Raw genomic sequence first — 288,358 nt, 5'->3', positions numbered from 1 at the left:
GTTCCTGATAACTCAATCACTATCTATAACTTTACTTAAAATTTTATGGCTGTTCTTTACTTAGATATAAATATAGTATTAATATCACAAACTATTATTTTTGATGATTTGGCATATTTACTTATTTTTTCCTTTTTTGTTTTTTTTGGTAGTTTAATTAGGATGGATTCTTTTCCTCCTGACCCCACAAAACTTAAATAACTGAAAAAATATTGACGCAAAGGGTGGAGGAAGAATACAATTAAAGAGGATATGTGTATACAGTACATGTGAAGAATAGATATTTATATGCTGATTAGCTGAATTTAAGCTATATAAAGCAGGGGAAGGAGAGTGAAAAAGAAGAGTTTAGAAAACGTTTGGTTTCTTTTTTTGGTACATCAGATGACACTATCGCATTCCTATTAGGGAAGAGAATCAGAATGGGAATGCGTTACAACTTTTGATGGTCATTAGTAAGAATGTCATGTGTCGATCAAATGTCTAAGAGGGCTGAAACGGAACTGATAATATTACCATATGAACAATAAAAAAATCTTATGGTAGTAATGATATATTGTCTGAATATAGTTTTGGTTCCAAATATCTGTCTCTGTACTTAGAATTTGGTATGTATTGAGGGAGCTTTTATTTTCATAACTAGAACAGATGATTTGAAATAACACCTACAGTTGAGTTCTTCTTGCTATGAATATATCAAATATTGTTTTTCTATGAATATTTGAAAGTCAGTTGTATTAGTTAATTTTCCAAACTTAAGTTATAATACGTTCTTACTGATTTTTTTTTCCATAGTTGTGGGGACAGAAGTTTAAATGATGCGGTTTCATTCCAGTCCAGTTGTATTCATTAGTTTAGTTATTCAGATTATTTTGAAACACACTATATTGCTCATATCACATGGATTAATATTTACTATAAATGCCTATAATGTCAAAACTATTAAAACAAATTAAAAGATACATGCTAAATGTTTTTAGTATCTGGGGATGTTTTGAGAATTTAAAGTATTAATAAACTTTTACACAATTTGACATTTGAAATAATAGTGTTGCTTTTCATTTTGAGAAATCATATTCAAACATATTTATAAAATAATTATTTAATTGGGCATTACCTAGAACTCACATTACAAAGTATAAGGGCATTGAATTAATTTTACTCCTTGAAAATGTTACTGAGAGTAGCATATCTCTTATCCATATGCAGATATCCATATTTCTTTGATAGAATCTAATTTGAACGCATCAAGACAGATTGGCATTTTCCGTACCATAAAAAATTGCTTTGTTAATTGCAAACCATATTTAGTATGACCTTATAACAAAGTAGCACCTTAAGTATCATGCTTTGTCTTTAATGTGCACATTGGAGCTGGGTTCATCTGTATTAGACAAGTACACTTCATGAATAGTTTTTTCCTGATAGGCAATTAGCAGTAATTAGGAAGATTCACCTCAATAAGATGTCAACATGAGATTGTTTAAAAAAGTTGAATGTCAGTGACTTAAAAAGAAAGTTCTTCTGACACATAGGTATGGCATGTGAAACATGAAATGTTAATTTAACTTTTCTGCTTATTATTCATGCACAATATTATTTTGTCATTCAGACACTACACTGACAGAGTGTAAAGGGTGTTAAAATAGTGCTGCTAGAATAAAAAGAGGATTAATCTACCATTGGCCAATTAGCCAAAGGGTACTTAATGGTCTCTAAAGGCTACTGAAGTCTAACTACTAGCAAAAGCATTGGTAAAAAGTCCTCTATCTTACCTTCATTTGCTTGACATTTAGTGAAACATACTGTAGGCTTTTAATAACTGCATTTGTCAGAAAATGGTTTTATAAATGAGCAATGTAATAACTCAGTGTATTTTTCATAAGAAATTTTGTTACATAAATAATTTCATCTCTGCCTAAGATCTTTTTTCTTTTTTCTTTTTTTTGGGGGGTGGTTTTTAATTTTTAATTTTTTTTTTTAAAAAAAATCTCAACTATCAAAACAAAGGAAAATTCATGCTTTAAATTTAAAACACTTGTTACTAACTTGAAAGAGTTATTAATCTGAACCATTTATTTTCGTAGATAAGCACTTGTATGGAAAATATTCTGCTAGTGACCTAGAAACCCGTGTAATTTTCTTTGTAACTCATATAATGTTTTAATTAAGTGACTGTGCTTTTAGTCTTATACACGTACAACATAGAGAATTTTATTTCTTTTAGTTTTATTCCTTGTAAAAGAATAATATTCCCAGTGAAAGAATAGTGATTCTATTCACAGGAAGGAGAATTATCATTAAAATCATGGTGGCTTTCTAGGACATTCTTGCCTATAGAATTCACATAGATATTGTTCAACTAGAATTTTGTCTCCAATCTTTTTGCTATAATTCTGGTAACAAAATTATGCTATTATAATTTTTAAAAATCACAACAAGATTTCAAAACTGCTGTCTCTACTTAAGTGCGAACCAAAACAATCTGACTGGGAGATATAAATCAACTTATTTATGTAATCAACATGAAGTAGCCTTACTCAATATTCTCGGTCCTATGCTGAATTCAAGATTAAAGATTTAGGTGAAATAATTGGAAACAGACTATTCCCACTTAATGATTGTTTTCCTCTACTTTGACTGTCAAAGACTTTGGGTTCAAAAGAAGAAAAATAACAGGCCCCACTATTGTTGTAGATGGAAACTGACGCTCTCACTTTTTACTCTGGTTACTGATTGACCTTTTCCAACATTTGACATCTAACCTTTGCCCCAACATGGACTGCAAAGCATCCTTCTGCCACCAACTATTTCCTCCATAGACTTCTCAGAAACTTTGCTCCTGTGACCCTGACATTCAACCTCACATTTAGCTGGATTTTCTAGAATTTCCATGTGTCTACTTTTCAGATCCCACTATCCCAACTAAAAATGCTTTTCAAATTTTTTAAATGGTTTATGACTTTAAGTTTCTAATCCAGTGGTAAAAAACATGTGGGGAGGACTGAGCAGTGTCTTTCAATACTATATTGTAGTTACTGTTCAGAAGAAAATGTTAGGTCAGAATCCATCTCTTATTAGAAGTGAAGATCTGTACCACATCCCATTCCTTTTCCTTGGAGCACTGCTCCTCAACTAGTTGAATACTCAAAGCATTTTCATGACATGTGCCACGGCTAGCATCATCACCATTGAGTAGACAGATGTTTAATATTTTCATCGAGATCAGAAAGTATCTAAAATTTATTGTTTGGGGGTGATTAGGGAAATTATTTCTTTAGGTTTAATTTTTTTCTAAGCTCTTTACTTCTTTTCACAGAAGCCTTTTACTTCTTTTACTTCTTTTCACTTGGGCTGTGGAATATTTTCCGTGGGCTCTGTTTTATTTTTTTCTAATAATTCATTCTTGAACATTAAAATGTTTACAGAGACTCCCTGTTGAAGAAGGGATTCTCTATCTCCCCAGGGCTGCCCTCAGTTTCTTCATCCATGTTCTGGTGATACTTTCTGTAGAGTAAAAATTGGACAGTAGGGTGGTTGCAGATCTGGCTGTGGTTTTTAACGTTCTGTGCAGCTCCTAGGAAACATTTGACAAAACAAATCAGAAGAGAACATGGAAGGGGACTGGCTATAACCAGCATTTACCAGATAGAGTTTGAAAGCAGCAGCCGTTCCCTTAGCTCTCTGTTTTATTTCCTCAGTTTATTGGAGTTTATTTATTTACTGCAGTTTTTTGTTACATATTTCTAGGATATAGACCAGTAGCTACCTAAGGGTTGTAACTTTTTGTTATAATCCTTGAAAACACAGAGTTAGTACAGTTCCTACTGCATAGCATGTATAAGAAGAACAAATGATAGGTTAACTCAGTTTCTGAATCTAGATATTCTTTTCAAAATCTTCCAGAAAATGTTAAGTTGAGGCCCAGAATAAAAGGAATTCATTAATGAACTCCCATGTAAGACCACAAGGGAGAATACGTCAAGGACGCTTATTTGCCCTGTTCATGGGATTCCACAGTTACTGTCGAAAGCAGCAAAAGGAAGCTTCGGGCTAGAGGATTTTTCTTGGCAATTAAACTACAAAATGCAGATTTGGTAGAGACAATTTATATTTCTAGCATAGAAAATGGAACAAACTTTTAAAAGAAATTGAAGAAATAAAATGAACACAAACATGGATAAGGAGAAGAAATTTAAACTAGAATGAGGATATTATACACTATTCACTATGGGGTTCAGGATACTTGCTCAAAGTAGGGCAGGGTGGCAATAAGGGAACAAGGAATACCTTTAAGAAAGGGGTGGAGTTTTTAAAAATTGGGCCTCATATTAATTTTCCTTGCTACGAAACAAATTACTACAAATTTACCAATTTAGAAACAATGTACACCTTCATTCCCTCAGTTTCCATGGTCAGGAGTCTGATACAGCTTAGTGGGGTCCTCTGCTCAGAGTATCACAAAGATACAATCAGTGTGTCAGCCAGGCTGCCTTCCTTTCTGGAGCTCAGGCTTTTCTTCCAAGCTTGTGGGTTTCTTGGGAAAATTTGGTTTCTTGTGGTTGTAGGACTGAGGTGCCCATTTTCTTGTTTGCTACTGGTCAAGGACCATTCTCAGCTCCCGAGGCCTTCCTTAGGTCCTTGACTTATAGCCCCATCCATAGTTCTTTCATAACATGGCAAATTACTTCTTCAAGACCAGCAAGTGAATCTCTCTGACCTCAGAGATGGCCCCTGGGCTTCTGTTAAAGGGCTCACCTGATTAGGTCAGGAGAAGCCAGGATAATCTTGCTTTTGATTAACTCAAAGTGGTGTGACTGGGGGCCATAATTTACATCTACAGAATTCCTTTTGCATATAACATAATGCAAATAATGTAATCATGGAAGTGAGGACCCATCATATTCATGGGTCCCATCCACATACAAGTGAAGGGTATTATACAGGGATGTGGATCATTGAGGGTCATCTGAGTATTCTGCCTACTGCAGTGCTCATTACTGCAGAATGAATTTTCCAATATGTTCTTGTTTCTTCTTACAGTTGCTTAGAGGGTTGTTTCCTTTTCAGAGACTTATGCTTCCTTAATGTTATTTTTAAATAAATAATTAATAACTAGTGCCTAGTTTTAAACTTTTATAGTGTTAAGTTCTATTTTATAACCTTTTGTTAGAGTAATTGACTACACATAAATTAATACAAATCTCAGTACTTATTTTCATTGAAGTCAACTTTTAATCCATTTTCTGTTTGCCCCAAGAATACTCACTGGGGGTGCTTGTGGCTGCACCGTTTACCCCAAGATAACTCGACCTTACCCCCAAAGTTTGCCATATAATATCTCACTGTTATTATTTTCTCATCGCTCTATATCAAGTGTCTTTGGAAACAAATGGCATCATTCTGTTTACAGAATTCTGTTTTTAGTAGTGGTGTTTCCATTTATAAAATATAATAATTCTCGATTGCTGAAAATGTCAAATCCTAGAAAATGTAGCATTCCTATGCATGATGTTAACATCGTTCCTGAACTGTTGTTAGCCAAAGATTCATTTGATGAATCTAATTTATGTATACATTTCTGTTATATTAGTATTAGAGACAAATTCTGTTTAGAAATAACTCTAAAAACAGTTTTTAATATTTTATTTTCACATTGAAAACCAGTCAGATTTGCTTCAGCCTCAAAAGAGTGTGTTTATGTAAAATTAAATTAACACTGGCAGCGAGCTGACTTTTTTTTTTTTCCTAAATGGAAAATAGGTTAAATTGAAATGAACTTTTAAAAGATTGTGGAGGGATTGCAGTACTGTGACATAAAAAGAGTATTACATCTGCCTTCAGTGAGCTTGTAGCCTAGTAGGGATCCTAAATAAGATCAAATAACTCTCAATTAAGACAAAGTAAGGTTTCTGTCCTAAAAGAAGTTATGGGATTATTATGTTGAGATATATATATATATATATATATATATATATATATATATATATATATATGAAATTGTTGATATATATATGTTGATATATATATGTTGATATATATATTGTTGATATATATATATGTTGATATATATATTGTTGATATATATATTGTTGATATATATATATATGATGTTGAGATATATATATATATATATATATATATATGAAATTATAAGATTATCATATATATTTAAATATAAAAACAAAGGTTTTATTAAGCCAGGTCCTCAGCCTTTAAGAAACTTCTCAAACTATATGGTAGCATTTACCACAAGGTAATAATGCTAACAATAATGCTGCAGATTTAAAATGTACTGGGTGCTGTCACAGATACTTAAGAAAATTCTGTGCTAGATATTAGGAAAATGCACATCAAACCACAATGAAATACCATCTCACTCTTGTTAGAATAACTGTTATCAACAGGACAACAAGTACTAACAAGTGATGGAGAAGATGCGGAGAAAAAGGAACCCTCATACACTGCTGGTGGGACTGCAAATTGGTGCAGCCACTATGGAAAACAGTATGGAGGTTCCTCAAAAATCTAAGAATTGATCTACTATATGATCCAGCAATCCATCTACTGGGTATTCACCCCAAAGACTTGAAAACTCATATACAAAAAGATATTTGCACACTGATGTTCATAGCCGCATTATCACGGTGGCCAGGACATGGGAGCAACCAAAGTGTCCTTCAATAGATTGGCTAAAGAAGCTGTGGTACATATATACAATGGAATATTACTCAGCCATAAGAAGAGATGAAATAATGCCATTTGCCACAACATGGCGAAATAAGCCAGACAGAAAAAGTTGATAACACTTAGTGTGGGATATAAACCTAAAAGCAACAAATGAACAAGACAAACAGAGACTCATGGACATGGACAATAGTCTAGTGGTTACCAGAGGGGAACAGGGGAGAGGAGGGGGGAGGCGGGAGGTAGACAGGATAAAAGGGGTCAAATATGTGGTGACAGAAAGAAATCTAACTATGGGTGGTGGACACACAATGCAATATATATATGCCTTACTATTGAATTGTACACCTGAAACTTACTGGATTTCATTAACTGATATCACCGTAATAAAAATAAATAAATAATTGGAAAAAGAAAGGAAATTCTACCCTCAAAGTTACCTTCGTTAGGTAACCAGCATCGTCTCTGTTTGTGAGGAAAGGAAGTGAAATGACTGCTCAGCATCACTCAGCTGGTAAGCAGTGGATCCAAAACTAGAATCCAGAAATTATGACTCTTCCATGTGTTTTATTATCATTTATGGTTTTAGTATGACTCAAGTATTTACTTTAAAATTTTTGGTTATAAATGGAAATGTAATAAGATAGAAATAGGAATCATGGTTTTGATTAAAAAATGACAATTTTGTAAGTAATCTTAATTATTGGTAGATTTTAGAGCACAATATTTTTCTAACAAGATCACCACAGAATTGTCTCACATGCCAAACCAAGTGTAAACAAAGAAAGTTATTTCTACTTCTTGTGTCATCTATAGCACTTCTCAAATAAGAAATAGAATCTTTCAACTGAAAGAAGTCAGTAATAGAGCCATAATTATTTGTCCAAAATTCTAAGGGATAATCAAAGGATTCTAAACTGATGACCTGTTTCCTCTACAGGTGCTGTGTAGCATTTTGAGGCATATATAACTAATATTAGAAATATGTTTTAAAGATTGTAGACTTAAAGTACTATTTAATCAAAACATGATCTATATTTTAATATATCATAAGTCATTGGATTTGTTGTCTCCATATTTTCAGTGTTTCTTCATTTAAACTTTTATATTGTTAAATAAAGTTAAAATCTACATATATATGTCTTTTAGAGAAACATATTTATTGGCTTGGTCTTTCCTCAATGAAGGATATATTTATAGTGTCTGACCTGCCACTGTGGAAGGAATAGACAGAAATCTAATGGCATACAAGTTTAACAAATGAGAGAAGCCACTGGGGCTGTTTATAGGAAGAAAAGAGCCTCATCAAAGTTTAGTCTTCTTTTTTGCCTGAGACCTAACTAGAATTGTAACCATAAGTTATGTCAGACTGAATTAAAATCTCAAAAAGTCTAATTTAGATGCAGAGCATTAATTTTCAGGATCGAAAAATGCTTTAGTGCATACTAAACTAAAAGCTAATAATATTACATTGTTAATAAAAGTACATTTTAATTTATATAGTGATAAACTAATAGAAAGATTATAAATACCAGCTGAAATTAATGTGTCTTTTTAGCACCATCTGTGATACAAATAGGGAGACTTGAGTTTCTGAAAACTTTCTTTTGGTTCTTACTATACAGAAGGCATTGTTTGTAGATACTATGGAGAATACACAGTGAACAAAGACATAGTCCTCTCTCAAGGATTTACTAGGTATTGAGGTTGAGGAACAGGCACAGTGTTTTGGGTACGAAGAGAATGGAAAAGCTACTTTGGTGAAGAATAGAGTATTTTTCATAAAAGAGAAATAATAAGCTGCTTTTAAGCATGGGAGAGAATTCAGCAGAAGGAAACACCATATAGTCATTGACGTAGAAATGGCAGACAGGTTTGGGAAATGGCAGGCCAATTTGACCTCAAGTGACATCTGACTAAAACACAAACTGAAGGTAAATCTTAGCTTTATGTAATCACAAACATCTGAGCTTTACGCTACATGGGTGAGGAAATTTGAAGGGTTTTGGAATAAGGGAACGGCAGGTCAGTGTAGTTTTAGGAAGTTGTATTAAAGATGGTTTGAAAGTAGAGAAAGATTGGTTGCGGAGAGATGTGTTATTACAGTACTCTCAGTGGGATTATGAGAGTCTTCATTAAGGAAGTGACAAGGGAATGAATTTATAGAACCTGACAATTGACCGGACATAGAGAATCAATAAACAAAGAGGGAGTCGGATTCGAGCTTGGATGATAACCAAGATTTTCAGTTTTAAGGAAATTATGAGTATGCTTTTAGATATTAATTATTAGCTTTCTTCAGGAAAGTTTGTGAATGAAAATTTCCTGAGATTCCATAGAGCTATACTTGTAGATCATAAGTTAAAATATATATATATAGCCAAAGAAATTTTTACCAAACATTTTTTATTTCACCAAAACATAGTTTAATACCAACTATATCATGCTCTAGTTTTGAATCCAATCTGAAATATTCATATTTAACAGTCTGTACATGCATACACAAATGTATACATAATTATAGATTTATTTGTATAGTTTCTAGAAGTTGTGTTGAAATATAGTGTTAATGCTTAACTTATTATGTCCCATATTTACATTTCTGTACATGTTAGCTACATCTCTTGCTGCTTCTAATTAGAATTCTTAGCAAAGACAGGTTTTTTCCCTTCTGAGAGATTTCAGTACCATTTTGTCTAATTGTTCCTTATGTTAAACTGCCATATTATAAGCTTCTTTGGAATAATAAAATAGTATCACAGGTATCCTCTTAAGAAGCTCTGAGTTGTTATGCCATTACAGCTTGGTGGCATTCTGCTGACTACAGATTGGTGTGAGAAGGGCTAACATTAAGACAGTTTCTTTTACACTGTTTCATAAAAAAATTACCAGTATGTTATTAGAAATTCAAATGTAAAGAGTTTAGTGCAGTCTACCTCAAACACTACAAAGAGGGCTTGTCAACTATCAATCAAGTACATGAGGCTGAGTGAATGTGTTTGTATGCTATTTATTTGAACTAAATCTCTAATAAGCCTCTTCTGCTAATTGGAGTTAACGTTTATGTTGCTAAATGAGAAGCATTTTGGCTGCTGTAGAGGGTGGTAAGACCTACCCAGTGGAATAAACAACTAACATCTGTTATCCGGTCCTACTCCAGCTTGACTTTTACCAGTTAAGTACATCAGCCCTGAAGTCAAGGTTATCAAGTATGTGAATCCCTGGCTCACCCATGTATACGTGAAGGCAAAGAAACAGCACATCATGAGTAAAGACCAGCCAATCAAAAGCTATTGAGTGTAGCTGGTCCATTTTATTTTAACCTTTACAAGCCATACGACCTTTAAAAACTATTAGAGGTTATAATTTTTAAAAAGTTCTTATAATAACTATTTTTATAATTAATTTAACTTATTTCCTTTAACATTTTTCTACCTTTAGAATTTTATGGCAATAATTGTTAGATTAAATGGAATGACATTTTTAATATATTTATATTTATTTTCTTTTTTAAAAAAGAAGCTAAATTTGGATTTGGCTGAGCTTCGGAAAGAAAAAGAAGACTTACTAAAGAAATTGGAGTCCTCATCTGAAATTACAAGTTTGGCAGAAGAAGTTTCCCGGGTAACAGTCCCACGGATACAAATTACATCAGTTGGTCCTTCAAGAAGCATGGATTTGGAAATTAAGCAATTGCAGTGTAAATTAAAGGTGAATATATACTTTATTAAAGATGAAAACATGTATTGAGTTATTGAATCCTTAAAGATGTGTTTATATCAATTCTAATTTAATTCCAGTAATAAGGTAAATTATGCATCAGTAGTCCAAAAATTATGTGTACTATGTTCAAGATAGAAAGATGGGTCTTTCTATTTTAGCCTGGTAGATTCTTGTCTAGTAATTCCTAATACTAGTCTCTGAAAAAAATGATAACATACCATGATTTCCTAACTTAAGAGATGAAGGAAACTGGACATTGTCATTCTCTTCCATTACTCAGCAACTCAATCTGCCCCCCCATTTCTCCCTCCACTGAACACAATTTCTTGCAGACAGGTAATGTATCAACCAACATAAATAGAATGTTTCCCTCTACACACTTGCTGCTATTTTTATTTAGTTGTTGTTGGTTGGAGATGAGGAAGGTGGAATAAAGTAAGGGAAGGGAGTACAGAGCAAAGGTGGGTTGGTTTAATAGATTTAAATAAGTTAAACTTGAGAATGAGAATAAAAAGCAGTGTTCCTTTTGTTTATAAATAATTTTATCTAAGTCCAGATGAAACTGTCAACAACTTAAAAGTAAGGCTGACCTTAGTTGAAATAGAATTATCTTGTAAGAAACAAGATTTGTGAGTTTTAATTGGAAAATTAATTTGCACGCTACTTAAAACAAGCTCATTTATTCCTCGTGTATTCAATTATTTTCTTCATTGGGGATTGGTAGCTGGAAGCTAGAAGGACAGTGTATATGGTACTATTGCTATAATGAGAGGCACTAGAAAGAAAATTCTGGTTGAAAATGCACAGAGTACATTAGGAATTGAGTAACTGTGATGTTAAGAGGATATTAGAACGATGACTTGTCAAATAGGTGTTTTCAATTCAGATGTGATATATGCACTCTCCAATAATATCTTTAAATGAACAATTACAAATAGGATAAAATAGGATTAAGTTTAAAGTAAATGAATACATCATTGCTTGAAAGTATTTGCTTTATTAATAATAATCGGGTATACACAGTCATGAATTTAGATGCTTGTTGAATATCATCTTCTTCAGATAGTGTTTATGTACAGAACTTGCTCCAGCCACTACGTTTTATAAGTTTAAGTATTTTACACAGGAGAAACGTGAGAAAAAAATCTTGTAGGCTTGAGTGCATATATCTTCTCATAAAATGTGTTTCTGTCTCTGAAACAGTGGAATAAAATTTATAAATAGAATATTTTAGTGTTTAGGTTTCTATATAGAGGTTAAAAATCATTGAGATATTCTTTGGTCTTATCTACTACAGACACTTTTATTCATATTCTGTGATTCTTATAATTAAGTCCTCATGAGCCTAACATTAGTTTTCACCAAAATAAAATAGAATGTTATATCTAGTAATGTCCAATCTGACTTCTAAATTTTTTTAAATTGTTAGTAGTTGTAAGTTGATTTACATTTTACTTATTCAGTTTTACTTAGCACCTATAGTCTAACCTAATTTTGGTAATAATAGGCCCATAAAAATATCTATGTTGTTTGCATTATGGTTTCCCGTGATGTATAAGCTTTTACACACAGATAAATCTCTCTCTCACTTTGGAGGAATCACAAAGGTGAGACCAAGACTGCCTAAAGCAATTTAGACCACACTTGACATAAGTTTGAAGTGACATTGTCCATTTCAAGCCTGGAGTCCCAGAACACTGATCAGGCTGCATAGGGACAAAAAGGATAAATCTTTACTTTTGTCTTGTTTCATGTTTTAATATGGAAATATCCTACAAGACCATATACTTTTAAATATATAATACTCTCTGCTACTACAAATTTCTGTTTGACTCTGTATTAGTTTGCCGGGGCTACCATAAAAAAAATACCACCAACTGGCTTAAGTAATAGAAATTTCTTTTCTCATAGTTTGGAGTCTAGAAGTCCAAGGTCAAGGTATCTACAGGTTTGGTTTATTCTGATGCCTCTTTCCTTGGCTTGTGGATGGCCACCTTCTTGCTGTGTCCTCATGTGGTTGTCCTTCAGTCTGGGTGATCTGTGTCCTAATCTCCTCTTCTTGTAAGTCCACCAGTCTTATGGGAACAGGCCCACCCATAGGACCTCATTTTGCTTTAATTACCTCTTTAAAGGCCCTATCCAAATACAGTTACATTTTGAGGTACTGGGGTTAGGACTTCAACATATGAATTTTGATGGAACACAAGCCCATAACAGGTATCAAATTGCTAACATAATAATTTACCAAGAAATAACTTATTTTCTAGTTGATCTTTTTATGCATAAGAAAAGGTCTAAATACATCTTTTTAAATTTTATCCGAATAATATAGACTTTTCTATGTAAATTCTTAGATGTATTTCTCAAATGTACATGGTTTATTCAGTAATTAGAGTACTTGTACATTTTCAATATCTTCATTTTTACCCATATTAGACATTTCCTCAAGGTACCCAACTTTATATAGATAATAAAATATTTAGAGACATATAAATTCCTTCCAGTGTACATATATATATATATATATATATATCATTTATTTATATTTAGTTTAATTGTTTAATTTATAATTCTTTATACAATCTGGATTTAATAGTACTCCAATTTACATTTGTGATTCTTTGACTTCCTATTATTAAAAGCATTCTTTTTGGTATAAATCACATTCTCTTCCAGATTCCTATCAAATTAATAACAAACAGTAGTTTTTAAACTACTTTTCTTCATATATAATTTATTTTCAGGCTGGTTCTAAGTCTTTCACAAATATTAACTCATTTAATCCCCATTTCAACCCTGCAAGATAAGTTCTATTATTATCTCTGCTTTACATTTGAAAAAACTGGGACACAGAATGAATAAGTTACTTGTCCAAGGCCATACAGCTACTAAGAGCTAAGATGAGAACTCGAGCCATCTGGTTCTAGAGTCTGTGCTCATACCCATTACACTATGAAAATTTTAAAATATATATTTAATAAAGTTAGGAGAGTTTTAACTGGGATGAATTCTCACCATTGTGACATTTTTGAAATATGTGTTTTTTTACAATGTTAAGTCATGCTGCAGATAAATATTATGTATTAGGAAATGGAAAAGGGTCAGAGGACTGGGTTTTGATCACTCTTTGTCCCCTAACTTCTTGTAAGACCTGATGGGGGAAATTACTTAACTTCTCCAGAGATTTAAAACAGGATTTTTGAGTGTCAAATGAAATAGTTGTGAGATTTAGAGATTCTGGCAAAAGTATATATCAAGCTGGCATTGTTTTATTTACTATAATTCAGTAATGTCTCGATTATCCAGAAGTCAATGTTATAGCATTGGAGACACCTAAAATAACAGCTGTAAGTCTAAAAACAAAATAATCAAACAGCTCTCTTAAAATCCGTTTAATTTATTCCACTGAAGATATTGTCAGACTTCATTTACTGCCTGTTGTCTCTTATTTTAAATACAACTCTAATAAGTTTGTTTAACTTCTCAGCAGAAAACACCTCAAAAGCAGCAAATTAGAGGTATGCAAATTAAAAGGGCAGGATGATTGTTTTTAGACAGAAATATTGACAGAAGCAAGAAATCATTATCAACAGATTGACAGAAGAAAAAAAGAAAATATAAAAATGTTAAGGTAAAAATACAAAATTAGAAAAACAGCAGTCCAGGCCATTTAGAGTAGGAGTAAGTAGCCATTTATATCATAATAGTTCTTAAAAGCATCACTATATAATGATACTGTGATAATATATATAGTAATATGACATAATATAACAATAATATTTATAATATAATATCACTTTAATAAAGTATCTATTAGCTTAATGTAATTGTAGATGTATATATTTCTAAATGATGAACAATCATTCTAAAAAGAATTTAAGATTAATGATTAAAAGAAAAGCTTCAATTATCTGGTAAGTTCACTAGTGTGGAACTTCTTATTCTGGCATTGCTAGAAATAAGACACTATTCATCGCTTTTCAAAACTTTTAATATTCAATACACTTCCATGTTGAGGTAACCTTGGGTTTTTAAAAAATTAATATAATATTTAGTATAAAAATGAAAACAACAGCAGTTTATTATTTATGACCCATTGGGTTGACTGTAAAATTATTTCAAAAATTTTTATTTACATATGCTACACCAATCAGATATTTAAAGTCTGTCTAAAGCTGACATATTTACATTGTGTGATTAATGGTTTCTTCTTGTCAGATTTATATTTTTTTAGCATGAGTCAGTAAAATCTAGGAATAATTTTAATAAAAACAATTGTAGTTACTAGAAACATTAGCGAAATAACTACTTCAAATATTTTTAAAGCTATCATGTTTTATAATATTTATATTAGTCTAATACTTTCAAATTTAGCAAATGAATTAATGTATATCAATACTGTCTTGCAGCTGGAAAAACCAAAATATCAAAAAAACCTAAGTCATTTCTCAGATTACATGTTTACTTGGAACTTGAGTCAAAGTTGAAAGTTAGGGGTCCTAACACTCTAATTACTACCTCTGGCTCCTAGGCTGCACGGACAACGAATACCAAAAAGCTGTATATATAAATAATAATTAGTATTATTAATAAATTCAAGTTAGGAACTATTTAGTATTAATTAGATTCTCATCAGTTATCTATTACTATCTAAGAAATTATCCAAACATATAGTGGCTTAAAACAATATCAATTTATTATTTCTTATCATCCAATGGGTTGACTGGACAGTCCTTTTGCTGCTGTCTTCTGGGTTCCTTCATATGCCTGCATTCTTCTAAACCAAGGATTTACCTGGCCTGGAAGTTCCAAGATAGCTTCACTCATGGGCCTGGCAGTTGGTCAGCTGGCTGTCATCTGGAGTACCTCAGTATTTCTCCAAATGGTCTTTTCCTCTCTATTTCTTAGAAGGTGATCCCAGGGCAAGCTACAAGGGTTTATACCCATGATCTGATACTTACACAATTTCATTTCTGCTACATCATTTTGGTCAAAGCAAATCACAGGCCAGTTCAGATTTAAAGGGTTGGGAGATGGATTCTACCTCTTGATGGGGAAAAGCAGCAAAGCATTTGTAATCATAATTGAGTTTGTTACAGGTTACTAGTAAATCTAGCATTATTTTTAAGTGATCTTATTAAACTATTAAAATACTTAATTAATCACATACACATTTACATTTTATAAAGACAATCCACATCTCCTGTAAATGTAGATTTGGGTTGCATGTACTGTTTTCAATTGTTATATGATTGTGTACCTCTGTGGTTTTGGTATGTTATGTAAAAACTTTAGTATGCCTCAGTATTTCTATTAAAACATATAAAATAAGGCATTTGAAAATATTTAAATGTTCATTTTAATTATAACTATAATCACTGCAAATTTATTACTCTTCATGAGAATGGCATCTATTTTGATATCTATTTTTATGCCGTTTTAGAACAAGATTGAAAGGTATATTTGAATATGTGTGTATTTTTAACCTAGAATGCAACGAATGAACTAACTAAACAGTCATCAAATGCGAAGTCTCTGAAATATGAACTCCTAGCGAAAGAAGAACACATAAAGGAAATGCATGAAAAGTATGTTCTTCATATTTTTATCCATTGTATTTGGTGCCACCTAGTGGCAGTTAGTATTAAACATTGCACCCCAAAAAACAATACCAACTTAAAAATTGTTTTCTTTCCTTAGTTCATCCTTGAGCCTACTTAAGATGAAAATTTAAGGAATATTACATATAGTCTAGTTGATGGCAATATAGTTACTGTTTTTTAATTAAAGTAATAATATTTAAAGTTATATTTTCCTTAGAGTAAACATTTAATTTTGAATAAACATTAGTGGTCTAAAGACTATGAACAAAAAACTTTAGAATATAGTAATTATTTTGTCAAAGATGTGTACGTAGATTGATCCTTATATTAGATTTAATACCTAAGCTTATAAAGCTAAGGTGGAAAAAACGGAAAGTTTAATTTGTATTTAAAATAACTGGAGGGTTAAGAAAGTTTATATTTTATGAGTTTATTAATAAAAAAGGGTTTAAAATGTTCTATCTCACAATCTCAAGTTATTTTCTTTCTATATCTTTTATAAATATACTGGAGCTTAGAGGTGATAACATCTTTGATAGAATTCCAGTCTGTCATTGATAATTTTATACATATCAATATTTCACATACATACATGTATACAGTACCACATTATACATGAAAATCACTTAAAAGTGATGTTAACAGATAAAACTATTAGATAAAAAGATTGTTTGATTTTTTTAAACAGACTATCTTGAGGTTTATTTATCTATTTAAAAGCAGTCTTGCTTATTGTGTAACTGTGAGGGCTCTGGAGAAACATTCTTTGAATCCTGGCCCCTCTACCTGCTAGCTCTGTGCCTCAATTTAGTATTAACTCATAAAGTTCTTGTGAGGATTAAATGAGTTAGTACATGTAAAGCTCTATGGCAGTAACTAGCACATAGTAAGTACTCAATATGTGTAGGCTATTGTTATTATAGTGGTAATAGTAGTAGTAGTTATCACTGCATCTACCATTTTATACTCAACATATTATCAACTTAAGCCAAATTAATATGTCAATTCAATCTTATATGATATTAAATTAGAAGATATCATACCTAAGTTTAGTGCCTTTACATGATATTAGATTTTACTTTTGTTTATTAAAGTATGGAATTGTTTCTTATCACTGTTGTGCTTTTTTATGGCTTCTAAATATCACTTTGAATTTTCTTAGCAATGGAAGTCTCTAATTTAAATATAAAATTTTGACTTTTCATAAATTTTGTTAATCTTTCTGAGTTCCTTTTTTGTTTAATGCATTTATAATACTATAATTAGCAAGTCGCAACTGGATTATTGATTTTAGGAGTACTCAAAATGTTAATAGAGCAATATTTATCCCATGCAATTATTTTATTTATTTGCAATTTCATTAATATCAGAAAGCATTTAAAAATTAACAGTATGTATAACATGAGATAATACGTAAGGTATTATCATTGTGAAAGTATTTTCTATCACTTTTGATAAAATGCCTTTTTTACCTTTCAAGGATGTCGCGATTGGAGAGGGATATAACCATGAAAAGACATTTGATAGAAGACTTGAAATTTCGACAGAAAGTAAATTTGGAAAGTAATGAGAGTATTAATGAAATGTTAGAAGATCTTGAAAAAAAGGTATCGATTTTCATGTTCCTGACATATAAAAAAAATCACTTTTCTTAATAAAATTTATAGAAAATAATCATAGAATATATGGGTACTGTAACATAATTATTTGCTCTGAAAGTATATTATTTGTTTTAAAATTCAAGACTCCAAAATCTTATACATAATATAGCACACATTCTCTTAATATTTGTAAATATACCATGAGAAGATAATCAAGTTTAATTTTAAATATATTGAATATTCCCAGGATACATATTTCCATTTTAGTCAGCATTTGATTTTATTTAAACTACAATTTTTTAATGATAGAATCAAGCATATATTTTTAAATGAAAACAGTGGTAACCAATAACTATCTTAAGTTTTTAAAAAGTGTATTACCACAATTTTTTAAAAGTCTTTGTATACTCTTAATTCAATGTTCTTAGGAAGACTTTCTAAGTTATGTAAATGTCTAACCAGTATTCAGTGCACCTGAAATTAATATAATATTGAATGTGGAACTTTAATTGAAATAATATCTTAATATAATAAAATAGTTATGTAATATCTGACTCCAAAGTAGAAATCAGCAATTTGCTGACTAAGAGATAAAAAAAAAAAGATGCAATTTGCACAACTCATAAAGCAGCTTGTGCTTTGGCATTTGCTAAATGTTATACACTCCATAGAGAGCATTTCCCTTACTTTCTTTGTTGGAGATAAAAATTTAAGTAACAATTAGCTCAAATGGATTTAAGAGAGAAAATTTTACATGAGTAACACAAATGAATATGAATTTTCTTACTCTTTCCCCCCAACTCACCCACATAAATTATAATTACTTCCTATAGGTTTTGTTCAGTGTTACTTTTAAATTTTGCATATTTTTAAACTAATAATCATTTTGGATAAAGTCTTAGAATCTTTGTATAAGTAATTATATATCTTTCGTGGCATTAAACAGAAAAAGAAAGACTATTTCTTCTAGTATTTTTTTCAAATGTATAATATGCTGTATTATTTACTTTTATTCTAAAAAGTACATGTAATATTGGAGAATACAACTGAAAATTATCTGTAATTGGGCTTGTTTAAGAATCAAAAACAACCATTCCTGCTTAAGGATGTTTAGGTTAATAATTAAAGGAAATGTAGTTAAAATTAATATTGCATTATTAGATGGAAGACAGATACCAGTATGCATACTTCTTTTGTACAAATTTTGGTTTTGCTATTGGTTTAAGGACTGTTAGTCCTTATTCATGATATGAGTTCTACAAATCTTATTATTCTTGAATTCAATATCATTTATGAGAAAATAAATGAAATTAGACTTATTAATGTATTTGTTTGATTTCTGGCATACTACTAGAATGCCTTTACCAATAGTAATTGCCTCTGTGCTTTCACTTTAGGTGAAGACATTAACTGAGGAGTGTTCCAACAAGAAGGTATCGATTGATTCACTAAAGCAAAGACTTAGTGTCGCTGTTAAAGAGAAGTCGCAATATGAACAGATGTATCAGAAAACTAAAGAAGAACTAGAAAAAAAGGTATCCTTTTAGGGCATTTTAGCTTAGAGATGGCCTATAACAATGTCTCTTTCATTTTTAAAGTTGTAATATTTTCCTTCCCCAAACTATCATGAGCTACTTCAGTGTTTCAGATAACTGCAAAAAACACTTTTTTCTTCACATGAAACACTAAGAATTTGTTTAACATTAAAAGTAGTCCTGTATTAGAGAAACATTCTTTATAATTTCTTGTAAATGAAAACTATTCTTAATAACTGGCACAAATAGATATAATGTTTAGGTCCATTTAAACTTACAAACTAATTAAATATTTCCATTTGATGGCTGAGATCGTTTGCTCTGAAATGGCTTCCATGTTTTTAAAGATTTATAATTTTTAAAAAGCATAAACTAATTTTGATGATAAATATATAAGAATATATGCCCAGGATATTTTATTGAAAATAAAAACAACCATCAATTTTAGCCAAATAAAAGTAAATACATATGTAGAGGTGTGAAAACTTGTCTTTATATGATACATATAAGTAACTCTTCCAAATCTATTTATGAAACAGTCTTATAACTACTGGTCTTTTGCAGGATCTCAAGCTTTCTCTCTTAGTATCAAAAATAAATGAGACTGAATCTGCAATGGCAGAAATTGAAACAGCAGCATCTAAGCATCTTCAAGGATTAGCATTACAAAGTGAGCAGGCTCTAGAAGGTGCACAGAAGAAACTGATGTTAACCAATGAGAAAATAGAAGAGTTCACCAAATTCGTGAAGGTTTGAATTATTTTTGCCTTACTACCTTGTACTTCAGTTCAGGCGGAATTAGTCAGTGGCCTACTTCAGATGATTGGGGGAGTACTTGAAAGTTTCTTTCTTTTTTCCTAACCCAGAAAGCATCTTATCCTACCTAACTTACCACATCGTTCAAAATTTTTCTATAAAAAATTTATTTTTATAGCTGAGTTTAAAATTTTTCCATTCTATTAATATTATTTTCTTAATGTCGACTTAGTTATAAAATTGTAGTAATCATGTAATCAAGGCAGGTATTTTAAGATGAAAGAATTAAGTGATTAATTTCCATTGTATGGTTCTTTTGGAAACCAACCAAGCAAGAACAAACAGAAACTTGTTCATTAAGGCGAGGAGGTGTCTGAACCCCAATCCACAACCTATCAAGACATGGAATGGCTAGAGAAATGGCAAATGACTTAGCAGAACAAAAGGAGGATAAACCCAAGTGCCTACAAAGGTTGCCTATCTAGAAATTATCTGACACCTGAAGAACCTGGAAAGGCTTAGGAGTTGACTCCACAGGGAACCACCAAAGCGGAGGGTGAAGGGGAGGGGCGGTTTGTTTGAAAACCTTATAAGGATCTTTTAGACCTTTGGTCTATACTTCTGACCCACACAGTCAGGCAGTATTCCTCCTTTAACCCTGCTGGAAAAACTGAGAAGCAGCAGCTCTGCTTTCATTGAAATGAAGTACAGAGAGCTGGAAATCTGGTGATTGCACAGCTCCCTTTAATCCCAGTGTGAGTTGTTTATACCTCTGTTTAGTACCTTTTATTCTTCCTTTTATTATACTTAGCAACTAGATCTGTTACCACTAGATAGATTCTGAGTTCCTTAAAGTCAGGGACATGTTTTGTTAACCTCTGTTCCACAATATGTACCATAGTGCCTTGCAAAAAGTCCGCATGCAATAATGATCACTAACTAATCAAATTTTCCATTAGGAATGTGAAATGTTAATAATAATTTTGATATTTAAAAATAACTGAAACAGTTTGACTGTAGTGGGAGAGTCATTCTTTTCTTTTCTTCCAAAATTGCAATGTTCTTTTCTTTTTTTAACTCATCTTGGATGAGTTAAAAAATAGTATAAGTTCCTCATACTATTTTCTTTAGAAGGCTTGCATTATTAAAAACTATTAAAAACTTGCATTGTAATTTCTATCATAGTAGTAGAAATTTACTTAAATATATAAAATATTTTCAATTCATGTATCTTTATAAAATGAAGGTTTAAATGTTCTCCTATGGAATAACACCACCACTTACTGTCTCCTTTCCCAAATAACCCCACCATTATTTGAAGCACACAATTAGCCTTGTTGCATATATAATATATATTAAAGTGTATTTTATATATATATGTATATATATATATATATATATATATATATATATATATTAGTTCTCTCAAATCAGTCTTTTTTTTCTTTTGTGGGGTTCTCTCTCTAGATAGGTCAGTTGTTTAGGTATCTTTTAAGCCTCCAGTAGAGAAGGTCCTCTGGTGAACATATAGTGGACTACTTGCAAGTACCCTTATTCCCTTAGGTATTGATGTTATTTATAGGAAATAATATTCCTGGGCTTATAGATTGAATGTAAGATGGCAAATAACTGGTTATGTATCATGCTATATTCTTCATTCATTTGAAAATAGGAGTTTACAACATTTTATGCCAGTGTTAATAGTATCCTATATTGAACAAATCCGTTACTTTGTTTCCTTGGAAATCATAGATACCTTGGGAGTTTTCTCATTTTAAAAATATCTACAAAATGAATAGAACAAAATATTTTATCTCTTTTATCTCTCGTAACAAAGGTTTCAACAGGTATAAAGTCAAACCAATAATGCCTGACTCGGAGGATCCTAAATGATTGCAGAGTATTAATTTTAGTAAATGTAATTTACCTTTTCCAGATTTAAAATGTCATTTCTTCCAAATGCTTGTTGAATAGTCTCACTGTTTAACTTAATGACAAATACTATCATTGAATATTGTCATTATTTTATTCATGATGTAGAACTATTTTTATTGTGACCTTTAGCTTCATAAACCTTTGTTCTCTTATTTTGTATTTAGCTTGGGTTTTTGTTTGTTGCAATTTTTAGCCAAGATATAAAATATGAAATGCATAATTATAAGATTTATACAAAATGCTAATTCTTTTTTCCTGAAATAATCTCTGAATGTGTCCTTTTAAAAAATAAGAATTGATAGGCAGAAGTGTTTTAAGTAGAAAAATGGATTTTTTGATTAGATATCTGATTAAAGACTTGAAGTTTCATGACCTCATGATAATGTGATGGGTATACCTCTTCACATAAAGTAGTTTAGCAAGAGTTATTTTTTAAAAAGTAATTTTTAAATTTATGTCCAAGGAAATGAATGATATTTAATGACAAAGTGAATACCTAATGTCTAGTTGTTCAAGAGTGATATATTAGTCCTTCATATTTTTCACCAACAAATAATATGAGTGTATGGATGTCTTAGTAGATAAATTCAGGATTGCTGTAGTTTCACAAGGCTTTAATTTGAGTAACATATTAAAGATTATATAATAGGCAAATTAACAGATATGGTTAAACTATTTTTAGTACTTTTTAGGAACTTTTCCACTTTGTTTCAGTTTGGTATTTAGATTGCCCACATTAGAATCATCTGATTTTATTGCATGCAAATAGAATGTATAATATTGGGCCCCACATTTATTGAATCAAAATCTCAGTTGGGATGGGACCCAATAATCTGCATTTAATAAGTTAACTAAATGATTATTATGCATAATACAGTTTATAAAACACTGCCTTAAATTGTTTCTATTAATTGAATTTATATAACAATCTATATTAGTTTAGTATTTAATAGCAACCTTTACCACTCATGACCTCTAATGGTAATTTGACATTTGTTTTTCTTAACTGTGTTTTAGGGCCAATGTATATTTGATACTGGCACCACTTCTGCTGCTTAATCCATTTTTCTAATAAAGGGCCACTAGCAAACTAATACCAAAATGAGAAACATCAGCAAAGGCTGGATATTTGGGTCTGAGGAATGAGATGATATCATTCTTCTCTTTTCTTCCTTGCACATAAAGCCCTAGCACTAGGCAGACATGCTCAGGACCCACCATCTGGGGCAACATACCATCAGTGACTTTCTAAATCCTACTGGGTTAGATCTAAGCTTGTACCTTTTAAAAAATTCAAGGCATTCCATAAGTTGACCCTATCCAATCTTCTTTCCGTCTGCTCTACAACTTTCCCCCATACTGTGTGCAACGCCACCTTTGCTCAAGTTCTGCTTCTCATTTGACATGTCATTCCCTCTTTGTTCTGTTCTTCACTCTGAATCCTTGACATTTAGCTCAGTGCCTTCCTCTTTCGTGAATCCTTTCTTTAAGTCTGTGGTTAAGAGGAAAGAGCCCTACTCTGCCAGTTACTAGCTATTTTATTGCAGGCAAATGACTTAATCCTCTGTGCCTCAGTGTCTCCATTTATGGAATGAGTGTAATAATGGGACATACTTGAGGTGAGAATTCAAATAAGTTAACATAGATAAACAAAACATTGTCCAGTATACCAGAAGTGCTATCTAAGTAGTAACTATTAGCAGTAGTAGCAGTATGGCTCCCATTTATTTCCCGAATATTTATTGTATGTACCACATAATTTAACATGTAACCATGAACTCTTGTATTTTTATTTTTCTTTCAAGTAGATTATAGCCAATATGAGAGCAGGGATATTGTCATTCATTTTCCCCAAAGTACTGGCACATAATAGGGCTCACTGAATTCTTGAGGAATTGATTTTATATCTGCTTCAATAATGTGACTGGACACTGCTTAGATTGAAAACTCTGTGAAGACTAGCGCTGTGCACGTTCTTTAATGGGTCTCAAGAACGTACATAGTTCCTACGTGGAACATGGTAGTCACCAGGACTCATTCTGTGCAGAGCTTATTAGGATATCCTGTACACAAAAGTACTTAATAAATATTATTAGTAGTATTAATAGTAATAATGTTTGTTCTGGCCCTGTTGTGGAATCTGTTTTCCCTTTAGTCTTTTCATTTATTAATAGGGCACAACAAGATTATAGAAGAGGTGGAGTGGCCATCTGTTCTAGATCTAGTCTTGAATATGGAATTTTGCCCTGGGGTGAAATCAAGTGCTTTGAGCATCTGGGCTGGATATATGTGGCAGAGTTGAGGCTTTGAATTCTCCTAATAACTGAATAAAACACACAAGGGCAATTTCTAGAAGTATTTGCTCAGTTTGATTGAGCCCTGATATAGGCTTGTTAATGGGCTTGTATGTGAGTCATATGCCAAATTCCATCTTCTCAATGGTTTTTGTTAGCTGTGAAATAAATACCAGCCAAAGAACAACATTTAGCCTGAAGCTTAAATCATTTAATTATCAACATGTACTTGCTTTGGTGAGATTTAGTAAGATGTTTTGGGCATATAAATTTCTTGCTTCTTTAGTGATAACATTTATGGAGCATTATAATTTTATTTTTATATGTATAATTGTTAATATTTTGGCACTGATCTAGTCTCTTATGATTTTTTTTCTGTTCTTTTTTCCTCCCGTTTATTGAGAAATAATTGACATGTAACATTGTTTAAGGTATACAATGTGATGAATTGATACATGTATATATTATGAAATGTTTACCACAATAAGGTTAGTTAACATGTCTCACATAATTACCACTTTATTGTTCTTGTAGTTATGGTGAGGTCATTTAAATATACTCTCATAGCAGTTTTCAAATATACAATATAGTATTTTAAATTACCGTCACTATGCTATACGTTAGATGCCGAAAACATTGTCTTATAACTGGAAGTTTGTACCCGTTGACCAGCATCTCATTTTCCCCACCGGTGCCTGGTCCCTAGCAAATAACTGTTCTGCTCTCTGCTTCTATGAGTTCAGCTTTTTTAGATTCCACAAGTAATGAGATCATACAGAACGAAAGTCTTTCTTCCAGCGATTGCCTTCTTTTTTGGTTATGGCTGAGTAATATTCTGTTGTGTGTGTGTGTGTGTGTGTGTGTGTGTGTGTGGGGTGGGTGTGTGTGTGTGCATATATATATATATATATATATTTACCAGATTTTCTTTATCCATTCATCCATTGATGGATACTTTAGGTTGTTTCTATGTCTTTGCTATTGTGAATAATAGTAGTGAACATGAGAGTGCAGATATCTCTTCGGAATCTTGATTTCATTTCATTTGGATATATACCCAGAAAAGGGATTGCTAGATCATATGGCAGTACTATTTATAATTTTTTGAAGGTTGTCTGTATTATTTTCTAGAGTGAATGCACCTATTTACTTTCCCACTAACGGTACACAGGAGTTTCCTCCATATCCTTGCCACCATTTGTTATCTCTTGTCTAACAGGTGTCAAGTGATTTCTCATTTTGGTTTTGATTTGGATTTTCCTGATGATTAGCTAGGTTGAGCACCTTTTTATGTACTTGTTGGCCATTGTATGTTTTCTTTGGAAAAATGTCTATTCGGGACCTTTGCCCATTTTTAAATTGTATTGTTTGGGGTTTTGCTGTTGAGTAGTATGAGTTGTATGTAGTTCGAAATCAGGAAGTGCAATGTCTCTAGCTTTGTTCTTTTTCAAGATTACTTTGGCTATTCAAGGTCTTTTGTGGTTCTATTCAAATTTTAGGATTGTTTGTTCTATTTCTGTGAAAAATGACATTAGATTTTTGATAGGTTTTACACTGAATCTGTAGATGACTTTGAGTAGTATGGATATTTTAACAATATTAGTTCTTCTGTTCCACAAGTATGGGATATCTTTCCATGTATTTGTGTCTTCTTCAATTCTTTCATTAATGTCTTATCATGAGATCTAAGAACTTCCCGATCTTAGAGAGAAAGCTTTCACTTCCTCAGTTAAATTTAGTCTTAAGATTTTATTATTTTGGGAGCTATTATAAATGCAATTGCTTTCTTTCTTTATTTTTCAGATGTTTTGTTGTTAGTGTACAGAAACACGACTAATTTTTATATGTTGATTTTGTATCTTACAACTTTACTGAATTGTTGATTAGTTCTAACAAGGTTTGAGTGAAGTCTTTACAGTTTCCTATATATAAAATTATGTCATGAAAAAAGACAGTTTTAATTCTTCCTTTCTGATCTGGATACCTTTTATATTTTCTTGCGTAATTACTCGGGCTAGGATTTCTAGCACTATACTGAATAGGAATAGTGAGAGTGGGCACCCTTGACTTATTCCAGATCTTAGAGGGAATGCTTTCAACTTTTACCATTGAGTATATTGTTAACAGTGGGCTTGTCATATATGGACTTTATTATGTTGTGGTATGTTCCTTCTATATCCATTTTGCTGATAATTTTTATCATGAAAGGATGTTGAATCCTGTCGATTGCTTTTTCTGCATCTATCAGGATAATCATGTGAATTTTATCCTTTATACCATTAATGCAGTATATCACATTGGTTGATTTGCATTTATTGACCCGTCCTCCAGGGGTAAATCCCACTGGATCATGATGTATGTTCCTTTTAGTGCAATGCTAATTTTAATTTGCTAGTATTTTGTTGAGAATTTTTACATCTATATTCATCAGGGATATTGGCCTATAGTTTTTATTTCCTGTAGTGTTCTTATCTGGCTTTGGTATCAGGATAATGCTGGCCTCATAGAATGAATTGAGCGGTGTTCTCTGTGCTTCAATGTTTTGGAAGCATTTGAGAAAGATTTATATTAATCTTTTTGATGCTTCTAATTAATCTAATTAATTCTTCTTTAAATGTTTGGTAGAATTCACCAGTGAAGCCATCACCTCCTAGGCTTTTCTTTGCTGGGAGGTTTTTGATTGCTGATTCAACCTCTGCAATCATTGGTCTGTTCAGATTTTCTTTTTCTTCTTAATTCGGTTTTTGTAGGTTGTATGTTCTAAGAATTTATCCATTTCTTCTAGGTTGTCCAATTTGTTGATATATAATGAGCTTCTTAATTAGTGGATGGTAACCTCTTAAGATTCGTTGTATTTCTGTAGTTTTCTCTTTAATTTCTACTTTTCTTCATTTGAGTTCTCTTTTTTTTCATAGTAAATCTAGCTAAAGTTTTATTTTGTTTATCTCTTCACAAAAAACAGCCCTTAGTTTCATTGATCTTTTCTATTTTCTTTTTTGAAAAAAAAAATCTCTATTTCATTAATTTCCTCTCTAATCTTTGTTATTTCCTTCCTTTTACTAACTTCAGGCTCACATTGTTCTTTTTCTAGTTCCTTAAGGTGTAAAGTTATATTGTTTATGTTACATAGGCATTTTTTGCTTCCCATGGTGGTGGAGGCCAGTGATGGAACTTGGGCTGGGAGTATGGAGAGCACAGCTGGAGGGGTTAGCTGTAGGTGAGCCCAGTGGTACAGGCCAATGACAGGAGAAAGGGCCAGATCGTGGCCCACAAATAGCTGTGGGGGCCTTGGGTGTAGGCATGTAGTCCCGTGGCTACCAAGTCTTACCACGGCACTTGCGTGTCATTGGAAACCAGTGACATGAGTCAGGCCAGTAGTATGTAGGTGCTGAAGGGGTTAGTTCCGAACACATGCACAATAATGAGGATTAACTGTAGGGTCTAGGCTGGCAATCTGCATTTGTGCAGCTACAGATTTTGAGTCCACTAGGGTTCAGAGAGCAGGAAAAGACTCAGGCATGCAAAATCTGCAGGGGGGTTATGGCAGTTACCCTGGCCATTGGTTTCTTCAGCGGCAGAAGGTGTTGGGGCCCTCCACAGAGCAGATCACTGAGAACCGTGGTGCTCCTGTTGCGTAGCTGATATTGGTAGCCCTTCTCCCTTGTTCCAAGCCATCTCTATAATGTCGTCTGGGTGGGGCAAAACAGAAGTGGGTCCTTCATGCAGTGCCCCAGAAGGCTAGAGAGCTTTTCTTGGTGAGGGGAAATCTCAAACTTGGGAGTTCTCTTTTGGCAATGAGCAGTGCTGGCTTGGGGGATGGGATGATGCATGCAAAATGAAGCTGTTCTTCCTTTCTTCTGTATGTGATTATTCTCAGGTTTTTCTGTTCCACATGTTGCTAAAGTTTCTTAAGTGGAACCTGAGCTCTACCAGAGATATGTTTGTTCGGGGGTAGCTAATTGTTGATCATTGTGGTGAGAAGGAAGCTGGGTCTCCTACTCCACCATTTTGGTGACATCACCTCTTAACTATGATTTTTAAGCAGTTTTATAATGCAATTCAATTTGAATGAACTCTTTCCATCTGTTATTATAAAAGGGTAAATGACAGCTGTTTTTAGAGAAAAGTTCTTAATAAAAATATATTACTTTAAGTGGGTGAACGTTAAGGTATGTAGATTATGTCTCAATAAAACTTTAAAAAAAATGGCAGACCAAAAGCAGAAGGAAAACTGGGTTCCCAACGTTATGAAGCTCTTATATAACCTTGGAATGCTTATTCTTGGACTTCTACAGAAAAATGAAATGAACTTCCAACTTTTTTGGCTACTTTTATATGTGGCCATTAAAACAACAATCAAACCTGTGTCTTATCTGATGTATGAGATAAAAGATACTTTCCAGAAACCTACAGTAAACATTTTTTGTGTGTAACATTAGAAGAATTTTCATCACACTCAGGAATGAGGCATAGATGCCTCTTTCCTTGCTACTATCAATACTTATTCTACAGGTTCTAGGAAGTGCAAATAAATGAGAAAAAAATACATAATTATAGGAATGTGTACAACCAGATTGTCAATGATATGTTTGTGTACCTAGAAAATCAAAGAGAATAAAATTATGAACTATTAAAACTAACCATATAATTCAGCAACAAGTTCAAAACAAGGTCAACATATAAAATAAAGTAGACTTTACAGGTAATAACATATATTAAAAGTCTATTTTAAAATTTCTATTTACAATAATAAAAAATATCTATTAAATACCTAGGAATAAATCTTTCAAGAAATGCAAAAGACCTATAAAGCAGATGATAAAACAATAAAAAGACATAAAACAGAGTTAAATAAGTGGGAAGATGTGCTCTTTTTCTGAATGAGATGAATCAATATTGTAAATGTGATGTCATTCCAAAATTAATCTAAATATCAGCACAGTCTCAGATATTGACAAACTGATTCCAAAAAAATTACTGAAAGAGAAGGAATGAAGATGGCTGAAGAAGAAGAATGGGTAGGGAGAAGAAGACTTTTCTTAACAGATATCAAAACAGGTTATAAAGCTGTAGAAAATAAAATAGCATGATTAGTGCAGAAATATGTGCATAGAGCATTGGGACAGAATAGTTTTACCATTTTACAATCTCGCCAACAGTGTACAAGTGTTCCAATTTCTCCGTATTCTTGCCAACACTTGTTATTTTTCATTTTTTTGATAGTAGCTGTCCTAATGTGCATGAGGTGATATCTCATTGTTGTTTTGACTTACATTTCTCTGATAAAACATCATTCTTTATGTAGAAAGTCCTGAACATTTATAAACCAACTACTAGTATTAACAAGAGTATAACCATTTCATAGGATACAAGATCAAAGTACAAAATTTAAATGATTTTTATGTATTAGCGATAAACAATTAGAAAATTAAATTAAAATCTTTAACTGATGATAGCATCAAAAAAATAAAATTCTTAGAATAAATTCAAGAAAAGACATGTAAATGTTGGAAAGAATGTGGAGAATTGAGAATTTTCATCTATGGTTGGTGATGCAAGGTTTGGGGGGAAACTGTAGAAGTTTCTGATAAATAAAGCATTCTCCTACCATGTAATTCAGCAATTCTACTTCTAGGTATTTACCCAAAGAGAAATGAAAACATGTGTATACACATACACACAAAATGTGTACAGGAATATTTATTGCCATTTTATTCACAGTAGTCAAGAACTGCAAATAGCTCACCTGTCCATCTTCAGGAAAATGGAGTAGCTACTCAGCCATAAAAAGAAATGTACTACTTATTAATATAACAATGCGGACGAATCTCAAATATATTGTAAAAGAATCCAGACACCAAATAGTAAATACTGTGTGATTCCATTTACATGAATTTATAGAACAGGCAAAACTGATCTATAGAGGAAAAAATATGAGAGAGTGGTTACCCTTTGGGGCTAGGGTTGAGGACTGATTAGGAAGGGACACAGGTGAACTTTTTGGAGTGATGGAAATGTTTTTTACTTTGATCTGGGTGTGGGTACCCAGTGTTTTCATTTGTCAAAGCTCATAAAACTATATAATTGAGACTTACATATCTCACTGTATATAAATTTTATCTCAAAAAATAGTGAAGAGAACTGTAAATAAATATTTGTATTTAGTTAACGATGTGAATGCTGAAGTGTTTAGGAGGAACTATAAAGATATCTGCAACTTCCTTTGTAATATATCAACAAAGTAAGATGGCTTGATAAGTGATAAAGCAAGTTTAGCAAAAGTTAACTGTAGCATACAGGTAATAGATACATGGTTGTGCACTCTATACATTTCTTTAAACTTTCTGCATGTTTGGATTTTTCATATTAAATATTAGAGTAAAATGCGTTGAAGAATTTTGACTTGATTATGGAGGGGTAAAATCATTTCTCCCTTTCTCTCCCTTGGAATTATACAACAGATAAAGAGAATAAGAAACAAAAATTCAACTCCTTTTGACAGAAAATGTAGGTCATAGCTAAAACTATATTTTAAAATACATGGAAGAACAACCAAAAACAGGTAAGACTAAAGATATGCAAAAGGAAGGAGAAATAAGACACCATGGAGAGAATCCTTAAGTGCTGCAGACCTCGGAAAGATTAAGCAAAAAATATGCTCTCCAAAGATGAAGGTCACATGAGGCACAAATCCTAAATCTCATGTTGGCAATAGTAGAATGGATCTGCTATGGTTAGTGATAGAAACTTACTAGAACTTGTTTGCTTTCAACAAGAAGATGCGTAGGGCCTAAGGAAGAATTACACAGACAGACATATCTGTAGGAGGCAGCTTTTTTCATAGTAGCCAAGAAAAGAGATTCCTTACATAGAAGTGTACATAGTATATTATTTCATTTATGTGACATTCCAGAACAAGCAAAATTAATCTAAGATGATATAAATCAGAACAATTGCTGTCTGTTTGTGGGAGGAATTGCCCAGGAAGGAGCATCAGGGAAATTTATGGAATATGAAGATTTTCTAAATCTTGAGCAGAGTGGTGGCTACATAGATGCATACAACTGTCAAAGCTCATTAAACTAAATACTTAAAATGTGTGCACTATTTTATTCTAATTATGCCTCAGTTTTAAAAATTGGGGAAAAAGATTTATGAAGCAAGTGACAGTCAACATATGTATAATTGCAATCTCCCAAGAAGAAAACTAAAATAATGGACAGAACAAATATTGAAGCTATAATCCAAAAATAATTTTCAGAAATAAGGAGACTTCTAAGAATATAACATAAATCATGGAAAATTGATCTAATATGTGATACCCTGGATATATTCTAGTAAAGTTTCTGGACAAAAAGAAAAGAGAACAGCTAAGTAAAAAGTTCAAGTTCATATATAAAGGGGGAAAAAAACAAAGATGAGACAACTCTGACAAGCTGTCTCAGCTCCAGAGCTCCTTATAATATGGCGTGAAGCCTCTGTTGAAACTACTGTGTGGTCCAACATTTCTGTCTGCCAATCCTGCTTCCCTGAATTTCTTATGTGTCGTTCCTGCATGCACTTCCCCACAAGCCTCCTGCACAGAAATCTTCATCTGAGTCTGTTTTCAGGTAATATAACCTGAGACACCACAAAGATAACCTCAATTAGTTCTGAGAAGTAGAACTAATATAGATAATATTCCCTGAGATTAATATAATGAAATTACAATTAATTGCAAAACCACTAAAAGGAGGTCAACTACCACCTAAATATTTTAAAGAAAAAAGGTCTTGGGTTAAGAAGAGAATGTGAACCAATTGCAGAAGATCCCTAAAAGAATATTGTAGAATTATCAAAATTCATAGAATACAGCTAAAGCAGTGCTAAAAAAAAATTATAGTCTTATGTACTTATATTAATAAGAAGAAATGAAAATAAACATTCAACTCAATAATTAAATAACTAGAATCTAAAGATTGAAATAAAATTAATGAATTAAAAATGTGGAATTAATAAATGAATGTAAGACTTGTTTTGCGGGGTGGGGGGGAAGGAGAAAGCTATGAAATAAATGAAATTTTAACTTACCTAATTAAGAAAAAGAGAAAGTAAAACTATACAAAATAACAAGTGATAAGTGACAATAACCACAGACACAGAATAAAATAAAGTCATGGCAGACTTCTTAGCTCAACTCTCTGCAAATAAATTTGAAAGCCTGCATGAAGTGGATAATTTTCTAGGAAAATATAATGTATGAAAACTCCCTCTAGAACAAATAAAAAAATTAAAACAAATTAAAAAGTACCTTCTTCTGAGATAAATACTAAGCCAAATTCAGATGACCACCACCACATCAGTAAAGAGCAGATAAGTTCAATCTCATTAAAACTACCGTAAAACATGGAAAGAGAAAGATACCGTCCTAATTTTTGGAAAGATATATACAATTAAAACCAATCAATCTCATATTAGTAGAGAAACCTTAGGTAAAATATTAGCAAATAGATTTCAGCAGCAAAACAAAAAATAATATATCACAGCCAATGGTGTTTATTTCAGAAATGCAAGAATAATTTGATACTAAGAAAACTATTAATCCAATTAATAAATTTATAATGAAAAATAATATGCTAGTTTATATGGATGTTAAAATGGATTTAAGACAATTTGATATCCATTTATATAAGAAATAAAAGTAAAATGATTAGGTAATTAACTATATTAAACTATATATTATATTAATATATGGCTGTTAGCTCAAAAGCTGGCGTAGTATTTCCTTGGAAGTAGGACTTTCACTAAAATCAAGAACAAATCAAATATGTCCATTAATGTTACTGCTTAATATTATTCAGGAAGAACTTAATAACAGATGCAATAGAAAGGAAAGAAATCAGAGGTATAAAATTTGGAAAATAGATAAAATTACGTCTTGGCAGATATGATTCGATTCCTAGAAACTGAAGAGGAATCAGCTGAAAAACTGCTATAACAAATAAGTAACTTCAGTAAGCTAAACATATATTTATAATCATCATATATGCAAACAGTGTTAGAATGTAATCAGTGTTATGTAATCAGTGTTAGAGGCAGCCTTCACCCCCCAAAGTATAATGTCCAAGAATATAAACTAGGTCCGTAAAGAGAAAACCTAAAAATGATCCTCAGAAACAAATAAAAACTTAAACAACTGGAAATACCATGATCTTTGATTAGGAAGACTGAACATCCTAGAATGTTAACATGATTCAAGTAAAATTTAACATGATTCAAATAAAATTACCATTGAGATTTTTTAGAGGGAAGAAATCTAGAAAAGCTGAACATGAATTTCATATGGAAAAGCAAACAAGCAAAAATTACCAAGAAAAATCTGAAAGAAGGGTAAATAAGAGGGAGCTAGCTCTACCAGATGTTAACATTTATTATAAATCCTCATTAGTTAAAATATATTATAAAGTTTCACTAATAAAAAAAGATGGACTACAATAGAAAGTCCAGAAACTAACATAAACACATGTGAGATTAGTGAGGGAAAGATGGACTTTTTAATAGAGGTCAACTGAGTATGATTTTATGTAATAATTTTCTAAATGATTACAACTAGATAAAAATATTAAAGCTGAAAAATAAAAACTTAAAAGCAGAACAAAATCACGGTTAGGAAATGTGTTTACATATATGTCAATGCTTTTTAAAAATATCACACTAAATTAGAAGAGAAAAAATTACATTGATTACATAAAAAATTAAAAATATTTTTTTCTTGGCATAAAACACTATAATTACTGTCAAAAGAAAAATACAAGTTAAAAAAATTAGATATATACAACAGGCATATATATTTATATATACATATATAATTTCCCTAATATATGAGGAATTTCTATAAATCAATGAGAAAAATAGAAAAAGTGACAGAAGAAATTTAATTATCTCTTAAGACTTTTTAATAAGAGAAATGAACCTTAAAAATACAGTGAAAAATCAAACTATACTGAGATACTAGATTGGTGTTTTGCTAGTGGTATGGAGAAAGAAGTACTTTCATATATTCTTTGTGAAGGTATAACATGGTGTTATCTTGGAGAGGGGGGGAATTAAGTAACAGCTTTCAAAATTATAGTTATACATACCTTTTGGTCCAGCAATTTCACTTCTAGGGATATATCCTAGAAATGCAAAATGTACGTATGAGCATTATTTATTGCAACATTGCTTGAACTTGCAAAGACTGAAAACATCCCAAACATCTAGCTACTCTGCTTTCAGCTGACAAAGGTAGGCAGGAATCTGTCCACCCAGACTGTCTTTTTCTTATGTGCACATAGGTATGCCATGGGCTAGCATTTAATAATTTCTCAAAGGTAAAATTTAAAGGCTTTTGTGAAGCAATCCTAGATTTTTATGATTTTTTTTTCCAATTCTGTACTGTTGTGTTGTCCACATGTAATTTAATTGCACTTTGCCCAACTTGTCTTTACCGAGTCCTTCCAAAGCATTTCTAATCCAGTTTTAATAAAATAGAAACAACTCTTTCTGCAGTCACATTTCATCAGTTTATGTAATAATTAAATAAATTACGTAACTAGTAGTGAAAACTAAGATACCCACATTTAGAAATAAATGGAACTAACTTTTGCATCACCTCAAATGATGGGAGTATTTGAGTTCTGGCATGATGAAAAGTAGCCTGCCTGCTGCAAGCATTCACCAACCATTATATCATCTGGTGAGTCTGAAAGAAGGATTAGTGAGCTTTAGTTAACCGAGCAAGTTGGATATGTGGTCATTTAAAAGAGCTTTTACTGCATACTGAAAATAAATAAAGAGCAATCTATTATCTTCCAAAATAAATAAAATGAGTAATCCTAATAAAAAAAAAGTGTTAGTGTGTTCACATTTTTCTGTTATGAGTGCTTTATCTTCATTTATTAATTCCATATGAGCCCACATTCTTTCCAATATGTTACAGGCTTTGGTCAAAGAGTTACAGATTGACGTCCATGTGATAAGGCGACAAATCAGAGAGTTTAAAAAAATGCAGAGAAGTAAAGACGCTTGTAAAACCTCAGCCCATAAAGCCCAGACATTGGCAGCTTCTATCCTGAACATTTCACGGTCAGATCTAGAGGAAATATTGGACACAGAAGATGAAATGGTAAGATCATTTAAATATTTATTAATAAAGGGCTTTTTACACATTGAATTTAAGTACATGTCTTTTTTTTGTTCTAGAACTCTTAAAATTTCATCTTTAAGATAATATTAATGAAGGTAAGATTATTAATGTGCCAATGAAAGATACATCAAGAGTATTAACCAACTCAAAAAACCTTTAGAAAAATTTAACTGTGGAATATAGAAATAAGCCAGTCCACATAACCTTTAGAACTGCTTGTTTGTTGTTCATGTCGGTTACCCTTTCCTGTCTTTGCCATTTTCTTTAATCACATATCTTGTAAGCTAGTATTTTTAATTAAACCAGTTTGAATGAATTTAGTTAAACTGAGTCACCGTTGATTTGAGGATTTTTCCTCCTATGTGAGATTTTAAGAAGTAGTAAATATATTGGCTTTCCTAGCTAAATTCAAAATTGTTGATCGAGTTAAACAAAAATATATTTATTGCTTTAAATTGGGTAAAATGCTCCTGTCTGAGTGAATTTATGTGCATACAGGTATAAGTCATTTTGCATTTTTGATGTAGTTATTACCTCATAAAGAGCAGGATCTCACTTTGTACAGTCTTCTGTGAAACCTGTGGAGGATATTTAATCCTGTTCTACTGTTGTCTCTGAACTTTAATACATGAATATTCCATTTTTTTAATTGTATTAAAGAGATGATGGTACTGGTAGCATTCCAATAAAAAATTGTTCAATGAAAGAAATGATAAACTTAAATGTTGGTATGAGAATATTCTCCAGTCCTCCATCAGCATCTCAAAGTACTTCTGAAGTAGAGAACATCTACAACTTGCAAAGGTTTTTAAACTGCCAAGAATTCTTAGAAAAGAGTTCAAAAGAATCCTGCAGAGATTATTTTCATCCTGTGGGCGAATAGAATGGTGAATTATCAGTTTCCTATTTTCAGCAACTATCCATAATGGTTGTGGCTTTCTACTGAATTCTGAACTTTGAAGTACCAAAAAGCATTATCAGAGGTAGTAACAAATACAAGACACACAGTAAATAATAGAATCTGCAAGAGTTTTAACTATACCTTATTATAGACATTAATTAAAACTTTTTGATAATAAGAAACATAACAAAAAATTAAGGTTAAGGCCTCCACTGTTGCCTAAGAGTTTTAAAACAAACAGCAAAATCCCTCATGTGTGGTTGTGTGTTTGTGTGTGCCTGTGTGAACACAAACACTGATACATATTCTGGAAGACAGGACTACTGCCTTTGTATGTTCTCAAAAGATTCCCTCTCTGGGTTTACCAGTTAGAAAAAGCAACTCTTCTTGATGGACAAATTATAAAAAGTTGTCCTCTTTGAGTGTATGAATTAGGAAAGGATCTCTATAGTCCCAAAGAGTAGATGGCACATTTCTGTAAAGAAATGGCACTTCTGCCTGTGGGCAGATGCAGTCTGGGGCCAGAGAATACAGCAATGCAATGTGCATGCCACACAACCTTAAATGGAGGTCCTCCTGGAAGGCAAGGGCTCTACTAGAAGCACACTGTTCTGAGAGGATCGGTGCACCTTGATATATTTACTAGATTTAATTATAGACCAGAATGTATTTAGACTAATCCCGGCATATTTCACAGGTCTAAAGAGTTGAGTGACTAGCCCAAACAGAGCCCAACCTCCTGACTTCTGTTCTTTAAACTATACATTGAACTTTAGTAAACTCATGTAAAAATCTATGATAGCTTATGTGAAGTACCTCGCCTGACACCTGGCATACAGTAAATTTCAACAAATGTTCATTTCCCAAACCCTTACCTTTGCGAAAAGTCCATATTTTTGGTAAACTGAGTTTAGTGAATAATCAACTGTACATGTGAATATATTATACTTTCAGAATATTTTACCTTGATGATTGATGGGTTGTAAATATTTAGAGACTTACAGCACTTTAAGTTAGAGTGTCCCTTGACTATCAGTTGATTTTTAGATATTTTAAATAAATAACCATTTAAATACGCCAAAGATGTGCCATGTTCTGTTTTCTATGTAATTATAACAATTATTCCTTGGTTATCTATTAAGTCAGATTTTTGAGTACAAGGTTTTATATTATTTTACAAGGGTCACTTGCAAATGATTCTTTTGTACAGTTCCATCTTACTTTTCATTTTATTTTAATCACTTTTACCTCTACCTCAGTCCCTACCTTGATCTCCTCTGTGAAGGCAAAAATAAAATATTCTTGAATTCTATTATGAATATGGAAATATAACTTTATCTTCCATAGGCTTGTAATTATTTATAAATTAAATATTAAAGAGCATGGATTTGAATATTCCCTATTTTGACAGGCCGGGCTGCTCTTTGTTGAATCCAATTCTACCAATATATCTCGATTTATTCAGTATCTAATGTTATGATCAACTTCATATAAATGCAATTAACACCAGTGTTTTTATTTCTTCCTTTAGGAAATCGAAAGGACAAAGATAGATGCTGAAAATGACAGGGAATGGCTATTGTACATTCAGAAACTTCTTGAAGGACAGGTATTTCATTTTTCTGTTTTATATATGAAAACGTCCAGATACAAATTCCAAGCCTTATGTTGTACTAGATGTCTAATTTTTTGTGAACACTTACACATTATTTACTAGGTAAATAAATATTCCAATAGGTAGACAGGAAAGTTAACCCTCTATTTGTAGTTAACAAATGAAGCATATGCCCTGGGAAACAGCCAACATGGGTCTTAGCAAATGCATTAATTAAATTATTGAGTCAACCTCTTTGCTTGCTAGCCTGAAAAGGATCCATTCTCTCAGCCCTCTTAGGAAAAGAGATTCTTTATTATGTGTCTTTAAAGTTAGTAGTTGATATGGACACCTGAGGAGTTCATGGGTTTCAGTGACCTTTTACTATGGACCTGTTTCCAGTCAATTCATGTTTTCCTCACAGCCAGACAGCTGTTTATTACTGTGTCTTCCCGCATTCTCGACAATATTTTCTACTGAGACCTCGAGCAGCTTGTTAGTGGGAAGTAAATATTGATTTGGCATCCTGTCAATGCAGAAAGAATGAAAAAATTTCCACCAGAGGCCCCTCAAACATTTTCCTATCGACATTTTCTGGGCCGAGTGGAAAGCTGCATAGAGGATGACAAGGCCAAGACGAGTGGAAATCCCTGAGGGGTCTATTGAGACTGCTGCTGTGACCTGTGTGATACTTTTTCTTCTCTTTCAAGTATTTTTTTAATTCACATATAGTCTGCTGGGATGCGCCCCTCTTGTAAGTGATCAAGGGCAGTTTATTGGCAGGTGAGAACCCTGCTTTTCTAGTCATAGCCAGCTTTTGTTTTGACATCACTGACAGCATGTAATGTATTCTAAAACTTTTTCATTATAGTTCTTTTTGCTCAACCTAATTGTTTATTTTGAAAATGAACTAGAATAAAAACAGCTAAAACATATTTCTCAAAATAGCAAAAAAAAAATATTGTCCTGTGAGTTTTGGAAAGTCATAAATGTTTCTATATAAAGACCAAAAATAAAAGCTGATGTTAAATGAAATTATCTTACATGTATATTAACAAATAGAGGTATCTATGCTTTTGGAAAAGCCAAGAATAAATAAATAATATATGAACTATTTATACTTTCAGTATTAGTTTTATATATTTTTGAAACCATATCCAGAATTACTTCAATAGTAATAGAAGTGATTGGCAATATTTTTCTTAAAGTTGTTTAAGTGCAGACTTGCAAATACTGAATATAGCACCTGCAGTGACAGCTTGCTTTGAGAAAAAAATGCCACTTCTTAATCATATTGCATGCCTAGCACCAGTACCTAACCTAGTGCCTGGCAGATAAAAGGAGTTTAGTAATGATACTTAGAGGTTTTTTTCCAGTTTGAAAATAATAAAAGTAAACTGTTTAATGATTTTTTAAATGTTAACTTGTAAATATGACCCTTCAATATGGAAATTTTATCATCACTTATGAATGTTAAAATAACCAATCTTCAGTACATTTTACTAAAGCTATATTGACACCAGAACTGATTTTTTGCCTAACACATGTAGACACAAACACACACATTCTTCATGATCTAGATGTATGCTTATTCTGGCCAGTTAGTGTAAAAAAATCCTCTTGAAAATGACATTAGACTGCTTAATACTGCAGTTTGATATAGTGCCTTTTTGTGCCACTGAGCCTGGACTCTGGAATATAATTGCCTGGCAGTATTGATTTAATTGCCCAGGTTTATTTGTGGACTCCTAATTATTGACTGGAGGTAAATTTAATGGAGCAGCCTTTATGAACACTGGGAAACCGCTGCTGTTGCTGGTATACATAATGAACTGCAGTATATGCCTTTAGATCATTTTTCAAGCTAATTTTATTCCACTGTGACAGTATGATAACATTTAAAAAGTCAAAGACTTTTTATTTTTATTACTGACATAGGTGGTTTTGCTGATGTCTTTGAATTTTGTGAGGAAAAAATAGGAACTTCATTGGTTGCACTTGAATGTCACTTATACTAATTATGCCCAAGAGAAAAATCTATAAAATAGAAAATGTCTCTCTTTTTAAGCCTACTTTTCTTCTCTCTCAATTCCAGCAATTATATTTGTCCTGAATTTTCAAAAAGGTTTTCTTTGTCTACCAGTTCTTTTAGAGTCTAACTTATGCTCACAGGATTATGTGGGCAAAAGTGTAGATATGTTTATTCATACATTTTATTTAATTTGTGGCATATACAGCTCCATGTATCTGAGATTACATGATCTTCAGACTGTGGGATAAAATTGTGCACATTCCCTAAAATAAACAGTAATTAATTCAGTATTGATATTTGATTATTAAAATATTTAGAAGATAAAATTATAGGAAAACTTCCATTTTATGTCCTCCCTCTGTGTTGAGTGCTTTATATAATAGAATTCTGAGACCATAGGAGTTAATCTGGTCTTGTGGTTTTATATTTTGTTTAAAGATTAGGCCACAAAAATTTTCTATTAAAGAAAATTTTCTCTGCATTCTTTTGTTAAGAATTTATATTGATAAAATGTTTACCACAAAACAAAAAGTTGTTCTACCATGTGGCATTATGGGACTGCACAATAAGGTAATACCTACTGCTACCATTAACCAGAAGTGCATGATAACTAAAGGCTCTAAAACCTTAACTTACCTGTATTTAATACAGAAAACAAATATATGCCCTCTATTTCAAGTATTTCAAGTAGTTTTGATGTAGTTGGTACTTTTATATGTTTGATCTTTATCTACACCTAACCACTATCCCCACAGATTCCTAGTAATAAGAATCACACTGAAAATTTCTTTCTAATTTTTGCTCTCATTTTTTTATGGCTTAGCTGCCTTCTAATTTCTTTAAATGTTTTTTCTTATACTAATTTCTCTTTTTATATTACTATGTTTTTAAAAAACTTACAATTTATGGCAGAGAAAAAAAGCAAATTAATGATTATAATAGGATGGGAGAAACCTCCCCCGTCCTCCAATTAGTTTTTTGTGGTTTAGAAAGTGGAAAGAAAAAAATAGAGATAGGAAAAGTAGGCTTAGACAAAACTATAAAAGCTTTCGAGTAGGAAAAGGATGTAATCAGAGTTGTGCTTTAGAAAGACACATGAGATCAGCATGTAGGATGGTTTGGAGGGAGAAGAGACCAGGAGCAAGAAGGTAATCTAGTTGAAGGACAGTGAGGGCCTGGTTATGCCCTCACCATCAAAATAGAAAGGATGAGATAGATGTGATCCTCATTATAGTGACTGATTCGATAGCAATAATGAGATTAGAGGAAGGGGTCAGAAAGCAGAAGCCAAAGATGGGAGAATCTAATACACTACATGATGAGAAAGATGGTGATACCTTTAAGAGTTTTAGGGTTCAAAAGAGGTCAATGAGTTTTGGGAGGAAGGAGATGTCAATGACTGAAGCCATAGAAAATTTAATAGGTATGTTTCATTAACAATATTCAAGAACTCATGACTTGTCATCAATTTAGCCCAGCCTTCTATATGGCTTTTCTCAGTGAAATTTATTTAAAAACACATTTCAAGCGCTTACAACTCAACAACAAAAAGAAAAGAAACTGATTAAGGTGATGTTTCTACAGGAAGATATACAAATAGCCAATAAGCACAGGAAAGGATGTTCAGCACCATTAGCTATTAGGAAAATGCAAAGCCAAAACCAAAACGAGATATATATTTCACACCCAGTAGGATGGCTACAGTCAAAAAGACAGACAATAACAAGTGTTGATGAGGTCATGGAGAAATTAGAACTCTTATACATTGCTGGTGGGAATGTAAAGTGCTGGTGTCCCTGTGGGAAACAGTCTGGTAGTTCCTCAAAAAGTTAAAGATAGAGATTATGTGATCCATCAGTTCAACCTCTAGATATTTACCCAAGAGATGAAAACATATGTTCATACAAAAACTTCTACACAAATGTTTATAGCGGCATTATTCATAATAGCTCAAAAGTGTAAGCAGCCCAAAGGTCCATCAACTGATGAACATATGAATAAAATGAAGTGTGTGCATGCATGGACTATTTTTCAGCCATAAAATGGATTGAAGAACTGATACATGCTATGACATGGAAAAACCTTGTAAGCCTTATGCTAAGTGAAAGAAGCCGTGCTCAAGAGACTGCATTCATGAAATGTCCAGTATAGGCCACTCTATCAAGACAGAAATGACTCATGGTTGCCAGCTGAGATGGGGAGTGGCTTCTAAGAGGTGTAGAGTTTCTTGGGGTGATGAAAGTATTCTGGACTTAGATAGTGGCGATGGTCACACAACCTCGCGAATATACTGAAAACCAACGAATTACACACTTTAAAATGGTGATTTTTAAGTTATGCGAATTATATCTCCATTTTAAAAATGAATTCCTAAGAAAGCGAAAGAGAATACATTTAAAATTAAATTCGACATAAAGTTTTTATATTACATATACTTTGTCACCAGCATTAGCAGAGAATGCCTTAAATGCATTCGAATTTGAATTTCTGTCTACTGGCCATAACTATGAATAAATGAGATAAATTATTTTATTTCATAATTTATTTTCCTTTAAGTTGGCATGTAAGGAGATGTCCTTCTATTATACTGTAATAGATATTACCTCCTCACATATCCAAACATAGTCAGTTATTTGTACTCTGCCCTCTAAGAGATACGGTTTATTTGCCCTGCTCATTCTGATCCTCAAAATTAAAATTATAATAAAAGTCATTTAAGGTTTTTTTCAGGTCTTAATAATATCTGAAACAGTCCTTTGTATTTTGGACTTTATAAAAACAATGGAAATAATTAGTAGAGATAATGATGAACCAATGCTATCGAATTCATTCAAAAAACATGTATCGAGTGCCTGCTATGTGTCAGATATTATTTCAGGTTTAGGTATACAGCAGTGAACAAGAGAGACAAAAACCACTGCCCTTAAGGAGCTTATGTTTCTGGGGATGGAGGATAATAATCAAATAGTTAAAACATATAAACTATTAAATAATTAACTTGAACAGAATTATAGGTGTGTATATTAGAATATATATATGCTTATTTAAAACAAATAATATACAATTATAAGCACAATATGGTTCTTTACTAAGATTTGTTTAAAAACTCTCAGCCAGGAATGGCTAGAAAATGTGTCTTGATTTTGTTTTGTTGTTGCCTTATTTTCTGTTATTTGCTAATCCCTTTCTGGATTTCATTCAGTCCATTTTAGTCCAGTAAAAATGTATTGAGACAATATCAAAAATTCTGTTTTTCTACCTTAAGTTTTTGAGAATTTAGAATACAGACTTGTGGTTTTTCTTTAGCTTTAAATATCCCTGTTCCTATTTGCCGCTTCAAATCCTGCAAATGCTGAAATTTAAAATGGCTCTTTCCCCAGTACCCTCTCTCCAAAATATGCTTACCTTCTGTAGAATACCTTGCAATATGGCAGTGAGAAGGGTTTTATAAATCTTCCCGGCTTTTGTAGAGTAACTTCCAGCCTGAAGGTTTACTGGAAGTTTCTCCTTACAACCCTGGATACATTTACTCTGTTGCTTTTTATGCTGCACTCATAACACACACACATACACACACCCTGCATAAACACACACTCACCCTCTCTCACACACACAAATCCACACGCTCAGTCACCCACACAGATTTCTCATATCTAGCTGAAATAGCAAGAGTTTAAAATTCTCCATTCAGAGTCTTGCTGGTTTTTCTTTTTAATTTAACAATTTCAAGCCTACTTTCATGTTTCCAAAAAAAAAAAAAAGAAAGAAAGACATATGCGGATAAATTTAAAAGGTAAATTTATACTATGTGTATTTTTACCAGTATGAAAAAATTAGGGGAAAGAATGAAAGTGAAAACAAAATATAGCCTTTACCAAGATTTGAGAATAGCAAATACAGCCTTCTCTGTGTGTGTTTTCAGCAGAACTTTGATGTATGTGTGTGTGTGTGCGCATGTGTGCACATGTGCATGTGTGAGATATGTGCTAGGGTAACACTTGGGAAATGTAACATTTGGGAAACTGAGCTCAGAATTCAGTGCAAAATTTAAATTACAAATAAGTTGTTCCATCTGATAGCATTCTTGATTATTTTAACAAGTTCAATCTTTTAATTATAAGATGATAGAATAAGTATATACTATCCATTTTAAAAAGTGTGTACCATATACATGTATATATAATATGTATATACATAAATATATGTATGTATGTTTATACTAAATTTTCCACCATTGTATAATAATCAAACTACATTGGCCTTTCTAAAGTCTCAATGTCTCACAGAATCATATTCTTTGTAAAAGCAGATATAAGACATAAAATTTAATATCTTCACTTTCACTATGACGCAAGCTATATTAAATTTGATTCGTATTTTAAAAACAATCTTTTTTGGTAATAGTATTCAAATCAAAAACAAGAATGAAAATGATTAACATGTTAACCTTGTCCTTTAGATTTAAAAGGTTACCCTTATTTCAATTGTTTCTTTTCAACACAGAAATTTTCAATTTATATTATTAAGAGTACATTCCAGTTAGTGCTGATGCTCTAGGTTATCTGTGTTTTCCAGTCATGGTCTTTAGGTTTTGTGATATTCCCAAGGTGGCTCTCAAACATCTGCAACCATCATTTATATCCTACCTTTATGCAGCAATGCCTCTAAATGAAGCCACAGTTTATAAGCCTAAGTGATAAATTTGAGATTGTGTCAGTGGCTTACCAGTTGCTGAAGGCAGACATCTGAAGGTGTCTCCATGTAAGAGAAGCCGAAAATCTGTGTGAAATCAGGGGAAATCCCTTCAGTACCAGAAATCACCTTTTGTAACAGGAACAGCCAGAAAGACTAGGAAGACCCACTTCACCACTACGGTATAGAGACGGAGCAAAGCGCTTGATAGTTTTTCTGATGTCCTAGTTGAATTTCCATAGTAAGGGATCTCACACAGCATCAACTCTTTAAGACCTGTTCATTTTTGCACTTATGCTGAAGAGTTTAAAACTGTGTCACTGCACTTTTCCTTTTTGATTCAAGAGAAAGAAAGAAATCACGCGGGCTTTCTGGACTTCATAGTCCCTGACGCAGGCCCTTCAAAATGAAACTTGAGGCAGCATAGTTTTTGGGTTTGTTGTTTCAAATATATTTGATAGTGCAAGTGAGAAAGGATCTTAGCTGTTGGCCAGTCAGGTTGCCCCTTCAATCCAACTCTAAAATCCTATCCTGTCTGAGGAGTTTCTGAGGTGTCTTGGCCCTCCAGAATCATACAGTGAGAATTTAGTTGGCTCTAAACTTCTCGTATGGAATAAATTTACACTTAATCTAGATTCTAAAGTAGAAGAAATTAAGCTCCTGGTCTTCCTACTGTTTTAAAAACGTTTTGCATTTTGAAAAATATGGCAAATGAATAAACAGACCATGTGAATTTTTAAAGCACTTTCCAAGTCATGTCATATTTTAAGTATAGTTTCAGTTGTAAATCTACCCAATCTATGTTCTCTTTCATTGATTCTAAGATGTATTTTCCCCACATTTACACTTTCTGAAATTGCAATGCATGTGCAGTATGGCTATATTTAAGTGGTAGGGTTTTATTCCCCCAGAAGAAGCTGGGTTTTTTTTGTTATTTTTTTTAAGTCAATGTGTGTCTCTTATATTCAACTATATCTTAAAACCGAACAAATGTGATATTTCGGTTCTCTTATGCTTTCTACAGTGTTAAGTTTCCAGTAAGACAGATACATGAAGCTCCTGACATAGACTATAGATATAGTTTGTCCCGACATAGGCTCAGACTTCCTTAAGGAGAAGGCAGTTCATTATAAAGATAAGAAGGAAGTTAAACTAAGAAGCTGTTTAGGATGTGACGCAATTCTGTGGACTAGCTTTGGTCTCTATTTCTCTTTCATGGCCTACATAATCTGTCTGTGTGTGTATGTATGTATGTATGTATGTATGAATGTGTCTGTTTGTCTGTCTGTCTATCTTCACTGCCAATCTTTTCTTTTTCTGCGGTTCAGATTTGGGAATGAACCATTCTGATTGGTTTAGCTCATTGTGATTACCTTAGCTGAGCATAGCAGAGCTGAGCACAGCTGAGCAATTCATACAGAGGACATCAGGCTGTCTTTGGTCAGGTGCTGACCAGTGATACCGTCGATGGTCCTCTTAGCACAAAAAAGAGCCTAATGCTATTTCTCTGTAGGGAAGAGTCTGGACATGATAAGCCTTCTCATTAATATATTCAGGGAAAAAAAGTAGTCTTTCCCTGGTTAATCAAAAGGACAACTCCAAGAAATGACTTAATAAACTTCGTATTATAAACCTCCTGTGTGAGACTACATAGCTGGGAAGGAAGATAAAAGGAAGTAGATAGAGATATGAGAGGTAATTGTGGGACCATTTCAAATTGCGTGAGTTGGAGTCCTATAGGCAACTCAATGAAGCAGTGGGAACAATAAAACTTTACTAAAAAAGTTATATATTATGAAATGTAAAAATATACTCTACATTTCATAAACTCAGCAGTTTGCAACATGTGTATTACACTTTAATATGCCAAACAAACTTCTATAACAACTTGATCAATGGATATACTTTTGCCATTTTTTTCCCTCTGAAATTTTATCCTACAACTCTTAAGATGTTCGACTCTAAAACAGACAAGTGTATTGATAGTTCTCTCTCATTCTTTTATGAGTGATGAACATACAGTACTACTTCTGTGGGCATGTGGGCCCTAGAGATGACTGTAACCTGCTATTGATCAGCTGATTGAAGATAAATGGCTTAGCTGCTTGTATTGCAGATTACATCATTAACATGGTCAGTAAACCATGAATTGTTCAATAAGGTGTTTATCTTTTTTCATTTTATTTCTGCTCTTTTATCATTTTTATTATAAAAGACAAAATGACCCACACTAACCAGCAAGATCAGTTGAAAAGAGACCCAGTAGGGTACCACTATGGGTGCAAAGTTGCAGACAGCTGAGTTCTAATGGTTTAATGGTATGTAGTATATGTTTTGAACTGAAGAAAATATAGAGTTTTGATAATCTTTTTTTTTCTGTGTTTCTCTTGCAGCTTCCTTTTGCCTCATATTTATTGGAAGCAGTTCTGGAGAAAATAAATGAAAAAAATAAACTAGTTGAAGGGTATTTCACAATTATGAAAGATACTAGATGATATTACAATGGAGAACTTTTTTTCAAATATGAACTTTTTATGTGGTGTGATTGGAAAACATGCATTGCAATTCTGATACAATATCTGCTCCACCTATCAATAGTCAGGTTCAATATCAAAATAAGAAGTCTCTGAAACTAATTAATTGCTGAACAAGTGAAACTAATTAAGTACATAGCCATTTAAAAGGAAATAGTGTAGCATTTGATTGTTGAATACAAATATTGCCACAAATCAATGCAAACTTAAAAATGATTTTTCTTCCAGTGCATTAGAAGAAATTAAAATAAGCTTGGCACACACAAATTATTCTGAATATAAAAAGAAAAAAATTGTAAACTAAGGATTTAATCTTTTAAATTTTATGAAGAAACGACTTTTTACATAAAACTGCTGTAAGTGGTCTTAAATCATCCAATGAGGAAGACATTTGTATTGTAAACAAATATGAAATGAAACATCGTAATTAAAGGACGAACATTTAATAAAATACAACGTGTGGTCCAACTATATCTGTTCTCAACATACTGGATTACATACAAGACATTGTATTTTCCTATAATTATTTGGCAAAAATAAAAACATTTTCTCCTTCTCTCTCTCTCTTTTTTTAAATTCATAGTTCTTTTATGGTCATATGAATTAGCAAAGGACCACAAACCCAGTGTATAAAATTAGACTGGATCCTACTATGATCAGCTAATAAGTCTAATTCTTAAAAATGATATCATCCTTATTTAGACTCCCAAACATTCCCACCTCATTTTACCTCTTTACTATGTTCCTGCCACACTTGACTGTTTTGTTCCTTTAATTACCAAACTTGTGCCTGCCTCCAGTCTTTACCCTTGCTACTCCCTCTTTCTAGAATACTCTGTGCTCAGCTTTTTTCATGACTGCCTCCTTCTCACCATTTAAGTTCATCTTGTATGTTCCCTTAGAGACACATTCCCTGGCCATCTTACTATTTAACTTCCTTTATAACAAAATTACATATTTTATCTGTGCACTTATTTATTTTTTTTGTTAATTTTTCCTCCCCCATTCTTAGACTAGGTCCCATGAAGTTAAGGCAGAGGTTGGCAAATTATGGCCCATAGGTCATTGACCTGCCATCTGTTTATGTGTGGACTACAAACTTAGAATGCTTTTTACATTATCAAATGGCTTTTTAAAAAGAAGAATAATGTTTTGTAGCATGTGAAAGTTATGTAAAATTCAAATTTTAGTCTGTCAATAAAGTTTTATTGGAACATTGCAATGCTCATTTATGTATTGTTTATGACTGCTTTCACACGACAGTAGTGGAGGTGAGTATCATGGCAAAGACCGTATATAGTGCATTCTTCACTTTGCACTACTGCTTGGCACACTGCGAATCATGGTGACACAGTTATAACTCGACAGCACTTCAAGTGCCGCAAATACTACCACTCTGCAGTTTTTAGAAATACCAGTGTATACCCATTATGTCAAAAAAAGAAAAAAGAAAAATGGCTGCAAGATGTCACTCTTTTAAGGCATAGTGGAGTGTGTATTATTTTGCTATTGAGTTATTTTGCAAAGCCGTATACCTATGCTAAAAAGAATGCAATATATTTCGATATTACATAACCACAGTACATTGTTAAAATAGGAAGCTGACATTAGTACCATATTATTAACTGAAATATAGACCATGTATCAATTTCACAAGTTTTTACATTCACTTTTCTTGACGGCATAGTTTCATGAAATTTTGTCACATGTGCAGATTATATAACAATCACAGAGCTGTTCCATCAACACAAAGAGTACACACATGCATGTGCACGCGCGCACACACACCCTATTTCTCTGTAGAACTGTGGCTAATACACCAGGGTTTGGCTATTGCATATAAAGTTACTATAAAGATTCATGTACAGGTTTTTGTGTAAAAAAAATTTCATTTCTCTACAATAAATACCCATGAGTGTGATTGCTGGGTCATGCAGTAAGTGTGTTTTTAACTTGGTAAGAAACTACAAAACTGTTTTCTAGAGTGGCTTTATACCATTTTGCAGTCCCACCAACAAAGTCAGGTGGATCATTTGGTCTGCATCCTCTTCAGGACTTGGTATTGCTATTTTTTTATTTTAGCCATTTTAATGGGCATGTAGTGGTAATATTTTCCTTTTTAAGTTTTATTCTCTCCTTGGTCACATTTAAGTTATCATTTTTTTTGTTTGTTTTTCTGTCTCTAAAACCAGCATTTATGATCCTTTCAGAAAGCATGGGCTGTTGAGAACAGGGTGATTGGGGTTGAGTAGGGCACATAACTCTTCTCCAGACCAAAAAAGCACTCCCAGTAATCACCACAGGTTTTACAAAGCATTTCTAAAAGACAGGTCTATTCTTTATCTATTGCTATAGAACAAATTATCCTAAAACTTAGTAGCATAAAACAATATTTATTTAGGCCAGTTTCTTTGGGTCAGAAACATGAGCACAACTTAAATGTGTTCTCTGACAGTAGGTCTCTCAGAAGCCTGCAGCCATATCAAGGCTTGACTCAGAAGGAGCCACTTCCTAGCTCACTCAGGTAATGGGCAAGATTCAGCTTTTTTTTACAGACTATATTGGACTGAGGGCTTCAGTTCCTTGCTGGCTATCAGTTAAAGGCTGCCTTCACTTCTTTTCCACCTGGTCCTCTTCAACATGGCAATCTGCTTCGTCTCACACATGGAGGAGATCCCGCAGGGATATGAATAACGAGATGTGAGGATCCTTAGGGTCCATTTCAGGAGCTGCCTACCACACAGCAGTGTTTAGATTTGGCAGTCTGGATGAAGCCGTCTTTGCAAGGTAAGCGTAGATTTACCTAGAATCATTATTTATTTGCGGTTGTTTGAGGAAGATGGAGTCCATAGGTCTCAAACTTGCAAATACCTCTTGGCACCATCGCCATAAGATATAAACAAAAGAAATCCTCTCCACCAAGAGTGAGATCCATCTCTTAAAGATGCTTAACAGATGAATTTAAAGAGGTAGTTAATTCTGATCTCTGGACTTTCAGAGCAAACAAAATAAAACCAGTGTCAGAAATCTACAAATTTGGAAGGTCATGTGAGTCCATTCTATGACCCTTCCTCAAATTCAAACTGTAGAAACATTGTTGATAGTCAGAGGTGGAAGTATAAAGTGTTAGAGATTCAAGACCAGAATAGAACAAGCTTTTGGCTCCTCAAACCTACCATACCATACCAATGAACTTGGGAAGCCTTCCAACAAAATAGAAGCTAAGGAATACCTTTCAAAACACTTGTTTGTACAGTATATTCATATTATTAGAAAAATAGAGAATCTGATTAAGATTAGTTTTCTGTAGAAAGAGGACTAGGAAGTCTTTCCTGGGAAAGCAACTTGACTGTTACAGTATATCCTTTTCTACTGTTTCAATATGCTGCCATATGTATTTACCTTTCAATTTAGTGACAGTTTTTATAAACTCTTTAAAACTATCCCTGAAGTAAAGATAAAGAAAATGGAAATAGCAAATTATCTAGAAAGTAAAATGAGAACTTTTTTTTATAAAAAAAAAACCTATGAGACACAGCTAAAGCTGTATCTAAAAGATAATGAATAACTCAAACAAGTTTTTTTAATAAAAAATAGGCTGAAAAGAAGTAAACATACAACTTAACAAATAGAAAAGAAAAACAAAATAAACCTAAAGAGAGTAGGAGGAAATAATTCATGAAAGTGAAATTAATTTAAAAAGAAAAACAACTAAAAAAGATATAAAAATAAAGCTGATACTTATAATTTAATTAGTTAACCCCAGTAAGCCTAATTAAAGATAAAAGAAGAAAATAAAAACATGTAACATTAGGAACTGTAAAAGATATGAAAGATTTTAAAAATTATAAAAGAATGTACAACTGTATATCAATTGTAAGGAAATGTATGGTTTTCTGGAAAAATTTAAATAAACCAGTTTCACTTAAGAAATGATAGAAAGTCAAACAAACCATTATATATAACAAATTAGAAACATGGCTAAAGATCTGCCTTTTAGAAAAGCACCAGGACCTGATGATTTTACCATTGACATCTATTTAGCCTCAAAGAACAGAATATTCTTGTATTTTAACTATTCATGGAAAAAGATGAGGAGATCCCATAAATCATATTTATGAAACAAAGATAGGTTAAGTAACAAAACCTATAGGTAAATATAACTAAAAAGAGAACTATAGATCTCTCTAAATGTACTATAGTATCTTTTACTAATAAAAATATAAATAGTCTAGGTAAAAATAGAAATTCTAGTTATTCAAATAACAGTATATCTGGCCAGATAAATTTCAATCCAAATACAATGATCAGAAAATATATCATCGTAACTCATTATACCGACAGAATAAAAGAGAAAAATATATTTTATGTAGTATATGATAAAATTTAATATGATAAAGTATACAGAAAAATAAGAAAAGTAGAAACTGAAAAAGGCCAGTAGGCATATAAAAAGGTACTGACTCTCAAATGAATTTTTTTTTTTACCTCAGAGTGAAAAAAAATCGAGTGCTGGTGAGAGTATATGGAAGTGAGCTCTCTCATATATTGCTGGTAAGAATGTGAATTGTTAAATTTTTGCAAGGTAATTTATTGTACCTGTTAAAAATTAGCCAGAAATGGCCCTTTGGGGAATCTGCTCTATAAAGCACAAATAAATAGGAATAAATATAAACAAATAATTTGTAGAGGTTAAAGCAATAAACAGTTTTGCTACCCATCAGATAAATGGTTGAGTAAGTTGTGATACATCCTTATCTATGATTAACTATTAAATAGAATGCATTAAATTTACATCTATTTTATCTAGTGGAGTGACCATTTGCATATATTATATGAAGTCTAATTTACTTATAATAAAACTAACCCCTTTAAAGTATAAAATGCAGTGGTTTTTAGTATATTCACAAGTATGTACAACTATTACCACTATCAATTTTCAGAATATTTTCACTACCCCTAAAGAAATCCTGTACCCATTAGCAGTCAAAATGCTAGAAAACTAACACTCAGGAGCAGCTCTTAACTAATGCCTGGCAGAAGTTGGTGTATAAATAAACTGCTCCCTTGCCCCTTCAGTGACAGACACTAAGGCACACATTTACATAATTTCTCCTTCAGGATTAAACTCTAGTAATTCACAATGTTACCTTCTATGGTAAGGCACATTTTATTGGTTTTCTTCTCTTTTTTCTTGCCTTTTTCCTACTGATGTTTCTTGGGATCATCTCCCCAATAAAGTCCTTGCATTCAAATATTTATCTTGAGATCTGTTTCTACAAGAACCCAACTAAGAAAATATATCAGATAACATGATCCTAGAAAGCATATTTTCAGGATGAGATTCTGGAGTTGTATCATTCACTGTCCAGGTGATAGCAAAGACTCCATTATTGGTGAGAATAACCTAACTGGGGATACTACATTCTGTAGTATCACAATTACTAAGACTCTTACCTGTGGACAATTGAGTGGGGATAGGAATGGTAAAGGATGCAGTTCTATATAATATGTCTAGTATTCGAAAGGTATGGGGCAATAATAACTATAAAGACACTAAACTTCCGTAGCTACTATTAAGTGCCACTGATGCATTGAAGTGAGAAGGTGCCAGCCTCAGGTAAGTCAACTATCAATTTAAGGCCTAGTGTAAAAGCCAGAAAACTTATTTGGCAGCATTTACAGAGACTTTGTCTTCTATAACAATAGGACACAATGAGACTGAAAATGAGGTCTAGGAACTGTTTGTAATAATAGTGAATTTATTTTTAAAAGTGTGTGTCTGTGTGTGTGTGTGTGTGACATTGTGAGAGAGAGAGAGAGAGAGAGACCGCGTGCATAGCCCTAGCAAGTCTGATTGCATTTAATCTGATATCTCCAGCAAGTCTCTACACATAGTCCCCTTCAAATACTGATAGGGGAGAGGTAGGATGCTGAGAATTAGGCTGGAGATGTCAGAGAAAATGCAACTGAGAGTTTTAAACCCTTGGATTTTTCTGAACTCTCTGGCCTGGCAAAAGAGACCCACTCATCCTCCTGCTGGAGAATAGTAGCCTTCCTTTGCCAAGAGAGTAGGCAAAGACTTTACCTGAAACAAGTGCTTGTCAAGCTTTGCTTGTCTCCCTCAAGGTCTTTCCCCTTTCCCATCATCGCTTTTAGATCAATAATTATGGTCAAGTTGTAGCATGGCTCAGCGGTGAAAGTACTGCCCAAGCTTGAGAAGTAAAGAGATATTTCACAGAAGAGCTACAGAATCTAGGTAAAATAATATCAGCAAGAACTGGGAGGATAGACCTGGAAATGGATCTTGAGAGTACTGAACAGAAGAATATAAGTACAGATATAGAAGAGTTTGTTGCTATGGGACACTCTCCTGTTATTCAAAATTTAACATCTTGCCAAAGACACCTAAGACTGGTCTTGATATACTGCTGAAATTACTCCCTGAAACTTGGAAAAAAGTGATAGCCTATTGCAAAATGGGTAGAGGTGCTATGATTACCCTAGCAAAGTATTGAGGGAGAGGTCAAATGGTTCAGAGAGTGGGCACACTAGACTAGATTCATTATAAAAAACTAGAACTCACCAGCTGACTTTGTTGCCTAGGAGAGTCTAAAGGACACTCCCTTCACTAGAATAATAAGAATTCTCTAGTGAATGGGGTACTAACAGCATTAAGAAGCATAACGGTGAGTGTCTCTTGTAGGCTGGGGTCGCTGATATGAAAGTGAACTTCCTAATGACAAGATGAAAGGATATCAAAAGCCAAGTGGCAGCATTTAAGACAATGAGAGGAAAGATAAACATAATCGCCATACTATAAAGCCAGAATGGCCTCTGGGGGATGAAATTCACATATGCACCAGAGGATAGAAATCAGTCCTACAAAGACTCAAGGGTTTGTCCCATCAGTGAAAACTTTAAAAATCAAGTGGTTCGTAGCATTCCAGACCATCCCCTCAAATATGGAAGATAAATCCTTGCCCATGCGTATAAAAGCCCAGTGCTGGGTACTAGGCTGATTCATAATTTGGAGGCAGCATATGTTTCACTTGGGAATACTTTCTGACTCATTTACTGGGTGACTCAGAAGGCCTGGAATGAGAGAGTCCTCTGCAACAAATTCAGACTGGTATAAGCAATACTCCCACTCAGACAAACAACCCAGTATATCCCACCGTGCTAGGGTATCTGCAGTAAATAAGGATGTTGTGAAGATTTTTCTGACAAGCCCCAACAGGAGAGTCACAGTGCAAACCTCTAGGTTTCTGGAGAAAGAATATGCTATCTCCAAAGAGCAGCTGCGAGCAGGCAATGAGTGCCGGATACCCAGAACACAGCCGTCCATCGTGAGCTAGGTATTGTCAGAACCACCATATCATATGTTAGGGTAGTATCATGTTTTACAAGAGAGTCAAATGTCTATGGAAGCAAATTTGTTCGTTTTCCTGGGCAAGGTGATTGCTTTCTAGGTGACATAAAACAGCAAATTAACTGCCAATGGTGTTTTACAAACTGTGGTCCTATCGCATTTAGTTTAATGAGCAAAATTGTCTTGATGTTTGTATGCAAACAATTCCTTAAAAATAGTTTGTCCATTTTCTGTTAATTGTTTTTACTTCTCTCCAAAACCACCTCCCTACCTTAAAATGATATATATTTTTAAAATCCTTCTATGTTCCATCTAGTACCAGCTATGTTGCTTTGTTCTTTACACATTGATTTTAATCCATCTTGAATTTATTTTATGTGTAGTGTGATATAGGGATCTGTTTTTTTCTCAGATTAATAGTAAATTTTTCCATCACTTAACCTTTCCTTTCCCCAATGATATGAAGTATTGCCTTCACAATATGCTCATTTCTCAAATATACACGGTTCTGTTTATGGATTCTTTATTGTGTGTAATCGATCTCTTGTACTAATAGCATTCTGTTTAATTATTGTGGCTTTATATTAATTCTTGATATTTAGTAAGAGATATCTCCTTTGAGAATTGGTGTTTGTGTGTGTGTGTATTATTATGTGTGTGTGGTATTGACATTGTGTGTGTGTGTCATGTGTGTATGTGTATGTGTGTTTAATTTTTCAAAGCCTACTACTGTGCAATTTCTTTTCCAGACAAAATTTTAATAGAAATTTTTATTGAGATAATTGTAGATTCACATACAATTGTAAAAAGCAACACAGAGAACTCATGTCCACTTTATCCAGTTTCTCCCAAATAATATTGTAACAGTATAATATGTATAATGTCAATACTAGGATATTGTGATACAATCCACCAATCTTATTCAGATTCCTGAATTTTACTTGTATTCATTTGCGTGTATTTGTGTGTGTGTGTGTGTGTGTGTGTGTGTGTGTGTGTGTGTGTATTTAGCTCTGCCACGGGTTTCATCACATGCTTAGATTCATTTATCTACAACCACACTCACGATAGTGGATAGATCCTTCATGTTGCCCTTTTATAACCTCACTTGCTCTCTCTGACCCGTATACCTAACCCCTGGAAACTATGAACTGTCCTCTCTTCTAAAATTTTGTCATTTCAAAAGTGTTATATCAGTGGAATCATACAGTATGTAACCTTTGGGATTGGAATTTGTAACTTTTTTTCAGTCAGCATAATTTCCTGTAAATGCATTCAACTTGTATGTATCAAAAATTTGTTGTTTTTTTTATTTCGAATTAGTATATCATGGCATGAATGTAGCATAGTTTGTTAAACTATCCATAACTTTTTGTTTGTTTTATTTTGTGGCTATAGCACTAGTGCCTAAAACAGTGCCTAACATACAGTAGGGACTAAATAAATATGTGCTGAGTAAAGGAATCTTTCTATATCAAACACAGAACGTGGAATGCAGTGGGCGCTGCAAAAAAAAAAAAAAATGTCATATATATAGAGTTATGGAATCAAAGGGTATTGAGAGTCAAAGTGTGTCTCCCAAAAAGATATGTTGGTGTCCTGACCCCCAGTACCTGTGAATGTGACCTTATTTGGAAATAGGGTCTTTGCAGATATAATCAAGTTAAGATGAGGTCACGCTGGATTAGGGTGGACCAAATTCCAGTGAATCATGTCCTTATTAGGGAAGAGAGAGTTGGAGACACACAGACACAAACCAAGAGAAGAAGACCATATGAAGACAGAGACAGAGATTATACTTACGCTGCTATAACTCAAAGAATGCCAAGGATTGCCAGCTACCACAGAAGCTAGGACAGACACATGGAATATTTTTCCCTCAGGAACTTTGGGAAAAAGGGAGCATGGCCCTGTTGACACCTTGATTGTGGACCTCTAGCCCTTAGAGCTGGGAGAAAATAGATTTCTGTTGTTTTAAGTTGCACGGTTTGTGGTAGTTTGTTACGGCAGTCCTAGGAACCTAACATAAAGGATGCGAAGAATTAAGCTTTTCAAGTTAATTGAGTGATCAATTAATTAATCTTATTAAATACCAGAATTAGAACTCATATTTCTTGATTCTCCAATTCAATATGCTTTCTCCTAGACCAGTACTTCTCAACTTCCTTTTCATTATTAACCCCCTAAGGAGCCTTTTTAGTCTTTTTTCCCAAATATTGCCCCCAGTAAAATTTTAATATCAGTATACCTGTCTATATAATGTGGCCCTTTGGTGGACCATAGACCATTGTAATATCTAAATTTTGTCGTTCACCCCACCCAACCCCACCAAAGAACCAGTTTTTATTCCTTAGGGAGGATGTCTCCCACATTGATACTGCGTGCACTCACTATATTGTATTATAATCTGATAGTGGCAATAAAGGAAATACTTATGTTTCTGTAATCTGAAAAAGGACTTTAGTTATGGCTCATGAATATATATATTCCAGCTCTCCCTCTGGCCTATGGTAGGATTATAATTCTCTACCCACTTTGAAGTTAAATGAGGCCATATGACTTGCTTTAGATGCTGACCTGTGAAGTTTGATGTGTCGCCTCCAAGTTGAAGCTTTTAGAGCAAGTACACAAGTCTCCACCTCTCCTCCTCCTGCCTCTTTAATTCTGGAAACACAGAGTGCAGTGGAGTGTCCCGTAACCAAGATGCCTGAGTGAGAGCGATGGGCAGAGCATCCCTGATGACTCATGGTGTAGCATGTATGTGAGTGAGAAATAAACTGTGGTGAAAAGCCACTGAGATTTGGGGGTCATTTCATACTATGAAAAAACCTACTGCATCCTGATTAATACACTATTGCATGGGGAAAAAAGTCAGATGCATAAAATTAACTCTTCTCATTTTAATTTTAATTTAACTTAGTCCTCACAAGGAAAAACTCCAAGAAAGTTTTAAAACATAATTATAAGTTTTCTGAGTTTGTTTAGTATTTTACTCCTTATTGGTGTTATTACATATTAAAATTGAAAACATATATAAAACCAAGGTTCACTGCTCTAGAACTCTTAGTTAGAAATTTAATTCAAACATAGATCGACATGCGGGTAAATGTGTGGGATGTAGGGAGACCTGCTAGCACTCTCTGAGGGCTAAGTGCTTTTCTACACTTTCTTTGCAAAGCGTATGGTACTGGATCATGGACTTCATCACCAGTGAAAAATAAAATTATGTGTTTATTGGATTTGTGTGACCTTTTCCTCCAACAATCTCAGGGCACCGAACTTTTAGCACATTTATTCCTGAAGTAATTTTAACATGCAGAGAGGATGAGAAGGTCAGACAATTACAAGTAGTCTGCTAGCCAATGTCAGTGGAATGTATTAGGTGTCAGTAGATTTTCTATTTCAGATATTAATAAACAGGACATAAAGCTACAGTATAGCTGAGGTGAGGCAAGAGGCATGCTGGAGAATATGCTAAATAACCCCTGGGAATTGTGCAGTGTAGCAGGCCTTCTAGAGAGGACAGAAGAGGAAGCAGTGAAAAATCAATGTTTGCAAAAGTAAAAATCTAAGATTTTTATCAGCAAAGATAACTAATGCAGGAACCTCACTTGCATTCAAATATTTCTTTTTCATGTGTGAATTCAGCCATTTGTAAAAACAAAATTTTTTTTACATTTGTTTCATTAATTACTATCATTTACATTTTTCACTAGGAAAACATTTGCAGGACTTTGTGAATTTTTTTATTTGACTTTAATAACCACTTGAACAATTTTTAATAATGGGAATAGTTTCAGTCTAAAAAACAGAGCCACTGTAAGTATTAGAGGAGTAGAAGAATGTAATATAGGAATTATAGATTATACATAGGATAGGGAGCTGATGGAGAGAGGCTCTGGAAACAGGGAGAAGATCAGAGTGATAGTCCACTGATGGCTGCAGCCTGAAGAACTAGAGCCTGGAGGAAAGAAAGCTGGAGTTAGCAAAAAGGACAAGATGCCAGGCCACCATGACCTCCTGAGAAGGATGGCTGAGCTTTCTAAATCCCATTCAAGTTCCTCGTGGAGCTAAAACAAAACTGTGAGCCACACGGAAAGGGCATTCTGGGAAACTTGGTACCCTACTTTGGAAGTGAGAGGTGGTCCTGTTGAGCTGACCAGAGAACCCTGGCACGGTCAATTGCTCAGTGAAAAGAGAACTGACAACAGTAATCGTTTATTTCAACTGATAATTGGGGTACAGGCTAGTGGTAGCATAAAATCAGGAACCTAATTTAGTACATTTTGTTTTTGTTAAGAACAAATCTCAGCTGGTGTATTTTTAATTTTTCCTGTAATTATTTCCATTAGACTTTGGACGTGTGTTTGCAACAAAGAAAAGCCCTAATTTTAATGGTCAGGGAAGACCCCAGCCTTAATGCCTTGATGATCAAGGTCAGCAATGGTGATTTTTAAAGTGATCTATTGTGTAATAAAGACATTAATTAAAGCTGACCTCTTCTTCTGGTTCTAAAACATAATTCAGGTCTGAAGCATGAAAAATTTCATGGATTGTTATTGGCACTAGGATTGAAAACTGGTTTGTAATACAAATTTATAAAATGAATACATGAGCTTTCAAACTGTTTATCTGCAAATAATCTAACTAGAGAGGACACAAGATAATTGTCAAAATAAAGTTAGAAAAAGAAGAAAGAAAAACTGCAAGCTTCGATGAAAGATTCTACAGTTATTTGGGATTTGTGGGTTCTGAGAAGACAAAAAAGAGGTCTCCGTGGTTTAGAAAAGCCTTAGAGAAAGGAGTGGGTGGGGAGAAAGGGAAGGAGGGAGGGAAATGGGGTCTGAAGAATAGTAGGAAAAGCTGCAGTGTGGAGGGGGCGCTGCAAAGATGCCACCAGAACAATCTAAACTGTAAGTGAGCTGGGAGAACAGCCCTGGGACCAGGTTCAGTAACAGAGCAGAACAAAAATGTGATTTAGCTGATTCTGTCGAAGAGAACTGGTATGAGACTTACTCAATGACATAATTCTTATTTTTTTTTTTTCAGTTCACTCACGTATGTCTGGGTGAATAATACTTGTTTGATTAATAACCTAGCTTTTAGCCATTTTTAAAATAGAGAAACCTATTCCTTAACTAAAAACCAATCAGCATTTCTGTTGCTGTTTCATGTTTAGGAGCACCCTTTCCTCTTGAACAGCGTAGTACTCTACTATCACCAGGTGGCAACTCACAACTTTGCAGGTGAGAGAAAGAGTAGAGGAAACTCTGTTCCTTTCAAGCACCAAATAGCACTGCGATTATGACCATCTTTAAAAAAAAAAAAAAATTTAAAAATTTTTCAATTACAATTGGCACATAATACTATATTAGTTTCAGTGAACAACATAGTGATTATACATTTGTATATTTCGTGAAGTGATTACCCGGATAAATTTAGTACCTACCTGACAGCTTACATAGTTACTACAATATTATTGACTATATCCCCTATGCTGTACTTTACATCCCCATGACTCTTTTGACAATGTAAGCCATAACTTCCGGGACAAAATGTATTTCAGATTTTGGAATTCTCAGACAAATTCTGAGAAGAGAATTACTGACAGTTTCTTCCATGTGTTCTAAAATATTGTAAATGTTGATTCATGGTAATGACTGCTTCTCAAAGTTTTCATTTTTCTCTTTAAAATTCCTGTCAATATTGAGAAACCTGACTATAACTCTATTCATATTATCTTTATCATATTGCCTCATAGAATCATGACCTGTTAGCCGAAAGAGAAATTAACAACCATCTGTTTACGATAAAACACCCTCCCCCATTTCAGTACATTTCTAGTATACTTTGCTGTGATACAGTGTCAGTTCCAGTTTCCTATGACATAGAAGGATATGTATCTCCTGGGGACTTCCTAAGGACTAAAGGAGGTAATATGAAAAATGACTAGTACACTGCCTGCCACATAGCAGATGCCATTTAAATGTTAGTTGGCTTCTCTCCATACGTACAATTTATGTGTTAGTTAGAGGGGTGGACTGGCCGTTTGTTGAGCTCTTCACAGGGCATTTTACTCACTGGTTTCATCCTTAAAACAGCCCTATAAGGAAAATGAGGCTTAAATACTAACTTGCCCAACCAACACCCAATATATGGGTGAGTTGGATATCCAACCTCTGGACTTTAAAACCTTTTACTCGTATGTCATCCTGACCTTGATTCTTTGTACCAAATACGAAACCCTGTCATACTTCCTGCAGCCTTTCAATCACCTGGGGGGCTTGACTGCTATGAGTGAAGAGAATTCTTATGGTTTTACCACATTTAGTTTTTGAAACTACAATACAATACCACACAGCTCTAGAGATTAAAAGTGACTTAGAAAGACAGGCTTGGCTGGCACACAACTGAAAGGAAGCCTGCCTTTCTCCTATGGCACAAGGATATCGAGACCACTTAGCCTTTAGGATGACACATGTGAGAATAAACAAAAAGAAATATATTTTTAATTACTCTTATTCTAAGACTTGTACAAACTCGTATCTAACTTGCTCTTGTCCACCTTTATTTTCCTTTCATCTGCATGGCACCTGCTGACAAAGTCTTCTTAATTCTTCTCCATTTCTTTAAATTCCATTAAATTCTGGTCCCATCTTCTAGAGTTTTATCCCTTTCCAATAGGCACTCCCTTCTATATTTCTGCCCATATTTTGGTAGCTCAGTTTGCAAAATCATTGAGTAAAAGGTACCAGTGCACCCCTAGATGTGTGGATGAGTTGTAAACCTTAGATTGCAAGTACCTAGAACCTCTTAAAGAGGCACCAACTTCATCACCCCAAGAACACACTTATGGCCAATCTAGAAACTCCAATACCTAAAGCTGCTTCACTTAAAATACTCTACAACTGTAAAATTGTCCCTAGAACTTGAAGAGGGGTTTTTAGGTGAATTTTCATGGGCTTATACACATTTATTTCTTTAAAGAGCCTTATTACATGAAAATCAATTTGAATATAATTCTACCTTAATTTTTCGTAATGAAAAAAATGAATTTGAAGGTTATCTTATGAAGTGTTTGCTGTCTGATCAGAAGAGTATGCTGTCTGAATTTTTGGCCTCATACAATCTTTTTCTTTTTAATATCTCTGAGACTTCCAGACCTTAACACTTACAGTGTAGGAACTGGATTATTTGTTGTCTTTTTTTTAATCTCTAAAGAAACTTGGGCCTATGACAGTTAGAAGAAGCAATTAAAGCTTGCATTAAGGAGCACTCATCAATTGAATATATTCCTCCATTACAGAGTTGACCCCTGTGGATCTGTAGAAACTTCTTTGGTCAAAGAACATTAAGAACAGTTTTCACTAAGAAGTCTTTTGCTTTTCTTCTTAAAAAGATCCCTTTACTCTTATTTCAAGTATGTGAAATGTTTCCTAAAATGAGAAAGGTTCAAGAAGTGGTTATTTGTAAATAGACTTCCTGTATGTGACTCATACCGGTTAATAGCCACTTTATATTTATATTAGTCAGCATTCTTCAGAGAAACAGACCAATAGACTACGTGTGTGCATACATCTATATGTAGACACACATGTATTATACACACATATATATGATTCACATGTAATCGTATATAAAAATTTATATGATTTATTATAATAGATAAAGAGTTATTTTAAGTAACTAGTTCACAGGATTATGGAGGCTGAGAAGTCCCAAGATCTGTTGGCAGCAAGCTGGCGACCCAGGACAGCCATTATGCTATTTTAATTTGAGTCCGAAGGCAGAAGACTAATGTTCCACCTGTGGTTAGTCAGGCAGGAGGAGTTTCCTCCAGCTCAGTCTTTTTGTTCTATGTAGGTCTTTCATTGACAGGATGAGGCCCACCCACATTAGGGAGAGCAATCTGCTTTACTCAGTCTACTGATTCAATATTAATCTCACCCAGAAACATCCTCACGGACATACCCATAATAATGTTGGATGCGAGACTGGGCACAATATGGCTCCGTAAAGTTGACAAGTAAAATTAATCATCACAGTATTCCATTACTGATAACATTTAATCAGATTAAACTTTCATCCTCAGCTTCTATCAAGGCTCTTAGGGACATAGCTATTTGTTATAAAATTTAAAACCCTGCTCTTTGTTGATTATGATTCGATAGCTCTATCAAAATGCTCTTGGCTGTATGCTTTAGGAATATTTTTCAGAATAAAGCCTTGGCTAGTGTGTGTATGTGTGTTTCAAGGTTTGGGACCTAGACATTTAAAAGAGAGAGAAAAGCGGCCCTTGGCCTCTAGGAGCTAGCTTGACACTGTCCGCTAGGCCTTATTGTTGCTAGGATCTGAGGTGGCTTTGGTATTTTCCTATGGAACATAAACAATTTCGCAGAATATCAAAATTAGATAAGACCACTCTATAACCATCTTTGATCAAGACAAAAACAAGACCACTCTCTAGTCATGTTTCAACATAGACAAAAACATGAATATAGTCTAAACTATAAAAATGACCAAGATATACCCCATCCTGGCTAATTTGAGTGACGGCTGCTGTCTTTACCAATTATAGATTAAGCCTCATTCTAGTCTTCCCTCTTTCTGGGTAAGACTTATTAAGATACTCAGCCATAGAATTACTCCCATTTCCTGGCAGCATTCAATCCAGAATAAAGTCCCACTTCCTTTTCCTTAGACTTTCCCCAAACTCTGTAAGTTCTTTCTGAAACTTCTTATTAAGTTGCCCCATAGTTCCCCATGTTGTGCATTCTCCCTCGCAGCAGTGAGTCATTATTCAACTACAAATGTGCTCCTGCTTGTCCTTGTCTGAAGGGCGTTAACAAATAAGGAACTTTGCTGAAGTTCAGCTGATGCCCTCCCCGCCTTGTACCAGGGCTCTCAGATCAGTAATAGTGTGCATATTTGAGACTCCTCCATCTGTTCTCTATCTGCCCTTGCCTAGGAGATAAATCCACACTGAATTGAGCTCTGATATTGCATTAAAGCTTTCAGCATTGGGCTTATTTTGTATTCTTAGGAATGGAGTTCCTTGGGATAATGTGTATGTGTATGTGTATGTGCACGCACACACACACAAGTAGTTAGTTGTCTGATTGGATTTTTATTGTTCCTTGGTGCATTTATTTTCTAACTTTGTAACACATTACCCTATGACTTGTCCGCATGTCTTGAGTGTCTGTCTACTTGTCTTGGGTGACTTAAGTGCTGTTTATCTACAAACAAAAGTCTATAAGTATAGAATGGACTTAGGTCTGATAATACTCTCCTTAAGAGAACCCTGGAGGCTAAGGATTTCAGAAGGTCTCCTAGGACCAGTGTTTTTTAGACAAACTTTGCCTCTGGTCAACAAATCAAAACCTTGTTAAGGACTTCTTCCTTGGTCTTTGTGTTCTTGAGAAAGGCTTTGTTTTATTTCATCTGCCTGTTGCCGGGAGGCTTTGTTCACTCCTGAGTAGTGACTATGGGCCTTTAGCCAGGTTCACAGTTACACAAGCATTATCGACCAGACCATTCTGTTTTCATGGAATCTTCTCGGTCTCAAAAGACAGTTCTTCCAGGCTAACATCTGCTTCCCTGATTGTGTTTCCTCTCCATAACATTAACCCATGTGCTGATCTCGTTAATGGCAAAATTTCACCAGGGACGATTTGTAATTGAGTGGTCCTTTGGGGGATCTTTTGACATAAATAACATTGTTCATTTGAGAGGTACTTTTGAACAAAAAGCAGAAGAATTGTCAGGAGTGATCCTCTTCTTCCTTTCTGTACTTCAAGGACTAATCATTAATGGTTTTTTAATTGTATGACTTGATCAAATTGTCAAGGGCCCAAGTTTTGAAAAAAACAGCTGTGTGTCATTTTCCTTTTCTTCTTTTTTCTTTTCTCCTTTCTTGTAACATTTACAGATTAACTGATAAAAAATATATTTTAAATAAATTTTCAAAAACTGATCAAAAAGTAATTTTTCATGCACTGTGGGAATGTCTAATACAGATAAACAGTATACATTTTCTAAAAGAAAGAAGTTGTTAAATTGCATTTATTTTTATGGATACTAGAAAGTATTTTTACATAATAGCCTTTGTTTTTATAGCTATGAGATAGTAAGAAACAATTTTCAATTAAAAATTAATTTTGGCACATGATCGGAGTCTTTAAAAATTAGTTTACCATATAGAAATAAATGTTAGCAAAATGACTTGTTCAAGACAAGGGTTAAATTTTTCATAATTCAAAATTTCCTACTTGATTTTATGAGTTAAATAAACTACCAGTGTTTCCATAGCTTGTTTAAAATTAAAATTGCATATACATATAATTATATTCAACTAAATATAATGATAATAATGAATAGCTTTTTTCAAGTTTTAATTTTATAAGTTTACAGTGTAGCAAATTAAAAATATATTAGCTGAATTACAGTTTACAGATTTTTCACTAATATTAAGATCACAGAGAAGTGATTAAGTTCATTGAGTCTGAACAATTCCTAAATAAAATTTTTAAAAGATACAAAGCACTGATTACTAAACATAATTTAACCCATATTTCTTAAAACAGCAGTAGATTAATAAAATATACAAATGTCTTTGAATAATTTTATACATCTATATTAAGTAAATGGATAGCAGATGATGGGGGCCAGGTTTTGTTTTGTTGGAGTGGGAATTTACAGGTAAACAAGGGAAGGATGTTAGAATGATCCATGTGGTAATGAATCAGAGTTTGAGACATTATAAACTATCTTTTGCTAAATATAGATGCAGATGTTTACATATAGAAACATCTATATGTAAGTATATACATGTGGTTAATATACGCACATAAATTTCCTTGCTCTGTTAGCTGAGAGAGTAGAAACAATGGCATCTCAGTAGCAATGAGCACACTTAGCACCCAGATCTTGGTTTCTAATGAGAAGAATCTGGGCTTCTTGGAGAAATGGTCATTTCTAGAAATGAGACAGAAAATACACAAGATGAACCTGGAGCATCTTGTAGTGCCAGAAAGTAAAGAAGCACTCAAGGAAGACCAAAACAAAGAACCTACATGGATGGGGTTCGTTAAAGGGACTCAGGAGCCAAATGGAAGAGTTCCCAATGGCCAAGCTGGAACAATTTGGTCAAGAAAATAGAGTAGTGTTGGATTATAACCTAAAGTATAAACTGCATATCCATGAGTTTACACTGACACAAACAAGTAATAAATAAATGGGGGGAGACAGACAAATCTCCTGTGCAGAAGAATTCCAAGTACTCTGTGTAGAAACTCTGCTGTCAGAGAAGGGAAGTGTAAATCCTTGCTCTTATGTGTGGGTTGTGCATAGTGTCTTCTTTCCAAAGAGGACAGTATGGAAGTGGGGGAAATAGCCACTTTACAGTGGAGAAGCCTGACAAATACAATGCGGGGACTAAGGTCAATATCAACAGTGATAAATCATACTGAATGTATGTACCATTGATGTGATGTGATGATGTGATGACAATGAAAACTCATCCCATTTTAATCATGAGTTAAACATTACACATATTTCATTGGTACCCTATAAAATATTAGACTAGTACTCCTCAAAACTGCCAAGGTCATCAAAAACTAGGAAGGTCTGAGAAACTGTCACACTCAAAAATAGCCTGAGGAGACATGACAATTAAATTTAAAGAGGTATCTGGATGGGATTCTGGAAAAAACAGGTAAAATTTAAGGAAAGATGAATAAACTATGGGTTAGTTAATAAAAATTCACCAATACTGGTTCATTTGCAAATGTTCCATGCAAATGTAAGCCTCCAATCCAGAGCAAAGCCTGTTTCCTTAAACCTTAAATCCCTTAAGTCTTTTCTGACACCCTGAACACTCTGTCCTGAGTACTCTCCTTCACTGCCGCATGTAATAACACAACTCGTTCGACTCCACATGTGTTTCTGGTGGTCTTTGGCTGGAGGGCATTGGCAAAATCATAATTCAAATGAAGAATAATGACTGTTAACGTGCTGATAGAGCCAAGCTTGGGATTCATGTTATCTGAGAATAATTCATGTGTTTTATTTATTATTTTGGTTAAAAAAAAAAAAAATCTCATTCCAAACAACCATGCTCTTTTCATATGGTGTAGATTCCCCACCAAAGTATTTCTCTTATTGACCTCAAGATGGCAGGCTTGAATAAAAGATATTTTCATTTATAAAAAATTCTGGGCTTCTCAAAAGTTCTCTTTGAAGGTGAAATTACAAATGATCTTTTTCTCACTCTGTATTGCTTTTTTAAAATTGTACCTATGTTTCTTCCATCTTCATTCCTTCATTGGTCCTTCAAGGGCCATGAGACTTATGTTTATTTTTTCTTAGGACATTAAAGCTAGTCGTGAGAATCTGGAAGCCTCTTAAAATGGAGATAAATAGAATACATGTAGACAATCATTGTACTAGAATGGGATCAGAAAAGTGCATCCCCTCACTGCCCTATAAGAATGAATTTTTATTAGTAATACCTTAGTTGTAAGAGTCTTAGAATATTAATTCTACCTTACTCTTATGCATCTACAGTAATATTATACTTGAATTTAGGGGGATGAATTTATCATATCACTATGTCACTGAAAAAGTAAATACTAACATAGGAATTCCAACCAATGGTCTTATAATATCATAATATCTGAAATTTCCCAAAAGAGGTAAAACAATGTTTCGATTCAACTTAGCCTTTAAAAATATATATGATTTTATCCCTTTTCCTAATTTTACTAGAAAAAAGCAACATAGCATGGTAGTTAAGTACATAGGTTTTAAAGCCAGACAAACACAATACCTATTTTATATTTAACCTAGTTTAGATTTAATTCTGCCACTTACGGGCTATGTGACAATAGGCATGTTACTTAACCTCTCTGAATCTTATCTGTAAAATAGAGATAATATCATTTACAGGATTAATTCAGATCATGAATGAAAAGCATTCAGCACAACTCAGTAAATGACTGGTATAATTATTATTATTTTGGGGGTAAGGAGAATAGGGCGAAGTGAGTAGTGCCACAAAACATACTCTGAATTATGAATTACAACTTCAAAAGATGAATAAAAATATACTGATTTTTTAAAAAAAAGTACATTAGCTTCCATGATTGGTCAGATGACCCAACTTCCTACAATAATCCTAAGGATTTTCTATGAAATTGGAAGCAAGTTATTGAATGACTTTATGAATCAGTTCCCTCATCCATTCCCACAGCATACATGTCACCACAAATGTGGATCAAAGATCAGTAGGCATTTCCTAAGTGTTCTGTTCTGCTAAGACTCCTCAGCCCCTCAGACAGTTCTGGGGCTAGGATAGGGGTGGGGTTATAGGAAATCCCAGTAATAGGCCTAATTAAGATCCCCACCAGCTTAACAGAATAGGGGCTCAGAAAAATTTAATTTAATTTAGAAGAAATATCTATACATCTAATGATTACAAATTCCTGCTCAGCCATACACACAGGTAAATTTATATTTATTCTACAGCCTTTTCAAGGAGTAAAGAAGGATGTTGGCTTGTTCAGTATATTTGCTGAGTTAATGTAGCTGATGGGACATGTGCAGACAATTGAGGTCCTTCTAAACCTAACCTGGGCCTTTGGGCCGTAGCTAGTGATGAATGATTCACAGGAATCTAAGAAAATACCCAGATCTCATTTAGATCCACCTGTTATTTTTATTTTAAGTAGATGCTGGTGGTGAAGGCAACCTACCCTCTGCCCCTACCAGACCTCTTACCAGAGATACTAACTGGTGACCAACTGGTAGGCTGCTGATTACCTGTCTCAGGGCAGAGGATGCTAAGAAATAGCCAAGGGCCATGGATTCAGGGAGGCAGACAATAGTCCTTTGTTAGAGAAAGTTGCCTGAGTAGTTTTCACTGGGAATTAGGAGCACTTTCTCTTTTTCAAATATTACCAATTTTAGAATACTCTAATAAAGCTTAGTATTCAAAGCAGCGCCTTGAATTACCTCATTACCAGATTTGTTTTGTTCTGGGCTTTTTTTGTTGTTGTTCCCTGTATCTGTAGGTGCAATATTCTGATTACTACATTCAACCCAGGAAGGCAGTGAGAATTCACTGAACATGGAACAAACCAAACCATCATCATCAAAATTTAAAAAACAGTCAGCAAGTCACCACCAGAGTGCTATTTTTTCCACATCAAATACATGTGTCAATAATGGCAGTGGACACTGGGAGGCAGTAAGTCACAGCAAATACAACTTTTTTCTTCAAGCTCTTATTAAATCAAATTAATTAAATGTTAGTTTTCTAAGTCTCCACTTTGAAAAGGAATTTTCCCAATAGTTTCTGTTCAAGAGATATTATTCAGAGATATGTGGTCCAAAATGTTGTTCATTTGTACCTTAAGTCAATCAGAAGACGTGATTCAGTTAGTGAATTCAGTTATTATCTTGACAGTCGATGGGACTTAGCCAATGAAATTGTTTGCTTTTGACTTCTTAGACTCAAAATTGGTACAAAATTAAAATTTTTTTTGTATCATTTAGTCCCATTTCATGGTAGAATCGCCAAAACTGTCTTTGATTGCTTATACCTTTATTCGTAAGTAGGACTATCGTAGTGTGAAAGAAGAAGACAGACTGGGCCTGAGGGGTGTGTTCAACCTCTTCTCTGACTGTGGGGACAGGTGTGACTAAAGAGTGCTTAGAGGGGCTGGAGCGCAGGGGTGAGGGTATGGGGCTTCTGCTTGACTATTTTAGGGCTGTGGTCACCTTGAGACAGGTGCAGCAAGGCACCATGGGGAGGAGAGGTGAAGAGACCTGGAGCAGCTTGTGGCTTGAGAACAGGTGGAGAGCTGAACAAGCCCAGAGCTTGTCTTCCTCCAGGCTTGGACAGCTGGAGATCCTGACCGAGAGCCTGTGCAGAGCTGACTCTGGCAGGGACAGGTAGTGGCATTCATTCTCTGGCTTTCGTGTCACTGCAAAGCCTCGTTTTTTCTTTTTGTTTTTGTTTTTTTCCAGGTTCTCTCAAGTGTCATGTCTATAGTCATTACTCACCCAACTGCTACTGGCTTAGTTCTTTTGATTTTAGGGACCTAGGGCAGGGAAGATCACTAAAAATTAACCAGAAATAGGGGAATACCAAGACCTCAAGTCCTTGGAAAGCTACTGGCCATACTTTAGCAGAACGTAGAAGAGAAAGAAATCTTCAAGTACCTAAAATACTGTTTGGAAATAGGTATAAACTACGCTTTTATCCTGGAAATTAGCTATTGTTTAGTTGACTATATCCGGTAATTACTGGGGGTCATGTACTGTTCAAAACTCATTTAATCTTTTTTAGTGACTCTATGAGGTAAAGTACCATAATTATTCCCACTTTATAGATGGGAAGCTGTGGTACAAAATTGTTAAATGACTCAGCCAAGTAGATATTACCAAGTAAGTATCAAAGCTGGAATTTGAACCCAGGTAGTCTGGTACCAGAGGCTGTACTCTTAACCATTATACACTATAATACTCTTAAAATGAAAAACGCAGTTCTCTTTGGTGAGTGAAAGAAAATTCTTACTTTCAATTTCAATAACAAATCATTTGCATATATTATAAACTATTGTTTTATAGTGTATTACTTAACTAACTCTCATTTGAAATTCATAATGAAGTTTTTGCTTTTAATTGTTTTAATTCCACTCCGTGATTACAGAAACTTTTTATAAAAGCTTTTACTTATTTCTACTAGAACCAAACATCTCCAGAAAATAATCACATCTTTTTATTACCTTTTTAGCATTCAAAATATTTAGCATGAGATCTAAAGCAAGAGAATATGTTCAAGAAATGTTTATTAGCTGCTTTAATATTATCTTCCTTTAGTAAATATTCATTATAGGTGAAAGGTACATCCATCAGAAATACTTGTGTGTATCATAATAGAAAAATAAATTTTCTAAAATACAGAAGAATCTACAAGCTAAAATATATCTTTTTAAATTAAATTTATTGGGGTGACATTAGTTAATAAAATTCTACAGGTTTCAAATGTACAATTCTGTAATACATCATCTGTATATTGCATTGTCTGTTTACCACCCAAAGCCACATCTCTTTCTGTCACCATATATTTAACCCCCTTTACCTTTATTTACCTCCTACTCTCCCCCCTTTTCTCTCTGGTAATCACTAAACTATTGTCTACATTTATGAGTTTTTGTTTGTTTGCTTTTAGTCTTATAGCCCATATATACGTGAAATTGTATGGTTCTTAACTTTTTTCTGACTTATTTCGCTTAGCATGATAATCTCCAGATCCGTCCATGTTGTTGCAAATGGCAGTATTTCATCTCTTCTAAGGCTGAGCAGTATTCCATTGTATATATGTACTGCAGCTTCTTCATCCAATCATCTGTTGAAGGACACCTCAATTGTTTCCATATCTTGCCCACCATGAATAACGTTGCAATAAACATAAGAGTGCATATATTTTTACTAAAATATATCTTAATTATTCATTTATTTTTAAAAATCTTTGACAGTTTCTTGGTAGGTTAGTGTACCTAAGAGAAAAAGGAGTACGAATGTAATTATCAAAATAACAAATTCAGTATTCTTAAGGGAAGGGCTAATACTATGGGCCAGGCAATATGGTAGGCACCTTCATAAATACTTAGTCTTCCAGAAACTCTAAGAGGCTATTCTATTATTTACATTTTACAAATGAGAAAACCGAGGGTTAGGGAAGTCAGGTAACTTACTTTCCTACTGGTCCGATTTGAGCATGTCTCGTTCCAAATACTACACATCATGTTAATCAAGAATGCATTCTTACAATAACAGAATTTGTGGTGGTTTAAAACAGTAGGGATTTATTTTCTCACATAAAAGGCAGTGTGAAGGCATGTGGCTGCTGGCATTGGTCCAGCAGCTCGGTGATGTCAGGGACAGCAATGCTGTGATTGTCCGGGCCTTTTCCTCATGGTTGCAAGATTCATGGATGGAAAGTGGAAGGGGAAAGTAGGCAGCACTTGCACCCCAAGTCCAAAAGCTTTTCTGGAAACCCCCAGCCAACTTCTGTCTGCATTCCATCAGCCAGAACAGGACAAAGGAGGGGGATGGTAAAGGACTAGGAATGTCAGTGAATGGTCTCTACACAATTGTGTTGGTAGATTCCTATCCAGCCATCTCTGTAGAGTCGTGGGAGTTGTATGACCAAGTTGCTGCTCCAAACTCATTTCTAGAAGTGTGTGCTGAGTCTGAACAACGGGGCTTTCAAGTACATCTGGGCTACCTGGTTGCCCTTGCTCCTGCTAACATAGCTTGTCCAGATGTCACAGAGAGGACATGCTTGCAAATGCTGCTGCCACCTTTCCTGTGCTTTCTAACAAGTTCCCTGTCTGTAACACAATGCTGTAGGGCTGTGGGCACTGCGTTTTTCCTTTTTCTCATTGTTAGTTTTCAAATGGCCTTTGAAAGAGTGTCCGTCAACATGTCAGAAGACTTGGATTCTAGTCCAGCTTTGCCACCCACTGAGAGACCCGGCATAGGTCCAATAAGCCTTTATTTTTTCGTTTGTCCAGAGTGGTGATAATTTTCTTGCCTACTTTTCAAGATGGCAGAATGTACCAGTAAGCACTTCTGAAATCTCTCAGGTCTTATATAAAATCAAAGTTATTAATATTGCTAGGTGCCAAGGGTCCCTCTGGATCCAAGGACTGTTTTGACTGTTTTGGACCATGAGACTATAATATCCCAGAGGTCAGAGCTGTGTTGTCCTTGTTTCTGTCTCCTTAGAACTAGCACAATATTGCGCTTAGTAGGGACTCAAAAGTGTTTATCCAATGAGTAGCTGAGTGGGTGAATGACTGGATGAATAGAAAAGTGGATGGAAGATGATCCTATAACAGTCAAATTCTCGCCTTTAGCTCTGACTTCACTCTTATGTGTCTGACTGGGGAAGGTCACTGCCTGGGTGTCCCAGAGCACCCCAAATCAATCTTACCCTGAGGTATGGTAGCTCTTCTCCTCACAGAATGTTGGGCACTTCCTATTATGCTAACAACATCTCTCTTCCCCAGTCCTGGGTGTGCAACTTGAGATTTGTATTTTTCTGTTTATTTCTGCTCATTCTCAACATCCTATCATTTGAAAGTTCCATATTCTACTTCTGTGATGCTCAGGCATGAGGTAAACTGCAACCCCTACATGGTTTAGCAAAGAGCTGTTCCTGAGACTTGATCTTCTTTCAGAAAATATTTGATAATGGGGCCAATATCCTTATTTCTATTCTTGGGAGGAGTTAGTTGAGATCACACTCTGAGACAGAGATTGGGCTGGATGTTCTCAATAAGTTTCATCCCATCTTAGATGCCCCTGCCTGTGTGGCTTTGATGTTTTACTTACAAACAAGCACTGCTGGCAACAAATTTGAGAGTTTATATTTTCTGAACGAAAGAGCTAGTGGACATTGGTGGACATTAGACAATGATAGTGTGTGTTCAAATAAAGCACCAAAAATATGCACTCAGATTGGGTTGGAGATTCCTTTTCACTTCCACTATCAGTTTGATTCTCTCTAGTCACTTCTGAAATGACATTTTAAGATAAAATTCACATACCATTCAATTCATCTATTTAAAATGTACAATTCAGTGGCTGAAAGTATATTCATGGAGTTATGTAATCATTATCACAATCAATTTTAGAACATTTTAATTACCACCCCCCCAAAAAAAACTCTTATCCATTAACAGTTACTCCTGTCCCCCGTCTTGCTCCACCCTCAATCCTAGGAAACCACTAATCTACTTTCTGTCTATAGTTTTGTCTATTTTAGACACTGAATATAAATAGAATCATATAACACCTGGTTTTTTTGGACTGGCTTTATTCAACATAATTGTTTCAAGGTTCATCCATGTTGTAGCATCTATTAGTAATTTATTCCTTTTTATTACTGAATTATAGTCCATTGTATGGATATATCATATTGTATTTATCGATTCGCCAGTGGTAGATATTTGTGTTGTTTCTATTCCTTGGCCATTGTGAATAATGCTACTGTGAACATTCATGTTCAAGTTTTATGTAGACATATGTTTACATTTCTCTTGGGTAGTTAACTAAGAATACAATTGCTGCATCATATGATAATTCTATGTTTAACCTTCTGATGAATTGCCAAACTGTTTTCCAAAACAGATGTGCCATTGTAGAGTCATTTTTAACTTGGTGGCATTATCAGCCTTGTAGCAGAGAAGGACATTTAAAGCAAGAGTGCTAACAGGCTTAAGATTTAGACATGTTTAAAAGAAACAGGATTTTGTATTATTTTTAAGTACTGTGCTTCTGTATGTTTACAACTTGTGTCTGTGTCACCAGCGGAAAATCTTCCAAGAGACAGGATTGCATTATGCTATCTAGCTTGTCCATAGTGAGAGCTGAGGTACCCAGTTAAGTATCTTTGCATTTAAAGTCCCCTTCACCAAAATATGGTCTTGAGCCAGCATCTTTCTCAGCATACCTTGGTCTTCTTTGTGGTCCTTAGGAGATCCAGGGATGGTCAGCTGCAGACCTTCCATATTATTCTGGCCGTGGAGCCAAGGCTCAGTCCAGTCTTGTGCTTGTGGGTTTTTTTTTCCATAATGGGTGGCTGTGGAAGAAAATTATGTCACAGAAACAACACTGTAAAGTCTCCACAGAATGAGAGAGACAGGGAAGGGGGAGGGAGGAAGGGCGGGTGAGTGAGTGCTGTGCTATGCTATAAACAGGACACTACTCCCAAAATGGTTAAGGCAGGAGGAGAAGAAAAATTCATTTTCATAACTTTAAGATGTTAATTGTATGTTCCATAACTGACTTTGAATACATAAGCTATAAATGCCATACTCTGGGTTTAACTATGTTGGCTTACTTTCATGATTTAAAAAAAAAAAATGGAAAGAAAAAAAGAAAAAGATATCACTGTCACTGTGAGTTTGATCTTAAATTTTATTTAGACTAAATATCTCACCTCTGGGGACACTTAAATTAGATGAATTTCTTATTTTAGCAAAGAGGAGATGAAGTGTTTCTGTAAAATGTCTGACTGTCTCCTTAAAGTAGTATTGGCAGTCACTGTCTGTTTCTTCCTATAAAGAGTTGGGATTCAATGGACACAGATTTAGGAAGCCAATAAAAATAATAATATTTAAAACAAACAATGTTAGAAGTAGAAATGAGACAGCTAGGGAAATTGAAGCCCAGAGGGATTAATCATGGAGCGCAAAGTCTCCTGGACAGTGGTGGCCCTGGAAGTGTGCCTACAGCCCTTGACTCTTGGACCAGTGCTTCCCCCATGTGCCACACTGCCCTGGGCTGCTCTGGCCCCCTTGACCCTAACTGTGGATGGAGGGGGCTAGCAAGGAAGAGCCGGCTAGCCAGAGCATCCACAAATTCCTGTCCCCCAGTGCTGAGCACCATACAGTGCAGGGTGGTGGGGAGGAATTTTAGACTCTTTACCCAACCCTTCAACTTTGGGAAGCTGCTACAGGCACAGACAATGCCTTTGTGTGAATTAGAAAAGCTCAATGTTCCTCAGGGTGGGTAAAACCCCATGCCAGGGCTTGAGAGCAGTGCAGGAGCTCTATCTCAGCCCTGCTGTGCTTTTGCCCGTAAGCTCTTGTGCAGTCCCCAACCCACACGACCATACAGAATAATTCCATCAGTCTCCGAAGAAGCTTACTTTCCTCATCTGTAAAATGGGGACAACACCAATGATAAGATTTCTCTAGTAAGTATCCATGATGATTGGGTGAGACCCTTGTTGGTGAAAGTCCTTCATAAACCAGAAAGGATCACCACAGGATAATAATTATAAATACATGCATACCTCCTTTTTTTATTCTTCATTTAATTGGGTCTCACAGATGTTGCAGTTTTTACAAATAGGCCCTCAGCAAAAAAATTACAACCCACTTTATTGTGATACTCGCTATATTGTGGTCATCTGGAATTGAACCCACAATATCTGTGAGGTACGCCTGTATTTGTGCTTGTGTGTGTGCGTGTGGCCACACAGATACATACACATAAGCACACACACTTGGCTTTTACCATTTTCAAATGTCTAGAATATATGTTCATCAAGTTCTATAGCCTAGTAAATAGGCCTCTGTAACCAGTGAAATGCCCCTGGTTCTCAGTATCAGAGAGATTTTGAGTAGATATCTCAGCAAAAGATGAAATTTATCCCCTAACCCCATCTTCTCCAACCTGGCTGCATATTATAATAATCTAGAGAATTAAAAAAATACAGATACCCAGGCCTCACCTTCAGATATTCTGATTCAATTTATCTAGTAGGTTTGGGAGGTAGTTTTTAAAGCTCTCCAGGTGATTCTAATGTGCAGCTAGTTTTGAGAAAAACTATATCAACTATACCAACTATTCACTAGCCATCCCAGGCCCCAGGAGGCCAGGCAGTATTGCAATCAACGGTCAGTCTCAGGCTTCCCCCAGTGCTGCTTGAAACCCAGTTGCCTACTCTGCTACTCTGTGATTCAAGCACTATTAAATCACAAACTTAGACCCACAGTTGAATAAGGGGCCAGAAGCTATTTTGGATTGGAGCCCTCCATATTTGAAGAGCTCATTAATGTGGCTGTATTAGTTTGCTTGTACTGCCATAACCAAATGCCACAGATTGAAGGGCTTAAACAATAGAAACTTGATTTCTCACAGTTCTGGAGTCTAGAAGTCCAAGATCAAGGTGTCAGCAGGGTTGATTTCCTCTGAGGCCTCTCTCCTAGGCCGGCAGATGGCCACCTCTTTGCTGCCTCTTCATTTGATTGTTCCTAGGTGCACCCGTGTCCCTAATGTCTCTTTCTATGTCTAAATTTCCTCTTCTTATAAGGACATCATTCACATTGAATTAGGGCCCACCCTAATGGCCTTGTTTTAACTTTATTACCTCTTGAAACGTTCTTTCTCCAAGTACAGTCACATTCGAAGGTACTGGAGATAGAGATTCAATATGTGAGTTTAGGGGCGGGGGTGGGACATAATTCAGCCCATAATAGTGAGCAAAATAAAGAAATTAGATGGTGTCTCAGGGACAGGAGATTACCATGTTGGTCCCTTGCAGGATGACAACCTCTGGTTGCACCCGGGACTGAGACCAAAAAAGTATGCCATGCAGATTATCTTTGTATGTGGGCTCTGTCTCATCTCAGGCTCAGATTATTTAAGAGTCCTAATGAGCCAGACAGTCCCTCCACTCCCAGTGTCTGCCTTTGTCAGGTTGTAACTTGGCTTTTAACTGAAAAGTATCTCACATTCTCTTCTTTTTGTCCAAGGTATTAATCATATTTTATCTTTTTTTTTTTCCCAGTTGGTCGATATTGACTTATTAAATAACATGTAGTTTCCACTTTTAAGTAGTTAAGATTCTGATGGGGAAAGAAAGTATATACACAAATGATGTCAAACTATTCATGAAAATTAGGGAAGTAGGGACCAAAGAACTCTAAGTTCAGGCACACTGGCCATTGCAGTTGAGATCTTTTGGAGATGGGGGTTTCCATGGGGTGCGTGCCACACGGACATACAGCGCAGAAATGCTTGGCGTTTTTCTTTTGCACAGTCTTGAAAACAAAATAGGTTTAATCAAGTACGTGTTAATAAGAAGGCTCCATATTAACATTGTCCTTGGTAAGCATTTTCTAATTCACATAAAGCAGACTTTGGGTTTTCAGGATATTTCATCTGCTAAGTGTCAACAAAATACAGCTGAGGTTGCATTGTGTCAGCAAGGATGTCAGGGTCAAATCTTCAGGGACTTGGCTCGTTTCACTTACATGGTGTTCTTAAAGTGTCAGTGGCTCATTCTGCTGTGCAGCTTGGAGAAGCCATTTAGGTTCAGAACTGAAAGTGTGTGGGCCACAGAAAAGGCAGTAAATAGTTGGAGACCAACTGACTAATACCTTCCAGAAGCACCAGTTCTGGTAACTGGAAGTCTGGAAGCTTCCACACACATCCGTTCCCATAGGTGGCTCTTGGCTAGATTAAAAGAAAAATTAAATTCTCTCCAGTGTTTCTCAAATGCCATTTTATCTAAGAATCACCTGGTGCTTGTTAAAGTGAACGTTCCTGTGCCCCACTCACGGAGACTTCCACACACTTCTGGGCTTGAGCCCAGCAGCTATCTGCGTTCTTGCAGGCACACCAGCTATTCTAGAATCAGGTGGTCTGTGGATCACATTTTCAAAAATGCTGCCTTAAAGTCTTCTGTGCACCACAGCTGTCAAATCACAGTGTGAGGGGCTATAATTCAATCTATTTCCAGAGAAAGGGGTCTGGAAGTAATTTTTCTTTCTCCTCCCACATTCAGTCTGTCGTCTCCTTCTGCCACCCTGTTCTAATGTTTTCTTTATGTCTGTACCCTCTTCTCAAGCTCCTCACCCCCAATCATTATCTAAGCTCGAGGCATTTCACACGTGGACCACTGATCCAGTTAAGTCAGCCTCTACCAGGGTGTATAGCTGAGAGGTACATTAAGTAATTTCTACAACAATCTGCCTGTGACCTCAATTACTTCATAATTCTATTTGCCAGAGGTGCCAAAGTGATGACTGAAGATTGATTCTTACAAAGGATTTGTTTTTATTTTTTCAACTTGAATTTTCCATCAATATTTAAAAATGGGGGAAATTTCCCATAGACATCCTGATTTCTGGCTATTCTTAAAATATCAGAAGATCTGGCCACTCTGGCCAGTTTCCCTAAGGTGTAACTGTTACCTGGAGTTGAGGAGCGGCTGTCCTATTGAGACCCCAAGCAGAGGGGGCACATATTGTAAAGATAAGGAACTCAAGCATTAGGGCCCTGCTGCTCCAAGGCCCTCAGTCTAATACGATATTTGTAATTTTGTATTTTTTTCCATAAAGAGGCCTCCATAATTGTATAAGTTTTAGACTCTGTGAAACCTAGGTCCTCCCCTGCCACTATGCTCTATGTACTCCCTTCACTGAGGACAAGGACTGGCTACCATTTATCATCAGACTTACCAATAGATTTTCTTAAAGTAGAAAAATGTTTCCCTGAAGTCCTAGGTCTATAAAAATAAAAGACAAACTGAGAGGGCCTCGTTCTTCAGGCGGAAAGAGAGGAAGCCTAGTTTTTCATGGATATGATCTGGCCTGCAACTCTGGCGCTGGATTTCATGATCCCTGGCTGTATCTAGTTCTCCTTCTACAATTCATGATTCCTTAAATTCCCTATAATTGGAACAACATTCCTGTGCATGGAATAAAGCTTGCTTTATTCTCTATTTCTGCACAGGCGCACTTAAATCCCGTCAATTCAATCCTCATTTGGAGAATGGATGCTAAGAATCCCAAGATGGAGAAAGAAAAATAAAAGTGATATGTGCCCATGGAAAGCGAATGAGCTGTGTATCTGCTCATTTTAAATGAAATGTCCTGGGGAAAAAACTGGATCTTCCCTGTGTTTATTTTTCACTGCAAATGTTTGCAGACATGGCTAAATGATCTCTGAGAACTCAATAAATATTCACTGACACTGATGATAAGACATGTATAGAATAGGTTAAAGCATATGTTCTCCAGTTACCTTCTAAGACATGATTTTTCAATATTGGTCACTGCTTGGAAAAGATTTTTTTATCCCACAGCATTCAAGCTCTATGGAAATTAAAATATTTTCATTGTAACAACATGCTGCAATATTGGGAATTCGGTCATTGCATTTTCCCCTTCCAAGATACAATTTGCTTTACTTCAATATTTCTTGAGTTGTTCCTAATGTTGTTTTAAAGCCTCATTTTTCACTCTTGAGATTGTGAAGGATTTGGTGATGTTATCTGTGAATATATTTACTACTCAGCATGAGCCTGTCTGTGCTCCTCAGCGGGATGGAGAAGCGGAATGCATTATAGATCATGGGGCGGGAAGTCTTCCTGAGCCATTTATTTGAAGCTTATTTTAACACTCTCCATTTGCACAGATTCTCCATTAGGCCTTTCTTCTTTTTAGATAACATCATATTAAAAGGAAACACCTGTTTGGAGATGTAAAAATAAGACTAAATATAAACAAAAGGGCATTTTTTAAACATGATCATTTGACATATCGATTTTCTAGTTTTTCCTGGTTTCGGGATGAGGTGGAGATGTGACTTATTACTCTGAGTCATTTAATATTTTTTTTTCTACAAAATAATGGGGTGGGAGCCAGTGCCTACCAGTCCAATGTGGACATTTATAGGTCATGACTGTGGAACTAGTTGAAGGGTTGATTATTTTAATGATTTTATTAAAAGTACTGGCATAATTTTGTTCAATAGTTTCCCATTTTAATTATATTTTGCCTGCATAAATGTCAATCTAACATTTTTTTCTATTTAAAAAGATTCTAAATCTTCCATATTGTTGCTAGACATGATAAACATACTTACCAATTCCTCTTCAGAGATGAAGAAACTGATTTTTCTGTTAAGAGAACTGTTTCATCCTGAATAAAATTATTCAATAGCTAGCTTAAATTCCTATCACCAATGGTATATTTTAATTTCTCAAACTTTGCTTTGAATCTGCTACCCTTTGCATCTCACTGGACAGAGGCAGCTTTTTGTGAAGTGAACATTTTGGTGACCACTAGTGAACCTCAAAAACTTATTTTTTGCAATCACCGAATTGCTTAAAAGCATCCTGGAACATCTGATTTCAGTGATAGTACAAAGAAATTGGGTCATTTTTTTTGCTAAGGTCAACTAGTACTGCAGAATAAAATATTTTTATAAATCTGCTTCAAGGCATTGGAGATGTAAGGCAATGAAAAATTACCAGACCATAATCCTGGGTAAAGGTAGAAATCTAGAGAGGTAAACATGGCTTTGGAAGCTGCTGTTCCTTGGGGAGTTTTGCAAATTCTAGGAAAGGGAGCCGACAGGCTGAGAACTAAGCAGCATTTGTTAGAGCTTCCAGAGTTGAGGAAGACAAAATTTGAAGTCTATGCCATGCCAGAGCAATGTTGGTGGGTCAATCCTTCTTTTGGATTGACATCCAGAAGGTCTCTACCTAGGGATAAGGGCAAACAGAGTAGCCTGGTGCCCTCAGGGACTGCAGCCAGTTTAGAATGTTCTTCTAAGCTTAAAATTGTATTAAAATGAATGTAGAATTCTTGTGCCTTCAGATATATAAAATAATCAAGTAAAAATCATGAAAAGGCTATTACAAGAAAGGAAAGTAATAGGTCAATTACTCTTATGAGCATAGATGCAAAAATCTTAAAATATTAGCAAATCTAATCCATCAATATACAAAAATCACATATACAATAAGACAAAATTTTTCGTTTTCCAGAAATGCAAGATTATTTAGATACTTGAAAATGAATCAGGGCTTTCAGTCAAGAAGGTGGAGTAGATAAGCGCTGTGCTTGCCTCTGCCCAAGACTGCATCAAAATTACAACTAAACCATCATTGAGACTTGCCTGAAGTCTAGGTGAACAGAAGTCCTATAACTACAAAGAAGCCACCTTGAGACTGGTAAGAGGGATAATGCAACCAGGCTGGTCTCACACTCATGTGTGGAGGTTAAAAATTGGGAGGGATATCTCGGCTATGGAAGTCCCCCTGGAGGAGTGAGGTTCCCAGCCCCATACCAGGCTCCCCAGTTCAGGGTTCCGGTGCTGGGAAGAAAAGTACCCATAAGTTCTGGCTGTGAAAACCAGCATCTGAGATTGTGGCTGAGTAAAACAGAGGGCTGCTGGAGTCCCAGGCATTCCTTTTAAAGGACCCGCACAGGGACTTACTCATTGACTGATTCACTTGCTCTGAGCTCCACCACTGGAGCAGCAGTGCAAAAGGTGCGAGAAACATAAGGGGAGAAATCGAATTACCTAGTTTCAGGGCCAGACCTGGAGGGGCAGCTTTCTCCCAGATAGAAGTACTGGCAGAAGCTATTGTTCTTTGTTGAGCCCTTCCCCTACCCAGCATGCACAGACAAGCACTGCTATATCTAAGTCTCCATCATCCTGGCTAACACAGTTCACCCTGCCCTGGTGATTCCTTGTTACCCTTCCCTGCCCAAATTACCCACCCAAGTCACTTCCAATGGCTGTTCCATACAAATAGCCTGTCTTGGCTCATGCTGGGGATTTTCCTAAAACCTCTCGGGTTCACAAACCCCCAACAAGCAGCATCTGGCTTCGCATGCCCCGTACCTCTTGCTAAGCAGCCCTGAGCCCAGCACTAGTGGCAGCCAGCCTCTCCCAGGTACCCCCAAGACTAGCACAAGTGGCAACCACCTACAGATCACTTGATAGCTCATACCAACTGGCCCTGGGAAGGGCACAGGCAGTGGCTGAACTTGGCCTGCACTAGAACTCCTCTGAAGATGCCCCAGAATTAACATACCCAGTGGGCAGCTTCAGACAACAGCAGAGCACCACCCAACCACCTCCACAAACGACACACTCAAAGGGCAGACTCAGCGGGCACCAGAGCCCTGCTAAAGCAAATCCTGCTCTGTGAGGTCAGCTCCTGCACCGCAACTCCCCCACTGTAGTCATGGCCAGTCCTCACAACCCATCAGCCTGAGGGTCACTCTCTTTAACTGATGTGCCAATAGCAATCGAGGCTCAACTACAATAGGAAGGTACACACAATCCACACAAGGGACATACCTAGAGTACCAAGCTCAGGTGACCAGGGAGACTGTACTACTGGACCCCATAGGACACCTACTATATATAAGGCCACTCTACAAAGACTGGGAGACATAACAGCTCTACCTAACACATAGAAGAATGAAATTTCAAACATACTTGATAATATAGCTAATGAAAAATGAACAAGAATGAAGTATGGATAGACAAAAGGGCAAAAAATACAAAGAAGTTAATACAAAGAGAATATAGTGAAAATGTCTAAGATATGGGTAATCATAGTCCCAGCAAGAACATGGCAGAGGTAATAGTTGAAGATATAATGGCAAAGAAATTTACAACACTGGTGAAAAACATCAAGGCACAGATTAAGAAGTTCTATAAACTATAAATAGGATATATAAAAAGAAATCTATACTTATACACATTGTAGTTAAACTGCTAAAAACATATGACAAATAGAAAATTTTAGAAGCATCCATGAGGAGAGGAATGAAGACATATTACCCTCAAATTACAAAAATTGGACTGAGGCTGACTTTGTATGAAAAATAATGGGGAACCCAATGAAAATGGGAAAATATGCATACAGTACTGAAAGAAAATAACTGCCAATCTAAAATTCTATTTTCATCCTTAAAGAATGCAAGTGAAATGAAGACCTTTTCAGATGAAAGGAAACTTAAAAGATGCATCACAAGCACACCTATTCTTAAGATAATACCAAGGGATATTTTTTAGGCATAATAAAAATGTTCACAGATAGAAGGCGAGAGAAGCAGGAAAAAAAGGAAGAGCACTAGAAGGGGATGTTTATGAATAAATTGGAATGAATATCGGCTGTGTAAAACAATAATAAAAATATCCTATAGACCTAAGTCAGGAATCAGGTAAATGGAGTTAAAGTATTCTAGAGTCCTTGCATTGTCCAAGAGAAGGACAAGAGTACCAATAATCATTACATTCTAATAAGTTAAGAATGTATGTTGTAATCTCACACATAATTATTTTAAAAAGCTTATAACTTTGAAGCTAATATTAGGACGAAATGAAATAACAAACACTGAGCCAATCCAAACACGTTAAGAAAATCAGGAATGAGGAAGATAAAGCAGAGAGAACAAATAGAAAACACAGAGTAAGATGATAGTTTTAAACCAAATACATCAGAAATTATATTAAATGTAAATAGACAAAATGATCAAATTAAAAGAAAAAAATTTCAGACTACATCAAAAATATTTTATAAGGTTTATAAAAGATTCACCTAAAATGTGAGGATACAGAAAGATTGAAGTACAAGCACTAACCAAAAGAAAGCTAATATAGCCATCTTTTAGTGATATTAAATAGAGAAAATAAACCAAAAATTACTTCTTTGGAGGAACCAAAAAAACTGATAAAATCCTATTGAGACAGATTAGGAAAAAGAGAGAGAAGACAAAAATAACATGTCAAGAATGAAGAAAGCAACATCATTATATAATTTATAGACATTAAATATGTGAGAATATAATGAACAAATTAATGCTAATATATTTAAAAAATTATATGAGATCTACAAATTCCTTGAAATACAGAATAAATCTGATTCAAAAAATAGAGAAATTTGTCAAATATTAAATTTATAATTGAAAACCTCCCATGAGGAAAACCATGGGCCTTGATAACCTCAGTAGTGAATTATACCAATCATTTAAGGAAGAAATACCACCAATATTATATCAACTATTTGAGAGGATAGCACAAAAGGGAATACACCTACCATGATTTATGAAACCAGCATAACTTTAATACCTCAATATAAGGGCGGTATGAAAAACAGAAATTATAGGTCAATCTCATTCTTGAACAAAGACAAATAGTCTAATGGAATAGAAGAAAATTACCTGTGACATATATAACTGATAAAAGGATTCTAGACTATATCGAGATTGTCTACAGATCAGTCAGAAAAAGACAACCTATTATGGGCAATAGATTTAAATGGGTATTTAAAAAAAGAGAATATTCAAATGGCCAATAAAAATATAAAATGATGCTCACACTTCATTAATAATCCAGAAAATGCAAATTAAAATAATTAGATATCACTACATATTTTCCAGAATGGCTAGTCAAAAAGACTAACAATACCGAGTTCCAAAGGGGACCTGTCAAACACTGCTGGTGAAAGTTTAACTCAGTGCAACCAATTTGTAAATGTATTTGGCATTACATAATAAAATTGAACATACACTCTCCTGTGACTGAGCAATCCTATTCCTGGGCAAATACTCAAGCAGCATGCTTGCATGTGTGTGCCAAGAATGATGCATTCAAGAATGGTCTCTGCAGCATTATTCATAATAGTCCCCAAATGAAAGCAGCCCAGATGTTCATTGATAGGAGAAAAGAAAAATAAATTTCTATAGAAAAGTCCTTAATAATAACTGGGGCCAGGGACTTCGGCTGGTAAAAGACCAAATCTGAACATAGTTCATCCTCTGGTGTAGACAAGCTTGAGTGGGAAGAAATCACATCAATATGGAAAGGATGAATTAGTCTACATCAGCAACTATCTGCTCTACACACACACACACACACACACACACACACACACACACACACACACCAAGCCTGTCTTTAAGAAGTGTCATCTAGTGAAAATCCCCTGAAGGACATTTGATCCTCCCCAACTTGACTTACCGCAGATACTAATCATCATGCAAGACCACCAGAATATACATTCTTGTACTTCATCAGTTTTGCTCCTGAAAGAATTTACTTTTCCAAGTTGTATTTCATGTTCTTCTCTCTCCATAAAGACAAGCTTATGTCCTGGCCTATTTTCAGGGCAGGAGAAGCAGAGCTGGTGAGAGAAGAGGACTTAGAGGCACACAGAGCTGGGGTTGAACTCCTGTCCCACTTCTTAGCAAATTGTAACCATGGGCAAAATTACTTGAATTATACAAATTGTGGTGTCCTCATCCACAAACGGGGGTAAAAATCCATACAATATACAAATATATGAAAGAAAATTAAATGAGTTAATATTTCTAAAATATCATGCACAGAAAGATGCTCAAATGGTAATTATTAATATTTTATTATTTTGATTGATTCTTACCAGCTTCTGTTTTAGAATGTGTAATTTGACCTTGACTCAGACCTCTTCCTCCCTCCCCACTGACTACACTAAGAACCCCGAGAATGCTTCAGATCAAGCCTTGCTGGACCAGCAAGTTGGGCTCAACCCCAGCTGAGCTGATCAGGGAAGGCATTTGTGAATCATCCGAGTGTAGCCTGATTTTCATGGATGGCAGCTGGAAGTGGGAGGGAAGAAAAAGGCAGAGAAGATACCCAGGCAAAGAGGATGCGATGAGCCTCTAGACTCTTTTTTGAAAACTGGATTGTGATGGTAGAGACAGAAGTTAAATGTTCATAGCCTTTTTGTACCTGGTTAGTCAGAGGGGATTTTATTTGCTGGCTTTCCCCCCACCCTCTTTAAGGGGACTTCTTTCTGTGCTGGCTCAGGTCCTAGGCGTCTATGTGGTACAATCAGGCAATGTACACAGAAACACAAACTGGATTCTGGGAGAGACAAAAGAGTAGGGGCAGAAGGAAGAGAACCGTGAAGGGAAACAGCAGGTTGGGTGTCAAGGAAAGTTTTATTCAGAGTTAAGGATGGGAGGAGAAAATGAGTTTGGGGAAGCAACTGATGACCATTTCAGAGAACATTATAAGTGCCAGAGGTAATCATATAACCACAAAACAGCAAATCCAAGATTTATGCATCCTTCACCATACTCCATTTAGAACTTTTTCATTACCCCCAAATGAAACCCTAGTCTCTTTACTCACCCCTCTATCCCCACCCACAGCCCAAGGTAAACTACTAATTTACTTTCTGTCTTTATAGATTTGTCTATTTTAGGCATTTTATATAATGGGAGTTCTAGAATATATGGTCATTTGTGGCAGGTTTATTTCACTTAGCATAATATTTTCAAGGTTCATCCATATAGTAGCATGTATCAGTATATCATTTCTTGTATTGCCAAATAATATTACACTGTATGGCTCTATACCACATTTTATTGATCAATTTATCTATTGATGGACAATTGGATTGTTTCCACTTTTGTCTGTTTTGAACAATACTGGTATGAACATTCATGTAAAGTTAATGCAGGCATATGTTTTTATTTTTGGGGGGTATATAAGCAAGAGCGGGAATGCTGGGTCATATGGTAACTCTATGTTTAAACATTTTAAGAACTGCCAGGCTGTTTTTCAAAGTGACTGTCCCATTTTATATTCCCACAAGCAATATAAGGGGTTTCAATTTCTCTACATCTTCACCAGTAATTATCTATTTCTTTGATTATAGTCATATTATTGATCATAACCTAGTGGGTGTGAAGTATTATCTCATTATAATTTTGATCTGCATTTCTCTCATGGCTAACTGCCTTAATTTCTATTTAATTAAGGCGCTTTTTAGATATAAAATTGCTGAATTAAGGGTACATTTTAGAAGTTCATATGTAGTGCCAAACTGCTTTTCATTAATTGTACCAATTTTACTCTGCCTAGAATTATATAGGACATTTGTTTCATAATGCCTTCATCAACATAAATACTATATTTAAAATCTTTGCCAATTTGGAATTATTTATTTTAACGCAATTTCTAGTGATACTGTTTTTTTTTTTCATATATCGAATTTTTTATATATAACTTCAGTGAGGTCATATTCTTTGTACATTTCCCTAATGGGTCTTAGTTTTTGCTTTGGAAATTGTTCTTAAAATAGATAACATTTATCTTGAATAGTTTATGATAGATAAGAAGTTTTTGAGTAAATTAACACTATAAAATATTTTGAGAAAAATTAATATTTCAGAGTCCTTGCAATAAGCAAATAGAATAACTATTTCCAAAGTATTAAAAGAAATTTAGAGAAATTTACAAGTTCATATTTGGTTGTTTACATAATGCAAAATATTAGACTAAATGGAAACTAAATGAGAGGGAACGCTTTGATTACATGAGACATACCAATGCTTCAAATGAATCTAATTGAAAATTTGATGATAAGTTATGTTCAATGAAATGGAGGATATTAGAAGTGGTAATTATTTTGGGGTCGGTCCTTTCACTTAGCTTCTTAGGCACTTGAATTGCATTCATGGAAATAACCGGGGCTTATTTTTTATATTGCCCAATGTAGATCTCTCAGTATTTACTTGTAGTTAAAAGAATTTCATGATAAAACCAAGGTTTGAGAGCTCTATCACTTTTTGGCTGGCAAAATCCTTAAACAGAAATTGCTGAAGTGTAAGGTGCATTCTCAGACTAACAGTGCTTTCTGAGGGTGGAGTGTGAGAGGTATGCTAGTGGATACTCAGCTCCATCTCTGCCCCTGATGCTTAACTGTCAGAGTTGCTCATAAGTGGGTTACAGACATCTGCGGTTTTTCTTTAGGAAGATCTGTGAGCCCAAAAAGGCTCAGCCAAAACTATAGAATTTATAGTCTTCTGAATTTAAGTTCTTTTTTTCCAGGCCTAGTGAGTATCCCCTACTGCCCAGAGTTGGTCGTTCATATGGCCAAAGCCAAAGGGAGCACAGAATAATGTAGGATGGATGATGGATCTTTCCTTTAAACTATGTCTTTAAATACCTAGCTATCGACTCAAGAAATAGGAGGAAACTATTATTTTTAAACATACTAGATATGGCATGTGGGAGAAGGGTCCCAGAAAAGAACCTAAGTTAACGTACATAAACGTCATTGGTTTGTGAAGGTAGTAAGTAATGTATCTCTCTTTTGACTTTTTCTCTTCCAGTAGCATTAAACAAGGACTTCTGTGCCCCTGGCATCAGGGAGAGGTTTAAATGCTGAGGAATGAGAAGTGTTCTCAATAGGTGTCCTGAACCCTGTTAGGGGTTGAGCTGTGTTCCCCACAAATTATCTTTATTTGGAAATAGGTTCACTACAAATATAATTAGCTAAATATAATTTAGATAAGGTCATACTGGAATAGAGTGGGCTCTTAATCCAATATAACTGGTGTCCTTATAAAAGCAAATTTTAGACACGATACATGCAGGCTATAGAACACCATTGGAAGACAGAGGCAATAATTGGAGTGCAGCATCTAGAAGCCAACTAATACCAAGTATTGCTGGTCATCACCTGAAGCAAGGTGAGGGGCACAGAAGAGACTCTCCCTCACCGCCCTCAGAAGGAATCAACCCTACTGACACCTTGAGTTTGGACTTTTAGCCTCCAAAACTGTAAGAGGTGAATTTCTGCTGTTTCAAGCCACCTGGTTTATTATAGCAGCCTTGGCAAACTGATACAGGCCCCAAATCTCCAGCCAAACTGCTTAATAATTTTGTCTTATCTTCTTTTCTTGTAGAATAAAAATAATAATAGCTTCCTATTGTGACCATCCAATGGGCATCTGCAAGAGAAGGGCTTTGTATTTGGCTACCTGAGCCTTCTGGCCTTAGGGGTATTCCCAAGACTTTCACTCCTCCCACCCCCAGCATGACCACTACAGCTTGGAGACCAGTGGCTCCTAAACTTGAACATGCAACAGAATCACCTGGAAGACTTGTTAAATCACAGATAGCATGGCCTCACCCCAGAGCCATTTGTCAAATAGGTGTGAGGCGGGACCTTGATAATTTGCTAATCTAACCAGTTTCCAGTGATGTTGATGCTGCTGGTCTGGGGATCACAGATTGAGCACCATGGGATTAGACACCTGAGGAAGATTTATGGGAAGCCTAACTAAGTCAGCCTTAGAGGGGGTCCTGAAAGGGTATAGAACTTCCTACATGGCAAACTTCCTGGCTGGACCTTGAGAGAAAAATTGGTATTCTTTTATATTTTTAATTAATTTATTTTTTATGATGACATTGGTTAACTAAATCCAATAAGTTTCAGCTGTACACTTTAACAGTAAGGTATATATATATTTATACTGTGTCTTCACCTCCCATAGTTAGATTTCTTTCTGTCACCACATATTTGACCCCCTTTACCCTGTCTACCTCCCCCTTTCTCCCCCACCACTACCTTCTGGTAACCACTAGTCTATAGTCCATGTCCATGAGTCTCTGTTTGTCCTGTTCATTTGTTGCTTTTAGGTTTATATCCCATATATAAGTGATATCATGTGATTTTCAACTTTTTCTGTCTGGCTTATTTCGCTTAGCATGATTATCTCGAGGTCCAGCCATGTTGTCACAAATGGCAGTATTTCATCTCTTCTTATGGCTGAATAATATTCCATTGTGTATATGTACCACAGCTTCTTTATCCAATCATCAGTTGTAGGACACTTCGGTTGCTTCCACGTACTGGCCACTGTGAATAATGCTGCTATGAATATCGGTGTGCAAATATCTTTTCGGGTATGGGTTTTCAAGTCTTTGGGGTAAATACCCAGTAGAGGGATTGCTGGATCATACAGAATATCAACTCTTAGTTTTTTGAGGAACCTCCATACTGTTTTCGGTAGTGGTTGTACCAATTTTCAGTCCCACCAGCAGTGTATGAGGGTTCGTTTTTTTCTGCATCCTCTCCAACATTTGTTATTACTTGTCCTGTTGATTGAAAATTGGTATTCTTGAGAGGGTGGTGTTTTAATGTTAACTTAAATATTTGAAATGCCGTTTGAAAATAGTGCTTTATATTTGACTTGTCATTGAAGTCAGTCTTATATATGTGGACCAGAGAAAATACAAGTTGTGCACATTTAATAAAACTACCAACGATTTCTTAAAATTAAAAAAAAAACACCTCAATCAAAGATAAGCGATCTATTTAAATATATGTAAATTGCCTATCCTTTTATCCCCCTTTAAAGTGTATTTTTAATAAAAATATTAAAGTAGAATACATTTTTTTCATATATGAAACTGATGCTGACAGCATATTGGAAGGTTGTACTCTGCATTCTTAGTATCGTTGACAGGTTTTTGCTGAGCTAAATTATCATTGCTTTCTCACCTGAACTTTTCTGTAATTAAGAGAATGCACCCTTGAGATGACAGAGTAGAATGCGTAATGCGAATAAGAATAGCTTTTCTCTGCATGGCTAACTAGCTACTAAAATAGATCTTGGCCTTTATAACACATGCTTTAACAGGCCAACTAGCCAAATTCTACGTTCAGGGTTAACAACATGCCTTCAGAATCTCTAATGATAGTATCTATCCAGGAATAGAATAAATAAGCCAATGGTAAGGATGCCCTAACAATTTACACTTAAATAAGTTTGTCCTCATTCTAGGTATGGGCACTGCTGTCTCAGAGTCCAGTTGCTTGGCATTTATTTATTTGTTCAGCTGCCAACTCCTAGGGGCTTGTGAAGTTCCGGCCCTTGGCAGCCTGACAGATACTAATCAAGTAAACTAAAGGTTTGATTTGTAAATCAGAATGTCAATGTCTTACGGGGAGAATTGACACTTGCTAAAAGACTATATTCCTTGTCACTCAATCCATCTATCCTTGTCTGAGAAGGGAGCCTAATGCAGTGCTTTGCAGGAACTGCATTTGCCTAAATTGCTGTATTTGAGTTGCTAGATCTGGACAAGAAATGGAACTGAGATTAGAAATTATTGCAGGGGTAGGGGCGGGTAGAGGGGATGTATCACTTAGAGTTTATTAATCGCAAGTAACAGATTAATTGAAGGGATCGCTTTATAAATTGTATAAATGTCTAACCACTATCCTGCATACCTGAAACTAATATAAAATAAAATTAAATGTCAAACGTAATTGAAAGAAAATAGTAACAGAAAGCAATACTAGCTGAATGGGAGAATTTATGAGAAAGTCATCAGGGACGCTCAGAATTGACAGGAACCTGGAGCTCCAGGCGTGGATATAGCTAGGAAGCAGCAACAATGACCATCAACAAGTCTGCTCAGATAGAGAGAAGTTCAGCTGGTTCCAGGCTCACCCTCTGCTGGATCTAGCTTTTAAAGTTTCAATTAGCCTATATCTATTGGGCGTTCATATTATCTGCTAAGAGTTGTAAAAGTAAAGATAAGACCCTACACTCAAAGAGTTAAGAATCTAATACTATATATCAATATCTACAATTCATGTTAGACCAAGTTCACGGTAGAGGTGCACAATCAGGGCTTCAGGATTCCACAAATGAAGAGAAGACATGGGGTTAGAAGGTTGGAGAAAGACTTCAAAGGAAAAGCAGTGGAGATGGCAGGAGTTTGAATTTCAAACTGGGATGTAAATAATGAAAGAGACCTAGATATAAAAGCCTAATGTGAGTCACCCACTTGATTAAGCCCCCTCCTCCTCCTCCTCCTCTTTGTGTGATTAGATTAATAGAGTTTAGCTAAATGAAGTTTTTACAGGGGGAGGCTCCTGTTCTTTGGAGGGAGGAGGGCTATGTGGGAGAGAAGGAAAGGTGGGGAGGGCAGAGAGAAAGACCTACACATTCCACATCTAAAGAGAAAAAAGAGGTGTGTTTCTCTCTGTGTCTATCGTAGGATGGGTGGTAAGTGACAAATCTAAAAATAAGGAAATAAAGGTAGTCTCTCCCTTGATTTCCCATCTCTAGGAAAAAGCTTGTGAGCCCTGTCCATGCTGGATGGGGGCCCAAGGCTGCTGGCAGCATCCAAAAGCACAAAATCTTATGTTAAGTGCTAGTCACACCAGAACACCTGCCTGGGTCCTGCACAATCCATGCTTTAATACGGGGCTGGCGGGTGAGGGCTGTTGCACATCAGATCCAATGTGGCAAGAATATGGCATCAGTGACGGTGATAAATTGCTCGATCTTGCATTTATTCCTTCTCATCTATATTAATTAACACTAAATGGAGACTCTGCCCTGAATTGAGGCTAGAAGTGGTGACAGAAAAAGTAATAATCAGTAAGACACTTCCCTTCATTGCTTCTGTTTTCTCATCTGTAAAACAAGAAGTTGGGATTTAATGCCCTTTCTTTACTGTGTTTCTTGCGCTTAATGAGCTTACACATAAAGTCAGGAGCAGTTTGTCCTTGTGTGGGCCAGAGGGAGGTGAGATGAGAGCTGCCGTTTGTCCTCTCCATCTTCGGCACAAGGGACCCTCTGAAAGGTGCCAGGGATGCAGTGGCTCTGTGAAAACTAGAGGTCTGGTATTTGCCAGAAGCTTTGTCATAATGCAAGGAGAAATAGTGCATGAATGATGTGATGGAATTATTGCTGACCGTGAATTTCCTGCCCAATTAGTGAGGTGGTGCTGTGTGGGGGTTTCATTTAATTGGAACATTTTAAAGCAGATGTAGGTTTACTTACCATTTTATATTGATTTGCTCTTAGGAAAGGAGAGGGCAGCATGTTGAATTACAAATACCTCTTGTTAAACAAAGTTTCTCCTCCTTGACCTTAGATTCCCCTTTTCATGCATTGTGCTTCTGCATTTCTCCACAGAGCCTCCGTCAAAGCTTCTGTGCAACCAAAGAGGGCGCTCATGTTTGAAATTTTTTCAATGTCTAGTGCATTTATCCCTCTATATCCAAGTTACAGTAGTTGTCTATAGGAAGTGTATTTTGCATCACTGGCCTGGAAACTCCTTGGGGTTCAAGGTCTAGTCCATACTCATCTTAGCATCTCACCTTACCATCCCCCAAACCTCCTATCATGATGCCTGCTAGTAGGAGGAGCTCAACAAATCTCTTTTAAAGGTAACATCTCAAATAGCTATATAGGTATAAACTGTGGCTTCAATAGAAATGTTGGATTTACATGAGAGCCAGAGGATACCTGGGAGAATTAACCACAGTTTCAAAAGGATTTAAAATCTTTTAGTTCTTTCTCCCAAGGTGGTTCCTTTGATGTATAGCAGAATAAGCCTTTTAAGTAGGTGAATGAAAAGAGCCAGGGAAAGACAGAGACTTGTTTTTGTTTAATTTAGGGTTCAGTGAAGAATTCGAAGTTCTGAGGAGATGCTTCAGGTCCCCAAAAGGTGTGAAACCTTTTAACAGTTAGAGAAGAGAGCTTGCGAATCTCAGGCCTTTCCACTTTGTAGATTAATTGCTTTATCTCTTAGTGGTTTCAACTAAGACCCATCCCTCTATTAAAATGTTCCATTTTTCAGATCAGGGACAAGGTGAGAAAAATTAACTATAAAATACTTTTTCTGTTATATAATAGGAAAGCATTTTAAAAATGGAGAGAACAGAGAAAAAATGTTCAATCGAAATAGCTCCACTAAAGCCCAGTGGTTTTCAATGTGTGGTCCCCAGACCAGAGCATTAGTATCACCTGGGGACTTGTTAGAAATGCACATTCTTGGTCCCCATCTAGACCTAGTGAATCAGAGACTGGGGATGTGGCCCAGCAATTTGTGCTTTAACAAGTCCTCAAAGGGATTCTGATGCACACTGAAGTCTGAAGACTGCTCCAGTGGCATGACCACTATTAGCATTTTATGGTAGTCTTTTCTTAGAGTTTTCTAATGTCAGCAATCTGGTAATCACCATGGTGGGCCTTATAGGTGTAAGTGTGCCCTGGAGGTGCCACTTCATGGGGCTTCAGTCAGGTCACTTTAATGGTTTGTCTTAGACTCCGATGGATCAGTAGCCCCACCTATCTATTGGCAGGACTTTCATCCTTCCCTGTCTGATGTTTCTCTGAGACACAGATTGCCCTTTGCCCTGACATTCCTTTAGAATGGATCACTAGAGTTTACTCTTCACCCTCTCTAGCACTCTAGCTGGGAAGGAAAACGAAGGGTAAAATGTCAGAGAGTATGGTCAGTGCATACTATATAATAGAGGTACCACTATTTCCTCTGACCCTCAGGCCCAGGGTTAAAGTCTGCCCACTGCTTCAGTGAGGCTGGAAAAAAAAAAAAAAAAAGAGAGAGAAAACACCTCCCCCCAACTTCACTGATGCTCTTTGTAAGAATAAAACAGGCAACTTACTTCATGGACATCTAATGACAAAAAATAAAATACACAAGGGCCATGGCAAGAATGGGAAAATGTCCCTTTATTTTCTGGAAAATGGGAAAGCATGTTCCTTCTATGCATCACTCAGGATGGACTAGTTTTGCCACAGCAACAACTCCAGACTCAGTGGATTAAAATTACTCAGGTTTATTTCTCACTCATGCTAAAGGTCTGTTGAACATCAGCTGGGCACTTTTCTCCGCTTCCTTCTCACTCTGGATTCTGGTTGGCAGACCACAACCATCTAGAATATAGTTGCAGAGGGAAAAGAGAGCTTGGTAGCACCTCATCCCAGTTCTCAGCCAGAAGTGACAATCCCCTTGTTTCCTAACCCACTAGTTAAAGCTTGTCACAGTGCCCCCCACTTAAGCACAAGAGTTTTGGAAAGTGCAGTTCTGCCATGTACGTATCTGGAAGGTACATGGGCATCAGTAATAACTACCACTTTGGACATTTGCTCCCCTTGTCTGATTTCTCTCTGTAGATTGGGTCACAAGTCCATGTGCTCTTACTGCTTCATTATCTACCACTATCGGCTTGACTCTTATGCGTTTCAGTTCACATTATCAAGGACTATGATTGATAGCATAGCTGGACAGGATCCCCTTGTATCAATTGTTCATCCTGCGCCTAAGCAACCTGGCTAAAAGGGTGGCGGTGGGATCTATGGTTCCTTCCAGGCAGCAGGGGTTGTGGATGTAATCAAAGGTATTCCTAGTACTCTCATTCTGGTATGTTCTTCCCTTATTCATTCTTGGTAATGTCTTTCATCTTGGCTTCTGTTACTCTGGCTTCTCCTCCTTATAACTTTTGTCCCTACGTGGGGACAGAGTTCAAGTTCTTTCCTATGTGCTCCTCAGTCCCAGAAAGCGGCTAATTACCAGAACATAGAAGACATGTAGTGTTGCTTTGCTACCAAATTAAATTCTACTAGAGTTTCACTTTTGCTCTGCCATATATACTTTGTTACATATGTAGTATTTGTACAATTTATTAGCATGTTTTTCACATTATGTAATGCTTATTTTAGACTGAAAAGTCGAAATCCACTATCATAAGTGAAAGCCCAGTTTATATTTGAGCTTTTCCATATCTGTAAACAGGATTAAATGTTATTACTGTAGTAATAGCCCACTTCAATTTTATTTACCTAACCAACTTTAGGGTTTTAAAAATATTTTGTCGTTTTTAAGTCATTAAGTTGTATCAGACCCAAAAAATAAAATAAAAGGTTGGTGGTTTTTCCTAACGTTATGTTAGTTTATGGCTACTGAAACCAGGGCAGAGAAATGTCTTCTGTGACCAGCCAGTGGGGGCAAAGCAGAGACAGAGCAATGATTTATTCATTACCCCAGATAGAAAGCGACTCCTCCTTTCCAGACTCGAGAGAGGCCAGGCTCAAAGGGCAGGCAGCGCCTTTGAGGCTACCTGGAAACCAAGCAAGTCACCTGAGTCGTGTCTGGTGCCCGGGTTACGAAGCTGCGGGGACCGGTCCGCAGTCCGCGGGGGTACGAACGACACTCCCGGGGTGTGAAAACGCCCTTGGCCCTCTAACCAGGCAGCAGACCTGCAAGCGCCACAGACCCAGGTCCGCCTGTCTGGCGCCGGCGCCCAGGTAGCGCGTGCCGCGGCACCTGCCCGCCGGCCCCACGCCCGGGGCGGGGCTTCCCGCGTCCCCTTTAAGAGGCCGCATCACCCGCCCCTGACGTCAGGGTGTCTCTCCGCACGAGCCCGCGTCCCGCGCGGCTCCGCGCCCCCGCGCCCACAGCCCCGGCGGCGGCACGACGAGCGGCGGCCCGGCGAGCGCGCCGCCCGGCTCGGCCCTCCTGCCCCGCTCTGCTGCCGCCTTCTTCCTGCAGCCGCCGCCGCCCGCGCGTCCTCCCGCACCATGTCGGTGGCCGGGCTCAAGAAGCAATTCCATAAAGCCACGCAGGTAGGGCGCGTGACAGGTGCTCCGCGGAGCGGTCCCGGGCGGAGCCGCGAGGGGCGCGCTGGAAGCTTGCAGCCGGCGGGCAGTGTGGGGACCCCGGCCAGCCCCAAGCCCGCCCCACCTGCGTCCTGCGTCGCCCGCCTCGCCTGCCGCGCATCCCGGGGCGGAGAGCCCTCCCTTCGGTCCCCACCCCCAGCTCTGTGCGGTGCGGCTGCCGCCGGCGGGTCCCCGATGTCCCGCCTTGTCGCCCCGCGCGCCGCCTCCGCACCTCCCAGCGCGGGTGCGACGAGGCGGGGGGGAGGGGGGTACGCGGCGTGCAGGTGCCCGGGCGGCACGAGATTATGTAAAGTCGCCTCTTTCCCTCGTGACCTTGCGGTGTCGGTACTCCCGGCTGTCCCGGGATGTGCTGGCATGAGCGATGACCCGCACTGGGGGAGGCTGCGGAGATGTCCGCCGGCTGCGCTCTTCCCCACTGTGGTCTCTTGAATCCCTCCTTTCACGGTCGTCTGCAAGCTCAGAGGAATGGGAGGATGGGGCTTCCTTCTGGAAAGCTCATGCATTAACTTTTCCTTGGGGAACTCGGTCGTCAAACTCCTTTGAGGCCAAGGCTTGACCGGAGCAGTCTGCGTGTCTTTAAAAATTTTCCAAGGGGTTGCAGCCTTAGCATAACTAAACCAGCAGATTTTTAAAATTTTATTTTTAGTGAGCCTTTTACATCCTGGATGTAACTGTCTTTATGCGGTTAATAAGCTGTGATTATAATAAAAGTTATTCAGATTCTAATTTAAATTTCATTGGGGCTAGTCGAAGAATTTTATATAGGGAGAAATAAGTGAAAACTTATAATGTGACCTATTTCTTATATAATGAGTATGGTTACTATTTTTTTTTTTTTTTAATCCTTCTGAAACAGTTCTAGTTTAAGGGATCTTTAGCTAAGGGCTTTGTTGATTTCTTTAAATAGTTCTCATAATTTAGCCTTAAATATTTGTTTCATAGATTAGCCTTTAATTAATACTGATCTTTCTCATAATTCCTCAGAAGTAGTGAGGTTCTTCTCAGGCTACTACAGTAACAGTCTTGTTATAAACCATCCAGAAAAGGTGAGGATTATGATAAGTTAGGGTGACAGATGCAGCATGAAATTCCTCTCGTGTCCACCCACGTGCCATCTTTGTTACCACAGACTTGCCTTTATAGAACCATTTATTTCTGTCAATTTGAGCAATCAAAGAAACTAAGACAGTTTCAGTAAAAATGCCCATCAGTGCAGTCATGTTTGCTTTTCAAATGGGCTTTCTGAAACCTCTTTGCCCGAATTGTTTGTAAATATAAGTGTATTGTTGGTGTAATTCGGAAGGCCTCTCTTAACTTTTTACTTTGAATTTCTTCAGTTTTACAGAACCAACATATGTGCTGCCCAAAAGTTCTCAGGCAAGAGATTTTTTTGGTGTCACTTACCTTTTTTATTTCAGGTACCTGTCACTTCTCTAAAGCAGACATCAACACTGAATTTACCAAAACCACATTCTTTTTACATTGATTCTGAGGACTTCTTTGCAAATTTTGGCACCCTAAAAGGCATCTAGGAACCTTGGCTTTACAGTGGGAAAGGCTAGGGCTTGACCCCTCCTCTACTGTCTGTGACCTTGAGCAAGTTATTTAACCTCTTAATCTGTCCTTGCTAAAAATGAGGATAATATCTATTTCTTAGAATTGATGTGAACATAAATGAGTTTGTAGAACACACACACAAAGTGTTCAATAAATGCTATTAATATTAACATTTTATTGGGATAAAATACTGTTCTTTACATTGATAATTATGAAACATGAGGAAATTATAGAAGCTGGAATTTTTAGCTTTGCTACCTTAAAAGAATCAGAAAGCTCCATTTCAGCTAAAACCTGAAGTTATATGTAGCTCTGAGTGTTCAGAATACAAAACTGGAATTGTGATGAGAGAGAACTTCTTAGATCATTGGAGGAGGTCTTCTTGTGATTAGCATTTATCATACTGAATCCAGATGCAGAATCACTGCATCATTTTCTTCTTTTATACTGAAAAGCCTTTCCAAGTGAAGCAACACACAATCTTTTATCCATTGCTTAATGTAACACAATCTTAGAAAGCCCAAGGCAAAGGTCATTCTGTGCATGCTCGTGTATTTTGAAGGGCGTGTAAAGCCAGTACTAATGTTTGCACAGGACAAAGATATTAGAGGAAATAGTCATGTTTCACTTTTAAAGCCATTTTCCCCGTGTAGCTCATGAACCTGATCTTATCTACAGAGGAAGCCTTATAGAATTATTAATGGAATTATTTCCATTTGAAATAGATATGTTGGATTAGATAACCTGTTTCTATGTGGAAGACCCCTCTTCAGGCAAACATTTCTCTTGTTTCTATGAAATTTAGTTTTTTGCTTATGTTAGTGAAGGATGATATTCATATGAATAAAGCCATATACCTTTAGTGTCTGCCCACTGATTTAAAATCTTTCATTAGGTGTTTCACAAGTGTTCTCTTGGTTTAGAACTGATTATTTCTACCTTGTTGCTGACAGTTATTTTCAATATTATTTTCAGCTACTTGAAGGTAAAAAAAAAATACTTTTGCTAAATAAAATTTACTAGAGCGGAAAAGCATTTTAGCTTAGAATATATTAAATTAGCAAAAATTGATCATTTTATTTTAATAAGCTATATTACTTTATTGCTTAATAAAGATGTAATTTACCATGCAATTTGAATAAGATGCTCTTTTTTTTTCCCCTGTAAAATAGGGCAAATGAGCATGTATTCTACTTTTAATGAGTTTGAGATTTAATTTTATCGAGAATAATGTTATTTTTTTTCCCCACTGGCAACAGATTAGGTAAAAATAGCTGTCTGGTTCCAATTAACATGCTGTTCTTAAAAATATATATATGTATATACATATGTGTATATATACGTACATATAAAATTTTTATTTTACTTTATCAAGCATTTGATGAAGCTATAACTTGCTTTGTAATAACATGCGAAAGTCTGTTAAAATGTAAAATTCATTAGGTCATTGTATTAATTTGCTGGAGCTGCTATAATGAAGTATCACTAACTGAGCACCTTAAACAAGAGTCTCACACTTCTGGAGACTTGAAGTCTGAGGTCACGGTGTCAGTAGGGCCATGCTCCCTATGAAGGCGCTAGAGGCAAGAGTATGCGCCTCTCTCCTACCTTCTAATGCTTTGTTGGCAATCTTTGGCTTTTCTTGGCTCATACACCTAATACCTGTTTTCATTGCACTTCATTTTATTGAGGTTCACAGATATTGCATTTTTTTTTTTAACATATTGAAGGCAAGACTCTCCACAAGCAAGTATATTACTACTCGCTTTATTGTGTTACTTGCTGTATTATGGTCTGGAACAGAACCCAGGTACGCCTGTGGACACATCACCCAGATCTCTGTCTTCATGTTCTCCCTCTCTGTCTGTTTGTATCTAAACTTCCCCTTTTTGTATGGACACCAGTCATATTGAATTGGGACTCTATTCCAGTATGACCTCATCTTAAGTAATTAGATCTGCAATGACCCTAATTCTGAATAAGGTCACATTCTGAAGTGCTGGGGGACAAGACTGCAACATATGAATGGGGGGGGGCATAATTCAACTTATAACAGTCATTATTTGCATAAAAGGATTATCACAGTATTCTTCTAAATATTGGATTTGAGCCAACATTTAAAAGGACAATTCAGTCTGCAAATAATAACTTTCTGTTAAACGAAATGTGCATCTTTCAATGAGTTTGGTTGGGATAAATACCTATTACAGACTCTACTAATTTTTTTTTTAATGATGAAACTCATTTGGTTATTATTATATAGTCTGGTATTTGATTATTGTCACACTCAAATTCTTCAACTGGAAAAATTTAATTACATTGGTATTCTGTGTCTTTGCGTTTTAACTAATTTCTTCATGCTTTCATCACATTTAAAATGCTGAGTTTTATATAGATGTTTTGCTCTGGAGAATTTTACATAAATCTCTTTATGCATTTGTTGATTTGGTGAGGCTTAAAACATTAAGGTATTTAATTAAATAGTAAGTAATTTATCTGTGTGAGGTTCTCAGTTCCTTAATTGCCTGCTCTAAGTTTTCTGCTGCCTACAAAATCTCGAGTATGGCTTATTGGTTGACACCAGGTTCCTATACCTGCACCCTTTGTCAGGTTCTTAGCTGGGCTGCAGAGGGCCTATGTATTTTCTAAGATTACATGTCTCATTCTATATGTGCATTTTTCTGAGGGAGGGTGTCCCTAGCCTATCACCAGCTTCTTAAAGGAATTTCTAACCTTTACCTCTCCTCTCCCAAAGTAAAACTACATAGTAAAAAGTTGATCATGTTATCAGGAGAGAATGGGGTGATTCTTAAAATAATTATCAATCCATTCTATTTCTGAGCTTTAGAATATCTGATCAGAATGCAACCTCCTCTGAACTAATTTTAGGGGCAATCAGATATTTAAAAAACCTTTCCAGAGGTGTCAGGATTGAATGAGATAATGTTTGTGAGAGTGCCATGCTTGCATAATAAGGTTAGCTTGAACCATGTTAAAAAAAAGTTGTTAATGAGCTCAAAATGACTGATACACTTGGCTAATGGACATGGAAGGTGTTTGAAATAAATGTGGCAACTGCAGATAATTTCCCTTGAGACTGAGATTCTTCTTGATCAAAGTTTTTGTTGACACAGTTATGTAATTGCAAGGTTTTTTCCCCCACAGTGATTCTTTAATATTTTAAATTGAGTTTATATGAATTTTGATATCAGTCTACTTGGAAAAATTTAAAGTATCTCCCAAATTAATTAGAAATACCCTTGAAAATGGCAAGATTTGGTTGAGAAAAATGATGACTATTTTGAGGAAAAATGTCACATTGGGGCATGCTTATGCTTTCAGAGCAGATTCCATTCTTCCAAGCTTCTTGTGCTGCATACAGATTCCCAGGGCATCAGGCAACCCTAGGGCTTTCTTTAGAGTGGGTAGTTTGAGGAAATGAGAGAGAAGGGCAAGATCTATTGATACGTGAATATAGGTTTTCCCGACTTTTCAGAAGTAGAGCATTCCTATGAAACCTTTTACAAGCAGAAATGGTGTAAAGCAAAGTAGTAATCACCAGTAATTTATATGGAAAAAATGTTTGAGGGTTCCCAAACCCAAAATTCAGTGCATGAACAATGTCTGTCTCATTCACTGTGATCAAAATTCTTAATTACATCCAGTTTTATGCTAAGTGTAACACTCTTACAAAGTTCCCTTAGTCTTTTCTGATATCTTAGGACACATCTTGCTAACAGAAGCACAAAATAAGTCACAATAAAACACAGATGCTTAAAGACAAAGTTCAAAGCTCTGGTGGCTTGATGCTGAGATGCTGAGTGTGGTTCCTGGGGAAGGAACTTGGTGGGGCCACTACTAGCTGCTGGGGTGCACACTGCCTCTGTAACAGCTCAGTGTAAAACAAACTCTGAACACTTTCACTTTCTGCCTTTTTTTGTAAAAGCAGAAATCCTCAGATGCTAATGTAAGTCTTCCATAAAAGTGAGTGGCATAACACGAACTTTCAAAAAGCAGGGGAAACCTGTCATGAGAATTGGGCCATGTGGAATTCAAGGACAACTTCAGGGTCTAAGGCGGTAGGGTTTTCCTGAAGATGAACATTCCTTCCTAAGTCAAGGCCAGATGGGCAAGACATTGGGGATAAGAAATCAATGGATTTCCTTGACTTCCTCCCCCCACCCTTTCTGTTCTTTTAATCCTTTGTACCCTGTTCTGCATTCTTTTCTGTGATAATCAGTTAGGTGTGGCCACAAGGGGGTCACAGAGAGGTGCAGGAAAACAAAGTTTATTATACTCTCAGGTCCTAGAAAGACGGAGTCACTGCACACTGAGAGGGGGCCCCATGGGAGGAGGCCCAAAGGAGTAGGCTCAACCAAGCATGTGGGGAGCCAAGAAAGAGCACGAGGAGCCTGGGTTTGTGCCTTTATTGAAGATCAGGATGGAGAGCACAAGAGAAGGCGAGGCATAAGGGGGATTTCCTCCGTGCATTTGAATGTTTTTAGGTCACGGTCAGGGGTGGGGGAGAAGGGAACTTGTGATGGGTCCACCTTTTCATACTTGACGTACTTGTTCACCTGTGTGAAGTGCTCACAGCTTGTGTGTGGGAGGGATGTTGAGGCAGCAGGAGAAAAAATATGAAGTTTTAAAATTTTACAGTAACTTTTCTCAGGTTTTTTTCTTTTGGTTAGATGTCTTTATTTTCATAGTCACTGTGGAGCCCAAATGTTTAAGAGTGATCTATATGGTCTATAATGGATACTAAAGACTAAGAAGAACACTATTAGCTATATCTATTAAAATGTCATGATTGTGAGACCCTGTCAAATGTTCTTTCAGACTATCAACAAAATATTTTCAAATGATACCAATATCAGCAGAGTCCGATGCTTCAGGAAGTAGCTTTACTACTTATGAGGATTTTACATTTAGTACAGCTAAATTCAGAATACCATGTTCTAGTTGCTTTACCCTACCACTACCCCTGGGGTCACATTGTGTATGGTATGGATAACTACAGAGAAGTTTCTGCAATTCTGGAGAAGAACCACCTAGCTCCTAGGAGATTTGCTTAGATGCTTGGTCTCTGAACAACCACTAGGCAGTATTCTCTGGTCTCTTCTGAGTTATGATATCTGAAAGGAATATAAATATTTCTCTTCTAATTCAAACTGAACTTTTCCCCCATAGATCCCAAGTGGAACAGTTCTATAATGCTAAGAGCTATCTCAGTATCAAGATATATGCTTGTTATGCTCATTTGGATAGTCAACCTGTGCCTTTTAATATATACTATATATTGTCCATAGTGAACATTCCCATTTGGGAAAGGAAAGAATGGGAGTTATAGCAGTTATTTTCCATAACAGCGATGCCACCTGTTGGATAAGCATTGTGAAGTCCCCAACCCCTACAGTAGAGGCAGTTCCTTGGTTTTAACCTGGTTCTGCAATCTAGGAAGAACTCTTGTTCTGTCTTCTATTTGGTCAAACTTCAGGAAGGTGACGGGGATTGTGGCCTTTTGGGAAGATGCACAGCTTTTTAAGTCAGCTTTCTGTTTATTAAAATTTGGGGATCATTTTATACTCACAGACTTTTATCTGCTCATGGCTCCTGGATGATTAGGGCAATAAAATTCCTTTGAAAACTTAGAAGATCTCTGTTTTCTTCTTGTCAGTTCCACTTGCCCATTACCACAATGGAAGTTCTTTTTTAGATTTAGTTTTCAACTGGTTGATTTGGTTCTGTTAATCGAAAATTTGCAAGAGAGCCTAATGTTTTAGTTTAACCAAGAAGTCTTAATGGAGCTTTGTTGCTCAAAGCTTGTTTCATTCTTATTTCCTATCTGCTTCAGAGATGACTGGAGTTGCGCCATCTTTAACACATGGTGTTTAAGGTTGCCAAAGGGAAAGAGTATATTGGAACTAGAACGAGAGATTTTCATGGGCCAGGCCTGGAAGAGAGTTGTGGTAGGCAGAATGCTAAGACCCACAGTGACCATCCCTCTTGGATAATCCCCTTCCCTTTCAGTGCGAGTCAGCCTGTCACTATGAAAAGATGTGACTTCTGGGATTGTTACTTTTTATGGCAAAAGGGAGATTATGTGATTGGGCTTACTGTAATCACATGAGCCCTTTAAAATCTGAGCATTTTCTCTGGCTGGTAGCAGAAGGAGAAGTCAGAGAGATTGGAAGTGTGAGGACTGGACGTGCTGTTGCTGTTTAAAGATGGAGGCATGTGGGAAGGAATGCAGTCAGTCTGTAGGAGTAGAAACTAGCTCTTATATGACAGCCAGGTGGGAAACAGAGACTCTAAACCCACAGCCTCAAGGAACTGGATTCTGCCAGCAACCTGAATGGAGAAGAATCCTTCCCCAGAGCCTGCAGATGGGAACCCAGTTTAGCTCACACCCTGTTTTTCGCCTTAGGAGACCCTGAGCAGAGAACTCAGCCAAGCTAGTCCAGACTTCTGACCTGTAGAACTATGAGCTAATAAAATAGAAAACTGGTAGAAGGAACAGTCACTTCTGTTTGTATTCAGTTGGCTGTAACTTGTAACATGGTGAAACCATGGTACATCTAAATACAGTGGGAGAAGGAAAGAGGCTGGAAACTGTAGTCTGGCAATGTAGAAGTAGGTGTCAGTAAGAAGCTAGAAGTCTTCGCCATCCCTGTGTCTATAACATATACACATACTCATAAGCATACATATGTATACATATACAACATACAGACATGTAAATTTTGTCTAGTTGAATCAATCTTACTACATAAGGTTCAGTGTTCCATATGCCTTTTTAAAAAAACATTTGATATTTTTCAGGTTTTTTTCTTACAATGTTTAGACTTTTTGATATTTAGATATTTATCTCTGGTGAAACTCAAGGTCTTTTTTTTTCCTTTTTCTTTTTTCCTTTTCTTTTACTTTTTCTTTTTTTCTTTTTCTTTCTTTTTCTTCCCTCCTCCCCACCCCCCTCCCCCTCTCCTCCCTCTCCCCCTCCTCCTCTCCTCTCCCCTTCCTCCCTCAACTTTCTCCTCCTCTCCCTCCCTTCCTCCCCTCAGCTTCCCTCCTTTTCCTCCCTCCTCCTTCCTCCCTCCACTCCAACTTTCCTATTTCCTTCCTTCCTTCCCATTCAGCTACAGCCTTCCCTTCGTATTTCCTTCCCAGCTTCAGCTTTTGTGTGGGGTCTCAGTCAGGTTTTTTTTTAAAACCAAATTGAGGCTGTTAACTACTTTCTGAGCAGCCTCTTAGCTGGCGGGCTGGTAGTGCAGTGACAGTTTCATCAATCTTGAAATGGAGAGACTGTAGAACTGTGAAGAGGTTTTTGAATTATTAGTCTCTAACAAGGCATCAGAGATTTTCACTGGTGAATAGTGTGGTTGACTCTCCTGTGCTTGGAGAAGGCCAAGGCTAGTATAGGCACAGTGAAATGCTCTTACCTGGTGTGAACACATGAGACAGCTGTGTTGGTGATTTGGAACTGTTCACACATGGTGATTTGGAACTGTTCACTGAGTTGTTTATGAGGATCACAGATGCATGTAGCACACATTGTGGCATTTGTCTGCGATGTGTTAGCTCCGTGCTCTTTGACAAGATTTCTGGATCCAAAGCCCTGAATGGTTTTCTAGGTGCAGCTGATGGACAGAGTCAAACATATTTTGGAAACAATGAGTTCTGGCACCCTGAGGTGTCCTGTAAGGACTTGGTGTCAGCTGAGAAACTTGGTCGAGGAAAGACACAGACATGGTTCTGTGTCTGAGTGATGAAATCACCTGAAGGGCAGGTGTCCTATACAAATGGAGTACAGAGTGGGCACAGCTTTCACCCTGGTCATTCTCAGCATTTACTACTCACCAAAGTGAACCTGCTGTGCTTCTTTATGTTGGAGGAAGCTGTGTACAGTAGTTTGCTGGCCATTTTTATATTATTCGTTAAATTGTGTAAGTGACTACTGCTGGGCAAGAGGCACCTCCAAACCTAAGCCCATTGCCGTGGCTCATCTCCATCACACGTGTAGACTGACTGAAGGAAGTGCTTTCCGGGGATGCTCCTCATCAATGCCGCCATCAAGATTTTACTCATAAAAGTTAATATCCTGTTATCAGAGATTCGGTTGTTTCTCATGCTCAACCTTGCACATAAGTTCTGCCTCCTATTCCACTTTTTAATTATGTTTAACAAACAAAATTGTTTTCCACTAAACTCTTTTGTGTTCACCTCATCCACTATTCTGTTACTTTTGTCCCTTCGAAGCTCACAAATCCAAAATTTTTCGATATTTCCCTTCTTTTTTTTGGTCATTATCTTTGCCTTAAACCAACTCCAGAATTTTCAGAGAGATACTTATAGTGCTCATCATTCATCTCATCTCTAAATTTCTTGATCTAGACATGGAGAACTCCTTTTTCCTAGCTCCAGTGGAAGATGAGAAAGCTTATTATTTTTTCAAAATTTAAATTTTTCAACAAGTATTTTGTGATCATTAAAATGAATTTAACTCATTGTTTACAAGCTCTTTCAGCTACTTCCTATGTCTCAAGACATTTAAAGCATTTTGATCTATTTTCAACATAAACAATTTAATATGAAAGCATGTATCCTAAACAGAAAGCTTATCATAAAGGTCTCTTTATCAATGCATTTGTCTAAATCTGATGACTATTACTCTACTTTTATAAGGCAATGAATTATGCTGACATCATGTGATATGTATTGGCTTACCTTTTATAAGATCTTATTTCTTGGTTTCTGATGTCACTGTGTCTGCTGGTTGCTGCCATGAATGATTCAAGTGAATTTAGGCAGTCACCTTCTATAGACTCTTCTCATACGGTTATGGTGGAGTAATTTGACTGTTCTCCAAATTTGTCATTTAGTTTTATCTTCATAAACTTTTGGCATCTGTATCTTTAAACTACCGATTTGACTTGAAATGAAAAATGAATCGTATCACTTTCATAAATGAAAATACCATTATCACTTATCAGAGAGGTATAGGAAATTATCATACAAAAAAGATAAGTCCTAGATACTCTTGAGTAAATCTGTGAGCTTGAGGTATATTCTGCTTTTGTTAAAAACAGATTAACAGATGTTAGACAAAGAGTTGATACCCTAACAATACACTGAGACTTTTTCATTCACTAAATCAGAACTGAAAGAAGAGTAAAGCGAATGTTATCCCCACTGAGGGAATTAGTGTTACTGAGGACACAGTTCTGCACCGACTGTATCTCTCAAAACTTGCTCCTTCTCACAATTTGACTACATAAAGTGTTGACCATTTTCTGACCATCAAGGAATTTTCTGCCCAGGACAGGGGATTTGATTATGTATCATAAAAGAGGTCATTTGTTTTAGAGCAGCACTGAGTCATCTGTTCTGTGCCTAATGTTCAGAAGGGAGGCAGAGGTCTCCTTCAAGAGAAGCTCTTGAAATCATTTAGAAAATGGTGAGAGACTGTAATCATCAGGCTATGTAGAACCTAATCAATAGAAGCCCAAGAGTAGAAGCTCAGGAACTTCAGATATCCTGTTAGTTTTCCCATTCTGAGGACCTATGAGACACCAGACAAGTCACCAGTCACTTGATTTCAACCCCACCCCCACCCCAATTGCTAAAATCCAAAGCTGAGGTAATACGGTCTTGCGTACGAGTTTTAAGTTCTGACATTTTATGCTTCTGGTCTTGTTTCCCTCTGATTCATATCTAAGTGTAGCTATAGTCATCTTTCTAAAGAGCAAATCTAATATTGCTCCTCTGCTTAAAACTCTTCAGTGGTCCCTTATGGCTCCCAGCATAAAGCCCTTATTAATCCCATAAAAGAGTTTGGACTGTGATGTGACCCCTGTTTACAGATCTAGTCTCACAGCTCTTTATCTGTGTGATTATATTTTCCGTCCATACTGAGTATCTTTTCCATCTTTCCTTTGTAGCACACAAACTTACCTGTCTTTGAGCCTTTGCACTGTGCTGTCCTCTTTGTAGAAATTCCCCTTCCCTCTTTTCTACTTGATTAATCACTACTTCTCTTTAAGGTCTCAGCTTGATAATTTCTTAGGGAGATTTACCCTTCTCTCATTTGGTGTGGGTCAAATGCCTTCCATGTGCAATGAAAACTGCCCTTAGTAATTCTTTTGAATGTAGTGCTTGGCCCACTGTACTGCAAGCATAGTTTCCTTATTGGTATCCCCCAGGTGGGTGTAAAGAAAGGGATTCTGATCTGTCCTGCATTGTGTCCTCAATGCTTGTCTCATGGTGGGCATCCAATAGATATTTGTTGAATGAATACTTTCTTTCTGTTTCTTTTCTACGTATCTATATCTATATCTATATCTATATGGATTTATCCTGTGTATATATTGTTAATTAGTTTATTTTTGCTTAAAACTACATCACACATTTTAAAGAGTTAATTTAGAAGTTAAGTTAAAACATACCCTCATAAAATTGTGAACTTGTAAATTTAAACTTCCTTGATTATAAAAATGGCTAGCATGGCTAGGCACTATTATAACTCATTAAATACCCATAACAACCCTACAAAGGCATTCTTACTCTCATTTTATAGGTGAGGAAACTGAAGCACAGAAAGTTTAAGTTGCCAAGGTTACATGCCTTCAGTGGCAGAACTAGGAATTTAATCCAGACCAGCGAGTTATAGAGCTGGTAACTGCCAGCAATTCTCAACTCTCAGTTCTATTCCAGCCTTAAATGTCAAACCAAGAAATATCTAAAGCATTCAGTGATCAGCAAGATAAAGATGAACACTTTAATAGAAAAATTTGAGCAGAATGTGGAAAGGCAATAGGTGAAAGAATTGCAAGTGGCCAGGATACAACTATAAATCATGGACATCAAACAGCATTATATGATATGTTTTGTTCTTTAAATGGACACAGATTAAAAGGATGATAACATTCTGAGTTAGCATGGGTATAGGAATACGGGTTCTCATTTGATGGTGGGAGCGAAAACTTGTAACACTTTTGGAGATCAGCCATTCTCTTCCTTGTAATTCTGTTTGTAGGAAATATCCACATAAAATATATATAAACATGAAAAACTTGTGTACACAGTTGCTCACTTTAGTATGTATTGTAGTGAAAAATCAGAAACCACCTAAATGTCAAAATGATAGGGAATAGGAAAGCAAATCACAATATGTGTGTACTATGGAGTATCTACAGCCATTTTGTCCATAGGGCAGTATTTATTGGTGGAGGTAAATATTTATGATTATTGCTAAGTGTAAAAAGCAGGCCATAAAACAGATATGCAGTCATCCTAATATTGGAAAAAAAGAGCTGTAATAGTAGCTAAAATATACTGAGAACTTATATGCCAGTCACTGTGCTATATTGCTATAAGATTTTTTTTTAAATTAACATTTAAACAATATTTTTTCCTGCTTGGTAAGCTTATGGATGAGCAGTTTGTGTTTCTACATTTTCTTCCTTCTGTTTTGTAATTAGATATATCTCTATCACTAATTTTTTTCCCCTCTCCATCATCTTGATTTCTTATTCTCATCTCCACCTTCCTCAGTTTAAAGTGAAAACAAGGAATAGGAGAACCTTACAATCCATCACTGGGATTAGGAGTGAACCTAATTTCCAGCCAGGTTCTAGAACTATAAATCGATTCAGGTTTGCTCCATTAGGCATTTAGCTTTAGACTATTTAGAACACCTGCGTTGTGCTCCGTAGAGCCCTGAATTAAACTGTTGCTTAGGTTTCTTCTGAATGCATTGATGCTTTTCCTGTTCTTCTAAGAAGTTTACAAGCATCATAAATAAGAACACAGATATTGATTTTTGCTGGTATTTCTTTTAAACGAAATTCTTCCTCCAGATCCCTAGTCTTATCCATAGGAAAGTTAATGTCATGGCTTTGATTCTGTGTTTCAAATAAAGGGACATAGTGCGACGAGGACACGCATAGTATAGGAGGGTGCTTCTGAAAGATGTTCTCGGTAATTTGGTGCTAAGTGTTCAGCTTCATCTCCAGCCCTTAAACCACGAGTCTCCTATGCTCCTGTCATTTCTTAGCTTCTTGACCAAAAGTTTGGAGGCAGTGCCATTGCAACAAAGAAGAATGAGTTAGGTGGAGATACCCTAAGAAGATAGGAGACATTCCCAGTGATCCCCTTTGAACATGAATGCAGAATACTGTCAGTAGCTTCTAGTGGGCTACTATCTTGAGGGCAGAAAATGCAAAATTTAGGCAGCCTTGGATGGAAAAATAACACTGCCTTCTCTCCACCCCAAACAAAATAGAGCAGAGCAGAGGAACCACTGCTATTGAACATAGCCTCAGTACTGAGATGGCAGGCCGCTTTCAGCCCCCTCCCAGAGAGGACGCGTCTGGCAAGATCAACCAGTGCACAGAGGGTGGCTGCTGGTTGGGCACAAGTATGCCTCCTTTATGGATGGTTTGGCTTTCTCTGAGGCCTGGCACTCTTTAATGGCTTCCATGAAAAGTGCTTAGAGCTCTGAGACAAATAGGCTGTGCAGTCATTTCTAGAGAAAAGCTTGTTTTTTTAGCCTCTGTAGAATCTCTTCAAATTTCCGGAGCCAGTATTAACTTGTTCATTGAGAAACAGAGTGGAAGACTCTGCCTCAAGAAATAAAGAGTAAGAAACCATGGTGCTCTTGAGTTACAGATATGGCAGTGCAAAGGCCTTTATACTCTGTACTTTGCGGTCTTAATATAATATTGTTTGTACATTCTATACACAGGAGCTGTCTTTTCATGGTTGATAATTAATGACCCTTAGATAAGTGAAATTGCTCAGAACTGGGACTTCTCTTTGGGGAATAGACTGTATTTCAGTTTACACTCCCATTTTGACATTTAGGTTCTCTGATGACAATGACTTTTTCTACATTGTACAGTCTCACATTTTGTATTGAGGTTACTGGTCATGTAGAATTTTTTTTTCTGATGCCAAATGTATCCCTGTGAAATATTGGCACTTGTCACGATGTCAGTTTTTGAAATGCTGTGGAAGTTCCGGAGACAGTCCACTGCTCAGCACCCCTATCACCCAGTCTCGTCCAAGCTGTGACCAGCTCTCAGGTGCTCTACCTCCACAGCCTCCTGACTGGTCTCCCAGCATTCCCTCTTGTCTACAGTCAGGTCACATTTTGGTTAGAGTGATCTTTGCAAAATCTGGATGTGTCCTTGCCACTTCTGTGCTAAAAACCTTTTAATGGCCTCGGGTTGCAAAGGCCAGAATCCAAAATAGCTTAAGGGCCTGTATGATGTGAAACCTTGCCTCACCACCCTGATTTAGTGCCAGTTTCCCCTCACACTGTGCTCTGGTCATCCATCTGTCTTATAAACAGTAGGCATTAAATTGTCTACCTGCCAGGCTCTGTGCTGAGTTTTGAGCATAGAGAAGTGAATAAAATACTGTCCTCATGGAACTGGCAGTGTACTATAGAAGACAGACCAACAATCATGCAAATATATAATTAGACATTGTCACAAGTGCAACCTAGTGTGCTATGACAGGGAGTTCATACCAGCCATTGTGTTGCGGAGAGAGACCACATTCTCTTTCACACTAGAAAGGTTGAGGGTTATTTATCAGGTATAGTTGGGGAAATTCTGACCAGCAGAGATAATTTCAAATGTGAGAAAGGTACTGTTATTTGCACATAAAAGAACAAATGATAGTTTCACAGATACTTGCATATTTTAATTCAGAGAGGATAGCCTTGAGGATGTAGAACTACTTCTTATGTTTTACTGAAGTTAGGATCTTGGAATATCTCCAGCTGGAATAGTTTCTGTTGAGTGAATGGGATTGTATGACATGATTTACATCATTATCTTATCAAAGACCATGGCTTTTCAGAAGTGGGTGGGCATGGAGTCTCTATCATGGAGGATGTGGATTTAAACTGAGAAGCTGAGGGCTTCCAGTCAAGCTGACACAGTGAAATATGTCAACTGTAATTGAAAAATAAAAAAAATATATTTAAAAACTGAGAAGTTGAAGGTGAGAAGAAACCAGTCCTTCGCAAAGTTGCCAGGAGGGGCCAGCATGCAGGAGTGTCTGCAGAACAGGCAGATGTGGAGCCTCTGCTGTCAGACCCCTGCAGGCTGGTTTGGCTGCTCACCCTGCAGTTACCCTGGGGATACGTCATTGCCACTCATCCATTAACCCTTAATTCAGGTGTTACTTCTTGGAAGCACCGTCTTGGATCTACTGGATTGGATGATGTTCCCCTTGATCCATTTACTGTGGTTTGTCATTGTGCGTTAATTTTGTGGCCCTTTGATGAAATAACTGTTTTATTGGTCTCTAAATTTCTGAAGGCAGGGAATCATGTGTCTCTTTGTTTACTTCTGGAGATGATGGTAAGGATAAGTAACGTGTATACACTGCTGACCATTTACCTAACTCCATAAAAGCCCTACGAGGTAGCTACTGTTACACCCATTTCACTGATGAGGAAAGTAAGGCACAGAGAGGTTCAGGGCCTTATCCACAGTAACACAGCTGTTTGTTAAGGGTGGAAGTTGAATTTGATACTGGCAATCCATCTTTTGGATGCTAGAGTAGACTTTAAGTCTTTAAGTAGACTCTAAGTAGATCACTTAATAATTTATTTATTCAGTCAATGAAACAGAATAGAAAGTCCAGAAATAAATAGTAGAAGTATATTATGGTAATTTGGTATATGATAAATGTAGCATTTCAAATAAATGGAGAAAAGAATGGATTATTCAGGAAATTATGTTTGGATAGTTATCTATCCATTTGGAAAACAAAATAAAACTGGATCCTTTTATCACCTTATATTAAAATAAATTTTATGTGGTCAGAAAATATGAAGGTAAAAGAGTATAAAATAGTAAAAGGAGAATATGGATTCTCTTGAGATGAAGAAATACTTCCTGAACATGATTGATAAGGTTTAGAGACTTCAGAATAAAGGTGGTTGATTTTTGCTACATAAAAATGAACTTGGAAGTAGCAAAAGCATCCTAAATATGATTGACGTGACAAATGGGATTCAGATATGCAGCATACAACAAAAAAAATGAAATGGATAAAACCCAGTTTTTGCAAGAGTGTGCAGCCAAGGGTTATTCTTCATCTTACTCTGCAGGTTTCTCCTTTTTGGGATCCAGTTAGGCTGTGTGTCAATATGTAGGCTTCCTTTGATTAAGGCACTTCTTAAAATTTATCACAAGTAGGAAAATTGGAGACATGTGCAAAGACATATGTTCAAAATTTATCACTGTGTTAATGGTTATGAAATACTGGTATAATCACACAGTGGAGTTCTCTGCAGCCATCAAAAATGAGGAAATCATTTACATCTATTTACATGGACATCTTTCCTTGATATACTCAGGGCAGAGGGCAGATTTTACTGAGGCAAGTGTAGCCTGAACCTGTATGTAAATTGTGGGCAGAGTCTGTGTCCAAACATGCGGCTGGATGGGGGGTTTAAAACAAGGTTCACATGTTAATAATTATCTGTAGATGTGGGCTTTTGTAAGGTTTTTATTCTTAAGGTATTTTGGATGCCATTTCTTTAACAAAATATACAAACAATGAGCATATACTTTTTGATAATGAGAACTATCCAGGAAATGAAAATAATTAGCTAAGATTGTGTATCTTCACTTATTTTCTAATGTGAACAGTTTTCTAGCTTATGAAATAAAGAAGATATTTAATTATCCTTTTGTAAGTACTGTTTAAATTCGTATAACATTTATTTTTGACTCCTATAAATGCTACTCCCACTTTTGGCCTTCCCACCCACAGTTTCAGGAGCATTTGAAATATTCAGGGCACTGAACAGAAGGTCAAACACAAAGAAGGAAATGGGGTTCGAAGCATTTTCATTAAAACTGCATGAATCCTGGAGTTTTTTCTACAGCCCACAGCCTTTCTACATGAACTCGATCAATGTTTAATAGAAACACAGCCTTTTAAGCATCACTGTTCTTAAATTCTTCTGTTTTTAATTAAATGTCCTAGATTCTTTGCCTTAAAAGACAGAGTAAGACAAAGGAGAGAAAAAAAACTCCACCGAGGTGTCAAAGATTGGAGTATAATGTTGAAAGAGAATTTCAAATAAACCACCTACGCACACACACCTCCCTCAGAGTGAATATTAAACAGCACAGCTGGTTCAGCTTCTGATTTTTTCTCATCCTTTCAGAGAACAGTTTAATAAAGCATTAATTATAAAACAGCCTCCCACATTCTGTAAACAGAGATAATCTAGCTATATAATTTTGCTAATGATATATCCATAGGATGCTATTTGTGTCCTACTGTAAGGTATCTGTTCTTTAGTTACTAGAGGTATGCTGATTTCAGAACTATAAACAGCATTCGATATTCAATGCTCTGTGGCTCAATGAATATGTACCAATATTTTGGATTTTGTGGGGAATTGACTTTAAAGGTTGATTTTACGATCATCAACAATAAGAGGACATATTTGGGATTTAAGAAAAAAACTCTTCACCTGTTGTCCTAGGTGAGGGATTGTTAGAAGGCAGAGTAGAGGGAAGAAAAGGATAAATTGTCTATGTAGGTGAAAAATGCCACATGAATTTAGAATTTAGGTTTTAGAGTATGAAAATTGTAATATGTTGTTGGAGCTGCAATAGGTAATCAATTTCTGTAATTTTTTTCCTGCAAATTTTTCTTTTTCATTAGCTCTGTGATAACCATTGTGATTTTATTTTCTTAATCAGTGTGCCCCTCAGCATTTTTAATTATACATGCACCACCTGAGCTTTTCCTTGGATAGCTCAGGTATGTTGTTTCTCCAGCTTTATTGCACCATTTGGCCTCTATGGCCCATAGCTCAGGTCCTGTTGGGGATAGGTGTTCATGCACAGGTTTGTTTTCTTTTGTTTGTTAAAGATTATGTTGTCTTAAATTATTTTGTATTCTTTAATCTGAATGAATCTGTTAACAAAGGACATTTAGCAAAATAGGCGAAAGTTGGAAAAAATTAACACGACTTAATATTCAGAGGATATTTTTAGGCTTAAAAGCAGCTCATTACTTTCTGTGAAATAGTTGGGTGTGATTATTGGCTCATGTTCTCCTTTTCGGTGGTTTTCCTTTAAAGGATGAAATGCTTGTTTTAACAAAGAGAGAGGGTGGGAGAGAGGAAAATTAGGAGAGAGGGAGAATGTGTATGTGTATTTTGTTGCAGAAATCAAATCTTCCCATATAAGCTTCAGGAAAGATAAAATTATATATTAAAATAAACCATGACAGTGATTAAATTAAAAAGAGTCTTTAGAATTAGAACAGGAAGCCAATGAATGGTTAAATGACATTGTTAATTTTAGGTCCTTTAGAATGCTTAAGTAGAGCAAGAAGTAATTTTTTAGATAATTTTGAGTCGTGCAGTTTACTTGGTGACTTGTTGAATCCCCCCACCACAGAACTTGAGATATGGTCATCGTGGGGAAGAGTCTTATTGTGGGAAATCATCTGTCTGTCATGGAGATTTGATTCTGTCAAAGTTACAAGTAGTCCTGGTTTTAAAAGAGAAAGGGTCAAGCTTGGGGGTCATGAGTTGTATTTTTGGGCTGGGGATCTTACAGATCATTTCACCTGAGGGAAGCTGAGACTTCACAATTTTAAGGGCATTGCAGAATTTTTTTTGTTTAACTTGGCGAGACCTAACTCTTCCTTCTGTAACTCTCTCTTCTACCTTTTGAAAACCAAATTGGCATTCTTTATATAAAGTGCTTAAAAATGAAGAGCTCTGATTATTGGCTGATATGCCTTAAAAGAGGAAAAGATTGAAGAATGACAATCAGACATCTTGGACATTCTCTTCTGGAATCAAAACAGGATGTTTTTGGCACCCCCACATCCTTCCACAGGATCAGCATAGCTAGACACAGAAATGATGATAATTCATGGGACTGTGACTTAAAGTAGGGCTGCTGGGCTCCTTTTTCTTTTTAAGTTGCTTTCAATAACCTTTGAATTTGTTCTCAATGCACTATCTAAACAAGCTTGGTTTATCTTGCCTCTCTCCTTCCCTGAGGCTTGGCCTCTTCAGCAACTCGCTCCTTTAGAAGCATTCCTACATCTGTCTCGTCCTGTCTCCCTCAAGATGCTGTGCCACATGCAGAGACATTTCCTTTCTTTAGCTTACTTACCTCAAAATCCCAGTTAATGGAAACGCAGTTAGTGGAGTGTCAGTTTGATAGCTGTTATCTGAAATCAGAGATAGGTCACAGTTAAAATCAATTTTATGGTTAGGTTATGATGAAGCATACAAAACTATCTTTGATTTGGTATGTTTTAGCCAAAACATTTTTGTGTGACTTTAATTTCTCTGTTTCCAAGTGTTTTATAGTATATTCTGCTACAGGGACCACCAGCCACCTTATCTCTTTTACCCTTGCCTCTAGGAGATAGGCAGGTATGATGACTGTCAAAATGGTGGATCTTGCCTTCCAGGTGAGACTTGAACCCCCATATTGGGAATTCCCTGGTCCCATAGAGGCCAAGCAGTATAAAAATAAACATTATTGATTCACAAAAGAAGGATTATGGCAATGGTAATAAGACAGTAGTATTCTGGTGGATTGGTAGGGACATGTAGGAAACCACCTGAATGAGGATTAAACAAAATTCTTGTAAGAATAACAAAGGACTGTACTTCTGGTTAAGATGGTAGAATAGGTAAATGCTGTGCTAGCTTCCTCTCATGACCACATCAAAATTACAACTAAACTACAGAAGAATCATCATTGAGAATCACCTGAAGTCTAGTTGAACAGAAGTCCTATAATTAAGGATATACAAAAGAAGCCACACAAAAATAGGTAGGAGTGGGGGAGATGCCAAAGGGACTGGTCTCATACCCACATGTGGTGGTTAAAAATTGGAAGGGATATCTTGACTACAAAGGTCCCCCAGAGAAACAAGGAGTCCCAGCTCCACACCGGGCTCCTCAGCCCTCTACCAACACAGCTTGCACATGTAGGTGGGCACCATATCTAAGTCTCCATCAACTTAGCTAACACAGTTCACCTTGCCCTAGTGATTCCCTGAGACCTCGCCCCACTCAACTTACATTCCCACCAAAGCTCCTTCAAGTAGCTTTTGCATACAAATGGCCTGTCTTGGCTCATGCTGCGGACTTTCCTAAAACCTCTCAAAAGTTCACAAACCCAAGACAAGCATCATCTGGCCTCTGCATGCCTTGTCCTCTTGCTAAGCAGCCCCAAACCTGGCAAACTAATTTAAACTGGCCTCAGTTCGCAGCTTAGCCTCTCCCAGGGAACTCCAAGCCCAGTACAAGTGACAGCCATTTACAGATTACTTTATAGCTCATACCAAGTGACCATTGGCAGAACATGGGCAGTGGCTGACCTTGGCCTGCACCAGAGCCCTTCCCAAGAGGCCCCAGGACCAACACACCCAGTAGCCAGCTTCAGACCACACCAGAGCAATACCGAACCACCTCCACAAACACACCCAGAGGGCATACTTGGCAGGCACCAGAGCCCCGCTAAAGTGAATCCTGCTCCATAGAGTCAGCTCCTGCACAGCAGCAACTGCACTGCGGTCATGGCCAGTCCTAATAACCAATGAGCCTGAGGGTCAGTTTCTCCCATTGATGTGCCAACAGCATTCAAGTCTCAACTGCAACAGAAGGGCACACACAACCCATGCAAGGGACACATCTAGAGCACTGGGCTCAGGTTACCAGGGAGACTGTGCCACTGAGCCCCATAGGGTACCTACTTCATAAGGCCACTCTTCCAAGACTGGGAGATAGCAGCTCTACTTAACATATAGAAGCAAACGCAGGGAGCCAGCCAAAATGAGGAGACAAAGAAACATGTCCCAAATGAAAGATCAGAACAAAGCTCCAGAACAAAGAACTAAACAACAAGGAAACAAGCAATCTATCAGGTGCAGAGTACAAAACACTGGATTATAAGGATGCTAAATGATCTCAGCAAGAACTTCAACAAAGAGAAAGGAAAATGGAGATAGAAAACATAAAGAACTGAAGTCAGAAATGAAGAATACAGTAACCGAAATGAAGAATATATTAGAGGAGATCAATAGTAGATTAGATAAAGCAGAGGATCAAATTAGCGATTTGGAAGATAAGGTAGCAGAAAACACTCAGTCAGAAGAGCAACAAGAAAAAAGAAACCAAAAAAAAATGAGAATAGTTAAGGGCCCTCTGGACAACATCAAGGTACCAAAATTCACGTCATAGGGGTATCAGAAAGAGAAGAGAGAGAGCAAGGAATCAAAAACCTCTTTGAAGAAGTAATGATGGAAAACTTCCCTAACCTGGCTAAGGAAGTAGACATACAAGCCCAGGAAGCTCAGAGAGTCCCAAACAAGATGAACCCAGAAAGACCCACACCAAGACATATCATGATTAAAATGCCAAAGGTTAAAAACAAACAATCTTAAAAGCAGCAAGAGAAAAGCAGTTACCTACAATGGAGCTCTCATAAGACTGTCAGCTGATTTCTCAACAGAAACTCCAGGCCGGATGGGATTGGCACGAAATATTCAAAGTGATGAAAAGCAAGGACCTACCACCAAAATTAACTCTACCCAGGAAAGCTATCAGTTCGAATCAAAGGACAGATAAAGAGCTTCCCAGACAAGAAAAAATTAAAGGAGTTCCTCACCACCAAACCCCCAAACAAGAAATGTTAAAGGAATTTCTGAAGAAGGAAAAAAAAAAAAAGGATAAAATCTATGAATAATATAATGGCAATAACATTACTTTAAATATAAATGGATTAAATGCTCCAATCAAAAGACGTAGGGTGGTTGAATGAATAAGAAAACAAAACTCTGCCTATGAGAGACTCACTTCAGGTTGAAAACCACACAGAGCCTGAAAGCAAAGGAATAAAAAATGTATTTCATGAAAATGCAAATAAAAAAAAGGCTGGGGTAGCATTACTTATACCAGAGCAAAATAGACTTTAAAACAAAAGCTATAACAAGAGACAAAGACCCAGTAATTCCGCTTCTGGGTGTTTATCCAAAGAAACCCAAAACACTAATTCAGAAAGACATGTGCATTCATATAGTCACTGCAGCATTGTTTACAGTAGCCAAGACATAGAAGCAACCTAAATGTCCATAAAGAGATGAATGAATAAAGAAGAAGTAGTATAAATATATGTGTATGTATGTGTGTGTATAGTGGAATATTACTTAGCCATGAAGAAGAATGAAATCTTGCCACCTGCAATAACATGGATGGACCTAGAGGGTATCATGCTGAGTGGTTTCACTTATATGTGGAATCTAAGCAAAATAAATGAACAAACAAAATAGAAAAAACTTATAGGTGCAGAAAACACTTTGATGGTTGCCAGATGGGAGGGAAGTTTGGAGAATGAGTAAAAGGCAGAAGGGATCAAGAAGTACATCTTGGTAATTACAAAAGGCACAGGATGTGAAGTATAGCATAGGGAATATAGTCAATAGTGTAATAACTATATGTGGTGTCAGATGGGTACTAGATTTATCAAAGTGATCACTTTGTGAGTTATATAAATGTCTAATCACTATATTGTACACCTGAAACTAGTATGTCAGCTGTAATTGAAAAATTTTTAAAAATTGTTTAAAAAATAAATAGTAGAAAAGAATAACAAAGGACTTGTATTACTGAATCTTTAATATTTGAGCTAAGTGCAGGGTGGTTAAAAGAAATCTTACAGTTATTCTAGAAATTGGTGTGCTGTCAAGAAAACACCTTAAATCCTCTGCAAATTGCATTCAACTCTCCATTATGGTACTTTTTTCGGGAGATTATTTTCCTTCTGTATCATGTGTTACTGTTCAGTCATAGGCAAAGAACCACATTAGTGACAGGGACCTGGACCCTGTGAGCGAGCCGTGCTGTGTATGACTTTGATTCCCATGCCATGCTTTAGAGTGTTTGGGCCTGTGATTACAGAGCTTGGCTTAACTTAGGACGGGTGAAAAGTTATGATTTGTTTATGAGAAATCTCCTGACACATTACAAAAATTTTTTGAACAGAAATTGAAGCCATTTTGCCTCCTTAAAAATCCAGAGTTACCTTTATACCCATGTTCATAGCAGCATTAGTCACAATAGCCAAAAAAATGGAAGCTAACTAATGGATGAATGGATAAAGAAAATGTGGTATATCCAGACGACAGAATATTATTCAGCCTTATAAAGGAAGGAGTTCCTGTCACATGCTACAGTGATGAACTGTGAGGACATTGTGTTAAGGGAAATAAGCCAGTCACAAAAAGACAAATACTGTATGGTTCCACTTATGTGAGATACTGGAGTAGTCAAAATCATTGAAACAAAATAGAACGGTGGTTGCTAGGGGTTGGGGAATGGGGTGTTAACGGTTTAATGGTAGAGTTTCATATGGAGAAGATGAAAAGAGCTCTGGAGAAGGATGATGGTGATGACGGTACAACAATGTGAATGTACTCAGTGCCACTGAATTGTACACTTGGAAATGGTTAGGGTAAATTTTTATGCATATTTTATCACACACACAATCACTCTGATGATTGGTGCTGAGGATGATATAATGAGCAAAACTATTGGTTGGAAGTTATCTTAGACCAGCGGTCCCCAACCTTTTTGGCACCAGTGACCAGTGTTCCTATGAGAACCTAATGCCTGATGATCTGAGGTGGAGCTGAGGCAGTGATGCTAGCGCTGGAGAGTGGCTGCAAATACAGATGAAGCTTCAGTTACTGGCCTGCTGCTCATATCCTGCTGTGTGGCCCAGTTCCTAACAGGCCCCAGACCGCTACCAGTCCATGGTCTGGGGCTTGGGGACTCCTGCCTTAGACATTATCTGCTCATTTTACAGGTGAGAAAGCAGAATCTCAAGTGATATGATTTACCTCTTTTGTTGATGGGCGTGGTCCTCCAAATTTTTGGTCACCCAGTTTTCTGTGGAGGCGGTACATGAGAAGAATACCAGGTGGGAGCTGTGGAGTGGTGGTGCCTGGGTTTCATTCTAGCTCTGCTACTTAAGTCCACAGAGATGGTTAAATTCTCTAAACCTGTTTTTACATCTTTAAAATGGGAATCATCTCAGTATCCCATGAGGTTGTTATAGGAATTAACTGAGCTGATCCATGTTAGGCACTTAGCATGGTGTTTTTGCATACACTAACAAATGAATGTTAGCTGTTTATTATCATTATTGTTTTTGTTTTTGTTGCAGGAGGCCTCAAATCTACAAAGTTCTAGTCTTTGTAGTGCTGAGAGTAGACATGCTAAACTCTGATTTCGAGCTAGGGTGGACGTGTGTTCTGTTGAGCTCACAACCTCCTGGGGAAGGGGTCACTGACTCAGCTCCATCCCCAGAAGTTGGTCAGCCTGCAGATAGAGCTTGGCTTAGTGTGAGGCAGGGAGAAAGGCGTTAGTGTTATCTCACAAGTACTTTTGTTTCTGACCCCAGATGATAAACATCCTCCCACTACTGACTCAGTCACTGCCTGCTCTAAAATTTCTACACTTTACCACTTTCACTAATAGCTTATTCTTTTTTCAAGTCGTCTGATCCAGTAATTCTCAACCCTCACTGCTGGGTTAGCATCACTTGAGTGGCTTTAAAAAAAGTGCTTGGACCCCACTCATCCCCACACAAATTAAACCAGAAGCGTCCCAGCTGACACCAGTGTGCAGCCTGGATTGAGAATCATTAGCCTCTCCTTTGCTTAAATGCTATCTGCTTTTCCTTTTAATTGATTTCAACTATGCTGGTCTGCTTGCTTTAATGGCCCATGGCTGTACCAGTTGGGTTTCTTCCTAAGCCAACTTAAGAGGTTTGGTACAGTGGGGAAAAAAGCTACGATCAGTTTTAAAAGTTTATATCAGATTTAATTGATGCTTGCTGGTGAAGTGAATGCTTGATATTCTCCCAAAGCCTGAGCTGCCTAACATTTTCTGTTTGACATTTTCCTTTCTCTCCATCAGATGAGTAAAAGAGGAATTTAGTGTTAGGAGTTCTCTGTCCCATAATGCTGAAAACTGCCACAACAAATACATAAGATTATGAAAATTCAAGCTGTATCTTGACAAGCACCACTTCTTGCCTAGGCAGCTCTTTGCTGGCAGTGAAATGGTGATTTAGAAATGGAGCATAAGCAGTTGAAACAAGGCCTCCCTATGATTTCCCATAATTCGTGTGAAAGATGGAAGCACCCCACAAACACAGTGCTTCAGGGGAGCATGCTTCCAGCCAATGCCCTTTCTTTCTCATCTTACAGGGGCTCATATGGAGGAAGAGAGTTTGTGTGTCCAGGGAAAGGACTAGTTGACTACGGTTCTTTAAAACAATGACACGTTTAGCTCAACAGTTAAGTCAAATAAATTATATTAAGGCCTTGTCCACGGTATTTTTTTTTACAGGCTCACTGTTCATAGTCTGTACACATTTACATACTGTAGGATATACAATTGTATTTTTGACTTGCTTCTTCAAAATTTGAATGGCTAAAACTTCCAGCAGGTTCCACAGCTTGTCCGTTGTGATTGTTCGTTTAAGGCCAGAGCAGAATTGCCTCTATTGAAATTATGTGAGAATAATTGTGTGAAACTTGGTGCCATCACAAACTGATCAAACTCATGGATTAAGTACAATTCATTTCATGATTTATTGTACACTTTTATGTCCCAAATATTTGTGCTCAGTGCTGGATATATGATGTTATGAAATATTTGTTACCCTGAAGAAATTCAAGACTTTTCTTTCTCTTTAGCTCATCCGTTGAAATTAAAATGGACTCCTTGTATTTGGTGCGGCTGACTTGCACTTTTATAGAAACAACTAAAGTTAGGTATTTAGAAATAAATCTTGCTTGAACTTGGAATTTATAAGCAGCTTTCTTTATGGTCGAACTTTATTGTAGAAATCTGTAAAAGGAAACTTTGATGAACAGGCTTGGATCTCTCATAAATTGGAGGCAACAAGTATTTTCATTTTGACTCATGCTTTCTCAAGTGAAGTGACAATTCATTGATGGATGAAGCAGAGTGATATTTTAAGCTGCTTTGACATTTCTTAGGCAAAGTATTGTTAGGAATAGAGCCCTGAAGTTTGAAAGAGTTGCACACGCTTTCATAATTCTTCACTGTCTCTCCTTAGACATTTCAAGAAAGCAAATAAAATTATTCAAGGCTCAAAGCAAAGGAGTTGTCAACTGGATTTGAGGTTGTAATTAGATGGGGGAAAACATGAATTATTTTCAGTAACATACAAGTGGAAATATAATTTAACCAAACCTTTTTAGTTCCAGTGAATGTAAGACACTTAAAAATTCCATGGAGGTGGCTACATTGTTCTTAATGATAATTTTAAAAATAACATTTTTAGAAAAGCAGCTCTGTTTTGGTGGATGGAGATCTAAAAAGACCCCCTGACACATAAATGTGATCTGTTCTTTCAGTATCCTTACCTATAATGGTAGACTGATCCCAGCATCTGTTATTTGGGGGGCTGTGGGGCAAGGGGGCGTGGTGTGCAGGACTGAGAAAGGCATGGTCTTCTCAGTGGGCTTCAGTCCAGCACGTGCCAATGTTAGTAACCAACACTGTTGAGCACTTAATGAACAATAATTCTCTAACCCACTGAAGTATTTACTAATGGCATCCGCATTTATGGATGTGGCAGTGGAAGTGCAGAAGTGTTACAACTTGCTCAAGATCACTATTTATTAGAAGGATAATTAGAGTTGAACGCAGATAGTCAGGGTTGTACAGCCCAGGCACCAAGTAAGTGGTTTAGGTGAAATTTTTCTGGGATTTTTTGATGGAGGGGTAGGACTGAAAAGAAGGGGCAAAGATGCTCAACCTTGTGTTTAAGCAAGTCCATTGAGCACTTTTTGGGTAACAATCTCTACCTGTAAAACTGACAAGTACGTGTTTACAAATCAAATGTCTACATTAGCCTGCCAGGTGGGTCAGTGGTGAGCCAGAAAGCCTCTGTGCAGCTGTAGCCGTTGGAAGGGGAGCCCAGTATGGCTGATCTTTACAAGGGCAACAATGAAAGGTTTGGTAAACATCTGCGGGTCATAAAATGAGATTTTTGGACCATATAAAGTTTGTGAGCCTCTCATGTGCAACCCTGGACATGTACTTGAAAGCAGTTTGGGGAGAATTATTAAGAATACGGGGAAAACATTTTGTTCTCTAAAAGAAAGTTACAGCTCACATTACAGAGCTCCAGCTGAGCTCTGTAAGGTCGCCCCTTGAGCAGGGCATGGTTTTCCAGCTCATCCCTGCCTGGGCTGTCATTGGTCAGTGGGAGACTCTTAGACGCCACAGCAGGATGCACCGCACCTGTGCTTCTCACTGAGTCATTTTGCTGCCTGAGAGCTCCAGGCCACGAACAACGATACTTTCTGATGCAAGTGTACTGCTCAAGTATTTCTTGGCTAAGTGAGCCCTTGGTACTGCTAAATCAAATTTTTCCTCAGTTGGTCAGTGTGTTATAGTATCACCTGTATGTAATTTTGACTCTGTGAGTCTGGATTTGGTTTGAGGCTCCTCCTATTCTGGCTGTGCAACTGTGAGCAAGTTCCATCACCCAAAATTCAGCTTCCTCGGGGTATTGAAAAGATTAAATACCAAAGTACACACACATAAGGGTCTGGCATACAGCAAATGATAGTATTCTTTCTTTTTGTGCTTTTAATTGATCACTTATGGAAGTGATAACGAAGGAGCTTGCTGAAGATTCTATTTACAGTATGTTTTGACTGACAGGCTTCTGCAAGGGCATTAGGAAAATTAAAGATGGGAGTTCAAGGCCCATTTCTATTCTCAGGGAGTTTATAATTTGAGATCAGAGACACACGAAAGCTGACGTTTGACTGTTGGATTAGTTTAAGTGGTTGCTACATTCGTAATGACTACGATGACTGTTTAATAGGGGTGAATGTACACAACAGTGGGAAATGAGAACTTTGGTGAAACCCTCGAACTAGGGAATGCAGTTAGCATTAATGTAAAAGCTAGGTGGAGAGCCAGAGGAGAGAAGAAGCAATCAAGGGGGTTGTTTCATAAACTATATCAATGTCTAACCAATGTACTGTATACTTGAAACTAATAATAAAATAAAATTTTAAAAAAGTGTTCTAAAATATCAGGATGTAAGCATTGTGGTGGTTGAATAAGGTCTTTTTTCCCCCTTCTTTTTTGGGGGTTGGGGAGTATGAGTACAAGTTTCACACAAGTTTTTTACACAAAGCCATTCTAAAATTTGCCAGTTTTAAAAAATTGTCTTCTATAAACTAACTTGCTGAATAGATTAATTTGCTGATTCACAGGTAGAATTGTAATAAAAATAGGACAGTGCCTCTTCAAAATGAGACCTTCTCCTATAGGAACATCTTTTTAAGTGAATACATTATCATTAGTTATCTCTTTAGGTGGTAGGCTCCTTACACTAAAGTTAATAACAGTTAACAAATTACTGTCTGAATAAAGAGAATAAAGATGTTAATAATACCAGGGTATAAAATAAGGCTGTCATTTCTTTTTAGCAAAGGTTCTTTTTAAAAAATTTTGGCAATTAACTATTTTTTCCCTGTTTCTCTAAAACTGTACTTCATTAAATCATTAAGACATGATTTCATGAAATATATAAATCACTTTTTTAATTAGTTTTCAGTGTTCATAGTGTAGGCATTATATAATAAATATAACCTTGTAAATAGGAAGATGTCCTTTATCAGTCTTTTATTACGTTTAACAACTATTTTACTATAAGGAAATACACAGGTAATTACATCTGATTTTAAGACTGTCTTGTAATAAGTAAATGGATGAATAGCTTTTTATAAGTCCTTTAAACTTGTTTTGAAGCTGCTTTTTAGGAAATATGTAAGTTTCATATTTCTTGAATACTTTCATAATTGTGAAAGTAGCTTTTGATATTAACTTTTATGGGATAAATGGGGGTCCGTGATAGATAATATAATACTTTTGTTTTCACTTTTGCTTTAGGTTGAAATTGTTCATGAAAAATTACATTCTACAGTGAAATAAGTTTTCTCTTATCCTCGGAGCACCACAATTTAATAGAAAGGAAAGCTCATTTAGAACTTTATTGGTTTTAGTTCCTTCTGGCTACAGCATAATCAGAGGCCTTGAATTTTCATGTCATTGCAGTGGTGTGCTTGATGTGCGTGAGTTGAATGCGGGACATCATATCTGAGACTCCATGATGGATAACCATGCTCCCCATTATTAATTGCATGACCACCCACTGACATTCTCACAGGAAGCTGGCGTGTCCCCGAGACATGGACTAAAGTGTTTGCCACCCCTCAGAACATATATAGTTAGCTTTGGTGATTGAAGTTTTCCTTCTCTGAGAACTGGCCTGGCCTTCACTAATGCTAATTAGAAGGGATTAGGATGGCAGCGTTGCCTTGGCCTCAGTCTTCAGTGCCCACAGAAGGCAGCAGGAATTGCCAGCCCCCTGTTGACCCGACTTCCCTTGTCTTTTGTATTCATCAGGGAAATTGGAATAACCACTAGACTAACACTTTCTGCACACTGTAAAGTACTTTATGGTTTTTTAAACTCTTTTTACATGCATTTTCTTATTTCACCCTTGTCACAACTCTGTGAGGTTGGCAGCTAATAGTATTGGCTCCAGTTGTACATATGAGGAAATCAGCTCAGAGGAGGAGGTACTTGGTGGAACGTCTCACAGCAGCTGAGCTGGCATAGAAGGCAAACCTTTGAGCCATCTGTGTATAGGGAAGTCCAAGTGTTTAGTTGTGGCATTGCCTCTCGTCCTCTCTCTGTAGTATGCGCGTGGGAGAGACAGGAAGGAAAGGCCCTTCCTGTGATATGCCTGGGAGCAACTTGTGGGCCAATCTGTGGCCATAGCTCTTGTCAGTGTTTAGTGCTTTCGGATATGTCATGAGTCTGTATATGTGGTTAAACATGTATGGTGTGGGAAGGACACAACCCTCCTGACCTTGCCATACCTGGGAGTTTGTTAGAAAATGCAGACTCTCAGGCCCCACCCCAAACCTAAGGAGTCAAAATCTGCTCCTTAACAAGGTCTGCAGGTGATTCTTGTGTTGGTTAAGTTTTGAAGCACCAGTTCTAGAATTCAAAGAACAGGAGATTCTGCAGTTGAAAATAAGGTGAGGGATGTGTGAGAGACTGAGAGGATGCATTTTCGTTTGTGTATGTTTGTGAATGCGAGAGTGTATTTGTCTCATTTTACATTTTTTTTTGTAGATAACATTTAATGAGATATAATTCACTCATTTAAATTGTGCAATTAAATGTTTTTTAGTATATTCACAGAGTTGTGCAACCGTCAGCATAATCAATCTTAAACATTTTCATCACCCTGAAAAGAAACTCTATACCTGTTAGCACACACTGGTCATTTCCTTCACATGCCCACCCCCTTCCTGGAAGCCTTTGACAGTCACTAACATACATCTGTCTTTATGGATTAGATTTGCCTGTTGGGTACATTTCACATATGAAAGAATCACAATATGTGGCCTTTTGTGTATAAATTTTCTCACTTAATGTTTTCAAGCTCCATCCATGCTGTAGCATGCATCAATACTTCATTCTTTTCTTTTCCTATCATTTTACTTAAGTTTATTTTGAGCAGGAGTAAGGTGATGCTGCCTTTTTTCTGAGTCTCAATGAAGTTGAGAGTCTTTTCCTTGTACATTAAGAGTCAACAAGAGTAATTTCGTAGTGCAACTGTTGCTTTCCTAATGCCTCAAGCTCTAGGATCTGAAAACTGAATGACAGTGAAATACTAGGAACATTGTTACAGGCTTTCAGTTGAAGAAATACCATATTAGTACTTTCCATTTTTTTTTTTTAAAATGAAGCTTTGGTTCCTTTTCAACCACATTTTTCATAAAAGCGATGGTATGCCATCCATGATATGCTGAAAATTATTCCATGTCTTTACAAAATATCCAGCTGATGTTGGTGAAAATTAAAATGACAAAATATTGTGTTCAGATAAACAACAACAATGATTATGTTTTTGGCAAGAAACCACATGATTGTCTCTCCCCCAAGCAGTCTGTTCCCTGCAGTTCTGAAAGTTTGATAATTTTAAGCTCCACAGAGGAAGACAGCATTCTTTCCTATGTCATCTGTGCTAAGCTCTGAAATTTTTATCAGATAAAAGAATAACTTATTTTTCTCGAGATATTTAAAAACCTTTCAAGAAATGTGTCATGCAGAAATACTGTACTGATTGGGGGAAATCTTTGCTTGGTTCTTGGGTTTTCCAGTGATCATTTCATAGTGCGTGTGACAAGCGGAAAAGAATGGCAGGAAGATGTTTTTATACCTGCACAGAAGTCATTTTAGCATTTCATTGTTCTTAGGTTGTTACACAGTCATTTGGATATTCTTATTTTGGTTTTAGCAATGTGAAAAGCTTTCCCTTTCTCTCTTCTCTTCTCCATAAACTCATCTTAATTCCACTAAATTACCAGTGCCTTACTTGGCTGGCTGCCTGGTAAATCAAATGACTGAGGACAATTCTGGAGATCTTGTGTGGTCACTTTCTAAAGGGTTTTGTACGTCCTTTATTCTCTTGTCTCCTTCTCCCTCTTTGATGGGTAGACTCAGTTATTTAGCTTTGTTTGAGAAGACTCTGGGCAAAATGCCATTTATCTATCTTTTTAACTTTTGGGGACATGCTTTCTTAACAGATCTCTTTGGGATATACGGTTCTTTCTTTAACCTGACTACTATTCTTCTAGGTGTTGATCATTTTCAGCCAATCACAAGCATTCTGTTCTTCCTCAACGTCCTGACAAAGTTGCTGTTGTGTGTATGTGCATTTGTGTTTCTAATGATGAAAATGGATGGTTTCTGAGAAGATAAAAAAAAGGTTAAAATCATTGTCTTTTATCATTTTGGAAATTAGCATGACTGGGTTAGCTAGACCCCACTGTTGGAGGAAATAGAAAAGATAGGATTGAACCCTTATGTCAAGGAAATTGACTTGGCTGGATTTCAGGGAGCAGGATGGGCTGGCCTGTTAAAGATTTGTGTCAGTATCTTTGGTGTCCCTGGAATTGGGACAGGATAGCTATTTTTTGTAATAGGTCAAATGCTGGAAAAATAGCAGGCAGTCAACATTCATCGAGAACCTCATATATCAGGGAGTGTTATATAAACACTATGTACATGTAACAACCTTGTGAGCTGTGTATTAGTATTATTATCTTTTATACCACTGCTCTTCTATAAATGGAAAAACTGAGCCCCAGAAAGGTTAAGATTCAAATTTCCCTGTATCCAGTGGCTATACAGCACCATTTCCAGGTATATGGGCAAACTTTCTGGCCACCAGGGACTCACAGAGATACCCTGCTGCCATTAATGTGTGTGCCCCATCTGGTCTATCTGAGAATGCCCTATCCTCCCTGCTCTGAGGGTCATCTGCCCTTGCAGCCCCTCCTAACTACTCCAGACACTGGCTGTGTGCTGTCTGCTTATAGGTGCTAGTGGCTGGTAGCAACTCATTGCTGAGTGTTTCTTACACAATTTGGTGAATCAGAGGTTGACTTTCTGGTGCCTACCAACTGGTTGAGGCTATGGACCTGCCCAAAGTCTGTTTTGCCAAAAGTGTTTTCTGGGACATTTTAGAAATTCTCAAATAAAACCATATGATTGACCACCTGTGTTTTCCATGAATAAATTTACTGTTTAAAAACGTGTAATCTTTCCATATTTGAATTTTCCCCTTACGACACTTTTTATTTTCCTCTATTAGTATGTGCTCATTGCGAAAAACTTAGAAAATAATAGTTTATTTTCGATAGAAAAATTTTAGCACCGACCTCGTAGAACTTAGTCAAATATCAGTGTAATCATTTTTTGTCAGTTGATAATTTGCTCAAAAAATAGTTTCACACCATTTTACTTTCTCTACTCCAGGTTTTAGCTCTCTGAGTGGGAAAGTTAAAATTATGCTCAGTGGCAGGACCCAGAGAGGTATTTATGGGACTCGAAATTCTGAGGCAGCGAGTATTCTGCTTTCTCCAGGTCTCCTTAATTAATGAGATCTTTGTTCAGTAGTGGAGAGTTACCCATTTTTAATTTATCCTACATTAGCCTTAATGTTTTGAGGAAAGTTTATTTACTAAGCTATTTTGTATAAGCCTGTATCACACACTGGGCGATGTACTTAGGTTCCTGGGAAAAAGATAAATTAGGAAGCTTTATGTTTTCTTTTTTAAGGAAATACAATGCCAGCAAAGAGGCATGATGACTTTCTATGATATACACGGTGAATCAGTGACCCATTTTTCAGGAAAGTGGCAGCTGCAGTTTGTTCCACTGGGGGAAAACCTAATATATGGTACAGCTTCAACTGTAGCTAATTGGTTCTGGTGATACTTTTTGAAAATTGGAATCAACAAGGAGGAATCTGCCAAAATGAAATCCATATGTACTAAACTAATAAAAGAAGCCGTTGTAATTTTTGTGGAGGTGGTATTTTTACTTTTAATTCTGTGGATTGGTGGAGGAGGAGGGTCTGGGAGTTGGAGGAGCTACGAATGAAAGAGCAAAGTGAATAGCTAGATGATGAATCTTTATGAAATCATGAAGGGGAATGGGATGTTGTTACTGCTTTATCAAAACCTATTTTCGCTTTTATTTATTATTAAAAAAAAAAAATAAGATATCAGCCTTCCGAATCATATCATTGATTAAGTTCCTCGTTTTGCCTCTTTACTAATAGAGCCTGCAGTTTTAGTAGATAATTGCATCTTAATTTTAATTTATATTCTAAAGAGACTGGTAAAATGGGTTTTTATATTTATTTTTAACTTTAATTTTCTTTCTGAATATATAATACAGTCAGACTAGTACAAAAGGTTAGACATCAATGTCTCTATTCTGCTTCTCCCCTGGCTAGTTCTCTTCCTCAGAGGCAGCCAGTGTTATTGTTAGCATGTTTCTCTGCAGATATCCATGCATATGTTGGCATCCTTGTATATGTTATTTTAATTTCCTTTCCTTCCTTTCTCATGTAAATAGTGGCATATGAAAACATAATATTCTATCTCTATCTGGTTGTTTTCATGTACTTTGTAGATTCTTCTGTATCAGTACACTGAGAGCATCCCAGTTGTTTCACATTGGGTAGTATTCTGTTGTATTAACCAGTGTGCTATTTGTGTATATTTAAGATGTTTTCACTTTGCTCTTTTGAACAATGCTGCGATTTATAAAATTGTGCACATAGGTAGACTTGTTTAGAAAGATATGGAAACCAATAGCTGAAAGGTTGTTTTAGGATTGTCCCTGGAGGTTAGGGCTCTGTCATTGTTTCCCAGACTGGTGCTCCTTGGAACCCTCATCAGGCAAGTCAACATTATTCGGAGAAGGAAAACAGGATTTAATGGCCAAATAAGCTTGGGAAATGCAGTGTTCTCTACTTACTCTTGGAGCTTCATGAAAGAATTAGCATATTAAAGACAAGGTACTTACATGGTTTTAACAACAAACTGTTAAAGATAATTTTTTAGATTTACTTGAGCATCACATCTTTCAAGATGCCTATTAACATCTGTCAGGACGGTTTCTGGGAGAAACCAGTTTGGGAAATGATGACCTGTGTGATTCCTCCCTGTCCTCCCCAGTTTCATAGATAATGAAAACTAGCCAAACATTTGGTTTTTCATCTGACAGATTGCTTGCCTTTGGAGTCATGTTTCTGGACACCTGTAGCTTGTTCACCTCTCTGGTTTCAATACTTTAATGTGAGAAACGCTTTATTCGGAAAGCCGTATGTCAGGACCATCTTCTGTTAGGAGGCATGAAGGCAGGTGGGATCAGGCATTTGAGGTGGATTCCAGTGTGAACTAAAGCCTGGAGTTGCAGGCTCATATTGTACTTGGATACAAAAGCAAGAAGTTCATTTTGACTGGGGTTTGGGATATGGTAGGGGGCGAAGAAGAATGGTGAGCCTCTATAAAATCATCAGCATTCCAGGGGAAGTTGCAGTTTGGATTTCTGTTGTGGAATACAGAGAGAGGGGAAAAGTGGGTGATTTTTTTTGCACACTAGGATGATTTTTTGACTCCCTGCTATACTTCTAATCCCAGGGATATTTGGCAATGTCTGGAGAATTTTTGGTTTTCATAACTGGGAAGGTGCTGTTGGCATTTGGTAGAGAACGGGGTTCCTGTTAAACATTCTACGGTGCATAGGACAGAACACCACAACAAAGAATTATCCAGTCCAAAATGTAAGTAGTACCCTGTTGATAAACCTGCTCTAGTGGAACCCTACCAGAGTTGAGGTCTTAGTAAATTGTCATTATTCTTTGTTCAAGCATCTGAAGCGATTTATAATCCAGCCATGTGCCATTTTGGACTGCTGATATTGCCATGATGCTAACATTTGATAATATAGATTCAGGATCCCTTAGTCACATTTCTCAATTTAAAAGCTCTGAAATTATAGTTTCTTCATAACTTATTTAGCAGTAAAACCTCACCTGCTCTGTGTCATAGTCAGTGTGTTTGATTGAAGACCTTTCTTAACGATTTTATATAGAATGCTCAATGCATTGTATCATCTTTCTAAAAATTTGAAGTTATGTATTTGGAAATACTTCAAGCCCCAAAAGTTTTTGATGAGGGGTGGTGGATTTATATATTGGTCTAAATTTTTGCCACATTTGATTTCTTTTAAGAAATGAGGAAGTATTAGTAATGCATATTGATTTTTTAAATTCCAAAAATGACATAGGATTATTGAGAAGAATTTCATCTGTGCAGTGCTTACTGTGTGCCAGGGGTGTTTTCAACACATTACATGTATTAACTAATTTAAGCTTCAGAATTCTGCTGTTGCTTACAAGTGAGGAAACTGGCATAGTAACAAGAGTCAAGATCTCATTCCTACTATAATTGCAGAAACGGGCTTTGAACTCTGGCACAGAGAAGGCTATAGTCTCTAATCTCAGTAGTTAGAGAAAGCCGCTGTTTGTATTTGGTTGTATTTCCTCGCAGCGCTCTCGCCAACCCCTTTGCCTCACTCTCTGTAGTTTCACATAAATATTTGTTAAATGTTTTTCAAAAGTCTGATTGTTAAATGGCTGCTTCGCCAGTTAAAATAAGAGCTGAGTAAACCATATTTATTTAAAGAATCTTCTATTTTTGACATTTAGGCTGTTTTCAGTTTTTCACAATAGAACATTGGCATGAAATGAACACGTTCGTATATAAACATTTGTTTACATCTCTGGTTACTTCTTTAGGGAATATTTTTAAAGGGAATTGCTGAGCCAGCATGTGTAACTTTTTACAGACTTCATATATGCTGCAAAACATAAAATATTATACTTCCACTAGTATTTCACCTTCATCAGCTTGAGTGTTAAAATATTTTTTTCCCTGATTTCTGATTCTGAGATACAAAAGCTTGGTGTTTTCTGAGAAGATGGACAGATGACAACATTTAGTATAATTTTTTAATTTGTCAGGAAGCTAGAGGTAAAAATAAAAATTTCCCAGGAAAAAGCACCCCAATTAAGTATTTGGAACAACTGTTTTTTGAAACTTTAAATTTCAAAAGAAAATTAAATTTGATAACCATTTCTTTTCAGGTTGATTCATGAAGTTAAATTGCAGCTCCATTTCACATTATTATGAAGAGTCGGCAGAAATAAAGGTATCTGGCATTAGGGGATATGTGCCACACACTGCACTTTGTGTTGGGGGTGCAGTGAGGATCAAGTTTATAATAACAATAATAGCAGATGGTTGTAAGTGCTTCTTAGGTGTCAGGCACTGTTTTAATTGTTTATATACATATTAACTCATTTAACCCTCACAGCAGCCCCTTGAGGTAGGTACTATTATTATTGCAAGGTAACTGATGAGTCTGAAACACAGAGAAGGAAAGTAACATGATCACAAATAGCTACTAAGTGACAGAATCAGGATCTGAACCCAGGCAAAGCCTGACTCTGCTAGTTGGAGGGGCAGCCTTTAGTGGATTGGTGCAGTACTCTAGGCATGAAACAATGGTGACTTTAGCTGACGGTCCAGCAGTGGGGTGGAGAGAAATAGAGAGAGCAGAAAGGTTTTGAAAGAGGAAATTCATCAGATTTGATGATTGGATGTGAAGGAAGAGGGACAAGACTAGGTTTTCTAGTTTGAGTGACTTGCTAGACATTGGTAACATTAGTTGGGGAAGACTAGGGAGGAGAGAGGAGCAAATTTGGGGAAAGGATTGGTTAGATTGGAGGGATTTGAAAGATGGAGATACTCAGAAGGTCATTATCTCCACGCTATTGGGGACTTAGCTTTAAAGCTCACCAGATTTTCCCTCGTAGTCATCAGAAAATGATTTTCTTTCAATATTTACAATGTGTAGTTTATGTGAAAGTTTTATAACTTTTAAAGATGTTGACAAAATTTTAATTGGTCGCTGTAGTTTTCATGTATCAGACATTAAAAAATTGAGTCATTTGGATGCCCTTTTAAAAACTCCCTTTAATATCTATAGACAACTTGGTAGTATGATTGTGCCATTATTTGCATAAGCAATAACCTCTGAATAAATAGTTTATGACTTTTTTTTCTTTATTCTGGATAATTTTACATGAATATCTTTGTGCATAAAATACTGTCAGCATTCAGGATTATTTCTTTGGAGGCAGATCAGAACTAAAATTACTGAATCTTAGTACATATTGCAAAATTACTTTCTAGTGCTAATTTATGTCCACCAAGTATATGCCGGTTTTACCTCTTAATCAGCCGGTGGGTTAAAAGTTGATCTGATGATCACTGTGACACCATAATTCACTTCCTACTTTTTGTAACATACTCTGTATTCACAATCATAAAATGACATTGTATACTGTGTCTTTATTTCATTACGATCAATACCTGATTCACACAAAACGTTGGCAATAATTTTTATAAATCTAATCAGATAAGAAAGTGGAGATGATAATCATTGTTCTTTAATTCTGAAAGACTTGATGCCAGGATGATATCTACATTTATTTGAGATTAAGTCTGACTGATAGCAGCAGAGACACCTGGAATTCACTAGAAGATGCCTGTTTATCATTGTGCATTTTGCCTGTCTCTATGTGATAAGTGATGGATAATTAAAGCCATTATGTGGATAATTCAGGATGAAAACAAATTTTGCTTTAAATTATCTAGTTATTTTGGGCAAAATTAGGATGACTTTTTGACCGGAATTATGCCAGTAATTGTCTCAATTTTCTACTTTGTTTTCCACTTAGCCCAGTAAAAATTTTACTTGCCAACCTTTAAGTTCTATATTTTTCCACCTCAGTTTTCCCCTGACAATGTCCCTATTTTGTGTAAGATTTTCGAAGTAACCAAGTCCTGCCTTCAGAGCCATGGATTGGACTTTTTTGGATTGTTCCCAAATGTAAATTTTGGGAAAAGTAGGATCAGGCTCTTTCTTTTTTTGTCATTTTGAAATTTTCTATATTTATAAACTGATTTTTTTCTTGTGACCTTTTAATGAATTTTCATTATGAGTTGTTACGAAAGATTATTATTTAGTGATTACTCATTAGCCTGGTTACTTGCCAGATTGACACATAAAAAAAAAAAAAAAAGTTTGCCACCCATCTGCTGCTTCCCATAGCCCCCAAACAGTCATCAACTAGAACGATAATATGCAAATAAGCCATCTGCAATGTCCAAATGGGAGGTCTGCCAGTAGCTGGGTAGTAATTTCAGTAGCTTTCTTAAGAGAGGGGGTATTTCTAAAGAAGTAGCTTGATTTAAAATGTTTCCATAGTGATAGGGGCATTTGGAATTGGGTACCCAGGCCACTTGTGAGTGAAAAATCTTCTGTTTCCAGATTCAGCCTCTACCTGTGGGATGCCTGTGTTTCATCATAGATGTCCTCAACTTATATTTTGTATCCCTCTACAAAGATTAAACAAAAGTGATACCAACTAGAAATGTACAAGAATATTAACTGGGATTGAATAATACCTGTGGTTTTCTGATGCAGCTCTAGGCCTGTCTTCTTCCCTGAGAAAGTGGGCGCCCTAATTTTCAAAATGAGGAAGGTGAGAGGCAGCCATAGAGGGTAAAGAGTAATGGAGCTGAGCCTGGCCTGCTAGTCCTTTGTTTGACAGGATATGTGCTTGGGACATCTCTTGCTGTGGTTTCTGAGAGTGAGGACTATGCTGGCTGATGTACTGCAGAGTGGAATTATACTTGCTCTTTCCCCAGTTCTTCCATTTCTCTTGAGGTTTTTGGTAATTATTGTCCTGTAGCTTGCTTGAAAGTGTTGTTTGAAAGTGTGAAGTAAAGCATTGGTTCTGTTCTTTCTCCTTTCCTTTCCATCAGAGGGGACCCCAGAGTGGTAAGTAAGAGTGAGGAATAAGAGATTGGTGGCCTGTGGTGTTTTTATCAGGTCCCAAGCTATGTCTGAATGTCCCCCAGATCTAGAAATTATGTTCTGGCAGTGTTGAATTGTGTTTGACGAGCTCATGAGAATTCAGGTGGAGAAGTCCAGTAAGTAAAGTGGTTGGAAATACGGACTTCTGTGGTGGTATGTCTATGTGTAGTTCAAACCTCAGATGTGAACGAGAGACTTTGTAGGCCAGTGTGTAAACTAAGAACAAGAGACCCATCAGTTTTAGGGAATGAATTGAAGAAAAGTTGCCTGTTAGGGAGAAGTCAAAGAAGTAGGGAATCCAGAAGAGAATGATGTGCTTGAAGCTAAGACTTGACAATGTTTCAAGAATGTAATCATGTGGTTTTGTTTGTTTTTACTTTTTGTTTGGAAATAATTTCAAACTTACATAAGAATACCTGTGTACCTTTACCCAGATCAACATGCTGCTTTCTACTTTATTTGTTTCACACACACACACACACACACACACACACACACACACACACCCCCGTGTTCCCCCCCCCCCCCCCACAGCTAATGTCACTACCAACTGTGTTTTTCTGAACCACTTTGAGGATATATTACATACATCATGAACTTTTACCTCTAAATACCTAAATATTTCTTTCCTAAGAATTGGGATCGTCTCATATAATCACAGTACAGTTACCAACTTTAGTAAATTTAACATTGGTAATTATTGTTTTTATGAATCAAATCTAACAATTATATTCTAAGTTGGCCAGTTAACTCAACGATATCTTTTATAATGTCCTCTAATACAGGATCTAGTCTAGGGTCAGATAGTTCCTGTCATTTCATTCATTAGCTTTATTAAACTGAAATAGCTTTTAAGATATACATCCCTTCCTTCTAAAAAATATAGAATGGTCCTAAGTTTGGGGTTGTTTGCTGTTGAAAATGTGAAATAAAGCATTGGTTCTGTTATTCCTCCTTCCCATCCATCCCCCTCGGATTCTGGCTATACAATTTCAGTTGGAATATTTCATAGGTGATGTGTCCTTCTCAAGATGTCATATCTGGAGGCAAATGATGTCCATGGGTAGTGCTAATTGTCATCACTTTGTCAAGATGTTGTTTAGTTTCTTGACTGTATAATTACTGGGTTTTTTTACTGTTTTTTTTTCTTCCTCCCAATCTATGAGGAGACACTTTAAGTTCATGCAAATATTCTGCTTCTCACCAAAATCAATGCAATATTTAGTGTCGATTGGCAAGTTTTACTGGAGTCCATCTTGCGATAGGTGCAAAATCGGTGTTATCTAACTTGGTACCCCTTCCAAGTTTACCAGTCAGCTTTCAGCATGGTACTGTAAGCAAGAACCCTCCCTCATTTCTGTCTGTCTGTCTGTTATTGGTATGGACTCATGAATTTCTGATTTCCAGTGGTTTATAAGTCCCTAGTAAACTCAATTATTTTGGTGCTCAAATTGTCCCAGAGTTGGCTAGTGGGAGCCCCTTCAGGCTGGCTCTTTGTCTGTGTGGTATTTTTCCATTATTTTTTTTGAGAACATTTTTTACTTTCTGGCATAATGAGCTCTTTCAGGGTCAACTTGTGTATACTCTGCCCCAGCCCTGAAATCAGCCATTTCTTTGGGCAGTCCAGATTCCTGTTAGTGAAGAAAGCGTACAGCATTTCAAGGTGCATGTTTTCAGTGATCCTCTCAGTTGTACGAAGTGTGAGGCCAGTGCTTTGGAAACTTCCAATTGCTTGGTCGATGTATTTTGAATTAAGTTGAAATGGTGAGGTATAGAGGAAGGGCAGTTTTGATTTGCAGTTGTTAAATGAATATGCATTCAGAGTACATCTGAGATGAAGATTGTTTTTGTATTTCATTTATTTGTAAGCCTTGGCTAGAGTTAGCCTAACAGATGGTGTCCCTTTTCCTCTGGCCGTGCCTTTTTGGGAGGGGTCTGGCCTGCATTTTACTGGACATTCTTATCCTGTTCCTCTCCCATGCCTGCACTTTGAGTTGTTCTGCTGACTCACTAAGCTCTGTAGGCTCTCCTTAAACATTGAATCATCACGAGTGAGTAAGCAGGTGGAGGAGGTGAAAGGAGGATGTTCCATGGGAGCAGCCTGTGGAGGCCATTGGTCCATGCCTATTGTTGACTGGATCCTGATCTGGGAGCTTCACCTTGTTCTGTTGCATGGAATGAGCAGAATTATAATTGCAGGGCTGTGGGAACACACGGTTTATTTTGTACAATCCACTTCCCCTCATTTCCCCTAATTTACCTGACGGTTTCTGACATTTTCTTACTGTTTGGAGCAACTTAAAAAGTATTCCTACATGTCCCATCAAGGGATGCTCTTCATAGGAGCCTTGTGTGGTAATTGGGGAAAGATTAATCCCATTTTACAGATGAGGAAATTAGGCAAAAAGTAACTTTTCAAAAGGAAACAGCTAATAAGTGGCAGAACTGGGACTTGACCAGCTTTTCTCTCTCTTGATTCCATACTCCTTCACATTGGTCTTGGAAATTCAAAGACTGAACCCGGTAAGTGAGTCCCCTCGAAGTGGCCTAGGACTGGAAAGTGCTGGGGCTAAGAGGTGGGGCAGATTTCTTCCTTCTTAATCAGCTTTCTATGTGGGGCTTCACATATTGAAGATATACTTTTTCAATGTGAAAGAGACCCTGAGGTCACTCTGTGTCCTCATGGAGAACCAGACCCAGGAAGTATGTCCTAAACCCCAGGGTTGCCCCAAGGCAGTTGGGAAAAACTGTACAATCATTCTCTCTCTCTCTCTCTCTCTCTCTCTTTTTTTTTTGGTAATTGATGAAGCAGAGCAGCAAAGCTGTTCTTTTCTCCTTGTCGTTATTTTGGACTTCTTCACCTGATCTCCCTTATCTGAGCTGATGGGCTCTCTTATAGGGATGGGACAGTTATCCTTGTGTTTCTCTGGTTATGGTTCACAGGGGGAGGCTCTGGCCCTGGGGCATAGCAGATGGAGCCTGTGGGAGCCTGTGTTCACATGCCTCAGCAGGCAGAGGTCTGGGATGGGTTCTGACCTCTACCTGGCACCTGTGCCTTTTATTGCCTCCATATGTCAGGATCTCACCTGCTATGAGTATTTCCAGGTTTCTTCTGGCCTGAGGCCAGGTTTGGAAACACCAGAAGGTGTGTTGAGGAGGACCTTTGTGAGGGGCCGCTGAGAAGGTGGCCTGACATTAGAGAACTACACAGATGCCACTTCCAGAGGCTTCACTGGACCTGAGGTGTGCCTTCAGAAAGGCCGTAGTTGGGCTCTGCTCTCACCTCTCACATTTCCTGCTCTGGTTTCATTTTTGTTATTTTGTTAAAGGCTTCATGTGTTTGGATTTTCAGATGGATGGCATTCTAGCGAAGTTACTTTTGGAGACATACCAGGTAACCTTTACCAGCAAATTGAAGGCCATTAAGTCAGGAGTTCTTAGGGTGCACTCCCTAAAATGAAATGTGTGATGTTATTTGTGTGTATTAATGTGTTTTTTTCTGAGGAGATTCCATAGCTTTCTACAGGTTCTCATATATATTTGACAGCCCTTCTTTAAAGCACAGCCTCCAATATGTCTTTTCTACCTTCCCTTGGAGGACTAGCTTTGCCTGCTGTGTCCCTTATAGATTTCTGAGCCCTTGAATTTGTGGAAGAGTCCAGGGAGAGTAGGCCTTGAAAATGGCCTCTTCTTACTGCAACATTTTGGGGTTTTTCTCCCCTTCTTCCTTGTTCCCTCTCAGTTCCCTGAGCAGGGACTTTGTGTTAGGCCCTGAACTATGTGCATTTCCTCATTTAATTCTCATCATTACCCCGTAAGGTAGGTGGTAAACATTAAATAACATGTTCAAGCTATTAAATAGAGGAACTTGGACTACCAGGAAAATCTGCCAGATTCCAAATTTCAAAACCAGTGTTCTTTCAATACAATCAAAGAACAAAAACACCAACTGTCATTTTCTTAGCATCCATCAACAAGACATCCTCTAGTTCTGCTCCCTCTTCTTCATCCTCTGGTGCCAAAAGGCACCCCAAAGCATGGGTGCTGCTCACAGGACACCTTCAGCTCTTCTTCCTAGCTTGGTCTTTGGGGGAGTAATGGCAGAGCTTTCAGAACGTGCTCAGTCCCCAGCCACTTTGCTGGATTCTTCATTCCCAGCTCAGCTGAGAGTTTCTGGCCTTCTTGCCTACAGTGACTTAGCTAGAGAACGAAGAGTAGCAGAAGTGAAGTGTTTGCAAGAAGACCCCATTCGTTATCTGATTTTTTAAAATTAGAAATAAGAAAGTAATCATAATTACAAGGTGTTTTTAGTGTAGCCACATTAGCATGAAAAATATAAACCCTGAAGCTCATGGATTTTAATTCTAGGAGTGCAATTTGGATGTAATGCTATGAATATCATCAATTAAAAAATAAATTGCTGTGGCTGTGCTCTGATGGCATTCGGAGACGGTAAAGGTGTTCATTATCCTACCATGCTCTTTCATCCTTCTGTGATAACTGTGTAAACAAAGAATAAAATCCAGATAAACTTCCTGAGATAGAGGTTCTAGATGGCCTTAGCTGAAAAGACACCTGCCATCCAGAGGGGCTGTGTGGCTCTCTGTGCAAGAACCATGGGGATTGTTTCTTTTTGCTGCTCTAGTGACTCAGTGATACCATGGTCTGGCAAGGTGTGGCTTTAGCCTCCCTTCTACTTTATTTTAACCCCCTCATACCTCACATTTCTTACTTTTTTCTCACCATTGCACAGGCTGGTGTGAAGGCCAGTGCACAGGAGATGTAAGAGCTCTAAGATGTCCTGGGTCAAAGGAGTGCTAGCCCTCCGAGGAAATGTTTTTGCAGCATGAAGCTCAGGTCATTGAATATCAGAGATGTGACATTGTGACCATGGCCAAATTGCTCTCCTATGTCCTCTTTTGGACATGGTTACATCACTCAAAGGAATGGGTTGTAGTTTAAGGGAGCCAAAATAGGTCAGGCAGTTAACATTGTCACTGGCACAAGGGCGTTCAAGATGTGACTCTTCTCCCTGCCCCCTCACCTTCCTAAATACCCCAACCCAGATAGAACCTTCTTACTGGCTGGAAATAGAGTAGGGGCGTTAGTCTGTTTCTCAAACACAGTGCCACGCTTAAAAATACATCTCTAGTTCTGGAGATGGCCAGGTAACTTTATTTGGTTTGTGTGCGTATTTTGTGTGTTTTAATTAATTTCTAGAAAATTAAATTGTGTGTGTTAAGTATACACAAATGCTGGTGTCAACTAATGAGATATAGCTTGGTGACTTCAAACCCTTTGATTTGATGATCTTAAGGTGAGAGGAGATAAAGTAACAACATGTATTTGAAGCTAGAAGCCCAGCAGCTTGTTTGGAGGAGTTCGTTTTAATGGGTAGCTTTAATTTCCAGCAAAAAGTTCTGAGTAGGTTTTGTCCAGCTAAAGGGAGGATTGTATATTGGGTACTAACTATTAATGGATGAAATCTTGCCAAATACGCTTTTATAGATCTTCCATGTGAAACAAGGCTTCATATAGGTTGCCAGCTAAGAATTGATCTTGGATTCAATTTCGTCAGAGAAGCTTTAATATTTTTAGAAGTAATGCTCACCCTAGCACAGCATATGGTGATGTGTAATACCAGCTGTTTATACAAATCCATGCTTTAATTAATTTCTAGAAAATTAAATTGCCTTTTTTTCCCCTGATGCCTTTAGTCCAACCTATATGAAACTGCATCAGAGTTCATAATGTGGCCTTTGCAGAGGACTTCGAGTTGAATTGGGTTGCTGACCTTTAGGTATGAGTATCGCGCAATATTGGAATGGCCGGAGCCAGGAGACCTGGGCTCTGGCCCCAGTTCTACCTTTCCTGAAATGTGTAATCTGAGCCTAGTCACATGGCCGTCCTGGCCCTCAGAGTGTGCAGTTATTAAATAAGGGGGTTGCATGATCTTTAAAATCCTATCATGTTTTAATTTCAATAAATTATTATGATAGCTTCATGATAGAAATGAAATACAGCATTTGTAAGTCTCTTCCCTAAAATTGTGATATTATATCCTTTAGAACCTGCAGCTTAGGTGGTTCTGAAGAGTAGTTTGGTAAAAAATAAGATTTAAAGAACCAAGATACTGATTTTTGGCCATCTGGCACAAGATTTTTGCCATGTTAAGTGGATTCCCTTGTTGTATATTCAAACAGCGTTTGTACCTTGCCTTAAACCTATTTCTTTTCCATTTATGCAGCTTTCACTTTTTGTGGTCATCCAGTCTAAAATCCACCTTGTGCATACAGCTGTGACCAGATTTTTCAGTTCCTAGAGGCCTGTTCATTGACAATGATTTGAACTTTCAGGTGCTTCCATGAGTATTTCTTTCTGTATATATTCTGACTTCTCTTAGACCTCTTTTTAAAGGCAATCCACAATAGAATCACTTGCGGGCATGCGACTGATAACAAGCATGGATTCCTGGTTCACATCTCATTCCTACTGGAGCCAAGTCTCTTGGAGTCATGTACAAGAATCCTCACTTTTAGCAAGCTTCACAAGTGACTCTCAAATTTTAATCATCCTCAGAATCTTTGTCTTTGGAAATTGAGGCTATACCTTTGATCATGTTCTCAGGGTCTAAGATACAACTTGTGTTCAGTGAATAAGCAAATAAATTGTACATGAATGGGCAAATATGGGAAGCTGTAAAATACCTTTACCAGTCCATTTATAACTGAAGGCTGTGAAATATTTATTGAGTGGATGAATGGTGTTGATAACAAGGTGATGGAAGTAGTTTTTTCATTTATAATTTCTAGCATGCTACTTTTCATTTCATAACAGTCTTCCAAAATCAATATATCTGTGTTAGAATTTTATTAAGTACATATCGAATATTACTGGATGCTGCTGTAGTTGTACACAGAAGTCTTTGACCTCGTATTCAGAAACATGCCACTCCCTTAGTGAGAAGCTTGTAGGACAGCATATGCATAGGATTTCAGTGTTAGGAAGGCCAGCAAGTGGACTGACTGGGAAGGGCAGAATGTGGTGGGTAGCAAAAGGCATATGCCCTGGCTTCTTGCTTTTTTCTTATTGTTTTAAGAAATTGGTGGTGCTCATATAACACCACTGAACCTAGTGACTAGGCAAGACCAGAGATGAACTGATTAAATAAATTACTGCTAATTAGCAGTTAATCTGGAAATCAGATATTTCCTTAGTTTATTGTACAATGATGATGTAGCATTAAGGGCTTCAAAATCCCTTTTGGGAGATGAGGGTATAGGAGGTGGAGGTTGGTTCTAAGGCCCAGTCTCTCTGCTTGCTGTTTGTGGTCCAGACAGAACTGGCCAGTGATAATTTGTTCAGTCATGGCCCCTTTCTCCCATAATGACTGTAGAGGATTTGGACTCTCTTAATTCAGCAGTCCCCAACCTTTTAGGCACCAGGGACCGGTTTGCCTAAGATAATCTAACGCCTGATGATCTGAGGTGAAGTTGAGATGGTGATGCTAGCACTGGGGAGAATCTGCAAATACAGATGAAACTTTGCTCACTCTCCTACTGTTTACCTCTTGCTGTGTGGCCCGGTTCCTAATAGGCCACAGATGGGTACTGGTCTGCGGCCCGAGGGTTAAGGACTGTTGCCCTAGTCTGCTTATGCCTAGCACAGGACTGGGCTCATTGGCAGTCAGTGGAGACTTAGCTTCAAGTCTTGATTCTGCTATTAACTTGTGTGACTTGGGTAAATCATTTAAATGTTTCTAGGTGTTTTTCTAAAGGCTAAATATTAAGGTTAGGCTAGCTTTGTCATTCTCTCTTATGTCTTGTTGGTCTGTGGTTTGTTCAGTGCCCTTTTATGTCTCCTGTGAAAGGTATAGAGAAGATGTCTTTGGACACTTGAGTTGGCAAATAAATTTTGAGCCCCAAGTAAATGCTAGGCACTCTTCTGGCGCTGGACATTACAGAACTAAACAATACAGTCAGGCTTTCTACCTTGTGGATCTTGTAGCAGGGTCCCGGATAGAGAAGGATAAGCATGCTCTTACATTATGGTATGCTGAAAGCTTCTGTGGAGAAGCACAGGGTCCAAAGCTAGTACCTATTTGAATGTCTCTAACTAGGATGAAGTGGACAAAGAAAGGGGTGGTGAGATAAGCACCTGACTGATTCATGAGGCCTGGGTTAAACTGCTTCATCTTTAAGAGCTCAATTTAATTCAGTCATGTGGGCACCTAAAATGCTGTCCAGCACCAGATTCTGGAAGCTGGAGATGCACAGTTCCTGCTCTCAGCCAGCACCTAGTCAAGCTGAGCAGGCAGGTGCCTTCTATGCAGGGTACAGTCCGGGGCGCTCTGAGTGTATACAACAGGGGAATTGGCTGGGCTGCATTATCTCCTTGAAATGTCTCTTGCATGCAGGTTGAGTGTGGAGTATTAATGATGGGGATTTTAAACAATAGTAACTCTTTAAAAAGATGTACGTAGCACAAAGCAACCTTGGATTAGGAAGGCTAAGCTATATTTTGTTACCTTTTTATCAGACTTTTAGATTCCAGCACAGAACTTGCCACTGCGGGCAGCATGGAAATATTTTAAAAAATGAATGGATGAACTATGTCATAGACAACCTGCCTAACCTATCTGGAATTCCCAGCATTTTACCCCACACCAAAACTCTTTGTGTATGGAAACCTTGTGATCTACAGCTACGTGGTACAGCCTTGATCCATGGTTCCATTCTCCATGTTAATCATAAATCTGAAAGATGACCTTCTTCACGACTGGATTCATGCCACGATACAGCTTCCAGCCATTTAGCTGTTTTTAGATGTTAGAGGAAATCATATTTTCTTTTGGTCCAGGAAGATTGTGCAAGTTTACTAGTCATAGAGTTAATAACCCTACATCAAGCCAGATGTTTAACCTGTACTGGAAAACAATTTAAAGTAGACATTTAATTCAGACATTGTTTTTCTTGTGTCCACTGAACTGGCACTAGTCACCTTGTCCTTGACATAGTATTGAAAGTGAAAACCAAAATTAAGGCCAGCTGTCTCTATTTATTGTTGAAACAATTGCCTGCATTGTTTTTCCTGGGTGATTTTTTATTGATTTAAATTCTTAATAGCTACTCTGGTATGTTAGACGCTAGAGCAAAACGGAGGTCTTAAGTCACTTTATACATGTGAATGTATTGTTCCTGCTAAATGTCTTCGTTTTGCTTAAAGTAGAATGCCTGCTCTAACTTTCTTATTTCCTGGAAGGAAAAAGCATTCACAAGATGAACATAGTAAAAGTAGTATTTCTTGCTAAAATGGTCTCTTCTGTAGTAGGCGTGTCCTCTGAAAACTGAAGTTATTAGATGGAGCGTGTAGTAAATTGAGGCATTTGGGTTTGATACTTTTAAGATGTAACAAACACTGGGTGGTTAATTTGGCTTATGATACATTTTAGCCCGATAGTTAAGACTATATCACAGCTTTAGCCACTTACTACTTGAGTAAGCATTGCTGGTAAGTGGAGAATGATTGGGGTATGGCCATCAGATTCGAGCCCAAACAGATCATTCTTACATTCCAAATCTTACGTAAGAGTTGTTTGGGAACCCTGGGAACTGCTTCTGAATCTCATAAACCTCTTCTCACAGCTTCTGAGTAGTACTCGTTGCACTATTATTATCTGTTGATATGTCTGTGTTCTTCCCTCGGTTGTGAACTCCTAAAGCCAGGAACTGTGTTGTAACATCTCTGAAAGAATGGATTTATATGAAAGACAATTCCGCACTGGCCTGTATGAGGACACAGAAATAGTGGAAATAACATGGTCTTCGGACACAGAAGTGTGGTGTGAGTCCTGTCTCGTTCATTTACCTGTGATGAACCTTATGGCAAATGTGTTCTCCTTTCTGAGCCTCAACTTCCTTATCAGTTAAGGTGGGATAATAACCTCAGAAGTTATCGTTCATGTGTTCAAAACAACCTCAGTGTTTGTTTTGGGGGAGTCGGAGAATGTAGGGAAGTGCCTAGTGTAGAGCCTGTGGTCCTATCAAGTGCCCAGATAAGAGAAGCCACTCATGTTGTTATTACCAGTAAACTAGATCAAATACTCAATTTCCATTCCTCCATGCAGTTTGCCATTTGATCTTAAAATGCTGATTTCATAGGACTGATGTTTTGCCAGATAACCCTGAGAAGCGCTTACTGTTTTCTTATTTCCCAGCACAATTTTCAAGTCATTATTAAAGATGTAATAGTGCTATTGGACATTCATTTGTTTATTCATCCAGTATACAAATATTTACTGAGTGCTTGCTGCATCTTATGCCTGAGGCAGAGAGCTAGAGATTTGAAAATAAAACAGGTTATTTCTCTGTCCTCATGGAGCCTCTTAGTATTAGTAGAGACAGACAAAAAGTCAACATGTAAATGAAAGCATAGTCAGTTGTGAAAAATGCCATGCAGAAAACCAAATGATGAAGTGAAGAATTAGGGATGATGGAAAACTATTTTGGACAAGGTGAGCCTTCGAGAAGGTCACATGTGAGCTGAGTCTTAGAATGAGACAGCATCACCACGACCCTCTTCTCGTGGGCCTGGAAGATCTGCAGAGCAACAGTGCCTTTGCCTTGTGGGCTCAGCCTGAACCACCAATCTCCACTGTGGTCACCTTGGCCCTTTGAGCCGACCTCAATAGGCAGATGGGCCCCCCTTTAGCTAAGCTGCTACCCTCTCCCCACTAGAATGATCCCACCAATCACCCCTCCCCATCATCCTGTAGGTTCATCGCTCTAGACTGTGGTATCTGGCTTCTCTCATTTCCTGGGTCTCAAACTTTAATGGACATCAAAATCACTGGGCTTTGTCAGGACCACATTAATGGGCTCTACCTCTAGAGTTCAAGTTGGTGTGAGAATTTTCATTTCTAGAAAGTTTCATGGTGAGATCGGTGCTGCTGGTCTAAGAATCACATTTTGAGAGCCCCTAGTGACTTTCCGTCCTCAGACAAATAAGTTTGCATCTTATCCATTTGATTTCTCTATAAAGTAAATATGGAGAGAACTTATACGTACATAGTATTTACTATATGATAGGCACTGTGCTTGCACTCTGTACACATTATGTCATTAATATTAAAATGGCCTTTCTAGGTAGGTATCATTATTTTTTTCTATGCTACAGATGAGGAAATTAAGGCATGGGGAGGTTAGGTAGCATCAAGGTCATTTAGCTAGGAAATGATGGGGCTGGGATTTGAACATGAGCAGCCTGGCTCCAGAGTTCATGTTCTTAACCATGAGGTGAAAACGGGTAGTATCTACCTCCTAGGGTTTTCCATAACAGTTATAACCTATGGGGGCTGACATGTATGTATTTTTAAAGTCTATTTCCCTTACCTTTATTCCACATATAAGAACAAAGGCTGATTTCCCAGTTGTTAAGCCCCACGGTATATTAAAACTGACTAGAAAGTGACTTTGGCAGGAAGGCTACTAGCCAAGTGCATTTTATGTAACAGTTGCTCTATAAAGGTGTGTTGAATGAATGTGTGAATTCTGAGTTGTGGGAATTAAAGTGAAACCATTTCCATTTCTCTCATGACATTGGATTAGATTTCTAAATATAAAATTTCTTAAGCAGGACATAAAAAGCATGAACTACAAAAGAAAAAAGTGGTAAAATGAACTTTATCAAAGTTCAAAACCTTTTGTATCTTTCAAGGAATACCTAAGGAAAAAAGGCAAGTTATAAACTGGGAGAAAATATTTGTAAAACACAAATCTGACAAAGGGCTTGCATTTAGAACATATAAAGAACTCTTACAACACAATAATATGACAGACAATCCAATTAAAATTTGAGCATAAGATTTGAATAGGCATGTCTGAAAAAAAGATTCATAAATAACCAATAAATACATGAAAATATTTTCACCATCACTATTTGTCAGGGAAATGCATATTAAAACCACACTGAGATACCACTACATACCCACTAGAATGGCAGAAATTAAAAAGACTAACAATACCAAATTTTGGTGAGGATGTGGAGCAACTGGAACCATTATACTTTGCTGGTGGGAATGTAAATTGTAAAACAGTATGGTAGTATCTTCTAAATTTGCCATATAAATTTGCCATTCTAAATTTGCCATATAAATTTGCCATATAATTCAGCAATCCAACACCTTGGTATTTATCAAAGAGAAATGAAAACATATGTCCATATAGACTTTAATGTGAATGCGAATAGCAGGACTATTCATAGTAATTTCAAACTGGATACAACCTAAATATGGCATATCTGTACTATGGAATACTACTCAAAAGTAAAAAGGAATAAAATATTAATATATGCAGATACATGTTGAATTTTAGTGAATCTTAAACAATTACGCTAAGTGAAAGAGGTCAAAACTCAAAATAATAAATACTCTCTGATTTTGTTTATGTGAAAGTTTATAATTGCCAAAACTAGTGATAGAAAGTAAATCAGTGATTTCCTGTGCTGGAAACTTGGAGACCATATCGACTGCAGAAGAATACCATGAAACATTTTGTGATGATGATATTGTTGTAATTTGAATGTAGTGGAGGTTATAAGGTTGTATACAATTACAAAATGTCATCACACTGCACAGTTAAAATAAGTGACTTTAATTGTAATTTATTATTTTAATTGTAATTAGTGAAATTATAAAATATACCTCAATAAAGCAAAAACATTAAAAAATATGTTGCCTCTGCCAGTTCGTTTTATTCTACCAATGAAGCGTTTCTCAATTAAATGTGATAATAAAGAATTATTCTTCTAAACATTTTGTACTCATTCTTTTACTTGTCATTATGTGACTAGAGAATTTGGAAAGAGACTATTATTTTCCTTTTTTTAAAAAAAACAAAAACAAATTAATCCAATTTGCTGGCTCTTTATTATTTTTTCCAAGAGCATTATTTCCACTTACTATTAAAAGAGTGGTCAGGTTTATGGGACACATTTTCTATTTTGAAGTAGAGAGCTTGTACTTCATAATGTTAAAACCAACAACATTAGCATTTCTTTAACAGGACCTCTTTCAACAGGTTTTCTCCTCTGTGAAACAGGGGCAAGTCTTGCCCCCCTTGCAGCCTGCTTTGAACATGAACTGAAACTATCTGTCAGATGTGGCAGTACCATGCCCAGGACACGGTCCTCAGCAGGGCTGGCAGCTTTACTGTTTCCCCATGATGCTTCTTGCAGTTTTCTCAGCTCCAAAGCCTGGGAATGTTTTGAAAAGGTTTACTTGAAATATTTATTTACTATGACTTTTATTTATTCCTTTACTTACTATTACCATGTCCTTGAAATGAAGGCTATATTATACAAATATTCAGATCAGTTTGAGCATATCATTTAGGCCTAATAGAATATTTTTTTCAACATGTTGTATAATGTAGCATAATAGTTAATAGCAGAGAATTTTAACTTTTTTAATTAAGGGGAGAATGTAAATGTATAAAAGCTTGAGGAACACTTCCATACTGTTTTCCATAGTGGCTGCACCAATTCGCAGCTCCACCAACAGTGCACAAGGGTTCCCTTTCTCCACATCCTTGCCAACACTTGTTATTTGTTGAATTTTTGATAATTGCCATACAGGCTGGTGTGAGGTAGCATTTCATTGTGGTTTTTATTTGCATTTCCCTGATTATTAGTGATGTTGAGCATCTTTTCATGTCTGTTGGCCATCTGTTTGTCCTTTTTGGAGTTATGTCTCTTCATGTCCTCTGCAAATTTTTGTTTATTTTTTGTTATTGAGTTGTATAAGTTCCTTATGTATTTTGGATATCAACCCTTTATTGGATGTCAACCCTTTTTTGGATATCAACCCTTTATTATATATCATTTGCAAATATCTTCTCCCATGCAGTAGGTTGTCTTTTCATTTTGTCGATGGTTTCCTTTGCTGTGCAGAAGCTTTTTAGTTTGATGAAGTCCCATTTGTTTATTTTTGCCGTTTCCCTTGCTCAAGGGGACATACCCAAAAAGATATTGCTAAGACTCATGTCACATAGTTTACTACCTATGTTTTCTTCTACGAGTTTTATAGTTTCAGGTCATACATTTAAATCTTTAATTCATTTTAAGTTTATTTTTGTATATGGTATAAGAGAGTGGTCCAGTTTCATTTTTTAGATTTCCCAACACTACTTGGGATTGTCATTTCTTAATCGTATGTTCTTGCCACCTTTGTCATAGATTAATTGACCATATACGTGGGGTTTATTTCCGGGCTCTCTACAGATGAGGGGGTTAAAGAGATGAGTGAAAAAGGTGAAGGGGAACATAGTCAGTGATGATGTAATAACTTTGCATGGTAACATGTCATTAGACTTGGTGTAATCTTAAGATACGTAAATGTTGAAAGTGAAAAGCAAGTCTCAATGTATCAATATCAACAAAGTGTTCTTCAAATTTTTCTTTAGTTTTTGCAGTCACAGTTAAAATCCTTTGCATGTTGATTCATGTTAAAAAATATAGAAAAACTTGCCTTTAGAGGTTGCCTAAATTTATGCATAAATTCTAAGTAAAATACTGGAATTAAATTTAGATGTAGAATTATATGATTCTGTTGATTATAACGAATTTGAAAATTTGTGTTTGATTCTTTCCTACATGAGTTTATTTTAAAAAATTATTAAGCTTTTATAAAGGAGAATTTTGGGGAGTAGATGCTGATTATTTTATCAATTTTCTAATATTACAGATGCTGTGCTTGTGTCGAATGTTACATTTTAGCCTTCTAACACCCAGTAGTGTTTCCCAGCAAGTAGCTTTTCAGGTCCCTCCGAAGTTAAGCTCAGTCACCATCTCCCCACTGCTTGGAGTGCATGCTGCTTATGGTAGCAGATGAGAGGAAAGATACGTCAATGAAATTAACCCATAAACATCTTGAATTCAGATTCTTGTTTCCTAATGATCTGAAATTAACAGGGCACAAACTTCATTTCTAAATTAATTTGTAAAGGAATTTAAGAAAAGATGGAAAGTTCTCTAATCACTAATATAGTTTTTGTTTCTCCTATGTGCAAAGCACTATGCTAGATATTGTGGGGAAGACTGAAATGAATAATAAATAGCTAACACTCCACAAGTTTACGTTGTATGCCAGATGCTGTGCTAAGTGTTTCATGTGGGTGATTTTCATTTAATACTTACAGCAGCTCTATGAAAGAGCTCTTGTCACACACACACACACACACACACACACACACACACACATTCTGTAATAATTGAGGAAACTCTTGCTTTAGGAAGATGCAAGTGGTGGAGCTGGGATTCAGATTAAGACCACAGAGCTGATAGTCCTAACTTCCACAGTTAACATCCAAAGTCTCACATTCCTCATCTGTAGAATGGGATTAACAAACTAGCTTGTTATGAGGGTTAAATACAATCACGCTAAAAAACATTTGGTACCACATTTAAGTACTCAATGGTAGTAGCTGTTATGGCTACCACTGGGAAGGGATTGTACAGAGTAAGATAAATAATGTATGTTAAGCGTTCAGTACACAGTGTGGCATGTAGGCATTCACAGATTCAGAGGCATCCTTTAAATTGGAACTTGAACATTGACAAGATTTTTTATATATGAAGATCAGTGCTTAGGGGAAAGAGCATGATCAAGATTAGGGGAATGCTTGTACTACAGTATTGAGATGGCATTGAGGACTATTAAGTAGTCGGTTAAGGTACATTAAGGTACCCAATAAGGGTAAGAAGCTGGATGGCAAAGGTAATTTGGGACCCAGTCATTAAAGACGAATGCCAGGCACAGAAATTTGGCTAGCATGCCAATTTAACTTGCTAAAAAAATAGGCAGTATTTATTTTTTATGTTGGTGAGTTATTTAGATACTTGAGAAGGAGAGTTCCTTTGGACTATTTTCTTGTTGCCATCATTATATATACATTTATTTTCCAAAATATACTAACTCAGTATATTTTGGAAAATAAACGTATATATAGAATCAGAGCTGTTCAGGAAATAAGCCATTGGCTTCATTCAAGTAGCTGCTTAAGGTTCTAAATCATTGTGTTGACTGATCTCAACTATTGTCTCACTTCTGTGTTTTGGTGTATGTGAAATGTTCAAGAGTTTCCTGTGATAACTTTTGTTCATTCAGCTTGAAATGATGAAAGCCACTCCTAACAGGAGGTGATAACATCAGTTACAAAGGAGAACCTAGCAGCAAAGTACTGTGGCCTGTGCGTCACATCATCAACCAATTTTTTTTTGAATTATTACAGTGAAATCTAGATACAAGAAGCACCACTTCATCGGAGATTTTATTTTATTCAGAGTCTAATTGTGTTTCCTGTGTGTCTGTGTAGACAAATAAATCTATTAGTGTAGGCTTTTATGCCTTTTCCCTTATATTAAGCATTCATCGTAAGGTTCTATAGTATACACTTTTTAAGGCAGAATTACAACCATATTTCGAATTTAATAGCTCACTTTACATAACAAATACTGCATTCTGATTTGGTCAAAAGGTCTCTGTTTTCAGTATGATTTAAATGAAACCATAATGGAATGACAGATAAATCTGTAAGTTACTAAAGGTATGATATTTAAAAGGACAGTGGGAAATGCCATAAAACTTACTTTTTCTACATCAAATGAAAAATAAATTAGTTTGCTATGTGCCTATATAACTTATACAAGTGAGTTTGCTTCATTAGACTTAGCTCAAATGAGGCAATAAAGTTTTCTTTTAATAGGAACATGTAAGGATCATTCCAAGCATAAGGAAAATAATGAATGTTTTCAGTTATTTTGAATAAAAAATGTATAATACTTTTTTTCTTGGAGAAGTTAAGATACTTTTTCCACTAAGCTTAAATTTTGAACAGATAAACATTTCAAACCAATTCGTTATACGTCCATCGTAACAGGGAAAAATGAGGAAGAAAAATCACAGTTAACAGTTTTGACAGGTTTGTACCAAAATGGTGTTTAATACATCCAGATGTTCTACTGGGAAAGAAATGTAAAATGACTCATACTTTAAGTTAATTTAAAAGAAAGGCCTTGGGGGGAGAGGGGTGGTAAAAGGGGTCAAATATATGGTGACAGAAAGAAATCTAACTATGGGGGGTGAACACGCAATGTAAATATATGTATGCCTTACTGTTAAAATGTACAGCTGAAACTTACCAGATTTCCTTAACCAAAAATTAATTAATTAATTAATTAAAAGAATGTTATCAATGGTCTAAGCAAAAATTAAATTAATTAAATTAAATAAAAAAAGGCCTTCCTACCCACTAGTTTTTATTTAGTGTCCCATACATATCTAATATACTGACAACGATATCTTCCTGGAGAGAGTAAAGTTGACTTCATACCACCTCTGATTAGAATTTCAACTAAAAACAACAGTTGAGATGATGTGATTTTCATTCAGATTCTCACTGCAGTTATGGAATAAAATATTATTTTTGTGTATTGATATAAAATACAATGTGATTATTGCTAGGATTTTACTTAAACTATAAATAAATGACATCCTTGTAACAATTTGAAGTACACAAAAGAATATGAAATCTGCTCTGTTTGTTCCTCAAATTTCATCCTCATGTTACTTTATAGATTTGTTGAAGGTGTTTGAAGTGATGTCCACTTGATGTTTTCATGGTCATTTAACAGAAACATACTTTGTAAAGTCACAGGCAAATACTAATATAAAGAATAAAGCAGACTTTATTATAGATTCTGGGCCTGTTTGGAATACAGCAGGTCCTCGAATAATGTTTTGTTGTAACACTGGTGAGAAAAAAGGAATCCTGGCCTGGGCCACAGTCTTTGTGGAGTTTGCACACTCTGTCTATGTCTATTTGGGATTTCCCTGGGTGCTCTAGTTTCCTCCCACATCCCAAAGTAATACATGGGAGGTTCATCTATGTGTCTGATTGTCCCAGTCTGTATAAGTGTGGATGTGATATGCCCTGTGATGGAAGAGTGTCCTGTCCAGGGTTGGTCCCTGCCTTACACCCTGAGCTACAGGGTCAGGCTCCAGCCACCAGCAACCCTGAACCGGAATAGCGGGCTGGAAAATAATTATCTTACTTGTTTTTATTCATTTTGCTTAAATAAATGTATAGCTCACATTTATTTCAGTGATTAGTATTAGAAGTCTTTTGGGTCTCTATTTAGAAGTTTGGTAATGTTTTTGTGACCAAAAATATGCCATAAAAACTTAACTCTTGTTTATCTCAATTAGCCTATGGTAAAATTGGTTTCACTATTTTGCTGAAAGCCGCAGTTTCCAAGAACCTATTAACAACCTTAAGTGAGGACTTAGTATATATAAATACATGAGATTCCTCTTGATAATTTTTTGTTTTAGAGCGTTTTGAGTCTTTCCTCTAACAAATAGGTATGTTTCCTGTTCTGTAGAAGAAATGGTTTCTTCTCCTTCACTGTTCACCCTGATGTCCTAATTATAGAACCATAAGAATTTCCCCCAACTGTATGTGTGTGTGTGTATGTGTGTTTGCGTGTGTGTGTGTGAGAGAGAGGGAGAGGGAGAGGAGGAAGAGGAGAAGAGGGGAGGAGGAGAGAGGGAGAGATGGAGAGAAGAAGAGATGGAGAGAGGGAGGAACGACAAATGTATTCTGTTTCTTGACTTTGCTTCTTGATTCTTTCTTTTTTTCATACGTCATGTTTATTGCAATATGTGTTCACCACCCAAAGTTAAATTTCTTTCTGCCACTTATATTTGACCCCCTTTATCCTTATCTACCTACACTCCTTTCCCTCTGGTAACCACTAAATTGTTGTACAACTCAACACCAAAAAACAAACAAACGAACAAACAATCCAATTAAAAAATGGGCAGAGAACCTGAACAGACACTTCTTCCAAGAAGACATACAAATGGCCAACCAACCTATAAAAAGAAGCTCAACTTCACTAGCTATTAGGGAAATGCAAATCAAGACTACAAAGAGATACCACTTCACACCTGTTAGAATGGCTATCATCAACAGGACAAGTAATAACAAGCGTTGGAGGAGCTGTGGGGGGAAAGGAACCCTATGAGTGTCTATGAGTTTTTGTTTGTTTATCTTGTTTATTGCTCTCAGTTTTATATATGACATATGAGTGTAATCATGTGGTTCTCAACTTTTTCTATCTGATTTATTTTGCTTAACATGATAATCTCCAGATCCATCCATGTTGTCACAAATGGCAGTATTTCATCTTTTCTTATGGCTGAGTAATATTTTGTCATATATATGTACCACATCTTCTTTAATCTAGTCATATATCAAAGAGAATTTTGGTTGTTTCCATATCTTGCCTGCTGCGAATAATGCTACAGTGAACTTCATGGTGCACATATCTTTACAGATAAATGTTTTCAAATTTTTGGGTCAATACCCAGAAGACAGATTGCTGAGTTGCATGGTAATTCTATTTTTAATTTTTTGAGGGACCTGCGTACTGTTTTCCATAGTGGCTGTATCAGTTTACATTCCCACCAGCAGTGTATGAGAGTTCCTTTTTCCTCACAACTCCTCCAACGCTTGTTATTAATTGTCCTGTTGATGATAGCCATTCTAACAGGTGTGAGGTGATATCTCATTGTAGTCTTGATTTGCATTTCCCTAATAGCTAGTGAAGTTGAACATCTTTTTATAGGCTGGTTAGCCATTTGTATGTCTTCTTGGAAGAAGTGTCTGTTCAAGTCCTCTGCCCGTTTTTTAATTGGATTTTGTTGTTGTTGAGTTGTATGAGTTCTTTGTATATTTTGGATATTAGCCCCTTATTGGAGGTATTGTTTGCAAATATCTTCTCCCATTCAGTTGGTTGCCTCTTTGTGTTGTAGATGTTTTTTGGTATTTTTGTTTGTTTGTTTGTTTTTTTGCTGTGTAGAAGCTTTTTTAGTTTGATATAGTCTCACTCACTTATTTTTGGTTTTACTACTCTTGCCTTTGAAGTCTTTGAAGTCTAATTCATAAAATCTGCTCTAAATCCAAGGTCCGTGAGTTTAATACCTGTGTTTTCTTCTATGTTATTTGTTGTTTCAGGTCTTATATTCAGGTCTTTGATGCATTTTTGAGTTAATTTTGGTGTAAGGTGACAGAAGTCTAGTTTCATTCTTTTGCATGTGGCTTTCCACTTTGCTAAGCACCATTTATTGAAGACATTTTCTTTTCTCCATTGTGGTATGTTTTAGTCTTTTGTTGAAATACCTATTGCATATACATATACGGGGTGGGGGCGGGGGAAGTGTTGTTTCTTACAGCCTTCCTGCCCCTTCCATTGGTCTTGGTCTGTTTTTCCTGCTGAATGCTATTTTGATTATTGTTGCTTTGTAGTATAATTTGAGATCAGGCAGTGCAATACTTTCAGCCTTGTTATTTTTTCTCAGGTTGGCTTTGGCTATTTGGTGTCTTTTGTGACTCCATACAAATCTGATGATTTTTTTGTTCTATTTCTTTAAAAAATGCCATTTTGATGGAAATAGGTTAAACTTGTATATATCTTCTCCCAACTGTTTATTCTTTTGAGACTCCTAATCCTTTTACTTCTAGTCTCCAAATCTCTTATTCTGGAGAGTTCCTTGACTTGGTTTTCTTAGGTACAATATAGATTTCTGGGCTGTGTCTTTCATTCATAGTGCTCGTGTTCCTCAGCTGGCTTAAATTTTTCTTTGTACTCATTTTTAATTCTTCTGGAATTATCGCCTGCTTTTATAATGATGTCTACCTGAGACTAGAAAATTTTGGAGGGGGAAAGAAAGGAAAAAAAAAGGAAAGATAATTACAGTTCAATGAACAGAGATGTAGAAAAACTACACAAGATATTATCTAAAAGAATCTAATTGTGTTATAAATAGTAAAAATAAGACTATATCCTGACCATATAGAATCTCAGGATATGCTGCTACCTAGTGTTTTCTTACTAAATTTTTTCACTGATTACTTGGATTGAGAACTGCTTATCTTTCTCTAAGTGAGAAAGCAAGACCCTCTCTGAAACAACAGTATGTGACTCTGTGGAGAAACTTGTCTGGAGTTAGGTTTGTCCAGTAGGAAATAAAAAGAGAGAATTCTCACTAATTGAATTCTTTCTGTGTGTTAACCTCTATGCCAGGCACCATCCCATACCATAGTTGTCTCATTTAATTCCAAACAGAAATTCTCTAAGGAATAAGTAGCTACTACCATTTTACAAGTAGGCCCAGAAAGAACTGACTGAAGGTGGTAAACAGCAAAGGTGGGAGAGAGTCTGAGGAGAGTCACTAGCATTATAATCCTTGGAATGACAAAGTCGTGCAAAGAAAGAGCACAAAAAAGTCATAGTGGTTGAGATTATGCATGTACTGTGTAGGGAGGGGGTAAGAAAAGACCCGTGTGTTGAAGCTGAGAGGGAGTTAACTTTTCCACGGGAGCCTGAAAGGTGAAAGCAGTTGAGTTTGAGAGCAGCTGGATTGTGCTGGTCCTATAAAAGAAGAGGACAGATACTCCTTGGTGAACATTCATGAGGACCTTCACAGGAGGCTGACGTGGAGAGTACATGATAACCTAGCTCCAAATAGGTAGAAAACATCTAATTTATAATAAAAGAAATGACTGGAAAGATTTTTTTAACCCCGATAAAAGTTGTTGTATAGTTACAAAGCCAGGCCTCTGTCATTATTTATTCTGCATTTTAAGCTTTGACTTTTCCGGAGTCTGATTAGCAAGTAGCTGCTAGAAGGTGTCAAGCAAGGAGAGAGGTGGCCAGCTGTGGGAGGGCAAGAAAGAGAGTCAGATGAGAATCCACTTCCTAGTCAGAGGAAGAAAGCCAGGCTGGAAAATTGATTTTTCTCTGGCTACTTCCTTCTGCCACCCTCTGACCCTCGATGCCGTGTTAAAGAATTAATTGTCCTTTCTCTCTATCTTTGTTCATATATGATTCATAATCTCTCTTTACTATGGTGATTACAATTTATTTCTTTTATGGGTTTCTGTGCTCTTTACCCTGAATAAGTGTACTGCAAGAGAGAAGGATACAGTTGTATTTTTTTCCTCTTTTTTCAGTGAGGTTTGTTATCCCAATAAATGAATAAGCAGTAATTGAAACTGTAGCAGAAGATTTTAATTTTGCCTTTTGGCTAGGCAGCGAGGGTTTTGATTTACTTATAGGAGAGCTGTGTCCCTGAGCCAGTATTCCTGTCTGTAAGGGTAGTTCATAAGTACAAATCAGAGCTCAGAGTGAATAGAATTTGTTGATAAATATTAGGTATATCATATCCAGGAATCTCATAAGAGAAAATAAGGAAACATTTAGGAAGAAAAATTTATGGAAATAAAGTTGTAGGTAAATATGAGTTTCGTCATCACTAACTGTATTAACCAGTAGTCAGTGTGAACAAAAAATAGTATGAGAACTCATTGTTTTGTGACAAAAGTATATTACCATATTGTAAGAGTACTTTAAGAGTATAATAAGCAGAGAAAATGAGATAATAGTAAAAAAAAAAAAAAAAGGGTGTGGTAACATGTGGACACTTTCTGTTTAAATCGTTACTTTTAATGACAAAGACATGGGGCTCTGGGAGGATGTGAAAGAAGCTCCACGGTGAGATTAAATAGGTCCCAGAAGAAACTATGGTTCAGTGTTCTGCAGATGTTCATAGATCAAACAGTTTTTTTGCCATTCTGTGAAAAATCCCTCTGCAGAGGTAGGTGATGAAGAGAGGAAGTGGATCAGCATGGATTTTTCTTTTTCTCTGCAAAGGCTTCAGACTCCTAAGAGGTTTAAACTGCAAAAGGAGAAAGAAAAATCGCAATCCCATAGGTCGGAAGACTGTAGTAGCTAGGCGATGTTTCATTGTCTTGTTTTCCCGAATTCGCATAGGAATTCCTTTCACAAATAGCTGTAGAAGGATAACAAGCAGCACACATGCAGACTTTTTTTCCTTCCTTCTCCCTAAGTTCAATTCTGTAATAGGGAAAATAGGTGTTTTACTACATTTTCTGTCTCTGCCTTCCTGGTTGTGCAGCTTGGGAAGTGTTGATATGAACTGAGTCCATTCTAATTAACCACACAACAGCAATACTTAATATTTCACAATATGTTTCATACGATGGATTGATTTATGTACCTTGTAAGTTGAATCTGACTAGTCAATTTTCAAAAGTGATTTAAGGAGAAATTTGTTTTACGTTACACCTTAAGTACCTAAAGCCATTTTTAAAAAGTGGTTATTTAAACATATCACTTAAAAAGTAAATGTTTTGCAATTATTGAAGAACAGTTTCTTCATTTTTCATATCAGCTGACTTAGTTGCTGTCTCATATTCTGGATCAACCTTCTGTGGCCCTCCAGCCCCATGCACAGGTTTTGACCACGTTAAACGTATCTGGTCTTTGTGCTCAGAACCTGATGATCTCTGAGGGCCACCATACCATCCCTGAGCACTGCCTTCAGTCAGCACCTTCTCCCTAAGTCATCCTCAGCCTGCTCTGTCCCAAGAAGAGGATAGAGGGAGATCCAGGTTGTCATTGCACAGAGATCTGCTTTTCTTGGCTGTGATGAAAAGTACTATTAAAGCCAAATCTGGCACATGTTAAATCAGGATTGATTTGAGGTTGGCTCATCAATTCTGTTCTGTTTTAGTGCCTTGAAATCTTCTCTGAGATCAATATGGGCATGTATACATAATTTCTTTCTTTTACTATCTCTGAGTGCTTGGTTCTAGTAATATGCTTTTATTCTGATACAGTTTTTGTTTAGAAACCTCATAAAAAATATATGTGTTGACCAGGGCTAGAAGTGTATTCAACATATAAAACCTTATATCAGTTTTGAGTATCTCCAGATATGCTTACAAGTTAGTTACATAGCTTAATTTCAGAAGCAGTAAAGATACTATGGCTATACTTTAAACTTCAGCAGTGGCTTTGAGGTAACATTAGTTTTACCTTCATGGGCAAATGAGCTGCTCCATACAAAGGAAACTAATTCTAATGCTAATTTTATGGAGATTTGTTCCCTACTTGAAATGTTAATGGGAGAAATGTATTAGAAAAAATCGTGACCAGATTCTAGCTTCAGATTAAAAAAAAAGTTGACAATATCTCAAAGATAAACTTAAAACATCATTCTTTGGATAAGCAGTGTTTGTGTTCCACTCAGAAGCTTTAGTTGGATGACTTTTATGGTCATTAACCTAGTTTGCTTTTAAGAAATGTTGGCACCTGCTGATGATAACAGGGCCAGCTGATCTCAAAGTTGCTGAGATTTTTCTTTATTCAAAAATAGAATACATGATAAAAATTCAACCAGATGATATTTGAAAGAAAATTTGAGTTCAAATGAAAAATTGGGTGAGGATTTGGAGAAGGAATATAAGGAAAAATGCAAAGCTATTCTCTCTTCCTCTCCCACAACTCTTAAAGTGATTAGCTGGCTGCTCTACATTTTTTTTTTCTTTTTTCTTTTTTTGGAGCGAAAGAGCTAGAATAGTGTAGAATTCAGCCCTTAGATTGATTTTCCTATAATTATTATCTATTTGTTCTTAGAAAACTCTAAACTTTATTTTTTACACAAATTGTGTTGGTGTATCTGTACACAGTATTTTTTCATTAAGCATTTCTAATGGAGTGTTTTAATTTCAGTTATTTTTATGGAAAGATTTGCACTCAGGAAGTTACCCATGGAATAGATATATTAGAAGAAATTTAAACATTTTTTAATATGTAATTTTCTTCAGAGAATTAACTAACTGATCAGTATATCGTAAAATCAGTAGAGTGACTGGCCTCATAAAATAGACAGTTTGTTGAAAGTTGAGTTTTTTGACTGAATCCAGATACCAAGGATTTCATAATTTGGAAAAGTAAATTCCATGCATTGTAGATGGCAAGTTACATGGATAGCCTTGCCTGTTGTACATTGGGGAAAATTATCTGTTGTATTTGTAACATCACAAGTACTCAATAATAAATAATAAATTGTTAAAGTATATGCCTGTGATTAATATTTTTAAACTTAATTCTGTTCATACTCTTAGGTATGCAAAGAAGAAACAATTGCTAGTGGTAGCTGTTTAAATTACATTCACATCTCTTGAGGAACATGCTTGAACATCTTTTATGCTTTTCAATGGATGTTCTGTTTACTTAAAATATATATGTGATTACCTGACAAGTTGAATAGTATACAGTTTAGGTCAGAGAAAATAGGATAAAAAACAAACAAACAAAAAAAGAAATAGCGCGTTTTTTGGTTTATTTTTGATAAGGATTGAAAAGCAAATTTTAATGACTTTTAGAAAAAAAAGATTAGGTGGTATATAATTGAAGAAGTGATCTTCAATTATATATCACCTGATAGACTTATACAAATTTTTAACTTATAAATAAAATGTGACTGTTTCCGGGGAATGGTTTCGAAATACTGTTTAGCCATTTACCTTAAAGAGGAATAAGACAATAAACTTATGCACACTGAATTAGTATTTCAGCTCAACTTTTTTTTTTTATTACCTACTAGTTGGCAGGTACTTTATATTGAGAAGGTATATTGGATAACAAACAACACATAATCTTGCTATTCTGGGAGCTTCTTGTCTAGTAAGAGAAAAAAATGCACAAACAGGTCACTTTAATATACTATAGTAAACACTGTGATAAAGATGTGTATAAATGACCAGTTGTAAAATTCGGGGCAGAAGATTTGGGGGACAGATTGTCCTCTAGGTCCCCTTTATGTTACAGCATGTAGAGATGAGATCACTGGTATTGGCAGTAGGTGGTTATACAACAAATGTGGGTAGGTGGTTTGGGTTGACTTGGATTTTGAGGTCAGCCCCTCTAATAACTTAGGCCTATAGGCAAGTTACTTACCTCTCTGTCTGTTTCTCCATCTATGAATTAGGGACAGAATTAAAAATGCCTGCCTTACAAGGAAATTATGAGGACCAGAAGGGATAATGTGCATGAATAAGCTTGGTAAATGAGGAGAGAGTATGCACATACTAATTGTTAACATTCTTGGCACTTACCTTGTGGCTTTGGGCTAGTTACTTAACCCCTCTATGCTCTGGATTTATCATGTGTAAAAAGGTGGGTAGTAATAGTTGCTCTGACATAGGGTAATTTTCAGGATTAAATGAGGTAAAATATATGAAGCCCTTAAAACAGTGTCTAGAACAGCAGAACGGGCTATTATTTTAATCATTCTTGTAGCAGAAGAAGTTGACCCTACCTCACTGTGATTCTGGTGAAAGATTTTCAGCATAGTCTCTTTACAGTGTTCTCAATTTTGAAATTCCATGTAACTTTAATGGCTTATTAAAAATTGTATGTTATTGGACAGCTGTTACAGATAAGCATCCAGAATTGAATTAACTAACCACAGGTAGGAGCATGGCTCTGTATTAGCTCATGGCTGAGTTGTTTGAAAATGCCACTTTCCTGGTATTCAGATCATAGACTCTTCTCTGGCTGCAGAAAGTTGGTTTAATGAACAATGATTAAGATACTGTCCTTTTGATAGTCATTAATAAATTATTAATTAAAAACCTCAATATGAAGTGTCTGCTGCCACCCCTTCAGATGAGTGGCTGCTTATAAGAGAAAACTCTTTTTCTTGTGAAGTCTGTTCAGTGTTGGTGTCAGTTTCTTCCAGGAAGCTTTTTCCCAGGAATGAAGTAAAATCTAGATATATTTGGTTTAGATGACTACAGCCACCTGGGTTGCCCTTTATGATACCTTATCTCTTTTAGTAGTGTATTATAATGTTTCCTTTTTGTTTCATTTCTTCTGGTGACATATTTTAATTTCCTTCCCCATTGGGATGCCTAACAAAAAGCTCTATTTCATCTGAATTTCACTAGATCATCAAATAGGATATATGAATGAAAATGGATTTATAATAACAATAAAAAGTAACAAATATTATTATTAAATGTTTACCATATATACTAGCCATAGTGTTAGACATTTTAATACATAATTTTATTTAAGTCATTCAAGAACATTGTGAAATATCCCTATAGCAGTTTTTCTTAAACTTTGTATTTATTTAAAGATGGCTTGAAGATGCATTTGCTGTAATGTAGTTAATGGGAAAGGGTTGTTAGAAATTATGGGGGAGAAATGTGGCTGAAGTCCTCCAAGTACTCCCTCAAGATCAACACCTCTTGCCTTTCCAAGGTACAGAAAATCTACCATGTAAGTCTTTCCATTATTGGGAGTCCTGCTTTAAATGCAGTGTCCCTGCAGGAAGAACTAATTAAACAGGAACTCAGTTATGAAATTATCTCACTCTGAGCAAAAATGGAGCCGATTGAAGGCTCAAGTGACTTTTAATGGGAGAAAAAAAAAAGACGATAGAAGTTTTCTTGCTAATGGTACTTCCTAGGGAATTAACTGGGGAGCCAGAGAGAGAATATAGTGGGGATGAAGAATGGAAAAGAGAAGATACCGGGGGTGAGCTAAATGACCACTAAGATCCCTCCCGATATTTGCATTGAGATCCCAAATTATGAAGAAAAGTCTTTGTTTGCCTCTGATCCCTCTGTCAGACAAGGCCTTGATTCTCTTTGTTCCTCTGCTCCGGGTCCCTGGGTGAACTCAGGCACAGGCTGAGCAGTAGATGCTGCAGCTCTAGGATAGGGGCCAGCAAAGTCATCCACAAGTTGCCTCTTAGGTGTGGGAAACAGGGGCATAAAAGTTGTCCCTGGAATGTCAGCCCTTGAAGTATGTGGAGTTTTCACACCAATGTATTCCCTTATAACCTTGGACTGGAGAGATGAGTAGAGGTTACGAAAATACAATGATTGGTCTCTGGGCTCTATCATTTAGATTCAGGGAGAAAACTCTTAGTCATTGTAACAGAGTATTATATTCACATTTCCTCTGGAATCAGTTAGAAATAGATGGTAAAACATAGAAATGCATTTGTTCTCAGGGTTTACTGAATTATTTCATCAGATATAGTTCAAAATTAGTGTTATTATTTATTTGATAAAAGTTGAAATTGGCTCACTTTAGAGGCTCAAAAATCTTGATGATCTCCAAGCTAAACAAAAAGCAGTTGGGAAGTCAAGAAATATGTGTTACTCTTAGTTTAGGAATCACACTGCTTAAGAGTGCTTCCTCCACATTAAGACTGGAAGACAAAAGTATTCTGATTTTCATAAAACTGGTTCTTGATATGACTTCAGGCCAGAGTCTGTTAGACTCTGTGACTTCTCAGTCAGTAAACATGGCAATGATAAGTGCCTTGAAGGGTGGTTATAAAGATTAAATGAGACAATATAGTGGCGGTTTTAAGTAAATAGACTTGAATTATTACTCTACCACTCGTTAGCTATGTGGACAACTTTATTTAATTTCTTTGAGGTATGGGTGCCTCATCTGTTAAAATCCTGGTTGTATAAAGAACTTAATGAAAGGATGTATGCTAAAAGCCTAGCATGCATTAAGTGGGCATGCCATTTGGATATAGTTTTTAGTGAGGACACTGTTAAATTGGACATAGTTGCTGACATTTAAGTGTCAGGAGAAACCTGGGTTTCAGAAATTAGGTCTGGCAGCCTTGCACCTGCATCTCTGGCTGGTTGCACTCCTCAGGCTACATGTCTGTGGGCCTGTGTGTATGGGATTGCCACTCTCTGCAGTCTTAGACCCCGCCCGTTCATTCACTTATGCTATCTAGCTGATCCTGTGGGCATTTATTGTTTTGCCAATAAATAGAGGCTTTGGTTAGAAAGTGTGTACTACTGGGTGTAATATTTGGCACACGACAGACAGTAAATGTTTCCTTCTCTGTTAGGCTGCTAACAGTGAAGAGAACCCGGGTTTTATCCAGGTGATTTCAGCCCTAAACTATGTTCTGTCTCAGTTGGCTGGGTGACTTGAGAGAACCACTTAATTTCTCTGAGTCTCAGTGTTTTCCCAGGAGAACTGGAAGGTGTGGACTAGCTGACTCTCAGGATTTTTTTCAGTGATGAACTACTTGTCTGAAAAGTGGTATACGTCACACTTAAACTTCCACAGGGTGTTTGAAAAAATTTTGTATGATATCCTACAAATAAAATGGTGAAGTATGGATTGTAAGAACAATTAGGTGAATTACACAGTGGCTGAAAAATAATGTTCTAAGCTGTCAGTGATACCGATCTGATAAACTGAAGAATTAAGTCTTTAAGTCCTGTGCTGTTGAAATTTTCATTATTTGAATAAAGCTCTTGCGGCAGGTGCATCAATGTTAACAGCTTATGCGAAGCCATGAGTGACAATTGTATGATGGATGACAGGCTCGGCATGGAAAGATATCTTTATAGAAAGGAGCAGTAGCCCATAATTGAACAAGGATAAATGTGCAGTGCTGTAATTGGGGCTTGAAAAACAAACTTCACAAGCCAGTATGGGGAAGGAAACACCTTAAGAGTAAATTAAAAAAGAGCTAGGGTTTTAGGTGGAATGCTCTACCTCAAAGAGAATCCATGGCCATCACTGTGTTACATAAAGAAGACATTAGGACAGTAAATGTTTCCTTTTTTTCTCTGTTAGGCTACTAACAGTGAAGAGAACCCAGGTTTTATCCAGGTGATTTCAGCCCTAAACTTTTCAAGGTCTCTATTTTTTGTATGTTGATTTACATAAAAGTATAACATGAATAAAATGAAGCAAATGGATTTGGAGTACAGTTAGTCCTAATTTAATGGCTTAACAGTGTCGATAGGTTTGCAGCTTTAAATAAAAAGACCAATTTTACCATTGGCTAATTGATTTAAACAAGAGTTAAGTTCCTGCAGCATCTTATCAACATTATAACCAAATGACATCGAATGAATATTATTAAAGAAACTGCTGTACAGGTTTTTTTAAAATAGTTAAGAGGTTAGAAATTACTGAATTGGAAACTTGAGAGGCAGCACAATATAGTGGAAACTATAGACTTTGGAATTAGTTATTCCTGAATAAAAATTTTGGCTTTAACACTTAATGCATATGACCTTGTTGCATAGGTAACATAATGTAAGTTAAGTGTGAAATGTGTGTTATAATACTTCTCTTAAAAGTATGTTGGGATGTTTGTCAGCAATTGATTTGTAGTTTGATACCTTTATGGTTGGAGAATATACTCTGTGTAATTTCAGTTTTTTTAAATTTGTTGAGGTTTGTTTTATGACCCTGATAAGATGTATTTTGGTGAATGAATGTTACATGGGCACTTGATAAGAATGTGTATTGTACTGTTGGTGGGTGGTATGTCCTATAAATGTCCATCAGATTCTATTAGTTGATGTGTAATTCAGTTCTTATGTGTTGCTCCTAATTTTCTATCTAGTCATTCTGTCGAGTGCTGAGAAGGATCTGTTATAGTTTCCATAATGAGCTGATTTTTTTATTATCTGCCTGGCCAGGTATGCCCAGAGTCGTGAGCATGGCAGTGTAGCTTAGAGAAGAGAAGAGTTAATGTATGTCTGTTATTAGGTTTTCAGATATTTGCAGGACTTCTTAATGGAAGACAGTTGATTGCCTCTCTTTATCATGTCAGAAGATTGAACAACATGCAAATATGGGGAGAATATTTGGTTCCATACAAGGGAAGTGCTCTTACCGGATGGCTTCCATGAATCCAGCATGAGTCTGTCATCATTACCTCTTTGTGGTTTATAGAAATATTATCATGCCTTTTTCTCCCTCGTGGTTATTGAGCAAGCCTTAATACCAGAACCTCCAATTTCTTCTTTATAAAATCAATTGGTAGGTTAGGCCTATAATTTTCAGTGACTCTCATTAAGATACAGACTCAAATATTTGGCCCTTTCTTTTGGCATGTTAGCACATAGAATTAACATGTTTTCATATTCCACAGTAGCACATGTAAAATGATATGATTTCTGTTCTTTGGCCAAATTCTTTCTTAATAAACCTCTTGGGGAAGAGATATTCTAATGCAAAAGAAAGAAGTTACATTTAAGTGACAAAAAATAGCCTCAGGCTCTGTGCTGTAACAAAGCAGTCATTCTTGAAAATTAACACTTTATTTCTGTATGCTTCATTTTTTTGAGAAAATTGTTAACTTCTTTGAGCTCTATTTTTTGGGAAGATTTAGAAGAAACTGAAACAGCTAAGCATTGATTGGTGTCACAAAAGATACATAAATGTAATTATCTTTGAAACATCAGTATTTAGTAATAATAAAAGGGCAGTGCCACTATATTTTAGACTCGCTTCTAAATAGCATATTGCTGGAATTTAAAAACCTGAGAATTGATCTCTTCTCTGGTGATTTTAGTATAGAACTGTGATGACTGTTACATTGAGATGTTTCTTCTATAATCCTTTTTTTCCATTTTCAGTTTACTTTTACTTTTTAATTTTTTTATTTTTTACTATGTACTACTGCTTCCCCCCCTCCCCCGCCCCGTTTCCCCCCTATATAGTATATGGATTAAGTTTTCTTTTTAATTATTTCCCCTCCACTGGTTTGGACATTACGCTTTCTATTTCTGTTAGACTTTAACATATATTGTCTGATTCATTTAATAAAAGTTGAATTTGGTATTTAGCAAAGTTTGTGAATCAGAGAAGTAGTAATTTATTCTGGTATCAAAATATATGACCAGTCAGGGTTCTGAAATAATGGATTTGTTGTTCTGTGACTGCAGTCTGACATTTCATAGTTACTTGTTAATTATATTTTTAATAATGGTTCTGGGGAATGATCCATCACAGAGATGTGAAGGCTGGTATAAATTTACTGCGGGATGATTTAATCCATGCCTCACTACTGCGGACTAATTGTTAATGGATCTGTAATTAAAGTGAAGTTGCTGCCAGTGGCCGAGCTTCCATTAGAAAATAAAATAACAGCAAAACAAAAAAAACAAAACTAAAAAATATCTATTGGAATAACATGCATTAAACACTCATTACTGAAATTAACAATTTTTTTCAGATATGGAGAGAGAGAGAGAGAGAGAGAGACTCCTCCAATCACCATCTCTTGCTTATTGTCACCAGCAGTGGCAGTTTTAAATGAAAGAATGCTGAGAGAGAAAAATAATGAAACAGAGAAATGTTGTCATTTTAAAAAAATAACGATTTGTTCTTTGGAAATGGTCTTTAGTTTAGCTTTACTGTTCATACTCAAAAGCTTTCATTGAGTATGACTAAATGAATTTGCTAGCAGGTAAAAGAACAGCTGTTGGGGGTGCTATTTGGCTTAAATCTCTGATTAAAACTTTGAAATTGTTTTTCTAATCTCCTTTGGACAAAAATGAATTCCCATGAATATGTTAGCAAAGTGAGCTTCCTATTACTATTTCTCTTACCACATGTAGTATCTAGAAATGTGTTGATGCAAAACAAAGTCAAATCAAGACAATTGTGATGTGGAAATTCTATCAGGCTTTTGGAATTTTCAGTTCTTGGCTTGTTTTGCATTATTCACCATGAGCTCATACACAACTGTCTGCTCTTTAAAAATAAAAATTATAATGAGCTTGAACTCACATGGTTGTAAAGCAGTCAAGAGCTTTTTGAAAAAGGCAAAGTTTTACATGTAAATACATTGTCTGAGATGATATCAAATTTATGAGAAATGAGCTTAACTGACAAAGAGAAAGTGACATTGACTCTGATTGCATAGAAAATTCAGAAGCACTTTTTGGAAAGAGTCAGGAAGTATTTTCCAACTACCTCCACACATAATCTCTCGTTCTTCTCCTGTCTTCTTTTCCCTTTAATTCCCTCAACTGTGCTACAGAATAGTGACATTTTGGGAAGGGGGAGTGGGAGGATGGGAATTCATTCAGAACACAGGGGAATACTTAAAATTTTCTTCGTTTGAAAATAATGTTTATTATTTTTTTTGCTTATATCTTAAAGAAACACACTTTTTGAGTAACTTTTCATTTAGAGATGATGTCAAACTTAAGAGAAAATTTCCATGGTTACTATGAAAAACGTCCATACACTTGACCGAGATTGACCAGAGTTTAACTATTTGCTCCATTAGCTTTGTCATTAGCTCTTTCTTTCTTGTATACAACCAGCTTTTTTTGAACTGTTCGAGAGTTAGTCGTAGGCTAACCTTTAAATATTTCAATACATATCTTCTAAGAACAAGGACAGTTTCGTACATAACCTTGGTACAGCGATAAAAATCAATACGTTTTATATCTAGTTTACAATCTGATTTTAATTTAGCCAGTTGTCTCAGTAATGACAGTTACAGCATATTCTCCTACACTGGGTCTGGGATTCGTTTCTATGAATTGTATTTGTCATGTCTCTTTAGTTTCTTTTCATTTGGAACCATTTCTCATCCTTACTTTTTCTTTCATGACCTTGATGTTTTTGAAGAACATAGGCAAATACTTTTGTAGAATGTACCTTAACTTAGATTTGTCTTTTGTTTCTTTATATTGTGTTTAGGTATTTGTTTGCTTGTTTGTTTATTCTTTATTTACATTTATTATGGACTCATGGATTCTTACTGAGTGGATTATAAACTATTACTATTGGTATATTTATTTTGATGTTGAAATTGTTCTAAATTTGGCCAGTGGGAGCTCTTTCAAGCTGGTACCTTAACCTTTTGACACGTCCTCATTATAATGTAAGTATTTCCTTACTTCAGGTACAACATGATGTTCCAAACTCATTTGGTGCTTTCTCTGCTTTAGCCTTGGAGTCAGCCAATTTCACCAAGGAACCATCGGTTCTTTTAGTGGAGAATGTTATTTAGATCTTGGTGCTAGGTGTACTCATTTTTACTAGAATGTCATATCATTTAGGCCCTCTTGGAGGTCAAAGCTAGAAAAAAATATCTACATATAATATGTGTATATTCATATTTATTTAATATATACATCTACCTGTCAGTCCATCCATTAAAAACCATGAATTCATATGGATACCTGAAATTTCAGTCTAGTACCACAGAGTTCATACTAGCATATTTATTTAATATATACATCTACCTGTCAGTCCATCCATTAAAAACCATGAATTCATATGGATACCTGAAATTTCAGTCTAGTACCACAGAGTTCTTCCTTTTCATATTTGTGACTCACCTCACTGTCTGTGAAAAAGGCTTGGCTTCCATTATTCTCAGTAACCTACTTATTTGCTAAGTCAGAAAAAAAGTATTTTTAAAATTTCTAGCCTGCACTACTGAGAAAAACAAACTTAATCACTAGACTTCAATATTCGTTTATGGTTCTTTTTGTTTTTAGACTGAGGGTATGTAGTCAAAGCACTGAATTCAAAAGTTACTTGGGTTAGTTCCTTTTCTCCTTCAATATGATCATGTTTTTTATTTGAAATACAGTTGGTTCATATTTGCATATATATTTTCATAATGTTGGAGATGTATATTTAGGGTAGATTCCTAGAAGTAAGATTGCTGAGTGAAAAGTTAAAACACTTCAGTAATTTTGTTAGGTATTGTCAAATTCCCCTTTCATAAGGGCTGTACTAGTTTTCATTCTTATCAGCAAGATATGAAAGAGGCTTTTTTCACAGCCTTGGCTAATACCTCTTGGTAACTTTTTTTTCAGTGTTTTTCTGGCTTGGATAAAAACAATTGTATTATGCCAATGACATGATTCTGTCTAATTTCTCCTGCTTATTGAATTGTAAATGGACCATGAAGTAACATTCCGTCTGTTTCCCCAACTTCAGCTCTATCTTTGGTCTTATTTTGCTTGGAAAATAAAATTACAGAATCAGGTTTTATTTCTGTTTTATCTACTCAAAACAATGAGACTTCTACATACATCAGTGGTTCTCAAACTTTCCTAGGCATCAGAATCACCTGTAGGGTTTTAACAACCCCTAGAGATTCTGATTTAGTAGATCTGGGAGGGGACAGATTATTTGCATTTCTACGGTCCCTGGTGATGCTGATGCTGCTGGTTTGGGGACCACAGTTTGAGAATCAGTAGTCATATTAATGAAATGGCTTACGGGGTATCTCAAGGAAGTCTTTAGATCTTACGATTGATACTATATTTGAGTGGTTATATAGAACAGATGTCATCATTTCTGTACTGCTGAAGAGACAACATATCTAACAGACCTTGAAATCTTAGTACTGAAAGGAGGTAGACTAGCTCATCTCTAATTCATCCATTTATTAAATCATTCATTTATTCATCAGATTTCTTGGCATCCAACTGCGTCTTTAAGCAGTGCAAGGACTTTTATTTTATATACTGAGAAATTTTATTTAAGAAAAAAATATATTTTCTAAGATCCAACATTTAAAAAACAAAAGCCCTTGACTTCAAGATCCTTTGAATAACCTTGGCAGTTCCGAGCCTCTTTTTGTACATAATTGACTTACTGTAGTGGAGCTGAGAGTTAAAACTGAAATTTAATTTCACAAACTTAATAATGGCCATTATAACTGATAATGACATCTTTATTGCCTTGAGATAATAAGGCCTTTGTTTGGAACACCATTTCTTTAGGGATTTATCTTGCCTCGTAACAAGTATGTTATCTCATCAAAGACTGTATGTACTCATACCTTGACTGAAATGGACCTACACTAGTCAATTATTTCCATTTAAATCAGTGTAGAATTGACCAGAGGTACCTACTCACTAATGTCAGAGCCTAGTATGTCACAAGAGACCTACCAGAAAACTGACCTCTGCAACTTGATGTTTCATTTTGACCTAAATCTACTCTGGCGTGTGAAATATTTATTTAAAGATACTTAAAATATAGACATTGAATTTGTTTATGTTGTTGTTAAGGTGATACACACAAATTTCTGGTTTGGCAATAGTTAAAATTGGTAGCAGAGAAGAAAAATTTGAGAAATCTTGGTTTCCAAGCAACTGAATGCACGATATCAGATCCGTGTGCCACTTGCTTAATGTTAAGACGCCCCAATTGTAAATAATTGATTGAAAAGAAACTAAAACAGCCATTTAGTCAGCTGAATTCTAAGCTTCTTGACCTGAGCTCATTATGGTCATGTTAGTGAATAGCATGGCGGATTCTCCAAGAAAAGAAGCCCAGATACAGTCCCTGGCATGTACATGGATCTTGAAAATTAGTTGGACTCAAATAAGCATATAGTTGTTGAATTTGATTGAGTGATTGTGGAACTCCTGAGCTACCGCCCATCAGGAGGTGAATGCGTTACAATAGCCATGGACTCTCTCCCTTTACCTCGCACAAATACAGAGGACCTACAGAGGAATTGTTTTATGAAAGGTGCAAAGAGGAATAAACCTTACATTCATCACACCCTATAATAACTTTCACTTCTAATTCTCCTGTCAGTATCTCTCTTTTCATTATAGAAGTTTTCCGTCGTTGATTTCATCTATGATCATAGTATTAATTCTTGTACTTACACAGAAGACTTCTAACTGTACACCTCCAGCGTACATTCTCTATTTTTGAGAATTCACATATGTATGTTCTATCTAATACATGCTGGGCAACTTAATTGTTCCATTCCTAAGTCAAACTCAAAATGTCCTACGAGGAATTTATCTCTAACTTCCCTTGCCCTCCAGAGAAGAATACTCTGCTTGTTCTGCTCTGTCCTATCTGTGGATGATACCTGGGGATATTACTGGGCTCTCTGATTTCTCCCCTATTACTCATGTCCAGCCACTTGCCAAGGCCTTCTAGTTCTGTCTCGATAGTCCTAAGTGATAAGCCTACCCTCTCTTCTCTCAGGGTCTCTCACGTTGATAGTGACTGATTCACCTGTCCCTGGATGTGGCCATCTCAAGTCCATCCTCTATACTGCAACCATAGTCTTTTAGAAACACAGTTCTGACCATGTCTCTCCCCGCTTTAAACACTTGGATGATGCTTGGTCACCAGTAGGATAAAGTCCAAACTCCTTAATTTGACCTAATAGTCCAACATAATCTCTTGTCTCCTTCTCTAGCTTGATGTCCTGCTGTTCTTCACACATAATTTAGAATGCAGCAATTCAGAACTGCTTTTAGTTCCCTGAAAACACCATGATGTTTCACACATGACCTATGACTGCTGTTCTTTCTTACAGAGCTTTGTGCCCCCTTTTAATTCTTTTGCTTTCAAGACTGACTGGCTCTTCTAGGATGCCTTCATTTTTCTTCATTCACCCACTACCATCCCAGGTTACGTCTGTTGACGTTTCTCAAAAGTCTCCATAGGGCACTCTATGGTGGAATCTTGTCCACTTTACTGAATTCATCTTTTAAGTTCCTTGAGTAGAGGATATCTGTCTTATTTCTCTTTGTTTCCCTCTTGCATAGTATGGCTCCTGAAATCATAAATCGATCTATACATTTGCTTATGAAGATTCGCAGAATTAACTGCATAATGGTATCAAGGAGTGTCTTTGCCTTTTCTTTTTATTGCCAATAAGAGTTAGTGACATAGTCTTTGTATTTATCCAGGGTATCTATTGTTGCATATCAAAACACTCTAAAACTTAGTGGCTTAAAATAACAAACATTTATTCATGATTTTATTAGAAAATCATGGAATCATAATTGGGCTGGACTCAGCTGGATGTTCCTTCTTTCGGTCTTGTCTGGTGTCCGTCATGTGTCTTCATTCATCTGTTGGCTTAATGTTGGCATTCTATACCATCTGGGACTGGATGGTATAGAATATCCTCACTCATTGTCTGGCAGTTTGATGTTGGGTAATATCTCTGCCTCTCTCTCATCCTCAAGGAAACTGGTCCAGGTAAATTCGGGGCTGCAAGAAAGTGAGGGCAGAAGATGTAGGCCCAGAAGTCACATGGTGGCAATTCCGTTACATTTTTAGGTCAAAACAAGTCAGCAGGCCAACCTAGATTCAAGGCATGCGGAAATAGTTTCTACTCATGACGGGAGGAGCAGCCATGTCATACTGAAAGGATTGTGTATACAGGGATGGGGGAAATTTGTGAATTAACCATCAGCATAGTATTCCTCATTAGAACTGATTGGCTTCTCTAGTTTTTGAGATCTTTTTACACATCATTTGCATTACTTCTGTGGTAGTCATCTTAAATGCTTTAAATTTTGTATGTCTTACTTTCTTCTTTAGTGGACCATAGATCCCCCATAGTGCATAACAAATTTTTTTAATTCGGCAGGTTTTCAATAAATACCTATAGAATGAATTATCTTTTTTTAATTAAAAAAAGTATACAGAAGTATACTTTAAGTATACAGAAAAGTAAGAGAATAATAAAATAAATAGCTAGACTCTACCTACCACTCTGAACATCTTTTCTGAGATAGAAATAGTGCTGTGAACTGATAGCTAAAATAGCATTTCCTGTTCAGTTACATTGTGAGTTATAATAAGCTGTTGTTGTCTGACTTGAGCTTTTAACAACCATTTATGACCTTGTTTCAAAGGGAGAATAAATTCTAAACTTCAAGTTGAGTCATAATTTGAGGACTTCTTTTAAAGCCAAGGAAATAGCCTTGCATGGGAATATTACAAGCATCTGTGTAATGTCAGAATCTATCTGAAAAGAATGAGCTAATTACAGAGTTCTTTAAGTTGTATAGAGGTTATTTTTTTTCTCTCTAGAACTTCAAAATTCTTTGCTACAAGAGAGGGAAGAGTAGGTAAAGGCACTTTAAGGATGCAGACAAATGCTGTGTCTAGTACTGCTATTTGTTGTCAGTACTACCATGCTAAAAAAAAAGGCTTTTACTTGCCTTTTGGATTTGCTTCATGGATGATCAGTAAAACCCAGTAAAAACCCTAAAGCTTTTACTTGCATATTAGAATTGTGTCATGGATAGCTTTTTTCTGAAGTATGTGTATAACAAAGGCAGCTGGAGAGTGAGAAGGCAGCAGGTTGGGTTAGAAGAAGGGAGAGAAATACATCCTGATTTAGGGGCCGTGCACACTGTTCAGTTCACTTTGCCCTGCGTTAGGTATGAAAAACATAAATCCCAGCTGTTAATCTTAATTCTCAATTTTAGTCTCTGATACATTCTCCTTTTTCTCTTTTCTTTTCCTCCCAGCTTTTCTGTAAAGATATTTAAGTATCTAGAATGAGGAGAATTGTTTTCGCAAAAATTTAAAAAGTATATCACAGACCTCACTACATTTTGTGCCTAATACATAATTACGCATCTCTAGAAGTGGTATTTCCTACACGGTCTCAGTATAGTTTTCACAACGCAGTTTTGTCCTCTTAAAATGAGACCGATGGTAACACCTTCATTGAGTAAACGAGGTTGTGGCTACAAAGGTCTGTCACATAACAGATGCTGCTCCAGCTTGCTTTCCCATCGTTCTCTAGTTTCTATTTTGTCCTTTTTTTCCTATTCTTTTTGTCTTTTCAGTATTTTTGCCTTTCCCTTTTTTCCCCCTAGGTTCTCTTATTGTCATTTTTATACTACATTTAAAATATCTTAACTCCTCTGTCTTGATTCCTTCCCAAGAGACTAGTGGAAGCCACAGCAGCATCGGGGCTTCTCAGAGCGGTCACAGGCCAGTCCATTCAGCGAGGTCCACCTCCTTCCTCATTTGCTGCCTTTAGTCATTCCTGTGGACTTAGGAGTTTCTGCAAGTATGAACATGACCAATCTTTTGTCCTTAAAGAACCATCCCATGTTTAAATTCTGACTTGTTCTCTGTGAAGATTTTAAAGGCATTTTTTTTTTCCTGAAAAGTTAATAGCTTTGCCCGTTTGTGCAAACACTGGGATCTAGTCATTGTTTTCTCCTTTTTGTCCATCCTCATTGGGATTATTCACGGAATCATCTTGTTTTTGGCTTATGTTTGACCTTTATCCATACTGCATGGATTGGATACTTTTCCAGTATTGCAGAGCTCTGACATTGTGAAAGTGATATTTCAGTATCGATATTTCTGGTGAATGATGCTTTGAGTTGTTATCAATTAGAAGCTTTTAGCAGTTTATAACCTTTCACCAAGCACTTATTTTGGAGTCTGCAGTGGTTTCCTTAATGTGTTAAATGAACAAGTTATTATTTCACACAACTCATACCAAATCTCGTAGCCAGACTTGGTTTCTATAAACTTATGAGGAATCTAAAAGTGATTATATTAAAATGGGGGAAAACTAGAAAGAAGCTTATGATAGAAAGTACTAAAAATAATTTTAAAGAAATGTTGTATTATTCTTAAGCAAATAGCTAGGGAGGAAGAGACTTAAGTGGTAAAAGTTTTTTAGCATAATCAGTATAGGATTGGAAGCCTGTGGTACAGCGGCGGTGAGTGACACCCTTGTAATATTACCGATTAATGCTTGTCTTTTTTTGTTCTCTCTTTCTTTGTTCCCGTTGTTTTGTCTTCTCCCGATTTGCTTGAAAAAATACAAGCACGTTTCTAAACCTGCTTAAGGCTTTCCTGTGACACATGCATGTGTCACCAGGAAGTCTCATGTCTCTAAATTAAGGAGACGTGGTGTCAAATGAGAAATAAGATATGTTCCTCTTTTGTAAAACCCATGTGGTTTGAATAAATTCTAAGAGGTAGCACTTTAACTTGAGTCCCAAGCTTTTGCTGACGTACTTCTGGTTAGCAAGTTGACATAATATATGTGCACTTGTGTATTTCAAGCTCAAGAAACTTTCATGTTAATAAAAAGAAATGGAAACTTATAAGAAGAGGCTTCTGCTAAGATGTAAAAGTCAGAAAGAGTATTACCCCTGTGCTTACAGTAGAAAACAAAACAAAACAAAAATCAAAAAACCAAAAAAACAGTTAATCTACAAAAGCACAACTTTCCTTGAATCCATTAGAAAATTTAAGTTGCAAAACAATTAACTAGCCCGAAATCTAAGGAAAGTCTTGCTTCTCTGAGCTGCAGTCACAAATGGAAGAGAAAGCTGAAAGTGGAGCAGACATTGAGACAAATTTTCACCTTAAGCACAAGGTCACATTAAAGCCATGCGCAGCCTATAATGTGCAGAGCATAACCACAGCAATGATAAAACTCAAACCCAGTCTCAACTCCTGACTGTACTGAATCAACTCCCCACATGTAAGGAAAAAGTATGTTCATTTTCAGGGGTAAATTTACCTCATTCGTGACTTTTTCACAAGATGTCTGGCTGTCAGCCAAAAATTATTGAGACATACAAAGAATCCAGGAAAAACAACACATACAAGAAAAAAGATCAGTCACTAGAACTAGAGTCAGATATTTGAACTATCAGAAGATTTCAAATAACTATCATCAATATGTTAAAGGTGCTAGTGGAAAAAATGAACAGTATGCATGAATAGATGAGGAATTTCAGTAGAGAGGTGGAAATTATAAAAAAGAATCAAATGAAAATAGTAAAAGTGAAAAACAGCAATAAAGGTAAAAAAATGCCTTGGATGGCTCATTGGTAGAATCGATATAGCCGAAGATAATCAGTGCACTTGAAGATAGGTTGAAAGAAATTTCCCAAATGAGAACACAAAGAGAAAAAAAGGGTAAAGCAAAAACAAAAAACGTAGACTCCAAGAGCTTTGGAACAATATCACAGCTTCTAGCATATGTGTAATTAGAATCTCAGAATGAGAAATGAGTGAACAGGACAGAAAAAAAAGGTATTTGAAAAGATAATAGCAAAGTGTTTTCTAATATCAATGATAGATACCAAATAATAGATCCAGGAAGGTCAGTAAATAGCAAGCAGGTTAAATACAACACACATATCCCAGACACATCATACTCAAACTGCCAAAAAACAAAGAGAAAACTTCAAAGGCATCCAGAAAAAAAAAAAGGCACATTATATATAGAAGAAAAAGATAATAATCAAAGCACACTTCTGATCAAAATTAGGCAAGAAGTGCTAAAAGAACGAACTGTCAACCCACAATCTTAAATTTAGCAAACATATCTTCAAATGAGGGAGAAGAAAGGAAATCTGTCATTGACTTTATTACTCTTCATTTCACTGCCAACATTTAAATGCCTGTGTAGATGAAGATAAGGAGATGGTATCAGCTACACTGAAGTGAACTGACTGACAACTGCGATAAATCAACAATGTCTCTCCATTGCTGAGTGTGCCTATGACTTTTGAGTTTTGCTTGATCCCAGTACATAATTGAAGTTTTGATGGCTTATAAGGGTAATACGTTTGGTGTCTGTATCAGTTAAGGTTCTCTACAGAAAACCCACATACATATATATATGTATGCGTGTGTATATATAAACACACACACACAGCCTATGTGTATATGTGTGTATGACCCAGAAACCATTATTATGCCAAATATTTCTTATAATTACATTTATTAAACTAGAGAGAAAAAATGATATGAATCTTAAGGATTTGTGAGGAAAGGGTCTTAAAATTTACTTGTCATTTGGGACCTGTAATTTAGAAAGTAATTTTCATATTTGAGGCTATGACGATTAGAATAAAGGAAGAGTCCTGCCTAAAGCCACTTTCGTTTTGTAACAAAATTAAGAGGTGGCTGAATGTATGGCATTTAAAAGATCAGGACAGAGATTGCATTGCCTGGTTCTGTGTGGGAGGAGCAGCTTTTCTAGTGTATGAGAGTTAGCCTTCTGCTACCTGCACTTACCTAAATTCATCTATTCCCGATCTCAGTCTACTGGGAAAATTCAAATACCTCTGAACTTCTTTTGAATTTATTATGCTAATGAAATGTCCATTCGTCTAATGTGAAGTGGTACCAAGATTATCCAGTCCTGTCCATTGAGCTCAGTTTTATGAGGAGACTCAGCAGTACAATATGACAGCATTTTTTGCCTAATTTTATAACAAGAAAAATTGTCTTTGCAAAGTGTTTTTCTGTTGTATGTAGTATTTAATATAGATTGTTTTGGTCAACAGTTGAAAGCTGCAGTTTTGTATGGAAATTGAATGAAAGGAGAATGTTGGCTGTAAGTGGAGAAGCAGCATATTCCTCAACAGATGAAACAGATAAATTATTTATAAGCAGAAGAAAATGGAAAATAAGATCCAGTGTTAAAATATAGCAGAGATCATCAGATACTTCTAGTGCCCAGATCTGATTTCTAATACCATTTTCCAATAAGAGGAATCAGGACACCTTGGATACCTTGGAGAAGTGGCTGATTCTAGGTCTGGGCCAGGAAGTTTTGTAGTGCCAGAAAGTGAGGAGATATTCCGACCCTCTCCCTAACAAACAGACACACACATTGATGGGAATATATTATAGCGGCACAGGAGTCAACTCAAAGATGGAATAATTTAAGCAAAAAAAAAAAAAAAATTGGTAATGGATCATAAACCAAATTACATAAATATTCATGAGTCCATACTTTTATAAATAAATTATCGAATAAATTAATAAATGTGGGGAAGGACAAATATCCCATGCAGAAGAATTCCAAATAATTATGTACTCTGCCCTAAGGAGAGGAGACATAACTCTTTACTCCTCAAGTGTGGGCTACTCATAGAGACTTCCAACTAAAGACTACAGTATGGAAGGGGATGTGGGCAAAAGGGAAACTTTACAGTGAAGAAACCTGGCGAGCACTACTTGAGCCAGGTGATCAAAGTTCACATCAGCAGCAATAAGTCATAATGATAGTATGTACCATTGATGTAATACAATGAAAATGGCACTTTACTTCCATGGTAAACCCAGACACTCAGTCAAATCATCAGAAAAACATCAGACAAATTCCAGTAGAAGAGCGTCCTAGTATATCCCTGATCAGTAATCCTCAAAACTGTCAAGGTTATCAAAACCAAAGAAAAGTCTGAGAAAATGTCCCAGCCAAGAGGAGCCTAAGGGAACATAAAAACTAAAGGGATAATATGGTGTCCTAGATGGGACCACGGAAGAGAAAAAAGGCCACTAGGTTAAAAAAGAAGACAATCTGAACAAACTATGTCAATAATGTATCAGTATTGGTTCATTAATTCGAACAAATATACCACACTGGTGTGAGGTGTAATAACAGGAGACACAAACATTTTGAAGCCTAGTGCATAGGGCCGTCTTTTAGTCTATCCTCACCGCTGCCTACAGGGCCTCACATGACCTGGCCCCTTCTCTCTTCAGTTCTGTTGTAGCATTTCTCTCCTTGAGCTGCTCCAGCTACAATGGCCTTGTTGCTTTTCCTTGAACCTGTAAAGATTGTCTTGTCATAGATGCTTACACTGGCCATTTTTCCTGCTTAGAATTCTTTCCCCTTGGGTCTTCATATTTTATTCAGGTCTTTTGGTAAATATCCCATCATTAGAAAGGCCTTTCCTGACCATCCTACATAAAATTGTATCTCCTGCAGTCTATAACCAAAAACCTGCATTCCTTCCCTTCGTGGTACTCAGTCTTGCCTGAAATTATTCCTTTATTACTAAACTTTTTTATCCGTGCCACTAGACATTAGGTCACATGACATTAGGGATATTGTTGGTCAGTTTACTCTCTATCGTCAGCCCTTGGTATGTAGTAGATAGACCCTGAGTACATACTGGATGAATGAAAGAATTCTCAAATTCTGCCTACTTCCCTTTCACTTAGTACTTCCACCACATTCTCTCTGCTTCTCATAAAAATTATTCTCTGCTGTGCATTATTGTTTTGTATGTTTGAGACATTGTTTCCCTTCCAGAAGGCTGTGTTGCAGCAGTGTGTATCTCTGATTTATCTCTGTACCCCCACAGTATCAAGCCCACTGCCTGACAGGAAATTACTGCTCAATAGCCATTTATGGGATAAATATTTGTCTGTTTTCCATCTGTTATGTAACTGCTTTCAACATAGCCTAGTGGGAAGCCTCAGGCACTGCTTAAAAAGTTAGCTACATCTGCTTTGCTTAGGGACTGCTCCAGGCCTTACCTCCCTACCGCCATTTTGAACTTTTCCATGCTTCTGCTGCCTTGCTTTTGACCTGTTTGACACTGGTCTTGGTTTCCTCTTGAATGTCCTTTTTCAAGTTGGAGACGTTACTCTTTAATTTTTTTACCTTAGCCCTAGCATAGAAATTTGTTCCTGAAGCTTAACCCAGGCTCTGGCATCCACCTGGTAGAGCTTTGCTTGAATGAATTGTGGGCATAGTGATTAGCTAGAAGTAAACAGACTTCTGCATCATAGCCTCCCAAAACTCACTCCAAAGTGGTGGCAAATATTATACTTTTAAATAAGCTCCTCCTCTGAAGGAAGCGGCATGTTTTGCTGAGCGGAGACTTTTGCAGTCGTTCATAACCAGAGCCTTAGTGTACAAGTTACAGTTAATGATGCATCTGTCCCTTCAGGTGCCACATGCTAGATTTTCTGAATTTACATTTGGAGTGTTTGTATTTTTATTTTTCACTTTACTCTGCCAAGAAGTGACTAGTTCTTTTTTTACGTTTCTGAGGAAATGTGACCAAATGACTAAGATTTCTATTTGTTTCTCTTCTTTGGGAAGAATTTCCCTAAGGTACCTCATTCCAGTATATGTGAGATTTTTTTTTTTTTTTTACTCTTTCTCATATACCTACTATTTCTCAAGATTTTCATTGGCAACGGGTCTTTTTGCTAGCTGGAAACTTTCATATTATTCAGAAAGGAAAAATCCTTGTAAAGAAATTAAAGATAGACGCAGATCTTGGAATGTACCAAGAGGCTGTTGTTGACTACCTATGTTTAATGCTAATATGAAAACATTAGTTCTTCTTTTCTGGGGGATCTCTCTTTTATTCAAAAAGCAAGTATCTTCTTTATACTATAATCCTGCGTTTGCTATATACTAGGCGTGAAATATCTCTACCAGTTTGACAGTATTGACTATCATTTAGCCTTCAGAATTCAATTTATAAGTGTCACTTTTTTTTTTTTCTTTCTGTCAACTGAGATAGTAGAGCTGAAGCCAGGAGAGGGAAAAGCAAATATTTGAGGGTGTAAATATTATAAATGTGTGATAGGTGGAAATGAAAATATCTACCTCTAGATAAAGTGAGAGTATTTTTTCTAGATTTCTGTGTGCTAGTAAAATGGGCATGATGATTTCCCTAAGGTGTTGTTTTGAGGTATCAAAGTAATTGGGTTAAATACCAAACTTCATAGAGCTTACTAAAATTTTTGCAACTGAGGGGTTGCAGGCTGGACTGCTTTTTTGTAGGTGATGGAATAGGAGAGACAGCACTTCAGTGCTCTCTCTCACAGCAATCACAATGTTGAATTTTAAGGAAATCCAATAAAAATTATAAAATGCTGTAGAATGAATAATTAGGGAAAAAAATAGAAAAATAGCCAGAGATCACTACAGGGGAAAGAGGCACTGCAAAGATTACTAGAGGGAGTACAGAGGAAAAAAATAATTAGAAAACGGAGAGTTAAGAAATGTTATCCTATTCTCGCTCCTGGCTGTATTTTACGGCTTTGTTGAGTGGGTGAAATTTTTGGAATGTTCAGTAGTATCTCTTAGCTTAACATCTTGCCACGATCTTTTCACTTTCTCACAACGAAATGCAATCCCTCTGCCGTTTTAGGATGACAGGCAGGTGATGAAGGCTGGGAGGGGAATTCAGGGACCCCATGAACTTGTTTCTGCGTAGAGTAGACGTCTGAAGTGTCAGCAAATATTGTAAATTCTTATTTCTAAAAGATTAGAAACTTTACCTAGTTTCTCTCTTCTGCACACATAAGGAGAAATTGGATTATTTTCACTGAGTCAATAGGTTTTTGGTGTCACATAACGTCAGTGAAACAAATGCGATTACTTGGGTCTTAATATACTCCAGCAGATGGAAACTTTCTGTAACCAGGAGGTATCTGAACTCCCTGGGTGCTCGCCTGGAGCCCTCTGACCTTCTCTGTAAAAAGCCCTCTCTGTATTGATGCTCCAGTGGTGGTATTGGGTCGAATGGCAGTTACATAATCACAGTCTCTTTTTCAGTCTGGTTGGCCTTTATGCAGAGACTTGGGAGTGGATTTCTTCTTGGCAGAAATAAGCAAAGAAAAAGCTCTTCAGTTTTTTTGTTTTTAATGGAAACATGAAAAATAAATCTTGATGGCTCTGAAATTGGAGAATGATATTTAATCTGAAAAAATCGGTAGAGAATATCAGGGTCATTTCTTAGATCTGACTTTAGTAAGAAATAGAGGCCTTTTTGTATTGATGTTGCATTTTTAAAAGACGTCTTGACATATTGGGGGGAAAACACTAGACCGTGAGTAGTAGGCCTGCTAGTTCCTGTCCTGGCTGTGTTGTCTCAGTTCAGCAGTCGTCTGGCACGAGTCATGTGACTTCTTCCTGCCCTTCCTTTCTAATCCCTTTGTAGTCCCAAGTCCCTGTAAGTTGTGAAGCTCTTTATAATTAGGGGCAGCATGAGGATTTGGGGAGGCCCACATTACTGAAATTAACAAGATACTTTTAAAAAAACAGAGAACATCATTTAAAGTTAGCTTTATAGCTCAAAAAAATATTTTAACTACAAATTACTGTCACATTTGTATTTTGTAATGATGATTTCACATTTATGTCTGCTTGAAGCTGACTATGAAGAAAACAGTTTTGTAAACAAAATTGAAGAGAGAGTATGCTTGCACGTATTATGGCAGAAAAGTGATTACTCTGAGGGATGTGGGTCTTCCCCTGTTTTTTTTGGTTCTTACTCCCCGCCCCCACATCTTTTATGTAGATGCTACAACAAAATTGACCTCTACACATCTTTGCACAGTATCTCTGTGATCCTTCTACCTTCTTTCACTTTTTTAACTTAGGCTAATTTTAGGGCGCTTTTGAAAGACTGAATGTGCAGAAGCCTCAGTGTCTCATACAGATACAGCAGTTGATTAAATAAGTAAATAAATAAAAAGATTATATATATGTATGTGTGTATATATGTGTGTGTATGTATGTGTGTGTGTGTGTAAAAATATATCTGTGTATATATATGTAAGTCACTGTAAAAGAGAAGTCCAGTGTTGAAACTTTGATGCCGTCACAGGCTGACAGTTTCTCCTCCTGAGGGGTCAGCTGCCCCACCCCTGTACTAGAGAGGCCACATGGGATGTGGAAGCTGGAACGTGGACCTCAAGGATGGGCAGATATACTGCTAACAGCTATACAGACAATCTGCTCTCCTCCATCTTCGTAGCTGACTTTATAATTTCAGCTTGGGATCATCCTCAAATAAATTTCTATATAAGCTGCAATCAGCGTAGTCCCAATTCTTGTGTTTATAATATAACAGGAGGAATTCAAAGCAATGTTTTTAGTCATCTGGCATGAACAGTTCCCCTGTTAGCAACTTCACTAGAAACCCCTTACTACATAATTTATCTTGGTGACTTCATCAAAGAAACCCCATCATTGCCTCCCAAATAGCCTTTTAGAGTACTGAGCTTGGAACGGACCAAGGAGATTTAAAATATCCTACGATTTTGTGGATACAGAAACTGCTAGGAATATAACCCGAGTCTCCTGAACACGTGGCCTGGAATGCTTCTCCGTTCTTCTTGTCATCTTGTTCGCTCTATTGCCATAATGTTGGTTGAAGTGAAGAAGTAATACCAGGTTGGCCTTGAATCTACAGGATTTGGAAGTGGGCTATTAGGATTTGAAAGGTATACCCATTCTCAGTGTTCTGTCTGTGTGCTTACTGTTATTCACTCCTAATCTTGTCTGACAACTGGTCTTATGGGATTCTTTTGTCAGCTTTAAATATAATTGACCAGGTACTCCCTAGAGGATTCTGGAAGAACTTAACTATAAATATTGTGTACTTTAATAGACTCCTGGATAGAAAGACTAGGAGACCTGGACTCAATTCAGATACAGCTACTCACTTAGGGCTTCATTTAATACCTTAACCTCTCTGGGTTTCTCTTGTCTTGTCTAAAACATGCTGCCTTCTGACTCATGAAATGATATAAGCCATAATGTCAATAATAACTGCTCTTAACATCAGCTTTGGAGGTAGAGAGCTTTCCAGACCTGCTCTGAGTTCTGGAATATATAAGTACATGAACTTCTCTGTATCCATTGTCACCTGGACAGTAAAATGTAGCTGGTGGAATTTTTGAACTTTGTTTAAACTAGCCTCTGTTTTTGGTTCATACAAAAAAGGAATTGGATGAAAAGGCAGACTCATCCCTGTGCTCTATACCCCTTTACCTTTTATGCTGGACAGAGAAGCAAAGACCTTGTGGTCATTAATCCTTAAGTTATAGGAGTTGACAATATTTATAGTGTAACACAGGGAAATCTATGAGGAGAAAGCAGTGTTGTTGTTGAGGAACCTTTATGTTTTATAGTTCTAGGAGAATAATAAAAGAGAAGGCTCTCATGCTCACAGTTGTGAGATGTATGAGAGAGAGAGAGCGCGCGTAGAGTAGAAAGGGAAAGGAGAGGAAAGGGGAAAGGAAAAGAAGAGAAGATAAATATCTGAAAAGACCTAGCAAATGGGGCAAAAACAGCAGAAAGTCCTTGAGAAGTTTTTGTTTTTGTTTTTTAATCTGTGCAAATATGTTTATATTGGAATGTTCTGAATCCCAGACTTTAGGTGAAGGATATAGGACATAGCACCAAGAGGTAAAATTTCATTTCAAAATTGATAAGTAATAAATAATAGAAGAAAAAAGACGTATAATATTAAACTAGACGGATACAGTGATGTTGGGCAGGTCATTTAGCAAACTCTCTGACTTTGTTTCTGTGTGTGTAGAGGAATTGGACTAAATTGCACTTTAAGCTCCTGTTCTGTGTAGGTCCCAAGTACAGTCAAAGATGATTTCAATCTTGAAGAGAAGTCAGGTGTTTAATTATTTTTTCTTTTCAGTTTTTATTATTTTCCTAAAGGTATAGTATGTATAAATTGTAAAAAAAATATGAGGGAAAAAGACAAAATTTCCTGAAATACTTCCATATATATAACCATGATTGATTCACTGTCAGTCACTTGGTGAAACTATTATTAACTTCTGTGCAACCAGCATAAACTGTTTCATAACATTCAAGGTGAAGGAAACAAGTGGTCACATCTTATATTTCTCCAAACTAAATTAAAACCAACTGAAATGCATGCTTGTCAAATCGACAGGAATTTCAGTATCACTCTCAAGGGATATCCTCTTCTGTCTCCCCCACCCCAAGTTTACATAGTCCAAAGAAGAAATTCACTGAGATCAGCTTTCAAGCAAGAAGAGCCTTGGCGTTTGTGTCCTGCTACTGCTCCCTGCCCCTTAGCCTTCCTGCCATTCTGAACACTGGCCCCATGTAGCTGTCTATCTATGCTTGCCTATGCTACCGTGTTGCCTCCTAAACTTAAGCTTCCACCAAAGACCATGCTGCTGTTTGAACAGGGCAGCTCTGCTGGTTCAGTGCTTCATCTGATATGTGCCATTGTCTATTTAATGGTGAATGTTTAGGTCATATTCAGTATTTGTTATAATTATGTCATTATGGACACCCTATTTGATTGTTTCTTTAGACCTAACACCCAGGAGTCATGTTGCTGGATCAAAAGATATATCTATTAAATTTGACCATATATCAAATTTGCATTCCAGAATAGGTGCACCAGTTTACATTCCCAACAAGAATGCATGAGAGTGCCCTGCATTATCACACTTGATGGTGATCTCTGTGAAAGAAGAAAATAGTTCTAGCTACCAAAATCTCTGAAGGGGAACATATGGCCACATACACAGGCAAAATTATCTTTAGAGAACTCCAGTTCATCTGTGTGTTCGTGTGTGTGTGTGTGTTTGGGTTTTTTAAGATAAATTTGCTTTGAAATGGTTGTGTCAAACTACTTAGATTCAGAGGATGGGCTATTTGTCTCATGTTCTCTCATTATATTTGAAGAAGTGCCCGGATTTCTCTCAGCCTGCCAAGTATTTATGACCTTTTATTGTTTTATATACAGATATATAAAATTTAAATTCAGGAACTCTAAATTAAAATTTCTTAAAACAATATCCCAAAACCCAGTTGTGAATCAAAAACTCAACAGAACTCTAAAGTTGTTGCAGCTGTCTCCCTTGGCCCCCTTTTCTGTGGTTTCCTGTTGGTTACGTTAGGTTAGGTTAGCCAGGACTAATTTCTGAGTCTGTCTTTGTCGTTTTTCTGAAGATAACCAATTATTGTCTACCTTTTGTTCTTTAGCCAGATTCACTTGTTGTTCCAAATTTTTCATGTTTTCCCTTTATTTTACCCTTCCTTTTTGGAAAATTCCCCATATTCTATGCTTTTGATTAATTTGAAGGGTCTCCTAAATATTACAAAGGCCTATGTTAAAATCTTATCAGCAATAGGCCATATGGTTTACTCTGTGTTCTTCAGAATAAAGAAAGCACTTATTCTGATATTTTGAATCAAACTCTGAGGACTTAAACATATGGTATAAAGATGCTATGAAAATAGTTTTTAATATTAGAACCATATCAAGCAGAGTGGCAGATGAACTCCTCTCAAAGGGCTGCCTTAAGAGAAGGATGGAGCTGTCAGCTCTGTTTCATCATGCGCATATGGAGTGTGCCTGCCCCTTGGCAAGTCATTTCATATTGGGCCTTAGTCCCTCATCGATAAAATTAGCTGAAACCTTCCATCATTCCATAACCTTTCCCCTTGAAGTGAGCCCACAGGGACAGAGAAGGAGGCAGTGAAAATGGAGTCAGCAAACTAGCAAGGAGTACTCCTTCTGGGGTCTGAATGAACACAATCTGTGCACAGGAGACTCTTGCACAGGAGACTCTTACACAGGATCTTCCCAGAGGATTTAGACAGTCTGGAAAACTTGAAAAAATTCTTCCTATAGAACACCTAGCAATACTGGGTAAAATATAACAGTTACATGTTTTAATACATAGCAGAGCTAACTTGAAAGTAAAGTAAATATCAGGTACCAAAAATGAAGAGGAAACTGAAGACCTTGTACTATCCTGGGAGAAGTGGTGGGGAGGGAGGGGAGATGATAAGCTGGAGGGAGTGAGAGTAGGGTTTGAACTGTATCTCTTTGAAGAGAAAAGTTGAAAGTGAGTCACCTTCTCATAAACTCAGTACACTCAAATAATAACTTTTTAAAACATGCACATGTACATGTTTGGACAATGCAAAGTAAAGTAGCCAAATGGTGAAAAAAAGGCTTAAAGAGAAATTACTACCTACATTATAACAGAATTAAAAACAGATTCCAAGATGTGTATCCTTGAAAATATGATACTTTAACAAATCATGAACTAAGTAGCTTAAAAGAACAAAAATTTATTCTGTCATAGTTCTGAAGTCTAAAAGTTCAAAATCAAGGTGTCAGAAATACCATGCTCTGTCTGAAGGTCCTAGGGAAGAATCTGTGCCATGTTTCTCCTGGCTTCTGGTGTTGCTGGAAACCCTTGGTGTTTCTTGTCCTGTACACATATCACTCCAATCTGTACCTCTGTCATCATGTGATTTCTCCCCATGTGTGTTTCCTTATCTCTTCTCTTCTTATAAGAACACCAGTTATATTGAATTAAGGGTCACTGTAAAGCAGTATGACCTCATCCTAACTTGATTACATCTGCAGTGGTATACCAAGTAGAGGCAGACCAAAAAAGAAAAAAATAAGTAGGGTTTTGAACCTACTATCAGAAAATATTAAATTGAGGGTAGAAAGCATAAGGAATGATAAAATTAGAAAATCACAGTTCTGTAACCCCCAATGATTCTGTTAAGGGTCACTAAATAATAGTGGCGTCATGAATTTATTGGTGTGGTACTAGGTTGAAACCCCACAAAATTCTTTCTAATTGAAATTGTGGAAATTTATCTTTATTGTGGAGAAATTTGGGCGGTCACCACTATAACCAAGTGATGAAACTGAGCATCCATAATAGTGGGACAGCCTGACACTGTATACCTCCAGATGCGATGTAATATGAAGCACATATCATCAATTAGGAAGTCTTCAGAAAAATAATTAACCTGAATCTAATTAAGCCTTTGCATCTAACTTTGAAATTTCAGGAAATACAGAGATAAAGGAACAAGTTAAATGACACTATCAGAAAACAATTAGATGAATCTGTAGTGTGGAAAATTCTTCAAAACAATTGACTTGATATTTAAAAAAAAAAAAAAGTCAGTGTCATGGAAGAGGAACGAGAAGGAGCAGGGAAGCATTTTAGAACTAAAAGATTTTAGAAAGATGTAACAACCAACTGTCGTACCGAAACCATGATTGGATTCTGGAAAAATGAATTCACAAAACATTTTGAGGACAATTGAGCAAATCACATATAGAAGAGATATTAGATGATATTAGGAAATAATTATTTTTTTTAAAGTGTGGTATATTGATATGTGGAAATATGGGGACACTGCTAATACATTTTACTGTATTAGGTCTAAGGAGACATACAGATATTTTCAAAAGCGATAAAGGCATTCGACACAATTCAGTATTCGTTCAGTTTAACAATTTTTAATAGGAATGGATTAATGCTTTCTTAATCTGCCTCAGTCCCACAAACCAGCATCATGCCAAAACATTAAAATATTCCCATTAGTCAGGAAAAAGACTGTCGCTTAACTCTGTTCTGGAGGTATTTTGTCACTGACATAGTTCAACAAGGGGAAAAAAGTAAGAGTGCGGAAATTGGAATAGATGACAAAATTGTCACTGTGATTAAATGATATAATTATATACCTAGAAAACTTTATGGGATCAAAGGAAAAACCATAACAAACAATAACTTTCATTATTATACAGAAATATTAACATACAGAAATAGCTTACATAAATACAAACAACCACCTGTTAGAAGATGTAGTGGAAGACCTCTTTTACAGTAGCGTCAATAGAATATAAAATGACTAAAAATGCAATTATTTTAAAAATTAGAAAAACAAAGTAAAATTTTTCCTAGAAGATATTAGAAAAGCCTACCATATTTGTTTGTTTTTTATTTTTTGGATGAGAAGACTAATAAAGGGATTAGTTTTACCTAAATTAAACTATAAATTTAATGTGATACTTGTAAAAAATACTACTTTAAACAAAATAAGCTTATCATAAATTATATGTAGAAGTAATAAAGTACAGCCTGGGAAAATATGAGAAGGATTATAAGGAAGAACTAGCCCTGACAGATACTAAAACACCTTTAAAAATCTTCAGTATTTAAAACAGCGTGTTATTGGTTCCTGAAGAAACAGAGCAGTAGAGTAGACTAATGAGTCCATAGACCCAGTGCATGTGGGAACTTAACATAAGATACAGGTGGCATTTCAAATCAGTGAGGACAGGCTAGATCATGCAGTAAATGTTAATGGGACAGATGGGTAGTCCTCTTGGAAAAAGGTCGGATTCATACCTCATATCTTATACCAGGATAGATTCTTGGAATAAAGATGTAAATGATTGTAAATGAAACCACAAAATACTAAAAGAAGGCATGAAAGAAATTAGAAAAATGATCTCGGTTTGGTGAAAGCCTTTCTAATTAACTTTAACCCCAGAAGCAATAAAAGAAGGAACCAACTAATATATAGCTACATAAAAAGAAGTCACAGTGCATGGCAAAAACACCATAAGCAAGGTCATGGAAAAATTTAAACAAATGGTAAAGTAAGGAAAAAAACATAGTGAACCCTTATTTACACATTCCTAATTTCAACCAACTCATGGCTAATCTTATTTTGAAGTTTAGTTTTGCTATCATAGCATCTCATCTAAAAAATATCTTTGTGTGTGTGTGTATATAAAATGCCTTTCTTAAAACACGTTAAAATGCCATTATAACTATTAATTATTATTTAATATCCATGATCATTTTTAAGGCATAAGAAAATGAATCTTCTGATAAATAATATCCACATAAATATTTAGCAAGCACATTATATGACTTTAGAAGTGTTAGAAAAAATCATTATAAGGAGAGGGAATATGCTGCAGAAATTCCTATTAAATTAAATTTAGATAGTTCTCCCTTGCAGTGTTCCACATGCTCTGAATCTGTTAATGCCTTGCAGTCAGCTGGTTATGTCACTTGATTATCCTTTGTTAATCCTGGATCTTGCTCTGACCTGAATGAAGCCCGTTGCTTTATCCTGCTCTTAGAAATCTCTTAGAACTCTGACAGATTACAACCCAGTGGTCTCCAATAAATCCTTCAAGGTGTGTGTATACATCAGACGTTGGCAGGAAACTTAAGCTCTTGAAGGAAGGCTCAACTCAGATAAAATGTGGAGATAGCCTGAGTGCCTCCAGAATTTCCAGCCTTTTCCCAAATGAAAATCAGCTACATCCTTTGGGTTGAGAAATATTTTAAAGATTTTATGGCTCGGGAAAAAAACACTAAAAATAGTATTTCTTTTAACAAATAGGCAAAGTGAACATCTTTCTTGAAGACATTTAAGATGCTTGTGAGGCCAACTAATTGTGAGATTGTTCAAGGTCAAATTTTGATATCATAATCATAAATTTGACTTTTAAAAATGGGCATGACTATTTAGAATAAGATGTGGCAGTTTTTTTTTGTTAAGAATAATTTAATATAAAAGTTTTTTTTTTTTTTGAGACCTAGAGCTAAAGACTGATCAAAGTAACAGATTTCAGATTTTAAGTAAAATTTAGAGTTTATCCTGGAGTAGCAAAGGTACTCGCTCAAGGCCACTTAGTAGGTCCTGGATCCCAGGTCTCCTGGTCCCCAGGCCTGTGTCCTTTCCACAGGATCACACTTCTTTTCATACCTCTAAATTAGTTGTCTTCATTCCCTTAGAATGGTGTGAAGTTTTCAGCCGGGCATGATAGACATGAATGTATTTTTATACTCTCTTAATTTAAACTTTTCTTCCACGTTGCCTGTGATTCTAGCACCTTTTCATGAACTTTCCTATCCTCTCAGTTGCACCAGCCTTTCGATTGTGCCAGATGCAAGAGGAACAATTGCTAATCCTAAAGAAATCCATAGTTCACTTTATTGTCCTCTTATCTTTTCTTACCCTGGCAAAGTTTTATGGACGTTTATCTCTGTCATAAAAATGAATGAGTGTGGTACATTTAATCTTTCCCATGTTAAATTATACAGCACACATTGTTTATATCTTCATTGCACTTTCTTCTGTGTGAATGGAAACTTTTATGAAGAAAGATTTGCATCTATTTCCCCCACTCCCAGCTTCAGACATCTCATAGGTGGGCAGCTCAGGTTCCTTGGATCTTCTTCCTCTGTCCCTATCTTCCTGATGTCTGAGGCTAATCCTATACAATTAAAATGAATAAAGACATAAATAGAATCCTGCTTTCCACTTAGGGGAGCCTTAATTAAGAGCCAGAGAAGGCTAGAGAAAGCTGCTGCAGATTTGCGTCAACAAAATAGTAAGTGTTGAAAGGAAATTCAAGCACTGTGCTTTGGTAAGAGAATTTTGGCATCTTGGTAAAAAAGAAACTTTAGGCAACATCCATGTATAACCACTTGACATATGAAGTCCCTACCCTGCTAACCAGTTGTCAACCCACCCCTGACTGACCGACCGTGAAGACCAGAACTCATGGGAACATCTAGAGTGACAGAAAAAACCTTGGCTTTTGAATCTGGTACATCTTTCTCCTAACTGCAACACATATGCTCTGTTACCTTGAGCAAGACCTTTAACTCGCCGATCTGTGATTTTCTTATTGTAATCTCATTAGGCTGTTATGAGAATTAAATGAGATAGCAGTAACTATTATTCTCAGCCAGTTCATCACATTATTTAATACACTGAAGCTGAGCTGAATATATCTTCTAGTTATTATCTCTTGGTTCTGAGTCTGTCTCTTGGGGCTACACAGAATGTGTTTGTAACCTCAATAGCTGTCCTCCAGGGGCATTCAATTTCAGGTCTCAGCTCATTCTCTAGGGCTATTCGTTGTCCTTTGTGTATTTGAAAGCTGTGTAGTCGAAGAACAAATGCAGACAAAACTAGTAAACTGGAGGCACCTTATGTCATTCTCTGTGATCTACCTGTATTTTACTGTGTCATACTGGGTTTATGTTACACAGTCTCATTTGTGAATTTGATATTTATGAGTAGAAGCTCAAATTAAATTTAAATATTTTATTTCAGTCATCAACTGATGTGGAAAATTCTTGACATTCTGAATGATTATATAAGAGGAGAATGAAAGTTATCATTGGCATCAAACATTGGTTGTTAGAGCTTACCCCTAAATCCTTACTCCTAAGATATAAAGCACGGCCTATGCATAAGTCTGTTCCACTTGCAACTGATAATCAAAATCCTTTCCCAGCATAAACAAACAATCAAATAAACCCAAAGGTGTACGGGTTTGAACTATGTGGTTCTATTTATACATGGATTCCCCCCCCGCCAATAAATGCCTATACTGTTCTCAATCCTTGTTTGGAAGCCTGTGGATATGGAAGGCTGACTATTTATTTATCTACACCATTTTATATAGGGGACTTAAGCATCTGCAGATTTAATATGAGGGGGGTCCTGGAGCCAATCCCTTGTGGCTACCAAGGGCCAACTTAAATTTTGGGGAGTCAAAAGTTATATACAGATTTTCGACCATATGGGAAGTTGATACCCCTACCCTCATGCTGTTTAAGGGTCAACTATATATTAAATACACTGTACCAAAGAGAACTCAGCAAATCTTTATCTCTAGGAATCTCCATGTAAATGTTCTGTGATTCGGTGCTGCCATCAGCACCTTGGAGGTGGGAAGGGAATGGTCTGTACGGAGATTCTCACCATTCTTGTGGTGTTTTCTTCTCCTCATGGTCATCTCTGCTCTCCCCAGTTGCTGTGCCTGCTTCTTCACATTCTTATCACTGCCTCCACTCCTTTCTTCTTTTTTTTTTCTTGTTTTTCTAATATTTCACTTATACTTGATTCTGGTTTTCATAGTCAGTGATGCTAAATTTTGCTTCAGCTTAATTGAGTGTTGTGTTTCATACATTTTACTTTCTGAGTTTGATTCTTCTTGGCCCTGTTTCATGTCAGGTATTTCTAGAGAAACTCTACCTCGAGTAATTTAACACCTAGAGTAGAACAGTTCTAGTTTGAAAATATTCTGACTTGGGCTTTATGTGTAAAATTTGAGGATGGAACCATTCAATCTTGACTTTATTAGAAATTTGTCAACAAGTATGTAATTAGAAAATACATATATTCGTTTTCCTTTCTACTCATAAATTAAACGTTCTTTGACCATGAGTACATGGTCAGGTCTCTCCAGTGGCTTTAACAGACCGCATTGCTTACCTTTATGTAGCTCAGGTAATGAATGCCCTTTGTTGTGCTTCAAATTTGCTGTGTGAAGGAGGTCCACTTCTGAGATCAGTTTCAAAAGTGCTATTTAAAGGCTGTCTGCATGGCCCCGTTTAAGAAATTAGGCTATGCAAATCCAACCTGATTACAAGATTCAGGTTTAAGGAAATTGGGAGTGCATTTGAGGTTCTTGGTTAACATAGATCTTAGATTTTTCTGGAAGTAAAATAATCGAATTTTAGCCTTTTAAAATTTTATGTAAGAAGACCTCCAGTACCAGTGTATTTTCTTTAATTCTGAGTCCTAAATTTTCTCCATGTTCAGAAATTGATTCTGTAAACTTTGATTCCTGATACACTTGATTCTTGATACACTTTTTTGTTTATCAGTTCATTTCCTGCTGTTGTGATTCTTACTCCTATCGAAACATTTTATTTGTTTCTAATGTAGGTAAAGTGGTTAGCCCAGAGGTTCTGCTGATCTTTAAAGCTCCTAACTGTGCATGTTGAACTGTTTCCTAGGGCTTGCTCACTTAGGGCCCATGAAGAATGCATTTGGCCTCGATGAAGCCTGTTTTGTTTATTTGCAGGATGAAGCTTGTTTTATTTATTTGCATCTTTCGAGACAGGTCACTACTTACAGTGACTTGGCATGAGCACCACCCCCTTTTAGTGCCAGCTTAGGAATAGAAAGGCCAATAATGTGCTCTGTGACAAATTTTTTCCTGCAGCAGTATAGCCTGGAAAGCTAGAATCTTTTTGGAAAACCTGACATTTTCCTTTACTGGGAAAGGTTGACAGAGTTAAAAAGAAATCCAGCAGTCATCTAGTGTGCAGTTAGAAACTGTCATTTATTTCAGTTTGAATTGTTGCTTCAGGAAAGTCATTGTCCATAATCTTTTATCAGTTGAGCTGCATGCTGAAATACTCTTCTAATATATTATTATTAGACAGTATTATTAATATTAGATTATTATTTATACTGCGTATGAGTGTAAAACAGAAGCTTATTAAACCTTTAATAAAGAAGTCATACCAGATTCCTAAACCTAGATGCAAGAACACATTTCTTTTGTTGTGTGTTCATAACACCAAAGGTCCAGTCCATGCACAGTTATATGGTACTCCTCAGCAGAGGACACCCCAGGTATCAGCCTCTTTCAGGTATTGTGTCTGACATGCAAGTGGGCTGTGTACTATTGGCCTCTTTTCCTCTGCTGTGCTTGCTTAGTGGGGCCTCCAAACCATATAATAAGGAATTTAAGACTAAAAATGGAAACTAACATGTGAATGACTGACTACACATTACATGTAGAGGAAAGAGGTTTTATTATTACATAAATATGTAACCTGTATGTGCATTTTTATACATAAAAATGTAATGTAAAATATGTAAATATTATATATACATATACACATAGCATACACACATATGTCTTAATTTATATTCTGTCTCTGCTACTTTACTTACTTCACAATATGGCAAATATTTTATTCTTTGGACAGCTGAATTGGCATTCATTCATTTAACAAATATGTATCAAGTTTCTGCTATGTCTAGGCACTCTGGCAGGGTATTGGAGATACAAAGAGGAATAAAAATATGAATCTTGTTATCAAGTAGCTTACAGTCTCCTGAGGGAGATAGAAAAATAAACCATAAGTAATAGAGTGAGAGAAGTGCTAAGAGAGGTACTAAACGTACAAGATGCTTTGGAACCTTAGAGAAAAGAGTGAAGTCCTTGGCACAGGGAGACTTAGGGAGGATGGAGTTGTCTAGGAAGGACCTGCTATGTTGAGGAATCTGAATTTCACCCTGAAGTCAATTAGGAAACCACTGAGGAATTTTAAGCCTCAGAGGGACATGGTCAGATTTGCCTTCTAGAAAGTTCACTCTGTGGACTACAATTTAGGTATGAAGGATAAAGTTATTCCTGAAAAAAAAAAAATTAAAAATTAAATGTAGAATTACCATACGATTCAGCACATCTTCCTCTGAGTATATACCCAAAAGAACTGAAGGTAGGATATACCAGTGTTCACAGCAGTATAATTCACAGTAGCCGATAGGTAGAAACAACCCAAATGTCCAATGACAGATGAAAAGATAAACAAATTATGGTACATCAATACAATAGAATATTATTCAGCCCTCAAAAGGAAGGAAATTCTGACACAGGCTACGATGTGGATGAACCTTGAGGATGTTAGGCTAAGTGAAATAGTACCTGCTTCATAAAATAACAGAGTGGTTCTGAGTCCTAAATGAGTAAACTCATCTAAAGTTCTTCAAAGGATGTCTGATACACAGTAACTCAATAAACATTAACTGCTGCTGCAGCTTTTGCTACTACTGTTTCTATTACTACTACCTTATTTGAAGCAATAACTTAAGGATATGGCATTTTAATTTTGCTTCTTTGACTTAAATGGGATTTCTTATTTTTAACAGCTTTATTGAGCTATAGATAATATACAATAATTGTACCTATTTAAAGTGTAGTTTGCTAAGTTTAGACATATGTATAATCCATGAAACCATCCCTGAAATCCAGAAAGTGAATGTATCCATCACCCCCAAATTTTTCTCAGGCCCCTGAGTAGTCGGCTTTATATCCCCAGACAACTACCAATATATTTTCTCTTGCTATAGATTAGTTTGCATTTTCTAGAGCTTTATAGAAATATATAGCATGTATTTTCTTTGGTCTTTCAGTCAGTTTGATTATTTTGAGACTCATCTATTTTTATGTATGGATAATTCATTTCTTTATATTGCCAAATGCTATTCTATTGCATGGATATACCACATTTGTTTACCTATATTTCGATGTATATTTGGGTTGCTTTCAATTTGGGGGTATTACAAATAAAACTGTTAGGAATATTTATAAGTTTTCCTATAGACAAATACTTTCTTTTCTCTTGGGTAAATCAAGGAGTGGAATAACTAGATCACATACTAGATCTATGCTTAACTTTTTAGGAAACTCCCAGTTTTACGAAGTGGTTGTTATATTTTATATCCCAGCAGCAGTGTATGAGAGATTCTGTTGCTCCACATTCTCATCAACACTTGGTATGACAGGCTTTTTAATTTTAGCCACTCTTACAGGTATGCTGTGGTATTTAGTAGTAAGTTTAATTGGTATTTCCCTAATGGCTAATACTACTGAGCGTCTTTTTATGTGCATATTTGCCATTCCTGCACTTTCTTTGATGATGTGTATGCTCAAATCTCCTACCTATTTCTTTATTGGGTTAATTGTTTTCTTAGTATTGAGTTTTGGGAACAGTTTAAATACTTTAGATACAAGTCCTTTATCAGATACATGATTTGTAAATATTTTCTTTCAGTCTATGGCTTGACTTTTAATTCTCCTAACAGTGTCTTTGAAGTAGCAGCAAATTTTAATTTTGATGAAGATCTAATTCATCAATTTTTTCTTTTAAGATCTATGCTTTTGGTTTATTTCCTAAAAACTTTGCCTAATCCAACATCACAAAGATTTTGTTCTATTTTTTTTATAAATTTTATAGTTGTGGATATTAGAGTTAGATCTGTGATGAGCGTGCATTAATTTTTGTATATGGTAAAGGGTATAAATTGAAGTTTTTTGTTTTTGTATATGGATATCTAATTGTTCAAGCACCATTGGTTGAAAACAGTTCTTTCACTGAATTCTCTCTTCACCTCTGTAAAAAAAAAAGTTGTATAACTGGATTAATATCTGGACTTTCTATTCTGTTACACTGATCTCATTTTCTGTCTTGTTGCCAATGCCACACTGTCTTGATTACTACAGCTTTATAATTAATTCTTGAAATCATTATTAACCCTAAACTTTGTTCTTTTTCTAAGTTGTTTTGACTGTCTTAGTCCTTCATATCTCCATATGGATTTTAGAATCTACTTTTCAATTTCTACATGTACACAAAAGTTTGATAGAATTTTGATTGGGATAACATTGCATCTATAGATCAATTTGAGTAGATAGAGATTTGAACAGTATTGAGTTCTATGACCCATGAACAAGGTACATCTCAGTTTATTTAGATCTTTTAAAATTTCTCTCAGCAGTGTTACAGTTTTCAGTGTTCAGATTTATCTTTTGTCATATTTATCTGTAAATAGTTTATAGTTTTGATGCTACTTTAACAGTTTTATTTCAGTTTCCGAAAGTTCATAGAAATACAATTGATTTTTGTATATTGTCCTTATATTCTACAACCTTGCTAAACTCACTTATTCATTCTAGTAGCTTTTTTTGTAGAGTACATTTAATTTTCTGCACAGACAATTATGTCATCTGTTTTCTTCCTCGTTAATCAGGATTCTTTTTATTATTCTTTCTGGATTTGTTATATAATGATAAATACATTACTGGCTAGAACCTCTATTACAGTGTTGAATATAAATGTGTTAGCACGAACATCCTTGTGAATATTCTTACTTTGTTTCTGATCAAGAGTGGAAAACTTTCAGTTTTTTACCATTAAGTATATTCCCTGTGCATGCCTTTTTGATATTAAGGACATTCATTTATATTCCTAGTTTGCTGAGAGTTTTTATCAGGAGTAGATGCTGGATTTTATCAAATGATTTTTTTATGCATCTATTGAGATGATTGTATGATCTTCCCTTTTTAGTTTCTTAAAATGGTGATCTATTTTTTCAATGTTAACCTAACCCTATGTTCCTGGGGTAAACTTCACTTATTATTCTTTTAAAAATTTGTAGAATCTGTAGCAATGTCACCTCTTTTATTCCTAATATTAGTATTTGTATCATCTTTCTTTTTCTGATCAGCCTGCCTAGAGGTTTATCAATTTTATTGATCTTCTCTAAGAACCTGCTTTAGGTTTCATTGATATTTCTCTATTGTTTTTCTGATTTTTATTTCATTGATTTTTGCTTTGAATTTTATTGTTTTCTCTCTTCTGCTTATTTTGGGTTTATTTTTCTTTTCTAATTTCTTAGGGTGGAAGCCAGAGTGATTGATTTGAGACATATTTTTGTTTCTTAACATAGTCATTTGGTGCTATGAATTTCTCTGTAAATTGTCTTTAGTACCATCTTACAAATTTTGATAGTGTATTTTCATTCAGTTCAAAACACTTTCTAATTTCCCTTGGATTTCTTCATTAACCAATGGTTATTTAGAGGTGAAATACTTATTTTATAAGTAAAAGGAGATTTTCCAGAGATCTTTTTGTTAGTGATATCTAATTTCACTGTGGTCAGAGAATATACCTATTTGACTTGACTCACTTTAAATGTACTGAGACTTGTTTAATGGGCAAGAGTATTGTCTGTCTTGGTAAATGGTTCGTGCACACTTGAGAAGAGTATGTATTTTTTTGTTGGGTGGAGTATTCTATAAATGTTAATCAGACCAAGCTGGTTGATAGGTAGTCAACTATATTCCTGGTGATGGTTTGCCCACTTGTTTTACTAATTATTGGGAAAGGGGTACTGAAATCTCTGTAATTTTGGATTTTACTGTTTCTACTTGTTTTTCTATTTTCCTTCATGCATCTGAAGCCCTATTATTGGGGCATAAATATTTAGGATTGATAAATCCTCTTGATTGAAACTTTTATTATCGTGAAATAACCTTTATTCCTGGTAATATTTTATATAGCTCATTTAAAGTTGTCACTCAGATCATTGATGCTTATTTTTCTTTTTTTAATTCATTTTTCTCTGTCTTTGATTTTTGGATAGTTACTATTGGTGTATTTTCAACTTCAGTAATTTTTTCCTGCAATGTTTTGTGTTGTTAATGTCGTCCAGTGTACTTTCATTTGAGACATTGTAGTTTTCATCTCTACAAATTTGATTTGCCTCTTTTGCATATATACTTGATCTGTGAACAATGCAAAGAGTAGGGGTGCCAACCTCCGCACAGTCGAAAATCCATATATAACTTTTGACCTCCCAAAATCTTAACTACAGCCATCCCTTGGTATCTACAGGAGAGTCATTCCATGACCCCCTGAGGATACCAATGTCCGTAGATGTTCAAGCTTCTTACATAAAATGGCATAGAACAATGTATACAGGTAACTCTGCAAATCTGTGGTTGGTTGAATTGTGGATGTGAAACTTGGAATTTCTGTGTATTCATTGAAAAAAAAAATCCGTGTATAAGTGGATCCGCACAGTTCAAACCTTTGTTGTTCAGTGGTGAACTATATATCTATAGATATCGATATCTATCGATATCGATATCGATATCGATATCGATATCTATATATCTTATGTATCTCTAACTTCTCGAACACATGGAATAAAATTACAGATGGTCCTTGACTTATGATGGTTCCATTTAAGATTTTTTCAATGGTGCAAAAGTGATAAGTATTCAGTAGAAACCATCCTTTGAATTTTGAATTTTGATCTTTTCTTGGGCTAGTGATATGTGGTACAATATTATGAGGCTGGGCAGTGGCAGTGAGCTGCAGATCCCTGTCATGCAAATGATCACAAGGGTAAACAATGCAGTATACTGCATTGCCAGCGTTTTTTGAATGTTGTATTCTGAGCACATTTAAGGTAGGCTAGGCTAAGCTATGATGTTCATTAGTTTTGGTGTAGTAAATGTATTTTTAATTTATATTTTCAACTTCTTAAGGATTTATCAGGACATATTCCCATCGTATGTCAAGAAGCATTCTGTGTAATTGTTTCAGTGTCCTTGTCAACCAGTTCTATCATCTTTGTCAGTTCTGGGTTACATTTAATTGGTTGATTTTTCTCATAAATTTTTTTTTTTGCTTTACATGTTTGATAATCTTTGGTTGCGTGATAGTGTGAATTTTACCTTATTGGATATATTTATATTCCTATAAAATTCTTTTTTAAAATTTATTTATTTTTATTAATTATTAAACTTATTGAGGTCACATTGATTCTAAAAATATATAGGTTTCAAATGTATAATTCAATAACACGTCAGTGTATATTGCATTGTATATTCACCACTCAAAGTCACATCCCCTTCTGTCACCATATATTTGATCTCCTTTACCCTTGTCTACCTCTTTCCTCCCCTCTTTCCCTCTAGTAACCTCTAAACTGTTGTCTTTGTCTATGAGTTTTTGTTTGTTTTGTTCGTTTGTTGCTTTCAGTTTTATATCCCACATATGAGTGAAATCATATAGTTCTCAACTTTGACACATTTCGCTTAGCGTGATTATCTCAGGGTCAATCCATATTGTTGCAAATGTCAGTTTCATCTTTTCCTATGGCTAAGTATTCCATCGTATGTATGTACTACATCTTCTTTTCCTAGTCATGTATTGGAGGACACTTCAATTATTTCCATGTCTTAACCAACGTGAATAATACTGCAGTGAACATTGGGGCGTACATATCTTTATGGATAAATGTTTTCAAATTTTGGGAGGTAGATACCCAGAAGAAAGATTGCTGGGTCATATGATAATTCTGTTAATTTTTTTTTTTTGAGGAACCTGCATACTGTTTTTCATAGTGTCTGTAGCAATTTACATTCCTATCAGCAGCATATGGATTCTTGACTTTGATTCTGGGAACAGTTTGAAAATAGTTTTATCCTTTTGGGTCTTGCTTTTAAGATTTTCTGGGGAGGAAATGTTTATTCTCTAGCTAAAACACCTGACTTTACACTACTGAGGCATGACCTCTATGAGTTCTCTGCTCAGTGTTGGGTCAGTTATGGTTTTCTAGTATGTCTGATGGTAATAGGCACTATTCCTGGCTCCATGTGAGTGTTAGTGTGCTGTTCTCTCTAGTCTTCTTGGATGGTTCTTTCTGCAGTCTCAGTTTCATCACATGCTTGTGCTGATCAGTATTCTACTAAATGGTCCAGGGACTCTCTACAGACCTCCGTGTTTCTCTCTCTGTGCATAGGTAGCTCTCTCCATTCTGGTATTCTGGCTTACAAGTTCTAGCTGTCTTGCTCTCAGAGATTTTGATCTCTGAGGCTTCACCTGTGTTTTCTCTTTTTGCCTTATGGCCTGGAGTATCTCTCAAAGCAGTAAGTTGGGCTAATCTCATTTGTTTCTTGCCAGTTGGGGATCACTGACTTGCATTTCCTAATGCTGAGTCTTGAAAACTGTTGTTTCTCACACACGTACACATGCACACGTGTGTATGTACACACTTACATACATATCATTTGGTTGGTTGGTTTCAGGAACAAGGATAAATCAGTTCTTATTCTATCTTGCTCTGGAACTGAAGTTTAAGGGGATGCCTTTTGAATTGTCAGAACATGTTAGCTAAATGTTTTCAAAGATATCCATGGTGATCCAATGGGAACGGTGATATAAGGCTGAGAGTCTCACTCTTTTTATCAATTACCAGCTGTGTAAACTGTTTCAAGGGACAGATTCATGATGTCTTCTAGTTGGGTGGAACATTATAGGTTATATGGTCGATTCTCCAACTAGAGTATAAAATGCTTTCTGCACAGTCTTCTATACTTTCACATGTTGGGTGACTACCATTTTTAAAGAACAAATTTCCTATTTTAGATGTTTCTCATAGTTAGAAACTTCTTTCTTATGTGAGTTGAAATCTGTTTCCCACTAACTTTCATCTAAATTTGTCTGGTGAAGTCATGTGAAATTAATCTAATCCCTTTTCCATACAGTAGCCCCACTCATGTTTGAGGGCTACTTGCCTGCTTACTTCCCAAGTTCTTTCTCCAGGATAAATATCTCCTGATTTCTCCGAGCCTCAGTTGTCTCGTCTCTAGAATGTGGTATTTATTTTTTAAAAAAGAGTTCCTGTATCTGTGAGTGCCTTCTTTAATGAGTGAGATGCCAGGTCAGATGCTAGAGATGAAAAAGAAAATATGCTGTCTCTGTCTCCCAGAAACTTACTGAGGAAGAGATGTCAAGACACAGCAGAAAGTCAAAAATGTCTATTAATAGAGGTGTGCGAAGTGTGCTGGGCCCTTTACAGGATAGGATCTCAAAGAAGATCAAATTAGTTAAGGTATCTGAAATATAGTTTATACACTAAAAAGGACTATAAGTGTGTTTTGTATTATTATTAGCAGTAGTCAAAGATGTCTCCACAGCTGACCTCTCCCCATTATTTTTCTGAAGCCTAAGGTTCTGTTTGAAACCTCTTTGGGTTCCACATAAATAATGAGTTTTGATATCTGATGGTGCCCACAGAGGGGTAGGAATATGCCAATATGTTAATTTTGCCTCCTGCAGATTATTTGGGCTCAGTTCTTGTAAAGGACAATTTGTACTTGGTGAATTTTGATGCGAATTCAGATCTTGTAATCTAGGGGCACTGTAAATCTCTACTGATGCCTTACTGTTTAATGCTTTAAAACTCCAGATGGCAATGATAATACTTCAGCATTTACCATATGGGGAGACAGAAAACAACTTTCAGAAGAAAGCAGTGGCAAAATTCAGATATTGTGATTTTGTATCACTGGGTCAAGCTGTGCCTCCATCACAGGTGTTAGTGCTTCTCATCGTGATTTTTCAAGCATCTCATTACATTGCCAACAATATAATAAATTAAATTAAGAAGAACTATATATAGACATGGCACAATGCTGAGGTCAGGGTTTGGAAGGGCACACAATGTGGCAGCATTTTTTACACTTGGGGAGTATGTTAAAAATGCAGATTTTTGGGCCCTACCTCCAAATATTTTGATTTAGTCATTCGTTGAGTTTTTAGGCGGGGAGCTGCAGTGTCCTTGAAATTTGTTTCTGGATAATTTAGCACAGGTATGTCCTGCTTTGAGAAACATTTGTTGGGGAGTGAGCCTGTGATGTGAAGGCAGGAAATCATGCCCTGCCTCTGACCCTGTGTTTGTTCTCGCCTCTACCAACTTCTGAGGGTCTACTTTTTATCAGAAATTTTTATTGTGAGGAGTAAAAAAGATGAGTTAGACAGTGTTTGTTCTCAAAGAATCTTCAGTCTAGCCTTAAGATACCTGTATACCGTGGTCAGGGTAGCTACATGATTTTGAGTGGGTTACTTTTAAGCATATTGAGTATAAACTGGATAATATAATCTACCTATTCTTCAGGAGTGTTGGGAAGACTAATTGAAAATCAAGTGCCTTCCCACTGTCATAGTAAGTGTTATTTCATCCTTTCTTAGCATTGAATGTGTTGAATGTTGTTTACCTTCCAAAACTACTTAAATAAGATTCTAAACTCTAAAACTTAAAGCACCGTATATGTGAGTTAACTATTCCTAGGCTGTAGGAACTGCTCCAGGCCTATTTTCATGATCTGTCAAATTTAGGGCAATTTATAAACACGAAGAACAAGATCTTCCCTAGAATATAAACTTCAGTTTTTGAAGTAACATACACGTCTTTCCTAGTGCATATAACAGTTTTAGTACCTTGTGTGTATGAATATTTAAAGTATAGTACTATGTGAAGAATCTTTACTACATTTCTTGTTTTACCTCCATATAAAAAGCTATAAACCTTACATATAAGTAGAATTTGATAGGTAGGTTTTACTTTTATTTCTGTTACTTATTTGCAAAACTTCTATATATTTTAAACATATTTTGAGTATCCCATTTGTGAAGTGGTAGTTGTCCAAAACAAACAAAATCATCGACAAGTAGATAAGAATTTGGATTTTATCAATATAAGAAAAGATGTTTTAATTTATTCTGCTTGGATGTAAAATGATAATTTTAGCATCTGTTTTTACCAAGAAATTAACTTGGTACCAACATATGATGCAGCAAAGAGGTTAGCTTGAAAATAAATTAGCTGCATGAGTTTCTGCCTCTTTGTGGCAGGCAGAGGGCAAAGGAAACAAAAAAAATTGACTTTCTAGGATTCTTTTAATACTTTAGGTGAAATGACATACAAGAAAATGTGAGAAATAAAAGTAAGGAACTTAATTCTTCTTTTTCTAAATTTAAATTTACAGAAGTCTGATAATCTTGGGGATTCAAGATATACAGCTATCTAAACTGGTAGTTCTTAATTTAGGAACTATGGTGTCCATTTTTATCATGACCCCTTCGTAGATGAGCCACCAAAATGTGATCAGCATACCTAATTAATGTTTTCTGCAGTCATTGTACATTGTCTTCTGGAAGAAATTCTGACATTGGGTGGAAGTGTGTTGCTGAACAGGGCACAACTGTGGCAAATGAGATGGGAACAAAATGAGGTCTGTATCTCAGACTTTCTTGGCCACACCCTTCTGAATCCTCCATCTCTTCTCTTTCTCATGAACTTGCTTGGGATCTGCATCTCTGTCCTGCGGCCTAAAATTGGCAGTTTGGTTAGACTGACTGCATGGCTTTTGGTTTTGGCTTCAGCTCCTAGATATAAATCCACCCAGCCCCTCATCTGATTTAGGAAATTAGCATTAAAATGACCACAACCAGTGGTTTCCATGGAACTTGCCCATTTCAGGGTTTCTTTTGGAATTACAAAAGATAGATAGATAGATAGATAGATAGATAGATAGATAGATAGATAGATACACACACATATACATATACATGTATATGTATATATAATTTATTATTTATATATATAATATTCATTATTCATATATTCATTATGAAAAGTCTATACAACAAATAATCTATAATTCTCTCACCAGAGAGTTTTGATATTTTGAGCACATAGTCTTCTCTTTCAGTCTTCTTCTATATGTATACTTTTAAGAGTTAGGATCCATTCCATTAAATAAAGGTAACCAGTCTGTTGTTTGTTTCTTAAGTTTCTTAGGAAAATTTCTCTTAAATTTCTCAGTACCCCTCTAACTGAAGTAAAGAAAAAGTATATTTTCATGTGTGATCACACATGCGTGCACTTATATACATGTTTCTCTATGTATTTGTAGCTTTGACTATTAATTGGAAAATTGGGATGGTGAAATAGGGGCTGCTCTACAGAGAACCCCATGGTAATAATGTCAGTAGTGATTCTCAGGCCCCTGCCTGTGTGATCCCAGATAATCTCTTACCAGGGAGATAATGAACTCTGTAGGCTGAATTAGAGCCAGAGACTCTTCATTCTACCTATCTGCATTACAAATAAAATAATAATTATGATTATAATAATAATATAAACTATATAATAAATTACCTGAGTACAATTATAGCCTACACTTAAAATACTCACTGAGTGCCAGGTACTGTTCACAGCACCTTCACACACATTAACTTATTTAATCTTTACAATCATCCTGTGGAGGGCATGTACCCTCAATTACAACGATATAAAGGATATTCAAATTACTAAACCATAAGTCAAACTTACCTGGGAAGAAGACAAAGCAGATTTCTATCTACTTTAAAAGTCTACAGTATGAAAATTGCAGGTCTCTTGAATAAGGGTGTTGTACAGCCCTCTAAAGTTAGCAGACCTGTCTATATCGATGCATCTTTGATTCACTAATTGTCGCTGCAGTGAACCCATCAATGTGGTAGAAGCAGCAGGCAATAAAAAAAAAAAAAGGCACTGGAAAATATAAATACTTCATTAATGGTTGTTTTTAAAGGTTCTGCTTAAGATGGGCCAGATTTCCTGACCTTTCAAAAGGGAAAAAAGCAATTTTCTTATCAAGCAGTGGTCTGCATGGGGTTCTTAATCAGTGACCCTCTTACTCCTGGTCAAATTAACTGTATCCCAAGATGCATGTAGAATATTCACAATAATAGCTAAGGACTCACTCATCTCCAGTTTCCATATCTCTTTGTAGGTATAATCTGTAGAGTCTTTTTAGGATGAGGAGTCTGAGGGTGCTAAGAAAGTAGAACATCTCCCTCAGATGACAGAACCAGGAAGTGGGAAGATTGGACTCCAAAAAGTGAGAACATTGGTACCTAGGAAGTGTGGCTTTTTAAGGCTTCCTCTCTTTATTTACGTTAACCTCATACCTGATCTGTGCTTGCCAAGAAGGCAAATTTGATTATGAAAATATTCAGTGAGCTTTCTTAAATGTCCACTTTTAAACAAATGACAGTTTTCCCTATGTGCCAACTTAGATTCTCATAGGTATGTGGCTGTTATCTTCTCTGGACAGGTGCTTACTGATATAATTAATATCCATTATTCAAGAGACAACAATTTCTCTATACCATTATGAACATTCATTTCCTTTTGGAAACACTTTTGTTTTGTTTCTATGTGTAATTTAACTTTTTTTGCTTTCGAATGTGCTATAAAATGTTGGTTTACAAAAATTCCTTCTGTTACCAAATGGTTCATCAGGATTTACCTACCTCTGGGTCACTAGTCACTACTTCCCTTCACTGTCTGATAGAGCCACTACCATTACTACTTATTTTCTTTGTAAATTAGCCATTTTCTTCTGTCAGTAATTTGTGTCCATATCTGATTATAGGCTTCCAGTAAGAGGTAGTAGATGTAGGTGAGAGGTACATATCCAGGGCACTTTAAACATAATTAATGGGTTCTTTGTGTTAGCTCATTATCTCAGCTTCAGTGGTGCTGCATGCACCTTTCTCTCACAGATGTCTTTCATCTAAATCACCAGTGCCTGATTAGTAAATATGCTTAGATTGTCAAAGATAAACAACTCTCTACAGTAAAGGCACATTTAAAATATACAGAAAAAAACAAAACAAAACACAAACCTTTCTGAAAACCAAAGTAAGCTTGTTGCTGTGGTATAAATAAATTGTCTTTGTGGATTTTATTTACATTATTTCTATACCAAAAGTTTCATAATGTATCTCCAAATTCTCACCTTATGTATTTCTTCTTTTGTAATACTAACATTGGTGTTTAGGGAGCCTTCAATAATTTCTCCTGCATGTGCCCCTAGTTTTTACAAACTTTGAAATCTTATATTTTCAATAAAAAATATGAATAACCAAATTCTTTGATTTTCTTATGTAATTAATTTCACGTTATTTTTGCCTTCCATGTCACCCACATGGCACATGCTTATAAGCTGTTAATAATAATTTAGTCACGCCTTTCTGAAAACTAAAAACGATTCTATATATCTTTCATACATCAACTTAAATACAGAATGGCTCGCTGACAGGTCTCATAAACCTCCAAACCAAGAGAGATTTTCTGTTTAATGAAAAGGCAGGTTTTAGGTGAAATTTTTTTAGCAACCGAAATATGTGTTTTCCTTTATATTTTCTCTCTGCATTTCCTTGATGTGGTAATTCTTCTTTATTCTTCTTCTTTTGGCCCTGGGATGCTTACTGCCTCTAAAGACCCTTCTCAAATATTTTTTCTGGGTTTTCTCTTTCCAGCAATAAAAATTCCATGTCTTTTCCTGACTTTTCTTTCAATTCTCTGGCCTCCATTGTTTTTGATGAGAAGTCAGCTGTTAATTATATTGTGGTTCTCTTGTATCACAGTGGAACAAGTTGTTTTTCTCTTACTGATTTTAACAAGTTTCTCTTAATCTTTGGCTTTCAGCATTTTGATGAGTGGTGTATGAATTTATTCTACGTGGTATTCATCGAGCTTCTTAGAAGTCTAGATTAGGGTTCTTCATCAAATTTGGGAAGTTTTCAGCCATCCTTCTGGCACTTTCAGTATGCATATGTTGTATATTTAATGGTGTCCCACCTTTCTGAAGCTGTTATTTTTTTCTTCATTCTTTCTTTTTCTTTCTGTCCTTTGGATCACCTAGTCTCTATTCATCTGTTACCAAGGTTGCTTACACTTCCTTCTGCCTGTTCAAATCTACTGCTGAGCCACTCTAGTGGATTCTTCATTTCAGTTACTATACTCTCTAACTCCAGAATTTCCACGTGGTTCTTTTTTGCACTTTCTCTTTATTTACTGATATTCTCTATTTGATGAGACATTGTCATCATACTTTCTTTACTTCTGTAAGCATTAGTTTCCTCTGGTCCTTTGAACATATTTATAAGGGCTGCTTTCAAGTCTTTGTCAAATCTAACTTCTGGCACCTGTAAATTGGTATTGTCTGTTTTTTTCCTGTGTATGGGTCATACTTTTCTGGGTTTGGTTTGTCTTTTGCATGGCTAATAATTTTTTGTTGAAAACTGCACATTTTAGATAAAATATTATAGTACTTCTGAATACTGACCACCCTCTTCCCCTTTTTGGAGGAAGTTTCTTGAAGTTGTTTGTTTAGTCACTTGTTTACCTGCTTAGTAACTTGGCTGGACTAATTCTGTGAAGTCTGTTTTACCTACATGATGTACTCTATGACTTCTTTGCTCAGATTTTTCTTTCTTTATGTTTTAGCCTGGCTTCCTAGGGGTTTTCCCTGGAACCATTTATTGTTTAAAGTGTGTGCTTAAGCCACCTTAGCTAGTTGGATTTGTGTATGGCTTGTAGATTGCTTTCACAGTTCAGGGGATTTATGATCCACCCCCTACCTCCACACACACTTTAAGCTGGGATCCAGGAGTTCGGTGGCATTCCTCTCTCCATCTTCTCCTGAGAGGGTGCAACAGTGGCTATGCACACAGTCTTTCAGGCCATAAGGGATGGAATGATTTCATTTTTCCTCCTGCCTGAGTTAGAGTGGCTTATTGCTTAGCCAGTGTTTGGTCACAGGTTGTGTTTAAGCCCTGTGGGTCAAGGCTTCCTCATTTTGTTGATGGATCTGTGTATGACTTGGGGAGTTTTTTGTGTCTGCCACATGTCCCACTCTGATTACTCCTGAGTGGGTGCTGCCTAGGGTGTGTTATCAACATTCTAGACTCTCAGGAGTGTTGGGAACCTGTTTCTTGTGGTGATTAAATGCAGTTTCTACTCTGGCATGTTTGTCATCTCTATTTGAGTGAAATTAATTCATTATGAGCCCAAAGAGAGCTGTATCTAGCCAGTAGAGGAGAAGATGCACCACAGTCATTAAATTGCAAGAGACTTTCCCTTCACTTTTTTTTTTGTACTTCAACAGTAGTGTGGTATCTAAAACCTTCTGCTTTATTAGAGATATTCTTCTGAGCTTTAAATGACAGGTTCAGCATACTCTACGTTAGGAAATATTATGTAAGAGTAAATGGTAATTCGCTCAAGAGAAATACAGGAAACTTTCTATAAAATAATTCACCGAAGGTCATGTGGTACTGCTTGTAGAGTAATGACCCTGTTTTGCATTAGTGAAGTACTTTATAGTTTAGGTTTCAGAAAATTAAGTCTCACTGTGGGTTTTCATGTGCTGTGTAGGGAAGGATATCAAAACCTAAACAAAAGGACAACAGCAATAATAAAAAATACTGTGTCCTCTCAGCCTACTTAGAGAGCAAGATGTTTTTATTAGCAAGTTTGGTACTTGATGCAAGCAGGACTTCTTCCAGAGAGAAGCCATATGTTCTCTTGTCCATGCCAAACTTGTGACAGTCACGATCCTGTGGTCCTGCAGATGAAAGCAAAATGTTATGTAGCCCTTACGGCAAGAATGAAACCTCTTCCTAAAGTAGCATCCTTTTGCGATACTGGTCTTTTGTTTGGCTCAGTGGCTTTGTGCTAAGTATGTCTAGCATGATATTTTAAAATCATAAATCCTCTCATGTTTCCCTTCATTGCTCTTAATTTGGAGGCTTTCATTTAGTCCAAAAGGCCTGCATGGTCTGGCTTCTGCCGGTGCCTCCAGCTTCATCGTGGGTGCTTTCTCCTTCCTTCTCTAATCTTTATTCATGCCTCTTGGGAAGCCATGCTTACCCCATGTATATCCTCCTCATGGTATCATCAGTGCCTGACACATAAAAGAAATTCAGTAAATATATTCCAAAGGAACGAATGACAGAGATTAGAAGGTGGCTAGGTTTTAACATGGCAGTGGTGACGGAGATGTGGTGGTGGGAAACAAGAATACAAAAAATGGTAACATCTCTGACTGCCTTGTCTGGGCGCTAGTGTTTTAAATTGGTGTTGATAGGCTAACTCTTACTTTCTCCCTACTTTTTCTAACCTCTTTTCATCATATTCTTATCAATAGCGATGCCAGCATATTACCTTAAATAAAAGAGAAAAAATAATTTAAGAAACTACTCTTGTAGAAAGTGCCCAGAGCTGTTCTAACTTTCTGTTTTCTATATCCGCCTTTTGTCTTCAAGCTTTGCCACTGGTAGGTAGAGGGGTATTTTGTGGAAAAGAAGAAAAGGTAATTGCAGTGATGGTTCAGGGGAATAATAATAAATAGAATCAAATAGAAAAGAGAACTTAAAGGAATAAAATAAGCAGACAAAATTGCTGCAGAGGCTGCTATACTGTTCCACTGCCTTCTCATGTGCTCGTAGAGATGGGAAGTAGAGATGAAGCAGATCAAAATCACTGCCTTCCAGGAACTTTAAGTTGGAGAGGCATTCAAATGGCTGATGGTAATACAAAATGCAATCTAACAAGTGCTAGATAGAGTTAGGCCAGGAGCAGTGGACGAACAGAGGGGCTTGGACAGCTTCACAGAGGAAGGTGCAATTGACATAGAGACAATATGATTCAGTAGGCATGTAGGCAGAGGAAGGAAATAATGGATTTACTATCGAAGGACAGTAAAGCCTAATTGATTTTAATCAGTTCTTGTTACCAAGGAAAATGTTTAGCGCCAGTTTTCAGCACTAGAAACAGTTACGGAAAGCAAGTTAAAAATTTTAAGGAATCTTTAAAGTATCCTCCAGTGCTGCTGATTGATAACTATTGATTACAGCCAGCCCAAATCGAACCTTTCTTGGGAAACAGGAATTTTATTGAGTATGAGAATTAGGGACCTGGGCTTCAGTCTCGTCTCTCGTACCACCTGGCTTTCTGACCATAGCACTTCTGTTCATCTCGCCCCTGCTTCCTCAGTGGCTGCCATTACTGCTGCTCTCTCTACTCTCCAGCATGCACAGGTACTCCTGCAGTGATTCTCTTCTGGTAGGTGACCAGACTTCCCCTTTCTTACAACCCCCACCCCAAATCAGAATTGATTTTGAAACCCCTCATTTTGAGGGGGAAACAAACAAAAACCTATACTGCATAGGCTCATGAATGTATTCACTTTCCTCTCATATTCTCCAACTTAACCTCTACTTGCTAACTCGGTGAACTAATATGCCATAAAACTCTGGTAGCATGAGTGGATGGGATAAGAAAGTTTATGAGGTCACTTCTGAAAAATGCAGTCTCAGTATAACATTGCTTTCTGCAGTGTAAATTTTGAATTCATCTTTAACTAGTAACGAGTGCCCACAGGCACACCATTTTGCTCTTAAAGATCCTCATCAGGAATGATGCTGTATATATTAATGACTCTCACACCTTTAATCAGCCTGGATTTTGGGAAGTGTTAGTGTTTCTTCTTCCACAAATTAGTCCCGGGTGGAAGCATTTTAGAAGCCTCCACCTTGCATTTACCGTGTCCGTGAATTTCCATATGTCATATCGCTTTGTCACTCTTAGGTAACAGGGTCTTGTGGTACTGCTTGTGGAGTAATGACCCTGTTTTGCATTAGTGAAGAACTTTACAGTTGACAAAGTTTACTTAGTTATTTTACATAATCTTCATTACTCCCCTGTGAAATAGCTTTTAACTATCTACCTCTTAAGTTAGAAAACTTAAAATGATGTGCCCAAGGTTATCAACCTAGAAAAAAGCATGAAATGCCCATCGAATTATAGAGATATAAACAAAATATGGTATATTCATACATTGAAATGCTATTCAACTGTATAAAGTAATGGAATACTGATACATGCTATAACATGGATGAAACTTGAAAATATTATGCTAAGTGAAAGAAGCCAGAAACAAAACATCTCATCATTAGAAGATTGCATTTATATGAAACATCCAAAATAGATAAATCTATAGAGACAGAAAGGAGATTAAGGGTTCTCAGAAGGTGAAGCATTGAATGGAGTTGGGGAAATGACTGCTAATGGGTATAAGGTTTCTTTTTGGTATGATGAAAACTGTCTAAATATTGCATAATGGTGTTGATCGCACAACTCTATATTAAAAACAATTGAATTGTACACTCAGAATGAATGAACTTTGTGATATGTTAGTTTTAGCTCAGTAAAGTTGTTAAAGTTGTCAATTCATTTTTCCCTTTCTAACAGTCCCAGAGCTTAAGGACAGGTGACTTCAAAACCATTGCCACTAGGCCATCTTCTTGGTACATATTTGGCTTCATTTTTTTCTACCATAAGAAGAGGTACCCAGCCTGTTTCTTAAAAGTCTCTCCTCTCTAAATATTCCTCCATTTCTTCCTCTTGTGTCCATCTTGAACAAATAAGAGGACAGCCTCTCAGAGTTCTTGTATTCACCCACTACTGCTCATGAACAGATGCTGACATTAGCGCATTAGAAAGCCTGTACAGAATTTAAAAGAATGTGCTTTCCTGTGTCCTTTCCATATTTTATTTTTTGTCATAGCTTTATTAGAGTTTTGCAAGCAGCCAGTTCATTCAGTAGCAAGACTTGGTTGAAAAGCAATGGGCAGAAACTCTAAAGCAAAGGAAGCCATTAGTGCCAGTTTGGCATGCTGGAATTGTATTTAATCCTGACCTCAACTTCGAACAACTTTAAGCCTGTAGAAAAGCCTAAACTGCCTCTTTTTTATCAAATGCTATGTGTATTTGTATAATAATGGGAAATACAACTATTGTTACGTAGTTGATTGAGGCAATAGCAAATGGGATGATAAAGACAGTAGTTTCTTTCCACACCTTGAGAGCATATTGAGAAAGAAGGAATCACATTAGCTCTTAGATGGTGTGGGATGCAGTGACATTACTTGAATATATGCTCCAGCTACTGCACCAACCTTTCCTGTTACATATATCCCGCATGGGGCAGAGGACACCTAAAGTTCTAATACCAGAGATCGTGGGTAAAAAAGCAACCATGAGTTTGTATGATGGCCAGGGGAAAATGAGGGAAGCTGCCAACATTTCTTCTCTGATTTCAGTGTGAGCCTGCAAGGTGTAAGTCTCCAGGGAGAGTTGGCTGCAGCACAGGCAGCAGACCTCACAGTTTAGGGTGGAAGCAGAGTGGTGCATCTGTCAATGTACACAGTCTTCTCTGCAGTGATGGACTGCTTAGCATTTGGGAAAGTTTGCCCAGGGTTATAAATGAAATTGTGTGTGTGTGTGTGTGTGTTCTGCCACTAAGATGCTTTTAACATTTTTGGTTCGGATGATGGAATTTCTGCAGATATGTTATCAAACTTGATAATCTCAGACAGGGATTTATCTTTCTGCGTTTTGTATGGTTATTCTTTGTTCCTAATTTTCTTTATCAGTGGGTCAGTGATTTTCTGTACAAGATAGTAGGTCTGGTATTTCTTCATTGAATGCTACATGATTGTTGATCTACTTTTATGACTATCTCTGGAGTCTCTCCATATCTCTTCCTTGTTGTTATTTAAGGTGAAGTTTATGATTTGTTGCAGCTGTGAGCTTGGCAACCACATTTGGTGACATAAAATACTGTGTGGAGAGCTGAATCTCTTGATGTGTGAAATGCTTGTAGGAAGTCTCTCAAAGGTCTTTAAATACCCATTGACTTGCAGTTTGTCCCAGATGTTTGTTTTCTGTGGAGCTGAAGTACTTACCTTGATTAGATAAAGGAAGGCTGTCCAAAAGCTATCAGTCACTCTACTCGTTAAGTGTATTTCATACAATTCCAAATGATATTTTTATAGGAAGAAAATGAAATGGAAGAAATACTTTTTTTCCCCACAAAAAAGTATGAGGATGTAGTTCCTGTTGTCTGATTCCTAGTATCCTTTAGAACACGTGTACTTTGCCTTTGAGCCCATCGTACTAATCAGCATCAAATACATGGCAATGTGCATGGTCACAGAGCTGTCAGACTCTTGGAATGACTGTCCTAATTAACGGCCTACTACCACCTCCATGTTTCTCCCCTGGGCTTGCTTACACTCATTTGTGAAATGACTTCTCTGGCTTCTTTGATCCTTCTCGTTCCTGGTTCTCTTTCTACTCTCTGACTGTTTTTTTTTTTCTTGGTCATTTTTATTGGCTTTCCCCGCCTGCCTAGCCCTGTTTATTGGTAATGCTTAGGGTTCCCTCCTTGACTCATGATTGCTCTGTGGATATATGTTCTCCCCAAGCAATCTCATCTGCTTTTTCGGTTTTACAAATCAAATACAGAATGCTGATTCCATGTATCCATCTCTTGTCTTGACCTAGAGGCTTAAACTCATACATTCAATTCCCCTCTGGACATATTTACTTGGACTTCAAACCCAGTGGCTCTATACCTGAGTTCTGTACATTTGTATTCATCCATCTACCAAAGCCTGATATCTAAGAGCATCCTAAAATTCTCTGCTTCACTCCAATATTAAATCAGTCACAAAGTTCTCATTATTTATGCCCTAAATATTTACTGAGTCTGTCCTTCCTTCCAGAGTTCTTGGTTTAAGCTCTTATCTTCCTCCTGGACGATTGCGGTAGCATTCTAACTGGTTCGTTTGTCTCTAATCTTGTTTTGTTTCTTTTTTAAGTTAGTCTTCACTCTGTAATCAGATGATTTAAAAATTAATTTAGCTATATTACCCAGATTAAAACCTGTTAAAGGCTGCCCATTAATGCTAAGATAAAGTCTAAGGTTTTGTGGTAAGCCACTTTGGCATGAAGGCTCACTCACTATCCACTTGATCTCTCCTTTTTCCTGCAGTCTCAGTTCTTATCATTCCCTGCCTTATGTTCTAAACTTGGTAGCACTGAAATGTATGTACTTTCTTGCGTATACTGTGTTTATTGCATTTGCTTTTTGTGATGTAATAGCTTCTGCTTGAGAAAATTTCATCGTATATCTCATATCTATCCTTCTGGCTTACTTATATACATTTAAGAATCACCCAGGCTACAAGATAAAATTTCATCTTATATCTCATATCTATCCTTCTGGCTTACTTATATACATTTGAGAATCACCCAGGCTACACCCAACCTTGTTTTCTTATCCAACTAAGGTAAAAGTGTCCATTTTAGGCTCTGATGGTTTTCTACATATTTTTTTTATGTACCCACCCCCATTATGCGTAAGTCCTCGCTTAACATGGTGAACAGGTTCTGCAACTTTAAGCATAATGTATAACAAAACCAGTTTTGCCACAGGCTGTTTGTTATAAACAAAAGTTAAGTTCTTACAGCATCTCATCAACACTATAACGAAATGACATTGAGTGAAATGATGTTATTTGAGGACCTGCTGTATATTGAAATTTTTTTTTCCATATATCCCACCAAACTCCTGTTCCCAGAGAGCATGTGCTATGTCTTTATTTGTGTATGAAGCCTCCAGTGCTAGCAAAGTCCCTAGTCATAGTCAGCATTCAAGTTAAGTTCTGTTGTATTCATTCCACTTGATAAATTTAATCTAAAGATGATTTGTTGTCTTTTTTTCTTTTAGGATGAGATTTGCATATAACCCTAATCTTGGGCAGGGGAGTACCATAGCATTTTTTGTTCTAAATGCTTTGCATGGTATTATCTCTGTTTCTCCCTTTCCTAATTTATTATCTACCTTTGATGTACTATAAATAGCACTCCATCAGTAGAAGTTGTATCAGTTAGGGTTATCCAGGGAAATAGAATGAGAAGGATATGGAGGCAGAATTTCTTCCTCAAGGTAACCTCAGTTTTGTTCCTAATAGAATTCCATTGATTGGATGAGGCTCACCCACAGTAGCAAAGATAATCTCTTTTACTTAAAAGTCAACTGATTATATATGTCCTTAACATGTTTCATTAAATTTATTCCTAGGTATTTTATTTTTTTTTGTTGCAATTTTAAAAGGAATTATTTTTTCCACTTCTTTTTCTGACAGTTCATTATTAGAGTATAGGAACGCTATGGATTTTTGAACATTGATTTTGTATCCAGAGACTTTACTGTATTTGCTTATTGTTTTTAGTAGTGTTCTTGTGGAATCTTTAGGGTTTTCTATATAGAGAATCATGTTAAATGTGACAGTTTGACTCTTTCATTTCCTATTTGGATGCCTTTTATATCTTTCTCTTATGTGATTGCACTCGCTAGGACCTCCAATGTTATACTGAATAACAGCGGTGATAGTGGACAGCCTTACCTTGTTCCTGATCTTAGAGGAAAGGTTTTTAGTTTTTCACTGTTAAGTATAGTGTTGGCTGAGGATTTGTCATATATGGCCTTTATTATATTAAGGTACTTTCCTTCTATACCGATTTCGTTAAGTGTTTTGATCATAAATGGATGCTGTATCTCGAAGTGTCCTATAATAGATGATTAGATAAAGATGTGGTACATATATACAATGGAATATTACTCAGCCATAAGAAGAGAAGAAATACTGCCATTTGTGACAACGTGGGTGGACCTTGAGATAATCATGCTAAGCAAAATAAGCCAGACAGAAAAAGTTGAAAACTACACGACATCACTTATATGTGGGATATAAACCTAAAAGCAACAAACGAATAGGACAAACAGAGACTCATGGACATGGACAATAGACTAGTGGTTACCAGAGGGTAGGCAGGGACAGGGGAGGAAGCTGGGGTAAAAGGGATCAAATATGCGGTGATAGAAATCTAACTATGGGCAGTGAACATACAATGCAAAATATATATGACTTACTATTGAGTTATACATTTGAAACTTATTTTATTTCATTAACCTTATTTTATTTCATTAAACTTATTTTATTTCATTAACATTAAATGAAATTTCATTTCATTTAATGTCACCATAATATAAATAAATAAACAAATAAATAAATAAAAGTCAGCTTACTGTGGATATTAACCACATTTACAGAGTATCTTCACAGCACCACTTAGATTAGTGTTTGGTTGAATAACTGGGTACTCTGGCCTATCAAATTGATATATCAAATTAACCATCACTGAAATAGACATCACATTTTTAATTATAAGGTATCTTAGAACTTTCCTGGTTTTCTAACCACACTCCACTCCCGCCCCATTTTGTAGATTAAGAAACAAAGGCCCGGGGAAGTTTGTAGTTTCAGCTCACAAAACAAATATGGGTGTCCCAGCAGTTTCTCTGAACAAATGAATGCCTAGGGCAACTCCCTCTGCCTTATTAACTGAGTCATCAGGCATTAGATTCTAGGTCATTCATTAGCCAGGACTGAAATCTCAAATGAATTACCGGTACCATTTTTTCTCTTTGCAAATTCTGTTTTCTTTTTTCCTAAGGGAATTTATGACTAAGCTTTATATAGAATTTAAAACTTACTATATGACATAATTCTAGCCCTGAGTCTTAACTTCTGTTTTTATCAGACACTGTCTTTTTATATTTTTGTTCAATTTCAGTGGCTTACTGCAGTGGACTATGAAAATGTATAAAATTTTTCCTGTTGCCAGGGATGGGAAACTTTATGGAACAATCCCTCTCTGTTGAACCCGGCTCCTAAATTACCCCTTATATGATGAGAAATTGGATTATTTGTTCAGTTGAAAAATAGAGAAATGCTGCTTCCTTTTTTTTTTATTCTGCACATTTTTCTACTTTTAAAAAATTTTTCTAGAAGACAAAAATAGCATCACTTGCAAATGAAAATATAGGTGATGGTGTAAACTATATTTCCAGGGAAGGACCGAAACTCTGCATGATACCTCTATAATAAATCCAGCTCCTGAGGTATGTAATTAGCTACATAATCTATGGTAAATTCCCACTTTGAGAAGATGGGGCTTGGAAAGTTTTTACCTTTAACCCCCCCTGAACCATACCAGAAACAATTAGAACATCATGTAAATCAGTTTCTGCATTTTCCATATAGTATTTGACCAGAAGCAAGATAGGCTGGAAGCTGGGAAGAGGGCCAAGTGCTTAGCTCACCCAAACTCATTTTAATGTTTTTAGCCCCAGGTATTCAAAGAAAATAAGTCTTAATCCTATTGAATTCTTTGGGGGGTAGAAATCACTAGTTTTTATGTTATATAAGAGAAACCTTTCTACTTTTCTTCAGTACACAAATTCTACTTGATAATAAGAAATGGGCCGAATTAGCTCAATTTAGACAGACAGAAATGCCTTAGTTTCTAAGAAAATCTGAAGTTTCTGGATGGGAAAAATAAATATATATATATTTTTTTGAAATTCAGTTTCAAAACATCATGGCATTTAAGCATTCCAATTTAATGACAGCTGAGAAAAACTGGTGTGAAACTTATATCCCACAGAGTGAATTCACCCTGCCTTTCATACATGAGAATACCACCATCTGGAAAAACAAGATATACTTGTATTTAGCCAAATACCAAGAAACTACTGCTGTAATTTCGACTCTCCTATTTCCTTCTGAATATTTGATGAGTCATCAAGTATTTACAAATTTTATATTTCAGTACCTTACTAATGAGTAATGATTAAAGAACCTTCTTGAAGAGCCACAGTGTAGGCTTCTTTTATGTATTATCATAGGTGATGCCTGTCTACAGAAACTGGGAAAACAGTACAGGGTCCCACAGGGGTAGTTACTATAACTTCTTTCTAAAGTGCTTGTGCATTGAATATTGTTGTTCTTTAATACATTTAAATTCTGCTTAGGCTTTTTGTTTTTTGCTAAATATAAGAAATCAACTTAAAATTCTACCTTTCATGTAAGACCACTTAAGACATAAAAAACCCTTATTTTAATAATGATTTTTGATAGTTTACAAAGTCCTCTTACATGTATATTCTAATTTAGTTATCAAAAAATCTAGTGTTAGATGATATTGGCTTTCATTCTTGGGTGAAGAAATTGAGGCACTACCAGGTTATGCATTTTCTCTTTCATACAACTATCTGGTGTCATCACCAGGGCTAGAATTCAAGTCTCTTGGATCTGAATCCAATTTAAAAAAACAAACAAACAAACAAAAACCCCAAGAAACCCTTAACTCAGGTGTCTTTCATTGACTTAATTAATTGTCAGTGAGGTTTCATCACACATGTATATAACTTTATGGGTTGTTCCATGGTACAAATAGGCAGGATAATGGATGAGTTCTGCTTTCTGCTCTTAATAGACTAGCTATGCTTAACTTATGGAATGTTAAAGTAATTCTATTTTAATACGAGTAAACAGTGTAGTACTTAATAAAATTATTGTTGAAGATTTTTTTAAAAGCACTTTGGAAAAATATTTACTTTCTATCACATGTAGATATACATACACAAACATATTTGCTCCTGTTTGTTTATATACACACATGCTCGTGTACCTATAAACTAAAACAATTATATATTTAGAACCACGATTAATGGGAGGAATGTGTATCATTACTTCTAATTGTAATTGTATTAAAAGTAATTTGGTGAATGAATATAGAATGGTTATAGTTAAGTTTTCTTTAACTTTGGTTATAAATAAAATATCAGACATTACGGTTCATTGAATTTTCTGATTTTTTCCTTGTTGCTAATGGAGGGGAGAGTAAACTCTCAGAAAGGATACACAAAACCAGTGCTAACTCATAGTTAAGGGTCTTCCTTTAATTTATGTGCAATTTTTGGTCTGAGAAAAAGTTATTGAGATATTTTTCAACTGATAATTAAGTGTCTGCTCTGCAAGCACTGTGTTCAGTAATGCAGTCTCAGAAGTTTTCAAACAAAGAAGCAATGATATGATTTCCTCCTCTAACATCTTACAATTCAGGTAAGCAAAAGCCCACAGCAATTTTACTCAGGTGTTCAGTTCCAGGTAGTCCGGCAGAAGATGTGTTTCATTAAGAGTGCAAAGGATGTCTAATAACTTCCAACTGGTGTGGGAGGTCCAGATGATGGAGAAAGGTGAAATCTGGGTGAGCATTATAGATAATTGGTAGGATTTGAAAAGTAGGAAAGTAGGTCCAAATTCAAGGCAGAGGGAATAAACACATTTGGTGGTTCGTAAGGAAACCTGGCTTTCCATGACAAGTAATAGAGACGAAGCTGAAGAAAAACCAGGAAGCTAAGAAGTAAATAACTTTGCAGTTGTGTGGGGTATGAATAAATTTAGTCTTAAGTCTATTGAATTTCACTGATGATGTAATTTTCAAGGAGACCTTTGTAAAAGGCAGTAGAAGAAATAGTAGTTGACGCTTCAGTGTTTAGTAAATGAAATGCATTGCTTCATTTGGGCTGAGAACAGCAGTTATTTATTTAAGCTGTCTCTTGCTGCTGGTTTCCTTTGACATTTTTCTCATTTGGTATATGGAGAAAAATAGTCACAATGAGACAACACTAGTGTAGACTCAGAATTAAGACTTTCAATTTAAAACATGTTGATTGTATTTATATATTTTTTTGAACAGTTGTGCCTTTTTCATTAAATTTATTGGAGTGACATTGGTTAATAAAATTATATAGGTTTCAAGTATATATTTCAATAATACATCATACGTATATTACATTGTGTATTCACCACCCAAAGTTAAATTTCCTTCTGTCACCATATATTTGACCCCCTTGAAAGACCATCCCAAAGTCTTATTTGTCTCACTTTATGCATTCTCTCAGTTATCTTAGCGTTAATATTTACAAAAGTACATTGTGGTTCAGTTTCACAAATCTTTACTGAGTACCAGTAATAAGGACTACAATGAAGAATAAGAGGAAGGTGAGATCTTTGGTGTGGTTAGAATACAGAATATATGAAGAATGTGAGAGAGGTTAAGATTAGAAGCATAAGCTCTCAGTGTTGTGCTAAATGGGTGTAATTAAGGAATTTGAATAGAGGAGGTTTTTTTTTAGATTGTACAGAGGGCATATTGGATCATTTGTACTGTACATATTGGATCATTTTTTTTCAAATAACTTGCTGATTTTCATTTAATAGGAGACCAGTTTCTTAAACAGAAAGCATATTAGCATAAACAGCATCAGAAAATATTTAATCCTGTGAAATCTTGGTTTCAGAAATCACCTCAATGAAAAATAGGGCAAAACTATTCTTAAATAAATGGCACTGGGTAAGGAAAACAGAACTCATTGTTGGCCAGAGGGGCCCAGGGAGGCAGTATTCCTTACCTTGCCCGATACATAAAGTGATAGAAGTTTTAGTAATGTAATTTAAAGAACAGGGGGAGAATATATTTGGCATACTCCTGAGGAATGAGTCAGTTATTTATCCCATTGTTTGAGTCAATGTCTTGATAGATTTACATCCTTTGTGACTTGAGAAAAATAGCCCAGAGAACAGTGTAGATGTCATTTCGAATACTCTTACTTTCTCAAGAATCTAATTAGATAAGAAATTTTTATATCAACCAACCAATCAAGTTAATACCAGTATCTAACTGTTAGCCTCATTCACTGTGTTCGTTGAACTATTTCTCTCAGAGCAGCTCACATGTCAGCTTTTGTTGAGAAGAGATTCATTTTCTCATTCTCTTTCTCCCCTGCCCCCCAGCATTTAAACCAAATATTTACACCCAATAGACTGATAAATTGACCTCAGTGCAAGTTACCAGGACTAATTCTAAATTATTAATGGACAGCGTGATCCCTGTTTGATACAGTGAGCCAACTATGGTTCTAACCTGTTGATGGATGCAAAAAGTAGGGAAATTAAAATCACTCTAGGTTGAACAATATGGGACTGAAAATGTAATATAAGCCCTTGTGATTTTGATGAAGGCCATATTTTATTCCCTAGAGATGGTCAAATTGTGATTAATGCAAGGTTAACATGATTTTCTAATGTTACTACAAGTAAAGACATTTCTCAGCTATTTGTGTTTTTTTTTTTTTGGTGACAATTTTGTAAGTAAAAATTAAATATGTCATTTCTAGGTCATGGGAAGGCTCTGTCTATAATGATTATTTTTGACCAAAGATGGGATCTTGGAATATAATTAGTTCTCTGACATTGGAGACAGGCAGAACTAAGAGACAGTTAATTTGGGGTTGTGTAACATATATTTCTTTATTGTGTAGGAGTTCAACTAGATAGAGTTTTCCAGCCTAAATTTCACTAAAAATTACATATTTTAAGAATAAGACACAAGAGGGATGGACATATGAGCTAAAACTGCCATCATGAGCAGAGTAAAAGGAAGAAAATCAATGTAAAAATCATAGTAAAAAGTTGTGTGATGATAGAGAAAATTCGATAACCTTTAAGTCCCCTTCAATTCCTGATTCCCTGTAACTAAAACCTGAATATGCAGGTCAAGTCACTGGCATGTGGACTCCCACTGGGAGATTCTAAAATTGAATTTTAGGGCCTCCCCACCTCCAGTTCTGGTTTGGTAAACATCGTTAAGAAAGCAGGCAAATAAGCTTACTGCTGGGCCAGATTACAGTTGCTGCAGGCTTTAGATAGGTGGTAGTGGTGCCAGACAAAGCCTAGATCTGTTGAAATAGTTAATACTGTTGAAATAGTTAATAGCCAGCATCACCTAGGACACAGGTTAAGTGGGAGAGCTGATGTCAAGGGTCAGGGGTTAAGGCAGTGAATCTACCTCTGGACTTCTGAATCTATTGGAACTTTGGGTAGAGAAGGCCAGTACCATGGACAGCTCTTCAAAGCTGTGATAGGAATGTACCTAGAGTTTAGCTTAGGAAAATTATCTTCAGATCCTGGTTCCACATCTTCCTAGCTAAAGGTCTCTATCATGGATAGGCAATTTAATTTATGCAACCCTCAGTGTTCTCATCTGCAACATAGAAATAATATCTCTTTTACATAGTTCTTGTGGTACACAGATAGTAAATTGCAAGTGAAAGTATGTGTCAGCTATATAAATTAAAGATGTTAATGTACTTTTATTACCTTTTCACTTTTAATTATTGACCTTTATCTACTTCACATTGTGTTATGTTCATGAGCATTGTTAGATTTTTCTTAAAGTATGAAACAATAGTTAAATAAACAGCTGAGAGAGGCCAGGGTATTATAAGCAGATATATACTATATTGGTAAGAGATGGAAACTAGTATATACTGCAAATCTTGTAGGTTCAGACACAGGCTCTTACGTTTATTATGCCATTTAGTTTTCATAAGAACCCTGATTACCTAGCAAAGAGTAGAGGAGTCAGTCCATGCCATGCCCTCCCGTCACAGCATGTTCTTCCTTTTGCTGCTACTGGAATGATATGAATGGTATGTGGTACATAGGGCCAGAGTGGTGATAGAATTCAGACTCTTGGTTTCTAGAAGAGAGATCTCTTCTAAAGGTTTTCCAGATGGCAGAAAACAGGAGTTAAAGACAGAGAAAGAGAGGGTTTGGAATACACTTCAGCCTCTAACAAGGAGATTTCAGATTTTCCGTGGCCAGGAGACAGAGCCATGCATCCATGCGTGGGAGCCATGTGCCCTTTTAGAAGGAGGCAAAACAAGCTCCCTGAGATGACCCGGGATGTTATTGATGTTGCTGCCGGTCTGGTCATGGTGAAAATCCTTGCAGAGACCTTCAACCCAGTGGCCATCTTAAAGGAAATAAAAAATCACACTGTGTGAGATAACTCTGTAGTACAGTGATGTATTACTGAAAAGCATTAACTACCTTTATATTAGAATATTGTAAGAGTGAAATTCTTGTGTCATTAGCATTTAATATAACTTTCTTTGATGAAACCAAAGTATTTTTTTATTGTGATACCTTCATAAATTTTTATTAGACAGTTCAAATCTTTATTTGAGAACAGAATGCGATATCTAATTTTTATGAACGTGGATTCTATATGTGAAAAATTACCATTTGCATATGTAAACTGATGAATATAAAATATTTGATAATAGGAATTCATTGGGTAGTAAAGAAATACCCTCAACATCTTTGCATATAGTCTGTCTTACATATATAAGAATGTGGACAGCTACAGGGAGCTTTGTAAGATTACTATTCAAGTCTTTTAATCTGAAGATCAGCTGGGCCGGTTTTCTCTTACGTTTGAGAGATGTTTGTGATTATCTGTTCAATAGCCCATTGAGGAATAGGTTGAAGAAGTAGCAATTTTCTACCTAGGAAGCATTTTAGATCCATTATCAGAGGGTGATGGTTATTGTATGATGCTGTTATCTCTCAGAACTTTCTAAAGGAAAATGTTAGTGATTAGATAGTTATACAGTGATTTATATAATAGAAAGAGCACTGGAGTTGAAATCAGAAGATACAAAATTGAATTCTTTCTTCAAAACCTACCAGGCGCATGGTCTTTGGTAAAGTGTTTAAACCCTCTAAGCCACAGTTTCCTCTTCTGCCCATCTATGTTAGAGAATGGTTGTGAAATTATATTAAATGTTTGTGAAAGTACTTAAAATTTGTAACATGTTTTTAAGGGAAACTTTATAATAATGCTCCTCTTTGGTTATTTCTACAGAAAGTGAGTGAGAAGGTTGGAGGAGCTGAAGGAACCAAGCTAGATGATGACTTCAAGGAGATGGAGAGGGTAAGTCATCACCACTTAGAGTTCCCTTTGACATAGAATTGCCCAGCATACTAAGAGGAGGAGGGAGAAAGGAAAGGGGAAACTGTTCTCCACTGGCACCTGAGAATACATTTTGTTATTCTTAAAAGTACTCTTTTTTAGTGTCTATTTTAAAACAGAAAATGTAAAGTATCCTATCTTCCCTTTGTACTGTCTCAAGAACAAAACCTCAGCGAAAGTGAAATGCCATAATGTAATTTTCTTGGTGAATTTTGTCATCACTTTTCCAAATAGGAACAACATGGGGCTTGTGTTCAATTGTGGTCATATGGGAAGAAGAGAGACTGTGTAACATGATGTCACAAACGTTTTGGGGAGAGTTTGAGTCAGTTTATAGCTTTAGAAGACTTTCCTTACAGGACTGTGCCAGCCAGAGGTGGTCGGGTATAGTGGAGAGAAGGCGGGTGTGGGACCTTTTCCAACACTAGCTCAAGTTCCACTTTCACCGCTTGTCAAGCAAGTCAATTTATTGCTTGGAGCCTCTATTTTTTTATAAATATAAAACGAGGATGCTAATCCCTTCTTGCAGGACTTTTATTAAGGATTAAACATTACTGTAAATCTTTTAAGATTCTGCCTAAAAGGAGGTTCTCAGTAAGTGAAGGTGGAGGTGATGAACAAAATATGCCATTTTATTTTTCTTGTGATGTAAGCCATATTTTCTCTTCTTTAACTTTCAGACTGTTCATAGCAAGTGATACTTAGGCTTATGCTTATATCTGCAAATAATTACTTTAGGTGTTAAATTGTGGATGAGTAAAGGATCTGGGAATATAAACCCTGTATTTGAACAGAGAGGATGTTAAAAGCTCATGATACTTAGAAACCGTATTTTTACTTACTCCATATCATTCCAGTGGGTTGCCTCAGTTTTGCCGATTTTGCTGTTTGCAGGAAGAGTCAAATAAAGGAAATTTCTATATACTTTCTGCCCTGTCTTTTCCACTTTTTCTTCTGATGAGTTCATTGATGAATTCAACAAATTCTTGTTTTGTGCCTCTTATGAGCCAGACATGTAGGGTATGACAGTGAATAGGACAGACCGGGTTCCTGACTGCATGAAGTTCTTAGTCAAGTAGGGAAGGAAGACTTTGGATAAACACTGACTAGTGTGGCAAGGGGAATGAAACGGCACTAGAGAAGCTCAGAAGGGAGGAAGCTCACCTACACAAAGTAGTCAGGGAAGACTTTTCTAACATTTAAGTGAAGATGTGGAGGATGAGTAAGAGTCTGCAGAGTCTGATGTGTTTCTAATAAAGGAAATGGCAAACAGGAGAACAGGACACATTTGAATCCTGAAAAAAAGATGAGTTGCCAAGAGACGAGTCTCGTGAAATGAGTCTGTGTAGTGTTACATAGCTTGTGGTTCTGACTAGTTTTTTAAATGGACAGCACTGATAGGATAGGTACCCACTGGATGAAGAGATTTAACGAGAGTCCTCAGTTCCAACCAGAAGTCTGGGAAGCCATCCTCTTATATCAAATGCCTGGCAGCCACTTGTCCCACTGGACTGAAGTCTGCATTGGTCCCCATTTCTCATCTCTGGACAGATCTAAATACCACCTGATCTTCAACCAAAATGGGTAGCCATAGCCGTTCATAGTTCTGGAAATGGTATTCTATCCTTTTTTTCAGCATCTGAGTCTTCGGATACTGACATACCTGCTCAGAGTGACTTGACTTTGACTCCTTCGCTCCCCGTAATATTAGATGCCTGCGCTCCTCATTGTGAAACCTCCCTGTAGGTTTGTTAGTTTGCACCAACTTCTGTCTACTCCTGATCTTCCTTAGTACCCCCTTATCCTGTGATGTCTCCTCCACCCCGACCATGGAGGGAATTTATAGTATGCCACGTGGCCAGTGCCCTATCGTTAATGATAGATTAGGCAAGTATTTTAGAATTTAGAACTAAGGGTCCAGAATTTGAATTCTGCTTTCTTCATCTGCCAAGACTAAAGGTAACAAGCTAGGTAGCTCACTGCCTAAGCTAAGACAAACTAACTTTCTCTTTCTTAAATGAGACTGAAAAGAATAAGAAATTTGGAGAACAGAGTAGAGTTTATAATTGAACAACTAATTGAGGCTTTGAATCTATGCCAGTCTTACAAACTAATTGAAATAAAAGAGGATCTTGCAAGTATTTTATTTCAGGCAAAGAAAGACCCACAGTCATCCCTCTGAGTCTTAAAGTAAGGTTTATTTCCCCTGTTTCCTAGAAAATAATGAGGTTTCTAAAGCTTTTATTTCAAAATCTAGATACTTTTTGCAATAAACTGTTGCCCGTTGTTTGAAGAATACACCTATGCATTTGTATTTGCATTTATACCTAGGAAAATTGAAAGATTTATATTTCAGAGCAGCGTGGAAATTGTTTTATTCCATTGTATTTCACATATCTTTTGTCTTATCTGTGGATCTGTTGGAAATTTTGTACTCTACCAGTGCTAAATTTGCAGTAAAGGTAAAGATTTCTGTGGTAATGAGAAAGCACATGCTTTGGTTTTAGAATATCAAATATTTTCTATCCCTTGATATATTTATTACTCACAAAAATAGTTTAGCTCAGTATTTCCAAGCCTACAGAAGAATCACCCTTCCACAGTTTTCTGATCATCAAAGATTTGGAGTAGAGAGACCTTTGTTCATCTGTATTCTCAGAGGTGCAATTAGACAACAAAATAAAATAAATTAGAGGTTTACATCAAGCAGCACTACTGGAGAGGGAAATGGATATTCCTAGAGATTGTTTCTCTAATTAGCCACCCCAGCAACTCTCCTGCTGAGAGATGCAGTAAAATTACTATATGTCTCTCTTTGTCCTTGCAGCCTTCCTTGCCCAGAGCTGATTGGGTGAGATTCCTGTGGCTGTGTTGTCTCTGCAGGAATTCTGCCCGTAATCATTTCTCTCATCCTTTTAAGTGCCTTGCATAGAATTGTTTCTGTGTTCATTTTAAATATGTGTTGCTTATAAGCTTCATTAAACACAAACTAAATTTCTTACCATGGTGCAGACATTGTGTAGATTTGTTCTTTGAAAAGCTGAAGATTTTTTTTTGTCCAGAGGAAGTTCTAGAATTTGGGGTTGCTTCTCAAATTTCTATCAGTTTCTGGTTGCTTCTCAAATTTCTATCAGTTTCTGCAGTGATTCTGTATTTTTATGTGTATAGTTATGTTCATTAAATTCATGTGGAATATCTGTAAATGCCAGACGTTGTGCTGAATACCAGGAATACAGAGATCGTTAAGGCACAGCACAGCTCCTACATTCAAGGAGTTTTCAGTTTTGATGGAAGAAGTAGACATATAAATTCAGTGGCTTATAGGACGTGGTGTTTGGTGTCCTGGGGATGATTCTCCTGGATGAACTAACTCAGGCTGGTAAGACCATTGGTAGCTTCCTAGAACACAGAGCACCTGAACTAAATCCTGATATCTTCTTTTGGCCCTGCACATATGGGTAGTACAGAAGTCCAAGCCAAGGAGTGTAGTGTCTCTTTTTGCAGCCTGATAGGTATCCTAGGAAGTCTCTTCTGTTGAAACCAGAGGGATTACAGGGTTAGAAATGTGATTATAGACCATTTTAATAAAAATGGAATTCTTCTTAAGGGGCAGCCTCAAGTTTTAAGAAAAGCAGGATGTTGAGAAAGAACAGAAATAACTCCATTCCATTTGAAAATGAGAAAGAATGGGTTGTCTGCTAATAGGAAAATGTCCATGGTCACTATTTTTATGTTCTTAATTAGTCTTTGGGTAGTAAGGGATTGGATCCTTCTATCCAACCTCAAGTGATAGAATTAGAATTGATGGGTAGAAACTGTGGAGTGATAGAGTCAGGCTCAATATAAGAAAGAACTTTTGGCTATAAGAGCTGTTTATAAAAAGGAAAAAATAAATATAAATAAAGAAAGGAGAAGACCCTAGAAATTATTGAATGCCCCCTCACCGTCCATGTTTAAACAGAGGGTAAACCCACAGTTTTCAATTGCAATGTGAAGCTAATCGTCATCTCTTTTGAGTTTTCGGCAAATAATTTGTTATTACTAATGTCACTTTTTAATAATGTCTCTCTCACTTGAATTCTAGTGATTTAATCAAATGGAAGAGAAAGGAGTAAAGTCCCAACCAGCATGCTCAGAGTAATACAAACCCCTGACTGCGCCCATGGGTGTCTGTCATCCCTATGAAGGTCTTCTTCATGGGCATGGTGGTAAAGGAGAAGGTGTGGATTTCTGTACTCAGACACTCACTCACTGGTGTAGAATTATGAATGAGAGCCTCAAACAAGATGAACTGTAAAGATAGCTTTCTGATTCTCCTGAAATTCAAGGAAGACAAATTTCTTCTCAGTTATGTGTTTTCAATGTATTTCTAAGCTCACAGTCATTAAAGGTGATGCCCAAGAAGATTAGCAAAAAATGTATTGGGGCAGTCTTAGCCTAATGCCTTGTTTATTTTTTGTTTTTCAGCACACTGTTTATTAATCAGGCTTTCTGAATAGATAAGTGCTATAAGGCAGAGCAGTTCAGGGGGAAGTGCATGAACTCTTCTGCATCAGTAAGGAACTGTTAAAAACATCATATTGGACCAGCCTATATCTTACTTCTGGACAGACTTTCCCAAGATGCTGTTTTCATCATGTCTCGGTGACTTGTTTAGTTGGATATCCTCATTCACAGTCCTCACTGCTTTAACTGGGGTGTGTGGGGGGGTGTGCATTCTTAATATGTACATTTTAACCTTCTGGTGATAGAAATTTAAGAATTTGAAAAGATTTTAATGTTTAATTTGGCATTTTAAACTTTTTTTTTTTTTTTACATAACCACTGTGAGTTACCCCATGCCCAAGGGGGTGCTTGATTTATCTATTTATTGTTGATCACTAAACCCCCAAACTGCACCACGTTAAGGTGAATATTTTTTCTTAAATTCTGTTACTGCATCCCTGTGACAGTATCTGGTGTAATGCATATCTGACAAAATGAAGTCATACCTTTCAGTCCTTTCGTTGCTCCACAAAGAATGCTGTGTTGTTCATGTCTGCTACCACCTAAGTTCAGGCAACACTGACAACTATTTTTTCCAGTGGAAAAAGGTAATATTCAGATGCCTCCAAACAATAGCCCCATTCTAGTCATTCGATGCCTTTCAGTTCTCTTGTATCTTGTCTTTAGAGACTGATGCAGCTGGCGAAATGGCCAGCATCATTCATAGATTCAGCATGGCATGTCTTGGCGAAAATATAACCTTAGCCCAGGGATCAGCACTTTTCGGAAGTATATCAGGCTTTGTAGGCTGGAGGGCCTCCATGGTCTCTGTTGCAGCTCCCTCCCTTTGCTGTCGAAGAGCAAAAGGAACTATTGACAGTGTCTGAACAAACAAATGTGTCTATGTTCCAATAAAATTTATTTAAGAACACTGAAATTTGAATTTTGTATAATTATTATGTGCAATGACGTAATCAATCTTCTTTTGAAATTTTCCAACCATTTTAAAATGTAAAAACAAATAGTGCCTGGGTTTGGCCTGCTGGCCACAGTTTGCCAACCTCTGCCTTAGCTGAAGAAGAAAAATGCTGTAGTGAGTAAAGGAATTTAGAGAGATATTTTTCTCTCTACCCGACATTGTAAATGATAAGACAGGATAGTGGAGGAAGAACTTTCTAACTCTTAAGTACAGTGGACCCTCCAACAACACGAGTTTGAACTGCAAGAATCCACTTAGATGTGGATTTGTTTTCAATAAATCCCTCTACCGATCCGATCTGTGTTTGGGAGTCTTCAGATGCTAAGGGCTGAGAGTGTGTGTTCATCTATACCATTTAATATAAGGGGCTTGAACATCCATAGCTTTTGGTAAATGCGGTGGGTCCTAGAAAACCAATCCCTCATGGATATGGAGGGACAACTTATGTCTGCGAGAGTTAAAAGTTATACATGGATTTCTGACTGCATAGGAGGTTGGCACCTCTAACCCTTATGTTGTTCAAAGGTCAACTGTATTGCAAGTTGCTAAAATGTTGGTTGAGAAAATTGAAGGGAAAAAAATACCAGAATATATACCTATGCCTTTACCTTCAGAAAAGTATTTCATGTAGAGTTTTTACTTTCCAAAAACATGGCCATATTTGTATATATTTACAGTTTTACCTCCCCTAAACAGCCTTTCCTAATGATTTCCTACCCCCATCCAGACAAGATTAGCTAAAGAAACAGAGGCTCAGACACTTATAAGAATGGAAGTTGTCATTTAGGACACATCAAAACTTATTTTCAAATAATAGGAAACTTTGGGCATCGAGGAAAACATTAGCTACTCATAAGTTCAGCTATGCCGCCTTCAAATGGGAAAAGCTCTCGCCGGTTATAGTAAATGGTGTAAGAGGAACTCTTACTTCATGCGAGTGCACCAAGCCCATTAATAAGAGGATAGGAGCTGGATGTTGCCAATTTAGGTCTATAAACAGATTTCCCAGCAAGCGCCGAACAAGGCACACTCAAGGTTCTCACAGGGTAATGGCCCTCAGTCTGTCTTGGCTGACACAGGATAGTTGAGCTCAGCAAAAAGAATCTTAGACATTATTAGTGAAGACAGAGATGGAGAAAAGTTGGAAATCGGTCCACCTCCTGCTCGTAGATGGTCATTGGACGGTTTGGTTCCTCCAGTACTTCTTCTCGGAAACTTTCTGATCTGTGACCTTTAGGACTTATTTTCTTCCTGTCATAGCCACACTAGTTGTGTGACCTCAGGGAGTTTATTTCCCTTCTCTGGGTTCGGACTTGTGTATTTAAAAAATTAAGGCTTTGGACTAGATTCTTTAGTGGTCTCTTTCTCCTTTGTTCATTAACTCTGTCAAGTGATTATCTGTCAGAGTAAAATCAAGAGCAAGATCCTAGTGAATAAATTTGCTAATAGATGTTCCCTGTTTGGGTATGTCCTGATAATGCTGTACACCAATAATTATATTAGATAAAGTTGTTTTCAGAGGTAGATTTCAAGTGAAGGTTATTTTACACTCCGATGAAAAGGATTCAGCTAGAGATCGTTCTGTAGTGATGGTTAGGTAACTAGGAATGTGCCTCACTGGGCATAAAGTATGTAAAGCTGGGCTGGTATGGTCCCCAGTCCCTTCTGGAAGACAGTACAGAGAGCCTCCTAGCTCTGATGTGATCTCTTTCTTCAGATTGGGAGAAATCCCTATTGCTAGTATTTTTATGAGCTTATTCTTTCAAGAAGTAGTGGTTAAGAACGTGAACTCTAAAGCCAGAACTGGGCAAGTTTCTTAACCTATTTCATAGGGTTTCTAAAGATTAAATGTATATAGATATTTAAAGCCCTTGGAACAATTTCTGACTAATAGAAAACATTTTATAATGATAGTGGTTATTATTATTATTATTGAGTACAGCGTTGAGGGAAAATTAGAAATTGGTTAGCCGCCTAATATTAGATAACTTCAGAATATCAAAATGGTCATTGTATAATTCTGGCACTCTCTCTTAGAAGCCTTGACCTTTGAAATTACTTTTCTTCCCATTACAGCCACACAGGAGCTTTGGAGGCATTTAATGACATCGAATTTCATAAATCCTGTCATTTAGTGAGCAGGGTATCTGCATTTTTCTCCTTTCCCATGTAACCGGGACTTCAGCGTGTTTGTTCTGCATACAACCTTTGAATTCATTTCCATGACATTGAGTATATAGAGGTTGGTTTGCATTTTGCTAGTACTTTCAGGACCTCCATGTATGACCACACAAGTCCTGCACTGACCAGCTCCAGAGGACCACTGTCTACTTCAGAACTAAATACTGTTTAGCACATATTCAATTAGACCAAAAGGACATTGTACATGGCTCATATGTAGGCAGGCATCTTTTAAGTAAGAGTACTTTTTAATGTGATTTTATACCATGATGACCTCATAAAAGAAAGTGTTTTCCTCTATTAATGACAGTAACAACTAGCTCCTTATACACACAGTAATATCACTCCTATAGAATAGGAAATTATTATGTATTGAAAACCAAACTGAAAGATAAAGTCTTCTGATGGATTACAGCTTGGTTTCTGATTATGAAAGAGAAGGAGGCTTACCCCGTCCATGAAAGGGTGATTTTATATGTAGATGCAGTAAGTTATTGAAAATTTTCCTGGAATTGAAGGAGCTCTTGAACTCCAATTAAAACAAAACAAAAATTTCCCATGAGCTTAATTGATATCTGAAATGCTTCCGTCAAAAATGAATTTCTTTCACTCATACCTATATCATACATTGTATGCACATGTCTTGGAGAGGAAGATGCATTTATTTTCACTAGTTATTTACCCTCTAGAGTGAATAAATGGACCAGCCATGTTTGTAAAAAACGATTTCATGGGAGAATATAGAGAGGACCTAAATTCACTGAACAGCTTACACAGCCTCTCCAATAGAGAATGATCATGGTGACCTGCTGAATGCAAATACTGACCATTCAGAATTGTACAGAGATAGACTCTAGCACTAAGATTTTTATTTAGAGTTAACTGACCTTGGACTCCAAGATGGCATCAGTTATTCCATTGAGGAAAAAGAAACTCATGGATATTATATTAGGGGGGCTGCCAAGCTGGATACTGATGAGGGCTTTCACCCGTAAAGGCATTGCTGGAGCATTTCAAAGAGGTTATTACCAGTATTACAACAAGAATGTCAGTGTGAAGAAAGAGAGCATTGCTGGGGTTTCTAAGGTGCTGGCAGCTTATGTGCTTTTCAACTACGGCCGTTCTTACAAGGGACTCAAACATGAGAGGCAAGGCAAGTACCACTGAAGAGGGCCCAGTGTGGAGGCCTCACTCTGCATTCCTGACTGTGACCTTTGCCCGGCACCCCTGAATCCTTTCATATCCTAATTAACACCTAATAAAAGATACTGGTAAAAAAAAAAAAAAAAAAAGAACCAAAAGTTCAGACTGATTATATACTGAATATATTATATATTCTCAGAAGCTAAATAAACTTTCTGTCTCCTACTTAAATAAGCAGAGTTGATGCTGCATTTTACTTTCTTTAGGGTAGCGAAACCTGTCATGCCTGGGCCACTGTAGATATGCAGTAAATGCCTCAGGGGCAAAATATAATTCATTATCTCCGCTTTATTTTTTAATTTTTACTTACATTTATTTTATGCTGAATTTATTTCTAGGCTATACATTTTTATTTCTTCAGTTTCTTCTAGGATATCTTTTTCTTCTGTGCAACCTCCTCTTCTGGCTTAGGAACAGTTTGCTCTTTTTCAGTAAGAATCATCTCAGTGTGGCAGGGCGAGCTCATGTAGGGTTAATCCGACTGTGAGCTCTGTAAATTTAGGGCCCCTCTGGAGGTTTTGTTTATCTGATTTGCTCAATGACCAGAGACTCTACATTAAAACCTTTAAGTTCAGCATTACTGTACATTTTTAGGTATGTATAGCAAAAATTCAGTACTTTTAGTGGGTCATGGAGCCTGTGTCCAGCCCCACTGTTTGTTTTGGGCACACCTACCAACTCCAGCATTGTACTGATGGAACATTGTAATGACGCATGACTTCTGTAAAGTAACACCTTTCAGATACTTGGTGGCTGTTTAGATATGCGTACCTTAGAAGACCTGTGCAAGTTCATGGATGTTCTTAAAGAGAACATGAAAATTTGAAGTTTTTGATTTGCGTGATTTTGTGGAGCTTTCTGGGTCAGTTGAATGTTGAATCATTTTCAGAGATCACTTTAGGCTTCTTATGAGAAGAAGAAGCTATCTTTACCTTATTTTGCCAGAAGACAATGAAGTATATTTTGAAACAAATTTTAGAAAATTACCAGGTACCTCTTTGAATAAGTAGGCTTTCCAGGCTTGATGGAACACACTGGATGCAAAGCCATTATTATTCTTCATAGCTCCTTGGCTCCTCACCTTCCACTCAGGTTGGGTTACTCAGTTGCACTGCTGGTAATTGTATACCTGCTCAAGCAAAAACGAAAGTTCTAAAGCTAATAATTTTCTGTCACTTAGAATATTTATTTTCTCATTTCAGAAAGTAGATGTCACCAGCAGGGCTGTGATGGAAATAATGACTAAAACAATAGAATACCTTCAACCCAATCCAGGTAAGAGGTCCCTTCATATATTCAGGGTATCCTTCCAGGTAACCTTTAATTTTCTTTGATAGACATTTTAGGTTTGGTGTGCTTCTGCTTCCACAGCCAACTTTTCTGGAGGTTCAGTGACTTCAGGTATAGCATTTTCACTTGGGATGGGAGACCTTTTAAGGCATACATTGATGTGACTCAAAGGATTGCTTCTGTGGCATTTTATCTGACTTTGATGTATTTAACGAACAAAATTATGTGGATGGCTTGAGTGGCATATAATGTCAGGATAGCTGCAAGCTGTTATTAATGGAACTTAATTTTCAAGGGATGGTAGAAAAGAAAATTGGAATAATATTAAGGTAAGATATAGTAATCCCTGGAAGATATGAAAAGATGGGAGGTTGAATAGTTTCTGTGAAATACAGAAGGTTTCTGTTCTTTCTTCATATAGCATCACTAAAGTCTTTGGAGGGTTGTTCTTAATTCTGATTCCTCTCACACATAAGTGTTTGTTCATGCTAACCTATTATACTCTAAGAGAAGGAAATCATAGTAGAGATAATGGAGCTATACCTTGAAAAGAGAACCAGACAGAACTGGGCAATCTCTATAGGGACAAGATGTAATAGAGCAAAGCAGCCGACATCATCAGCCTCCTCCTTCCTACTCTTCCTCTATAGCAGTTCCTAACCCAGAGTATAGAAACTTGAAACAAGACCGAATGTATTTAAGTGGAATGCATTCATATTTGGAAAACTGCTTATTCTTGAGACTAGTTTCTTTGGGAGTTTCAGATTGGGATTCCAGTATCTTTGATGGTACTAGGGGAGCTAGCCCCGGCATAGTGCCAGCCTCAGTGTGTTTGGATGCTAAGCGTTACTAGACAAGAGATAAAAGGAAAGGTGGGGATAAGAGGAAGCAGGCAAGTGCAGCAGACAGTGCTGACTAGCTCTTTACTGCTTCCTGCTGCCAGCTGCAGCCATCATGCAATCTTTGTTTATTGCTGCTGTTTTAAAGATGAACAAACTAAGTGGGAATGATGTTTCTGTTTTTGTTTTTCTTAAACTACATCAGAGATTGGATTATATGAAGAAGGAAAGTCTAGAAGTAAATATGGTAAGCTATAGTAACCAGGCATTTAACTGACAGTAGACCAAATGGTTAAGAAATTAGGCAAAGAATAGCAAAAATCGAGTTTCTGATTTTTACCCAGAGCCTTCTTCATGACCTTTATATTCTACAGAGATGTAAGGATCACTTAAATGTACCTGTATTCCTTAGTATTTAAGCAACTGTAATAGATCAAATTCTAAAAGGAGAAATGCTCACCATAACAAATCATTATGTAGGGGAAAGAAATGTTTGTCTTTATCTCTGCATAGAACTTTGAAGTGCTCTGATTACCTAGGACTTACACATGAATTGTGCTAGTAACACACTGTGGGACTAAGATAAATATAGGGAAGAGGAAGAAAAATATACTATTTATTGAGCACTAATGCATTTTCAGTACAGTGCTAGTTATATACACTGTGTCATCTCTGAGAGGAGCCTTTTTATTTCTGCTTGCAAAAATAAAACAAGTTGAACAATTTATAATATAGAAAAGGGACTAAAATTTCATTGTAACACAAAATCTCAGTGGGGACCCATCAGTGTTCCTGAGTAGAATGGAATGATTCTCTGTTGTAGGTATGTATAGTGCATACCTAATGTCCCCCCAAATTCAGGGCTACCCACAACCTCAGAATGTGACCTTTTTTGGAAATAGGATCTTTTCAGATACAATTAGTTAATGATCTTGAGGTTAACTCGTCCTGGAGTTAGTGTAAGCCCTAACTAACTCCAAAGACCAGTGTCCTCATAAGAAGAGAAGACAGAGACACAGGGAAGAAAGTCAAGTAAAAATGGAGGCAAAGACTGGGGTTCTGCTTCCCCAAGGCAAGGAGAGCTAGGAACCACCAGAACCTGGAAGAGGCAAGGAAGGATCCTCCGAGAGAGCCTCTGGGAAGAACTGGCCCTGATGACACCTTGATTTCAGACTTTTGGCCTCTTGGACTATGAGGGAGTGAATTTCTCTTGTTTAAGCCACCCAGTTTGTGGTAATTTGTTATGGCAGCCCGAGGAAACTAACAGGAGGCTAGCCTTGTTCTATGCAGGTCAAACAAACAAACAAACAAATGACAGGGTCCAGAGATTTTTAGATACTTTCTTAAAGTTACTTACCCAGGAGCAGATGAAGCCAATATTGGAACCCAGGTAGGTGTGATGGCTTCCTACGTCAATGTACTTTACATTGCTTGATGCTGCCTCTGAGAAGGATGGGTTCAACTTCAAAGGGTCCTTCACTGTTAGAGAGGTACAACAGAAATTCAGAAAGGAAACAAGTTGTGGGGTTAAGACTTATTTTAATAAAGAGAAAGTAATTGGGGAAGATTTGAATTTTTAGAAATGATACATTTTTAATAGAATGCTGAATGTGCTATGTAGTTGCCCACATATTATTAGTTTTATAGCTATTTAAAAATTGAATAGACATCTGTCATCAAGGAGAACAGTAAAAGCCATCACCAGGAAATCCTAGGTCGATTTTAGAAAAACATTAGATATGGGCAGGCCACATATGTATACAAATAATTGTCACCCAGAAGAGTCCAGAACAAAAATTTCATACATTCATTCTACAGAATGTAGACAATCTGTGTTTAATTGGTTTATGATAGATGTGATTAGATTCCTTTGTGAAATTCTTTCCTTGAGAACAGACACTGGCTCTACTGCTCTTGAAAGACACAGACTGGTCAAGTACACTTGTTTAGAACCCAGGTGTCCTTGAGAAGGGGACACAGGAATCCAGCAAATACCCAGAGATACTTTGGGCGCAGAGGAGCACAAAGAATATTTCCAGACTTATGCAGTTTGCTAAATACTTTGACCACTCAGCCTCTCAGTGACCCCATGAGCTGGTCAACCAATATGGATTTTTACTGGGTGCTGCTCCTTAATAAGCAAGATCTAGCTTGGGTCAGGACAGAGACTGATACCAGGTAACAAATATGCATGGCCAGGCCAGTAGAATCAGTGGAAAGTAATGTTTCGAGTGTACTTTTAGATTAATACTGTAGGATGCTTTCTGATCTTGTAGTTGTGGAGCATACACATCTTTTATATTCTCAAAACTCAGTGTCTGTTGAAATGATGACCAAAGAGCATTTGATTAATTTTTATCAGTCTGTAGATATGCTCTGTGAAGGTCCCACATCTGCTTTTACCTACCTCCAGAGTGATATTTTTAAAAGGCACATTTGATCATATCATTATCTTGCATAAAATCCTTCAATGGCTTTTCATTGCTTTTAGGATTAAGTTTAAAAATTTTAACATGGCTTAAAAGGCCCTGCCTACATGGTCAGCCTGCCTTTTCTCTGCCACCTCGCCAGGGAAACAGTTCCCTCAGGTCCAGTGGAGTGGTTACTTAGAAGCCTTCCTTGACCCCCAACTATGTTAGGTTCCCCTTTCAACACCCCTCTCAATTAGAATAACTGAAAAGCCAGCTGCTTTTCCCTGGTGGCACATGTCAGTTATTCTAATTGTGTGATGTGTGCGCTTTTTTTTGTTTGTCCTCCCCTGTAAGGACAGGACTGTGCCTTGCTTATTCACCACTGCATTCCCAGCCCCCAGCTCAAGTCTGGCAGCCAGTGGCACTTGGATATTTGAATAAACAGTTGGCAGTCAGTAGCTAATATGATAAAATTGCTCTAGTATGAAGAATAGGAGTGAAAACTCTTTTCCCTAAACCATCAGCTCTTCCCATGTAACCAGCATGTATCAAATACATTCATTTTTATGTGAAGACCAATTCTAGATGTTGTGTGGGTGGAAACAGGACCGAGGTTGAGCCCCCACTTTCTGGGACCTCACTGTCTAACATAAGGTATGTACACTCTGGGGAGAGTGGCTCAGAGGGCTTCATGGCCAATTCTTTTGGAAAGTCTAGCTTCCTTACAAGATGAGAAGGATGAATGAGTCACAGGTCTTTGAAGCAGGGCTTTTGAGAACATAGAAGAGAACTGTGAAGTCTTTCAGTTCGGACTGTGAAATTATTCTAACAAGAACAGCATAAGCCAGCACAAATTTCTAACCTGCTTAAATAAATAATTTGAACATGAAAAGTACTATGTACAAGTTCCATTCTACTGATTGTGAGTCCCAGTTCTCATGGTATCTGAGAGCAAAGATCATCAGAGAAAATATAAATCAATTTTTTATTTGAGTATTCTGATACCTTGTGGGGGAAATATGCACTAAGTCAACATTCTCCAACAGAAATATGATACAAGTCATATGTGTAATTTTGAATTTCCTAGCAGCCACTTTAAAAAAGTAAAAAGAAGTAAAATTTATTCTAATGTATTTTACTTAACCTAATTTTTCCAAAATATTAACCAATGATAAAAATTATTGAGGAATTATATTTTCTTTCTTGTACTAAGTTTTGAAATTCAGTATGTTTTATATTTATGGCACATCTTGGTTTGGGCTGGCCACATTTAAAATGCTCAATAGCCCCATATGGGCAGTGGTTTTCATAATGGACAGTGCAAGACTAGTTTGCCATTCATTTTATTATATTTTAGTATGTGTTTGATCTGTAGCTGCTTGGTTTTGTATGTTAGTGCTTGTTTTTTCGATAGAGAAATGGACTTGATTTGGGATAAGGATGTCTTTAAGTTTGTTTGTCTTTTTTATCCTTCGCAAATCTGTTTCATGGTACTGTATTGGAAATTTTCCTCTTAAATAGTGTGATAGACATGGCCAGATTGGGCTGTGTTTCATTCCCAGCCATAGCATATGGGTTATGACAGAGGTTTTTTCAGTTTGTACTTAAAGTTATTCTGACCCTGATGTCATAATCCAATACAGATTTCCAAGATGAGTAGATAAAAAGCAGTTTGAACATTAAAACACTGTGCACAGTCAGAGTTTGATTCTCTATAGAAATGCTTTCCCCTTGAATGTCTGTATGATCTAGCTTTTTTCAGCATGCCTGAGATTGGAACAGTAAATTGGAATCATTAGCTATCTATTCAGAATTTTTCTACAATAAATCCAAATCTTGTTTGTGGAATGTGGCCTATGGAAGTAAAAATTCACTGTATTAATCTTAAAATATCATATGAATTCCTGGAAAGATATTTTACGAAGATTATTATACTTCTTTCTCATGGGCTGCCCTCTTAGTCATCTTCCAAAGATGAATAAATATAGTGATTATAAGATGTTTGGTGGTGGTGGAATTGAAAATCAGTACATATATTACTTGGTATTCATGCATCCAAGTCCTTGGCTCCACAACACACCAAATGTGCTGTGTTTCCTGGAGGGCAGAACCTGAGTCGTATCTATCTTCTTGTCTTTTGGGGCTCTGTGTTGTAATTGGTATGCTTTTTCCCTCAATATATCTACCAGACAGGTGTGCTAATGAATATGTCCATCTTCACTTAAAGGGTAGGGGATGTGTACTGAATCTAGCAGCCAGAGCTTTCACTTTCCTAAATGCTGACACTGAAAAATAATCAAAATGTGTAAAAGACAGGTTAACACAAGTAATTTTGAGGAAAATGTTGCTAAGCTCAAAGGAATAGAGTTTCAAGGATGAACATATTAAAGAAGAAAATATAAGTCAGGTGGTATGTGATAGAATTCATATACTATATCTACTGAAAAGGCTGGAGGATTTTCCTAATTTTACTACATCTTTGGACAAAAATATTGAAAATTAATAGGTTCCTAATATATTTGTGATGCCTTAAGTAATCCAGAGTTTTAAGTCGGCTGGAACTGGGTGATTAATATTTGAATATTCAGTGTGTCTAGAAAGACTGCTAAAGCCAGACCTTACCTAAAATGTAATTAATCCTGACAGAGATAGTGTGCATTTAAAGATATGCATATATATGGAAAATTAAACAAAATTAAACAAATGGAGCCTCACTTTCGTAACCTCAAGCTGCTAACACACTACCTGCCCGTGGTGGTCCCTGCGCTCTCTGTCTCTCCACGTTTGTTCTCCCTCTTCATCCTACTGCAGCCTCACTGGCCTTTTAGTTTTTCCAGTGCTTCAAACTCTTTCCTGCATCAAGACTGCACTGGCTGTTCCCCCCTCCTTCTGGAATGCCCCACCGGCCCTTGTGCGACACCTGTCTTCTTACTCATTCTTCTCCTTACGTATCTTCTCTGAGAGGCATTCCATTAGCCCCTACGTCACATCCTTTCCGATGTTGCATTCTCATGACACCTTCACATGTGTCCCCTGCACAAATGTCTCCCAGTCATTCCCTATTTAGAATAAAATTGAAAGTCCTCCTCATGGGTTACACGGTCCAGTGATCTGACTTCATTTCCTACATTCCTACACACTCTTGTACATCCAGACCATGCCAGTCCTTCTGCCTGAACCACTTCGTTTCCAGGTCTTCTCAAAGTCTTCACTCGGGTCTCTGCTCAGATGTATTTGTGCATCTTTCTCAACTATCTTGTCTAAAATATTACCCCTCACCACTTTCTAAGCCCTTTCTCCACTTTTTTCTTCTTCATAGCACTTATTGCTACTTAAATTTTTATTATACTTACATTTTATTTGTTATGGTATGGTTCGTCTCTGCCACCAAAACACAAGTGGCCTGAGTGTAGGACTGTTGTTTGTACATTGCAGTCAGAGAGCTGTTCCTATCTTTTATTGTACTTATCACAATATTTACTCTTATATGTAATTTTTATTTGTTCAGTATACTACCGTCTTCTATTCTTACTCCTCTATTTTACGTTCTCCACCTAGCAGCTACATTTCATGAAAGATGTAAATCACATCACTCTTCTACTTATAACTCCCCTTAACTTCCAGTTGAGTTCAACATAGACATTCTGGCTACAAGGCCCTATATGATTTGGCTCTTGCTCTCCGCCTGAGCCCGTGTTGACCTCTGTCCATTCTCACTGGCTTCTTTCTGATCCTCAGCCATACTCAGCTTGTTTCTGTCTCATAGTCTTTGCACAGGAAGTTACTTTGCCTAGAATGCTCTTCTCCTGGTTCCCACATGGCTGTTCCTTCTTGCCATTCCACTCTGTCTCCCTGTGTAAGTCACTGCCTGGCCAGCCTACCTGAAATAGCCTCTTCCCACCCCTCTCATATCCCCCTTTCTTAATCTATCATCATTTAAAATTATCCTCTGTTTTATCATTTTTTTCATCATTTACTTATCACCCTCATTTCCCATCTAGAATGTAATCTCCACAAGGATAAGGGGCTTTGACCTATTAATTCTCCATCATATACAAATGACGCCCTTAGTAAATATCTATTGAATGAATGCCGTTTGTCTCTCCCACTGTATCATAAACTCGTTGAACAAAGGACTATGTCTGTTTTGCTCATTTACATATTCTTAGTACCTAGCACAGTGTTTGGTGCTTAGTAGTTACCTAATTTGCTGAGAGAATGAATGAAATCATATTAAGCATATTTAAGCTCCATCTTATAGGAGTAACTAATTTTTCAGGTAGAGTCATGGTCTGTAGATTTGAACAGGCCAGGATCAGAGCCATTACTTTGTCTATATTATATCTACTTAGTGTCATGCACAATTAATACATCTCATTTGCTTTGGAAAAATAGTGAAAGTGCATACTTTCATATTTAAGGTTGTTGGGCTGCAGCTATTGACAGAATATTCATATTTGCAGACAGAGATAATAGTTATACCTATTTTCAGATTAGAAAACTGAAGCTCCAAGAGAGTTGAAATAATTTGCCCAAAATCATGCAACAAAAGAACCAGAATTCATATTGAGATATGACTATCTCCAGGGTTCATTTTGTTTTCATCGTCTTATGCTACAAAATAAGAAGACACCTTCAGTGTTAGTATGTGCGGTGAATACACTCTAGAGTGACCCCTATTATTCACAGCCTGATATAATCCCTTTCCTTCGTGTGCAGGTGAGCTTTGTGACTTGCTTCTATCCAGTAGAATTGTCAAAGCTGATGGAATCAACCACTCACTACTTCCTTGATTAGGTTATGTTATATGGCAAAGTTGACGGGATGTCAGTCCAATGATTGTGTTAGATTATATAAAACTATCTTAGCAGACTGGAGTAAGAGAGATTCTCCTGCTGGCCTAGGAGAAACAGATTGCATGTCGTGACTGCCTAAGGAAAGGGCCAAGTGTCAGGGAGGTGGGGGTGGCCACTAGGACCTAAGGGTTGCAACTAGCCAACAGCTAGTTAGGAGCCAGGGCCCTCAGGCATACCAACACAAGGAAGTAAAATTTTGTCAATAATGTAAGTAAGCTTAGAAGCAGGACATTCTTTACTCATGCTTCCTGATAACACGGCAGCTTGGCAAACACCTTGATTGTAGCCTTAAGAGACTCTGAATATAGGACTCTAGAGGGTCGTGCCAGGGCTCCTAATCTATAGAAACTATGAAATAAATATGTGTTATTTGAAGCCACTAAGTCTGTGGAACTTTAAAATGCAGCATAGCAAACTAATACAGTATGGCTGTTTGTTCCCCAACCAGAGCTCCTATTTCAAGCCTATCACTGTGCTGGGCCATCAGGCCATTTGCCCTTATCACTTTTGGTCCCTGGATACCTTCACTGAAGCAGGAGGTAGATTAGGAAAACTTGTCATATGTTTTCATATTAGGATAAAGTCTCCTGATCCTCTAGGGACTAACTGGACGGGTCAGGTCCACCCTATGCTAAGACTAAACATATCTTTGAAACATGAGACAATGAAAAGCTTTTGGCACAGTGCCTGACACTTAGTAAGGGCTCAAGAAATGTCACTCACCTTCTCTTCCCAGTGGCTTGCAGCCCTATCTGAAGACTCAGATACTTACCCATCAGTTCCTCCACATGTAAGGTCTCCAGGGAAGATCACTTCAGGACTTCCTAAAACCATATGATAGCTCCAAGTGCCCACCATCCATCTTCTCTGAAAACCTGAAGAAGCAAAAGCTCATGATGTTAGTACACAGAGGATTGTGTATTTTTCAAATTGCAGGAACCATTTTATGCTCCTGTGGTATAATTGCCTGCTTTCCCAGGGTGCACTCTGAGACCTGTTTTGGCTCCTTGCAACACCCCATGTGGAAGGTGGGAGATGTTTGCTGTCCCAATGCATGGGTTCTTATGGCTGCTGACTGTGTACCATGGCTCAGAGTCTTAAAGTACCTCCCCGCTGCTTCCTATTCAGCAGGGGCATAAGAGAGCTCTGTCGCCTTGGAGAGAGGTGTTATATAAATACCATTATTTGAATTGAGGGTAGCATGATTCAGGGCTAATGTTATATATTTGTCTAATTCAACAGGCAAATCTTTCTCTTCCCTTTCCTCAATCCCTTCTGATACTTTTCAAGAGAAATTGCATAGGTTTCAGGAAATTTACCTAAGTCCTCATTATCATATAAATCTTTTTCATCCTTTAGTAATCGTTAGTGTGCAAGGCCAGGAACACATTGCTCATAGTGAAGAGAGCAGCAGAGGGTTTATTTTAGATTTTTGGATCTTCTGAGATTTCACCTGGGAAAATTAGGCTGTTATATGTAATCATCACAGGTTACCAATGTGAAATATATGCTAAAATGTTATTTTTTTGCATTTCGTTGCAAGTATTAAGCCCCAAATCTAATTTAGTGTGATTTGGGGATTTATACTTATATTCTAATTATAATCTCTGTACTAAACTTTATAAATTTAGTTTAAATAATTCAGAATTAATTTTTGTCTCTTCAACTAAAGACATCATCGAACTTTGATAGATTGTAAATAGGTAAGCAGAGTTTTAGCTTTTGGTGGCCATTTCAATGAAATGGCTATCAACAGCAGTTTTCTCCAGCCAAAAGGGGAAATGAGGAGAAAAGACATAACATTCATTTAGTGCCTGCTTTGATTACATTCATCAACTCATTTCATTACAACAGTCCTGTCCCTAAGTATTATTATTTCTTACTTATAACCAGCCAGGCACAGTGAGGCTGGGAGGGAATGGTAAGCACCTTCTCTTTCCCTGCAGACCTGGTAAGAGGCAGAGCAGGAATTTGAACCCTGTCCCATATCATTCTTTTGTTAGCACATGCCCTTGCATTAATTATTAGCAAATGATAGTAGAGTCTGTCACAGGAGAATGCAGTTCTAATTTTTTGTCTTCAAAAAGAGGCTGTATTTTCACATTTAAATGCAGCTGTGATCCTCTAAATTTTAATAATGCATGTTAACAATGTTTGTTGTATTTAGTAATTAATTATACCTAATGAAATATGATAATTTCCCATAAGAAGGAATAAATTACCATGTTGTTTTCCTTGAAATATCTATTTGATCTTTTTAAAAAGTATTTTTGTAAAGACCCATAAACAGAAACCATATCATTAGGAAATGGTCTGGCTCTAGTACTCATTCTTGTAGAAATAAAAACAACAAAAAAGAGGGTTTAAAAAGGGAATAAATTTAAAATATTTACATTAGAATTTTAAAATATTTACATTAGAATTTTAATTTAATTTAAAATATTTACATTAGAATTTTAAAGATGGTTTTACGAAGGATAAGTTTCATTGGTTTTGAAAATTTACATTAAAGTTCTTTGTACACTTCGATAGATACCATCTACTCATTTGCAAATGACGTAGTCCCCTTATCCTTGTAGATTCTAATGCATGTATGAGAGATTTTTAGATTTGAAAAGCATTACAGAAATCAGGTGAGCAAGAATCAGATCCAGAGAGATTGGGCATCTTGCCCAAGTCACCCTGATGGAAAGACCTCCAGTCTTCTCACTCATGGTGCAGTGCTCATCCTGCTTCCTGAGTAACAGCATCTATCATACTTAATCACCTCTGCATTTTAAACACTTAACAAGTGTAAATGTAGCTAAAGCTCTACACTTTGCAGCTGACAATCCTAATTTGACCTATTTTAATGAGGATGGAATAAAGCAGTGAGAACCTGAGTGGCATTTTGAGACAAGAACAGGCTTTTGAGACACAGGATTCACATTCTGCTCAGCTTCTTGTTACTATGTGTCCTTGGGCAAGTTACATAATTTTTCTGTGCTTCATTTTTGTTATCTGTAAAACTGAGAAAGCAAACCTGTCTCTCGTGTTATTGGGAGGATTAAAGAGATGATATATGTGAATTACACATAGTAGGCACTTCTGAAATGATAGCTATGGGATGAAATGTGGTCCTGATCTTCAGATTTTCAAAGATATTTCAAGGCTTTTTCTAAGTTTTCAGACCGTGGTAGTATTTATGAATACTAGTACAAATCATTAAGCATTTGTCTACTAAAGACCTTTGCTCTTTGGGGCACTAGGTTTGGTTTTTGTAAGGTAGATGAGGATGAAAAAGGAATTAAGTTCCTAAAAACAGTGAAAGTCTTCTGGAAAAGTTATTCCATGTCTTTGGTCTTCCCTGATGGACACGAAGTCCATTAGATTTCTCCTGACAGTCAGAACACAAAGATATGACTTGGAATGCTGTGGCCGCCCCTTCTGCCTGGTTATGTCAATCGTTCATCAGCACAAGCAAGGTCAGGGTTGCCTTTTCTTCTTCCCTGTTGTGACAGACAGATGCCTTGTCAATCTGTTCTTTAATTTGAAATTTCACAGATAAGAGCATAATACAGCAGTTTAAAGCAGGTTATAATTTTGTTTTATTTACAAAACGTCTCTCCCCAAACACTGCTGTGATGATTTAGGGTAGGGAGGAGGGTGAGGTGCAGAAAGGAAGACTCATTGTTGATCCCTGCCCCCCATAGCAGTGAACATCCATTTTTACCACCTCTGTATACTCCTCCCCCACCCTGTGCTCAGAGTTTGTGCTGAGCCTCTTTATTCCAACTTCATGTTCCACAAAGACTACTGGTTTCCAGAGCTCTAGGAATCCCATTTGCTGTAAACCTTAATTTTGAGTTATGATGAATGAAACTTTTTTAAAAAATCACATTAGGACTCCCCTCTTTATTTCCTCTTAGGAAAAGATGTACTCCATCTTCTGCCGTCACTGTCTTTGGGACCAAACCCCCCTTAGAAAACAGCACTTTGCCTTGTCTTCAGAGGCTTAAGATCCACATGTCCTGACCTTTCACAGTATCTTTCTACAAAATGAATCTCAAAGATTTTCCTACAAATGTCTGTGAAAACCTGAACACCCACTCCTATGTGTGCTGCATCCTGTTTTAGAGATGTAAAAGGAAAACCGTTTTTCTCTGCACTCTATCCACAGAACACTTCTGACACCAGGCATGTGAGTCTTATGCCCACACAGACCAGTGTTCTGACTTCAGTTGTGTGTCCTGCCATTCAGTTCAGTTCTGACACTGTCTACCTGGAGATTGCGTCAGATCCCACAGGTTGAGGGCTCAGTCCATAAGACCGCCCCCGATTCAGATATCAGTCCCAATTCTGGGCCTCACCAAGAATGGCCCACAGGACTTAGAGAAACACTTATTTAATGTTTATTAGTTTATTATAAAAGATAACCATTTAGAGATAGCAAAAGGGAAGAGATACTTAGGGGAAGGCATGGAGAAGGGGGAACAGAGCTTCCATGCCCTCCTCTCCAGGCACCTCAATATGTTCACCAACCTGGAAGTTTTCTGAACCCATTTGGTAGAATTTTTACGGAGGCTGAAAACTCTAACCATTTAATCACATGGTTTGGTTGGTTCTTTATTCCGAGGTTATCCAGGAGCCCTCAGCCGCCAATCAACTTCTTAGCATATAAAAGACTTCTCACTTTCCGGGTTGGAAAGGTTTTAGGAGCTCAGTGCCAGGAAAGGAGGGAAGGCACAGAGAGCAAATGTATATTTCTTCTTATGTCACAGAATTGATGGATGGAAATGCTGGTACAGAAGTGCTGTTCGGAGATTCACAGGAACCAGTGGCTTGGTCACTGTATTTACCAACGATGTATCTGAATGATGTATATATGACTGTACTGTTATTCTCTGTACTTCTCCATCTTTTTTCTTAAGTGAAGTAAAATATTACTTAGCTACCACAAATGAGAATTAGAGTGCAATAAAATGCCCCACAGGCTGGAGTGTTCACCATCGGTGTGCTGCTCAAGGTTTTACTACTGTCTGGAAGAAAAACCTAGATTTGTGGCATTTTCCAGTTTCTGTGTTGCTAAATCTCCCATGGTCATGTTCACGATAGCAACATGACATCACTGAATGTAGACTTGTGAAGATAAGCTCACGGTGGGCTCCTGAGAGCCAGTGCTGGCTTTCTCCAGCATACCACTGGGCACAGCTGCCAGGGAAAAGTAACTCCCACAGGTAGGTAGGCAGTAAATGCTCAGTAAATAAATAACTGTGGCTTATTTCTGTTAAGTCAACACTGTAGTCTCTAGATTTAATCCACAGACACAGGAGTGGTGAGAGAAAGGAAGGTGGTAGGAATGTAGAATTTTCTGAGTGCCCCCTTGTACCTTTCTGCTCTCTTAAGGACTCTATCTCTTTAACATAGACAGGCTCTCTTGTTCCTGCCTTTAGTGTTATGCCAGAGACAACATTATGTATTTATATCTAGACCCACTAACTCTAAGAACATTCTTGTCTATGATAATTTGGGAACACCATATTTGTTCGGCTCAGTATGATGCTTTCTATAGAACCTACTTTTCATAGAATAAAGAATTTATCATTTTGATTATAGCCTTCATTTTATTGAGTATTTCTTTATTGCCAAGCACAGTGCCAGGTACTTTACAAACATCATTTCTAATCCTCACAATAAACTAGCAAAGTAACTTATTCTTTTCATTCTGTAAAAGAGGAAACCCATTCATTTAAAAAAAAAATTATCTGCCACATTTATTCTAATGCAGAGTTCTAGAATTAGAACTCCTGGGCACATATCAGTAAATGAAGCAGACCAAGACTTTGCCCTCACGGGGCCCACAGTCTAGTGGGAAGAGATTACGGCAAGTGGTGGTCAGTGCAACAAAGAGAAATCAAGGGTAAAGGAGACAGAAAGTCACCTGTGGGGTAGTGGCGTGCTTGGTGTGCTCAGGGAACAGCAAAAAGCATGATGAGAGGAGGAGGTCATGGGACCAAGAGCACATAGGACCTTGTCATCATTGGAAAGACTTTGGCTTCTCTTCTGAATGACATAGGGATACATTAAAGGATTTTGAGAAGAGTGACACGATCTGACTCTGAAAAGGACTGACATACAGAATAGATTATAGGGAGTAAGAATGAAAGTAGGGAGGCCAATAGGAGCCTCTTTTAATAACCCAGGTGAGAGATAATGGTGGCTCAGACCAGAGCGGTCTGACTTTGGATGTGTTTTGAATGCAGAGCTGACAAAATTCACTGACAGATTGGATGAGAGGTATGGGACAAAGAAAGGCATCAAAAATGACTCTAAGGTTTTGGGCCTGAGCAAGTAGAAAAATGAATGGAACTGTATTCATTAAAATGGGGAATACTATAGGAAGAGGCATTATGGAAATGAAGAGTTTAGCTTGAATGTGTTAAGTTTCAGATGCCTAAACATCCTGATGGAGTCAGGTAAGTACTAGAATACGTGACTCTAACACAGTGGAACCGTCTGGGCTGCAGAGATAAGTCTGAGAATCATTAAGCTGACTGACTCAAGGAGATAAAGTGATTGTTCAGAACTAGTAACAGGTGGGACTCCAATGCCCACACCTGCTTATCCTTCTCTCCAGAGTACCCTCGAAGACACATTGCGTGGTCTAACCCCCTGGGTATCCTGAATCAGCAAGACAGAGGTGGAACCCTCAAATCTATGTTTTTTTAAAGGTTTTCTAAGTCATTCTGATATATACCAGGCTGACAGCCACTGGTAAAGGTCTTTAGACAGGATTTAAAAATTTTTTCTTTGGGCCTTGTGGAGACTTGGAGGTTTCTACCTGCAACTTTTATTGTCACAGGATTTGAAGGAGTGGGAAAGAGAACAGGCTTTGGACCAGGGTCTGAATCCTGTCTTTGCCTGAATTTATGAGAACTGAGATTTTCCAGCCTCCCTGAGCCTTCACACCCTCAATGTATGCATGAAGCCCTACTAATGGGAGTGATGCAGCATGATCCTCAGGGCGGTGGTTGTTGTGAAGATTAAGTTTAAATTGTTTATATAAAGCTCCTGGCTTATGGGTAACACTAATTAAAGGCTAATTCCCACCTACCAAATATAAAACCACCAGAAGAAAAAGGAAACCTGTAGAAATATGTTTCATCTCGATTTGGAGTGGGGAATGGATTTTATTCCTATTTTTTTTTTCTGTTATCTGATGGCCTAGGGTGCAGGATTCCAGGTGTTTCCTTCTTTATTATGGCTGAATAATATTCCATTATATATATATAAACGCCACAATATGGATGGACCTTGAGGGCGTTACATTACGTGAAGTAAGTCAGACAGAGAAAGACAAACACTGTATGATCTCACCTATTTGTGGAATCTAATAAAACCAAACTCATAGAAATATGGTGGTTGCCAGAGGCCGGGCATAGGAGTGGATGAAATGAGTGAAGGGGACCAAAAGGTACAAACGTCCAGTTACCATAAAGTAAGGCCCGAGGATGTATCGCATAGCATGGCGACTATATTTAACAATACCATATCGTATACTTGAAAGTTGCTAAGAGAGTGGCTCTTAAAAGTTCTTATCACAAGAAAAAAAATTTTGTCACTATGTGAGTTAATAGATGTTAACTAAACATATTGTGGTAATCATTTTGCAATGTACACATATATCAAATCATTTCATTGTACATCTCAAACAATGTTATATGTCAATTGTGTCTCACTAAAACTGGAATCAAATTGCAGGTGTTATCAGTTAAGCTACCTGTCTTTACTCAACCCACCTTCTTTTCGGCTTAAGACCTGTTGTTAGATTTTGTATTTGCTGAAATTGGAACACTTTTACACTTCCCTCCCTCCAAAATCATCTCTTCCTCCTGTGTTCTTCATCTCAGATTTGTATTATCACCTACCCAGGTATTCAGGGTGGTGACTCTAATATAGTGGTTCTCAACATTGGCAGCACATTACAATCACCTGGGGGACTTTAAAAAACAGTCGATGGCCAGACCACATACCAGACCAGTTACATCGGGAATTTGGGAATGAGACACAGGTAGCAGTGTTGTTGCTGTTGTCATTTTTCCCTGAACTCTTTGCTGATTCGTAACATAAAAAAAAAGTGCAGTGTTCAAATCTTAAGTGTATATCTAAGTGAGTTATTACAAACTGATGCTCCTGTGTGTAAGGACCTAGTTCAAGAAACTGAACGTTACCAGTATCCCAGAAACCCCCTTCCAGACACAAGCTTCACTGACTTCTATATAACACCATATAACTTTGTCTGTTTTAGAACTTAACTTTAATAGAATCATGGAGCAGGTACTCTTTTCATCTAGCTTATTTTGCTCAACTTTATATGTTGTTGTTTTTTCACTTTCATTGCTGTATAACATTCCATTGTGAGACTATAGCACAATTTATTTGTCCATTTTTTCACTGATAAACTTAAGAGGTTTTCCATTTTCTGGCTATTTTGAAAAGACCATTTTTGGACATGTCCGTTATTCATGTACACATTTCTGATGGATATATGCCTAGAAGTGGAATTGCTGAGTCACAGGGTATATGTCTGTTTAGCTTTAGTAGATACCGTCAGATTGTTTTCTAAAATATTCTATCAGTTCATACTTCCACCAGCAATATTTGAGAGTTCAGGTTGTTCTACACCCTCTAAACACATTAATTATATTTTCTGTTTTTTAAACTTTAACCATTTGTGTGAGTATGTTTCAATGTGATTTTACTTGCATTGCCAAAATAACTAATGAAGTTGAGCACTTTTCAGATGCTGTTTAGATATCTGGATATCTCCTTTTGTGAAATGTCTGTTCAGGTTTCTTGCCTATTTTTTAAATTGGGCTATCATTTCCTTAGGAATTTATAGGAGGTTTCTTTGTTTGTTTGTTTGTTTGTTTGTTTTTAATCCTCCTTTCAAATTCTATGTATTGTGAATATCTTTAACCTGCTTCGTTGGTTGCTTTTTAACTATTTCTAAGAATCTCTTTTGAAAGAAGGAGGTTCTTAATCCACATTATAAATATTTTTCTTTATTGATAGTGCTTTTTTAACCTATTTTAAGAAATCTTTACATAGTCTATAGGTCATGAATATGTTCTTTTATATCATTTTCTAGAAGGTATACTGTATTTCCTTACTTAATTAGATCTGCAACTGACCTAATTGATTTTTAGGTATAGTGTAAGGTGGAGTCATGAGTTAGTGTTTTTCCTTATGGAATTTAGACAACCCAGTACCAATTTTGAAGGAGTCAGTAGTTTTAAAAGCTCCACAGGTGATTCTAATAGGCAGCCCACCATTGCCCTAACATCATCTCAGATGCCTCTCTTCTTTCTTTTCTCATTTAGTAAATCATCTGGTCCTGTTAATTCTACCCTCCAAAGGACTCTCTCTATATAGTTCATCTCTTTTTCTTCCTCTCTTTCCTTAGGACTCATTGTTTACAATATTCATACAACTGGTCTCTCTGCCTCCATCTTCGCACTTTGGGAAAGACCCCTTCCCACTTTCCCTATATTAAGGATATAAATCTTTTTTCTCCAAACCTAAATCTGATTTAATTTGAATTAAAGTCCTTTTAAAGGTCTAGGTCTTAAGTAATCTTTTTCAGAAACCTTTGCTGGGAGTCACTGTCTACAAAATAGAATCTAAGCTCCTTAGCATGACATTGAAAGGCGTTCACAACCTGGTTCCAACTTTGCAAGCTCTTCACCTAAGCCACAGACTTTTTGAAGTTTCTAGATACATCAGGCACTTTCCTGTGCCTTTGCTCATAGTCTCCAGATGCCTAGAATGTCCTTTCCCGTTGCTCTGCCTTTACACTTCACTCTTGACAGTGGCTCAAGTGTCACCTGTTTTATGAGCCTTCCCAGCCTTACTCTTCTAGGCATAATGCATTGCTCTTTTTTGTGATGTAGATGCATTATAACCTTGTCCAAGTATGGCCCACATCTGCCTGTGTCACCACGAGTGAAGTACTGACTCTCCAAGTAGACAGTAAGCTCATTAAGAGCAGAGACTGGGTCTTTCTTCTCTCTGAAACCTAGCATAGTTTCTTCCACATAGTAGGTGTTTAATAAATACTTGTTTTGTTTATTTTATCACAGGAAAAAAAAACACTTTAAAAAGCAGATGTTTGGTAAATACCAATTCAGTCAGACAGTGCAAATTCAGAAATTTCTGTTGGGGGGGATACCTAATTGTTTCTATTGTAACATTTATTGATTCTTATTAATTTGATCTTTTTTTTTTATCCCTTTAGGGCTCATAGTTTAGCTGAAGAACCCTCTTTTGTTGGGAGAATTGACAGCCTATTTCCTGATCATAGGAGTTTATTTGACCAGTTTCTTATCATTTCCACATAAAGCAGTTTTTCATTTAGAGATGAATTACTTCCAAAGAGTCAGTATTAATGAGTGAATGGGAAGTGGGATTCCACGCTTCTGCACTTTTAAGAAATGGAGTCAGAGAGAAGAAAAGGCCCAGCAGCCTCAGAATCCTTAAGATCGATTCTGTGTAAGGGAAACAACACAGGCCAGATTGCCATCAGCATGACCTGTTGTCCCAAATCATTGGGTCAGATCACAGAGTTAGTGTGTTATTAGGTCTTATCGGCAGCCTCTAGCTCCATTTCAGAGCACAAAAGGAGATCATTGTGCTTTCAAAAAGGGATGTCTTTTTTCCAGGGATTAGAAAAAATGATGTATGCAGAAGAATTTTATAAAAAAATTAAAGCTTATACACGAAATCGTTCAGCCCACAGTTAGTAAGTAAGCACCTGCTGTAGGCTTGGCAGTGCTAGAATTCAATAGGATACAGTTTCTCAACTTGTAGCAGGAAACAGACATGCAGAAAATAGAGGAATAAAATATGTGAGATATGATCAATGTAGGTGTGGCACAGTGGAACATAAAATGAGAGAAGGGGTCACTTACACTTAAAGGTAGTAGAGGTAAAAAGTGATTGGGAAATATTTTGTGTGCCTGGTGTCGTGTTGGGCAGGTGGACAGAGAGGGAGAAGGCTGGTCCAAGAAGAGGAAATTGCCAGAAGTTTCCTCCTTCTTAAGGTCAAAGTATGGTTGTTTTTTTTGTTTTTTTGTTTTTGGTTTTTGTTTTTTCGAGAAGTCTTACATCTAAAAAGAATCACCTTACATAAAGAAACTTGGAAGAGTTTTAGAAAATATACTTTTTTTTCCCTAAACTTTTTATGAATGAAGAACATGATGCTCACAGAGGTTAAGTAACATGCAAAATCACACAATGAACTTGCTGGCGTGTCTGGCACTCATAGAAATAACCAACATTTATTGAGTATTTATTACATGCCAACATTGTGACATACACTATATCATTTGATCCTTACATCAACTTAACCCAATTAGGGTGAGATACCATTTTACAGATGAGGTAACTGAGGCCCTAAATCACCCAGTATGAAATAGAGTGAGGATTTGGACTCACAGTCTGACTCCACAGTCTGTGTTTATCCCACTTTGTTAAATTGGTTCTCCTTTCTATTGTTCTTTCCACAATTAGCAGCTAACTTCTACCTGCAGTTTTTCTCTTTTATGTCTATGCTGAAAGTATAAATTTGTAGAATTGAAATATTTACAGTCAGTTTTATTGACTCACTTTGAGTGCTCTATCAAGAATAGATCATAATTTTTTGTCAGTTGAGATATTAGACCATCAAACACCGTGTCAGTCAGGATTTAATCAGGACACGCAAAGCCATTGTGGATATTATGGAATAAGAAATTTATTATAGGAATTAGAGCTTTTACAGTTGTGGGAAGATCTGGATGAATGAAGGCCAAAAAGAGTGGCATTGAAAAATGAGAAAGATCACTGCTCAGTCCTGGCCCAGGCGAATGAACTTAGGAAGGTAGGCAGGTCCCAGAGGACACTAGGATCACTGTCAGTCAGTACAACGAGCATTTAAGAAGGTGAGCTGGACACGGAGTAAGGAAAAGCAAAAAAAGCTGGAACCCATTTGTACCTCTGCATTTGTCCCTCACCTGTTTTAACCAGTGACAGCTTTTGGAGTGTTAAGGCTACTCACTGCTTCACTTTTGCCTCCCAAAGCTTGCACAACCTCACTTTGTACCAATTCTAACTGGGAAATGTGGGGAAGGGATTCTGGGAAATGTAGTTCCCCATACAACCAAGTTGATAGTAGAGCACTCCAGCACAGACACTCACAGGAAAGAGAACGTGGAAAGGGAAGAAAGGAGTGCTTTTTCCTGTCTCTGCTCTCTGTTGTCTGTCTTTTTGCTCTTTATCATTGAATACTGATAACACACTTATGAATGAGAAATTTTTTAGGGATATACAGCTAGCAAGAATTGGAGCCTGGATTTTTACCTCTGTTTGCATTAGCCTAAAGCTGGCATTACTTTTAACGCACCGTGCTGCTTTCCATGAAAGACAAGACCTGTTTTCGTGTTCGTTCATTTGGATTAAGGAGTAGAAAATTTAAAAACTACGATTTAGCATGAGTGCTGAGTTTTCAGCATTCCCAGCTGGTTACTACGCTAGATAAGCAGCCTTAGGAGAGAAACTGAGCCATGACTCACACAGACATCGTTTTTAAGTCCCAGGGAAATAACTCTGTGGGCAGAGTGAGCAGCTTCTGTTTAACTCCCAGCAGAGCTTAGACTTCCCTTCGGCTGTGTCCAGAATTAAGAAGTGCGTCAGATGATTTTAGATTGAGCCTTGGCTGCCCCTGTTTGTCTTCCTTAAAAGAAACCATAGATTTGGGAGCCAAAAAAGAAACTGCTGTTTTTAGTAGAGGACAAAACAATAGGAGTCTTTTTTTTTTTTTTTAATAAATCAGCCTTTTATGGTCATCCTAATTTCACTTCCTGTTGTTTAAATTCACCTGATAAATTTTCTAACAAAAATCACCTAGCTGTGGACTCGTCGAGCCCTTTCCTTTGGTGGCATTTTCTAATGGAATTTCACTTGTTAATGCTTATTAACTTTTCTCTTCCTAACTAATTCTCTTTACACCAGTGGATATATTTTTTAGTAGAGCTTTTTGGTTGAAAGACCCATGACATTAGAGCAGCACCCAGAATGTCAAGATACTGTGGGAATTGTTTATCCAGGTTAGCCACTAAGTTTTTCTGAGGAAAAAAGAAATGGGAAATGCTTTCAATTTAGTTTTGTATAATGGAAGTAATACATGCACATATTATAAAAATTAGGTAGTTTTACAAAGCTTTTTACAAAAAAAAAAAACAGCAGTCCCCCGGAGTTGCCTTCCTCCCCCTATTTGCATGCCCCGGAAGCAACACTGTCAAAACCCTTTTGGCTGTTTCTTTAGTTTTTACTTCTAATCTTGCATTGACATGCTTATATTGCTCCTTGGTTTTCCAATTTTAGGTGTGTTGTGGTTGATTCCTGTTTGGAAGATGAGAATTGTTTGCTCTTTTCCTGTCTTCCCATTATTCAACACCATTTTTCTCTAGCATTTCACTAGTATGTATAAAAGTGAGTCTCCTCAAAAATTTACATTTTATGCCCTTGTAAACTTTTACAAAGCTGAGACCTAGATAATATTATATTTCCTTTTATATAACCTTTTTTTTTCCTGGAATTAATCATTGCTTTATTTTTTATTTTTTAAAACTTATGTATGTTTCACCAGTTCTTTCCCAGACCCCCTGCCACACATATGAATTTTCTCTCAATACATTGAAAACCATCAGGTATTCAGTATCTTTGAGATATCCGATGCTGCATTCTGGATTGGTTGCTGTCTTAGTTTGGGTTTCCCCAAGAGCAAACCATGAGACAAGGGTTAGAGCACATGTGGTTGATTTGGATGGTGATTCCAGGAAACCCTGTTGAGGGAGTAGGGAAGAAGAGGAGGCTAGTGAAGGAGACATTACAAAGAAAGATACAGTGGTGGATAACTATTACTTGATCTCACTGGAGGACATAGGGAACCTGTAGCTCCCTTAGAGCTCATGGCTACCTGAGCTGCACATATCTGGTTGTGTGTTGTGTCAGCTACACGTGGCTTCCATGCCTGATCCATAATGGCCATCATGAGGTCTCCCTTTGTCATTTTCACCTCTTTTCTTATACTGGATCCCCTTTTCTAGATCCGTACCTGTCCCTTTTCTTGATTTACACCTTCATTTTGGTAGAACGCCTCTTCCATTAGCTTGGGAAAAAAATAAATTGAGACCTTCCTGTGTATTTCAAACTATCGTTATTTTACCTTTATACTTCAATGGTAATTTGAATAAAGAATTGTAGATTATTTTCTGTAAGAAATTTGGAGTCATTGCTCCATTGTTTTCTAAGGCAATTTCTCATGTTTATGGTTTTCTAATATTGACCTCATTTTTCTCATTTTATGTGTAACCTATTTTTTTTCTCTCTGTAAGGTTTTAGGAACTTCTGTTTGTCCCCAGTTTTATGAAATTTCGTATTAATAGTCCTTGTTATGGACCCTTTTATCCATAGTGCTGGATGTACAGTGGATTCTTGCATCTGGAAACACATGTTTGTTAGTCCCGGGAAATTTTCTTAAACTTTTCTTGAATTTCTTGAAATTCTTTTAAAAAGAATTTCCTCCCCTTCTTTTCTGTGTTCTTCCTTTTTGGAACTTCCATTTTCAGCTGCTAAACCTGGACCAATCTGTGCTTTCTGAATTTTTTTTCTTTTTTCTTTTTTCTACTTTTGGGGGGATTTGCTTCAACTTTATCTTCGATAGTTCTATTGATTTTTAAATTTTGTTTCATTTAAATTCTTTTGCTTATTTCACTGTTATTTGTGTTGTGGTTACTTTTTCTCTGTATCCCCTCAGTACCTTGTGCATATTAGCTATCATTGCATTTATCATGTTTGCTGCCACTGTCTGTTTTTATCTGATGCTTCATTATACTGTGAGCATCTTGAGGGCAGGGACTGGGTCTTTCCTGGATCTCAGATATGGCTTATTGTAGAAAAATCTTTGAAAATATACTCTAATGATTATCGTCTCCACAAAAAAAGTGTGATCATGTGGCATTTTCAGTTTTTGAAATTTAGCACATATGATCCCTTTTTTATGAAAAGCAGAGTAAAGAAAATTGAATTTTGTTTTTTTCTGGTTATCACCAGGCTTTGCATATTGCTTTTAGCATGACTAACTGCTACTCACTGTGTGATTCTAAGCTTAAAGGTGATTCTCTCTGGAATATTTCTTTGCCGTGCCCCACCCCCACAGATGAGAGTGATACTGTTCCTCTGTGACTCACTGCAATGCCCTTGAATGACACGTAGTACATACACTTCATTCTAATGGTTTTTAAAATAGATGCTATTAAACCCTATAGTGAACCCTCAGTTCACTATAAACTTTATAAAGGCAGAGCCATACTGTCTTGTTCATTGTAATATGCCTGGTGCAGGGTTGAGAGGGGCCCTCTTGTGATAACTCTCCTCACCGCCATTCTCGACCTTTGAAGCCCGAAGTTGAAATAAAAACCTATTTGAAACAAATATTCAAGATCAAATGTCAGCCACTGGATGCCAAACGTGCCTTTAGCTGTGATTCTCTCGGGTTTCCATACTGAAGGGATCCTGGGCACAGTCTTAGGTTAATGTACTGTCCCAGCTCTAATAATTAACCTGAGGAATCCAAGTATCCTAGCATCAAGTAAATCATTAGCTTTAACAGTATATTCATAAAAGTTTCTTCTTTGAAAACTGAAATTGTTTTCTAGGCATCTTCTTTTATAAAAATAAAAGCAAAAAAGAAGTTGAAATGCCGTCTTGTGGCAAAGAACTAATTTTCAGATGCAGTATGTACTAGAGAAATGATTAAGTATTTTCAATGAACACAATATTTCTGTTCTTCATGGGTCAGTTTACTGTCAGAACCTTAGTTGAGAAGTGATTTTTAAAATAGCTCTATTTTCATCTCTTCTTATGGTTGAAACAATAGACTAGTGGTTACCAGAAGGGAGAGGGGAGGGGGAAGATAGATGGGGTAAAAGGGGTCAAATATGTGGTGACATTAAAGAATTAAAAATAAATTAATTAATTAAAAAAAAATAAAATAGTTCTATTTTATATATGGTGTAAATGAAATATGGCATTAGGCCCACGCTGTAAAAATTAAGTTTCCTGCTTTAGTCTACAGACTCGTAGAATTGAAATACAAAGCTAGAATCCTAAAACTTAGAGGTCACATAATCAGGTAGTTTTCAAAATGCTTTCCACCCTGCTCCACAAAGGCTTAGCCCGGGCCACCACAAGGAAGAAAGGACCAGAAAGAACACAGTAAGGTATGGAGAGCATATGAGGATGAGATCATCACCCCAAAGAGCTTTTTTTTTTTTGGTACCTTTTCTGCTAAATTTCTCATAAAATTTTGAAGCGAGAAAGGTAAAGGTGCGGCTTTCATGAGCTGAGCTAATTTATAGACCAGTTAAGGCCTGATTCACCCTCCAGCTTTGTTTCTGCTTTAACACATTGCCTACTTTGAGATCCTCTTTTCCTTTTGCCTTCAGCTTCCAGAGCTAAACTCAGCATGATCAACACCATGTCGAAAATCCGTGGCCAGGAAAAAGGGCCAGGCTATCCTCAGGCAGAAGCGCTGCTCGCAGAGGCCATGCTCAAGTTTGGAAGAGAGCTTGGAGACGATTGCAACTTTGGTGAAGAGTGCTTTCTCAGATTTTAATTCTTTCGTTTGTCCATGGGGATTTTAGTGCCAGAAAGAAACTCTGTAGAAAATTGCTCAAACCACTTTATATTTTGATTCTCAGTTTTAGGTCTTGTACAATTGGACCAAAACTTTATTGTCAGAGTTGTTTCATCATTTCTAGTGTGTATGGTATATTGTAGAGGTTTTATTTACTTTCTTTTTCCTTGATGAGATTCCAGTCTTTACAGTAGCTGGTTGATATATCCAGATGCCTGGACATTTACTATTGAGTATGTCTGGCAATAACTGGATAATAGTCACAATGAGCATGATTCAACACCCTGCCCCACGAGCTTTCTCTTAGCTCTTTCGTATGTGGTACCTAATTCTGCCACTGCGGGTGAGATACAGTTTATTTCTTCACCTCTCTCTCTTCTGACCCTCAGCTACCATACTAAACACTGTTTCATCCCCTTGTAATGTGAGGTCTTAGTAAATGACCATCCTTCATGGTTGAGTCCTGCTCTCTGTCCCTAATATTTGCTTCTGCTACATGTATTGGCCTTAAGCAGGTCACCTATCAGGGAAAGCTGGTAATTACAAGGGAGGGCAGGGAGCTTCCCAAATTGCATTTTAAAGGAAAAGCAAAGTTTTATAAGAGACATACCCCCTTAGGGGTCATTGAGTCTGTTGCTGATCTGAACTGTCTAAGGCAGAAAGTACACTGTTTGCTGGAGGGTATTTAATACTGTCTCTCATCTTGGTTGTCTTCGGAAGATAGATGGTAATCCATAGGTTTTTTTCTGTATTGGAACTTAAACTTCTGTTTTACTTCTGTTCTTAACATGCAAGGGCTTCATTTTCCCCTTCCAGGCCCAGCGCTCGGTGACGTGGGGGAGGCCATGCGGGAGCTCTCGGAGGTGAAAGACTCTTTGGATATGGAAGTGAAGCAGAACTTCATTGACCCCCTTCAGAATCTTCATGACAAAGATTTGAGAGAGATTCAGGTATCTGCATCTAGTCCTTTGGGAAGTGGACAGTTTAAATCCTACAGCAGATGCAGGTGTCATTTTCCTTTAGAAAACGTTTTTAAAGCTTACCGTGTATGTCGTCAGCACTGGGCATGTGAATTGCAAAAAAGTTCAACAAGATAAATTGAGAGAAGCCAGAAGTGCAGTACTTTTGGCCTTACTGTTATGACTGTTCCACTCATGAATTTACATTTGACTTCTCCACTTTGAATTTTCAAGATCTTTTAAGCTTTTTCTCTCTAGAAGGATAATATTCTTTCCATTATAATACATAACTTTATTAATTATTCTATGGTTTTCTGGGCTGAGTTCACCCTCGAAAATGCTAGCTATACCAGTTATTAACTTAAATAGTTATTCCATCACTCTATAACACATTTTTATATTTTCATAACAGTCGTTAAGATTGAGGAGGAATACCCAACTATTCTCTTTCTAAAACACATAGAACAGTTGCACTATTCCAAATAAAGTTCAACTGGCTTTAAGTCTATCTAGGTGTGTAATGTTTGTTTATTCATTCCTTCAACAAATATTTGTTGAACCTGTCTGAAATTTAGTTTTCTTTATTGTGAAATGGACTGTCATAACTTTAAATCTTCTAGATCTCCTTATTCTAGCTTAAATCTCCTTCAGCCCTACCACTTGATCAAGGTTGCACAGTTAGTAAGGGGCAGACTCACTCCAAACTTAAAATGTAACTCTTACTCCACTGCTGTGCTCTACAGCTGACTGCAAGTTCAGATGTTTTACAAGAATATACCTTCCAAAGGAACAAGCATTTAGCTTGGATCAGAGCATGGATTGGAGGCAGAGTGTGGAGTGGGAGGGAAGGTCTAGGATATTTTTCTTCTTCCTTTCCTGCTCGTTTCTTTACCACTCCCAACTCAATTTCATCTCCTTCTCTTTCTATATACACCTAGAATCAAGGGAAACCCAGCATTTTCTCTCTCCCATTAGTAGTAGAATACTGCAGATCTTAGGATATAATACGTTACTGCTTTAGGAAACTGCTGCTCCACTTGGTTATGAAAGGTTTAGGGCAGAGGCTGGATAGCCATGTGGTGGGGATGTTGCAAGGAGGGATTGAAGTGAAATGTGGGGCATTAGGCCCCCTCTGAGGTCCCTTCCAAGTGAGGTTTTGTAACTGAGTGTTGAATGAGAGACTTGAACGAATCAATGTTCCCTGAAAGCAGCTTCAGTCAACCAGGATAAGTGTTAAGATATAGCTGCCTAGGCCATGGCCCTGAATATTCTAATTTAGGTGATCAGAAATCCATATTTTAAATAAGCAATAATTAATAAAGTCATTCTAACAGATTGGATTACCTTAAAGATAAGTCCTTTCTAGCGCTAATACTCTGTGATTTCAAAAAGTAAGAATGCCATTCTTTCTCATTTCATTTCAAGGAAAATGTTTTTTCCTGCCTTCTCATGAGATACCATTTCTTCTGAAGATGGGGACTAGTGGGCCTGATGTGCCTGTGTTTTCCACATGTGTGGGGCATCTATACACATTCCCAGCTTCTGTGATGGAAGGAAAAGGCATACTCCAGCTTGGCTTTGTCTCAGCAAATAAAGAGAACTTATACTTCCCACAATTTATTTCTTGCTCTTAATTATTTTTAAAGACATTTCCCCACATTTGGCCTTTGGAAGCATTTGCCCCACTGGCGCATGTTCCTTTATTTTTCTGGCGATGTAACATTTTAGAACTTAACTTGTCTTATTTTGGAAGATAATAGGCATGATGTGGAAGTGAGCTGTAAACATGACTTTTCCGTGAGTCCTTTCAAAGCATATTTCTGCTCTTGACTTGTTTAGCATCATCTAAAGAAGTTGGAGGGTCGACGCCTGGACTTTGATTATAAGAAGAAACGACAAGGCAAGATTCCAGATGAAGAGCTTCGTCAAGCTCTGGAGAAATTTGATGAGTCTAAAGAAATTGCTGAGTCAAGCATGTTCAATCTCTTGGAGATGGATGTGAGTTATTCTTTTGTGGTTTTCAAATGATTCTTGCCTTTGAGGCACAAGACTAATGTGCTAAATGGTTAGGTAGTTAAAAACGTTAATATCTGATCACGCTATGTGGTGAGAACTTCAGTAGATGGTTATTTCTTTTAAAGAATTTGAAATTATAAAATAGAATGAGAAATGATAAAGTTTTTGTCCCTGTATTCCTGTAACTTGATTTAACTACATTTTTGTCTACTTATGATCTTAAAGTATTACTAGTAGTGGAGAGATAAAGAATGTTTCTGATCCATGTATCATCAGTCCAATAGCTAAAAAAAATACTCTGTTGAAATGCAGGGCAGATTGACTTCAGACTGAATAACAAAATCAACTAAAATGCATTCAGAAGTGAGTTTCCAACATAGGTTAAGATGTTCTGTATTTTTGAAGTAAAGTTGACATTTTTTTAAAAGGTAATTTCGATTGAGATTGATGATTGTAGCAGATACTACATTTGGGGCACAGATGAGATAGTTTAAAAGCTGCTTTCACATTTCCAGAGTACTAAATTATTATTCATGGCTTTAGAAGTTACATTCCAGCTACTCATGTCATAAAACCTGTTAACCAGCTTTCCTGTCCTTCCTCAACCCCCATCCTGTTCCATCAGTTACTGACCAACTTCTGCTAAGATGTTTGCAGGGCCTTTATGTACTTATCACTTAACTGCTTTGCCCTGACTGGTGACACGGAAGGCATGCTGATCATATCAGACTTTCCCACTACCCGGAGACAGTGTAGGTTTGTGTTTGTGTGTATGTAAAACAACTTGTCCACCTACCTGCTGAAGAGGAATGCTTTTGTAATGAGGGGTGACCTGAATCACAGTGCACTCAGGGCTGCATCCCACCCCAAAGCATTGCCTCTGTTGACTTGGAGGCCACTAGTCAGCTAGATCACAACTCAAGATCCAAAATAAGGGTAGCAAGGATTCTTAGAATATTAGAGTTAGAATGAACCCAAATGTCACTTGACCCAACTCCTTTACATTACAGATGAGGCAAAAGATTTTCCCTCATACCACGCTGCCTCCTTGGTGCCTCATTTGAAAACTCAATATTCACATTTTTATTAATAGCACTAATATTGACTTAGCATGAAAAATATAGGGCACAGTGAATCCTTTGGGCAATACATGTTTTTCCTATAGGAAATAAATAAAATAAGCCAAATCCTAATGTTCCAGCTAAGCAGGAGATTGTTCAATGAGAGTTATGTAATCCTCAGGAGTATTATAATGTTGCTTCTCCTAATGGTACTGGAATTTCCAAGCATAAGGATGCTTTCTTATCCTTAATTGATTTGTCCTAAAACTGTGTGTCCTAGCCTGGCTCACCACATGGCCATGGGCATCACCGAGCACTAGGCTGTATGTCAGGGGCTGCTGCATCATATGTGCCAGACAGTAGTAGCTGCTTAAGGACAGTAATGTGGTAACTAAGGCATGATTTCCCTTCATCAATCTGCAGATCGAACAGGTGAGCCAGCTCTCTGCACTCGTGCAGGCCCAGCTGGAGTATCATAAGCAGGCAGTCCAGATCTTGCAGCAAGTCACCGTCAGACTGGAAGAAAGGTATTTTACAGTTCTCTGCATTTTACATTTCCATTTTATTGCTATGGAATGATGTGTGAAGAAATGGAAATACCAGAGAAACTACATTTGAAGAAAAACTTCTGCCAAAATCCCTGCTGTTCCTACACAGGCACCTGTGGATCATTTGTTTTGATGTTATTTTGTCTTGTGCTTTGTTTTACTTTGTTCTGTTGAATCTAATCTCGTGTTTATGAGAGGTTGATTCTTGAATGATATTTTAGCTGCCACAGATGGGATACCAGGATGCTCCAATGATAATGGATACCATTTACTGACCAGCTATTCTGTGTGGGTACTGAAGGCATAGCATCAATCATAGAACAGTCCTGTAGACTAAGTATTGTTAGCCTCACCTAACAGATGAGCAAACTGAGGCTCAGGGAGATGAAGTAACTAGCCCCAGATCATACAGTGATCCAAATGGGGTTCATGATCAAGCATAACTTATTTGAGAACTTGTATCTTTTCACACCTTGTGTGTTTCTGAATGGTGACAGATCAGAGGGGGCTGCTTTCTTTTGCCTGTACCACCTCCTCACACATTCCCCACAGCAGGGCTGAGGCAGTTTTCTTTATGAATGGGCCTCCCTGGAATTCAAGGGCAGCCTGCACAGCTGTATGCAATGGCCTTGCATTGTAATATGTGTTAATTTAGCCAGATTAAACACGATTTTACTAACGTATGTACCTCAAAGGGTCACCTCAACAGCCTTTATTCTCAGCTTGTGGCCAAATTAGATACTCATAGCTGATGAGACGGGCTGAATGCACAATGAAGCCTACAATCATTATGTTGCACTATGAGAAACCTCCTCACCTCTTTCTGACTGGTGCTTTGATTGTGCATCTTCCCTTTGTGCACCCTTGTGGAAATGTATGCAACATTCTGAGGCCTCGAGAAAGGTTTAAAAATCACACACTTCATCAAACTAAAGAAATACTATATGTCTTTGCGATATTCTGCTATTAATATACCTTAAACTCTCCCCACCCTTGCAAACCTGTTGCACACTTTGCTTAGTGAACACCTGAAACTGTGGGAAATACTTAGGGGTGTGTGGAATATACCTGTTGACCATATCTTTCCGCCTTCTTCCTGTCTTGCTTCATTTCTTTCCCCCTTCTTGTATCACAAACTGCTCACTGTTCTCAGAGCACACAGTATTTCTTCCTTTCTTCCCTCCAAACCTCTCAAGCTCCATATGGAATAACTTTCTTCTAGAAACAACTGTTCATTTGGAAATGACTCATACCTTTTACCTCCTTCCTTAAACTTTTTCCAACTTCCCCATGCACAGGTTAAACTCTCCCCACCCCCACTCTGTGTTCTTGTAGCATTTTGCACATATGTCTATAATAAGATTTACCACAATTTGTGGTAATTAGTTTATGTTCTATCTCCCCTACAGGCCACAGTTGCTTGAGGGCAAGAACTGTGCCTGATTCATTTCTTTTAATTTATCTAAGTTAGTTTCAGGTATACAGTACATTGGTTAGACATCTATATAGTTCATAAAACGATCCCCCCAATTGCTTCCTCCCTCCCCTGGCCCTCCACCTAGACATCGTATTAATGCTAACTGCATTCTCTCTGCCGTGCTCCCCATCCCCGTGACTAGCTATCTACTAATTTGTGCTTCTTTAACCTTTCACCCCATTCTCCTAGCCCCACAACCCCCTTGCCCACTGTTTGTCACCAAATTGTCCACTATATTTGTGAGTCTGTTTTTGATTAGTTATTTTTGTTCTTTAGATTCCACATATAAGTGAAATCATATGGTATTTATCTTTCTCTGACTTATTTCACTCAGCATGATAACCCCTAGGTCCATCCATGTCATTGAAAATGGTAGGATTTCATTTTTTTTAATGGCTGAGTAATATTCCACTGTATATATGAGCCATAATTTCATTATCCAATCATCTGTTTATGGGTAATTAGGTTGCTTCTATATCTTGGCTTCCATATCTTGTAAATTGTGCTGCCATGAATATTAGAGTGCATAGATCTTTATGAATTATTGTTTTGGTTTTCTTTGCATAAATACCCAGAAGCGCAATTGCTGGGTCAAAAGATACAGTCATTTTTAATTTTTTGAGAAACCGCCATACTGTTTTCCACAGTGTCTGTACCAGTTTGCAGTCCCACCAACAATGTATGAGGGTTCCCTTTTCTCCACATCCCCGCCAGCACTTGCTGTTTTTTGATTTATTGATGATAGCCATTCTGACAGGTATGAGGTGATACCTCATTGTGGTTTTAACTTGCATTTCTCTGATGGTTTGCGACCTTGAGAATCTTTTCATATGTTTATTAGCCATTTGTATTTCCTTTTAAGAGAAGTATCTGTTCAGGCCTTCCGCCCATTTTTTAATTGGACTGTTTGTTTTTTTGTTGTAGAGTTGTATAAGTTCTTTATATATTTTGGATATTAACCCCTTATCAGATGTATCATTAGCGAATAGCTCCTCCCAAACGGTTTTTTTGTTTTGTTTTGTTGATGGTTCCTTTGCTGTACAAAAACTTTTTAGTTTGATGTAGTCCCATTTGTTTATTTTTTCTTTTGTTTCCCTTGTCCCAGGAGATATAGCTGAAAAGAAATTCCTGTTAGTAATATCAGAGAGTTTACTGCCTGTGTTTTTTTCTAGAAGTTTTATGGTTTCGGGTTTTACATTTAAGTCTTTAATCCATTTTGAGTCTATTCTTGAATATGGTGTAAGAAGGTGGTCCAGCTGCTGCTGCTTCTTTTTTTTTTTTTTTTTGCATGTATCTGTCCAATTTTCCCAGCACCATTTATTGAAGAGACTGTCTTTACCCCATTGTATATTCTTACCTCCTTAGTCATATATTAAGTGAGCGTATCGATAGGGATTTATTTCTGGGCTCTCTGTTCTGTTCCATTGATCAATGTATCTGTTTTTATGCCAGAACCATGCTGTTTTGATTATTGTAGCCTTGATATCAGGCAGTGCGATACTTCCAATGTTGTTCTTCTTTCTCAAGATTGCCATGGCTATTCGAGGTTTTTTATGGCTCCATATAAATTTTAGGATTATTTGTTCTAGCTCTCTGAAAAATACCATTGGTATTTTGATAGGGATTGCATTGAATCTATAGATTGCTTTGGGTAGTATGGCCATTTTAACGATGTTGATTCTTCCTACCCATGAACATGGGATATGCTTCCATTTATTTGTATCTTCTTCAGTTTCTTTTTTCAATGACTTATAATTTTCTGAAAACAGGTCTTTTACCTTCTTGGTTAATTTGATTCCCAGGTATTTTATAGTTTTCAAGGCAATTGTAAGTGGGATTGTTTTCTTAATTTCTCTTTTTGAAAGTTCATCATTGGTGTATAAAAATGCAACTGACTTCTGAATATTTATTTTATAACTTGCTACTTTACTGAATTCATTGATCAGTTCTAACAGTTTTTTGGTGGAATCTTTAGGGTTCTCTCTATATAATATTGTGTCATCAGCAAATAGCGAGAGTTTTACTTCTTCCTTTCCAATTCGGATACTTTTTATTTCTCTTCCTTGTCTGATTGCTGTGGCTAAGACTTCCAATACAGTGTTGAAGAGGAGTGGTGAAAGTGGGCATCCTTGTCTTGTTCCTGATTTTAAGGAAAATGCTTTTAGCCTTTCCCTATTGAATATGTTAGCTGTAGGTGTGTCATATATGGCCTTTATTATGCTGAGGTATGTTTCTCTATTCCCACTTTGCTGAGAGGTTTTATCATTAATGGATGCTGGATTTTGTCAAATGCTTTTTCTGCATCTATTGATATCATATAATTTTTATCTTTTGATTTGTTAATGTGGTGTATCACAATTGATTCGCGGATATTGTATCAATCATGCATCTCAGGAGTAAATCCAACTTGATTATGGTGTATGATATTTTTAATGTATTGCTGAGTTCGTTTTGCTAACATTTTATTGAAGATTTTTGCATCAGTGTTCATAAGAGGTATCAGCCTATAGTTTTCTTTCTTTGTAATGTCTTTGGTTTTGGGATCAAAGTAATGATGGCCTCATAAAAGGAGTTAGGGAGCGTTCCCTCTTCTTAAATTTTGTGGAATAGTTTGAGAAGAATAGATGATAATTCTTTGAATGTTTGGTAAAATTCTATGAAGCCATCTGGTCCAGGACTTTTGTTTTTTGGGAGGTTTTTGATTATTGATTCTATTTCATTGGTGGTAATCAGTCAGTTCAGATTATCTGTTTCTTCTTGATTCAGTCTTGGGAGATTGTATGTTTCTAGGAATGTGTTCATTTCTTCCAGATTGTCCAATCTATTGGCATATAATTGCTTATAGGATTTTCTTGTGATCCATTGTATTTCTGTGGAGTCCATGTTTATTTTTCCACTTTCATTTTGATTTTATTTATTTGAGTCCTCTTTTTTCTTTGACGAGTCTGGCTAAGAGTCTGGCCAATTTTGTTTATCCTTTCAAAGAACCAGGTCTTGGTTTCATTAATCTTTTGTATTGTTTTTCTAGACTCTATTTCATTTCTTTTTTCATTCTGATCTTTATTATTTCCTTCTTTCTTTTCACTTTGGGCTTTGTTTGCTGTGCATTTTCTAGTTCTCTTAATTGTAAGGTTAGATTGTTTATTTGAGCTTTTTCTTGTTTCTTGAGGCAGGCCTGTATTGCTATGAATTTCCCTCTTAGGACTGCTTTTGCTGAGTCCCATAGATTTTGAGTCGTTGTGTTTTTATTTTCATTTGTTTCTGGGTATCTTTTGATTTCTTCTTTGATCTCATTAATAACCCATTCATTGTCGGTAGCATGTTATTTACCCTTCATGTGTTTGTGTATTTTCCAGTTTTTTTTCTTGTAGTTGATATCTAGTTTCATACCATTGTGATCAGAGAAGACAGTCGATATGATTCAGTCTTCTTAAATTAATTGAGACTTGATTTGTGTCCTAATATGTGGTCTGTCCTTGAAAATGTTCCATGTGCACTTGAGAAGAATGTATATTTTGCTGCTTTGGAGTAAAATGCTCTGAAAATATCTATTAAATCCATCTGTTCTAGTGTATCTGTTAAGCCCATTGTTTCTTGTTGATTCTTTGCCTGGAAGATCTGTCCATTGGTGTCAGTGGGTGTACCTGATTCATTTTTGTGTTCCTGACACAATGCAAAATGTACTTAGAATGAGTGAGGAAGGGTGCGAGGGATGAGAAAAGGATGAAGACGGGGAGGATATGACCATAGAGAGACATCAACAAAAGCAGAGGCATAAACACATATGAAGGCTAAGCGTCCTTTTCAGATTTCCTCTTCTCCACAGTGGTAGATTGGTGGGTGACCTATGCATTTCCTGGATTTTATTGCTTTTCCTTTTGCTTCTTAATTAGCTTACTCTCTTTTCTCCCCTTTTTCTTTTCGACACAGAATAAGACAAGCTTCATCTCAACCTAGAAGGGAATATCAGCCTAAACCACGAATGAGCTTGGAGTTTCCAACTGGTGACAGCACTCAGCCCAATGGGGGCCTCTCTCACACAGGCACTCCCAAACCTGCAGGTAAGGAGCTGAGACCTGCAGACCCCCTCCCACTGGCCTTGGGCACATCCTGTTGACACTTTTCCTGAAATTCTAGGAGTAATCCAATCTGGCTGCGTCAGAAATATACAGTGATATATTTTTTACAGGTTTTGTCAGTTAGAAACTCTTTTAAAAGACTCTTCCTTCTTTTCTCATTGATCATTTCTTTTCCTCTTTTTCTCCCTTCTCTATTCTATAAAACTTGTCCCTTGTCCCCTTTTCTCTCACTTTCCATCATCAACACACTCGTAACCTCCTAACTTATATATTTGATTTCGACCCTCCTTTGTGGTCATAGAATCATCTTGTCAGTTTGGTGCTGGGGTGGCATCTTTCTGTTTTTCCCCTTCTGTGGTTCCAGCACACGTGGGAGTGAGGGCCCTGGGCAGTGTATGCCTGCATACTTACATGGAACCCACAGGCAGCAGCTCCAGGAATGGGTTGAGCTGAATTTTTTGAGTCACAAGAGCATATGGGTGAATTTGCAGATGAATATATTTTGAATCTCAACATCTGCTAGATTTTTCTACTCCCCCCACTACCCTCCCTCCACTTAATCATGTCATGGTTACTGAGGCTGATTCAGTTAAAGCTGAAATTTACTTTCTGTCAGGTATATTGATATATACCCAATACGTATTCTTTTAGTTGGCACCACTGCTTCCTACCCCATACACAAAATTTAGACAAAAGCTAGTGCTTGAGATATTTTCAGCCTTAGCATTTGCTTGGTTGAAGAAGTGGAAACTATCTCATACTGGATATGCATTTTAAAGATACACAGCTTTCTCCTATTTTCTCTGTATCTCCAGTAGTTGATGTTCATCTTCAGGATACTTTTTTATGAGATGTTTCCAGGAGACTACACAGGAAAAAATGAGGTCTGTGATGACAGTTGGAGCTTTCTGCCTTTGTGTTCACCTCTGCTGCCCACAGCCCAGTGTGGGGTATAAATAGCAGTGGCTCTTAGAAGTTGGCAGGCAATAAGGACTAGTCATATGAGTTATGTATTGCTTTCTTCTTCCTGCTCATAAACGAACCCATATTTCATTCTTCTTTCTGCTTTAAGTAAGAAAATATATTACATTATTACCCTTCAAAGCCATGTTGATGGCATGGGAGCTGTATACACTTGTCTGAGTTTTTATGAGTAGGAGTATATATGCTATATTAATATATTTGGTCATTTTACATAGATCCCTTTTAAGATAGAATCCATCCTTCATTATTTTATTCAACATAGAATACATTTTTTATATGCCATAGCTCTGATGCATTCCTCATGTTTATATATGCAACAGTTTACAAAGTATGAATTATATATATATATATTTTTACATAATCTCGTTAAATGAATACAATAGTACTGTGAAGTGAGTTGTTAGACAAAGAAACGGAGTGAAATGCCTTGTGTCAGGTCACACAGAATTAGAACTTGAACCCGAGGTTTTATATTGTTGTGTTTGTAGCACAGTATAGCAGTTTTCCAGAGGTTGGAGTATTTATTTTTAAAAAGCGAGAACTGCACTGTTATTCTCATTCTGAGGCTGCAAAGCATTTTCCATGTCATTAATGGTACTATTTCACATGTGCAGAGATTTTAAAGTGCTAACATGGAAAGAATTCTGGCCATGCTGGATTATGAACCTAAATCTCATTAAAACTCCTTAAGTTGTTGGGTCTCCCATCATTGGGTACTGTTAGGAATGCAAGCCTTGATAACTTCTGTTGTACATATCACAAGAATAGATAGGGCCATTTTTCATACTGGAAATGGAAATAGGAATCCAGCAACTTCCAGAAATCTGAGAAAGCTTCTGAAGGCTAATGAGAGGAAAGACCATGTAGTAGACACTGGGGACTCGTGGCAACAGGAAGCTGCAAGACGAGATGTGAGGCAGGAACCGGGGGACAGCAAGTGGGTGCAGCAGGCAGTAGATACATAAGTTAAATTCCCCTTGTCTTTCTTTATTCTTCTCTCCTGCTCTGACTCCCAGGTGCCCCTATGGATCAGCCCTGTTGCCGAGCTCTGTACGACTTTGAACCTGAAAATGAAGGGGAGTTGGGTTTTAAAGAGGGTGATGTCATCACACTCACTAACCAGATTGATGAGAACTGGTATGAGGGGATGCTTCATGGCCAGTCAGGTTTCTTCCCCATCAATTATGTGGAAATTCTGGTCGCCCTGCCCCATTAGTATGTTATGCTGGCTGGCTCACCTCCTCTTGGCCCAGATAGTTAAGTTTAACCACTGCTTTGGTAATGCTGCTTACAATACATCCCAAGTGCAGGCTGCAGTGGTCCAAGTCATCAAGCCCCACTGAGTATCTTTGATTGACTTGTGTGATCCCACAGGAGTCATGGTGATGGGTGGTATCTTCACAGCCTGGTGGGCATGGCATGTGCTTTTTAAATAACAATATGAGACCAGCCAATAGTCAGAGAATTGCTGTTCAGACAGTTCTCAGGAGGCTGTGGCTTCTTAGAATAATGACCATGAGCCACCTCACAGAAAAACCATCCTACTGAAGATATTATCTATCACCCAGGGGCCATCTCCAGGTCTCAGGTTCTCCATTTAAATAGGAGAAAGTTTTTGCTTTCACATTGTCCCCTCCCAAATATGTGAGTCACAGAAATGTGGAAGAAAGCCTCCCTCACCAGCAAATTGTCTTCTGGTCTGAACAAGTTAGTCCCTTGATGCTATCAGTAGAAAAGTGTTGAGTATGGATTCAAAGCTTTCTCTGAAAACATTCTCCTTTGTTCCTCCCACTTACGCCTATTTCTGAGGTACAGCTAATTTTCCTCCTTCCCTATTAAAGCCAAAGGAGGACTCCTATTTTATTTCAAAATAAGACAAGTAGCAATCAACATATTATGGGAGGTGTTGAAAAGAGGAGATTCTCCATTATGAGGAATTGAAAAGAGATCCGGTTTCCAAGCTTAAATTTCTTGCTATACAGAAACAATATATGTATTTAGTCATTTCTGAAGGTACTGGGAAGGCGGAACAAATATCTTCACTTCAGTTTTATTTATAAATTAAGTTTTTCATGAATCCATTTGGCACAGAGACACAAGGAGAAAAACACTAAAAACCATCATTCCACTAGTTCATAGACCAAGAAACAGTAACTATATTTTTTTCCACTTTCACCTTTTGTGTTCTTTGAACATCATTTGTGCATATTCTGCCCTCAATGAGGACCAAATAAAGATGATTTTTGTGCTTAGCAGTTGAAGATGCGTGGCTGCATATGCAAAACTCTTTCCCAGATCAGTTGTTACTTTTATCTCTGTTCCTTCTATCTCATCTTCATTTTGTGTGGACAGTGCTGTGCATAAATTTATGAGTGGTTTTTTTTGTATCGGTATTAAAGTCCTGTTAGGTTCTATCCAGAGTTCTATTTATCTAGCTGTACAGATTCTTTCAGAGGTTTAATGTGCTGCTTTGGACATGCCACCTGTGGTAGTAGATCATGTGGAGTGAAAGACAAATCTTATTGCTTAATGTATAAACTCTTACCACGGGAAGCGTTGCTGTTTCCAATAAATATTGCTGAAGACAGAACAAAGTCTCTGGCCCTTTATTTTGTGTCACTTCTTTGAGTCCAACAGCGAGTGGACTAAGGCTCATTTCGGTCTTCATTGCTTTCGATACAACCAAACAAGACCTGGTTCCAACCCTGTGAGCAGGGAAAGTTCCATCATCAAGAAGCAAGCTAGCTTGGACACTGGTAACTTCTTGATAACCCCAGGAAGAAGGAGATTTTGGAGAGGATATGAAAGTGGGAAGAGGAGGTCTTCTAGAAGTTAAATGAGTTATCATCAGTGGCAATATCAGAAGAATATAATGTTCTGAGGGGCAAATAAAATATTTCAACCAGTCTTTGGTGTTCTTTCATGTTTAAAGAGGAAGAAATACACATGGAAACACAGATTGGTCAAAAGTGAGCATTCTTTTCTCTTGGTGTGTGTATGAGGTCTGGGGGATGGGGTGGGGACAAGGAAATAGTGCACACAGAATGTGTCTTTCCCAAGCTCCTGAGAAAATAAACATGTTTTTACGTCTTGGACTCCCTTTGTATTTTCTTTCATGCTGATGCCATAGTCCAGATTCTAGTTTTAATCTAATATATCAAGTTCTATATGTAAACCACCCTGACATGAAAATAATATTTTTGCTAGCCACATGAATTAGAGTATCACAGGTCAATTTTTAAAACCAGTTTAAAAAAGATATTACCAGTGACATTATTTTGAATAGACAGAATCCAGAAGAATCACAGATAAACTATTAGAATCATTAAGCAAATTAAATAGGATTGCTGGATATCAGAGCAATATCCAAAAAATTTCTATATGCCAGTAACAATCAATTAGATGAAAGGAGTTTTTAAAATTAGCATTTGCAAAGGTATCAAAAAAATCAAACTCATAGGTATAAATCTAATAATTACATATAATTTTTACAAAGAAAATTACGAAAGATGAGAACAAATGAAGACTTTAATAAGAGTTATTCTTTGTCTACGAACTGGAAAACTCAGCATTGTAAAGATGTTATTTTTCCCCAATTGACCCATAGATTTAATGCAGTTCCAACCAAAATCTTGGGTAGTTTTTCTATGCATGCGAAAATTATAAAATGTATGTGGAAATGCAAAGGGATATTTCTTCTTGAAGAGCAACGAAGTTGGAGGAGTTACCATTTCTATATATAAAACAAAGAGTAACTACGATAATGTGTTGATGCACTGAGTAGAAAAAAGATCTAGGAAGAGAAATATGTATGCAACCATATTTAATAAAGCATATTGTCTTTAATGTCACACATTCAAATGTGACTGTGCCTGTGTGATAATAGTTCTATAACTCCGAAGAGAAACTAGTAGCAAGAACCTACATCGAATAGAGTAATTACATTATGCATCAGCTTCAAATGAAATAGAAGTGCCATAACCACAGCTTCCAGGAAGAATTTAATATTTAAATATTTATTTAAGGGAGTTTTGGAGACCATTCATAATATACTTACCAGATTCAGAACTGTCTGAATTCCTTATTTTTATTGAAGTATAAGAAATTCCTTTTTACAAAACTTTAAATATAGAAAAGAACAGGGAACAGTGGGCCATCACTGGAAAAGTTGAACCCACCCCCAAACACTTGTTCTTCTAAGAATGATCACAGAATGAACTGTATGAAGTGAAAACAGAAATGGTACTAAAGTGAACCAACACGGAAAACAAGTTCAGTGAAGCCATTGTCTCATTTTATTTTTTAATAGGTCTAACAGATCTTAAAGAGAAAACTTTCTTGGAAAATAATTATTTTCCCTTAGTTTCTCTTTGCTGTAAATAAGTAGACAATAAGAATGACATGACCAAGCACTGAAATTTCCCTTAGATTCTGTATAATATATAGCAAAAATCTTGGACTGTGCCAAGTCCTGTTCTGCACAGACTTGGCAAGGCTCAGGAAATCAGGATTATCCCAGGCCTCTATTTTCAAGACAGCCTCTAGTGTTCTGGATCGAACCACGGGAGCACTTTTAGGACTCATATTTCAAGACCCTCATAACCAGAAAGAAGTGCCTTTCATCCCCTAGGGGTGGAGATGGTGGCATAGGAAGGACTTAAGGCTGAAGAAAGAGGAAGCCAAAGCTTCCATTTGGAACTCTGGGTGACGGTTGGTGGAGAAGATTTTCTGGGCTACATGGATGGGGGCCACACCAGCAATACCTAGGCCCAGCTATCAGGAATCTATTTTGAGCCCCCATATTAAAGGGGCTGTAGAGGAAAAGAACAAAGCTACTCTTTAAAGAGCCCAATGAATGCTAACCACTTAAAAGACCACTGAATGTCACACAGGTATTCCATGTCTAAGTGATGGCGGCCTTCACCTTGGGACAGTAAGAGCTGATTCTTGACAGGAGTGAAGCCGGTTGTCAACTTTAGAGGCAAAAGAATGGAGAGCAGCATATCAATACCATTGTCTTAAAAAGGAGCCCTGGATTTTTTGTTCCACTCTATGTGATTAAGGTGCTGATACCCACATGTACCAAGGCTAAGATTTTGGGAAGGCTCTTCCAACAAGAAAGAACAAAGGTGTCCACAGTAGGGAGGTAGAGAGTAAAGTTTGAATATCAGTAAAATTTGAAGATATTTGGACCCCTCTCTGTAATCAGTTCTATTTTGTTTACCCATGGCAAATGTGGTCTCAGAAACAAAAGATTTATATATTCTTCTGTGTGTCATCTGAAAACTGTTTCCAGCATTCACTAAATCAAGAGTGTTCCTTTCTTTATATTCCAGAGAAGCAAAACGTAGATTTCTTCATCTGGCAGAGTCTATCCTAATTATAGGCTTTTAGTGGACTTTTCAGCAATAAAAATAGATGTGTATTACAGCTGTGTTTGAGTTTCCTATATGATTTTTTCACACCTGGGAGTCGAGCACATTCAGCTGTTTTATAAGATGATGCTTGTAGTTAAAGTGCGGAGAAATGGAAACCACCACTACGTATCACCCCGTGTCAAACACTTTGTCAAGCTCAATGTATGTGAGTTTAATTGAAGACTAAGGTGTTAAATCTTAAACACTCAGCTCCTTGGGGTTGATATTCTGGAAGAAAGAGCTTTGTAAACGGGTCGATTATTCATTATAGTATCTGATGTTGATTTAGAGCTTAAAAAAGGAAAAACAGAATTTACCAACATTATGAAATCTCTTAGTAGCAAGACAAAGAAATGGTGAGCTTCTTGATGGTGAAATAAACTATAAGGTCTTATAAAAAGCTGACTTTATGGAATTTCAGATGTAGGAGATGAAGCAGAAGGTTTAAGTAAGAAGTTTTAAAAGCAACGTTTTTCGTACTTTATTGTCTTGCTAGTGTTTTGGTTTCCTTTAAATCTTGCTGCATGTGATCAGCAAAAGAAATATCACATTTCTTTATTTTTCTAAACCAAATTACGTATGGCTGCTGTCCCCGCTCCCATCAGACTTGACAAGTAGTAAGTACACTCTTGGTTCAGTCTGTGGGAAGGACCTCTGGTTCTCCGCCTGCTGCGGACAGGTTTTCTGCCTAAGTGTTTGTGTTCTACTAGAAAGTAGTGCTCCAGCCCTCTGCACCCAAGCTTGGTGCTAGGTCTTTTCTGGGAGTCTCAAGCCATAGCACCAGCACCCAGCATCCCTAGGCGCAGAGCCAACCCTACTGAAAAGTTATCCCTTCTTCATTTAAGTCACTTACTGCAGGAGAACGAGACACATTATTTGCTGCTCTACCACTGATTCCAGATACAGTGATTAACTAGAGCTTGGGAAAAAGCCAGAGAATCTGTATTTTTAAGAAGATCTACCGGTGATTCTTACTTGCATCTCTTATGAAACACTGCCTCCACCAGGACACATGAACTCGGAGGGCAGGGGGGCGTATCTAGAGTTTCCTAAACCTATCTGATGTTAAGAGTCACTTGCAGGTGCTTACACAAATTGGATTTCCAGGTTCTCATTTCAGCTGCTCAGAATCAGAATTGCCTGTCGAGGGGCCTAGGAGGGTATATTTCCCATCAGAAAGATTTAGGAAACAATTTACAACAGTGCTTCTAAAACTCTAACATGCATCAGAATCACTTGGAACTTGTTCAAACAGATGCCTGGGCCCTGCTCCCAGAGATTCGGATTCAGTAGGGTCTAGGGAGGGGGCCAAGAGTTCAGATTTCTAATAAGCTCCACAGTGAACTATTTCCTGATCTCTGGACCACACGTGGAGTACTACAGCTTTATTAGAGAAACTTCTTAGGAAGAGCCAGCTGCTTCCTGATATTTAGGCCCTGCTTTGGGTGTTGAGAATGATGACAAAACATAGACTCATTAATCAGTTATTTTTCCCAACTAAATTGTTCTTTGTGTTCACACACTGAATAGAACTTTCTGTGGAGAATGGTGGCTTGGGGAGATCCAGGCTTTTTTTATTTTGGCAGACCTGAGAAGTCCCACTTCAGTTTTGTGACAGTGGCTGCTTAAACATGCTCTGGAGAGTCTGCATCAGTATTTTTAGCAAGCTGCCCAAGGGATTCTCAGATTCCCAGGCAAGTTTGGGAAGCACTAGTCTATATAAAAGTGTGTTAGATAAGCAGCCAGCCATTTGCTGACTTTTTCTTATTTTCACTTTTTGCTTTGATTTTTTTAAAAGACACATTTCTTGATTAAGTAGCATATGACACATACGTTTCTACCCTCAGAGTTATCTTGCAAAATCCACAGCATCCCAGTGTTTTCCTTGTATATGTTGATGATTAGGTCTGATATTCATGACACTAGGTCTGAGTCTGCTGACTTATAGTTCCTTTCTTGCCATCCCTTCATGCTTTGCTATCCACTTTATGTCGTGTGAAGGAAAGAGAGAGTGCCTCAGATAGGGCTGGTATCAGGTCTCTTGTTTTTCTTACTTTGATCAGTAGATCACACACTTCTCTTCCTACCAAAATCTCAGAATTGCAAGGGGGTGTATGCTAAAATGCAGATTCCTGGGTCCTGACACCAGAGATTCTAATTCAGTTGTCTAGAGTGGGGCCCACTGTCCTCAGGATTAACAGGCATCCTGCCCCACCCTGTAGTTCTGAGGCAGACCACACTCTGAGAAACACTGGTTCAGACTTGGGAATTCTGAGATTTGCGAGAACCATGGGAGAGGATCAGTTAATAGACGTGGGTTGGCAACTAGGGAAAGGAAGAAGCAGCTTCCTCTCACCTTGTAATGCCAGTGCTTCCCATGAAAAGAGACAGTTAAAAGTATTGCAGAATGCCCGGGTCAATCCTGGACATTAGCAGTAAAACAGCCATTTCTCCTGCCTTAATTTTTCTTTTTAGAAATATCAAAGGATCAGAATGTATTATGTAGAAAATAGAGACAGGAAGAGTGTAGAGAATAAGAAGGAGGAAAGTGGTTCTTGAGTCTGAGAAAACCCCGACTGAGTTTAAATACCCAACTATCAAATTATTAGTGCTGTCTGGTTATTATTTGTTGTCTTTTATGTACTTTTTCCCTTTTCGTCTTCCTTTCTTCCCATAGTTCAGTAGTTTAATGGGACCTGGGTTGCCCTCTGCTGGCAAACAATAGCAATGACAACAACACACAAAATCCCCATTTTAATCAGTTGAAAATCTGACAAATTCTCCTGGTTGTTTTGTTAGCATCATACACTGTATATGCGGATCTTAAATTTTCCCTCTTCCCATGGCATGATGCTTAAGCTCTTTTAATCAGTCACTTTCAGCACACCTGGGAATCAAATGGATATCTAGTAAAAAATGTGCGATATTCAGGAAAAGAACTGAGTTCCTGCTCTTCCAAAAATGAAAGCATGGTTGTGAATCACGACACCAAGTTCTCTAGTTAAGGCACACGTGACTGGCAGTTTACAGTGGCTGCATGTTTGTAGTATAGGAATTGTACTGCACACTCACTCCAGCTTTCTGAAGCTGAGCTGAAAATACGGTGTAGGTCAGAGTATTTCACCTTGGACAGCAGCCCTTCGAAAAATGCCATCTCTAGAGACAATAATGAAAGTTACAAAATATGTAAGTGATATTCGTGGAGTAAATATTAAAGCAGCTTTACTGAGGTATAATTTACATACCATAAAATTTATCCATTTGAGATGTACAAGTGATTTTTTTAATGACAATGATTTTTAGTAAATTTGTGATCTTGTACACCATCACTGAAATCCAGTTTTAAAACATTTTCCATCACCCCCAAAAGATTGTGCCTGTTTACAGACAACCCCTGCTTCTACCCTCACCTCCAGGCAACCCCCAATTTGTGAGCAGTGTTGTTTTAAAGTATACCATTTGAGACATTTTAGTTAAGTGGAAAATATAATGGTTTAGGTAATAAACGGTACCGGCATAATAGGCTATCTGGAAAATCATTTCATCTAACATGCTCGCTTCCATGAATCTGCTCACTTCTTTCTTAATATTAACACTATGCTAAGCAGCTCCAGCATCTCCTCCTAGTTCTCTGTAGACCGGTACCACATCCAAGCTTCAGGAAGCTATCCTAGTGACATTGAAGGGGAGGGGGAGGGACGCTCTAGGTGCTGAATGCTGAGTCACAAGACTGTCCTCTTATGCCAGTAATTGCTCCCCCATTTGGCCTCCTGCACACCCATCCCAGTTGAGCACTCTCGAGATCCACTCCCACGCCTTCCCCTGGTTCCTGCTGCTACATATTAGCTGCCTCTTCCTTCAATGTGTAGACTGTTTTTTTCCAGATCAGGGACTGCATTTCTCTCCTCTGGGTGGACTGGGCTATGACACTTTATCAGCCAGAGGCAGCAGGGAAGAACTTGCAAAGCAGCAGCCTCAAGTGAAGTCTTTGCAGGGTCTCCAAGAAGGGGAAGCTCTCTCCTCTGGCAAACTGGAGAAAGGATGGGCCACTCTCAGATGGGCTGATTTTGGGGACCTGGGAATTTTGGATTCTGAGCCTTGTCCACCTAGACAGCTCCATCTCAGTCGTCTGGGTCCCACTCTTCCTGACTATGACATCAGAGAACTGTTGAGACCGCATTCAGTTTACTTTGTAGCTTTACCACCTTGACAGGTTTTGAGCATCATTTCCAGTACAATACGCTTTACAGCTGCAGGCGATAAGGGTCTTCTAAGTGTTTCCCTAGAGAGCCTCTAGTTTTTACAGTTTTCCAGTCAGCTGACCTGAAGCTACCTTTTTTTTTAAAAAAAAAAAAGATATTCAAAACAGTTGTCAAAACCAGTGAATGCCACAATCCTCATAATTACCATTTTCCCGTACTGTTTAAGTGCCACTCTGCACTTTCCACCTGCACCTAGTCCCTCACAGGTAAGAGTTCACTGTGATGCTTTATCTCACAATGGCAACCATAAATGGGGGCCTTGCCACCTGACTGGCGGGCAGTCATGTCCAGAATCCCATCTGGGGAGTTCGCTTTCTAAAGCCTGAGACAAACGCTTGCATGTCGGTAGATTTTGGGGGGTTGGGGAGGGTAGGATATCAGGAAGTAGGAAATTGAGACAGTGAAGCAGAAAATGCCGATATAAAGGTGCATTGTTCAAGTGTCGTACCGTTGGCAATTAGTGCTTGATCCCTCTGGAATTTACAGATACTCACTTTGTAATATTTCCTCCTATGAATGTAAGAAATATTCTCTCAGGGAAGAAAAGGGGGAAGCATTTATCTGTTGAGTCCTATCCCTCATGTTTCTAGGTTTCCCATGGTTGAATATAAGTGCAGGTGCCCGGGTAATGAGAGGTGGGCAGCCTTAACCTACCTGCATCCTTGCTAAGCCAGTCAAAGCTTCTGTGGAGGCGGATGCTGCAGCTTTGGCTGGAGTAAGAAGTGGAGCCAAGAGAATTTAGAAATGGTGCACAGTAGACCAGCCCCTCTGCCCCATGGGGCTTCTGCTCAGTCCATATCTGACCTTCTCTCCCAAGATCTTACAACTCTTCCTGTTTTCAGGGGATATTTGTCACATCGGGATGAGCCCCATGCCTAGAGGAAGTGGATTCTTGCTGGCATATTTTGAGCCCCTGGGTTAGCTTATTGAGGCTCTCCCCACCCCAGCTTCTTCCTAAGTAGCGTCTGTACCTAATTTGGCTATGTTGGACAGCTCTCAGATGTTTTTTGAGGCTGAGGATTACACCTCTCCACCAGCTTTGCTCAAAATGGCATTGCCCCTAATCTTGCTTTGTATGACATCCTGACAGAAAACTGGGAAATTTCTGTCCCACAGTGCCATGTTTGTACTGGAATCTACTCTGATTCTTTCAATCACAAGGCAATGGAAATGTCGGGTTCCCAAGTGAGAGACTAGTCAGAAGGGTTCACCCTCTCTGGTGTTCCTGTCCACACAACGCCAGGCACTATTCAGATGCTCTGTTGATTTCAGCTGCTGCTACAGGCAGGATGTTTCAGTTGTCTTCATGGTCTTGATTCGGAAGCTGCATGGCTCACTTGGTGATGACGGGATGTAGAGGGGCTTTGGCTACACACACAGCCACTTCTGTGTGGCTACCAGGTTAGTTTTCCCTGGGGGAGGGAGTAACATGTTCTGACACATTTTATTATTTTTCCTCAGGGTAGGCTCACTGTGATATCTAATTGTGATTCTTCTCTTACCTCATTTGTAGCAGATAACTCCCTGTGCTTTTATAGAAACGTAAAAATCAAGCAATCATGATTTCTAACCAAGGAGAGACTTATTAACATTTTTTTTTCTTCCACTGCTGCATGTGAGTGGCCTTTTTCTTAGGAAGGACTCAGATGTTTCAAGTATCTCTTAAAAATCTATATCAATAGTCTGTTGATGCCTCTCTGCTTCATGGGAGGAAAATTTCTCATAGCTGCTGACAGGTATTTTCTCATTTAATCCACAAAGCAAAGCCAAGAGAAAGGTGGTGTTAGTTTTACATATGTGGTAACTGAGGCTCGGAATTCTAACACAATTTTCTGAGTCCAAAGCCCATCCTTTCCTTGCATCTTAGCACACAGCACTTCACGTAACTTTTATTATGTGGTTGAGGAACACAAGTCTCCAAATTCAAAACATACGACATGCCCCACCCGCATTTCACTAGCTTTATTATGTTGGGTAGATTACTTCAACTCCGTATACCTCAGTTTCTTAGTAAAATAGGCATGTAATAATACCTACCTTATTTTTATGGTAGGTTGTTGAGAATTAAATGAGTTAACATGTACGAAGTGTTTCAAATAGTGTTTGATAGAGTGGGCATGTCATAATCAAATCAAACCAAACCAAGGTTCACAGATTCTGGGACTAAAAACTGTTTTTTTCTGACTCCTGTTCCCAAGCCTACCTCTATGAAACATATCTGAAATAGTAATTAAAATCACTGAGAAAATGAGTTGTATTTTCCAAATGCTTTATGCACCTCTTCTCAGCAAACTTTTGTAACATTAAACAGTGACAGTTTATGGGTTTGGTTATTTGGAGACTGCATCCAGTGTAGAATAATTCAAATGCATTCAGTAAGAGACTGTTGTTTATGCCAGGGAGTGAGCAGAAACTCGTAAGATTGAAACCAATGGGTTTCAAAAGGATGAAGGTGGCAGTTTGAGGAGACCAGGTAAATGGAGGCTGAACAGGCCCTGACCTGTGAGGCTTTGGAATGGATATAGCTCATACTTGTTCTACATATTATAGTAGTGAAACACTTGGCTGCAAGTGGCAATAACCTACTGTGCACTAAAACAAAAACAAACAATGGATTGATTGGTATATGCAATTAGTAATTTCGAGGGTGGTACTCACTTCAGGCAAGACTAGATCTAGGAGCTCAAGCATTGTCATTGTGGTTTATAGCCCTCTTTTTTAAAAAATTAATTTCTCAGCTCTTCTTTTTTCTATTCCCATTAACATGTTGGCTGCACATCATGGGAATATGATTGCAGACAGATCCACATCTTCATCCGTACAGGAAGAGGGGCTCTTTCCAATCTCTAAGTAGAAAAATCTAATGAAAGAACCCTGAGTGGCCCTGTTTGTATTGTGTCCCTCCTTGTATCTATCTGTGTCCCTCCTTGGGCCAGTCACTATGGTTACGTGGATAAAGACATATGAGAGTCCCGGCTTTGGTCATGGCCCTCCCTAGTAGGGTTGGGTTGGAGAAGAAACAGCTCTCCAATTGGAAGGAGAATGCTGGACAAGCAACAATCATCCGATGTCCACCTTGCCCCTTATAAATCCAATCTCAACCTCTCTCAATTGTTCTCTTCCTCTTTCCCTTCAATCTAGTTCCCAACTAGTTTCTGACTTTATCCTTTATAATCACACCTCCCCTTCGATTTAATGTTTACATTAAATCGACTCCTGACTCCTGTTTGTACCTCATGGATTGTGGCTCCGGCATGCTCTCTCATGCTTTCTGCTTTGGAAACTATCGGGTGAGATCTCCTTCTTTGGCAAGTCCGACGGAGCCCAGCTTCTAGCACCAGTTTCGTCTTTCCGATCCTGTTGAACTTCCCAGAGCCAGAGATCTTGTGTGACATCAGAGTGTATTTAGAGTTTATGTGGCTAGTAGTATTAAGGTTTCAGTTTATAGAAATTACACTGAAGAGGATAAGGGATAGGATCTCGAAAACATTGAGATAGGAGGGATCTAAGGATTAGCAATGTTTCAAGAGCATTGCTATAGCTCAAGTCCTGAGAAAACTATGGAACTTTTGAAAGAGAACAAGATCACTCCAGGGTCAATAAGAAACCAGGAGTTCATCAGTATAGCTTCTTTTTATTTGGGGGAGGGGTTGATATGTCTCTTAAGACTTACTTAAACTGAAGATTTCCTCTCTCTCTCTGTGTATATACATACATACATACATACATATATATATACATATATATATGTATATGTATATATATGTGTATATATTTTTATATATATATATATATTTTTTTTTTTTATTGCTATTTGCTGGGGACACAAGCTCATTCATTTTGTAGAGCATCCTCTGTTTCCCGTAATTTGGTAGCTGGATCTGGAAAAGTGATTTGATCAAATTCACTTTTGAGCTTTAGCAAGACTATCTCCTAAGTAGTGTGTTCTTCCATCAAGAGGCATTTACTCATTTTGTAATTTAATCGTTTTGACAGCCATTGGTGATCATTCCTTAGATACATTAATAAGAGTTGCAAAGTAATGATATTCTAATTCTGTCATTCATTTATTTTCTAGAATATGTCTATAAAGAGAAACTTCCTTTTATCTACTATTTCCCAGTGGTATACAGTAATAGGAAAGGCAGGATAAATTCTTGATTTTTAAAAATGTCTTCCTGTTTCAAAATAGTGTATTAATTCATTAGCATCTCCAATAGTGACCAATTTTTTTAGGTATAATTATGATCTAAACATCTATGTGTTTCAACCTGTTGAAGTTATCCTTATTGATACTCAAATTGCCCCTATTTTGGCCAGTATGAATCCCTTCAAGTTGGCTTCTGAGTCCTTTTAGTGCAACCCTAAAAGTCTCTTCTAGATTCCTTGCTTTCTGGTGAAGTGAGATGTACAGGCTCACCTGGTAGGTAGGTTTCTTGTCCCAGAATGGAATTGGCCATTTCTTCAAGGAACCCTGGTTCCTGAAGCAGGAGATGGAATCTCAAGACCATGTCACAGGTTCTAGGGAGTTATTTAATCTTCTGAATTAACAAGAAGGCTGTTACTAAATTATAATCTATACAGATATATAAAGGAGATTTTTATGAGGAATTGCTCACGCAGTTATGGAGCCTGAGAAGTCATACAATTTGCAGTCCACATTCTGGAAACCCAGAAAAACCGACGAGGTAATCCAGTCCCACTCTGAAGGCCTGAGAACCAGGGGAGCTGATGGTGTACATTTAAATCTAAGGGCAGGAGGTGAATGAAGTCCCAGTTTATGCAGATGGGCAGGAAGGAAATGAATCCTCCTTCTTTTGCTTTTTGTTCTGTTTAGGCCCTCCATGCATTGATGTTGACCCCCCACCTTGGGGAAGGTTATCTCCTGTAATTCAAATGCTAATCTCATTCAGAAACACCTTCACAGACATACCCAGAAATAAAGTCTTATCCGGCCCTGTGGCCCAAAGTTGCATAAAATTGACATCACAGAGAGTGTATTCTACACAGTTGGTCCGTTTGAATAGTTTTGTGGAATGCCCCCTAATTGTCTCCGGAAGGTCCTCAGGGTCTTCTTAAAGAAACAGGCCGTTATCCTCCAGAGGGGCTGAAGCTGAGGTGTGAAGGGAGGTCAGTGTGACTGCTGATCAGGTGAGAGGTGCTGTCAGTGAACAGAGGAATCAAACTGTGGTTTCAAACATAAGCCTAAAATTGAAGTCACTGGGCCAGATGCTTCAAATTTCAGGCATTGACTTATGTAAGCAAACTGTTTCTCACATGGGTAGCCCTATTGTAATAGGTCTCAGGAGACTTGGCAGCTAGAATTTATTTAAAGATAGTTACTCATTCCCCCAAGCAAAGTGGGATGCCAGTTAGTGGGAAAACTATCACATAAAGCTGAAAAGGCCATATCATCCAATCTGCATGGTTTTTTGTTGTTGTTTGTTTTTGTTTATTTGTTTTTACACATAGGTGTAGCATGCAGAAAGCTAAAGTTTAATCTCAGTTGTGCTTAATCTGAGTTCTGTTAGTTCATTCTTGATCATACTGTTTGGCTTTACCATGCTGATAGCCCGATGCACTTATTTCCACCATTTCTACCAGAAAGTCTGGAACATACCTTCCTACCGATCAAGTTCCCCTTCCCTGGACATTGCTGGAGACTACTTAAGTTTGTAAAGAGCAAGATTCCTTTTTAAGAGTGAATTGATACCACTACCTCGCTTTTCTCTTAAAAAGGATAGAATTCAATGTGTTTTCTAATGTGCGGGTCAGCTAGAGGGTTCTGGAATCTTCAGCTGGGGGAATTCTAGGCCTCGCACTCAGCATTTGCCTAAGTGTGTGAAGACTTTGAGTGACCCTTTTCCACACTTCTGAAGACTCTCCCTTCCAAACATGAGTCACTTCATTCCTCCAGCCTGAAGACAAGCAGTGGAATCTTCAGGAAGAACATCTGATGCGCAGAGCTGACTGGCTTCTGGGCGAGAAAGTCAAATCACAGTTGCATGTTTGGAGCTATTATCAAGGTCAGACTAGGGGTATGGAGTGACTATAATTGATGGTCAGACACCGAGACGGTATGACATCATACATTCCAGCTAACAGTTAATCAGTACTGCTCTGAGGTGCTGCCTGTGCCATGTCTTAAAGTCTCTGTAGCTAGTACAACCATGAGAGGAAATATCCCGATGATATTTGTATTGAGGAGGTTGGCTACATGCTTTTACCCAGAACTACATTGCTCAGAGATCTTGAACTGTAGTCGCCTACTCCCTGCCTACACAGTCCCCTTCTCTAACCAGTCTCTAGCCGGTACCCTGGTCTCCTTTGCCCCTTTGTCTTTCTGCCATGTCTCTGGCAATATCCCATCTCATCCCAGGAGGCACCCAACTGTATGCTTTCTTCTATCCTGCCCCAGGGCTGCCAAGCATGCTGGAGGAAAATCACACAGTAATGCAGATGTGTGCATAAGGATGTTTTCTAACTCCAGCCGAGGACTTAACATTGTCTAGCAGTACTTCTCTGTCCCCTCTCCTCTTCCTCACAGCAGCTGTTTTGGACTTTAACTGCAATCCTCAGGATACCTGTCCCTCCACTATGCTATCTCCACCAATTTCAGCAGACAGCCCTCTATCCAGGTGAGAAACAGTTTGCTCTCCCATTACTGCCACCTGCCAACTTAGCAATCTGGTAGAAGAGATTTTTCTCTTCTTGTGAAGGACTCGTTTTTCCACATGAAATTTGAATTCTATCCTTGTGGTAGAATAATTCACTGTGATATTAATTTGTGCTTGCCCTATGTTCCTCAGCCATCCCCACCCCCACACCTCTTGCCACAGAGAAGATTTGTGGCCAGGTGAAAACCAGACGTTGCTGGAAATCCTGTTCTCTATAAATACCCAAGCTTATTGAAGGGAGTCAAAGGGTGTAGAGAAGGGATGGCCTATAAAGGCAAGAAGATTGGAGAATGATTTCCCACATATCAGAAGGAGCCTGGTGGTGGAGAGGAGAAGGGAA

General features: G+C 36.9%; 3 protein-coding genes across 8 annotated transcripts in view; all 3 read left to right on the top strand.

The window, feature by feature from the left end:
• The window catches only part of CNTLN (centlein), a 255,643-nt gene extending 208,033 nt beyond the window's left edge, over window positions 1-47,610 (top strand). For all 5 annotated transcript variants that reach the window (XM_039870922.1, XM_039870887.1, XM_039870754.1 and 2 more), the window contains 8 exons: window positions 10,207-10,398; window positions 15,901-15,998; window positions 17,494-17,620; window positions 19,012-19,149; window positions 19,714-19,899; window positions 35,095-35,280; window positions 37,734-37,811; window positions 46,914-47,610. In XM_039870922.1, coding sequence (XP_039726856.1) covers window positions 10,207-10,398; window positions 15,901-15,998; window positions 17,494-17,620; window positions 19,012-19,149; window positions 19,714-19,899; window positions 35,095-35,280; window positions 37,734-37,811; window positions 46,914-47,015 — 1,107 coding nt within the window. In that variant the 3' untranslated portion in view covers window positions 47,016-47,610. The remainder of the gene's footprint in view (window positions 1-10,206; window positions 10,399-15,900; window positions 15,999-17,493; window positions 17,621-19,011; window positions 19,150-19,713; window positions 19,900-35,094; window positions 35,281-37,733; window positions 37,812-46,913) is intronic.
• A 48,165-nt stretch (window positions 47,611-95,775) lies between these two features.
• Window positions 95,776-274,252, top strand: SH3GL2 (SH3 domain containing GRB2 like 2, endophilin A1). Of its 2 annotated transcripts, none has more exons than XM_039871116.1 (9): window positions 95,776-95,996; window positions 225,470-225,538; window positions 235,628-235,700; window positions 260,348-260,491; window positions 261,355-261,488; window positions 263,337-263,495; window positions 264,998-265,101; window positions 270,530-270,660; window positions 272,679-274,252. In XM_039871116.1, exons 1-9 carry the CDS (start codon window positions 95,952-95,954, stop codon window positions 272,876-272,878), a joined length of 1,059 nt encoding a protein of 352 aa, XP_039727050.1. In that variant the 5' UTR covers window positions 95,776-95,951; the 3' UTR covers window positions 272,879-274,252. The 2 variants fall into 2 exon arrangements, with proteins under 2 accessions (XP_039727050.1, XP_039726976.1); XM_039871042.1 differs by lacking the exon at window positions 95,776-95,996 and adding an exon at window positions 133,268-133,332.
• On the top strand, window positions 231,615-234,414 carry LOC120609136 (ATP synthase subunit f, mitochondrial-like). The gene has a single exon (XM_039871368.1). It carries the CDS (start codon window positions 234,123-234,125, stop codon window positions 234,387-234,389), a length of 267 nt encoding a protein of 88 aa, XP_039727302.1. The 5' UTR covers window positions 231,615-234,122; the 3' UTR covers window positions 234,390-234,414.
• Window positions 274,253-288,358: the final 14,106 nt, after the last annotated feature.

Source organism: Pteropus medius, unplaced genomic scaffold (genome assembly GCF_902729225.1).
Source record: "Pteropus medius unplaced genomic scaffold, Ma_sr-lr_union100, whole genome shotgun sequence".
Lineage (NCBI taxonomy): Eukaryota > Metazoa > Chordata > Mammalia > Chiroptera > Pteropodidae > Pteropus > Pteropus medius.
Note: the sequence above shows the minus strand (reverse complement) of the source record. Positions and strands in the feature narration are given on the sequence as shown.

Coding starts and splice junctions, on each gene's coding strand:
- LOC120609136 (XM_039871368.1), top strand. CDS start 234,123: ATGGCATCAGTTATTCCATTGAGGAAAAAGAAACTCATGGATATTATA.
- SH3GL2 (XM_039871042.1), top strand. CDS start 133,276: ATGAAGTTAAATTGCAGCTCCATTTCACATTATTATGAAGAGTCGGCA. Junction 133,333..225,469: donor AAGAGTCGGCAGAAATAAAG/GTATCTGGCATT, acceptor TTATTTCTACAG/AAAGTGAGTGAGAAGGTTGG. Junction 225,539..235,627: donor ACTTCAAGGAGATGGAGAGG/GTAAGTCATCAC, acceptor TTCTCATTTCAG/AAAGTAGATGTCACCAGCAG.